The sequence below is a fragment of the Triplophysa dalaica genome, chromosome 1 (assembly GCF_015846415.1).
Source record: "Triplophysa dalaica isolate WHDGS20190420 chromosome 1, ASM1584641v1, whole genome shotgun sequence".
In the NCBI taxonomy this organism is placed as follows: Eukaryota; Metazoa; Chordata; class Actinopteri; order Cypriniformes; family Nemacheilidae; genus Triplophysa; species Triplophysa dalaica.
The window spans coordinates 23,265,842-23,554,199 of record NC_079542.1 but is presented as its reverse complement, the minus strand read 5'-3'; the positions used below and the strand labels follow the sequence as shown (position 1 = coordinate 23,554,199).

The window sequence follows — 288,358 nt, the reverse complement described above, 5'->3', positions numbered from 1 at the left end:
GATTATTGTTTATGCTCAAACAGCTGAACTACTCTTTTACTAAATTTAAAGAATTTTTACCTACCTCCCCTTTAACGAATGACAATAGGTAGATTTAAATATAGCACATCTGTACATTTAAAGCATGGTTAAACTGAATTGTGTGCTTTTAGAAAGTATGACGCAACCGTTAAGTAAACTCAGCTCAGACGGTTTTGTCTGATGAAGAATAGGAGAATTCTTCAGGCTTGTTACAGAAGCTTTTGTTTTTGGACAAAGTTTTCTTGGATTCTGTCATCTTGAGTATAGACTCGTCTCAACCGCCCTTTCACTCTTCCAAGCTCTCTGTTGTACTGGTCAAGCTCCAGGCTCAATATTTTCTCTCATATCAGTCTGAATCGGGATGCATGTTCGCCAGGCTTCTGTCTAGCAGAAGAAAGATGACGTGGGTTCGAAGTCAAACACACCTCACCGTCCAAAGCATATATCCAGAGGCTTTAGCAACCCATGCAGTGAGAACTGCAGGGTAATGGCCGTCACCAGGGTAATGGACATTCATGGTGGTTTAGGTCTGTGAATGGGAAATATTTGGCGAAGCAAAGAGAAAAGAGAGGATTTCAATCTGGACTGAACACAGCAAGACTTGGATTTGCTCAGCACATTGGGAGAAGGGAAATGGTTGTATGATTTTATTAAAGAGCACATTCCCCCCGATCCCATTTTTCAATCTTCAGTTAGTGTGTTATGTTGCTGTTGGAGCATAAATAATACCTGCAAAATGATAAAGCTCAAAGTTCACTGCCAAGCGAGATATTGTCTTTAACAGAATTCACTTTTCAAGGACTACAGAACGGACGGATCGGACTACAGACCTCTAATCCCGGGTACATAATGTCACCATTCCGAGTGCTTTTAATAACCTCCTCCAAAAGGAATACGTCACTAAAGAGGTCTTCCTTAAACAAGTGGAAGAGCCGCTGAATTAGTGTACGGTTATCAGAGATCTGACCGAGCTACGCACTAAACTACTTTCACTTTAATCACAATCCTACAGCTGGTAAGAATAAACGACACACATTCTAAGATAACTAATGGTCAAATAACAGCTTCCATGACTTTAACATCGGCTGTGAAAGCTGTTCTGTGTAATACACTGATATTGTGTGTGCTCATACCTCTGTCTAAAACACTTCTATGAAACGTCCTATGAAGTCCTGCTTGCAGTCTCCTACTCAATCTTCTGGTTTTATTATTTAACTCGGGTCCAATATAAAGAGGCAAAACTAACGCTTCTGTTATTAGTGATCATATAACTGATCTGACGCCAGTCCGGTGTCATTTCCCTCGCCATAGTAGAAAACAAATACAATCTCTTACAAAGATTGACGTTTTGTGTATGCACTAGCAGACCTCCGTTACACTTCGATCGATACGCATGTTTAGCTGATGAAGGACGTTGACGCCATTGTTACTGTTTATTGCTGAAAGCCAAAGCTTATAAATTTGTCATGAATCTCATGTTAAGACATGGCTGGAGAACCCAATTGCAGGTACAGACAGGACGAGATGGTAGGGGTAACAGGTATTTATTAAACAAAGAACACTGTAAACTGACAAAACAAAAACCCACGAGGGGGAAAACAGGACAGGATAATATATAAACTTTAACAAGGACTAGGACACTGACTTACATCTAAACTAAGAAAACAAACACTTGAGACCAGCACTAAACTGACACTTACTATACACGAGGGAACAGGAACAAGGTAACAGGAACAAGGTAACAGGAACAAGGTAACAGGAACAAGGTAACAGGAACAAGGTAACAGGAACAAGGTAACAGGAACAAGGTAACAGGAACAAGGTAACAGGAACAAGGTAACAGGAACAAGGTAACAGGAACAAGGTAACAGGAACAAGGTAACAGGAACAAGGTAACAGGAACAAGGTAACAGGAACTTCATACAAACAACAAGCTATGATAAAACAGGTACAAGTACAGGCAAGGTAAGACGTACAATGCACGAGCACAGGACAATGAAACATGAGGACTCTTTATAGGGAACAAACACAGGATAATTAACAATAAACAGGTGCTGGGGATTAAGCACTCAGGGAAAGCTGACGAGGAGTGAGAGGGGCGTGGCCAAAGACGAGACACGAGAAAGAACTATGTCTTTCCCACATAAAACTATCAGGCAATGCCATGGCTCCACTCAAGACAGGAATAAAACATGACATGATAGTGGAACCATGACATAAATTCATGTGCACTGAGAGGGGGACCGACCAATCGCAATAGCTTGTGGAGCAGAACTCGCTGATTTGGTATGGGAGAGGACATCTTCACACAAACTCTCTAATTGGGGAACCAATCACGACAGACCTGGTCAGCTTTACCAATCAGAGTGTATCGAAAGACGGAACATTGAAGAAACCAGAAGAAATCCAGTTGTTTTGTGAGAATAGAGACAGCGGTGGACGATAGCCTTGAAATATGTGAAATATAACGTTTTTTTTAAACTAGAAACATGAACATCCATTGTTAAACCCCCAAAAACATAATCAAAGCCCCTTAAATAGCCAAAGACTGGGTCCTGTAAAGCGGCAGTTCTTTGTATATTATTACATTTTGAAATTCACCTCTTGTGGGGGTAAATATAGTGCGGGCAACAAGTGCATCTGATGTCTGATGTCTTTAAATGTTCAGTTTCATCAACAGTGCTTAGTTGTTAATCATTGTAGACAGCTGTCTAGTTGAATCAAAACTACAAATAAATACCAACAAACTACAACATGCAAATAAGTTTGAACATTTCAGCTCCTAGTTCACAGAGAACATATTTGAAAACGTGATTGACAGATGGCAGAGATGGTGTGCAAACTGTTGTAACTCCTCAGGGTCACATTTCCCGACCCTAATACGCCTCTCCTGTAACAGAGACACTGGCAGTAAGTGAGTCCCAGAAGAGCCCTGAAAGCCCCCCTCCTTTCCTTCCATCTCTTTATTTCCCCCAGTCATTTTTAACAGGATTGTAAAACTTCCTTGCAAGGGTGTGAGGTCGGTTTACTGCTCTCCTCATCAGGGTCACAAGTGTTTATTTATGTACTGGTCACTCGAACTTTATCTTTTTATATGTTAATCTATTGAGGCCAACTAAGAAGTGGATGCCAAAGATAAGGCCTTTTAGATATTACACATAGCCTACCTTCCAAGAAACCTGCACTCAATATTTCTAATGTGGTACTTATATTCTGTAAGTAACTTACCAACATCACCAGAGCTACGAATGTTTCAAATGCATCTAGGACTTTAAATGTCAGATGATGGAAGTATTTCCAGAATATTCAGTTTGACTCCAAAATGAGCAGTGTTACATAAGCTTTACAGTCTATTATTTTATTTCATCCATAAACAAGCACTTTGTAAAGAAGCCATAATTCTGGGTTACTCATTCTACCCAATTTTTGTGCTCCATGGATTTCCATCCACAATGTCAAGTTTTCAGAAATGTTTTGGATAGCAGTGGTGATGGATGTTCAGCCATCAATAACAAAACAAAAGCTGTCACTTTTAAAATTACCCTTTGCACCAATATATTGCTTAATATTATCTCAAGGTACCAAGTGCATACCGAAATGGTGCATATTAGGACCTTTTTAAAGGTTGCTGTCCTTGTGACAGCTTTTGTGCCCTTTTTCAGACAATGTGGCCATCTGGTGGGTTTGTTCTTATAATACTTATGCATGTTTATAAGAATATGGCTCATAACATCATCTTTTAGGTATTTTTTATGTCTTAAAGATCTAAGCATTGCTTTGCTTCACACTGCTCATTTCTTACAATGTGAAAACCAAACAGAGGCAATATGAGATATGGTAATGTATTTAGGATTTTTTCGAATATTGGTAGGCATACATGTTCTTGTCATACTGGGTTGCTTTAACGCTTGTCAGAATTATTTAAAAGAGCAGGTCTGGCTGCTGATGGGCCCAGCTTCTGGTTTGGACTGGTTAGGAACGGAGGGTGGATACTCAACCCGGTCAGTGGTTTCATGCAGCCTGCGGTCAGTGTTCAGTCCAATGTAGGTCTCAGTGACACACTTTGTGTGTGTGTGTGTATAATCCACATAGACCCCTGACCACCCAAGCACATCCATTCTTAAATGATCTGAGAAATGTGTTATTGTCTGTCTAAAACGATACATATTTGACAGATTCAAGGTTAAGGGACGGTGAGAGCTTAATGTTTCAAAAAATGCACACAAACTCAAGTCCAGTGGCTTTTAACTGTAATAGTGTGATGCTTTCTCAACATTCAAGGCATCTGATCAAATCAGACAATTCAGACTTAACCAGTCCGAAGTCAACATTAATTGAATTGAATATAAAGCATTATTATTTGACTCTGTAAAAGGTTAGGTTTCACATCATTTGTAAATACTAGAAATGCTTAGTCATGACAAGCGATGCATCTACTGTATAAAACACATATGTGCTCCAGTCATCCATGTTTCCATGTGTGTTTGCGGAGACACTTTAGCATAAAGGACCAATTCTCAGTATTAACTAGTTGCTTACTACAACAGTTGACCACATTCTACTTCCCTAATCCAACCCAATACCTAAACCTAACAACTACCTTACTAACTATTAATAAGCAACAAATTAAGAGTTAACTGAGCAAAAGTCGTATTTAATAGCTTACTAAATCCAAGAACTGGATCATAAAATAAAGTGTGACCGTGTTTAATTACGGGTGTGCTTACAGCTTTCCTGTGGCTCAGTGGTTAGAGCAGGTGTTTTCAAACGTTATGATGCCAAGGACCCCCAAATATGATTAACCTTTTGTGAGGGACAAATTTTTTTTTTAAATATATATCGATCTATATTTTCGCTGTGTAAAGAAACGTGTTAGATAAATAGTTAATAGGATATTATAAAAACAACACATTGTTTCTGAAACTAAATAGTCAGCAACAATTTCACTTTAAGTCCCAAAAAGCAAACTATAGCGAGAAAACCTCACTAGAAAGATGCAAATATTCACATTTCTGGAAACTATCAATACTAAAAAAAGCAGAAATACACTGTGAACTTTAATCATTTTTCTGGAGGACCCCATGCCACCTTCTGGAGGCCCCCTGGGGGTCCCCGGACCCCAGTTTAAAAAAAGTTTTGTCGAATTCATCTAGTCAGAAACAAATGTGTAGTACCATGCAATGTAAGGCGCTTTGGATACGTGTGTCTGCCAAATGCATAGATGTAAATGTGTTTAGTCATCTCAGGTGCCACCATAACTCCAAGAGGCTTTTAAAGATTATTTTTTTAAACTATGAAAAAACTCAAAAAAAATTGTAAATCAAAATTTGTAACTGCTCAACGATAATAAATCAGAAAAAATCATGAGACATAAAATGTTATTATAATATTTGAGAAATAAATTTCTACTAGATATGAATCCAGATATGAATTGAGTTTGAGTATATTTGCAGTAAATGACAGATGTGAATTCCTGAACAATGACAATAGCTGTATTGCCGTCATGGGACAGAGAAAAATAGGACAAAAGACTACCAAAACAGCACATACCAGTGGTGAGGAAGAGGAAATGGATTTGTAAAGATGTGTCACTTGCCATAGCTGTGTTGGAGACATGCAACTTCCCACCACTGTAAAATGAAGGTCATTTTCCGTAAATTCAGGTATTAGTCAATCCAACATCGCTTGTTTTTGGAAGGAACACCATGGTCTTGAGGTCAGAGACCTTTTGCCCACACAACAGAGTTTCATCCTGTACACAGACTCAAAATTCCCCTGTATATTTTTCTCAGACGTTTATTACCACAGTTAACATTGCGTTCAGTGAACGCTTACATATGCCGCATCGCTTCCCATAACAGCAACGTTTATGTGTCCGGTCTATGAAAATACACACTAAACATCGGCTTGGTGATAAAGTCACTTCCTATAGAGATAGATCCGTGCCCTACTCAGCACTGTTGTTAAAAATTAACCAATTACTCTGACCCAAAAATCATGGCTGTGGGCTTCAATAAATATAACCTTTTCACCTCTCTAAAACAAGCCGTTTCATCCCTTCCCTCGTTTCTTTCGTTTTCTAATGAGAACAGGGTGAAAAGTGCAAAAACATACCACAACAGAGCTTTGGCGAGTATTTACTGTGAGAACATGAGCCATTATTTTAGAGCAGAGAGGCCTGTGAAATTCTGCCAGGGGATGGTGGCAATGTGTGTATGTGTTTGTGTATGCGTGTATAAGGGGGTTACAGATTTACAGCCAGAGTCAAATGGTCTCAGCCTCTCATTAGTCTTTATTCCTAGAGCACACACACACCGAGAGAGAAAGAGTTCCTCCTCCTGTGATAGTTTTAACAGACCTGGGCTATACGGGCCTCGCGAGGGACACCCATGGGTCAAAGGCCAAACAAATTTTCTGTCAGATTTACAGGCGAAGCAAGGTTGGTGGCAGTGCAGTAAAAATGTTCAACACAAGTTCAGCAGTGCAAACCAACCGTGCAGCCTGCAGAGAAGGACAGAGCCAGCACAAAGGGTATTAGCTCCATTCATGTCCCTAATGGCATTGAACATAATGCGTTTACAGCCCAAATATGATATGGATTATTGTAGAATGTATGGCCTTTTATGAGAGGTATAAGTAGGGGTGTTCTGTATGTTAACATTATGATAGTGATTATGAGTCGGTGTCTACATTAATGACCGTCTGGTGACCTGCCTTTGACCAAAGTGAACCTCTGATATAGAAATGGCCTATTGCTGACCCTGACACACACAAACACCCACACACACAAATCTGTTAATGGAGTGCTGATGAGGACATGGATATAGTGTTAGCCTCGGTGACCCTCACCAGATTTCTCTCATGGGAACGACATGAAAACTCACACACACGTACATACTGTAGCCAGTGTTGGGAAGTAGCTAACTACAAGTAGCAACGCTACTAACATAACTACATTTTGAGGTTGGAAAGGCACAAACTCTTCCTTGACTGTTTAGTCTGTGTGTTTAGTTTTTAGGGCACTTAAACGGCAGTTTTATTAAAAAATTTTGTCTGAACCAATGATGAATGTGAAAAATTCTATAGGTCCCTGGACATTACTTTGTAGCGTACTTTTAGGTTTGTTCTGAGGTTGCTACACATAATTGGTGTATACCAATACCTGAGTATGTGCTGTGTTCTTATCAGATATTAAGGCGAGTTAATACAAACAAACAAATTTGTACTTATTCCCTCACCCAATGAGAATCGATAAGAGAATCGATAAGGAATCGGATCGATAAGCAATATCGATGATGGAATCGGAATCGTTAAATTCTTATCAATTCCCATCCCTACTTACTACTGAAGATCACAAACAAAATTAAAAAAAAAAAACTTTTGTTTTGTAACGCATCTTGTGGCTTACGCACAGTACTCAGAGAGCGTCTGATGATTACGTGACTTTGCCGAAGTAAACTCAACACACACACACATCCATCCCAGATGGAACAAGGCATGGCGGCCGTCGAAAATTCAGAATCGGAAGATGTATAATGTTTCTATAGGCTTTTAAAGTGGATAACTCTGTTTTTCTCCAAAATACAATAATATAAATCCATATGAAACGGGTATATATTGCTGTGATTATTTTTGGGAGACTTTGAGCGTGATGAACGAGAGTGTCAAAAACAAAAGTGAGTGTGGTGTAAAACTGTGTCACACATACACCTTTACTTGAGGAAGCCCTTTCGTGACATTACTCTAACTGAAGCCTGTCCTTGCCAGTCCGTAGTGATATGTATCAACTAGGTAGGAGATAACTGTAACAAGATTCGAGATATGGAAGGAAGGAGGCGGGAACCGGCAAACATTAAAACATTTAATCAAATAATAACAAAGTATAAAAGACAGTTGGCAGCCCCTCACGGACGACTGCCGGCAACACAAACATAAATATAAACTTAACATGTGTCCGGGCCCGGTCCTCTCTCTTCGACGGTCCGGTCGTTCTCTTATATGCTCCCTATCTCCTATGTGATTCGAGCCCGGTGTGCGCACAGCTGTCGCTCTACCAGCTGTCTCGAACCACGGCCTCGCCCCGCCTACTCCACTACAATAACGTACATCCATAAGTGTGTACAGAGAAGGGCACTAAGGGTAGGGACTAAGATCCTTCAGTCTTGCAGGGCAGACCTTACCAATTCCCCTACTAAGTGGGTCTAAATACCCCGTAAGACATACACTCACCTAAAGGATTATTAGGAACACCTGTTCAATTTCTCATTTATGCAATAATGGTGTGGAGGATGTTTTCTTGGCACACTTTAGGCCCCTTAGAACCAATTGGGAATTGTTTAAATGCCACGGCCTACTTGAGCATTGTTTCAGACCATGTCCATCCCTTTATGACCACCATGTACCCATCCTCTGATGGCTACTTCCAGCAGGATAATGCACCATGTCACAAAGCTTGAATCATTTTAAATTGGTTTCTTGAACATGACAATGAGTTCACTGTACTAAAATGTCCCCCACAGTCACCAGATCTCAACCCAATAGAGCATCTTTGGGATGTGGTGGAACGGGAGCTTCGTGCATCCCACAAATCTCCATCCACTGCAAGATGCTATCCTATCAATATGGGACAACATTTCTAAAGAATGCTTTCAGCACCTTGTTGAATCAATGCCACGTAGAATTAAGGCAGTTCTGAAGGCGAAAGGGGGTCAAACTCGGTGTTAGTATGGTTTTCCTAATAATCCTTTAGGTGAGTGTATATGGTGTGCATATAGTGCGGCATGGCCCCTACTGAAACCGACCCAGATAGGAAGCATATTTGGGCTATGTGTGATAATCATCTGCCACATTTGGCCTAGCTATGGCATGGCTGATCATATATTGGCCAAATAGGGGCCATATTCGTTTTGCCATAACTTTAGAAATGGTGGGAATGATCAATTGGTTCACATCTTGTTTTTAGGTACATGGCCAGAAAACAATGAACACATGAGAACAACATATGTTTAAGACATGACACACAGTAGAAAACATTTACTTGTGGCTGACATTTGGAGTGTTCTTGAAAAAACACATGCATTTTCCAGCCAAAATCAAGTGCGTCCTTCAGTCCTCACAGCACATTTCTCTTCTTTCCTCATAACTTTTCACATTTAGGTAAGTGATGTTTTGACATTTTAAATTAATTTTATTTAAATAAGTAACATTTTGAGTATTGCATGTGTTTAAATTGTTTATAAATTGTTTCATTGATAAAGCTATCAAATTCTGCAAAAAAATTGGTGTTTCCTCAGCGATAATGGTTTAATACTGGAATAATGCTCATTAGAAATATGAGTCTAAAAATGGACTCTCCAGGCAGATTAAACTAGGCTCAAATTGACTTATACATATTTTAATAGTAACGTTTTTGTTATATAATTGTTGTTTAAATTCTTATGTGAATGCCTTACCAACAAAATCAGTGTTTGAATGAAGTGTGCAGTACTATAAAAGATGTCTAATGTCAGTAAATACTTTTTCCAACAGATTTCCCTTCATATGATCCCCACATTGTGAATACCTCCAGAAGGAGAACTGTTGAAAGAGTAAATTATGTTTATGTTTAATCCAGGTATTAGTGATGTAACTAGTAACACTCTTAGAATGTTAGTTTACTCTTCACATGTTATAGTTTACAGAAATGGAAGATAGAATCTTTGAATGTTAAATATTATTTAAAAAAACTGACCACTCTACCACCTGCACTTGATTTAGAAATTCTAGGTATTAACAGCTGACCGGACGCCTCAGAGTGTAATGCACATGAAAGACTGAAACACAATAGAAGCTTGCTCAAATACTGCGGAGCTAAACCATGTAGGGCTTTATAGGTTATAAGCATGATCTTAAAGTTAATGCGATGCTTCATAGGTAACCAGTGCAAGGTTGACAGAACCGGGCTAATATGCTCATACTTTCTAGTAGAACTCGAGCTGCCCTGCGTTTTAGACCAGGTGAGGTTTTTGTAATAAGCAACCACTTAACATTGCATAACAGTAATCTAGTCTTGATGTCATGAATGTATGAGTTAACTTCTCTGCATCTGACAGTTACAGCATATGAATTAGTTTAAATATATTCTTGAAATCGAAAAAGTTTACAGTTGTTGTTGACATGGCTCTGAAATGACAGATTACTATCGAATAGAACGACTAGATTATTAGATGACGACGAGGGTTTTATGGAGCATCCGTCAATAGTTAAGTAGTATTCTTGATTGTTACATTTGGCTGTTTTCGGTCCAATAAGTAACACTTCTGATTTGTCCGAGTTCAGTAATTAAAAGTTTTTACTCATCCAGATTTTAATATTGACTATGCATTCCATTATTCGATGGAACTGCTATGTTTCATGAGGCTTCGAGGAAATATATGGTTGAGTGTCATCAGCATAAAAGTGAAAGCCAACTCCATGTTGCTTTATTATATCTCCTAGAGGTAGCAAGTATAATGTGAAGAGCAGAGGCCCTAAGACTGAGCCCTGTGGTACACCATACTGGACTTACGATTTGTTTGACACCTCTTTTTTTGTGCTACAAATTGAAAACGGTCGGATAAATAAGACTTAAACCATTTCAATGCTATTCCGTTAATGTCAATGTATTTTTCGTCAATACGAAATGGTGTCAATGGTGTCGAATGCAGCACTAAGGTCTAGCAGCACCAATAATGAAATACAACTTTGGTCAGACGCAAAAAGCAGATCATTTGCAACTCTGATCAAAGAAGTTTCTGTACTGTGATATGCTCTAATAGTAAGTTACTATTATTTTCTAATAGTAAGAGCATAAATAATTCATGTGAGAAGATGAGGTGCCAAAAGACAACTGGGCAGAGAATGCTGTGCTCATCAAACACCAATAAGGAAAGAACTTCAAATCAATACGGTATGTTAAAGGTGCCATGAATTCATGAATTAATTTATAATTAAATTTTAACGTTAGTGTCAGAACTGAAAATACCCTTTTTACTGAGATTAAATCTGTCATTGACACCAGGCCCAGCGAACGGGGAGAGACTAATATTAAAACGCAATGCTGTACCGTCAATATTGAATCCGATAGGAATGGAGCAGCAATTTTATGTGAGTAAAACATATGTGTAATATGCGTCACAGCTGACGAGATTGTTTGATATGCCCTGAGTCCTATCTGAACGGATTAGTGTTGCCTGTGGACCTCTAGTCATGTGTAATACTTGCAGTGGTTGTTCATGATCTTAATCCGGTGCGAATCGGCCATGTCTGTAATTTGTAAAGTTAAAATCCCCCCACAAATGACCTACCATATTTTGACGAACATTGAGGTTCTGTGATATTATAAGTCCCATGTGAATCAGTATCCCTGTGATTTGGTGGGCTCATATATAATTTTTCTAGGTTTTATCCACCATTTACAAATAATGGAGGCTGTTTTAAAGTGTTTTGGTATTATTTTGGGCCAATAAGGTACATGAGTTACCCGTTTGTTTATTTGTCATGGATCAAACCGATCGTTTGTCAAGCAGGGCTCAAAACCCCGGTAGAAGATAGCTTATTACTTATTGATTTTGATGTTTTTAAATGTGAAAACCACCAGACGTCATAAGTAAACCTTATACAACAGTAAAAATAATAAACAAGCCTTGTTCATCACACCTTTAACTAGAAGCACAGTTCAAAGCAGTATGTTGTTTTGGCTCAGATCTTAGTTTTATATAAGGAAAACATCTTTTTAAACAATTCAACACCCGCATAGAGGAAAGGGATTTGTGTTTGATATTTCGTGTTTGGTGTGTGTCAGAGAACATGATTTGTAATCACATCATTTGACAGGCGGCTGATTAAAGTATTACCAGTAATATTTTCTTTATGTCTCACCTGTCAACCCCTGAGCCAGAAAGCTAATAAGATGAGATTGACCCGTCTGTTCCTGAATATCTGACCCTCACACCTGTGCAATTCATCTTTACATCACTCATCATCATAGCATATTTCTACCCACCTGTTGAGTAGGTGCATCATTGACCAACACAGCAACTCATCGCAAGCTTTTTAGATAAAGATTTCATTACAACTAAACTATTTCAAGTCAAATACTCCCCTTTGATCACTAACATCATAGATTTCTTTTACTCATGTCAGAATTTCAGAGATGGTGAAGGATACATGAGAGAAACTGCAGCGAAATGTTTCAGGTGAGCAGGTGGATTTGATTCTAGAGTATAACATCACACTCATGCACGTACTGTAGAAATCCTACTCCACTTACACCCTGTCAGCCTTCTTCTATAACAGCCCATGAGGTCTGGATCAACAACTAGGAGGTTTATTGATCTTCTGGCAGACTTTTTCTGACATAAATTATTCCAATTGGCAGTTTACTGCCCAAAAATCTGTTATTAATCAGAATCTTTGTCTTGATTTCCTGATAAAAAATCTAAACATCCTTAAAACAAGACAAATTGTGACAAAACCCGGAAAGTATATTATATCTTGTTCCATTGGCTGACTTTTTGTCTTATTTTCTTCAAACCTCGCTAAAAGTCTTTTTTTTTATGTTCATAGTGCACTGCAGTGTTTCTTTTTTTTGTAATTCTTTTGTCTTTCCTAAGAAAAAGAAAAAAAGAAAATGGGAATAAACTGGAAAATATAATGTATTAATACATTTTCTGTCTGTTGGAACCAAATTCTTAGCTTTTTCAAAAAGCATTTTTTTTATTATTCAATATATTGTAATATACTGTATTAACAATGTATTATTCTATATATTTTCAAATCTTTATGATAAATAATAAATACATTGAAATATTATCATAATCTTAATTATATTAATTAAGATATTAATTATAAATCATTATATTCATACAAAGAATATAATATTTCTTTGCCTAAAGGTTCAAAACGTTTTTGACAAGATGTTTGTTCCCTGAAAATATATTTATGGCCACAAGCAGAAATATATCAGAAAATAAATTCTTATAAAGTTTTAAAATAAAATATAACATATTAACAATTACTAAATGGCACTCTGGAATACTTGATCTGATTGGCCATACCGCTAGATTCCAAGGTCTGATATTCCCAGATATCAGCCGCTAAAAACAAATAACACATGGCAACTCGGATGCTGCAAATCATTTTGACAGGCAGAGTTTAATATTGCACCAAAATTATATATAAATATTTCCTTAAATAACATATTTGACATCATATTTACAAATGATTAAACCAAATTGACTGTTCCAGTTCCCGAATGTTTTCCTTGCAAAAGGTTCATTCATTCATTAATAATGACCTAATAAACATGTGAAATCATACTGGGTCCTTATCACACTGTTGGGGTTTATTCTTGCAATAACAACAGGCTGCCTGCCTGTTTATTATCCCTTACTTATTTTTACTTAACACTAAAATAAACACTAAACTAGTAATGCTATGTAGAAACAACATTGAGAAATACAGAAAATATTTAATACATATAAATGAACATGATAGTGCACTTAAAATAAACAGTGTAAATGATCTAGTTAAGATCATTTACATGATCATCTAGTTCTGTATAATGTCATTTTGATCCTCAGGGTATTGATAGGGTCTTCAACACAAGCCTATTATTTACAGAAATTATAAGCAGAACCATCAGTTAATGGTCTTAATATAATTTACCACAGAGCATCAGGCAATGAGTTTGAATCATTTTTTAGAGTGAAGCAAAGACTAAAGGAAGAAGATTGAATTGAATGGAATGTTTTAATTATGCGTCTGATTGGGTTGGTAATGAAACCAAAACACAATATTTTGGATGGCAGTAGGTCAAAGCACAGATGACCTCATCCACCAGAGATTTGACTTACAGTATTTGCTTTCCTCCTCTAGTTTCAGGACTGATGGAGATGAGAAAATCATTGTAGCAGTAGCCCACGTGTTGTTCGAGCCCTTGCTTTAGCTACAGGCCACAAATGGCCTGTTTGGAAAACCATCAGTCATTCATTCATTCAAGAGTCCTCAAATGCAGGAATGTCACACCCAAATGCATTTCTCTGGCATGGGCAAAAAATGTCTCCCAGATTTACATTTGACTTGTAGCTCCTTAACTAGTTCTGAATTGAAGGGAATGTCATCTTGAGGTTCTGGTTCTTCTCAGCGACCACTCTGTACGACTTGAGAACAAATTAGAGATCATACAGAAGGAAATGACTCCAAAGGGCAGATTAAAAAAAGAGATTTAAAAGGGAAGAAATAGGACAGCTTTAAGCTTTTCAGGGGAGTCAAATGGAAAAGTCAACACAAGTGGTCTACCAGAGCTCCTACAGGCCTACATATAGTGTTTCAAAACAGTAAGAACAAAGGTAAGAGAGTTAAGAAAGACACTGCGAAGATCCCAAGTTAACTCTGGGTCATTTTTTGGATTTCCGCCTGAATTGGGCATACCTAATTTTAAATGCACACCATATCCACATACAGTGGTGCGAATAAATTGGTGTCTATTCCAGGAAACCCCTCCAAATTCCATAAAACACTGCTGAAAGTGATAAACATTATTTCATGTGTTGTCAGTCCTATGAAGAAAGATAAATAATAGATATATTTTAAAAAAGTTAAAATAAAACCTTTTTTTTTCTGAAGTCTTTTTTGAATGTGTATTATTCTGAGTCTCAGGGCCCCAGGAACCTGTAGACAAGTGTTCATGATTTCAGCAGGTCTTCACAAATAGAGAAAAAAAAAAATTTCTCTACCATGTGGTATTCAATTATTATTCTAAAGAAACTTAAGTGTCCCTTACTCGTAATTTTCACCTGAATTTGGTATCCTATGTTAAACAGACCCATAACACATACAGTGGTTTAAAAAACATATGTTTTTGTGTTATTTTACAGTAAACCTCTCAAAATTTCATGTAATGCAGCTGAAAGGGCATGTAACAAGGAAAAGTTGCTGTTGAGTTTGCTCGTGGTGAACACAAACATTGTACATATCGGATTGCCATATCTCAGCCTCTGATTTGCCTATTTGGACAAATGAGGGGTCTACGTAGAGGTCAGAGTCATTTGCTTCCGTTTAACATGTATCTCATGTGGATAGAGGTTCAGATATTTTACTGAATATCCAAGCCTTTATATTACAGAAATATATGTAAACATTAAGGGAATACTTTTATGATGTAATTTTAGAGTTAAACAGGTTAAATACGATATTATATCCTGATATTACCACAATTGAATTAGACTTAAAACGTGGACAAGGCTTCAGTTATAAGAAGGAGGGCATGATGGGGCAGACACTGGACAGCACTAAACGTAAAGCAATTTTGACTTCAGGGAAAGAAGGTTCTTTGTTGGAGTCTTTCTGCCTCGCTCTCTCTTTCTGTCCTCTCTTCCTGCAGGGTTCTGGAAAGTTCAGGTTTAATGCTTCATTGACTGCAGATGTTGCAGCCATTGCGAAATCTGGAGTCTTCTTTCTCTCTGTGCCAGCTCATCCCCACTCTTGGTCTGGTTTGGTCTCCTCTCATAGCTTAAAGACTGATTGGGCTCAACCCCTCGAATTGATTCACAGCTTGTAGGATATGTTGTTGTGGTAATGATGAAACAGCATGTTTGCTATTTCAAGTTTTCGCTAGCTAATGTGATTCTGGTAAATGAAGCCACAGCCCTAATTAGGTTCATAAGTCTGCACATGGTCATCTTGAAGTAATTTGTGGGTAGTTTGAGGAAACAAAGAAATGTTCAGCCTGAATAAAATGAGATATTTAAAGCTAAACTAAGACATAATTTAGAAGTATAAAATGTAAATTTTTCATTTATTTTTTATACATGTAAATGTTGGCTTGAACTTTTGCAAAATAATCATATACAATATAAAGCCACACATGATGTAAGGAAATACAGTCAGCTAGACACTATCGAAAAATATCATCTGTTTTTTCATAGATATTCTTTTATCAATAAAATTTATTTGAACCTGTTTATTTTATAATATAATAAATAAATGAATGAATACATAAACTGCAAATTTATCTGAAAACATTTTACATTAGTAAAAAAGTTTTTTTTTTTTTTTTTCTGGTGCCCCATCTGCCATAATACTTTTTTCTTACAATGTGCAGCTACTTATAAAATAAATCAAATTATTGCATAAACCAACATGAAATTTTAGCCATGAATTTCTTAAATTATTTAAATGATTAGAATAAAACTGCGTGGTACATCAAATTACAGTAGATTAGTAAATGAATATCTTTTCAGGATATTCGGTAATTATAGAAAAATATCTGACCACATTCTGGAATTTACAGATTCATAATTTAGTATTCCAGATAATCTACTTAAAATATTTATTATATAAAAATTTGATCATGTTGTTGTAGCTTCGGCATCCTTCTGCTTATTGATTCCGTGGCAATGTGCGATTGTCAGGATTCCATCACCATCTCACTCCACTCATTCCCTCACTCCGCCCACTCGTTCTTTCACACGCTCATTGTCACCCGATTACTAATCACTATCACCTGGACCTCAACAGCAGGGCACCCATTTATACCACCAACATTCACTCATTGTCTGTTCTCGTCTACACATGACAAAGACTCGATACCATACCTGTATGCCTACCTACTATCCCGATCTTCTCAGCGAATCTTCTTCCCGCCTGCAAAGGAATTCATCATCAGCCTTATCAGCAAGATAAAGAGAGAGACTTGTTTACACTACGGATAAGTTTCCATCTGTTTTGTCATCTTACCGGATATTCATCTATTTCGTTGTACCGATCCATTCTGCAAATTAAACTTATAAACTTACCATTCTGTCTGTTTCGTCTCTGCCAAAACCTGACAGCGATGTGCTGCGTCCCAAATAACATACTATCTGTCAAATCGTATTCGAAAATAGAATTAGTATGTCCCAAATATGAATCCATGTACACTTAACGGCTGATATTACACACAACTCAATGCGAGATGGTGGGGTTTACTTACGTCCACATAATTAAATACAGTAAAAGAGGCTTCGCTAAAAAATAAATGGAAGTATATAGTTAACATTGCATTTGAAATAATGAATGAATAAAAAGAAGAGATGATTTTTGATATTCGTGATCATAGTGTCATCTAAGCAAACACAGCCACTTCCGTTTGGCGTAAGTAGGCTATGTCCCGGTGTGCACATACAGTTTTACTGTACGCACTAAAATGTAGCCTATATACTTTTCCACACATAAACAGTACATACTTTTAGTGAATAGTAGACGAATTGGGACGCAGCAACTGACATGATGAAGAAGCTATAATAAATCCCTCAACAATCAGTTATGTTACTAAACTGTTCTTTTATTCAGTGATTGGATAAACCTTTATGCACTGGAATCAATCAGGAAGACTCAATCTGATTTCAGTTTTAAACCTCAACAGATCTGACACATTTTTAAATACCCCCTTCACATATGCCACCCTGAAACCCAACCCATTCAATGGCAAAATACCTTTGCTTTTTAAGTTGTCTCTCGTCTCTTGGCCTTTTTGGCCTCCTGGTTGTGGTTTTGAACTCGACTGGAATGCCTAGAAAAGGGCAGTTTTTTACTGCAGAACATGCTCTGAGCACATTGTTAGTGAGAAAGATTTAAAGGGCCCTTTAATCAAACCCAGATCATGGTTCATGTTAGGGTCAGCAGGGCACCCAAAACTACACCACACCTATGTGTCTCTCAAAAACTGCGGATTTGTCCTTCTGCAGAACATCCAGGTGTAAGGATGAGATTTTAGGTCATAAAAGCTTTTGAGCACAACCTCATCCTGGGCCTCATTTAACAATCTAACGTAGAAAAATGCACAGATCCGTTTGCAGACCTAATCTTACGACAGGGTTAACGTGTGATTCATCAAACATGCATTTGCCGGCAATCTTAAATAAAAAAATTAGAGGAAGACAAAATGGTCTGTGACAGAGTAGACGGACGCATATTTCTAAACGGGATCTAATGCTGAAAATCTTGCATTTAGGCTGCTTAAATTAAAAACATGCTGTTTTATGTTTACTTTTTTTTCTCTTTCAGATCCATCAGAGGCAAAAACCAAAACAGCGGTCTTCTGCCACCACAAACAGGCCTAAAAAAAACAAATCATGCGTTTTATGTCTTTTCATTAGAATGCATATTTGTCCAACAAAGAAGCTATCGTCTTGGAAATAGGTAAACTAACTCATTGCATATACATATATTGGCCTACTGTAGATCTTTTATGTTTTACTTTTAACTGTGCATTTTAATCGTCGTAAATCATGTAAGAAGTAGCCTAAAATTGCATTTAAGTTTTGTGCACAAAAGCACCCGTTGAACTTGTAGTTTCAAGCATTTAAATAATAACATAATGATTAGAAAAGAAACACTTTATTAATGCAAGAAATCGCATTGGTATCTATTTTTACATTGTCTTCCTAGACAGGCCGGCCGGTTGGTGACCTGGGCAAGATTTTAGATTGTGCCTCTACTAAACAACAAAATAAATAAATAAAAATATAAATAAATGGCATGTCCTAGTCACTGTTCCAGTAAACACTTTTTGCAGTCCACTTATTTTAAAGCAGTTAAAATCAGCAGGCATTGAGTGCAGAATAGGAAGAAGGAGCTTTAACCACAAGGCTACAGTCTAACATAAATGATGGGGGCATTTCTTGAAGTCACGGATTGAAGTTTAATTGCACAGACCACACTTGGTGATCTCCGTTTTACATGCATAATTAATGCTTTAAGATTATCAATCATAGTTAATCAGAATCGCGTCATGATGCAAGAAGCTTTTCACATGTCACGTTTTTGCGCTCTCGTCTGGCGCCCTTCTGGTAATTTTGCACCCTAGGTAATGTCGCCTATGCCACGGGCCGGCCCTGCTCAAATCTCACAGCTATATAGTTCCACTAAATACAGGCTATTGGCGTAGTATTTTATCAGATCTCTTTTACTAACCATATTAACAAGAGGTGAATAGAATGGTAAAACACAAGTCAAAAAAAGTGCTGATGGGGCTCCAGACACTAATGAAGGTACGGTTTGTTCTGGTTGACTGTTTGTGGGAATTTTCAGTGTGTCAAGAAGTGAACATCCAAACTTATGAACTGTGGAACTTAACTATTGCAGAAGTAACATTGCTTTGGAAGGTTTCATTAGTTGAAGTCTATGCCAGGGTAAACAATACTTAAGCCATTGCTTTTGTGTATTTAAAACCCATTAGATATAATTATATTTCAACAAATAGGCATAAATACCTTTACAACTATTAGCTAGGGTGCAGTATTAAGCTAGCGACTTATGACTTTCCAGCTTTGTAAATAAAGTCTTAAGAAAATGTTAGCCGCAAATGTAGTATTCTCTCACCGGCTTTCTTTTGTTAGTGTCACATTCCTCACCTCTAGCACCTCCAGGGGGAATGCGTGAGATACAGAGCTCTTGTACCAATAAAGAGTAAACGAGATCTGCTGGCCTTGAGCTCTCCAGTAAACTGAAGTAGGGAAAACCTTCCAACTGAGCAGAAATGTTAGACTGTTGGAATATGATCTGATTAATTATTATCTGCTTGTGTTTGTTGCAACAACGAACTTGCCCGTGGATTTACTGTTGAATACATTTACATTTAGTCATTTAGGAGATGCTTTTATCGAAAGTGACTTACAGAGAGTTCTGGGAGCAATAAGCGATATGTCACACAGGAGAAATAATACAAAAGTTGCAAATACAAAGTTACTAGTTTCAACAAAAGCTAGACTGTGTTGCTGTGAACCTTTGCAGATCCAATGCAAGATGTTTTCAGGTAAAAAGAACAAAACAAATGATGGCTTAACCCATAGTAGTAAATAAAGTGTGAATTTTATTTACAATGTGCCTATAAATCCCACAATCCAGTGGTAAGAGTATTTATACAGATGCTCAAAACCAAATGTATCAAAGAATTAAAACAAGAAAAAATAATTTATCAAACACTTTTCGTTCCAAAATTGAGTTTTCACAATATACCAAAAAGGTTAGTTTACTTCACGGCTCCACAATAGCCCGTTCACTGACTCGGACACCCCAACCCCCTGAATGTGAGGCTGGCCTCTCTTCTTATAGGCCAGGCTCCGCCTCTCACTTAGAAGGTACCATTAGCAGGTAAGTATTTTAACCAGACACTTTCCGCCTGTTTTAAAAACCTCATCTGATACTTTATACATCATATAACCACCCTACTAATAAACGATTATGGTGGCATACATCCATGTTACAAAACAGTAACCTTTAAAAACATATCTTGCCAGGAAAGACCACAGTTCTCCACATCAACCAGGAATGGATTCGGCTCACGTCAAGTTGCGTCAGCGTGGCGTGAACTGTGACGTCATAATCCGGCGCCACTCGATCGTTCGGGTTAGCCAGTGTGACCTCAATGTCCGCTACCCACCTCAGATGGAGTAAAATAAAACATACTTTAACTCTAACGATGTCTCTGTGTAGTTGTTCCTGAGTTTGCATACTGTCCAGGAAACTAAATATGTAATATATGTCCGCGTACCATTTAGGTTGCGTGTGAAGAACGGGGTCAGAGCACATCTTCTCTTTTAGGGTACCAAACGCTCTCTCAAATTCGTGAGACCATGCCACCGGGTTCTTCCCAGTTTTAGTTAGTACGTTAGATGTGCTGCAATGTTAGCAAAGTCCGGAATGAATCTGCGGTGCCAGCTCACTATGGCTAGAAAGGATCTCATCTCTTTTTTTGTCCTAGGTCGGGGATTGCCTAAAAGGTCCCAAGTAGCTGGTTTCCTGCTTCGCCCACTCGCACTTTGCCACATTCAAAGGAAGGCCCGCAGCTTGAATCTTCCCCAGAGTCTTGCGTAGATGTTCCAAGTGGTCTATCCAGGTGTTGCTGTAGATTACCACATCATCCAAGTACGCAGCAGACCACCCTTCGCAGCCCTGGAGAACTTGATCCATGAGTCGCTGAAATGTCGCAGGTGCCCCGTGCAGCCCAAAGGGTAGGACCGTGAACTGGAATAGGCCAATCGTGTCCGAAATGCCATCTTTCTTCGGGACTATGATGAGGGGCCTACTCCATTTGCTGTTAGATGGTTTGATTACACCCAGCTGCTTCATTACCTCCATATCGTCTTGCAAGGGTTTCAAAAGTCTCTCTTGTATTCGGTACTGTCGCTGATGTGAAGGTTTGGTACTTCTCTAGTGTTTTTTTGCTGGTTCTTTCCATTCCTTCAACAGGTTTACGTGATACGTTTGATGTGCCTTCCTCTTGTCCGGTTGGTGGACCTCATAGGTTACCGGCTCCATCTTCCATACCACAGTGTATGGACCCTGCCGCTTTGCTAGGATGTTTGTCGATGTAGGCAATAAAAGCAACACTTTTTGCCCTGGCTGTAACTGCCAAAGTCTTGCCCGTTGATCATACCACGTTTTCTGAGCTGCTTGTGCTCGCTGCAGATTTTCTCTAGCTTGTTCTCTGTAACCCTCCAGCCGATCACTCATCTCCAAGACAAACTTTACAATGCCCTTTCCTACATCTCAGCGCTGGGCCCCCTCCAGCCTTTCTTTAGCAGGTCAAGAGGGCCCTGGACTGGCCACCCATAGAGGAGTTCAAAGGGGAAAATCCTGTTGAGGCCTGTGGTGCTTCTCTGTAAGCAAACAAGACGAAAGGCAGCCACTTGTCCCAGTCACGTCCTGTGTCTGTGACAAACTTCCGCAGCGTGCTCTTCAGCGTTTGATTGAATCTCTCTACCAGCTCATCAGTTTGTGTGTGGTAAGTGCTGGTTCGCACCCCAGTGATTCCTAATTGCTGGTGGAGCTGTTTCATCATGCGAGAAGTGAAGTTCGTCCCTTGGTCCGTTAAGATTTCGTCTGGGATGCCCACCCTGGAGAATAGCTGGACTAGAGCATGAATGACTTTTGTTGTTGTTAAGGTATGAAAAGGGAAGGTTTCCGGGTACCTGGTCGCATAGTCACAGTTGACTATCTAGTTGGTGTCCCAAACTGCTCTTCTCGAGGGGCCCCACAATATCCATGGAAATAGTAGATGGGTAGTGGTCGTAGTGGCGCTCTACCCTGCTGATGCACAGTACAGGTCTTTTGGCACTTGGCACATGTGGTGCAATATGTTTGGACATCAGTGTACATGGTTGGCCAATAGAATCGTGCACCAAAACGTGTGTATGTTTTTTGTTGGGCCAGGTGGCCTGCCATGTATGTGCCAAATACAACACTAGGGGAGGACAAGAAAGAGGTACAAGAAAATGTACAAAATCACCCATTTGCTAATGCAACACATAATTTTTCAAAACATACTGTTCATTGTCCACATTAGGACAGCATGCACCCCCAGCTTTTGCAAACAACGGTTTCAGGGTTTCATCGACACGTTGCAGTTCACCAATATTTTCTGGGACCTGCCAGCCATTAACCTCCAGACTTGAGCCCTGGCTGCTGTCACGAAAAGCAAATGAGCCTTTGTCTAGTTGTAATTTTAATCCCTTGTGTACCTGCTGTGACCTCTTGGGGCTGGAGGTTCAGTTCTGACCCCTGACAACGAGCAAGGTGTGTGTAACGTGTTTTACCTTTAAAGGGTTAAGAGTGAGGGATAGATCTGAGAGCATTCATCTACTGCTGGGCCAATTTAGCGGCTTCCAGTCCTGTTGTTGGCTCGTGCTCCTTAACCCAGGTTCGGCTGTCAAGGAGAGCACTCTGAATAACTGTTCCAAGATTACCAGCTAACCAATTTCCTCTTTGGTATGCTGGATCGGTCTCACCCAGTGCTGGTAGAGATTTTGTCAGAGATTCCCCCTCTTGCACCGTCACGGACCGGAATCGTTGACGATAAGTCTCTGGAGACATGTAGAATTTCAAGTGCCCTTTTCAAAGGCTCGTAATCATCTGCTTGATCCTCATCCATCGCAAGGTAAGCCTCCAATGCTTGTCCGATCAACAATGGCACCAAGCAACATGGCCACTCCTCCTTTGGCCATCACCAGGCCTTAGCTAGCTGCTCGAAACATCGAAGGTAACTCTCCATGTCGTCATCCTTCTTCAGAACCGTTACCGGTATCTCTGTTCGCTGAGATGAAACACTCTGCTGAGAGGAGGCCCTTGGTGGTGTACCCTCCTGTTGAACCGGTACATTGTCCGTGAATACTCCTTGTGGCGCAGGCTTCAGAAGCTCCATCCTCATGCTCCCGATATCACTTGGAGTTACAGGTGCCTGCCGGACTGTCTGCTGAATGGTTTCTCGTAATCCCCGTAGCTCCAGTAGATATCTGTCCTCCCTTAGCTGCTGTGTGCTGAGAAATTTTCTCTTGAGGGTCACCATGTCTTCGCTGGAATGGGTTGGACCTAGTACACTCTGGACACTTGGCAGCCCCACTACTGACTCCTCTTTTGATGATGTTGCCAGTGTGTCCCATGCAATATCTTCTTTAAATGTGTCCTTTGCTTGGGAATGCAAACCAGGTCTCTTCCTTTTTGGCACTTTCCTACGGGTAGCCATCCCACCACTGTCACCAAATGTGATGCTTAAGAGTCTCAAGAATATGTTGGCTGCTAATGTAGAATTCTCTCACCGGCTTTCTTTTGTGGTTGTCACATTCCTCACCTCTAGCACCTCCAGGGCAATGCGGGAGATATAGAGCTCATGTACCAATAAAGAGTAAACAAGATCTGCTGGCCTTGAGCTCTCCATTAAACTGAAGTAAGGAAAACCTTCCAGCTGAGCAGATATGTTAGACTGTTGCAATATGACCTGATTAATCTGCTTGTGTTTGTTGCGACAACAAACATGCCCATGGATTTAATGTTGAATACATTTACATTTAGTCATTTAGGAGATGCTTTATCAAAAGCGAGTTCTGGGAGCAATAAGCGATATGTCACACAGGAGCAATACTACAGTAGTTGCAAATACAAAGTTACTATTTTCAACAAAAGATAGACCAATACCTGTTGAGGGAAAGAGAAAGGGTTAATGTTTTTTTTTTCACAGAAGAGATGGATGTTAAATTTTTATAATGTTGTGAGAGATGTGGTTGACCAGCCTGAATTAGCAAGAATGTTCCACCAGGAAGTAGTTTTGAAGGAGAATGAGCGGGAAAGCGATTATGAGAAGGCAAAATAAGAAGTCGCTGGTTTGCTGAATGCAGGGTTCTTGATGGGGTGTAGGAGTGTAGGAGGGTGTGACAGTATGCCGGTGCAGATCCAGTGATAGTCCTGTAGGCAAGCATTAGTGACTTGAATCTGATACGGGCTTCAACCGGTAGCCAGTGGAAAGAGATGAAAAGAATACAACTAATTTACCATATTGAACATGCTAACACCATACAGGTATTTTAGCTTTACCGCACTGTGAGTTTGGATATATGCTTTATTGATGCAGTCTTCTCAAGTCACATTTTAAACATTTGATAATTTTATCTCCTAAAATTCATCTTTAATCATTAACTCTTTCGCCGCCATTGACGAGTTAATACGGCAATCATTGTTTGTATTGTTGTACAGTATTGTTGTACAGCAGGTGGTGCTGTTACACACCCTTGGAAAAGTACAGAATCCCAGAACCTAGAACGTATATTTCTTATCGGTTTTTAATGATTGTTCTGAGTGTAATCTGGGAGGAATCTTTGACAAAAAACGTTAAATATCTCAGCTTTTTAATCAAAGTGATGCATTTTGGAAGAAACCTGCCCACATCCAAGGAGTGATATAAAAGAACAAATGAAGGTAGAAGAATACGGACAGTTTCCTTTGTTGAAAAGCAGAGACTCTGTTCTTTCATTTGACATATTGTTTGTCCATATATTCTTTACAGAAAATTGTTATGAATTGCACAGAAGAACCCAAGCGCAGGTAGCAGTACGGGTTAACAAGGAGAATCTTTTAATAGTAAACAAAAGGACAAAACAAAACCCACGAGGGGGAAAACAAGATGGAATAACTATAACAGAAATCAAAGACACTCAACAACAAACCAATAAACTCACAAGGACTAGGAATCAGGGTTGTCAAAGTACAGGACATAGACAAGGTAGCCTACAAATACATGCAACGAACCAGCACAGGACAATGAAACATGAGAGGTATAAATATGGAAACAAACACAGGATAACTAATAGGGACCAGGTGACACAGATCAAACACTAAGGGAAAGCTAACGAGACAGAAAGGGCGGGAACAGACGAGACTCAGGGAGAGAGTATGGAAAGCCAAAAGGCCAAAAACGTCTCTCCCCACATAAAACAGGGAATTCTGTTTTGGTTGACAGAAAATGTCAATCAAAGTTTGGTGAAAATGTTAAAAAACTCTGGCGTAGGCTGGCAGCTTTTAAAAAAAGTCTGGCGGGGAAAGAGTTAAAATAACATATTTAGAAGTTTCTTGTGATGATAATTTCTTCATGCTTTAAAATGACTTGAATGTATCTACACCCTTGCTTTATTTAGTACACATGGATCAATAAATATGCAAATTAGTCCTGACCTCTACTCAATCGCGTGAGTGGCGTGCACTCGTGTTACAGATACAGAACTGAACAGCAGCAATCGTTTAAGTGCCGAGTCTAATTCTAACCATCCTAATGCTTATAGTGAATCAGCAGGGGTAATGCCATGATGTACTGTACTGTGTGCTCGTGATTTAGATTCTCCCCCATGCATACCCCCAGGAGGTTGTCTGTTTTCGGAAATAATCGTGCAGCTGTATCTATCTTTAATAAATGTGATCATGCATAAATGAGTTTGCAATACTACTCTATAGTTACTCAAGGGTAATATGAGATTGGCCGAAACTGCAAGTTTCACCTAAAAAAGCCTTGGAAACCTGCCAGCCTTGCCAAACTTGCAACCTTTGAGTTTTAAATCTGACTCTCTAACCATTGGGCCACAACTATCCTTGACCCAATGCATCAAATATTCCAAAATATCTGGACACACTTTCTGGAATACTCCCCTGTTTTACCAAGGTTCTGTTACCCTGTGGATTTACATTTTGATTTGTTACTGTTTCCGGAGTTTTGGGGATTTCATTAAACCTATCAACCTTACCTGTGGTGGTGACATCCTTCTGTTCCCTAGTATCCTGTGACAACACAACACTAGGGATTTGAACATATATTATCGATATTTTGTTATCGCAATTGCAAAATTTTACATATTACTATATATTGTATATGTAATTGTATATATTATTAATATTATCATGGTCACATGACTGTATGAAGAGATAGGTCTTCCGGGCCTAACATAAAGAAAGTTAGAAAAAATATTAGATGTTACCGTTACGTAACCTTTGTCAAGGTCAAATTCCGTACCATGGACGTTATACCAAGGTATTATCATAGTGAAATTTTTTAAATTGTTACTTCCTAACACAACACTACTTTAACACATTTACACACTGATTTAACTATATTGCAGACGAATAATCAAAAGTATTTGTTTCGGAGAACAACCAGAAGAGTTGGTGTTTGTTGCAGTTATGTGTTATGATCATTAATTTAAAGCTTTTGTTACTAAAAAACGAACTACTTTTAATTGTATCATGTTAATGCACACTGGAATTAATACCATACCATATACTATCCTATGTTTTGGAATTATTTCACACTGCGCTTTAACCCGGATTATCTTCATTCTAAACCCAGTTTTTAACCCTTGGTAAACTAACATTTCACACTTGTGATTTTGAAGCAGGGTTAGCAACGCTTTTGCAGGGTGCCAAATATGTGCAATGTAACTGTAAAGTGCTTACCACTTTTCACAAGCAGTGAACAGTCATAGAAACTCCATTCGCTGTGTAAACAATCCTTTGAGTTTTCTATTTATTTGAGTAAGTAACGTCTTTGGATGCTTAAACAGCCAAAAAAGGATTTGCGAGGCGAAAATTCCTGGATGCGGAACAACAAGGTTTTTTTATTCAGTCAATTTGACAATGCACTATTGATCCAATCAGTTGACACCGCAAATATGCAAATAAGAATGTTAATCCAGGGTTTAGTGATGTACAGTGTGAAACACAGGTTAGAGTATGATAAAACAAGACCGAAATTGTTTGAGGAACACAAAAGTAAAATGGGAAAAGACACATGGACAAACACAGAAGGCTACAATGTTCTCTTTATAAGTCAGCTCTTTTGAATCAAGTATTGCCGTCTACATCTGAGGTATTTTGGACAGTATAATAGAAATCAAATACTTTGCTTTACTTTGTTTGAGTATAGAAATGAATAAGAGATGAGAGTTTGTGAGATGCATGTGTAGCTAGAATGATGTCACGTGGAACAGAAAGAGGCACATGAATCCACATGGAAGACATCAGAGCTCTCAACACAAGCAGAAAATCAAGCAGTCTGACTTACCTTGACCCTTAAAGGAAAAATAGGTTCAATCAAAAACATTCAGAAATAATATCTCTTAAAATAACTATCATTTAATCTACCAGGTCTAGACTGAATAGCTCATGTATCATTTAGGGATACAGATTTTGTAAAAATGGCATAGTATTATAAAAAAGAAGAAATTAGATCACTTTGAGTTGGATTTGTGTTGTAGCATACCGTCACCAATGCAAATTCTAAAGTAAACCTGTTGAAAAGATTGTGACTGTATAACTTGATTCATCTTCATCTAGAAAATGATAATGCTCATCATTTTGTGAATGAAAAACATAGCAATTTAATCTTTAGTTATCTCAATATGAATTACTAACTTTTAATGGTCTATGCATAAAACAGTGTTTTATAATTCCAGTCCACCGGTGTGTGCGCCATCACAGTCCTCTTGAACAGCTCTCATTGTAATTTAATGTCATATGGATAGAACCTGAACATTCTGGGAGGGGGCATGAGGAATTGAAAAACACTGGCATAAAGTGCAATGTATATAGTTTTCTGAGAGTCTTAGCATCATTGTGGCTTTCATTGATCAAGGACTGCACAAGAAGCCAATTTAATTGTTTAATACACAGTATACATATATGGTAACACTTTATTTTAAGGACCAATTCTCGGTATTAATAAACCATTAATTATGACTTTTGCCTCAGTAAACTACTAATTTGTTGCTTATTAATAGTTAGTAATGTAGTTGTTAGGTTAAGGAATTAGGTAGGATTAGGGAAGTAGAATTTGGTCATGTTGAATATATGTTTAATAAGAACAAATCATCAGCCAATATGCAAAAAATAGGCATCTAATAAGCAACTTGTTAATAGTGAGAATTGGTCCCTACAAGGGTAATAGACAGGGTGTGGGATCGGGATATGACCCAGGGCAGATACAAACGTGCGTCGCCGTGAGCCAACAGCTCATACATATATATGTGCTCCGACAACGTTCAGCTTTGTTATCAATGTGGACCGAAAGGTTAGTGAACAGACTGTTTTTGGTGTGTGAGAGTGCATCACTCTTGTAGTTTTAGTTAGCAGAATAGAATAACTCAACAGATGCAGAAACTACAAGCTTAGCACTGTTTTTGTTGCAGATGGTATTTATATTCATAATTATGTCTGTCACAATGAATAGAATCAACAGTGATGCACATTGACTCACACAATTATTTCCTAAACAATAAGGTTGGAGTCAAACTCTAAACTGAATTTCCTCTTGCAAGAAAGCTACTGACAAGAAGCACCTACTGTGGGGTAGATGACATTTTACCATCTTACCTTACTTTTTTTTAATCTTGAGACCACCCAATGATGTTGAGGTAACTGGCAACCAATGGCATACTAAACTTTTAACCTTTTGCAGAATGTGGGTTTTCCTATTTCTTTTTAACAACCATAAAATGTCTTCATCAGAGCTCCAAAAACTCTCATTTTCTCTCAAGACACACATAGTTTAACAGGATGTCACATTAAACAGTTTTTTTTCATACAACACAAAATGACACTTCTTAGGAAGAAAGCTGTTGCTTACCTGATGAATCATAGTCCAGAGCTTACAATGTCTACGCATTTTTTATCCTGACTTTTTCCAAGCACAACAGGAATTAGAGGGGAAAGACATTTAGCCAACAAAGTAAAAAATTGAGACAAAGTCCAAGTGGGTTCAACCACGGGGATGCACAACGTCTCGGAACATTTAAAGAAGCAAGAAATCAAACAAAGCCACATCTGACATGGAGAAGGATTTTGCAGGCCCCTCAGGAGTACTCCGAATCCATACAACAGTGTGGTCTGGAAGCGTGACCATCCACAAGAGAAATTCTGTCACTGGTGGAGAAAGAAAAGACATTGTGAATAAGACAGAGAAAAGGAAAAGTCATAAATCATCATTACAGGGACAGGCTTTCTGGTTCTAACCTGAAGGAGTCTGTAATTTATCAAACATTTTATAGAGGAATGATGGACCTGTGGTGGGCTAAAGAGTTTTAATGACTGATATATCTTAAATGAACTTTGGGTGTGGTTCTAACCTGTTAGCATTAAGACAACAGGCAGAACCAACAGGAAGGCTGTTGAGGAGATAAAGAACATTTGCAAGAGTTCTGCAAAAGATCAGATATCAATAAAGACTTCCTAACCTTGCATAGTTTACAAGGCAGAAAAAGTCAGGTCGGGTTCAACAACAGTATCTTTTGATTTAATGATCGCTTCAAGATTGAATCAGAATGATGTGGCTGGGAAATGTTAGATAATAATCATCCATTGGACATTATAGAGATACTTGCACTATTGCCATAGTTGTACAGGTAAAACATCTTTATCAATGCGCAACTTCGTAACATGGTTGCGGCAATTTGTCAGATATAAAAGTGTGCATCAACGGTATGGTTTGAAATCATGCTGAATTCCCCCAATCATTGGGAATGCAAATCAGGCTAGGAACAGGGTTTGTGTGTGGCCAGTCTTGGAGAACTAAACTAGAAATGTAAAAATGAAGGGAATCAGGCAAAAAACACATGTAATGGTTTTAAAGCCTTTGCTCAGACGGAGAGAGGCGGTCAACCACACAGGGACTGAGGATTTTTCCATTCAAATTTGTCTTTGAAAATGACAGCTAATAACTTTTGACTGAAGGCTGTTTGCTCACAAACGCACACAGGGCCAGATTCTTTAAAAGAGCCGCATCTAGTAATGGAATTGACCGATGTGTCGTCATAACCTGGTCCAGATCTTGTGTTTTTCTCCTCTGCAATTATCACCCTCCATTCAAATCCACTCTTCTCGACTTCTACTTCTTTATAGGCCTGTTTTACTGGCCGCAGTCCATGTCTGGTTATAATATGGAACAATGACCCCGGGTAATATTATAGTTCAGCCAAATAGAGATGACTTCTCAGACAGTGTAGTAAAAATCCCCTGCTTTTAATAATACAGTTGTAACTCTCGCTCAATTACAGATATCATTCCTGCTTCATTTACATCTTTGTTTAATGACCTGTTTTACTTTGAACAGGAGCCTAATGTTTATCATTCGTGTAAGCATTAAGAGAAGGTTCTGGGGTCAGTGGCGGTGGCAGCTTTTGTAAAGATATTGATATAGGAAGTATAAGGTTGTGTGTCTGTGATTTGTTCTAAATAGTTCAGTAGTCTTTGTATAAAACCATTCGACACTTGAAACAGATTCAAAGCGCTTAATAGAGTGTTACAAAAAAAACAAAGTTGCCTATACTCTGCAAACTTAAAGTAGCAAACAGGCCATAAAGATCATATCCTGAGAAAGTGCTTAATGTATCATACACTAACTATCAAACATAAAAAAACATAAACAAACTACTTAATAAGATAATTTAGTAAAACAATGCTGCAATTCAGTGACTAAGCTGCATCCATGTGGCACATTTTCAGTTGTTTAGTGAATCTTATTTAACAGTATTGAGCTTTGCAAAAAGCCCATTAATAAGAGATGGGTCAAAGTATATATTAAGCAAGGAAAATAAAATAAAATTGTGTCATCTGACCGTTTGAATAATATTAGTGTTACAGTTATGGACTTTTAGTTGGTGTTTTCCTAATGGGGGGTATTGCCAGAAAGCAGGTTTAATTTAACCCTGAACTCTGGGTTAGTTAATCCAAACCTTGCTTAATCTGGGTATGTTTGTTCCAGAACACGTTTGAAGAGTAAGTTCAATCAACCTCACGAATGATAGTTAGAAGTTAATGTGCGCTCATGGGAACAACATGAAGACATTGTCAATGGATCATAGATTTCATGAGACACAATGGAAACAGCCGGGAAGCTTAAAGGTGTGATGAACTGAGCTTGTTTATTGTTTTATACTGTTATATGAGGTCTACTTATGAGGTTCGGCTGGTTTTCACATTCACAAACTTCAAAATCAAGAAGTAATAGGCTATTTTCAACCCAGTATTTGAGGCAGGCTCTACGAACGCTCGTTATTTTAGAAGCTCGGTTTTGAAGACACTTGGAAGTAAATGCCCACTCGTTTGATTGGATAGCAGTATGCGTAGTTGGAGCCTTCTGTGAGTTTGGTTAGAGACGTAACGTCAGGTTACACATTAGCACCATTCACAGTTTTCCCACGGCATTAGTTTTATTTGGAAACCTCCTGGGAGTCTCTTCGCAACCCATCGGACCAAGCTAAGGGCTTCAGAGAGTAAGCGGCACAAGTCTAGAGACCCTGCTGATCTCTCTAAGTATTAACTCCTTCGATACTGATCCATGCAGCCAAAACCTAGTACCTTCAAAACGAAATCCAAACCCGCCTCAACTTTTCTCAACCTTCTCCTCTCTTCTCTGTCCCCCTCCACCTCCCTCAAATAACAGCAGGTTATTCTCTGCTCAACGCATCCCTGACTTCTATCTTATCCCTTTCTATACCCAACTCCCTTGGTTCTCTTCCCTCTCAGAGACTGATGTCTCCAAAATAATTATCCTTTCCTCCCAGCCCTACTACCTGTCCCCTCGACCTGATCCCTTCCCACCTCCTACAGGCTATCTCTCCGTCACAACTCAAACACATTATAAACACCTCCATCACCACTGGCACCATCCCCACCTCATTTAAACAAGCCCTGGTAGCACCTGTCTTCAGAAACCAACACTCCACCCCTCAGTGGTCAACAACTACAGAGCAATCTCCCTCCTCCCTCGAAAGGGCCTTGAAACCAACTCTCTGCCTATCTCTCACAGCACGACCTTCTGGACAGTCAGAAATCCAGCTTCAAGACAGGACATTCTACGGAGACCACTCTCCTGTCGGTCGTCAAAAACCTACGGCAGGCAAGGGCTAAATCCTTTTCATCTTTCCTTATTCTGCTTGATCTCTCTGCTGCTTTTGACAATGTGAACCACCAGATCATGCTGTCCAATCTCTCTAAACTGGGCTTCTCTGGAACTGGTTTAATCTCACCAGCTGACAACTGGTGTTCCTCAGGGATCATTTCTTTGTCCTCTTTTCTATATATACCACCTCCCTGGGTCCAATTATAAAGGCACATGGGTTCTCATACCATTTTTATGCAGATGACACACATCTGTATTTCTCTTTTCAACAAGATGACTTACCACCATCTCTGCCTGTGTCTTTGCCTGCCTTCTGGTCATCTCTTCTCGGTTGAAAGAGCAACACCTACAGCTCAACCTCTCAAAGACAGAACTTCTGGTTATACGGGCCCACCCATCAATTGAACACCACCTTGCCATTCTGCTCAGGTCCTCAAGTATAACACCCACCAAGTCTGTGAGGAACCTGGGGGTGATGCTCGACGACCAGCTGAAATTCACCTCTGACATCGAAGCACTGGCCTTATGAACGATAACGGCAAATTCGGCCATTTACCTTAACCCACTGCCTGATTGTTCCATCACAACAAGGCACCAAATCGCTTGCAAAAACCTTTACTCATTCAGTTCCCCTGTGGTGGAATGAACTGCCAGCCTCCAGCTGAACTGCAGCATCCTTCACAACTTTCGAAATACAGCTAAAAAAACTTTTCTGCATTCATTTGACTAACTAATTATTGTATATATATATATATATATTGTTGTTCATTCTCTCCTTTGCTTACTCAAGCATTAATCCTCCTAGTAGCATGGCCTTGTAAACTAACTAGTGGTGTAACCGTTCTCGGTAAAAAAAATTAACCGTATATTCCCACCTTCATCTTAAATCTGACGACGCATTTATAATATAGTTCGTCAACAATTATAATGCGTAAAACAAACTGGCAAAATTCAGCTAATGTATGTTTGTTGATGGATACACATTTAATACCTACAACAAATCAAATAACATAGATACATTTCAATAGGATTGACGTATGTAATAAGTCATTTATGCTTTCATCAACTGGGTGTTGTGAGCACGCAAGTGCAGGTGAGATCTGAACAGCACACGTTGCTGTTTAAACTAAACTCATTCAAGTCTTGCCAATTTAAACATTTCAGTGCAAGATGATGGACAAGAAAACTCGCACAAGGAAAGTCTCAGACATGGCACAAATATTGATTTGTCTTTTAAGTCGGACAAATTCACACACAAAGTAGGTCAACATGCCCCTCTTATTGAGTATCTTAACAAACATAGTAGGTTGCATGTGTACCAAATGAGTATACTGGATCTGTTGCACATTCCTGCTGTCTGTTTAAAGTAAAGGAAATCACTCACTGCTTGTGAATAGCTTCTGAAACTTCAACTAAGGTTCATCTTTATTTAATTTGTACATATACAATGCTATGTTGAATTTGATTACCATTGATTTCAATCCATTTCTATACCTTAAAATGTATTAATACAGTATCTTATTTTATACTCTGTTGTTTTGTCAGTGCCATTTACTTGTGGCTTGATTATTTATAGAGATATAAAATGTTAGGCCCAGTCACATGTCCAATATGTCATGTAGCCTAATACATCCCTTTCAAATACACATACATTTTCGTTTTTTTTACTTTGTTTGCTAAAAGGCCATGGCTTTCAAAATGTTAAATGAGGTGAAAGAGGCCTGTCTTGAAAGACCGATAATAAACTGTAATTTGTAGAAATGCCATTCAATACAGAGGAAGCTGAGGATCAGAACAAAATAAATAAATTGAGAAATACATATAGTATGAAAACACTCAAAAGTCTTTTGATGGGATTTATTATGTACTGTTTATGAATTAAAGTGATAAAGGGATATTAAATCTGTAAACAATATATCACAGGACATAGGTGATCATAATTACACCTATCCTGACAATCGGCCTACCAGACTGGTAATCGAACATGCAACCATTAAGCTATAAATCTCTAACCATTACACCACAACTACACTGAGAAGCATCAAATATAACCTTGATAGTGGGGAAGAGTAATGAGATCCAAATGCTTAATAAATTGTTGTGAAATTGCAAGAATTTTAAGTTGTGCATACTCTTTATGCAATCTAATTATATTTGGTGATTTAATAGGCCTAAACCTAATTAAAAGTATGTACATTATCCAATGTAAACACATAAAGCCTTACATTTATTAAGAACAGCTCAGATTATTTTATTTAAAGATTATTTTATTTAAAATGGTTACAGACCATAAAATTTGCATAACCTCAGTTGTGAATGCTCAATCGCAATGGGTGTGACTGGAAATGTAATCATAGTAATACTGTAAAATGATAATATATTATACGTAATCTGTGCTTCCACACCCGCTGGACGCTCATTTTGCTCATCAAAAGCGTACACATGTGCAGATAACCTCTGAAGCTTAGTAAAGTTTCCTTAAAATGAACAAACCCTGGAACATAACCTGCTCCGGAGCAGGTTACCTTCAGAGAGTCAGTTGCTATGGTAACATACATGCACAGAAAGTTTTTGGAACCGAAAGCTGAGCTTATCAGCGAATTAACCCTTAAACTTACCCATATCACATAACAAGGGCTGCGTTCAGCCTCGACAAAACGTTTCTTAAAAACGTTTTTTTAAAGAACACCCTGTTGTGATGACACAAGAGTTGAACTATGGCAATTGAGAAGGCCATTCTTTGTGTTCTTAGTAACAAATATTTGTAGCCTGATGAAACTGGTATAGTTACGTGTTGAATATTACAAAATACATGCATTCGAATATATTCAATTGTTGCGTATATGGAGCTGCAGCGCACACATTTGTGAACGACTTAACTTTGACCCATTGTGCGAAGTGTCTCTTTAATACCGCGTGGGTTATATACATGTTGCTGCTGATTGGCCTGAAATTCTTGACACACCCACCAAACAAGAGGAAAACGTTTCTCAAACCCTGTTGTACACGGTTTGGGGCCGGTTTCAAAAAGGAGGTTTAGTGAAAACTCAGAGTATATTAACCGTGAAATGTTGAAAACTCTGGGTTTTCTGTTTCAGAATGTGAGGTATGTCAATCCCGAGAATGCTGGCTAACTCAAGCCCATTTCTAAAGGAGAGGTAACTTATACGTAGAGTCAGTTACCATAACTAATTTAAGTGTATAAATAAAGTGCGTGAATAAAGCAATTAATAAATACAGACATACATGCAAAAATGAAGCGATAAAGGTAATAAACAATCAAATATGTCGTGCAGCCATTCAAACTCAAATCTGCTCAGAGCAGCGTTAGAACTGGCGATCAGTCTAACTTTGCCGGAGATTCTAACTCCCCACAGGTGTCCTATAAACCACAATGTCTCATTTGCGTAACTAGAACACTCATGCTGAGTGAGAGCTGTTCAACAAACAATTTCTGTTGTTTCATTCTTTCAATGATTCATTTATTTGTTTCTTGTTACATTTATCTATTAGCGGAAAGTGTGCCTCACTCTCAAGTGCTTTCTGCCGCCATGATTTTGGTGCTGCTGCCATGGTGCATCTTAATTTTATTTTTAGCAGTTTAGGGTAATTATTAATTGTATTTAAAAAGAACCATGACTTAAATAATCAAACAAATTCTAAACTAAGTCCAAAATGTTAATTTACAATTTATGATTTACAAGTGTTACATAACATTTTAACAGCGACTCAAATTCTTCGCAACTAACCTGCAATACTAAATCTAATTTACAGAACGTCATGCAAAATCTTAGTCTCGACAAACATAATGCTTAGACTGTGAATATTTTTTTTACTGCATTCAGGAAGGTGCATAGTTATAAAAGACAGGATAGAGGAAAAGGATAAAAAAATGTCGAAGACTCATATAAATGAATCGATTATAACATACAGGAAGTAATGAACAAACAGCTCGTCAAACACATCTGAAATAAAAAAAAACAGACTGCTTTTACAAAATTATGTGGAAATAAAACATTAAACGGTTAGGAAACAGTATTACTTTATGAGTGTTTAGTTACTGTCCTGGGCCCACTAACTTCATCAGAAATGTCTCTATGGTTTTTAAAAAAAAATACATAAAGGAGGGGGCACAAAGTGTAACATATACCTTAATTATGGAGGAGATGAATCTGGAATACTATGACATGATATGAAAAATTATACAAAAAGACTTAATTTGAAAGAAAGAAGTGTATGTTTGTGTGTGCGAGATATCAATTTAAAATTCAGGCAGCACTAAGAAGCCTTTTCTGTGCAGTGCTTCCTAGTGTGAATAAAGCATCACCATATGAACTCAAGGCAGAAATACTTGAAAAATGTGATGGTATAAAGGGAAAAAGTCCTGACAGTGGAATTAAGGAGGAAATAAGGAATGTCTGTTGATTAGAACCGGTCATGTATCCTTCCTCAACCACCTTACAAGAACAGCTTGAACTCCGAAGCACATGTAAGCAAAATTGCTGCAGGAAAAAAAAACATTTGTGTGCTGTAGTTGGTGGACATGTCAAAACCATGAGTTGCAATATTTACTTATAAATAATTTTACAACTTCAGCAAAGCTTTAGACATACAATATCCAGATCAAAATGTTTGATATGTATTTCAGATCACTACAGGTCATGAATTTACATCTTTTATTCTTTTTCTGCTCTACTGGGCCCAACGTAATAAAATTGAATAAATTGCTCTTTATGTAGGAGGTAAGCCTCAAGCCAAAATAAAATTTGACATAAAGTATGAATGTGTCTGTACATGAGCCATTTGTTGGCAATGCAATTCACTTGTTAGTCCCGTCTTGACTTTTTCCAATTGTTCCTCAGTAGAAGCTCACAGTCTGCCTGAATAAAGAAGGTCTTGTTCTGGAGAATGTGGGTGGCTAACAGAGGGTTCTACACTCTAGTTGCATTTACTTCCCCATGAAATGTAGAAAACATTGTTGGAGCCTTTGGCAAAATGTGAAAAAATTAAGTAGAAGAATAAAAACAGACATCTAGTTGTACAGCGTCACGTTTTGGGCTCTAAACTGAGGCAAAGTAGCCTGTAAAAATGTCAGTTTGGGTTTTATTCACCTCTCGGCTCTGTTTCTGTAGTAAGAGGGAATGTATAGAAGTGGTTTAAAAGGGAAAGTGGGAAAAAGATGGTTCAATGTTGCTACATAAAGGTTTTGATGCACTAAGCTGTAAACTTCATAGTTGTTTGGAAAATCTGTGTTCAGGGCCTTGTCTTTCAGCAGCACAGTACTGCCTTTCAGTGTTTAGTTGATGGATCTGCTGATTCTCTGACAACATCCATGTTTGACATCATTACTGGCTCTCGTGGCCTTGACAGTGACCAATGAACTTCTTCCAACAAGGACACAAACATTGATCTGCTAAAAACGTTTTTCTCTGTAAATACACACATCTTTTTCTCACTGAATCCACATTTTCTCTAATATTCTTACACAATCCTAATGAATGGAAAGTTCCTGTGTTGCGCTTTTGGTGAATTTAACAACATTTGTAGGGCCATTCATTACTGTTCTTGCAACAATTTGCCAAGAAACTCCATATGGCTGCAATGGAAAACAATATAATTTTATGTTGGAATAAAAATGGAAAACAGCTTCTTTTTTGTGTTCTATTCATGGTGTATGTGCGAGGGGAGGGTTGTTTGTATACTGTTGCTGTGCTGTTATCTTTTTGACTCGCACTGGTCTCACATCAGCATAGCCTTCTCAAAATAACATACTTCTAATAGAGCACATTATAATATTTGTGTTTAAACAAAATACTGTAAGGCTTATGGTTGTTGGAAAGTTGTAAATATAGAGTTTGACCTGATGGCTTTTCATATTACATTTTTAAAATGGGGAATATAATAAATGCACTGCACTTGTTTCGACCTCAGAAATACATGCAAGCAGAGGCCCTGAACACAGTTAGGAAAACAGCACTTCATTACCCAGACATCCTGAGGGTATCATCAGTCACTAAAGGACCAATCAATCACCCTCTTTTGGGGAGAGTGCCTTCTACACAAACACAACTGTGTATGCAGTACCCTAGTCACATACTGTACACAGACACACTTACACCAGAGGAGTAATCAGATTTTGGGCTACGGCATATAAAATCTTCTCCCTCTATGTTACATACACATTACTAACACATGCAAAGACACTCACCCTGAGCAATATCTCAGCATTAATTTTCCTCTGGAGACTCAACCTTTCTAAGTGGAATAGAAAACAAAGGCAGTGCTTATGTGCACTCTCTTGTCCAAGTTTCGCATATGATTTATTGTGATAACAGCAAAAACGTTCGACTTGGCAGTCTCCGTTTTACATTTTTACAAAGGTGATTTTTTTACTCGGCTGTTTATTTTGGTCGCAAGCTAATAGCGGGGCCTCTGACCAGGGTGCTTTGAATTTCCAGCTACCGAGAACAAGAGTTCAAGTATTTTTCAACAGCCCTGCTTTCTATCAAATAATGTTTTAGGTAAAAATTGTATTAATTCAATTGTGAATTCTTATATTTTACCTTGTGTTCCACTTTGCTTTCTAGCTCTGATTATCCCCCATAGTTCTCATTGGCATCCCGGACCTCTCAACGGCTTTGACCCAGGCATCTCACCAACAAGGTGGGAGAGCATGAAGCGTGGAGAAACCTCGACCCAAAGATTCTTGAGAGATGACAACTGGTGGTGAGATGCCTGGTAGAGGATAAACAGAGCTAGAAAGCAAAGGGACTAGGTACTACAGACTAAACCAGGAGAAATCAATGAAGATTAACTAACGAGGAATAATCCGTACCAGGGGAAAGCAAAAAACCTATAATCCTACGAGTACTACTACATAGTGATGGGCACTTTCGAAACAGTCTTCATGACTTTTCGAAACCAGTATCAAATCTTTTGTATGGAACCAGTGCTTCGGAGCCTGTATCAAAATGTCTAAGTCACATGATTTTTAGCAAATGAGGCTTTGTTACGTCATTACTGTTACTAAACGTTTCAAAATTCGACGACATTTCGCCACTAGGGATGTTGATCTGAAAGTAAACTCATAAACCAGTGTCTGTCTATAATTTATTTCCCGTAAATCAAGAAATAAAAAAATAACAACCATGTTTGTAGTGATCTGACAGTGATAATCTCAGGATAAGTATCCTTTAATGTGAAATCTAGCCAAATTTTACCTAACAAACAGAGCCATATGTTGTGCTTATATACATATATATATATGCGCATTTCAAATGCAAAATTATCCAACATAAAAGATGAGTAAAGTATAAAGTCAAAGGTCAATTGTAGCCTTTGGGACCATTTTGAAAACAGCCTTGGAGGTGTGTGATGGTTGATCATAACACTTATCAATGTTGGAACACATGCACCCCTACCACCTTCATTTATTGAATGGGCATAGGTGTAGCCAAAACATCTGCTGTTCTTAACTCGAAATGAAAAAAAAAACATAATAAAGAAACACTGGCTTGAATGATGTGATGACGTTTCAACCAAGACTCAAACCTTCGACCATAGCACGCCAGTCAGGTACATGAACCACTCCCTCACACACTCAATCAAGCTCTCTCACGAACATACAGATTGTCTCAGCCGTTGATATATAAGTGTCTTAGAGCAACACTCGCAAATGACCACTAGGTGTCACTATGGAGACGGGTGTCGGAATGATTCGAAGCCTCGACACAATACGTCACATTTGATTCAACGGTTTCATTGGACTACAACTACGACTACGACTACGACTACGACTACGACTACGACTACGACTACGAATACGAATACACACAGGGTATTACAGACACATGTAACGTACAACGATCTGACACCAGACAGTAGAACAGAAGGGAATATAAAGAGAAGGAAATCAAAACCCATATGAGAAACAGGAGGGGAGAGAGAGAAGACACTGATTAGACCAGGTGAGAAGACTGAAACAATAATGAGGATACAACAGGTAACGAAGGGGCGGGGTCACACCACAATAACAACCACGCGAACGTCATAAGTTGACCTCATATAACAGTATAAAACAATAAACAAGCGCAGTTCAACAGACCTTTAAAATGGCATATTCAACGGCGGTCCTTAGTGAAGGGATTCAGGTGTTTACTTTCGTTTGGAATGTTTTCCCTTTGCAAAGGGCCCTTCAAGGGCGCATAAATGCTGTTTGGAAAATGCCCTTTGTGTTAACTTCTCCATTGTTGTGTTGTACAAGTGTTGGTTGGTCAATGTACTGTTTGACCAGCCTTTCCTCCACTGTGATTGGACAGCATTGTTAAAGGGACAGAGACAAGGTATACGTTTTACCCAGAGTTAAAGGAGCCAGTCTTTGCTGTTTTTGAGGCTTTGATTATGTTTTTTGGGTGTTTAACAAAAGATGTTCATGTTTCTAATTTCAAAAAACGCTTTATATTTAGCATGTTTCAAGTCTATTGTTCACCGCTGTCCCTCTTCTCACTAAACGACTGGATTTATTCCGGTCTATGTAAAGTCTGTCCTTCCGAAATGCTCTGATTGGTAAAGCTGACCCGGTCTGTCTTGATTGGATCCCCGCTTAGAGTTTGTGTGTGAAGATGTCCCACCCATACCATATCAGCCTCTCAGTGCTAGTGTATTCATAAACTTTGGCTTTGACCAATAAACAATAACAATGGCGTCAACTTCACTTTATCAGTTAAAAACATGCGGATTGACCGAAATGTAACGGAGGTCAATTAGTGCATGTGCAAAAGTCAATCTTTGTTAGAGATAGCATTTTCCTACTATGGCGAGGGAAATGACACCGGAACAAATGGCGTCAGACCGGTTATATTAATTAACACTAATATAAGAAGCATTAGTTTTGCTTTTTTATATTAGACCGGACTTGGATAATAAAACAAGCATATGTTTTACGCACTATTTATACGTAGTAGGAAGCAGGTGTACATTTTTGTTTGTACCAACTAACATTTTGAAAATAAGAAAATCTTTATGAATCAAAGAAATTACATCAGAATGACTTTACGAATGATTTACACAAAAACTTGTTCTGCTATTGTTTCATGAATGAGGCCCATTGTTTGTTTAATTTATACCCAAAACCAAAACGGATTTTTTTATGAGTACAGTCAAGGTCCAACTCACACGTACATTAACCACTAGAAATATCTCCTCTTTCATTCTCTGTAATGACCATGCTAATCTTTATACGTCTAGCATTTAATGTGAATTTTATGCCTTGACTGTAAAAAGCCCCTACCCCAAGTAAAACTAGCGTTTACAGTGCTGTAACGGATTAACTAAGATTTGGCTAAGCCCTGAAGTCCAATAAATGCCGGCCTTATTAAGAAATTGTTATTTGTGAATCATGTCAGAAATTCAGGTTTACCACTGTGTGAGAGGGCAGTTGCTGCCACTATGAGCAAAAATGTGAACCATGACCCTAGCAGCCATTTTGATTGGATCCATAGGTTGATTATTGGGTCTTTGCCAGACTGTAAAGGACTTTATTCTGCTTATTTCCTCTGCTTCTAATAGGCTTCATCCCAGTTTGAATTGAAATAATCTGTGGCCTTTTGGGAATTTCTAAAGGAAAATTGAAGGCAAGTGGCCGTTAGGCCCATGCATTTCCACCAAACGATGCCAAGATTACAATTTAGGAAAGCAGCCTCGAATAAGAAAAAAAGGAGAAAGACCTTGGATTAATACTTTGTGAAAAGCTCTGTCAATCATTTTTTGTTGCACTGAAGGTTCAAATCAGCCGCCTTTCCATCCCTCATGTTTTAATGTGCCATAAATGAGAGGCATTTTATAAAAACCAAAAGCGTCATCATAACCACAGAAAACAACCATTAACAGAATGTTAATCTTAGCACACTCTTTGAGTTGGTGGAAACTGATGGGCCATGTTTTAAATTGAGGGAAACAAGAAACTGTTGGACAGTTGATTGTGTTCGTAACACCATCGTAACAATTTTGAACACGCTGAAAACTGTTGAACCTCAACAGCTGCCCAGACTTCGAATGAAAAAGTAGATATAAAGTAAATGCCAAAATCTCCACCCTATTACTTACATGACAAAATGAGAATTCAATGAGCGACAAGCTGAAAAAATTTTTCATTCATTTTTATTGCTATTTTTTTCAGGATGGATACATGTGTGCACATATGGCTGCATTAATAAAAAGACTTCTGTTACAAAATACAGTTTAGTTGATAATATATAGTTGGCACTTAGAATATTGTTTCTAAGCTTTTTTATATAATTACAACGGTCTACAGAATATGATTCAGATCACACTCAAGAACATTCAATAATTTTAACTTGGAACACTTGCTGTAAAACGAAAAGTTATGTATAGTGATTTTGTAATAAAAAAAATATATATATATATATATAAAACATTAAAACACAATGTAACGCGTGTGCTGTCTTGAGACACCATGCAGCAATGATGCCATCTGGTTTAGCTTTTTGTAGATTAGGGGTACCGCACAGGAGACAATCCAATCCAATGGCCACGCTATAGTTACTGAAATTGCAAACATTTCCAATATCCTTAACTAATTTAATCAAATAAATAAATGTAAATGGACACATGATGGATGCAAGAAAATTCAATAGGACAGTACTGTGCCAGTTGTACATAAGTGATAGACATTTATAATCTATTGATTTGTGTTTGTGCATTCTTTTTTCGTGTCACTCAGCAAGACTTTCAATATACACATTGAAATGTATTGTAAGTACATTGCTTAGTTGTGACTGGTTGAAAAGAGAGCAACAGCACGTGTAACATAGGTCATTATGGTTTTATTATATGATTTTATGATTACCAGAAACTGCTGTGCTTTTGATATTTGAAGCCTGGAAGAAAAAAGGATTCCTGGTTATGATTTAATAACCTCCAACACGTTAGGTGTTAGTCTTTTTCATTATGCAAGCATTGGCTAAAGGCAAATTCCTTTCCTCTGGATTCAAAGGCATTCTTCACAGGTCAGACACTTACTGTTGTGGAGAAATGACAGACTTTTTTCCTATGATGGAATCAATACCTTGATTTTAATGATTTTCCTCTAGAACGCCATGCCTTGTAAAGAGGGTTTAAAATGAACACCCGTCAAATGTGGGTAAAAATCAGCTATGGCGGGTAGCTCTGTTAAATCACTAGCCAGTTTGGCGGGTTATGTTTCATAAATAAGGATTTACTCACTTTGAAGTTCGAGTGAATGGGATGAAGGATGAGGATGAAAGAGTAAAGAAGGAGGTATGAAATACAGATTTGATAATAGATGTGTGAATATGTTTATTTTGAGCAAGTGGAAGTTCTGAATGGATGATAACTTAAATGTTTAGAAGTCAAATGGGCTGGTGAGATAAAAGTTCATTTCAAAAACCCTGCTTGTGAGCCCTTTCTGAACAGTCAAAAATGTTCTCTTTACAAGCTCTGCATGAGCAGGGAATAAAACCAAAAGATTTCCCGCCCACCTCTGAAATGAGGGGAAATGAAGCAGTGGTTGGCAAATACAATACACAAATCCTAAATTAATTTATTTTATGAAATATAATAACCACTACTTTCAAACCCAGAAAGGTTGTTTTGACATTTTTTCATGGATACCATTCCCCGAATTTATAGAGGTGAATGAAAAGTCAAAGGAATTTGGAGGGAACTATAACTGGTAGAACTGGCAACAAATGTGCAACAAAAAAGCAACATCAAACAGCAACAGGATATTATATCATAAAGCAATGCGAGCTGCCAGTCATTTGATCTATTAAAGTGTTTTGTGATAGTATAATTCCTAAAAGTTCATTGACCATCTGTTTTCAAAGGCTGTACATGAGTCACAGAACCTGAAATAAATTGATAATAAAAACAAAACATAAAAAGCAAAAGCCACATTTTGAGACTGCACAGCATTCCAGCAGATTTCAGTTTAACTCTGAATCTTAATAAAGACGTTAACCACATTATTTCTTAAAAAATAATTCCTGCACCCCAGACACTATCATTTTGTCTGTTTTGCATCAGTAAAATGGAATGATGAAAATGTCTTCAAACAGATTTAAAAAAAAGTGTTACACACAGATCATTTTAGACTTGTGCCTTTGGTTTAGGAAAGCTCCAGAAAAAATATTGTGATTTGTTAAACACATGGCAATCACCGTTCAAAAGTGCAAAATACTTAATATATTTAAATATGAATATAGACAAATGTTTAAAATTTATAGATAGATTTCTACTGTTTTTATAAAGTTATTGTCTTTTAATATAATTATATATTTTTATCTTTAGGCTACGAGGTTGTTTAAAGATGAGAGATTGTTTTTCTCAGATCTGTACGGTTAGTAAATGACATTTCCATTACGTACTGTACAGAAACAGACTATATTTCCCACCTAGCTGATTGGAAACCATCAAAATGCGGTCTGTTCAACCACTCAAATATTTCCAAATGAAAAAGAAAAGCTTTCAGCTTTAATCATCTGTGTAAATGAGAACATCACACACTACTAATGGTTAACATTATTGAGCATCCTGTTTTGCTGGAAACTAAACAATTGCGGGTGCATCTGAAGCATGGGCAAAATGAAGTGGTAAAACCAAATACCACTGGGGACAACAACGCAATTTTCCACAACAAAGGCTGCATTGTTCTGGTGGGATTCCGGGATTGAGGAGAAGACAACCCGAAGGAGAAGCTGCAAGCATAACGCTTTTAGACTCCCACACTCCAGCTTCAAAGTCAAGGGCATTTTTCACTTCCTGTTGGCTGACCTTTAATGCTTCCTCTTTCTCCAATGAGAGGAAAGAGACTGTCTGTGTGGAGTTAGGTTCCCAGGCATCATAATGTGTGACTGATGCCAGTAACAGTAACTCAACAGCCACAAGTCACATCCTTGCATCCCTAAAAGTCCTTGAGGGACAACTGAGCTCACCCTCCTACTCTGATGCACCATCCTCTGTCTATCTTCAGCCTTCATATACCATAGTAACTACAAATGTAGGTCTAATCATGTATAACTTCATAGCTGCGAGTTTACAGCAATTCCTTCGCATACGTTTTCTCTTCATGGCTCTGTGGTAGGTAGGGCTATTAATCTGTTTGGAGATAAGTCTGTTTTTGTAGATAAGAACTAGGCATTTATTGTCATGGTGGCATACTCATGGATCTGGACACGAAAAGGCTGGGAGCCAGATCCCTTATTAAATTGTCACTTGTGTGTACCACCCTACTGCTTACAGAATGCATGAAACGGGCAAACTATTATTCATACTGCTCTATAAAAAAGACATTTTTGTGGTTAGCATTCTGAAGGGCAAAAGAGTGTAAACTGTAAGGCCACCGGGCCTCTTGTAACAAGAGAATGAAACATTGATGGTTTTTGATTTGAGGATCACATTGATTGATCTTAGGTACATATTTTTTGAAGCAACGTGTCGAGTGTCTGATAGAAGATTGAAATTCTCTAAAATTATTTTGAGGTATTTGACAAATTATTATTAACATTGTGTTATGTTACTTTGCATTTCATTTCACTTTCTCTTTGTGTGGTATAATAATACATGTTGAATCTGTTTCTAGTCATACCTATCTAGTCATAAGTTCTTTCCTTCATATCTGTTTCTGCTTAATGGTTGATCTGAAGTGTTGACTCACAGCAGAGTTGATATTGTGAGAATATATTATAGATCTAGTGCAAGATTTTGTGCAAGAACTAGTAAGGAAGTTGTAATCCATAATTGGATCTATCAACATGTTGCAAGTCAAACACAATGTAAGATGAACATACAATACCTGAAGAACAAAGTTACAGTATATTTGATTACTAAATTGTATGTAAAAATGTATGTTATTTAAATAAAATGTCTCAAAGCTCACTTATTTTTCAACTCCAGGAAGAACACTTAAGTTCATGCACTGTCAAAACAAGAGCATGAGAAACTTAGGTGACTCAACACATCAAAAATGTTGTGATTGCTAGGCTTGTAAAATTATATAGCTTTTTCCATTTCGCCGTTCAAAAATCCACCTGGGTTATTCTGTTGATAATTAAGTGTAAAATGAGATAATACATATGTATATGCTTGCAAAAAGTACTTTAAGAGGCCACTTAGCGAGACTATTATACAGTTAAGTGCCATAAAGGTAGAGAATAAACATGCAACCAATACAATTCCAAAGACGGCTAATTGTCGAGAACCAACGTCCAAAATCATCAATTTCACGAAGCACCCATGATGTTCCTATTGTGTGGGGTTTATTAATCTATTAATTCAGTCTGTGTGGATTTGGTCTACACAAGTGAGATAGCGGCTGGGGGCAATCTCGCATTTCTCTAAAAGTGTTGGCAAGGTCAGAGCAGTCAATGCAGATGTGGTTTTATAGGAAAATCTTTTTGATGTTGACTGTCTGGATTTTTCCATGTTCTCATTCGAGAAACATAAAAATAAGTTCACACTGTTTCAAAGATCTTTTTTTTTCCACGAGGAGAACAAGACTCACTTCTTTGGTTGTACGTCATAAATCGCATTAGGAAAGTAAAAAAATAAGAGATTCTTATTCAAAAACTATTGTAAAATGCCTAATTGTCATGATCCTGTCCCACTTTGTCATGGTTTTCTAGTCATATGGCAGGGTCATGACAGTCCCACGTGTTTTGTGTGGAAACGGATGATCATTGTTTGTTCACGATGGTCATGCGTTCTCCAGTCTCGTCTTTGACCCCGCCCCCCTAGTTTCCTCATTTAGGCAAGGCATTCTGGTTTTACTTTATCTCCTGTTCAGTTAAGTTATTTATGATTTTGTTCTCTCTAGTTTTTGGTTTGCATTTTGAATACTCGTTAAGTTACCTTGTCTGTCCCCCATCGTCTGTGTTTTGTTTGTATATTTAAATTTTTATTTGTATATTTGTTTTTGCTACCATTTATGTCTGCGCCTGGGTTCTGAACACAATCGTGACACCTGATATTAAGTTATTATAGATATTAGCATTAGTCTAGAGATCATTACCATGTTACCATATTATCATGCAGCAGCAGGGGCTACAGTCATTTATAAGAACTTCTCAGCTGGTGATATCTGATATTTCCCCAAAATGGAAGGTAGTGACAAGGGTCTGGCTCCCGCCTCCCACCCATACAGAATATGGAGGGCGGTCAGAGAGCACAGGAAGTTCAGCAAGGCTGAAATAACACACCCAAACCAAGCTTGACATTCATACGCCTGTTATCTACACAGGCCAAAGTGTAAAAACAAAGCGAGAGAGACGTACAGAGAAGGTAGCAATTAAGTAAATCTGAAGATCGTTGAAACAAAGTTACAGTCGATGCTTTGCTGATTTCACAAGTTCGTCTACAGGTCAGCAAAGCAAGAATTCTACGCGTCTATTTATAAAATGCATATAATGGTTGTAGGTGGATAAAACTGTCACTTCATTTATTGACAACTGTGGGCAATACTTGAACAAGAGCTAACTTATTACATTTTGGGAAGGTACTGTATGAGCCTTTAGATGTTTTTATATTTTCTCCTAGCCGAACAAAACTTGTTAACAAAACTTCACACTAAAAATCTGTTTAAGGAGAAATCCAGAATGCATACTGTTGGGTGTACAACTGGAAAAGATCCTTTAGAACTCTAGATCAGGCAGTACTCAGCCTTTATTAATAAAACACACACATCAAATTAGATTGTGATGATTCTGTCCCTGGTCTCCTTCAGACCGGGGTGTAACCAAACAGCAGAGTATACTGTTGTAATGATGTGGTTTCACTGGCTGTCAGTTATATCACTCTCTTGTAATGGGTACTATGAGGTTCCATGACATTTTGCTACATTACATTAAAGTACAGTGCCTGAAAAACTGTCATAATCACCAGATTTACAAAGTTATAACATTTCCTCCCTACACTATTAAGAAAGAGTTAACAAGACCCTTGTAAGAGCCTACCCTACACATAACCAAAATGTCAAATACCCTGACCAGTGTGTACTAGACTCTGGCTTGGCAATACAAGGATAAAATGCACATACTGCAAGGTGGTCCATGTCCTATGAGGCTCTACTGTTTAATAATCCAGATTTCATGGGACTGTCCGTTTATTATCTAGTTTTCTCATGTGTTGTAGAATTAGTTTGAGCTGGCTAAGCAGTTCAAATAAGGGAATACTTAGATTAGGCTTCAATCAATTAATAATTTACATACAGCTCAAAATGAAATATGAAAGAAATATGTGAAAAATGGATATGCTTCGAACTGTATACAGTATATTTGACCATCAAACATTAAACAGTGCTCATAAGAAGATTCACATATAGATTTGGCACAGTGAATTTCCTGATGATAGCAGAAGCAATGGAATTATGCAATTACAGATCCAACAATGCAGCATAACAGTAGAGTGCAAAATAATAAATCAAATCAAACAAAAATATAATCATCACTCATTACCATGTAACAGAATAAGTTTCATTATACTATAAAATACATTTTGATTGTCATAATAAGAGAACTGTGACTTGCTAAAAACAAAAAGACACTTAGCATTAATCTTTATAGAAATAAAAAAATCAATATGTTGTAACATCTTTATTCCCATCTAGTTAACTTGTCAGAACTTTCAAGAATTTCAGTCTTCAATGACAATAGACTGAAAAAGGGGTTGAAAAGTGCAATAACCTCATCATTGTTTACTGTAAAAAGACAACTATTAAGATTTACTTAATTTGCACAGTGTTTTTTTAAGTAGGCCTACTTGAAAAACTTTGTAATTTAAAATACACCAAAACACCAAAACGTAAAGCAATTCATAGTTGTTTTTAACAGTGTGGACTGTAACTTTGGCACCAATTGTATTATACTTGTAAAAAAAATAAGGCAGCTACTGAACACGCATTTTCAATTTGAGAGAAAATATTTTACTGTCATTTATGAATCTTGCGAATGTTTACAGTATGTTCTTGTTTTTCTGTTATTAAAGATCAAATATTTTTCCCGGATAAATGAAATACATTTCAGTGATATTGCAGATACATGCACAGATATTCAGAAAATGAACACTGGCTCAACAAATGAAACATGAACCAAATAAAATGTAAGCCCTTATTTTCTTTCTTTCACACAGTAAAATAGTATAGGAATGCATCTATTTACTATACAGATCAAAACGTTTCGCTTTAATCTCATTTGTTTAACATATATGTAAACATTCATGGAGACCTGCAGATTTACGGATTAACTAAGATTTTATGAAATTTTACGTTCAGCGTGAATACTGCATGGTTTCAATCAGGTTATGGGGTATATGCATAAGGATCAATGGCATATTTCGACAAAACTTCAGCCAGCTCTGTTACATCCGGTGCACCTAGTGTTTCTCACTTGGCAGCTTCAAGATGCACATGGGATAACGGTAAATGAGATGAGTCAAATTATCCAAACACTGAATCACAAATCGACAACTAAAAAGGAGAAGCGCTTCGAGCTATCTGTCAAGCTATATCCATAAACATGACAAATCATATTGTTTGCAAAAATGTTAACATTTTCTTACTAAATACATATCGCTTGGTGAAAAAATGACCTTAGTGCTATTTGAGCGGAAGTGGCTTAGCTGGCTGAGATTTAAGCTGTGCATATACCCCTTGGAGGCATTCAGCTATCATTACATTCGCACAGAAAGCAGAATTTCACATAAAGTACGGCAAGAAAGCTTGGTTTGCATTTACATGAACTTTGTTGGCTTTTTAGCCTTTTAAGTTTTTTTGCCCCACCCTACCTACTAGGATTTTCGATATTCTGTAAATACATGAATTCATATAATTATCCAGAAAATAAAACTAATATACCAGTCCATGATAGACATTCAGTATGTGTGAGTGATGGTTAATTATTATTTGTAGCAAGACCTCTGCGATAATGCATTAGGTTAATAATTGTTGGTATATATTCACTGAACTATATAAGCGGAGCACAGAGGAAAAAACAACCAATTTGTTTATTTTACATTGCAATATTTCTTCCACATGCACGTCTAGCAGCCTTGCACCTTTATCCAGCTGTGTCTGTTCATTTTTATACTTCCACAGTCGAATGCGAAAAGGCACATGTGCGTGAGCGCATCATTTACACAAGTAAACAACTCTTTTATCTCGGGCTCTCTTCCACATCCAACAGTGCACACACATACATACACACACACACACGCAGTGCCAACCCGCAGTTGACCCTAAATCCATTTAGTGAGGATTTCGCTAAAGAAAAATAACAGTGTGATAATAATCAGAGGTAGGGGCTTACTGACAGCGGGGACTCAGCTAATAACCAGCCTGTCTCGGACCTCATAGGCTAACAGTACAAATCAGGGTTTAACCCAAAGAGCCGCCGCTGTTGAAAGGAGGAACGAATGGTCCGAGGCGGTTCTCTCGCTCCCTCTCTGCGTGAAGGAAGAAGAAAGACGCATCTGGCTGTGAGCAAAAGCGCAGAGTTTTACAGGAGACATGAAAAAGGATTAAACAGTCAGAGATGAAAGTGTAAGTGGGTGTCAAAGAGAATACTGAGAAAGTTCAGGCCCGGGTCAGATGCGGGGCAGAGAACTTAGCCTGTGATACATGTTCTAGGACATGCATACGTTTTGCACTCATGCATTTCAAATTATAATAACAGGCTAATTCATTCATGAAGGCACACACGCAAAGATTCACATCTTCTGTGTCTGTCTTCGGCTTTCTCTTGTGTAGAAAGCCACAAGTGCACCCTGTATGCACGAAGAAGGACTTGATATTTCTCCAGCAGGACTGATAAAGATGTGTGGATGGAGTTTCGGTATGGTGGGATGAGGGAGGGCTGTGTTTCCAAATCACCATCACATTCTTACTGCGTTCCCTTTCCCAATCCACTGAAGGGTCCGACCATCTTCATAGCAGCATAGTTCTGTAAAAACAACAGAAAGACAGTTTGGAAAAACAAAATATATATTTTTTAAATTAATAAATTCTTAATTCTGACATTTTTGTCAAAATATAGTTATTCACATTTTCTTATTTAGGCTACATTATGTTATAGTTTTTAAGTTGTATAATTTTTTTTCTATTTAAAATTAAGTTCTTAAAATGTCTTTTAAATATGAAGCCTTAAAGACTTACTCCCAATATCAGTTTATGGAATGCAAAAACTTTGAAGCTCAATGTCCCAAAACTGCTTAGAATGCAGATGGAATAGAACTTTATAATACCAGAGTGATGATTTATGCAGTTGACTTATAGCTGTATATGGTCTGTTGGCATGTTGACTTATATACAGTTCTTTTAAATGTATTAGACCAGCTGTCATAATAAAGAGAAAACACAAATATTTCTGTCAAAAACTTTTTGACAACTTACAGTCCTACAAATGTATTATGATCACACTGAAAAAAAAACAAGTGAGACGTTATTATTAACGGCATATTCAACTTCTCTCAGAAGTCAGTAAATAAATTGGTTATTGGATCTAAATAAAATAATAAGTGTTTTACTATTTTTCCTGCCATTCTTGTAAAACAATAAATTTATTTCAGCATGATTAAAACTACAGGGACTAAAGAACCTACATATACTGCTGGATTAACCATTACAGAAGCATGATAAAATATTTAGGTAATTAGTACTACTGTTAGTTTAGGGCAGCTGTGACACAAACCTCACATTGGGTGGTGGTCTAATACATTTGATAGGCACTGTATATGTTGGCTGCTTTATTATGTTTACATTACATGTATTCATTTGGCAGATGCTTGTATCCAATGCGACTTACAAGTAGGAGAGCATATAAACCTTTTGCAAGGAAAATAATGAACTTTTTTTTTTTACACAAGACAGACCGTTATTGGTTAGTCAAACAAATGCGGAAAAGGTATGTTTTGAGCTGGTTTATTTAAGTTGTGAAGGATGATGCAGTCCGCTTGGAGAATGGCAGTTCGTTCCACCACAGAGAAACCAAATGAGTAAAGGTTTTTGCAAGCAATTTGGTGCCTCACTGTGATGGAACCACTAGGCGTTGCTCATTTTCAGACCGAAGATGATGAAAGGGGATGTAGACCCTGTGCAGTGAGTTAAGGTAAAGGGGCGAATTAGCCGATATCGTTCTGAAAGCCAGTGTCAGCGATTTAAACTTGATGTGAGGCAACAACTGGCAGATAGTGAAATGACATCAGGGGGTTGTAACATGGGTTCTTTTAGGCTGATTGAAATTATGCTTTTTGTTCTATAACACAATCTCTGTTTCACTTGAAAGTACAGTATATTATGGACGTTTTCAAAGATCAACAATGATACAAAATCTTCAGAATGCCCAACCCTTTTTTGCATTGCTGCACAGAACCTTCAACAATTATCATTAAAACCGTTATATTCTATTCTATTCCATTCAACTCTATTTCAGTTTAGTTCAGTCTAGTCGACATGTAGAGTGCACAGTCTAAGGGTGTATTTATATTTGGTATTAACATCTGACCTGTATATGGATGTGGTCCACATACACAATGAAAAGACAAGTGTAAACGCGCTTCTTATCGGAATGTCATCTGATCAGCGTGTCCTGATCCAGAGGCAGTTGAGGACGCATCGTGATCGGATCTCAGTGTAATGTAAACACAATCCAGCCAGTTCATCTACATTTACCTGCACAATTTCACGAAACCCCCGCTCGGTGTCATTATTCTCTAGTCTGTCCGAAACCTGTCAGACTAAGGAGCATGATCATTTTTCCCACAAAATGATGGTGGATACTTTACTACAGTGTATCATTATATGCAACCTACAGAGGATGTATGTCAAATCACACGAGATGTTTTACTTGACAACTTCAGCTTTATCATCATATTTAGGGTTTTACTCCCACACACAGCACCAGTTGTGTTTTTAAAACGCATCATTTGTTTATTTTCATGTCACAGACACGAATAGAAACACTATACCAGCTTGTTTCCAACATAGGCTACTAGTTTATGGGTATTTACTGTATAGCCTACTGCGTAATATACTCTCAGTTGTCCGGCTGTACCGAGGGCTGCCGATGTGTTTTTGATTTCAACATGCTGCACCAGATACTTTTCAGTGTATCAAATCTGTAACATGCTCATCCTCCCCGTTATACATGTTGTGTGAAATATCCACGCTATTTTAAAATTGCAGGCTCAATAACTATACACTCTAAAAAATGCTGGGTTATTTCTGTAAACACATTTTTGGGTTAATTGTGCTGGGTCATAATTTTGGGTTGTTTGAGGTACTGTAAACACACTGTTGGGTTCCTAATGCTGGGTCAAATGGACTGTAGGGGTTATTTCACCACTGAACAGCTGGGTTGGGTTATTTTGACCCAACCGGTTTGTTCATTTTTCCACTTCATCGAACCTTCTGGATCCTTCACGCGTCTCCTTGTCAGACGGCAACACACATCACAGCAAGCTGATTTTATAAGGTAAATTAATATGATAATATGATTATTTTTAATAACTTGTGGTAAGAGCACACTGATTTTACTGTTTAATGCAGTATTTGATCTGTCTCTGTGCGGAGGAAGTGTTTTATTCTGTGATTGATTAACTTTAAGTAATTTAGCAGCTTAGCATGCTATTTTTTTTACAAAAAAAGTCCTTAACAATCGCTTTATCGTTATGTTATATATATATGTGTGTACATTGTGCATATTTTTACTTTAAAAGGTTTTTATCCTTCACGTTAAATCCTCATGAAAATGTATGAACTAGCCTTAGGTCAGAAATACATGGTATAGTTCGGTTACTGTTTGTCTTCTGTATGGCTTTGTAATGTTTAGTCAGAATTAGATCATTTCATGCAAAACTTAATCTAAGGGGATATTTTTTCAATTGTCTGCGACGTGCCGGATCCAACCAACTAGCAATAATTTAAAATTTAGCATTTTCGCGCTTTTTTCCCTCAGGTAACGTTACCGTTAGCTGCATTAGCTAAAAGCTATGCCTCTTAATCTCACTGATTATTACAATTAATGACAAGAATAATGTTTGGAAAATTAAACAGAAATTTCCTTCTGACACACGACAGCAAATGATAGAAATAACTGACTTTTATTCCATTTTCCAGCTGGTAAAAATACTAGTGTTCTAATAGTTTTGGCCATCACTGTGTGATATATGTATATCCTCAGAAGTAAATGATATACAATATGAATGTAGTGAATGATGTAAAATACTAAAAGTGAAGTTTGAAGTTTTCTTCTAAAATTAGCATTTTTATAAGGCCTCTGTGTTTGTTCATTAAATGCATTTTAACTTAAATTTTGGTTATGTTTTAAGACTAACTGTCATATATTTAACAGGTGGGGACTTTCATGGTGGAATACTTGCAAAATGCAGAGAACAGTGATGTATTCTGCACATTTTGTGCCTTTGGGACGAGGCAGCAACGACATCCCAGACCTTCACCATTGTTTCGGGACATGCCATTGAAACTGACTTGTTGCTCAGTTGATCTGTTTCAAGTCCTTTTCTGTGCTTGATGTTAACTAAGCAGTCTCTTCCTACTCAGAAATTTCTCCGGCATGCAGTTTATCGTATTGATGGACATGAGTGAAGAGGGAAGTTTTTGAGGACACTTGTAACATGCTTTAAGTTGTCACATGTATTGTCTGTTGTTTTGAGTCTTTGTTTGGCTTAGTTTTAATGGCACACTGTTTGGACTGATTCTCATGTGCCAATAATATATTTTTGAGTGTTCTAATGCTGCAATGTTGACATATAGAATAGGAATCTACAGTGCTTAATTCACCCCGTTTTGTGTTTTTAAAGAAACTGATCTACAAAAACTTGTTTTTATGTGTCTGTAGGTGTTGGATGAAATGTATGACAATTGCACCCATTCAATAAATGTAAAGAAATAAATTGAATAAAAATGCATATTTACAATTGCATTTGTTTTGTGTAATTGTATTACAGAAAAAATATAATAATTTTACATTCCCTTGAGATTTTTTTTTTTTGGGGGTAAATATAAAAGTAGCAAGGCATTGGGAAACATATAACCCAATGTTTAGGTTATGTTAACCCAGAAACACAGTTAACCCGACCCACTAGTTGGGTCAAACAAACAACCCAGCATTTTGGGTCAAATAGTTCAACCCAGCACTTGGGTCAAAATAACCCAGCGCGTGTTCTTTCCCATAGTTACCCAGCAGCTGGGTTAAGGTTGGGTTATTTTCTAACCCAGCAATTCTTAGTGTGTAAGTGTAAACCACTGTGTTCTGGGGTCTATCCGATCTGCTTGTTCGGATCACCGAGATCGCATGTAAATGCCAAATATAAACGCAGCCTTAGAAACAACATTAACAACTTTATTTTGAAAGACGTGCGTGAAAGCTGTTGGCAGATGCCTGCGGTATTTTACGTCTCGATGTCCCAATTCAATATCTGCGTTTAGGTGAGACGTTGTCAGGCAGAATGTAGGTATGATGACATCGTAACCACTCGCGGCGAACATTCTGACTCAAAAATGTGTTCCAAACCGCGTGGTACTAAAATGTGTATGTCATTCAATATCGACCCCTGGCCGCCTGGTGGTAGTATGTTTTTGGACACTTCGGGATTTCAGCCCTAATGTAATTTCAGGTCACCGCGGCTTTCAGAAAATTTGCGTTGCGTTCAACCGGTCGGTGGGCTTCATCTAAGCTTTGGACACTAATGAAAGTTGGTGGACCTAAATACATAGGTCTTATCTTGTTACTGACGAAATTCCATCGAAATCCATCGAGGAGAAAGTATTTAACTAAATCGCGGAAATTGTGTAGTCACATTTGTGGCGGAATTAGCGAATGTACTGCAGGCGCCGTTCTAAAAAAAAAATTGTATGTATTCAACTCATTCTGACGGTGTTTTTTCTTGTGTAGTTTGATATGTACATCATATGTGTTGTATGAATATGAATATGAATTAACAATTAATATTGATGTGTATTGTTGTTTTCTCTTGTATTCTCAAAATAAATGTTTATGAATATGAATGAACGCTTATTAATTTTATTTGTTTTTAGTGAGGTACTATGGGTCTGATGCCCATTCCAGCTAAAACAGTATATTTTCATGATTTCATTTGAAAGAACTAACAAAATTCTACCTTCTATTCAAATTTCATGCAAATATCTGATAAAATAAGGAAGTTAAAAGTAAAAATGTGTGAATAATGAGCATTTTCGGTCACACGAGTTAATGTTAACTATTTTACATTCCTCGCTGTTATAAATATCATAACTTTCGCAATCCTGAACTGATTTTCACAATTCAGGTGTCTTCGGAAAGGGAATTTTCAGCTCTGTCAAGTCATGTGATCCATTTTGAGCTTAGGGGTGTTTGGAAATTTTGTCATCATACCTACTGAATGTCATTGTCAATATTCTATCGTTTTTTTTCTTAAGAAAATGTTTCACCTCAGAGAAACCATCTATCTTGTCCTGTCAGACGTTATACAGTGAAACTATTGCAAATGCGGCGCCGTGCACTTTCTTCACTGAAGCGCAAAAGAAATTACGAGCATGGCAACGTATGGAATACATAAAGTACCTAAAAAACACATAACTGGTACTTCGTGTAGCTGAGAAGGATTTACATGAAGGTATGATATTATTCATAATCATCTTTCATTAACAGTTCATGTTAGTATTGTGTATTCATCAATGTAACCAAAATGCTATGTTATTTTTGTGTTTTTTATGGTGGTGGCTCAAACCAACAATTTTAAAAAAGAACTAGTTCTGGACTGCTATTTAATAGCCTTAACCTAAACATATAGGCTGTTCATTCATAAGTAGACAAATTAGTAACACACTTTTGTTAAACTACGTTAAATTAGTGTCATATATCCTAAGTGGGTCCCATGGCCAAATTAGTTGACAACCACTGTTGTAGAGGATTTGTGTACAGTAACCCAGCTGTGATGCTAAATTCTTTGTCACATACCTGAACTACACGATTAAACCCATCAATCACAGAAACACCCACTTACACTTTAGTCCTCTTATTTTGAATTACTACCACACAGCACACACTCAGAGAGACTTACAGGGAAGGCGTAGAGAAAGACTCCCAGGAAGATAACAATGAAGAAGAGCACAAAGAGGCCCAGAATAAGCCACCTAAACCTCCTCCATACAATGAACCTAAATGTCTTATATGGGGATGAGAACCAGAGGAATGAGGTCTCAGGACGCCTATAGAGAGAGAGAGAGACAGAGAAACAATTGATTGACATCCCACAGGCAATGTTAAATAAATTATATAAATACCACTTTGAACCACTGGAGGGTCTAATACTGACATCTGGTGTGTTTTGTGCGATTTGGTGAAGTGGAATGTCTGTGATTAGATGTGCTTGACTTACTGTGGCTCCTCAAGATGAGGATTCATGTTTGGCTCATCTCTGCCGTGTCCTGCCGGTCTCTCTTCCTGCTCCTTCTCGGAGACGATTTCCAGAGTCATTTCCACCTTTCCCTGAATGAAAAAGAGAGAGAGACTAAAACAGTGAGTGGAATAACTCAAACTTACAATCTTACACTGTAACAGTATTTAAGTCAAATGTTTGAATACAGAAAAGGACAGAAGAGCCTGCACACTATCCAAATGTTTTCTGCACCTTTTCTTCATTATTTCTCAGCAAAAACAGGCACGTACTGTATTGTAAATACATCAAAACACTTTCAGTTGTCAATAGTGATTTGTTTTTATATTTTTGTGGTGCTCCTGTTCATGTTTTGGCAATCTAACTGATTTGCTCCCAAAATGCAAGCAAGCAAACTGTGTGAACGTGTGACAGGGATCAGTGAGAAATCACTTAGCGATAAGTGTGTTGGACCCAAAAATGAGAAATGGTACGATTTCAGCCAAACAGTGGATAGGTGTAACATTCCTTTTCATCCTTACCGTTTTCAAATCATTTTTGAGTCTACTTACAGCAAGTATCTTCTCGCCTTTACTGTCGCTCAGGCATGGCCACCAGCCCTTAACCGTCTTCTGCTCAAACAGAGAAACCAGCCTGTCTTGAGGCTGAGAAAGCATCTCCAGACCGCATTTCTCTGGAGATTTTGCTGGACTCAGCATGTGGTTGAGATCCATCTCCAAACAGCCTTAAAAGAAAGAGAGAGGCCAAGGACACGTTAAAAAAATTAATTAAGCTCCCACAGTTTATTTTTCCTATCATTTAATTTCAGTCAAAAAGTGTCCGACCTTCAGGCTTCCTGCTGGCAGCGGGTCTTTTTCTGTGAAGTTTCAACATTGTGGCCGGATGCTAATTATTTCACAAACGTACATAGATCAGTGTAGTTTATAGACGCCTTTAAGCCGTCCGGATCAGAAGGTCATAACTTATTTTTCTTTCGGTTGTGCTGACATGTTGGAAATTAGATTTGGATGTATAATAATAAAATGAGTAGTAAAGATGTTGTAGTGGACTCGTGTGGTTTGAATTATGTATTTGCGCCGACGGTCACGCTACGCAACGGCGTGTGGGGTGACCTCACAATGTGAAGGCTACATGTTAGAGACTTTGGAAACCATCTCCCTACGCACAGATAAACTTATAGAGGTGCATGCACTGAAGGTTAATGAGAAAAAAACACGCACAGCCCTATCAGTGTGGTCCCTTCCAGCAGAACGTTTTTCCTCTGTCATGTCAAGGCTGAAAAATATACTTGAAAAACAGCTTTGCGGTGTTGCGCGAGGTTAACACAACTGAATCTGCTGAGGAGGGCAGAGCTGAGAGTCATGTGGCACAAGGGACAAACGCTGGGTTTGAATAGTAGTCTTATACAGGATTTCTTACCGAGGAAATCATCAAAGGAGAACTTGTCGTTGTCCCAGATCTGGATAGTGAGTTTAGGAGGCAGTTTGGTTTCAACTTTATCCAAACTCCAGAAATGCTCCTGCGGAGAAACAGGAGAGTGATAAGTGTTTAGAGTATAAAGAGGTGGAAAAGAAAAAAAATGCTCATGTGAAATACCATAAATAAATAAATAGGACCCAAAATGCTTTTGATATAATCACTACAATTGAATTTATTGGTACAGTAGTCAAATACACACGTAATCACATCCCATCTATTGTGTAATTACAATCTGTTCATGCTCATTTGTCATCCCACAACCTACTATTTACTTCCTTAAAGGGATAGTTTACCCAAAAATGAAAATTCAGATTTTTCCTTTTTGAGTGACTATGCCTATAAAAATGGGCTCCACTCCTTAAGGAGAGGCAGAAATAAAGTGACAGCTCAAGACAAACTGTGAAAATAATAGCATCAACGTGCAAAGTAGAATTAGAAAGCGGGTGAGAGACATAAAGCGAGAGCCACTGAGAGAACGACCGAAGCGTGAGCGACTTCCACTACCGCCCCGAAACTGCGCCCTGCCGCTAGACGGGATTCCATCGTCATGATGACATTCCCACCGTTCTGTACTGTACCGTTGATGGATGTGCTAACAAACAGAGTCTGGATAGTGAACTAGTGCTTCACAGAGCTGCACTGCTGCTCATCGCCGGAAAACAGCCCGTGTCGGTGCACTCTTTCTGCCTGACAACAGCACAGAGCCCCATCAAAACAAACAATGCAAATAAGGACTCACTTTCAATCCATCACCGTTTGTCTGCGGGACTTATTTCATGCAAGAGAATCGGTTCGTTATGTATCGGTTCTATTGAGTGTCACGTCCCAGCCAATGTGGATCTGTCTTCTGACAGCTGTTGTAATGGGCTGCTCTAAATTTAATGGGTGGAACCGCTATCTTCAATCTTACCATAACTGATCCCCTGCCTGCCAAAACCTCACTTTAAGTGCCTTGTCCATCACAACTGTTTTCCCTGAGCTGGCTTGGCTGAAGTCTGGACTGCGTTGCTTGTTCGGGACATGGATGTTTGCCAGCTGCAGACTGCAACGTATCTGGGCTCGATACGCCCACCAGCTGCAGTGATATCCTTTAAAATGTGGTGGATTCATAGACAATGCGTCCATATCATGACCTGTGGATTATCTATTCAGACTCAAACCAGGCTCTTCACTTTTTCTTTCAGTTACAGATAAAACCTGTCTAAACCTCAAATCACACCAAAGCTTAATGTTTAATTTCATTTTTATTTTCTTTGGTTTGATCTTTCTCAACTTGCCATATTTACTCCATATTGCACATGCAGCAAATAAATGAATTAAATGCTGTTCAGAGGTTAAGCCTCAAATGTCTCACCTTCTTATCAAACGTGCAAAGCTGTTCAGCAGGTAAATAATGGAAGGGGAAGAGGAACCTCCAATTAAAGTTGCCTTCACCACCCAGAGATCGATAGTGGACATCTGTCTTCGGCTTGTTCTCTTCGTGCCCTTGCATCCAGCTACCATTGAGAAAATAACATTCACAGTTACCCGACACATCATTTCCAACACATTTAGAAGATAATGTTACTTATTAACCTATGGCTTGGGTCCCCGGTTGCCCCGCAACTGTATTTGTTGCTAACTATCGATAATTTTCGCACCGCACTGTTACTATTGGTCGCAGGGGCAACAGACAAACAACAGACACATGATACAGGAAACAAAAACAACTTCATCTAAGTGCGGTTCATACACAAAACCCAAGAACCCATTTATGACACCCAGATGTACCCTTTCACATAAATGTCACTCATCTTCTCCCCGGTAACACTGACATCATCCAGGATAACATCTCTTGTGTTCCATATAATACAGCGCAGGAAGAACCTATGGAAGCGGGAAACACAAAACAATAAGATTCAAATAAAGAATAATCTGGGGTAAATCAATTAGTTAACTAAGGATTGTATTAAAAGATCATGTTCCTACTTTTTGGCTTTACGTGGTGTAATATTGAATGGAGGCCCTGGTGGGACTAAAGATTTAGGGAACAAGTCCACCCACATTTGTAACCGTCCCTGGGAATTGGAAAATAACAGACAGACGTGGCATCACATGAAAGACATGACTAAGTGAAGAGATATGAGTGAATGTTTCTCAGAATTTGCAATGCAAAATGGAATGAGTGATGCATGACACATTATAAAAATACTGCACTTTGGCCAATTTTGAGCTTTTAGGGAATTAAGTTCAGACTGTGTTACCTGCTCTATGTCAGGCTGCAGGGGGCTGTAGAGGGGTCTTGTCTCTACGTGTTCAGGCACCAGCCCCTGCCTCCTCAGCACCAAAAGAGCGAGACGCTCCTGAACCAGTCCCAGGTGAGAGTCAGGAGCTTTTACATCATCCAAGAAGCAAATGTTATCAATTATTAAGGACTTTGTGGCTCATATTAACCTTTTTAAAAACATTGATTTGATCTTGATGCACTGTGTACCAAAGACAACCATGCATTGTTCTCAGTTGTTCTAGTGCAAGCAACAAACAGGTCAAGGCAGTCCAAATTCATTTAGATTTCAAGATTTTACCTTTTTAAATTAGTTAAAATGAAATTTGGAAGATTTATCTTAATGGTTCATTGTAAATTTCAACGTAATGTTATATTCTGTTAAAACCACAACTACGTAACCTTTAATTTGATATGAAGAACACTTGGCCATCGACTTTATGAAGTCATAACCGAGTTGAGAATAAAGCCAACACGAGTGCAAGATTCATAAGGCATTTCACTTATACAGTCTGAAATGTTTATCTTTTCCAGTTTTGTAGATGATGCGTTGATTTCATTGCTGTTGATCTAAGAAGAGATTTTCCCCTTTCGAAGCGCAAAAAGAAAGAGAGGGGAAGAAAAAAAATAAACGCCTACAGTAACGTTTATGGTTTGAAACCCCGTGTCACGTCCCTGAGGACAAGAGCGAAGTGGAGGAAGGCGATTTATGCCATGAAGCTGGATGCCCAAAATGGCCACCTGATAATTGCTTTGACGTGCGGGTTGCCGCGGTTACGTGCGGCAAACAAAGAGACATGGTATTCTGCGGTGGCGAGATGCGGGAGCAAGAGGCTGACGAGCTTGCCACAGTGTTGACCTTGGCTGAACACGTCTGCATGCTAGTTACCATAAATCTGAAGCCGACCACGTCCCAGAGCATCATGGAAGGGAAAATGGCTGGAGCGCCTGGCTCAGGCCCTAAGTGGCACCTCACTGGTAGAAAGGCAGCCAATGGGACATTTAGATGCATGTAAGAGCTAGAGGTCAAACCAGAGATGGAGGGAGGGTTTAATGGAGGTTTTACACCAGTAAAATCAACATCATAAATTTCAAATGGTAAACTAGTATTAACTAGCGTTAGCTTCCCAAGGGCACACTTGAGAAACGGGAGGGCGTGTCAGGTTTGCTGTGAAAAGACATGAAATATTTGCTGCAAAATGAATGACGATGTCAGAGGTGCTGTACATTTACAGGAGCCCTTCATCTTTACAATATCGCACTTGTTTTCCTTTGACGCAGAGAATCAGCTCATTCTTTCCTCTCGTCGCGGCCAAGCAAGACTTGCCAATCGGCCTCCCCAACAGTTCTTCGATCCCACACACACAGATATGATGTATGGCACAAGTCGAGACATCTATCGTTATTCTTGTTCTGTCAGTGTTTTCACAGAACCGCAGTTGATTTCTTTTTTTTATGACGGAAGATGTGATGGAGTCGCAGCGCTGCTTTGAATAGCTCTTACTCGTGACTAATGCTTTCAGCAGCTCCAACGAAAAGACTTCCACTCTCATTTTTCACCATCCAGCAGTTTGATAGGTCACATCGCCTGCGTTCATTCGCGTGCGTGCACGCTCACATGTGGTCTTGTGTCCTCTTTGGTAATGTTGGTAACGTTCACAGAATTATTGAATAATCATTAATTCAGTTGAAGGAAAGTACAGTAGATCAAGTGAAAGCGCATGCTGGGACACTGACCAAGATCAGCAACGGTGTATTCCTGTCCTCTGAAGTAGACTCTATCATGCTTATAGAAAGGAAGCTTGTAGTTTCGTCTCTCACACAGACGATGAAGTAACTGGGTAGGTTTCAGCTGATCTCGCCACTGGTTAACCCCAGACCTAGAGCCAGCACAGACAAAACAGGTGAAAAACACCTGAAAGTGTATGTACTGTGTGACCGCTATTGGTTGAGCCAACAAATCCTCACATCATTGGTGTTTACACTTTAAAAAGGAACTACAACAAAAAAATTCTGCCTTGAATTATTCACCCACAAGTCGTTATACAAGCCTATGACATCCATTCATATTCCCAATGCAAATGAAGATAATTAATTTACATTTATGTATTTGGCAGACGCTTTTATCCAAAGCGACTTATATTGCATTATCCTTTACATTTGTTTCTAAGTATGTGTTATCCCCTGGGCTCGAACCCATGACCTTGCATTGACCACACAATGCGCTTACAATTGAGCTATAGGACTTTTAGTTTTTTGGTGGAGTTCCACTTTAATAGGAAATTGTTAAAACGATGTTAACACTAAAAAAAATGGCATGTTAAATAAAATACATTAATATAAAAGCAAGATCAGGGAGACAGAGAAAGAGTGAGCAAGTTAGATTCTTACAGACAGTAGGACTGAGGGAGGCCACAGCGAGCACCATGACGGGACAAAAAGCGATTTTCCAGGTCGATGATGGTTTCTCCTATTTTCTCATCTTTTGATATCATGTCATAATCATAGAGTGTGATCTTCAGGTCCTTCTCCAGAGGCAGAGAGCAGGTCAACTCAAACATTCTGAATGACAAGCAACAGAACTAAACTTCAACCTCCTTCCTTTGGTGAGAATTACTCACTCCTTTACTTCACAAGACATTTGACCATTTTTGGAGGCATTTATATGCTCAGTATTAGCTCAGTATGCAGTCATTATTAAATTTTCTCCCTTCTATTAATTCGATATAACAACAAAAGTGTGATAATTATTATGAGTGTGGCGACCCCTGCTGGTTTCAATGTCAAACAGGTCTGAAATAATGTGTTGCTGTGTGTCAAATAATCTCTCCCTATGGATGTAGTAATTGTGAACATTTCAGGGGCCTCATTTATCAAAAGTTCGTACGCACAAATGTTTGCGTAGTGATTACTTAAGATCAGTTTCACGCAAAGTGTGGGATCTGCCAACTTGTACTTATACTTAGAATTGTGTGTAAATATAAGCACATATCTGAGCATGCTTACGCAGAAAATGTAGTGGTAGAACAGTGGTACTACAAAAAGAAAGTGCCACAGTGTGTTTGCTGTGTACTTTATTTGCTGTCTCAGTAAATTCTTATTTCAAGCTAGAGAAGCTTCTAAAGACAGATGGGAAATCATTTGAAGTTTAGTTATAGTGTCATGGCTGATCTTACTTTGCTGGATGTTTTGGCAAACCTTTTATTTAAAGCACAATGTTAAAGACACACTTAACAGAACAATATATGAAACAATTAAATTAAAAACATTCAACTGAAATAAAACAAAAATATTTTTTCTTATTAATAAAAATAATACATGTTAACATCTTATTGCTTTTCTATTACTAAATCGCTTTACCAAATTATAATAAAATTGAAATTTCACAAAAAAGAACTGCAAATTCGATTTCTGTTCTGAACACTTTAATTTATGCAATAGAAATCTCCTATAATAATTATGAAATTTGCCTTTTCAAAGAGCGCTGTGATCTGTTTACGAGAGATCTGTGATCTGCGCCGAGGACATTCACGTGTTTTATAAAACGAGGTCTCGTCACCATATATGGTTCATTGGGGAGGTTTCCAAATGCAAATGACAATGAACGAGCACGGCGCTTAAGAACATGTGGGATTTATCAGCAATGATTACTGGTGTGTGTAAGACCTGCATATGCAAGTTTGATAAGTACACATATCTTTGTACTTGCACACATTCTAAATTTCATTCGTAGGACACAACCTTTCTACGCACTATTGATAAATGAGGCCCCTGATTTTCTCTTTAAAAATGATACACAATCATAGTAAAAAGCTTTTTCTAGTATGTGCATCTGTACAAAAATTCAAAACCAGAGAAAAAAGAGATAACTACTCACTTTCCAAAGACAGGGTCCAGAGTACAGGGTATGTAATTGTCGTGGTCATCGATGGATTTCTTTCCAATCGTGATCTTAACATAGGGGTCACACTTTGAAAGAAGGAGACGTGTTAGTTATGAATGTGTTAACAGACAAACACTCAGACAAACATCAAAAGCAGAAATATCCAAACCGCACACCCTCTTTTCTTATTTTAAATGACCTCTCTTCTCTGTTGTGGTGGAAAAAGCATCACACTCGCTGTGATCAGAGCTTGTCTCATGGGCAGTGAGTATATGTGTGAAATGTTCCATATCATAACTTCTGGCCTGAGTAGGTGATGAAAGGATGTCATCTTAACATATTTGCAACTAATGGAGAGAAAGTCCATCTGACACAGGGCCAGAAGTGGTGGCGTGTTGGCCGGGTGTCAGGCTGCGACTGAGAGTTTATGGTTGTGGGTAAAAGGGTGGCTAAATGTTTTTATAATGCAATTTCTCAGCTCTCTTATGACTCTGGCACTGCGGAGGCTTCGCGAACGGCTAACACTCGTCTGGCTGTCGAGGCTCAGGCTCTGATTGATGAAAAACTTAAATAGAACAAATAGGCCTATTGAAAATATTGAAAGGCCGTTGTAATAACCTCTCTAACTCCAAGGCCATGTGTAAATACTGTCAGTCAACATGATATGGCATTTAGTTCTAGATAATGCCATTTCAACTCGACTGTATATCATTAAATACACTGGAAAGCGAAAGTCTGGTAAGAATTTATGTTTACTTTAAATATGATGATATACAGTATTTTGGTCATGTTGTACCTACCTTGCCATTGGCATCTTTGGGCTGTAGGCCATAGGCCTGGATTATGTACACGCGTACCAGACACTCCTCTGTGCTGTTTGGTGGGAGTTTGCTGAACTGGCGCGGGACCGCGGGCATCGAGGGATCGTCAGGCAGTGGATATATTTTAAACAAGCCCTAACATAAGAAAGGAGAGGAATCGGTAGTTCAAAGTAAGTCATTTATGACACAATCTGATTTTCCTTTTTCTGTCTTGGGCCTGAAGGCACAATTTATTTTATAATTTTTTAAATAAAAATTGTAGCTTGCTCAAAACATACGAGAACCACATGTAATCCAAATAAACAAAAGAGCCATGCTACTAAAATTAAAGATTTTGAAGCTTAGAGTTTTTTGGAGCCAAAGGATTCTGTCCAACATCTCCTCTGTATGTACTGGGACAACACAGTTGTACAAATATTATAAAAAAAATCATGTTATCATTAATAAATGTTTCAAGTAGAGAAGCAACGATACTAAATTTCTCCACTGATACCAATTATTCAGAGTGATTTTTGCCGATACCAATTCTGATGATCAGATTAATATTTCTTAACTTCTGAATGTTATTTATTCATATAGGGGTGGTTTCCGAGTCAGGGATTAGACTAGTCCTAGACTAAAATAAATATAAAAGATGTCCAAACAGAAAACAACTTGCACTGAGAGTTGTGAAGAGTTTAAAATTAAAAAGCAGTGCTGTCCCTTGAATATTGGATCCCATAGAAATGGCGCAGCAATCTTATGTGAGTAAAACATTTTTGTACTATGCATCACTATTGCTTTGTTAAGATCGCTTGATGTGCCCTGAGCACTAATCTCACAAAATAAGTATTAGTTGGGGACCTCTAGTCATTTTTATTGATTGCAGAGGTCGTCTGTGATTTTAAGCCTGTGCGAATCGCCATCTCTGTGATTTAGTGGGCTCATACATAATTTTTCAAGGTTTTATACACAATTTGCAAATAATGGAGGCTGCTTTGAAGTGTTTTAGTATTATTTCGGATTCTGAGTGATGTCCATAAGTTACCGGGAGTATCCCATTTCTTTATTTCAGTCTTTGAAACTATCTTAACATTTGAGACCTGCGATCGCGATGATCTTGTGTCCGGCAATACAAACTATACACAAAGCCTTGCCATCACATCCGGGAAATAAGTCAGTAAATTTGAGTAAAATTCTCCAGTGCGAATGCTTCACATGAAAACCTGTGAAAACTGTGAATGGTAATAATGTGTAACCTAACGTTATCAGACCTTAAAAATACATCAGTGCCTTTGCATTGTCTCAAAAAGCACACAAGCAATGTTTTAGGAAGTAATGTTTACTAAAACTACTTAAATTTGCTAATTAAACTAAGGCCTAGTCCTGGTTTAAGATAATCCCTCTCTGGGAAAACGCCCCTTAAAGACAATTAATATTGAACATCAAACTGGTGATGTTTCTTAACATTTTCTACATACAGAGTACAAATGTATGCATTTTCTGCCCTCTTTTGATTAACAGGATATATCTGCCCTGATAATCTTTTACTTAAACTATGGGCCAATGCTGATAGTGTGAGAAATTGCTTTTATCAACTGATTCCAATTTTTGGCTGATATATCAGTGCGTCTCTAGTTTCACAGAACTTCATAGAATAGTTTGTTTTGTACTGAAGAATGTAACATAAATAATAATGCATTTTAAACTCAACTTACAAATAATAAAAACTTCCTTCATTAAACATACAGTAACCTACAGTACATCACAGAACCACTGAACAATCTTTTGAAAGAGTGTAAAGTCAAGGACACAAACAAAACGTTCTCACTATTTGAGTTCAAAACAGTCCACATGCAGGATTGCATGAGACTTGTTACGTTTTGCAAAGCATTTGAATTAGAGAACTAAACTAAACTACAAACTTGACAAAGAACAGACTGAACAAGTCAGGGTCAAGAATGCGTTCAGTTTAAAGAGAACTGAAACACAATTCAACCGACTTTTATATCCGACCATGGCATTAGCTAATTAGCATTGACACACATCTCTCGCTTCATCTGGCACTGTCTGAACATTTCTCTTCCTGGAAACCGAGAGCACATGTGATATTACTTGAACTGATCCTGCTGCTTCCAGCAAGACTTTCTGAGAGGCTGCGAGTGACCCTACCTTGAACTCTCCAACAATAGACGGATCTTCGCTCTCGTTCTGGGTTCTTCCACGGTAGAGTTTGAAGGTTTGACAGAAATCTGCGAGCTTCTCAAATCCTTCAACCTTTTCCAGCTCCGTGTCATACACCTGGGAAAGACAGGATGGGGTGTGAGTGTGTTTGCAAATGCATTCATGTTGCAATGTATGATTTGAATTCAGATTTGTTTCTTTTTTTGAAAATCTATGATCAGCTCTGGGGCTAAAAGGACAAACACTATGCACAAGACATCTACTGTTGCATGTGCAAAAGGAGAATTGTGGACTCTGGAATCTTTAATTGTGGGTTTATAATTTCAGTTGCAAGTCAAACAACCTCAAATAGACCATTAATGGGAAAGGATCTGGACATTACTTATTACAAGAACGTTTAAAAACATTAAACTGCATAAACATGGGGAAAATATGCATTGACTTCAGCATAAAAAACGGGACACAATTCTCTATTTAAACGCCATCCAAAATGGTCACCTGGGAGACACTCTGATGACAACCTTACGAAGGAATCCTCCTCAGGTTCTCTTTCTCTGGATGACTCATTGGGCGCTGCGAGGGCTGGTCCTTGCTACCCTGAACGTGTGACACTGCACACAACTGTATCTCGCGCTCTTTCCCTCTCTCAATCTGTCCCTCAGGCACCATTAGCCCAAAATAACAGCCGATCTCAGCAGTTTGAGGAAAAGCGTGTCTGCCTGTCACCGCTGTTGGCGCGTATGACGCGCTCACACGGTGACAGCCAACTATCAAGCCCAGTCGTGCAGGTAGTCCTGAGACACAAACCCTTGCCAGATGACTAACAGAAACATTAGGATTGGAAAGGTTGGAAAGAGCGGCTAAGGCAAAGAAAGGGGGGGACGTGGTGACAGTGGAGATCACTGACAAACCAAGCAGAGATGGATGGGGATGATAGGGAGGTGGGGGGAACGGGTAATGACGTCAGTAACAGAGCCCTCGTCTGCACTTGGTTATCCCCCTGTGGCAACCCCGACATGAATTCATCGGAAAGTTGGGAATCTGGCAGCCATGGGCTCCATTATAAATGGATACGCTTGTGGGAAGTGGGCTGGAGTGGACTGGAGTAGGGGTAAGTGAACATTTGAAAGTAGGCATGCGCTCTCCCGAGGGAGACCGCAGAGCTTTGATGTTCTGGTGTGGAGCCTATGTTTCAGTGACCTCTGATTCTGGCATTCCCATGTTTGCTTTTGTTTGGGCACTGATAATGTGGCTATAGTAACAATGATGTTTTGTTGGTGAAGAACAGTTGACGTAAACAAGAAAACTGTGTCATTATTTAGAATAACCTAGACACTCTTGTTCATACAATAAAACAGCTTTTGAGAGAAAAAAAAACAATAGAACCCGACATAAAACACAATAAAATATAATTTGATGATTTAATGGGTGTCTACTGGCATGTGATGGATTCAATTGGTAGGATATTATCTGGCAGATGGGAACCAATAGAACATCATAAGAAAATATCCTATGGAGTATGCCAAAAGCACACTACAACATGGTTTTCTAATAGAAACCATAAAAATTTCTGTGATGGTTTCTATTGTAGTTTTGTATGCTTTCCTTGATGAAAAAAAAAAACCCTGCTGAAAAAAACAATAGAAACCATTAAGGAAGTTTTAATTTTTTTAGAGGGATTTGTATTGGTATGGTATGTATACGTTTTAAAGGAAACTGTAATGGTTCTACTGGTGTGGCAAGGACTATTTATCCGATGTTAAATCCTACTGGAATGCCAAAAATACACTACAAAAATAATTTTGTAATGTTTTAATGGAAAAAGCTAATGGTTCATAATGGTATTTTAATGGAAACCATTACCATTTCTGTAGTGGTTTCTTTAGGCATTTTTTTGTTATCTTTTCAGCAGGGTTGTCACATCTACGAGCAAAGCATTATGTCCACATCAGTGGCGATCGATGTCTCCTCTTCAGGGGAAGCAGGAATTAAAAATATGTGTTCAGCACTCAACATGAACCTATGTGCATCACGCATCATGTCAAATTACATGCCAGCGAGTATCTAGCATACGCGAGCGTCTCTTATTAAAAGCCCTTTCGAAGCGTCTGCAGCAGGCATGTATTTTGACATGACGCGATACACACATGACGGGCTAAATACATGTTTGAGTCACAGATAGCTGCTGGTCCACATTATGTCAAATCAAATGTCAATGAATACACAAATTGATCCAATTCACAAACTGATCTGAATCATTTGTTCATTAAATGAACTGAGCTATTTCTTGTGTTCAGAGCACTGACTAAAAGCTAGTAAGGCAGTCAAAAGTAAGAAAATGATGATACATTTTCATTTTTATAAATTATTCATTAAACACTCATGTACAGATTTAACATTGCTTGAATTTTTTTTAAAAGTCACTGTTAATTAAATACAATAATGCGTTGCATTAAACCTAAAGCATTTCTGCACTCTGTCTGTGTACAGTAGCAGTGATGTTACCTTACCTGCAGTGTGTCGAATCCTTTCTCCAGGTAACTTCCACATTTGTTCCTCTCACCTGTGGAGGCATAAAACTTGCTCCACCAGTCCATAAATTCATCCTGCTTTAGAGAGAGAGAGGAAGAACACCAAAAAAGGAAACGAGAAAATAACATTAGAAATGTATCCAGTAAAGAAGCTCTGTACAATAATACAGCAAGATCCTTCACATCCCTGAAAATCATCTCCATTTTAACAAACCTAATGAAATTAGTCAAAGCAAGTTCATTTCACAAACAAGAACATCTAGTCTGAAAGCAGTAAGAAGACTCAACTTACCCACAATGCCATCTAAGCATGTCCAACAAATTGAACACAAACAATAAGACAAGGTTAGATAAAAAGTGAAGAAAGAAAGTGTCAAGTATACCCTCAAGCGTCAAAATCTATGGAATAAATGCATGCATGAGTAACAGTGACACCATCCACAGACCCGGCTTTCCATAACTTAATCAGCTTTTCCATAAGTGACTGATAAATCATTCCACCGCTCTAAAGCTGGTAATTGTAAGCATATCAACTGAAATCACAATGACAGCTTTAAATTTGTTTTGGGCACTCTTCTGGTACATTGATGTTCTTTACAATTTAATGTGCTAATCTCCACTGATAAGTCTGGCCTGAGTTCGCTCATTCCGTGTGGAAAGAGAGAGAATTTTTCAAAGGTGCCACAAATCAGGCGATTCCCACATCGGCCAACACCACATTCTCTTCCAACCAAAAGACAAAAGAGTGTTGTTATAGTGCGGGACAACACCCTCTGCAAGTGACACTGCCTCTTGACACGAAACAAAAGACTAGTATGATGTCTGATTACTGTATGCTGATTTGAGCCAGTGTCCTGCCTAACTGCCATCACATTATAACTCTGTTCCAGAACTTTGTTAGCTGTCTCAACACTGTAACAGCTCTCATTGTGACAGCATCCTTACAGTCATGGGAGCTCAAAAGTGACTGTTTCGAAAGTATCTACACAATACAAATATGTTGCCTTTCAACCCAATCACAATTTATTTTATGACACAATTACATGATATCCTCAAAGCACACACACAGAAAAGGATACATGTTTCTCAGTAGGTAGTTTTCATTCATTCACAACTTTCAACTTGGCACAGCAGTTAAAGGTCTGGTGTGTTATTTTTGGAATGATCTTTTGACAGAAATGCAATAAATTATACATAACTATGTCTTTATGTCTTCAGAGGTGTATAAAAAGCTTGCACAATGAAGCTTTATGTTTCTATTACCTTAGAACAGGCAATTTCTATTCATATACACCGCGGGTCCCCTTGCATGTTATTCGACCTTGCCGCTAGACTGGACCTTTGTTTTCACATTCAAAATGCACTGAAACTACCAAAAACATTTAAATTATGTTATTTATGTTTTCACCCTACAAACAAACTTGGTTCTCATAAACATACTAGTATAATGCAATGTAAGTTGCTTTGGATAAAAGTGTCTTGCAAACGCATAAATGTAAAATAAAACACAGACCTTAAAAGACTAATAACAAGTAGCATAATGCAGTGTTTTATTTTGTAAAATTTCTTTTCAAAGCAGCAATAACACTCTATTATTTTTAATTCATGGCAGTATATGTTATACAGTCCATGTTTATATTACAGTACGAAATTATTCCTACGCTTAAACCTTTTTATATAGGTCAGGGGTTCCCAAAGTAGGGTTAAGGACCCCTAAGATTGGGGTCGCAAGATGATTTCCAGAAATTATTTATTTATTTATAGGAATAGTAATACATAATTAATAAGTATAACAAAAATAATAAAATTAGTTAAATTAAAAGTAAAACCATGCACGCATTTGTGCACGCAGATTATTTTTCAGGCTTTAAGTTTAGGAAATTTTTATTTGTCAAAATGAAACCTTGGTAAATATCGACCGAAGACAACGCAGGGAGGCCAGCGGAGGATGGCGGAGAAGCGCTGCAGTCATAAATGCCAAACCTCAGATACAAAAAGAGGCTGGCGTTTGCATAAAGAGGACATCCATCAGCACTCAAATCAGTTTGATGAAATTTGACCATCTGTATTAATAGTTCATGGTTTATGTATAACAACAAGTAAAATAATGAGTAAATAAATATAAGTCATATTATATTGGACTGTGTTCTTTTGTGTTGTCATTATGCACTTGTTTGGGTAGAACCTAGTAAGTACATGTGCGGAGTTGCTTGCAATGTTTGTATACTTTACTTTAAGTTTGGGAACCTCTGCTATAGATGGTAATGAATTAAAAGACTTTAAAAAGACTGGTAAAGGTTGAGTTACATCAAACTCCTTTGAGAGTATTTGATTTTAATAGTACATTTCAATCAGGTATTACAATAAAAATTTTAGAAATTCATGCCTTATTTGTTTGTATTGTGGTAGGCTTTGAACTTCGGTTTAACAGTATTGATGTCGTCATTGAATACATTTCATGCCAAAGTTGAAAATTTGGAACAGTCCTGCACTTCAGGAGCCTAATATGTAAGCAAACGGAAACTATCTAACTCCATAATCTCACATTCTTCTTTAAAGACAGTAATAAAATGTGTGCTTGCATGTGTGTGTGTTTGACAGATGGAATAAAGGGAGGTATTCTCAACAAAAACACTGTGTTTAAGGGAGAACAAGATATCCTCACTGGCACTATTTTTTACATGCTCAGTCCACCTCATGATTCTCTCTCTTCCAGGAGCAAAGTTTCGATTCCTTCGTTCCAACTTTGTTCAGCCATGACAAGGAAGGTAAAACAGTAGTAACAGGAATGGCAAGAACTGGCATGAGTTTTTTAGCCCTAGCGGTTGGGGTGAATGCCATAGTGGCACGTGTTTGGTGGCTAACTGGGGTGGCTGATGGTGTTATGTTTAAGTACATGCCATTGCCGCACCACGGAATGTGTATGTGGTTACTTAAAAGTTGTGTGAGATACCAAGCACTCCTGGAACGCAAGTACGAATAAGACTGCTGGAAAGTATATAATATTGTACTCGGATTAGAGGAAAAAAAACAACCTGACTATTTCTGTATTGGCTTTGATTACATTAGAAATAAGAAAAAAGAACGCATTAACAGATAGTGGTAATTCTCAAAGAGAAAAAGAGGGATGGGCAGAAAAATAAAATGAAAAGAAACAGGAGGCATGATTTAAAGAGGGAGGGTGTGCTGCCAGCCCATGCTTCTACTCCTAGGCGGCACACGGGATAAATGAGAGCAGGCATGCTGTAAAGTTTTGCAGCGTATTGTGAGCCGAAGCCTTCAGACTCACTTAAGCTGAGTTGGCCTGGCTGTGGGGCAGCCTAACCAGCCCTGAATAGTGCTTTTCATAGCACTGCCACATGTCTCCTCTCTTTGTCTGACAAGAGCTATTAAAGTGGAGCCTTAGGACGCAGCGAAATCCATGTTTCCATCTGTGTTACCGTGCGTACGTGTCTGAGGTGTTTGTGTGCGTGTTAATGGGAGTGTATGGGACTAAGGAAATAATGTTCCATTTTGCCTTTGAAATTATGTGTAATGAGAGTGCGTACATGTAGGTGTGCGTGTGTGTGTGTGTGTGTGTGTGTGTGTGTGTCTGGTCACCCAGACACTTAAAGTGCACCAGATGCATGTGTTTAGTTATTCAATACTCTCCCAAAACGTTTTAAGGCTTAGGGGTATTATTACAGTAAGTACCACACCAGAGAAAGCTAGACCTGTGTATATATTTTTGGATGTGTGTGCTGCTTGACACACAGTCGAACCTGATGTTATACAGATGAAAAGATAATGTTAGGGGAGTAATACGATTTCCAGCATTGCAATGGTCAGGTACGATCCAGCTCGGCCCTCCCTGCTATATAGACCACTAGGGGTACCAGGGGTGAAGCCAATTGATGGATTGGGTAGAGAGCTTATAGGTAATACTCATGAATATTAATGAAGTGATGTATTAGTCGGGCAGTGAAAGGAAGTGAGCACTAGGCATAATAGATTTACCTCTGCAGCTTGCGTGTGTATTCAGTACACTGGCGATGCAAACATTTGGCAGGGGTTTCTCACTTGATCTCAAATTTGTCATTTACGGAGCCAAGCAAAACGAGAAGTTGTCTGGGGTTGAGGGGACTTTTAAAATTCTTAAAGTGTGTGTGGGTGGGGGTTAATGTTGTAATGGTTGCTATGACTCTGGACGGCTTAATACTGGAACAGGGTGGTCGAAGAGGCACAGGGAACAGAGAAGTTCACTCCTCCTTCATTTGGTAAAATGGGTAAAAAGCTATTCTCCATTCCTGAGGTAAAGGTTACTGTGAGGCATTAAGGGTTGTTTTTGGGGGGTTTGTTTGAGGAAAAAAAGGACTCACGTGAACCAGTGATGAAAGATAAACAAATAAAGTTTGGTAATTACTGAGCGAGTCGATTTTTTACGTAAAGTATCTTTTGAATTTACAGTACAGACATTCCATGCAGTCTGATTGACGGGTCATTCCGAAATATAAACAATATCAAAAAATGGCCTCAAGAATTTGTGACACAGAGCTGGAGAAAAACCTGTTGGTTCTTGCGGGTTCAATTTCGTCAGTGATTTTAATATTCAGTCCTCTATTTCTCATGAATACTGTGATGGAATGCAGTAAAGGGTTTTTGGCATACACAGTACTGAGACATTATATAAATAGTACATCCCAACTAAAAAGAACAGCATTAGCATGACATTTTAGACTGGTCCTGTCTGGTCTTTACTGGTTTAGTAATGGTCCAGCTGGAAGCCAGCTTCCTAGTTAGAAAACCTAAATGGTACGCCAGCACACAAATCATGTCAACCAGCAGCGCTGACTTTTTCAGTAGCTTTTGAGTGAAGAAGTGTTTACATCATTTAAATGTGTACACGTGAATCATGTCAATCTTCTGTGTTTGAGGACAGCCCTTGTTAATTAAACACAGGATTTAGGTGAAGTGTGCTGTACTCTGTCACTGTCTACACATTTACAAAAAATGGAGGCATTCTTTTAACCTTTTGCATTTTTCATGGTCTGAAGGAAATGAAGCCACCAACCAATATTCCATTTTATGAGCAACCGCAGTTTGGATGTTTCCTTTTTCGTCTTTCAAAACTACTTGATTTGGATGTCCAACTTCTAAAAGTAAAAAACTGGCAAAAGTGTAAAAACGCTATTCACCCTCGGGAGCGTTTGAAGGTTTGGCAAGGAAGATGTCACAGCTGTTTAACATTGTGAGAAAGCTGCGTCATCATAGTACAGGCCTTTGTCTATCATTGCTCCTACAAAGAATCAAGGACAGAATCGAATTAAGAGATAAATGAGATCTTAACACAGCTCACAGACATGAATAAAGTATGTAGAGTATATGGGAATCGTGTACAGATCAAACTGATCTAGAAGTTTTAACAAAATAATTTAATAATTATTTTAAATCTTAAAGAAGTTGGACATCGCTCTTTCAGATTTGTTTGACCTAATTGAATCTCTTTGAAACCTCTTGAAATCATGAGATGTAGTTATCTTTATAGCTTAGGTTACGGTTTAATTCTTTTTTTTATAATCTGTATTGTTACATTTCTATATAATGTATCTGAATGGGCAGATCTTGGGCTTTGGTGTAAATAAACATTATTTTCGTCTTTCAATGTCTTTATCTATACAGATTTTGTTTTAATATAACAGCCTCGTGCAAACTATTATGGGAAAATCCTCATCATTTTTTAGTATCTAGAAATCCTTTGCTGTTATTCAAAAAAAATTTGTAAAGATAAAAACTTTTTTAATGTTTTTTTTTTAAGTTCATCTTTGAACAAACTGTTGAAAAGAAATACTTACATTTAAATCTACAGTAAATACTGGCAGACTACTGCCATTAATACTGTAATTTCTACAGATTTTTTTACAGTAGTAAAAAGCATCTTAACATCCATCATTGCACTTATTCGGGACAGAGAGTCTTCACCCTGGCTCACAGAAAGTCTGCATCTTTAAAATTGTATTAGTGGAAAACTGATTGAATACACATTTTCTTCTCTTGCTCTTTTTCTCTTCTTTTTACTCCTTAATTTTTCTGTTCTTGACATTTGGCTATGAAGGGAAATGCACTGGGAATCTTTTAACAGCCCTATTTACTTTGGCTCTGGTGAGAGAGAAAATTTGGGTTTTTGATCATCTGGTTTGAATGTTTTCTAATAAAATAAATATCTTTGTTTGCAAAAAAGTAACCTCTAACTCTTGGCAGGCAGAGCCAGAGAGTACTACATTTAGAGTGTGATATAAACAAGAATTTGTATCAAAGGATTCTGCTTGGTCTTAGAACGGTCGAATGCAGTCAGAAGGACTACAAGCGAAGCCCTGAAGCTATAGAGATCATGTGATTAGGACCGAACTGGACCATGCTAAGACCTGCATGTCATCCAAGAGTAGATATGTCTAAACAGACACACACTAAATTTTTGTCCTATACGCTTGCAAATTATTCTAAATGATTTCTATTTTCCTATACCTAAGAAAGTGCAGAAAGGAAAAGATTGTTTGAATCCATTAAACCATCATGATCTTAACATAAAACAGGATCTATCTCTAGGTTTCATCGGCATGGAGGAAACATGATCTGTAACCAATCTGAAGTGTTACATAGAGGACTTTACAGACTCAGACAAACAAGCGTGCAACTTAGCTGTGATTTGGCTATGAAGCTTGTTTTATTTAAGTGGAATGGTGAAAGTCTGCTATCATAGTTTGGTGCCGATGTGAATAAAGAGCGAGTGTCTGTTTTATAACCAGTGAGGGAATCTGGAGTGTGTGGAGTTTCAATGTGCAAGTGCCTCAGAGAAAAATAATGTAATAAAAACTCACATTCTTGAGTCTTCCATGAGACATAAACTATGAAAAAAGCACCATATCTTTCACCGAATTACTTTGGTGTGGTCAGTCAGATATATTTAACATTACCCTATTGCACCTTGTATGTACTGCAAATGCAATAGTGTTCAAGCACCCCTTCAAAATAGGTAATTATTTAAAAAGTAAAACATATAACCTTATCTTCTTTCCATATAAGTAAGATTATTTTAGTGTTTTAAAATGTGTATTTTCACTGGATTTTTTCACTCAGGCAAAAACCTTATTAAATAATATATAGTATATTCTGAGTACTTTATTAGTTTAATCTGATTTCTTATCTTCTGAGAACAATTTTCCAGTGTAGTTTTACAAAATCAGAATTATACACTTTCAAAACAACACGTTTTAAAATGTGAAACTTTTTTTTTTTGATTTTTTTTGGCATTTTGTCTTTAATTGTAAAGCTCAGTTGTAGAGAGGACAGGAATCGAAGTGGGAGAGAGAAGGGGGTTGGTTCGGGAAAGGACCACAAGACGGGAATCAAACTTGGGTCACCGAAACCGCAACTGCGCCAAATGTCGGAGCACTGCCCACTAGGCTATCGGCTCGGATACAAAAATCTGAAACTTTATGCACGTGTCTGACGTTGGTCTGGGCAATGTCAATTGTCCATGCATCATCATACCATAGGCATGCAGCACCAAATACAAGCTACAGTAAACTGAATGTGTAAATGGCCTGGAGACTTTGTCACAAGCCTTTAGGCTATAAAGGTGACATGCCATGGGTCACAGACAAATAGACAACATAAAAAATATAGGGGAGAACGCGGAGAGCTGTTACATGAGTTGTCACAGGGGCTATACATTATAAATTCTAGCTTTGGTAATCTCAAACACCAACGCTCTATTACATTCAATTTTGTACATTTTATAAAACTGAGCAATATTGTAATTTGTTGGGTAAACAATTGAACACAATAAAACAATACTAGCACAAATTCAAAGTTAGATTTTAAACAACAGTTAAACTGTTTTTCCCCTAAAATCTTACTTCTTGGGGTAAAAAACTTTAAATGCTGTAACTTTTACAATTGATTAATCTCAGTACTTCAGTGTTTGATGTTTATAATTTCATCAATTGTTTTATGTTTCAGAAATGTTATACTGTTGTTGAAAATGACAGGTTCCTTAGTGACAACCCTAGTATTCTTTTAATCATACAAGACAATTGTTCAGATGTTGGAAAAATTTTACCAGCTGTTCAGTAGCCAAACAATTTACTTGAAGTCTTGGCTACAAAATCATCTTTAAAAAAGGAAACATTGAGATAAAATTGATTCTATAAACTTATCTCAAACTGGAGATAAAAGTGTGACAACTTGCAGCGATCTCCCTTATGAGGTCTAGTCATGTTGAAAGGAAGGTTGCAGAGAGATGCGAAGAGATGAGTAAAGTATGATGAGCTCATACATACGTACATGGAGACTGGACTGAGAGGACGAGATGTTAATAATGGCAGAGCTGGTGCCGTCTGCCTGTTATAAACCAGAAGCATTATGGTTAGTTTGTTAACGTTAATAAATACCCTTAATCCGCTCAGACATTATAATATGAAGGGTTATATCATGAGTTATGAACTGTGAATTTCTGGATTCGATGTACAGATAAAGCAAAATCACATCAACATGTGCACAAACATTTTTGCCATTATATTGTCTAAAACATTCAGACTGCCAAAACTTTCCATTTCAAACAGTCAATATCCCAAAATGTAGAACAGTTTTTTGAAGAGCAAATTGTGCTTGAGGTTGTAATTGGGATGAACAATCATAATTATCGAGCAAATCTAATCATAATAGCTGAACTACACTACGGTACATGTGTTAAACAGAACTCTGCCAGTTTGACCCTGACCGCTATGGTCATGAGAGTTTTTATACAACATGATGAAGAATGACAAGACAACAGAGCTACACACAGTAAAAAATACAAATTCAAGTTGCTCTTCCAACAAAGGTAATAAAGTAAATTGAAAAAAAAATAGAAGAAGAAGAGGAATGTATTATTTTGAGTAGGCTGAACCAAATTAGTCTAAGTGTGGTACCAACAAAGATTATTTTACTAATATCTAAGTGATTGTCCAAAGCGCATCAAGAAGTTTGACCAACTTGCCATACTGGGTAATCTCAAAAGACAATTCTGGTGTTTGAAAGTTCCCAGCACGCATTGGAGAATATTCAATTCGCTGGTTAAAATGATTAAAATGATTGCTATTTTAGTGTTTGCTGGCTATATTTATTATTTTTGTTGTTATTGTAAGTTACCTTTAGAATTTAGAGTTCATTTTTTAACTATGTTATGTTTAATGATGTTTGATGATTGTTACCATGATTGAGGCTCATGTGCTCAGTGCTGACGTCTGAAGTAAATGATGCAGTGAGGCCATTACTAAAATGTTTAAATCACAAAATGCTTAAGCAGTTACTTATGTAGAGTGTGCATATAATACATCTATTAAGTAGAGTGCGTATAATACATCTATTAAGTAGAGTGCGTATATAATATCTATTAAGTAGAGTGTGTTTAGAATAATAGAACAATTATATATTAACGTCATATAAAACATAATATTTTGAGATGGGCTAAGTCCACAGTGGAGTGAACTCAGAAATTTGATTGTTGCATATTTATTTTAAGTTGGTTAAAGAAATTAAATAGACAGTCATGTGACATTACTCTGTTATTTGAGTTAGGTGAAATTGGCCAAAAGTTGGGTAAACTCAAAAAAGCTGTTGACCTGAAATTTTAAGTGAAGTCAACTTTTAATTTTTTACAGTGCATTACATCAGCTGCATCTATGGATGAAGTAAGATGACAGCATGGTTTATGGAGCAGAAGGTGGATTGAGTCGCCAGGTCTGGAACTCCCAGACTAAGATACAACAGAGAGCGTCAATGAGGTACAGATGGCACCCTTACAAAAACGCTCCGATTCAAACCTGTGGTTCGCAAACTCATACAAGACTATGTTTCTAGCTGATAGATAAATCATTACCAAGGTCAAAACCATGAAATGTGATTCCATGATGAAGAATGACACCCCAAGATTACTGTTTTTACTGGATAGTGTTCAAAAGTGAGGTTTTCTTCAATAATCGCTCGACCAGATGAAGAGAAGGTTGAACAGTAAGACAAGTTCATACTGCAACACATGCGCTAAATCTCATTAGCTGCAGACACAACATACTCACACTTTTGGGATTTTGCAGGGTTGATCTTTTCTTGATGCTAAATCAAAACAGTGTTTTCTTGGGAAGTGGTTGTCACAAAAGTACCACGCCAACAACACTTCTGAGAATTATTCGTGAGGATTAAGCAATGGAAAAAATAATTAAAGAGCACCCTCTAAGCAACAAGCAATCTTTTTTATTAAACAACAACAGTTTTTTTGTGTCATTATTAGGGATGTAACGATTCACTCATTCGCTCACGATGCAATGCAATATGATTCACGATACTGATCTCAATATACGTTCTTTCTGAGTTGAGACAAATGCATCACATTTCTTTGTACAAATGAATACAAATCAATAACCAAACTAAATTGCAATTTTAAAACAAATTCCAAATCAAATAAAAATGATAATACAAACGTATCTTTAATACTGTATAAACAAACTAAGACTTTGTCTGTGCTTTTCATACCTTATTTTACAACAAAAAAATAAATATCAACATATCCACCTTTATCAAGTCTGCAGTAAACATGTATTGCGATTCATTTAACATCTCAAGCGACTTCAATCGTCACATATTATAATCGATTTTCAACCGGTTCAACCGGTTCTCTGCCCTAGTCTTTATACAGGTATCTCATACACATTAATGGAATGTATTTTTATAAATCACATACCAAGGGCAATACATACAAAAGGCAATGGTAAGATGTGAATAGACATGAATTTGGGCCAGACGAATTGGGTGACGTGTTTTCCAAAAACATGTGATATTAGCCTCAATAGTGTCTTCCACAGAAGTTGGATGTCAACTCGAGCAGGATATTCACACAAAGGCCTTAGTGAAAACGTGCGGTTCGACATATCCAGATGTGCAAAGAGACTGTCCGTCGCATGATAATCTTATTCACGAAAGTGAAATATCACCCTGGACCAGAAAACCAGTCATAAGTAGCATTGGAATATTATTGGCAATAGCCAACAAAACATTGTATGGCTTTTTTATGACACAAATCATTAGGATATTAAATTAAGTAAAGATAATGTTCCATGAAGATATTTGGTAAATTTCCTACTGTGAATACACCAAAACGTTATTTTTGTAAGTGGATGAAGCAAAATTGCTAACAAAAATGGCCAGAAACACGGCTACAAACTTCTCTTACTGCTACCCGCTCTTTAAGGAATTACGCACTCAAGGAAGGCGGGACGAGAGCCGTGAGGCGGGGCTGGTGGCGTGACTGATAGTGGAATCAGCTATGTGCACACCGGTCCCGCATATATCACAGAAATCGGGAGCATAAGAGGATGAGCAACGGGACTGCCGACAAGAGAGGACCGGGCCCGGACATATGTTTAAGTTTGTGTTTATGTTCATATGGCCGGCAGTCGATCGTGAGGTGGCTGCCGGCATTTTACTTGTTTATTTATTTGAATTAATTTGAGGTGCTGCGACCCCGGCTCGTAGGTCAGGAACGCCCAGAAGTCCAGGTTCTTGCCAGTCGCCCTACCGCCGAATGTATCTCCGGGGGCCCGGTGAGTCAACGCGGGTCAGTATACCATGGGTTTCGGCAAACAAAATATTCTCAAGAGTGGATCAGTATCAGCTGTTCGCGATCAAGCTTCATCTCTGGTTTTTACATCGTTTTTAAATCGCCTTTCTTAAATAATGTATTTAGCATGTTAGCGGCTGTTGTTTCATGTTCACGGCTAAACCTGAGACTTTACATTGGTCCAAAGACTGTTATGTCGTAATGTTAGTGGTAAAACGCATCGCGCCCATCGGTTCAGAAGACTTGTGACCGACATCATTTTTGTAAAGCTTATTCATTACATCAAAAGAAAGTTATAGCATTAACTTTCTCTGTGAGTTCAATGTTTTCACGTATGTCCTAAGTGTGACAATACTTAGAGCGTACAGTAACAGAGTACGCATTGAAAGAAAATGAGTTTATGCAGAAATTGCTCACAACATAATAACACCTGGTTGCTGATCTTTACATACCTCTCTGTCATATACAAGTACTCTGAATGCATGTTTTTGCTTATATCCGTGTTTATGTCTGTTAGTAATATGCATGCACATGATAAATCATCAATGGCCAACATTTCATTCAGCATTTGTTGTTCTATCTATTTTTATATTTTCCATTTATTTTATTCATAAGCAAGGCATTAACGTGATTTTTATTGCAGTTAGTGTATGGTTTTGGTTGGGTAAGGCTTAACAGACGTTATTACGCTTTCCGCCATATTGCTTGTCTTGATGTCATCCAAAGCCCATTTGTAAGCACTGTACATCATATTTTGTATACGGGGAGAGGAGCAGAAGCTCATTTGCATTTAAAAAGACTCACACAAAAACCATTGGAGCCACAAATGGCCATGTTCAACATAATGTAATGAAAGATATGTGGTGTATTTTGAGCTGAAACTTTACAGAGACATTCTGGGGATACCACTCAATATTTTTACATAGCAGAAAACACCTGGATTTCCGCCCCTTATACTTAATCGCTGTGCTATTATTTAGTAAATAACACTTTGGTATTAGAATTTTCAACAGAACAAAGAACAAATTTGATAAAAAAATACATTTAAAATAAACAGAAAAAGCAACATAATACTGTATGGGGATGTATATCCCAAAAATGTAGGTAGACACTGACAAAAGGCTTTGTCTAACGTTGTGTCTTAGACAGAGCTGTACTCTGTGGTAGATAGCATCTGTCTCGTAGACTTTATTACTTTTACTGGAACACTGTCATGATTCCGCTCTGTTCTGACGCACATGGTGTGGATGATTACAACGCTATGGTAGGCTGCTGTTACAAATAGCAGTGTCACTCTGCCAGAGCTGTATCTTCCCATGCAGCAACCACATCCTGGTGAAATTATGTGAAATCAAGCTTACGTTTTTACACCGCATTCTAAGTACAATCAAGAATGCTGGGTGTAGTGCTAAACACAGGGCGATCTGGAAATAAAAGGGCTAACTACTCAAATAAGTGCGAGACATGAATAATTACCATTTCTACTCTCTCTCTCTCTGGGCTGATATATCATGTCAATTACAAAATATCCAGGTAGTCTAACTAGAGAATGCTTGTAAAATTGGTCTCTCCCTTTAACAAGCCATCAACTCGGCTGTTCATAAACCTGTTCGTGAAGGCTTGTCATCGAGTACTCTAATTCCCCCAGAGTCGACCCCTAGCAGGGGTGGTATGAGGGTAAAGGGGGGTGGCAGTTATTGTGGCGCCGGTGGTGAGCAGCCAAAAATGGGGGGAGACGCAGTTGCCCAAGTCGAGGACTTACCACATCAGAGGGAGGACTGTACCCTTGCAGCGCCTTCTGCTGTGTTGTGCCAGGGCATAATAAATACAACAAGAGAGAGGACTCCACGCAGGCACTCGGCAGAACAGCTAATTAGGACCAGGCCCCGTTGTTTGCTGTTGTCCTCCAACATTCTGAAGCGCACAAATTAGTGGGGCCATTCGCCTTGATTGTTTCCCAGTCTGAAGGCCTTTGGGCTAAGCCACCAAGACGCAGGATCAAAATCCAAACTTTTCAGTAGCTCAACCTCAAAAACCTTTTCAAAGGTCCTCAACATGGGTACTTGCTTTTAACGTCCTGCTTTCAGGGTATATCGTTTAACCCCCTCAGAAGTAGAAAATCCACAAAGCCACCAAATGGGTGTTGCTTTCCCTTGTGATGTTGTGCTTGGCCTCATCAAAAACCTCCTCCAAGTGACAAACCTGATCCTTCTAACCAGCATTTGTTTGGGAGCACATGGCAATAGTACTGGGTTCTGGGCCAAGCGAGAGTTGAGTCTTCGAGGAGCTGATGGGGCTCGAGTTTCATTTAATGCACAGGGAAGTTTAGAGCAGCTTTTCCATACTGCTCTGTACACCACAAAACACAAGGCATTAGAGGTGAGGATATAATTCTGTTATAATGCTAAGTGTTTTATGCCCGCTTGGCTCTTAGATGTACGTTTGAGATTGATTGAGACTGTCTGAGACATATTGTTCTCAACATACTGTTACTGCAATAATTTGCGATGTTTTAAACATGAAGATAGACCAGAGAGAAGGTGTTCGTCTTCTATTCTAAACTATCAAAAGGTCCATCTTAATATTTTTACTAAGGGATCATATTTTCCTCTTTGTCTTTTCTTGCTTGTCCTGGTTTCCTGAGGGGCTCACATCAGCCTTTGGCTCCCACTGGAATGTCAGGAGTCAATGTGGGTCTCAGGGATGAAATTCCTGCTTTGGTTGCTTCTGTTACCTCTAGTGAGAAAGACCCCTGAATCTTTATTCATGATCCAGTCCAGAATACTCCTACATATTTTGCTACTGTATATCAAACCTGCAAACGTATATAGATGAGATGGTAAAAACGCAAAAACATAACTTGCAAACGAAATGAATATTGTAAAAGTTTGACAGGAGGTTTAAAAATGAGGGTGTATTTGCCATATTTTAGGCATATTAGGGTGTATGTACTGTAGCAGAACATATTCTCAAATCCGATATGTTGATACATGCTGAGAATTCAAATTTCAGTCAAACCACCGGTGGTGTGTTCAGTCAAGACCATTTATCTTGAGTATTTGGAATGAAGCTTTGGCAAGGGGCTTTGGGGTCTTTGCACATTTTTATTTTTGTTGGAGCTGTGGAACCCACTTTTGTTATGTGACACTTCGGATTCACCAAAAGACTTTTATCACATACTGTGTAGTAAGAACAAATTTAATCTTGTTCTCAGATTAGATCAACGGAAAAGGTAGCAAGTGCATAGCGCAGTTAATTCGCTAGAGCCGGGTGTAGGCTTATAAAAATGAACTCAATAGGGCAAGCATGAAGTATTCCTCTTTCCACTCTGAAAACGACAGAACACCTCACATCCACAGGGAAGCACTTGCAGCCAGCCTGGAAGGTCGAAACCTAAATAAACTTTTGTGACTACCATACATTGCCAAGGGAACCATGCAGTCCTGAATTCGATATTCTTGTCTTGTTTTCTTCCAGCAACTGAACAAATAAAGGCTGAAAGGTTAAGGCTGAGACATGGAAACAATTTTTCAATTTTCGTAATCCCTGTTGATCATTTCTTTAAACGTTGTTTTTATTTATTTGGTGGGAGTATTTTTAGGCCGTAGTTATGAGAGGGAATTGATGACAGCGAGGAGGCGGCATTAAATCTGGGCTCTTTCTTGGAGTGGGAAGCGTGTCATTGTCTCAAGATGGTGCTAGCCTTCATCACAGATACCAAGTGCCAAACAGTATTCCATCACTGGTAGATCATGATTTCATCACATCCCCACCCCTGATTATGCCATAAATTGACTGACATGGTACCATAGCAACATCACAAGGCACAAAATCTGAAAAATCTTGTGACGTATTTCCTTTTTGTCGTGAGTCTTCCGTTTTATTATCTGGTCAGTGGAAATCAATGGAAGTGGTGTGGCGATAGCATGCTCAAAACAACATTAAAACAGCTCTGGCGAATATTTTTCATACCCGAGATGTATTACATAGTCGGAGGATGAAGTGGTGTGATATATCATATGAAGAGATATTCAATTATTTCGTATTTTCTCTAATGGGTTGAGGGTCTTCGATGCGCAGCTATAAAAGCACAGAGACGTAAATTACCAGTAATTTACATGCAGTGGCCACGAATTTGTATTTTTAAAAGCAGATGTGAATCCCAGTCAAAATGAAGCAAACATTCCTGGATCTTTACAACTAATAACGGAAGAATGGAGACGGCTGGATACTCTTACAGGTCTCCACCGAGCTGCAGCATCCATCACAACTTTATAAAAACAACTCAAAACATACTAAACAAAGATAAAGATAGTATTACATGTTGTTCATTCTCTCCCTGTTTACATCAGCTTTAATCCACATAGTAGCATGGCCTGGTAAACTAGGCTATCAGTACTATTTAGCGTGTTGACAAATGTTAAATTTGATTCGGATAAAAGCGTCTGCAATTTTAAGGAAAATGCAATGTCCTGTAACTTAAGATGCATTTTTCCATTTTAAGAATATATCTAAATTACGTCATATGCTGTCACTGTCAGATTCAGAGAAATTAATTCATGCATTCATGACATCAAGACTAGATTACTGTAATGCACTTCTAGGTGGTTGCCCTGCAGGCCTATTACAAAAACTGCAACTGGTTCAAAACGCGGCAGCTCGAGTTCTTACACGTACAAAAAAGTATGAGCATATAACCCCGGTTCTGTCAACCTTGCACTGGTTACCTATAAAGCATCGCATTAACTTTAAGATCTTGCTTATTACCTATAAAGCCCTACATGGTCTAGCGCCGCAGTATTTTAATGAACTTCTATTGTATTACAGACCTCCACGTACATTACGCTCTAAGGGGTCCTGTCAGTTGGTAATACCTAGAATTTCAAAATCAAGTGCAGGTGGTGAGCCTTTTCTTATCTAGCGCCTAAACTTTGGAATATTCTTCCCTGCACGGTCCGGGAGGCAGACACACTCTGTCAGTTTAAATCTAGACTAAAGACTCATCTTTTTAATCTTGCATACACTACACCTCCATAATATTAATCCTCAGAGGATTTAGGCTGCATTATTTAGATCAACCAGAACCAGGAACACATCCAACAACAAATGATGTACTTGTTGCATCAAAGAGTGCAAAACAGTACTCTACTCTCAGCCAGTCTTGTCTCTTTGTTCCAAGGTTACCGCAGGATGCAGTTCATGCCCAGACCAGATGGCAGAGCTGAGAATGGGAAGCGGTGACCTGACAAGAGCTAAGAGGATAGAGCTGGATAAAGGACGCGACAACTTTGTTTTTCCTACAACATTTCAAATGCTATTAGATTGTTAATGATAATCTTAAATCCTTAATTTTTATATTTTTATCAAGCCTTGTTGTGCAAGCACTGTTGAGCTTGTGCAGAGGCAGCAGCTTTTGCCAGAGGGGAACTGGAATCCCCTGGTTGGGCCTGGGTTCCCCTGAGGTTTTTTTTCTCGATGGGAGTTTTGGGTTCCTCACCACCGTTTGCATATTGTTTTGCACTATCTGCCTGGCCGGGGGGGCTGCTTTAGAATTCATACTTGTATTAAATGTGTCTCATGTACAGCTGCTTTGTAACAATGAAAATTGTAAAAAGCGCTATATAAATAAAGTTGAGTTTAGTTGAGAACTGTTAACATAGTTAAGCAGCTCCGGTCATCTGGCAGGAAGGTTAGCTTTAGCCTTAGCGAAGTTTTAAACAGTTTAATACATAAAAAATGCTAACAGCTAAATTTTAACTGCTGCTAATATTATTATAACACTATTTGCATGCTGTTTATTTAGTTGTGCTAAATATGTTTTGTTTATATATAATCTATGATATATAGTCTAATAATGATATTTATCAACATTTATTGTCACTCTCACCATAAATCACTGCCTTTAAACGATGATATTAGTTATTGTAGTCAAGAAGGTAAATTTTCCAGTAGAAAGGACATCCAGTAGGCTAAAATAATGAATAATTGATGCAGATTATAGGCCGAGAGACATCCAGATTCAGCTCTGGTGAGTGGAAAACAAATGTTTTGTAGACATTTTTTGCATTTGTACCGGCTATTATGGCAACCTCTAACTGCACACATTAAGCGTGTACCTATGGGTTCCATAATAAATATTAACTAGCCAGTCAAAACAGCACACTTGTCTCACTCGAAATACGACTGCCATTAGCTATAATGGCTCACCGGAAGTTTAAACCCAAACAGCTCAAAAATGGCGGCGCCCACAATTTATGCCCAAAATAAAGTGGAAATTGAGATTAGGGATTAGGAAAACTTTTTTTGTGGGTTAGGGTCAGCTAAATAATGTAACGGAGGATGGTATTAGGGTAACCTGGCCTGAACAGAAATTTCTAAGGAGTGTTAGACACATATTGTGCACTCCAAAGCAGCTCCAGGAAGGTGAACTTTACGAAACAGAGTACATGAGTTTTAAAGCTAGTTTTTTTAAATTTGATCTTTTAAATCTGGACATTTTAAATTTGCGATGAGATGCTACAGAATATGCCAGGAAATGGTTTAGGCCTTTTTTAATCTCTCTTACTGTACGCCGTAGGAACAGAATTTAGGAGCAGTGACTACAGAAATCACCATAATTGTTTTACCTTTCGTGATGGTCAGCTTCACCTTCTGGGACAGCCTAAAATCAAACCTAGCATTAAAGGTAATGAATGGTTGTCTAGCAGCTTTGATTTTTTTATTTAAAGCTAAATCACATCATACTTCAGAACAATTAATGATGCAATGAAAAGAAAACAATGTTTTGTAGCATGAATTTGTTAGCATTAGCGACATACATTATACATACTAGCACGCCCACTCTAAAACACGGACAAATTTCACATTTAGAGAATAGCCAAATTGGATCAATGATTTTTATGACATCCTTCTGCACTTAAGCTTCTTATAACATTTATGGATTGTTTCCTAAACATGTTGAAAACAACAAAACTTGGAAAAGGTTTCTATAAGTCTTTACTAACTGAGCCCGACAGTACATTTGAAACAGTACATTTAAATAAAGAATACTTTTATTTAGCATTTCTGCTCATAGATTGATAAAGTCAATAGTGTCATACTCATTGTGATTTGTTTCTCACTTCAAGAAAGTCTCTTGTCACTATATACAAAGGCAATTCTAAGTGCAGAAACTCAAAATGGGGCAATATCGTAACCCAGACTTTCTAGTGCACGGGATATGATTGCCAAGTTTCAGCTAGAATTGTACTTAAATTCCACCTCTAGAGATGTGGAGAAAACTACCCGTAGAAGACCTTGTAAAGCGGTATGTATGCTCAGAAGTGCTTACCCCTGCCATTACAGCATAACTCATGCTCTAACAAGGCTCTAAAGGAAACCCGGAGAAACCCAAGCTATGTGACCCAAGAGCCACCAGCTTGCAGCCAAAAGGACACGCCCTCATAACACACCATTTTTATGTATAAATGACCATAAAAGCCACTCGTAGCATATTTTGGAGGAAACCTTCAACAAGATCTAAATACAATACTGGTAGGCTATGAGTGCGGTCTGATGTTGCATGAAAATAAAGACACTGAGCTTACCTGACCAGGAATGAGAGGCTCCTTGTCATCAATATCAATGAGAACTTCATCTCTAGGGGTAGGAGCAATTGCCTCTTCTGCCACGGAATAGTAATTTACATTATTAAAAGGCATTTAAAAGATAGATACCTATTTAGACTGAGAACAGTTTTGTTCAAGGTGTATTCATACTTTGATTCTTTTAATTCTAGTCCTAATTCTTGCCATCATCATGTATCCCAGGATGTCTTACCAAACTCTTCTTCTGTAGGGTCTCTCTCCAGGCTCTCCGGCTGGCAGCGGAACTCATTCAGCGAGCGGACCGTGCACTGTCCCACCACTGGCTTCCTGCCAAATTGCCGATTGTCTATAACCTTGATGACCAGTGGTGGCATGTAAAGCTCCTCCTTAGGCAGTCGCTGAATCCAGAGAAGATATGAACACAGATTCAATGCTCTTGTCAGTTTTCATAACTTTTTACTTATAATGCAATCATCTTGTTTATGTCTACATTTCAACTGTTATTCCAGGGAAACTTCCTTTACTATGAAAGCATTTAACACCTCAATCTGAGGCAAACATGTCATGGTATGGCACAGGGATTACCAAGACTGACAGTACAAATGACTTTCCCAGTCAGGCAGTATTCCTTCTACGCAATGCCTTCCAGTCTTAGAAGAGCTTTGAATAAAACCAGACTATCTTTTTAGAATTAGACATTGACATTTCTGGGGAAGACAGTTACTGTGCCAGTCATCAGTGCAGAAACACCCACTTTGTGAAGGACAGCATGACCACATTGTATATAACTCTGTCACAACTGCTTAGCAGCTTGCTGTGACACAACATTTGATATCTTAACCAGATATTCTATGTTAAGAATCTACAAGGAGAGATCTTCAAAGAGGGTTCAGCCAAGGCTCATAAGTATTTACAGACAACCTTTGATACAATAGCTCTTGTATTTATGCAAGTGAATATATTTAAGCCTAATCTTAAGTAAAGTACTGGTTTATTTAACAAAAGCATGGTGACAAAAGTTTGAAGACATAGAGATCTTACCACCACTATGAAGAGGATGTTGTTATCAAAGTTGGGGTTCTTCTTAGAATTACGAATGACACACGACTGAACCACACATCCTCCACATTCAACCTGAAGACTGGGAGATGTTACACTGGTCAACTGGAAACTCCTCAAGTTACGCAAACCCCACGCCAGAATCTAAAGGTTCAAATATTGATAATATATTATACATAAAGAATGCCAAATCACATTCAATGTCCTGATGTTCATAGAACATCATCAGGTGCAATAGTTGACTTTTTGCAAATGTTTCTATGCAGTGCGTTATTACCACAAAGGTATCATGAGTTTGATTCCCAGTGAGCACATACTGTTAAATAAATTGATAATACAGCGCTCTGGAATACTTCATTTTGATTGGCTAATTGCAACATTCCAATGTGTTGTGTTATTCCTGAAAAAATCTGCTCAAAACTAATAACACATGCTCATCCAGGTACTGTCAGGCGTCTTGACTGGTGCAGTTTAATATTACAGATATATTCAACATAAATATACCTACTTAAAGCAATTGTTCACCTTAAAAATTAATATTCATTTACTCACCCTTTTGTCATTTCAAACCTGTATGACTTTCCTTCTTCCGCAGAACACAAAAGAAGATATTTTGAAGAATGTTGTAAACAGCCCCCCATGCACTTGCAGTGGTTACAATCGGTTACAAATACTGTTCTGTTACCAACATTTTCTCAACATTTCTTTTTATTTGTTTTCTGCAGAGTAAAGAAAGTCATTCAGGTTTGAAATAACCTAAATTTATACAATTATTTGTTCAAATAAAGACAGGTTTGGAACAATCTGAGAGTAAGTAAATGATGATGACATAATTTTCACTTATGGGTGAATTTATCCTTTAATGCCAAACGTTAGATTATACAGTATTTACAAAATAATAAAAGTGTCTGTCAAATGCATTAACGTATGTGATGTATATAGTAAGAGATGGGCTGAGGGCTCACCTCAATAGCAGTGCGCTGAAGGACAGGCTTTATGCCCTGCGGCACCATGTAGACATTAGGTTCTCTCTGCGGTGGTGGATAGGGCAGATCTGAGTCCTCTTGCTATATGTGAAAATAAAAAGCCAAGCACAATGAGAAACAACTCATCACTGGATGACACCGGATTACAAAAGTGGTGTGAAAGCAGGAATTGATCACTTCCAGCAGCAACAAAAAGAACTTCATGTAATTAGTCAATCACAGTTCACTATTCTGCTAAACAAAATAAAACAAACAAACCAGAATGGCCTCCTCCCTTCACTACGGCTTTATAAATGGACACTACTGTTGAATACAATGGTGACATTTGGAGATCAGTCATGCAGCATTAGCTATGTTATGTCTAATTTAAATGAAATTAAGGCAACGATTGAGACGTCAGTCATTCTTAAGGGGGTATTTCTAATCTGGTTATTATTAAGAACGTCTTTCAGCACTTATACAAGGCGTTTACACAAAACCAGCCAGCCCGACGTGGCGTCTTTTAATACAAATAAAGCATTTAGAGAAGGCCAACGTATTCAATGGTTACACACAGAGCATACTGAGGTCATGCTGTTTCTTTCAGTAGAAAGAAAGAAGAGTAAGCCCTAGTACAGAGGAAAATGAAAAAGTGCTGTGATTTATAGTTTGCAAGCATCATAGATTGCCATACTATGACCCAAACAAATTGCTTGCCCTTTTCTTTGCTATAGTCCCAATGTCCTGCCAGTGTTTTCTTTGACCATTGGCAAAACTATGCAAATATGCTCGCCCCGCGCATTTATATGTGTGTATATTATGAGGACATGCTATTATAAAGCCTAATTGTAGCGTGTTACTTCCACCATTTACTTTATATCACTGCATGTCTTCTTGAAATGGCAATGCAAAACAATACAAATCTTTGTGCGGCCAAAACTGATTCCATCAGATAGGAGAGCTGGGAATACGGGCGGATTAGAAAGGGCTCTCGATTTCCAAGAAATCTCCCTCAAGATCTTGTCCTTGGCAGCCCATATAAAAATCATGGCGGTACACAGAAGTACTGTACATCGAGTTCTGGAGGAATCTACCCACCAGGGATAAAAAAAAGAATCTACATGTGAACACCCCTTACCAAAGCCTAATGAAAACCATTGGGATTGACATCTTGGAGCAGAGGATTATTGATCCCAGCTCAGTATTTATGTACCGAGTAGCTGTAAAACTAACATTTGGAGGGCTGTTGGGTCGCTATGAGGGACATGTAATGACATTGGTGAGGATCATGCTTTGTAAATGTTCCTGCAGAACATTTCTATACAAAGGTTTGTGTGAGTGAGTGTTTTTTTGTTTGTGTGTGTGCATGCGTGCTGAATTGTACCCATTGCAGTTGACTGTCTGAGATGAACCCCGGAAGCACAAGCTTGAAGATGCCCAAAGGTAACAGACATGAAAAAGAATTGAAAAAGATATTTCACTGTCTATTTTAAAATTATTTAAATAATCATAAATAATAAGATCTCCTGTCAACACTAACCTCATCCATGATATGCGAAGGTGGCATATCCCCCTAAAAAAGCGGGAAAAGGATTTTTGCATGTAATATAAAATTTTTTTACAGTGCGGGTATTTTGAGTGTGTGAGTGGGTGGTTTGACTGTTCTAAGCATGCACTCTAATTCAATTTCCCTGTGATTATACCACTATAACTGATGCCAGCTGGGCAGGTCTGCACTGGGTGTGGCCTCTGGCACTACTGGCATCTCCAATCAGACTCCTGGCGGTATGCATTGACCAGACGGGGCCTTTTGCCTGAACTGAGAGCTGCTGATCAGTGCCAGTCTCCAGCCAGACAGCGCTTGTGAAACTGGTTCAGATTCAGCTTCACAAGAGCTCTGTACCATTATTTCGAGAGGAAATAGCTGCTTCTTAAATAAGAATAGTAAGTGTGAGTTGTGTGGTTGGTTGAATGTCTGTCGTTTTGAGTGTGGATGAGATGTAAGAGGAACATAAAAAATTAAAATGGGGCAGATATAAAGAAATTGTACTTACATCTTGACCAGGTATGTGATGAACTGCAGGCTGAGAAAGAAAGGAAGGAAGAAACATTCAAGTTAATTTATAGTCAAACATAAATTAAAAAATGACTACATTACTACAAAACACAGATTTTGTAAAAATGTAGAGCATTTATGAATTTTAACCATATGTTGTCAGCCAATGGATACAAATACTACTGCCGCGGTAAAAGAACCACTAAGCTTCCTCTGTGGTGTTGTGAAAGCTGTGATATGTGCCATGTAAACACTTGTGGCTTTGATTCATAACAAAAGTATCTCTTTCAACAGAGATCCTGGAGACAACAGCTGGTCTCTACAGTTTTCAAAGTGTCCAAAAGACACAAAGAATCCCACAAAACCATCACTGTGGTCATTGTAATGAAGAGTGACCTGAGAAAACTGACTGTAGTTATGACCAAACACAAACAGCACTAAAGTAAAACACAGCATCACCGTTGATTATAGTGATTATAATAATGAAAACAATCCAGATAATTCTGACCTTATCTCTGCGGATCAGTTCGAAAGCAGCTAGCATTTCTCCAGCAGCCTTCCCACCTTTCTGGATGGGATACCAGGCAAGACGAGGGGAAGACATCATTGACGGTTGGCACACACAACGCCCCATAAATTCATCAGCACCCTGCAGTGCAAAGGTCAGATAAAAGCTCTGTCTATATTCAAATTAATCAAGTATTTCGTTTTTGTTACACAGACATTGATTTGTCAAAACATTAGACTGTTACAACCGTCAAAATGTACTAGGTTTGTGGAATCAAATATTCAGATTTATCAGATTTTCACTACAAAGTTACCGTGACCAAAATAATTTATGTTAATGATAAGATCGCAGTCACTTAAAACTATTTTTTATTAGGTCAAATTCTTCTTTATATTATCAGTCAAATTTATGTTTAATTTATTTTATTATGTGTTTTGTCTTTTATTTGGTCAATGAACCAATCTCAAAATACAACTGTAGTTGTGAAGTTTCGCATCCGAAACGAGCAAAAACGCATTTGCTGAATACATTATGACGTAGTTAACATTAAACCCATTAAACCGTGACTAATCAGTTGTTTCCGCTGATGGTGTCTATCCGGGTTCCGGTTCTTGTTTTATTTACCAGTACCACTTCTCCAACACATTGCCCTCAAGGAACTTGAGGGAAATGCACCTATTTCGCATTAGTTCTGTTTTGGCGACCCTTGAAAAGATCTGCATCTCGTTTGGATGGAAACCCAGCTATTGTGACTCTCAAGGCAAAATACAAGAATAGTTGCTGAATAGTTTATGATATGTATGAATTAATGATAATCATGGTCATTAATAATATGGTTTTGGACCATACCGACACCACCAGTCAATCATCAACAATTTGATACTTTTTGACATTAACCACAATGACTTCTAATAACTAAAAATACCACAATAAAAACTCACATATGTGTCCTGATCATAGAGTTCCACCACAATGTTTGGAGGGCTCCGCTCAGTCACTTTAGGATCTCCAAATATTTCCACTTCATAGAAAATTAGGGTCTGGTCCCAGGTGGGGTTGAGCGTGTTCCGAACCGTCACTGTCTTCTGGCTCTGATGCAAGAACGATACAGTGGCATAGGGATCTAATCAAAGAGTCAGAAATTAAAGGTCACTGAATTATATTGTGATCTCAGTGATGAAGCATGGGTTGAGTTCACACAGCATGCAACGTGCATTTGTACACTGTCAGAGTGCAAACTAAACTGCCAGCTGAAATGAAGAAAGTCTCCATCAGGTCAGATGGAGGTTACTGCCACGTTGATGGATGAATGAAATGGAAAGAACTTCATCAAGCATTAGGGAAGATCTGCAGCAATTGAGACTGCAGGGTGATTAAGATACAATAGATACAATCAATACAAGTATTTCAGTTTTCTTGGGTTGGTATTGTGTGATTGGAGTTTGCCAAGAATATGACATCAATTATGAAAGTGAAAAGAACCAGAGATGCCCTTATAGTGCTTAGAGAGTTAGCCAACTCTGAAGTAGGCCTATTTAATGTTTGTATAGTAGGATGATGTTTGGTTGTGTGTATGACAGAGAAAGAGTGTGAGTAGATGAATCAATGAATTAAGATGTGTGTGTGTAAGGATCTCTATGTGACAAGTATGTTTTGAAAGGAATAGGGAGGACAATCTATATTTACCGCCATTTTATCACTGTGAACCAAACCTATATGTTTTACGGTATATTGTACAGTATTGTATACTGGTCTCAGTATCAGTGTATCCCTAGTAAATAGTATGTTTATATAAATCATACATTTCAATATACTGTATATGAGATAATGAATGATCAATTCAAGAAAGAGGGAATCTGTTATTTTGGCCTCACAATATTACTGAAATATTTGAATGATCTTTAGATTAAGTATACTAAAGGGATAGTTTACCAAAATGCAATCATCATGTCTCTGCCCTCGTGTCAAACTTACATCATGACTTTCTTTCTTCTGCAGAACACAAAAGATATTTTGAAGAATGTTGGTAACCAAACAAATGGCCTTCATTGACTTTCATTGTATGGACACAAAACCACTGAGAAATGCATCAAAAAAACTTCTTTTGTGTTCCACAAAAGAAAGAGTAAAATACAGGTTTGGAAAGACATATGAATAAATGATGACAGAACTGCTATTATTTAATTATTATTGTGTGAACTATTCCTTTAAGGGGCAGAAAATAAAAGAATGAAATCATCTACATTGGAATGCCAAAAATTAGTGGGACAGCCTACATGATTATTTCTGACGACATAAATCATCCTCAGCGGGATCACAAAGTTTCACTTGGGAGGAAGCAGCAGACACTTTTCCCAGCTCTTATTAAACGACCTCACGTACACACCAACACACAAATGACTTCCCACAAACACAGTGCCTCAAATAAACAAAGGGATAAACATGCCACGGGAAGAGTGCACTGTTACCCAGGAGCCAATGGGAAATAAACACAGTCAGTGTCTAATCTGTCTACTTACGGTGAACACAGTAAATAAACTATCCTGCCCAAGAGCATTGTGGGACTGGACACCACCATGTTCGATGGCTGTCCAACTCAAACATGATGTATGACCCGAGGGAACAATCACTTTAGCAGGAAGAAACACAAGGAAAGGCAACCAAGGAATACTTCTATGAATTTTCCCACATATCTATAGTATAGAGAGTCGTTGAAAACGCCAAGATTGACTGTAAAATAAAAAACGACGGATGAGAGGACGGATGGATGAATGAATTGATGGATGGATGCACTTTTTAATAACTGTGCTAACATTTTGTTGACATCTGAGTATAATCCACAGTCGGTTTCACAGACGTTAACAGAACAGGGCCTACAGCCATGTGCCATCTGGACCAAACCATTCCTCTAATCCCCCTCCAGTAGCTAAAGCATTGATGCAACTTTCCATTTTTCCTCCTTTATAAATATTGCGGTCCATCGATCATTTCATTTGACCAAACTCTGTCTCAAGCGTACCAAGGACAAGTGAGTTCTGCTTCCACTTGATTTATTTATTTTCCCCAGAAGTCAGAGCCCTGTAAAGCAGCTAGCTCCGGGGTTTGTGCATCAGGAGACTGACCCCAAACTATTTGTAGATTTGTAATCAGAGTACCAGACTGCTCTGATTTATATCAGGCATGTATTTTTAAAAGGATCCTCTATGTTTTTTCATCTGTGCCTGTGGGTTCAGAATTAACCTTTAACGCATGGCCTGGGTTAGCTACATTTCCAGGATTGAGTAAAAAAAAATTGTCTCAGTGTCTCTCTCTTCTAATTCTTTTCATCATTGTCAGTTTTGGTCCCGTTTTAACTCTGTATGGATTTTCCATTCATGAGATTTATACCGGACGACTCTAATGGGTGATAACCAGTGGGTGCATTTTGCCGGTTTTTAATGATGTGGAGAAGTCAGAGTTAAAAATGACACCACCACATCTGTAGGCTTTGGACCACAGCGGCAGGCATCCTATGGTTTAAACTTTAAGACCCGTTTATATTTCTTTTTTTTCAGGTAGTGTGTTTGGTCCAACGTCAAAAATCAGCAACAGTGAAAACTCAGTTTGTTTTTATTAATATGTAATTACAATTTAATAACCAGGCCTATACAGAATCTACATAGATATGGATAGTTGACAAATATACCGGACCAAGTGTCTCATGGTATGACTGCAAAAATGTAGAAAACGTACTGTTAATAATACATCATTTTATATCATCAATATTTATAATATAAAATTGAGAAAAAAAATATTTTTACTGTTAGTTTTTTCTCAAATTTAGCTGTCACACCATAGGACACATGTGCAGTTCATTTGTTGAGAGAATTTTATAAAATTTCATAAAACACATTAAAGATACAAATGCAATGCAACAGGCATGACTGGAAGAAAAGGAGAAATGAAACATGTTGCAAGCCAGATTCAATCTTGCATTGCTTGCATACTCAACATGTCAAATGTACATGTACTGACTAACACACCACGGCTTTTGGCTTCATTCATTATTCGATATATTTAGCAACCATCTGATTTGTTTTATCGTACCGTACCTTCTCTTCACTCCACGAATTACACTTTTACATCTCTGCTGGCAGCGTCTGCTCTCGTGGCCACCACTATAAATCCACTTAATTTCCCTTCTCTCAAGACTGCACTTGACCCGAACTGCCTCAGCCCAACCTGTGCCAGGCACAATATTTCACCCGCTCTGACGTAAGCTCAGTCATGGTTCCTCTACCATTACATCTCAAAAGACTTAACTTTTATGATTTCGTTTTTTGTAAAATGCTCCTAATATGCTGGTCAATGCTGACATTTCTTCTATTTTTACAGAAATATATAAAATCATAATTCTGTCGTGTTTTGTTGCTTTTTATTAGGACTACCCATTGTGTCCACATGAGTTCTACCGTACACTTGAGCTTTGATATATGTATCTTACTTTATGTTAATTTTAGGAAAAGGCCATCACCACTGGCATAATGTTCTTCATGCCATATACTACAATGGGTAGGTTTACATTGTAAAAAACCCGAAAAAAACAAATATAGTACTGGCATATCAGCTGTACATTTTCCTTTTAATTTATGGAAAGTTCCGTTAATGCTATAATGCAATATAATACTGTGCAAAATATGAAATACAGGTAAAGCTTTCGTGTAGCTCAGTGGTAAGAGCATGGTGTTAACAACCCCAAGGTCGTGGGTTGGATCTCAGTGGATTGCACATACTTAGAAACAAAATGTATAGGATAATTCAATGTAAGACGCTTTGAATAAAAGCTACCAAATTCGTAAATGTAAAGCTCTATTTGCACGGGATTAGTATTATCAGAGGACCTTGTGTGATTTATACATAACCTCCCCACATCTGAATTTCATGTGGCGCATTCGCGCGGGATAAGTGAAGCCTGTGATTTTACTCAAATTTACTGACTTCTTTCCCAGTTGTGATGGCAAGGCTTTCGATGGTATGTACAGTATGTTTAATGATATATGACTGTAGCTGTCAGCGTTTGAGACCCTCGTGGTGATCTTCTGTCCGGTTCGCGATCATGGGACTCAAATGCTGACAATGTTACACGCGCTTCCATAATAAATAAATAAACGTGTGTCTCCCAGTCAAAACAACAGTTTTGGCAATGTATGGAAATGACTGTGGCAAAGAAATTAATATCAAAACACTTCAAACCAGCCTCCATCATTCGCAAACGGTGGACAAATCCTTGAAAAATGATTTATGAGCCCGCCAATTCACAGAGATGCCGATTCGCTCGGGACTAATATTATCACAGTACCTCATTGTTCGTCAAAATATGGTAGGTAATTTGTGGGGGACATGGCCATTTCGCCAAGATTAAGATCACAGACGATCTCTGCAATTAGGGTAATACTTATCCTGTGCGAATAGGGCTAAAGACAACTGTAGAAATGAATACGGAAAATTACTTCATATTAAAAGAGTACATTGTGCCCTTTTTAGGGTAAAATAACCATGAAGATTGAAAGATCTGTACAACACTCAATACATTTTGAATAAAGATTATCCAAAATAAAGACAGCTCCTTTACAAAATGGATGACTAGTGATCATGTTTCGGTAACGTGAAGAACTTTTCAGATATGTTCATGTTTTAGTAGCCTACAAAGCGCTATATGTGTTCTGGAGTTTGACTTTGGAAATGTTGATTCAGAGTACTCTTGAGATGTCTCTGATGGTCATGTTTGGCTCATTTGTCTGCTCTTATAATTCTTTCTTATAGTGAAAGTGGCATATACTCACCTGAAAAACTGTCCTTATCCATCGCCATCAGGTCTCTGGCCTGATACAAGTAGCATCGCAAATGATACAACGTCCCGCCTGAGAAATAAAACAACAGTGAGTGTAGCCATTGAACTCTCGTAGTTTAAATGAAGTAAAAAAATGCCAAGCATTGACAACTTACTATCAAAGAAGCAGGAAATGGTTGGGCGGTTGACGCCAAACGTCGTCGTAACCGACTTATCGTCATTCTTTTCATCAGTAATGTTGCTCTGTTGACAAAAAGAAAAAAAAACTTTGAGACCAAAACAGACACGCTATGTTCTTTCGACATCAATGCTAGACTGACACATTTTGGCATGCGGACAAGATGAGGCGTTTGAGTTGGATCAGATATCAAAATATTCCGACCAAAAGGGTAAACAGAGAATGTGTTAATGATGACAGTTGTGGAAACGGCAACTGAATATACACCACAAACCACTGGCATGAGGTGATTACGTGTCACCACCCCAAGACATTGGAATATCATTTTGACACATACGAAATTCCTGACCTTCACTGAATAAATTGCCTGATGATGTCTTTAAACCAAACTAAAACTGCTATGTCATTTGTGGCTCTCTGTATTTACATAACCCAATACCCCTTAGAGTTTTTTGGAAAAAACGAAAAGAAAAGCAAACATGCCCTTTAGTGTGCCTGCTCAAACAAGAAGAGAATTTCAGTTCTTTCAATTTCAGTTTGGATGTAACTTGATATAACTTTTAGACTTAAATATCGCTATCAGGTATAGTATTTTTTATGAAATATCAGAGATTTCAGGTCAGAGGTATTATAGTTTTCTTTTGGTTCTTATTTGTATCTTTTTGTTAATGTTAGTTTTAAGTTATCTGTCTTGCTAATTTCAATTTCTGTTTGTTTGTTTTTAATGTTGCTAAATAAGTTTATGTTTTATTAATTTCTTTTGTCCTAGTTCAGTTTTTTATAAATGTAACTCATTTCAATATTTGCTGAGGCAACATTACTAGATTCTGTTAAGTTTATTTCAAATAATCAAAAAAAAAATTCAGAAAATATTTAGGCTGATATTTTATTTGATTTCAATTAGTACAAATGTTGCAATAGTTGCAGTTTTAGTAAACTATGAGCGCTTTTCCACCAGCAAACTGTTCTTGTTGCTTAATCGTTCCAATCCGTGCTGATCCAGACCAGCCGATGTGTAAAGGGTTTCATTTTCCACTGCGGGTGATCATGGAACTGTTTACACACAAACGCATCACTCGCTGCAATGGTAACCCAAGAGACTGAGCTATGAGTTGAAAAACTTTTTAGCTTCTCTTGTTACCCCCCAGCTCCAGCTAAATTAACGTTATTTCCTATTTTAATAATGCGCTATTTTTGCTACAGAGAGAAACTGGTACCTAGGCAACCAAGTTACAAATCCTGAGGGCAGATGTCACCACACACATTCTATCAGCCCAATGGGCTATATGCATGCATGACTTTCGAGTTTCACAGGAAGAACTCTAGGCAGTTTTGTTGGGGAGACTTAAAGCAGAGAGAAATGGAAAAATTGGAAAATAGTTACATTTAGCAGGTGCTATATTTTGCTGCATACAGCAGTGGTAAATAGAAGTTTTCATCTTAACAGCATCTGCTAAATGTAACTATTGTCTCATTTTCTATTTCTCTCTGCTTTAAGTCTCCCCACCCGGAAACTGCCTAGGGTCTTTTCCTGTTAAACGCGAAAGTCACGCATGCATTGCGCCCATCCACTACAGATTCTGGTTAGACAAATGTGCTGAAAATTTCAGTCCGAGAGCGGTTTGTTATCGTGTATGTGCCGAAACAGTCTCAAGTCGAAACATAAATGTTACCATTTCAGACCGTGCTTAGAATGGTTCAGAGCAATGGTGGAAACATGCTCTATAATAGCCATATTTCAGATCCCCTCAAGGAGCAAAGTAAAGGGAATCCCCCACTTGTGCTTTGCAAGGCACTTGGACCTTTCAGCTACACCACAGATCAACTCCAGACTCCCGTCAACCCTCAATTGTGAAGCCAGCCAGGCTCACATGACAGCTCATGCCAAAGCTGCCAGGAATAGATTTGTAACAATGGACCCAGCGGACCAGACCAAGAGTAAAAGAATAAACATGTGGACTGGACTTTTGACATGTAACCTCTTTCATGTTCGCTGTTGCATCTCTGCTTCCCCGTAAATGATATCCCTTGATGCCCTTATTTTACCAGGCTAATTCCACTTTGCGTGCCCAGATGCTCTCATCATCTCCTATTCGTCCAAGCTCAAAGCCCTCCACACCCATTCTCACCTCTGCCATGTCTCAATTGGGTTTCATTCTCCCTGATTCTCTCCTTTGATTTCCAGCCCAACATCTTTCAAATAGTCAACCTTCATTACCAGTGAACACTCCAAAGCAAAGATGGCGGCTGGCCCCGTCTTTTCCAATGGCTCCATACGGTGTCTCCAGCGCCGGCGACGATAGGAATCAGTCTTCTTCTGCTTGAGGTGAAACTTCCAGCCAACCAGAGAGGCATATTCCCAGCCCTCACGCTCTGACTCGTCCGGACGCTGCTGTAGGTGGACAAGTACATATACACAGTAAACAATTAAAAAATTGGTGAGAAAAGTGGTTATAATACTTTCCTAATGTAATTCTCTGTATAGTAGTATAAGCATTGCTTATGAACAGTGTTTAAATTACAAATAGAAGACAAAATACTCTTTAAATAGGTGAAGAAGAGACCAGTGAGGAATTATAGATATTTAATAGAGTGGAATACTGATGTGAGATTCACAGACTGTTGCTGAATCTGTGTTTGAAGAGTGCCACCATGAGGACAATTCAAGTCATTTTACTGTACTTACAGTCGCTGGAAAAGAATTTAGAAAAGCCACCCTAAATGTATGTCTGCCACTGCAATGCATAGCAACAACATAGGGATTTTTTAATTAAATGAACACAACAACATTAAGTTATAAAATAACCGAAGTGTGGCTTAGATTCCACATACTTTTAAAGGCCATCATTTCATTAAACTGGTAAATAATGTAAGGTAACAGGGCTGTCATTATTAAATAAGCATCTGATAGCAATTGATTTAGATAACTACAAATATTGTGAATCTTTAAAGGACCCAAGGGTGATCTGTAGTGTCTGGAGTTGCCGTACATCTACCATCCCGGCTTTGTATTTAATGTTACATTCAAACGTGATTTTTCAATAATTTAATTGTTTGTAAAAATTAACATATTGTGTTTCATGAGTACACACAAACCGGCACCGACATTCCGCGCCTGTCGGTGGCGCTATGCTACAACTCAGGACACTGTTCTGAGTCCTGCAGCGACAAAACGCACCACTCGCTTAATTCAACTTTAAATTAAACGTTATTTAATGTACAAAGCAACTTCACCATAAACTGCAAGATGCATTTATCTGTTTGGGAATAACAGAAAAACAGTGCATTAATACAGATAACCTCTCGATTCTACCACATTAATAGCAGTGTTGTCCTAGACGCGACACTGCACAATATTTTTGTTATATTTATTTGTAATATTTATTTGTTATACTTATTAACAAAGTGCTCATGATCCAGAATGCAAAACCTATATTCACTTGAGTGATATTCCCAAATTGTAACAGAACTCTTTTATCTTGTCTCTCTCTCTGTCACACATTCCCATACAAACACACTCCCACACAGATGATGAACATTAAGCACATTTGCGGCAAGGCTCTAAAGTCGGACCCAGGTTTTCTTGCCAAATGGATTAGAGGTGTGGGATTGATTTCAGATTATTCTCAGATTTCATGATTAATTATGTGTCATTTCAACCTCCATCTGCCTCTAACCAGATGCGTGCAAGGACAGGAGAAGACCCCCTGAAAGTACACAGAGCTCTCTATGTCACGCAATCCTGAGCTTTACCAGAATCCCCCAGAATTCAAAAGGAACTAAACAAAGCTCAGCCCAAGAATCTTTTTTAACCTCATCCCAATTTTTTTACTTGCTCTCAATATGAAAAGGTTATTTTCTGATTTCTGATTTTTGGATTGAAAACAAGATGAGAGTGGTAACATGTTGCTAATGACTGATTAAGTACTTTTCGAAGTGCTTCCATCTTCTGCATATCTCTACGGCGAAGTCGGATCCAGCGTCTGTGGCGGTTGGTGTGGTACATCTTCTCGGATGGAACCCAGGACTTTGGCCGGCGGTCGGGCGGGAGGGTTATTCCATATTCCCACCCTGCAGGTGAGAGAGGATCCAATAAATGTTTTTGAACTATATTTATGGCAGAGATGTTTTGCTTCTGAAAATCACCACTATATATTAAATAATGAGGAACAGAACTTATTGGCTTCTGTGTGCAGGAAGAAGTTCTAAAAAAGTTTCCATACCTTGATCATCCACTGCACGCTTCAGATCCTCGCTCCACTCAATATCCTCCCACACCCAGCCAGGAGGACACTCGATCTCATCTTTGGGCACTGCTTTTTCTCCATTCTGCAACCCAAAAGACACCAAATGAACTAAGGGCTGAGTCCCTGTCAACTGACTAATGTTTTCGAACATTTATTTTACTCCTCTGGGAATCATTAAGAAATACGTTTTTTTACTGTACAAGCAAAACATCAGTATTGTTGTTACATTTACGCAGTACTGTACTGACCACATCTGTGTAGCCCTCTGGCATGCCAATCCACTGCCCGCCAGGCAAACGCATCTGATTTTCAAACACTTCCTCCAAAAAGCTTGTATGACCTGCATCGGTGTCATAAAGCATTCTAGAATAAAGAAGACAAGGTACATAGTTAGATGGTGTTTATTGACATATTTATCCCCAATACAAGACTGGACTGGACTCTAAATCAGTATTTTTCTGAAATGAAATAGGATTATACTCACGTTTTCTCTGGACTGACAAACCAGTCTCCTGCCCAGCTCCATCCTGGAGAAGGTTTAAAGTTTTCTTTTGATAGTTTCAGCCTGCCCGTCACATCACTGAAATTGGGGTAAGTCAGACCCGTCGTACCCCAGTTCCCCACCAGGGCTAATTTAGTCTGGTTCTCATACTGTAGAACCAAATAATTTAAATAGATCAGTAGCTCAAAATAACATTAAAATTCAACATTAAATCAGAAGATCTCTACTAATGGATTATCACAAATATTCATAATTATTTGATGTTTTATTTGAAATCAAACAGTAGATATAAAGTACTACAGTATGTGATATAATGGTCCACTGACAGTTTCTGCAAACACGGATAGTTTGCCCTCTGCAAACTGGTTGAAGAACTTCACATCAGCACTGAGTCCAAACCAAACCTTCAGCCGGATCTGAGCTGGGATCTTACTGTCTCCTCCCTCATCCTGCGGATACTGAACAGACATTATAAATAGATACAGAGAGACTATTTATCAATACCTCTATTATCCTGTTTTATTTGGAATTTACATTTATTATAAGTGAATGCCTTGCCTCCAAATAGTGTGTTTACCTTCATGAAAACTGTCTGAAGTTGGCCACAGTGTTTACCACTGTAACCATGGGAAAAGAGAACCTGATGGGCAGGGATTCTGTGGTAGGCCACTCTTTTGTCTCCCTGAAGCATCCAGATTATTATATCTGGCAGACTGTTCTGCGGCTGGATGACAGAAAGACAAAAAGTCAATGAAGACAACATAAAATGATCGAAAGTGATGAAATTACTAAAAAGAAATATGCTAAGAAATAAAATAATGTTTTTTTTTTAAATTCATGTCATCCAAATAAGCACCCCTACCCTGACTGAGACATGAAAGAATTTTTGACAACATTTGTATTATCTCTGTCATTCACCTCCTCAGCGAGATGGCGTAGGCGCAGAGACCAGTCCTCAGCCTGCTCCAGCACTGCACTCAGTTCAGTTTCAGGGCCGTGTTTGAGTGCCAGTGCAGCCTGCACAATCTGCTGCATGTTAATCTTTCTCAGATTCCTCAGAGCTTTATCCAGCTGAGTCGCACAGGACCATTTGTTCAGCTCAGGGAGCTCCTCACTGCATACACACACAGAAGACAGCATTAGTCTGGCAGAGCATGTCTGGTATACCTTCACAAACAATTGAGTCTATCAGAACCTGCAGTCAGCTATGACATCATCAAGCAGCTGGACAACGCTCCGCTCCACGTCCTTCTCATCACTTCTTGCTTTCAACTGGAGCTGGACCTGCTCCAGATTTGACTCCTGTTACACACATCAGAATATGCTTTATTTAATGTGTTTCATTGAAAACAAAACTATATAAATGTTAATATGATAAACATTTTACAACAAGGTCCTGTTAACATTAGTTAAAGGTCCAATTTGTAATTTTTTGGACGATCTATTGTTAGAAATACAATATCATTTACATAACTATGTGTACAGACAGATGTGTATAAAGACCTAACATAATCAAGATCTATGTATTTATTACATTAGAATGAGCTATTTCTATTTACATACTCTTTTGTACTCTTTCCACTTACATGGAATTTACCATGTTTTTCTTCCGTAGCCCTGAACGGACAAACTGTTCTATAGAGCGTGTTTCGTAAATTATGTATCTAGTAAAAACGTGAAGATATCTTAGTCATGTGTCAGCCACCGCAATTTTTCGAAAGCCAGTTAATGGAAGTCGTGCCTCGGCGGCCATGTTTGCAATGCCTCTGGGCAATCAAACAGTATATTTACTATAAGTAAATAAACCTGACATGAACTGTACCAAAACTTTGGTTTGCTAAGCTTAAGTTGCGCAAAATTTTCAAGGATCCTTCATCTACTGCGCATGCACACAGGCTGGCAAGCGGCTCACGAGAGGCACGCCCCAGAGAATCGTCAGTCAATATTGATTGACGATTGGCTGGTTTCACTGAAAGGCAGGACTTCCTTAGCTAGAGCAGTCATATTGAGCGTTAACTTCCTACCCATTCACTGTAATGGTAGTGGCGCAGATTGTTAATCTTGATATCTTTGATATTACTTACCAGTTTGTCGACTATGCTAAGCAGCATGTTTAGGGCCTCTATGCGAGGACTGATTTCCTCCCATTCTGAAGACAAGACCACCACAGGTTTCACATTTCCCCATGGTAGGTAGTAATAATGACAACCTGTAAAGCCATTTAAACCAGAAGAGCTGAAGTTAGAATCATGAGGTTGGTTCACTTTTTATACAATAATTTACAAGCGTGTTTATTCACTTCAAACACAATGGGATCAGACTCCAGCTAATTTGCTCATTTCTTCCCCTCAGATTTTCAACAAATAATTACATTTTTTTTTTCATAATAAAATGTATTTTTAAAAATATATTATACATAATACATTTGATATATTTATTTTTTGCTCTATAAAAAAACAAGGAGCAGTCAGAGAAACCCTGAGGGTTTAATCCTTCACAACAAGTGTTTTTTTTAGATATTAAAAAACTACCTAAAACTATTCATTTACATATAACAATCAACAGGTGGTTTCTCACCGTCAAACACAGCCCTGCTGAACTGAGTGGTGGAAGCCAGAGGCAGACAGGTGTTGTCAAACTTGTTGCCATAGTTACCAATACTGACTTCAAACTGAACAGCATCATCCACATCCTGAAGAAGAGTGGCCGAGTAGAATGCAGCAAACAGAGAGTATTTCCTCTTTCGCATGAATTTCTATGAGGCAGAACATTAAGTGTCCATTACATATCAGAGTTCACATATGTCCAGGACTGATGCTGAACCCAGTGTCCTCATAGAAAACACTGACTGATCTCTTACCTCTACCACCAGAAGATCATCAGAGTGTATGTCTTCAACCTTTTGCTCCACCTGATCGGAAAGCTTTGTTATTAGCTCCAAAAGAATGCGCCCTCGATAAGCCACACCTTCTCCCTACAACACAAGAAAACAGACAGCACCAGGTTGACACTCATCTGAAATATATAGTGGTTATTTTTGTTTGTTTGTGCACAAGAACTATGATGGTTGCTTTATATAGTTAGGCTTATTGTTTCAACAATGTCTTTCCTCACTTTCTGCAGTTTGAAAGTGGGTTGCGTTGCAGTCTATGGGAGAGTCAGAAAGCTCCTGGGCCTCATCAAAAGTGTATTAATTTGTATTGCTAAGATAAACAAATGTTCTAGGTTTTATGTACAACTTGAGGGTGAGTAATTCCTGGCAGAATTCATGGCTGAGATTTCCTTTAAATGAGTATTTAACCTCAAACATCATTCAGATATAATACTTTTATTATTGATGGTCAAAGTTATTTTGACTTTGTTATAGCGCAGGTTTAACTATTTTGTTATTGTATGTCAGCTGCAAATTTACAGAGAGGTGTTTAAATTGTTTAAAAATGTGTACTTTGATAGTAACATACTGTAGCTTATTTGGTCAAATAATTTTACAGTTTAACTGTTTTCCACACCTCTTTATGACATTTTCAGACAAACAATTTGAAATTCCCCGCGAATCAATAGTTTCTTTAAGAAAAATATCCATATTGACAACTTTAATAATGATAATATCTAACTTTTATTTATTGGAACGGAACTTACGACATGCCATTTGGGGGAACGCAATCCTCTCGTGCACGCATGGCTGACGGATTTAAGGCTGTGTCTGAAATCGCCCCATATACCCTCATTCACTATTCTCTACATTAGTTCACTAATATAGTCCACTTTAAGGAGCGGGTGAAAACGAGTAAGTAAATTCGGACACTGGAAGCATAGCGGGCACCATCTTATGCGGAGACCCGGAAATTAATTCAGCGTGAGCCTCACAATAAATGGCTAGCAGTGAGTGTAACCCTGCATTCCATTTCCAAAGGCTTTTCCCCATGCCCTAAGCCCTTTGAATGGTTTACCCTCCAGAGTGAGAGCTTTGAAGGGTGTAAGAGAACAAACAACTGTTCCTTGAAATGCCCTTCTGCGTCATCATCCCATGCCCATAAGGAGGTGGCGTCACCATGCAAAGAATCTGCGCAAAGAATCAAGGGAGCCCAAAGTGACCATCAGTTGTACCCTTTGAAATCCTTTGTTCTGAAGGGCCCTTTGAAGTTGCCAGTTATGAGCACTTTATGCCACCGACCCTTCAGTATTGCAGCCATGATTATTGTCACTCCGAAGGGCCCTTCGGAGGGCGATTCATCCCAGTTGGAAAGTAGGGTACACCTGGTGTGCACTCGTTATTATGATGCATCATGGGATTGAATTCGGACACCACTAAATATGGTTGTCCCTTCAAATAGTGCACTATGTAAGGGTTTCGAGGGCTTTCTCGGACACAGCCTAAGATTTAAATTAAACAAATGCATCGTTCTGCATCAGAAGGTCTTTATTAACACCACGGAGCCGAGTTGAGCAGTTTATTGATCGATGGATGCTCTTTTTGGAGCTTCAAAATCTCATCCACTATTTACTCCTATTCTAGAGCTTGGACGAGCCAAGATATGCGGTATTACAAGTCAGACTGCATTATTCTGAAAGAAGAAAGTCTAATACAAATAGGTTGCCCTGAGGATGAGTAAAACATGAGGAAATTTCCATATTTATGTGAAATATCGGTTTAAGGTCTGTAATGTTGATTTTTTTTAAATTGAGACTATTCACAGCAATGCCATATAAGAACCATTTTTGGTTCCACAAAGAACCATTCAGCACCTTTTTTAAAGAGTTTTTAAGAATCAGTTTATATGCATTATTTGTTTTTATATACATCTCACCTTTCCAAGATTCAATGCCTCATGCGGGTCTGAGAAGGCGGTGAATTCTCTCGGACTTCCATACAGATTGATGTAACAGGGGCCAAAGGTCGGCAAAAAGCCTAAATTGTCATCCACTTAATGACACAAAATTGAAAAAAACTCAAATAAGACATAACCCAGTTTATAAGCATTAAACATTCATTTAAAATTATAATAAATGAAATTATAACCAAATAATCATGCAACCACTTGCTTGTGGACTTCTACAGCAATTCTTTGTCACAATAAACACCTTAACCAAGAACCAATAGGATTAAGGCTACTACTAACACCTACAACAACCCTTTTTACATCTACCAGCACTACAGACCAAATCTGAAGCGTATAGGTACAAGAAGGGAAACAAACATATTGATATTATAGAGACACACATACTGGTACTGTGGGTGTTCCTGGAAGTAAACTCATCTGAATGCACAGAGGAATACAAGATTTTAGACAAAATAGTAAAGATGAGGATTGAAAGACAAAATGCCTGACGCAAGCAGTGTGCTAATGCTAGTGTATATGTAAGAGTTATGCGCATGCCTTTAGTAAGAGCCATCAATGTAACCAACATACAGATAAACTGGACACCGCACTCACTCCTTGCAGCCCACAAATTAACAAAGATATGTAAGCCACACTTAGAACCTTCTAAAGGTTCTCTAAAATTGCTTCAAAACTCCAACATTGTCATGCCAAAATCTTGTTCTTTCTTTTTCAACTCCTTGACAGAGCTTGGACGCTAAATTCTTTGTGTCTACTTCAAACTTCAACTCACAAGCCAACGTCACATTACCCAACACGCAGTATCATACTGTAACTTTAATTCACAGAAATTCATTAATGTCATACTGTTCATTAACAGCAACACCAAGTGCTACAAAGAACACCAAACCGAAGTAAACAACTATAAGAAGTCAAAAATGTATAATGCTTTGTTAGTGTTATATATCATGTCACAAACCAACCAGGACCACTACACAAGGCTGCATCAATATAATATAATTCAACAATATACAGAAACTGCAGTACAATTCATTAAGAGTTTAAAACGAATTATTTACTACTATAACTACACAACACCCTAGCATCACACATTGTGAGTATGCTAAAGAGCGTAGCTTACCTTCAATCTCTCCCCCAGGGGCCGAGATTTTGGACATACACAAGTTTGTAGTTCCAATGACATCGTTGTGACTGGCTCGATCCCTAGACGAACAAGAATTACATGTATAACAGACTTTATGAAGATTTGTTGTGTTTTCATGGAAATATTGGACATTGTGTGTTTCGGCAGCATGGAACTAAATTTCTTCATTTTATGTTTTTTTTTATTTCTCACCAAATCCAACATTATATTGTCTTATTCACTGTCTTGTTGCCTAAAACATATCACAATATTGAAACATGTCAGCCACGCCTCGTTGACTGTTAACTAGGCTTTAAAAAAATGTTACAGCAGAGTAAGGTGCTTCAATTAATCCCAATGTGTGAAAATGTATACAAAACAATGAGATGAAAACATCTGTAAATTCCATTAATCGAAATCATAACTGAAATCATAATATTAGCGAGATTAATTGACAATTATGATTTCTTTGTTTATAATTGTGCAGCATTTTATAATTCTATATATGTGCATTGATGTATAATAGAAGGGTGGTTGGATGATGTATGGCTGGATGATAGATGTGTAGATAACTGTCTGTTGTACAATATCCACCTGTAGTTGTAAGAAAGATTAATATTGAGTTTTTTGTGTTTGAACAGAATTTTCTAGCAAATGTTTTACCCTTTGTCTGTTACAATGAGTCCCACCCATGGGCTAAATTGTAACATTTTCACTTCTGTAACTTATGCTGTAATACACTTAAAAAAGGTGCTTCAAAAGGTCTTTGATGCCATAGAACAACCTTTTGGTTCCATAAAGAACCTTTGACATCTGAAGAACCTTTCTGTTTCACAAAAGGTTCTTTGTGGTGAAAAGGGATTCTTCAGATTATAAAAAGCAAGAGAGAGTTGGTTCTTTGTGGAAACAAAAATGGTTCTTCTATGGCACAGCTGTGAATAACCTTTTAAGCACCTTTATTTTTAAAAGTATAGTATAAGAGCAGTATGTTCTAAAAACAAACTATCAGTGTTAATTTGTAGCAGAGCTGTGTATGTTGCTTGTGTAAAAATCTGATTAATCAAGCTTAAATATTTTTTAAATGATTGAGACATAACCAAAAAGTGTTACGTTCAACCCCGCTCTCGCCTATCATTTGACATACACAATATAATCTACCTGAAGTAAAACGGTTGCTGTTCCATAAATGTGACAGAATTTAATCTGACTCACCAATCTAAAATTCGTATCCTCATCTTCTCACACATGGATGGAAACTGGAATAAAAAAACGACTGTTAATAGATTGAATGATGGATATGTTTGACAAACAGTTGTTTAGTGGTGTTGGTATATGTCTCTTACTCTGATGGGTAGCGTGAGACTCTGGTTCCACTGAGGGTTGGCATTTTTCTCCAGAATCTTAGTACCAATCTATATATATATGCAATTATAATACCATTAAAATGATAAAATAGTATAACAATGATCCAGTATCTGAATAAATGAATAACAATGATGCTTTAAACCGGAAACTATGTACCGATTTTCCTGCAAAGTTGATCTCCACCAGTGGATCCACAAGATTCTTTTTATTGGACTCAAAGCCAAGAAACTGTTTCACTCCGTCCATAAGAGCATCATCCACTGTACCAGGAAGAGAGAGACGAATAACAGTCACAAACCAAAAAGAAGAACAAACACATATAGACAGCGTGCTACTTACTCTGAGGAAAGTCTTCTGCCCTGTACACTCTGATAGTAAAAGCTGCTCCTCTTAGTGTAAGACCAGCTGGTCTCAACAAGTTTCCCTCAATATCCTCCTTTTCTTCCAGACCCTCTTTCTTATCCATCTATCACACACACATTTAAGAAGCATTTATGAAACATTTATGAAAGCAAAAGTTCCTTTTTTAAGAAAACGACCCATATTTAATAAAACAAAATAGCTATGGTAACTGTACATAGTACATCACTCACTGGAGGCTCATCTCCGGCAGCCAGCACACATAAGCTGGCCTTCAGATAACCCCTGGCTCCTGCTGACAGATCATCAGGGTCCGCAAGCAACAGCCATTTCCTCAGAATAGCATGTTCTGTTCAATGAAATAATAAAAACATGTTGTAAAAATGGCATGATAAAAACACTGGATTGTTTCCTTTATAACAATTTACAAGAACTGTGTTTCTTTGAATCCTAAAACTGACTTTAAATGAACATGACAAATCCAGTGATTTATATGTTCTGAAACAAATTAAAAGGGTGCAAGGCCACTTACTGTGTTCATTGTAGACCATGCCAACATCCAGCTTTGAGTCAAAACAAAAAACACAGAATCAGAAAAAATGCAGAATCAGCACCATTATAAGCAAAGACGAGATTTAGAGAGAAAAAAAACACAAGTACGTAAAGACAACAGAAATAAAGAAATCCTGGAACTCATTGCAAATCAGATAAAACCTCTAAAATGAAGCGCTTAAAAAAGGATTCAGTAGAGATGAAGGAAAAATATGGAAACAAAGCAAATATACCTTGAATTCACCAATGACAGAGTCTTTGCGTAGTGACCTGGAGTCAAATACCTTAAAATATACATGGACAAAAATGTGAAGCATTCACTTACGTAAAACATATTTGGATTCAGAACATTTCAGTAATGATGATAATGATCATGACATTAACAAAACTTACTGTTATAAATATGGATTCATCGAAAAGATCTGAAGGTTTCTCAAAAAAGTTCAAAAAGAATGTCTGAAAAAGACAGGCTCATAATTAATATCGCTGCAATGAAAATACACCCTCAGAATCTGCCAGTGAAATGGCTGAAATAAAAAGATACCTCATCATAGATTGGATTATTGCCCTTTCTGATGCGTGTTCGCTTTGTCTGGCCTCCAACCGTAACTTTGACAACAGGTTTAATGTTAACACCAGGCAGCTGTCTTCCCTCGATGATGCGCAGACGGATCTACAATTAAAAACTTACATTGAAGGAACATTTTGATACTTATGTAATTGAAACCTCTGAGAAATGCATGTGCTGTATTGACTACAGCATTATGATAGAAACTAACACTTACTAATTGCATAAGATAGAATAAATGTGAATTTAATAATAACAATTAAAATCTAATTTCAATTAAGATGTAGTTATTCTTGGATCTGCTGTAGTTTCCATTGTTCTGCAAATAATTCTGCAAATTTATACGGAAAATCAACGTGTAGCAACTTGTGTCGCCACAAGATGGCATTATTTTCAAACCCGGCAAAGAAGGATAAAATGGGTCTACTCAAAATGCTGGTCTAGTCGGGATTTTCATGTAACATGGACATTTAAGAGTCAAGCAATGTATGTACATTGTGTGCTTAATTAATAAACGATATGAAAACATGTCAGAACAAACTTCACTCACAGTAACAACAAAGCAGAATGTGAATAAACTGGACACTAACACACAACAAAACTAAGATTATACAAATACACACCTGGAGGTCCTGTGGCTTGTTTGACAGTGGCAATTTGTTGCTCTGACGCTTCTTTTTCTTTAGGCCGTGGTTAAAGTTTGGAGGGGCTCTCTTTGGTGGTGCTGTGGGGACCCCGATGTCCTGACCCTGAGGTCCTTGAACAGGTTCGGGCTCCTCCAGCACCTCCATCATAAGCATACTCTCAGTGTCCTCCTCACCCATAGTGTCCAATGAGAACACTTCACATACACACAAAACCAACATCACACACACGTCCGCAAAATAGACACAGCTGAACACAACCTTTAATGTCCAAACATGAAAATATCACAAACGTTTTATTTTAGAATGAAGATTATAGCAAAGAGTTTTATCTTTTCAGATGAGTCATATTGATCACATACACTGCTGTATATATTGTGTGCAATTGGTTTAATTAAATTATGGACGTCATTGAGGATGTTAACACAGACTTTCTCAAAAATCAAATATCATGAAATTTGAGTATGAAATGAGCTAAGGTATATACAGTAGTGTGTTCATATACAAACCTGTAACAGTGTCTAGCTCTACAGGGTTGTGTTGGGCCTCTGGCTGTGGTGGAGGCTGGAATATGGGTGCCATCCCTGGAGGAGGGAGGTAGGAAACCTGCAGGGTTACTGTGGCCTGACAGAGGAAACAGAAAACATCAACATATGAGTAATGCAATATTGTGAAATTCAAACACTATTATTGATCTAATAATACCCTAGTCGTTTTAAAATTTGTAAAAATATAAACAGAGATCTTGGGTGAGCTGAGAAAAACATGCCACTCGCTTGAGTTGTTTTTGAGATAAGACCGGCGTCAGGGTGATACCTTATAATTTACTTTCCTTCCATTATTTCCAGGTTTAGCTATTTCAAGAGCACACGGATGCAAAGGATCTTAGAAAACTAACTCCACCTTTCCCTCTCCTCCTTTTCGCTTACCATCACTTAATGCTAACCTTCACACATACATAAACACACACAATGGGAGGAAACGGCTTTCATTAAGTGAGAAATAGCCTAGTAGTATTTCTTAAAACACTTTTTACTAAATTATAAGAGATGCAGGGGTGACATGAGTTTAATTTTGTTGACTAAAGGATGGGAAGGGCAGAAGTTGGATCTTCTTTCGAGGTCGATATCTTCTTATGTTACTGTTTTAAAACCACACTATTTATGTAGGTTTACAGGGGCATGCATCAGATAAAATCTTCCAGGATCTCGTTGCTAAATAGGACTCACGGAAAATAGGGCCTAAGACATAAATAGCACATTGTATTTGAGTGAATGTGTGTGATTTTTTGAGATACTTAAAGTCAAAAGAAAAGTGATGCTTTTATTGCTTTGGACATTTCTCTAACATAAGCAGTACTGAATGCAATGTGTGCACATGAAGGTCACAGACTGTGCCTGACTGTGCCTCCATCAGTCATAGTCAAAGTAAATGTGATAGATGGAAGAATCGGCTCTGAAAACAAAGAGAGGAAGAGAGTGAGAATGACAGAAACGCACCCCTGTAATATTTCTTTTGGTATCGAGCATGGAGACAGTAAAAGTAGCTGCTAGGTTTTGAGAATTAAGAACATCACGAAGAGCCACACGACACTCCCCCAGAAACCTGTTCAGACACATAAGGAGATTTGTTAACATCTGACATGCTATTTAAAGGACATGGATTAACATTGCAAGACATTCAGTGCAGTTTACAATAAGGTATTTATTAACATTAGTTAATGCATTAGCTAACATGAACCAACAATGAACAATACTTCTACAGCATTTATTATAATAATAATAATAACCAATACATAATTAAAATTAAAAATTGTGTCTGTGAACATTAGTTAATGAAAAATTGAAAAACTAAACTGATTATTGTTAGCTAATGCATTTATTTGTATAAATGCGGCTTTTTATTTGAAATGTTACTGTTTTTCTTAAAGGTGCTGTGTGTGATATTTAGGAGGATATATTGACAGTAATGCAATATACAGTTGAAAGAAAAAGTATGTGAACCCTTTGGGCTTACTTGGATTGCTTCATAAATTGGTCATAAAATGTGTTCTGATCTCATCTAAGTCACAACAATAGAGAAACACAGTCTGCTTAAACTAATACCGCACAAACATTATACGTTTTCATGTTTTTATTGAACACAACATGTAAACATTCATAGTGCAGGGTGGAAAAAGTATGTGAACCTTTGGGTTTAATAACTGGTTGACCCTCCTTTGGCAGAAATAACCTCAACCAAACGTTTCCTATAGTTGCAGATCAGACCTACACAACGGTCAGGAGAAATTTTGGACCATTCCTCTTTACAAAAGTGTTTCAGTTCAGCAATATTCTTGGGATGTCTGGTGTGAATCGCTCTCTTGAGGTCATGCCACAGCATCTCAATGGGGTTGAGGTCAGGACTCTGACTGGGCCACTCCAGAAGGCGTATTTCTTCTGTTGAAGCCATTCTGTTGATTTACTTCTATGCTTTGGGTCGTTGTCCTGTTGCATCGTCCATCCTCTGTTAAGCTTCAGTTGGCGGACAGATGGTCTTAAGTTTTCCTGCAAAATGTCTCGATAAACTTTGGAATTCATTTTTCCATCGATGACAGTAATCCGTCCAGGGCATGAGGCAGCAAAGCAGCCCCAAACCATGATGCCCCCTCCCCCATATTTCACAGTTGGGATGAGGTTTTCATGTTGGTGTGCTGTGCCTTTTGTTCTCCACACATAGCGTTGTGTGTTCTTTCCAAAGAACTCAATTTTGGTTTCATCTGTCCACAGAATGTTTTGCCAGTAGTGCTGTGGAACATCCAGGTGCTCTTTTGCAAACTTCAAACGTGCTGCAATGTTTTTTTTTGGACAGCAGTGGCTTCCTCCGTGGTGTCCTCCCATGAAGTCCATTCTTGTTTAATGTTTTCCTTATTGTAGATTTGTCAACAAAAATGTTAGCATGTGCCAGAGATTTCTGTAAGTGTTTAGCTGACACTCTAGGATTCTTCTTCACCTCATTGAGCATTCTGCACTGTGCTCTTGCAGTCATCTTTACAGGACGACCACACCTAGGGAGTGTAGCAACAGTGCTGAACTTTCTCCATTTGTAGACAATCTGTCTTACCGTGGACACATGGACATCAAGGCTTTTAGATATACTTTTGTAGCCCTTTCCAGCTTTATGTAAGTCAACAATTCTTGATCGTAGGTCTTCTGAGAGCTCTTTTGTGCGAGGCATGATCACATCAGACAACACTTCTTCAGAACAGCAAACTCAAAACTGGTGTGTGTTTTTTATTGGACAGGCCAGCTTTAATCAACACATCCAATCTCATCACATTGATTGGACCCCAGGTTGGCTGACTCCTGGCTCCAATTAGCTCTTGGGGAAGTCATTAGCCTAGGGTTTCACATACTTTTTCCACCCTGCACTATGAATGTTTACATGTTGTGTTCAATAAAAACATGAAAACGTATAATGTTTGTGCGGTATTAGTTTAAGCAGACTGTGTTTCTCTATTGTTGTGACTTAGATGAAGATCAGAACACATTTTATGACCAATTTATGAAGAAATCCAAGTAAGCCCAAAGGGTTCACATACTTTTTCTTTCAACTGTAATATAGTTAACTATTTCTTTAGCGGTGTATAAAGACCTAACAGAATAAAGCGTTATGTTTTTCGTTTCTATCTCAAAGTTGGCCATGTTGTCTCTACAATAACCCTAAATGGACAAACTGCAGCAAAAACTTGACCTTTTCTTCTCTCTTTTATTTGTATTGAGATCTTTTAAGATTGGTTATATGTATCCCCTTGTATACTGTTCGTCTTGTGTTGTTTGTAAGTTTTTTGAAAACAAAAAGTATTGTGTCAGCCACCGTAGTGCTTTAAAAGGGAGGGGGTGTTGTGTTGGTTGCAATTGACAACCCCACCGCTAGATGTCACTAAAATCACACTGCTCCTTCATGTAAATGATTGGTATACATGAGTGAAGCATCTGACCCTGTGTGATATTTTTCAGTGTCTGGCCAACATGTCTAAGAATGGCTTTTTATCGGTTTTCTGTGACTCAGATAAGGAATACATGGCAAAGAAGAGCCACAACAAACCATACTGACTCACTTCCTGTGAGTGTTTCCCTCCATCCAAATTGCTCCTCCTTCATTTATTCCGTTTTCTGTTACAACTATTCTCCAGATCATTTAAGTGGTATTTTACCTTATTTTGTGTGTTGCTCATAAAGCATACAAAGATGATGCTTATAAATAAACAAAAAATACATATATTATAAAGGCCTATATGTATTTTTGTGTTTAAACCATTGACCTAGTTACTTCAGCTGAGAACACTTCTGAGTCACAACCTATAAATATGAAAGCTTTGAATTAATGTTCTTAAAATAATTTGCAGATCTAGGTCGAACCATTTATTTGTCCATTCATTCTTCCAAATTATTTATAATACATTAATTCTTATGAACATACAAGAAATTTAAATTATTGAGAGGACTGTTATATACTGTATATAGATTCTCAGCCAACAGCTATCACTTTCATTTTCAAAATGGACCTAATCATTTTAATGTACGAATGAACAAACAGTGACATATCTGTAAACACCAAGACATGTGAATGGTGCTAATATGATATTGTCTACTTTGTAATTAGAGCCTTAATAATTATGTGTTTTCTGTTTGTATTCCATATCAGAGCAATTTCGTAACATGCATCTACTGGCCATTTAAAAAACTGCCTTTGGGAACAATGAGGATAAGGGAATGCGTCTGTTTACCACATCCCGCACTAATGCAACTAGTAATTTAAACAATGAAGCAATCCTAGAAATTCTGCAGACAACTAAATTGTTGAGCGATTGTTTGCCATGATCAGCAGACAATTGAACTGGTATTGCAGTGTTGGAAGGCCATTTTGTTTGACATACACTTTGGCCACATTTACACAATGCGTTTTTGAATCGTTTATGTACACATGACAGCATTATCAAAACGATCTGCTTCACAGGGATCTGAGAAAACGAATAAAAACACAGTATGCATGCCAGGATAGTGGATGGCAAGGAAACACGAAATGCCTGCGCACATACAAATACCCAGATTTAATCCAAAAGTGCTTTTTTTTTAATAACCTTGGTCGAGAGAAAGAGAGAGAGAGAGAGAGAGAGAGAGAGAGAGACTTCACCTATTTCTGCCCATCTTCTCATGGTCCTTGATGACAACATGAATCTCTGCTGCAGAATCTAAGGGCACACCTTTCAAGTCCCACTCAAAGCCCTGCGAAAAGGAAAATACATTTTTTTAATAACGGAAAGTCTATTAAACACCTCATTCTGTTAAGTTCAAGGTGAACCAACCTCATTCCACACTGGGTTGACATTATTTTTTATGACTTTGGTCTTCTTTTTTACCCCTGCAGAAAAAAAATGATGTTAAAAAACATATGTACATGTTAATATTTCTAACAATATTGTAAAAAAAAACTTTAATCAAAATGGACACAGTGATGCTAACAATCATTATGTGCACTCTAAAAAAACGAATTGCGCACAATATACTGTATTTATATGAAGGAATTGTCCACATCATTTTTTACAGTTGTTTTACCTGTATTTTGCATTTTACACTGCATTAAATTACATTTTAGCATTAACGGAAATGTCCGTAAAATGGAAAAATGTAATTTTCGGATAATCTTCTGACAGTACTTTATCCGTTTTTTACCAAATTGTTTTTACAGTGTGTACAGTAGCAAGTCTATAATCTATAGAGTAAATAAATAAATAAAAATAACAAAAACCTCTATGCAAAGAATGCTTTTTACCTAGGGAAATGGTCTGTCAGATGGGGAAAATGAGGCCATAGTTTCTGACATAATTTTCCACATCCACAGTGGCCAGCCTCCAATAAAACCATGATGAACATGTTTTCAGTAAGAGGAAGAGGAACAATGGATACAAACTTCCACTTGACAAATACACATGAAATATTTCCACAGGGACTCAGATAAGTTAGATGGTGGTCTAGTGGGTTAAACCACTGAACTGCTAAGTCAAAAGGTTGCTGGTTCGATTCCCAGCAGCCACCACCAGTGTGTCCTTGAGCAAGACACTTTACTCCATGTTGCTCCAGGGGGATTGTCCCTGTGGTAAGTCGCTTTGGATAAAAGCATCTGCCAAATGACTAAATGTAAATGTAGGTATAATTTAACTATAATAACTATGCCTTAGCTAAATTAAGATATTTAGGTCACTTTTATAAAAATGCCTTGGACATATTTTTTTAGGATATGTCAGGTTGAGTTTTTTTCAAATTAGAAAGCTCAAACATTAATTTTAGTCTTGGACTAGTCTTCAGCCTTGTCTGTGAAACCGGCTATTCTTAATTGATCTATTGCGCAGAGTGTTTATTTTTAAAGCCCTTTTGAAACATCTTGACATGCAAACAGATTTCTATCCATGCAAACTGATAAAATGATTATCAACTTCTTACAGCAGAAGTGAAGTGATTGGAATAAAGCAAAAAACAAGCTTCTTTGGTAAAGACTGAGTGGCATTGTGGGAGAACAATTTTGCTAGCCAGTGCAGGCCTGAGATAGACCTGAACGCCTTAAGATACACAAACCAAAAAAAGATAACAAAAGATTGAGGAAAGGGGCAAAGACTGGCCTGCCATGACTTCCTCAGCCAGAGTATGAAGAATACTAACTGGAATGTGAGCATTAATCAAGTTCTGTGTGTTTTGAACATACCTAAGACACTTCGACGGACGAACTTTGAAAGTAGCAAGGAAACAAAACCTGAAGTAAATGTCATAGATATATATATAACTTGATGCCTCATTCAAGTGCTCCAGACATGTAGATGTGTCTGTCATCTTGGAACAGTCCACTGACGTCACTCACAGTTTTCTAAAATGACACAACACTCCGCCAGGCATGGCTTTGAAAATCACAGGGATTAAGTTTGAGTTTACACAACGTTGAGTAGTTTTCATAATCATATACACGTATAAATAAAGTTGCAAACGCAAGGTTGCCAGATCTGAGTAACAAAATCATTCATCACTAGCTTAATATCGGCAGTCCAAAAACAGAAATTAACTAATAAATTAAATTTAAATAAAAGAAATAAAATGATCTTAAAATTGACGGCTAAATAACATTCTCCTTCCACTCTTAACCTGATGAAAAAACAAACTGCTGCAATCGTTTAAAAGTAGACCAATTCCATGGGAAAACACCAGACTTGGCAACAGTCAACACAAGACAAGACCGACTCACAATTTTCCAATATGGCGGACTACCTAGGTACAGCAGCCCATAGAAACAACTTCTAATGCCGTATCTAGTTATAGCCTATAAATCTATGGTTAATGTTTAGTTACTGGAATAGGCCCTAGTCATGATGTCACGCATCTTCTGAAGCAGTGTTTTGATCTTTCCGCCAGCGCTACTTGTTATCTCTTTTACTTGTTTATTAGTGAAGGTTAGTTTTTCCTCGCGACACGATCAAAACTTCTTCTTCTAGGTTTTTACTGGCAAGCTTGTATCTATTTTGTTGCACTACTGCCATCTGCTGCTGATCGTCAACTTCTCTACTTAGTCAAGTCATATTCTTGCAATAAGTCCTGGTAGCTAGATTCCACTTGTTTTATTTTAAACATACATGCATTTTACTGAGAAATCTCCCATATGATGGCGAACCGGAACTTTACAGAATACACTGCTTTGCGAAACACGGAAGTTAACTGACGTCATTGTGAAAACAGTCTATAAGGACTGGGCCCGGTTGCATAAACTGCTTTAAGACTGGTCATAAGTTCTTCAAATCAGTTAACATACAAAGGTAGATTGGCCTAATTGAAATATGAAAAGTATGACTGATTAGTCCTTACTATTTGTTAGTCTTTGGGAATAGTTTTTAAGACACAATTTTATAGGCGGGGTGTCCGTTTTCCAAATTCGCTTGTTTAGACAAAGTCGGGCCGAGTACCAAAACAACCTTGTAGCCAATCAGCAGTAAGGTGCACAGTCTACAGGATGGACATTAGTCGAGCCGAGCGCTGACGAAAGCGAAATATGGGGGTAGGGGTGTGTCTGTGTTGGTGATTTTAACATCAACAACGGCTATGAGAAATCGAACACCCTGCTTTAACTAAGCGGCTATGTTTATGCAACTGGCCACTGGTCCTTTTTCAAGCATAATTCTGTGCAGTGTGGTAAGATACACAGAATTATGGATGAAAAAGGACCAGTGGCCAGTTGCATAAACATAGCCGCTTAGTGTGCCAAGATCATGCAAATCACATGTACCTGGTGGTTTAGGGTCCTGAAAAATGATGCTAGCAAAATTTTACAATTATGTAAAATTAATTGCCGTACTGAAATACTAAATAGATTTGTAGATATTATTATGAGTATATTATGATTATGAGTATTTTAAAGAATTTTTTACCTTTATTTTACATAAGCTTCAAGTATTTTTGAAATGCTGTAAAATGTTGAATAGACTGCAAATGTACAATTCGGGTACAAAAAACATGACAATTTTTACATTTTATTATACATAAATGTCACTATACAGTACCTATGTAGGAGCATCCAATTGGACCAAGGCTGGCTTTGACAGACAGGAGCGCCCCTTCACCTAATACATAAAGGCACCCGCTGCCTTTCCTCGGTTGACATTCGCTTCTCGCGAACTCTTTGCTCCGCAGCCTTACTGTGCATGTCTGACTTCACTTGGCCTACAGTTGGACTCATCTTCGATCTGCCTTCACCAGGCGTGCTATCAGGATTCTACAGTTGGTTGCAATTTATCAATTTGGTCGGCTTGCCACCCAAACTTGCCACCTTTTCATTACCAGGCTACACCCCCTGTCTTTACGCCCCGCATGGATAAACACTCCGGTCCCCCATCGGACCCGCAGTAGTGTGCATGCCATGCCGCCTGCGACTCCCTCATCTCCGCAAGGGATACCCATCCTTATTATGTCGTGTGTAAAGGGTTTTTACATGCCGAAAAAGTGTATTCGCTGCAGGAAAACTGTCGCCATTGCCTCCCCTTGCCGGCTTAAGATTGTCACTACACACGGGGTCGATGAACAGTCCCAGGGTTTTTCTGGTGCCAACCTATTCTTGTACACACAAACGCACGTGTATGCCTACTGTAATGTTTAAATGACTTAACCAAACACTTTACAAATGAAAACTTTAATGAAAATGACAATTAGGTTATATAAAATATTACTTTGATTCCCCATAACTGGAATATTAATGCTTTTTTATAGTTTTTTACACTGAAGCTCTCTTTCGCTGTCTCCCTCTCTCTCACTGTTTGCATATACTGTTGCTTACTCAGAGTTCAAATTAAGGACACTTGACAGTTAGACCAAGAGCATAGTTTGCATCTGTGACGACTATATATGGAGATGGTATTTGATGCTAGGCCTGAGGAAAAACACTTACTGGAGCTCATTTTACTCTCTAAAATTAACAAACATAGCCCTACACAGGAAGAAACATGTACACACACACATAATCCTAATTAGGAACATGAGATCCCGCAGATTAGAACGCAATTAAAGTAATTACTGGTAAGTGAAACTGGCAGCTATGCACAACTGAAATTTAAACTCATGAATTTGATTAAAACTATCAAGAACAAACTAAACAGAAAAACAAGTAGCAGTGAGAGACCTCAAAATATGTGCAAATCATGTGGCAATCTCAACCCCACCAGCAATGACCTTGTCTTTGTTCATCTCTGAATAAAGTCCAAAATGCTTGATTTTCCTTCAAGTGTTTAGTGTCAGTATTTAACGATTGGACAGACTGACTCAGTGTCACTGACAGAGTGAGCGGCAGACACTCTTCAGATATGATAAGTAGAGGAAGTACACAAAACATTACATGACAAGTTGTGGCACAATGTGTGTGGATAACAGTGTTTATTTTCATATATTGTCACAATTATAGTCTGTTTAGTTTGTTTGTTTTTGTCTTCGGTCTTCCTTGCCTGTGTTCATTATTAATCCATCACTTGTTTCTGTTGATTACTGATTCAGTTCACCTGTGTTCAGTTTAGTCCCTCATTAGTCTTGTTATTTATACCTTCTGTTCAGTTCAGTTCACTGTTGGTTTTTATGTGTGGATACTCATTTCTCCCTGTGGAATTATTCAAATACTCTTTTGGATTGTACTTTGTTGTGCTCTTGTATATGACACACATATAATTGTCGAAATTTCAAAACATTATGTGTAATTTTAACACACTGCATGGGTTGATTGTGACAGAAATGTGTTAAATTCGGGACATTTTGTTGTTCTTAACACAACCGTTTTTAAAGTGCTGAAATCTCCCCAGAAATTTAATGCAATAACAATATATAGTATCCACCCTACCTAACTACATTTACATTTACATTTAGACGCTTTTATCCAAAGCGACTTACAAAGAGTTAGGGAGCAACAAGCGATATGTCATACAGGAGCCATAATACAATAGGTGCCAATACAAAGTTACGGGTTTCAGCTAAAGCTAGACCACTACCTGTTGAGAGAAAGGTACCTGTTTTTTTTTTTTACTTCACAGAAGAGTTGGGTTTTAAGTAGGTTTTTGAATGTTGTGAGAGATGTGGTTGACCGGACAGAGTTAGGAAGAATGTTCCACCAGGAAGAAGTTGTGTAGCAAAATGAGCGGGAACGCGATTTACTGTCCTTATGAGAAGGCAATACAAGACGCCGTTGGTTTGCTAAACGCAGGGATCTTGATGGGGTGTAGAAGTGCAGGAGGGTGTGTAAGTAAGCCGGTGCAGATCCAGTGATGGTCCGGTAGACAAGCGTTAGTGACTTGAATCTGATACGGGCTTCAACCGGTAGCCAGTGGAGAGAGATGAAAAGGGGTGTCACATGAGCCCTTTTGGGCTGTTGGAAGATGAGGCGTGCTGCTGCGTTCTGAACCAGCTGGAGCGGTTTGATAATCTTTGCCGGAAGACCAGCAAGGAGAGCATTGCAGTAGTCCAACCTTGAGATTATCAGGGCCTGGACAAGGAGTTGTGCCGCATGGTCAGTGACATAGGGTCTCACCTTACTACACAAGAAAATTACCATCTCACTGACTATGGCAACCTGTTAGACCTCACAGATCCAAGGTTTAGATCCAGTTCACTAGTTCTTGCATGGGTTTTATTCGTTTATTCATATGGGCATTCGTTGGATCAGTGTGAATAATAAACAATAACAAACATTATGTAGAATATGGACATCAGATACCTGAATATGAATACAGCATATAAAACAAGTAAATGCATAAAATAAAAAATGAATGAATCAATGACCTACAGAATCTCAGAGAAGTGACCACACCCCTCACATTTTTGTAAATATTTTATTTTATTTTTTCATGTGACAACACTAAAGAAATGAAACTTTGCTACAGTATATAGTAGTGAGTTGACAGCTTGTATAACAGTGTGATTTGCTGTCCCCTCAAAATAACATAACACTATATACTGGAAAATGGCTAGTTGGGCCCAATTTGGACATTTTCACTTAAGGGTGAACTAACTTTTGGTGCCAGAGGTTTAGACATAAAGTTCATTTTAAGAAGCACTAAAACTACTTTTTTTGTAAATTTGTAAAATTAGTGCATGAAAATAATAGAGCACTTTCAGTGCATTTAAGAGTTTTCTAGTGTACTTTGTTTCACCTGGGAAACCTGACTGACATGTAAAACCAATTTAGCAATGCAAACTAAGCTTGAATCAAAAGTAAAAAATTATCAAAACAAAACCATGCAGTTCTAATTTATAAACCTTTGACGTACACTGTGTCAAGATTATTCCCAGTGATCTGTTAAATAACAGAGGCAGGAACTGCATTGTTTCTTAAAGCATCCTGAAAGAACTATCAGCTAATAACCAAGACATGTCAAACTCAAAACACACCTTAAAGCTAAAGCTATCAAATGAACATTTTTAAAAGTTAGAGGTTGTTCTTAATGCCAATTTAGACATTTACATGTGATGATGAGTATGTTGTTACCATAGAAGCCCAACATACAAAAAATGTGAACACATGTACACGTACATCCCTGTGCCAAAACAGGAAATCTGTAACAATGAGAGGAACTGTCACTCAGTTTGTGAGGGAGTCTAAAAGTAGTGAGTGTGTCATTCATTCATTCAAAGCAAGAACTTATACTTATAAAAAAATCATAAGCTCTCGCATACATCTACATTATTTATCTTGAGGTATTATCCAGTGTTACAGTATTCTATTACTTGCCCCTATTTAACTATTAAGGTTTCAATTCTAACCTTAGAAACTGAATGCTGTTCAGGCATAAGGTGACATCTATATATCTAAAGACTCACCAATGCAGTTGGTTGACAATTTCCAGCAGATTCTCAAAAAACTGTACCTCACATTGGTGTAAAATCACTGGTTTCTGGAGTTACGTCTTACCTCTGAAAGTGATGCTAGCAAGCGGGTCACTATGCCTTTCCCCCTTTTCTACATTCTTTAGGTTGGTCGCCCTCTGCAGAAAACACCTCAACATGTTGCCTTGATGCCCAAACAACACTCCAACAGATAAGCAAGTCCAACTACCATCAGATCACTGAAGAGGCAAAGATCCTGACGAGAATAGATAAATGTATTCTATGATCTTTAGGTCCAAAGATGAAGATGGTTGTGACCTCAACCCTTGCAATCCGGAGAAGATCAATCTCTATTTCTTTGATCAGGAGCCTGATGTGCTTAACAAATGTGTCCCTTACAAGAATTTACATAATCACCAGAGATTGTCATGTAAGAACATACTGAGCCAGAGAAGACAATCTTACTTTCGACCACGCTTGCAGTGACCCTGCCCATAACTCAAGAGGAAATTTAAACATTTCCTGCTGCCTTGTTTTTTTTCTCCTCATCCACATTTTAGAAAATAAAAGCATGATAAAGACAAAAAAATAAACTTTTACATTTATCAGGCGCTTTTATCCAAAGCAACTTACATTGCATAATCCTATACATTTGTTTCTAGGTATGTGCAATCCCCTGGGATCGAACCCAAAACCTTGGCATTATTAGCGCCATGCTCTTAACACTGGGCTACAGGAAAGCTGCCTACATTAAAAGTGCCACTATTTCTGCAGAACACAAAACATATTATTTAGAGCATAACCAAACAACACTGGATCCCATTGACTTTTAATGTATGGACACGAAACTACTGAGTCATTCCTCAATATATCACAAGAAAGAGTCATATACAGGTTTTGAAAGTCATGAGGATGAATAAATTATGATAGAAAGTTCATTTTTTGGGTAGACAATCTATTTTTGAAAAGTTACACAAGTTTGAATAGTTGGCACATTATTAATGTTAACACTCAATTACTTCATAAAAGACATATAGTTTACCCTATGGAATGACTCATTTTGTCAGTAGTTTACGTTAATAGACTTAAAGCTTTTTACACATCAGTAGACATTTTTAGTAGAGGAGCACCACCTACTGCCATGACTTAATGGGACAGCTGAAGCTTCAATGAATATCTCTCTGAATCCATAATCAATCCATTACCACATAAAAAAATACAGCAGTGCACCATAGTAAAATTCCGACATACTGTAGTGTATTTTACAGGCTTTTCGGCCTCTATTTCTCTGTACAAAAGTGAATGATCAAAAGGACAGTAGGGGGTGACAGAGGGAGCAAAGGATCAGGGGATGACTCAGGTCAGACCAAACGGAGGTCCCCATGAACCAAAACTTATTATAAACTTATAAATAAAGAACATGAGAACTGACCACGGGTACAGCTCTAATGTTTTGGTGTTTCTGAACATAAATAGAGTACAAAAAGTATACTACCTTGTTTACCACTGTTTATTAATTTACTACAGTATATTCAGTATTTACAGGTCACTGTAGTGTACTACTGCAATTAAACTATACTCAAATATTATTACCATAATATACATACTCTTTTTGTCATGTAAGATAAAAATGTTGATGTGGATTTAGATTTTAAATTTAGATGTCGATTTTAACCTGCATTTCTGTACTTACCTACATATACTATAATAAGGGTTTGTTCTGTAAATAAAGTGTTATTAAGTGTTTTCAGATTTTAAAATAGCATGTGTATTGAAAACTCTAAGCAGATATTTTTACAATTAAACTTTAGCAACAGAGACACAGGTCAAAAAACATAAGACTGACCTGTCTAATATTTACTCTGAATCAGTGGAATGGAACGCTCCATTATATTGATTTTTAAATCATGATTTTGCACTTTAGCAATTCCTGCTGCTCTCTCTGAGTCTGCTCGATTGCCTCGTGAATAAAAGCTATGACAAGCACTCTATTGAGCAAAACAATTGTATTTCTTTGCTCGTAGGGTGACCGAGAGCCTAAGTGTATTTGTGTTTCTGAGACAGACATTCATAAAAATGTCATGTATTTGAGCTACTTGATTAATGTTTATACTATTGAGAAAGACAATATCATGTTTATTATGTTTATATGATTTTACAAGATAGAAACTTGACTGACACAGTGGCCAGTTGGTCCAATCCACATTAATCATGGGCCACCAAAAGCTTTGAAAATAAAGCCATGAGTGCCCCACGCTGAACCCAAGCGCTGATGAAATAGCATCTATTAGAAACACAGCACAACCCTGCAGCACGATCGCTCACACATATTCCATGTGCAACAGGACACCCATATATATACACACAAGGCAGGGAGGCACTGCATCTGCTTTTCCAATAATAGCCCGCTTAATGGAATGTGGAAAGTAGGAAGACAGACCAATATGAGGGAGTATAAGAGAATGATGTGATTGTGCGGAAAAGAATATGCCATTGTAGGTAAATCACAACTAAATACAATGAATTTCACAAAAAAAACAGCTGACAACCTTGAAATTCAACCCATGTCCAGCCCGCTGGTGCCTACCTTCATAAGTGACGGTGCAGTAGGCATCACTGACGTCTTCATCATGCGTGAGCACATTCTGGGCACACAGGACAAATACACGCAGCATGGGTGTTCTGTAGTTACAGTACAGCAGGATCCACGACTATTCCAGCACGACTAGTGACACAGCAGAGCAGAGTGCACTTCTGTCCAGTGCACAGACAGACCACTAGGGGTGTGTCTAGATCCAAATAAGCTTTCGATCCTTCAATCCCAAGACAAGATAATGGACAAAAATAACAGGAAATAAGAGAGTGATAGCAAGTGAGAAATAAAGAGAGACGAGCTTTGCCACAGAGCAACCTCCTTGCAGCCTGCGCTCACACAGTCCGGCTCTAAAGCCCCTGACTCATAGACACACTACCCTTTCAATCACAGACCGCAGCATTATTTAAAGGGATAGCTTACCCAAAAACAGAAATTCTGTCATCATTTATTTATTCTTGCGTCAAATAAAACCTCTATGTGACTTTTTCTTTTAGAACACAAAAGACGATATTTTGAGAAATGTCTCAGTGGCATTGTGTACTTACAACAAAGGTCAGTGGGGTCTGCTGTTTGGTTACCAACATTCTTTAAAATATTCTAAAATATCATACGGGTTTGTAATGACATGAGGGTGACCAAATGAACAAAGAAATTTCATTTTTGGGAGAACTATCCCTTTAAGGGACGGACTACTTTTGGAGCGCATTTGTTTAAACAGAGTGACCAACAACTTTTGGGAAATTCGTGTTTCTTTGCACAACAATAGTGATCTTAACCTGAAACAGTATAAACAAAAAGATTAGCACACACAGCTATTTTTAAAGTATTGAGCATCAAATTTATGCAAACTTTCTTGTTTTTGTTTGTTTGTTTATTGTTGTCCGTTACTAACTGTTCTATTTACCTGGTTTGTTGATCTTCTTTGTCCTCTATCTTCATGTTAACTTTCTGTGAGAAACTACTTTGGGTTAAAAACGGTTAAAAAGGGCTTAAAATTAGCAAACTTAAAACATTTAAATGGTAGAGCACATTGCAACATACAACAATGTACATTACACATAAAGCACAAAGCAATGAAATGTTTTAATTTGTCAAAAATTACTATATTCTTTCACATACACTATTACTGTATTCAGTGAAAATGCCAGATTCAAATTATTTGATACTTGTGTATGAGGTGATTTACTTACATCACATCCATGCTTTCCGACATCATTGAACACTACTCGTCTAATAAAATGTTCCTTTCATAGCAAATAAGCATTTGATTATTATTTTAAATACTTTTTATGTGAATTTTATTTTATAAAACACTTCATGTACTGCAGAGGACCAAAGCATACTCCATTTTACCCCTACCTTCAGGTTCTATAGAACTGAGTCTAGTGTCACTAAATGCTAATGGTTAATGGTTATTTCCATCGTTTTAAAGGCCATTTCCGTTCAGACAGACACCACATTAACCACTTTAGCGCAGGTAAAGGTTAGAGTTGAACATGCAAGGCATTTTTTGTTTCGTTTATTATTTTTATCTGCAACCAGGGAATGTGCAACAGCCTGCGGTTGTACCTACCGGGGGAGCTCTTGCGTAAATGTGTTCTGTAGCTCAGTGGTTAGAGCATTGCGTTAAGTGGGTTCGATCCCAGGCGATTGCAAATACCTATGTAAAATGTACAGGATAAAGCAATGTAAGTCGCTTTGGGTACAAGCGTTTGCCAAATGTAAATGTAATCATGAATGCGAGTGGTAGCGAAAAAGACGGCTAACGCTTACATTGCCTTGAGCACGTGTGAACTGGCTCGTGTCACTCGAGTGGATTGGAGACGTTTTCTCGGGCAGCAGGAGTAATATCTAACTCCGTTATTAGTGTTTGCTGAGCGAGGATTAAACGATCGTCCGGTTATATGCCTGTGTGCATGCGGGGAAGTTCTGAGCGGTGACGGTAAACCGATGCAGTGACAGAGATAGCGCAGGGGAGAGGGGCCTCCGAGTGCGCACGTGAGTCATCCGCCATCTTTGTTTACCTGTGACCACATTTCTCCAATAGCATCTGGCTGCAGACGAGATGCACTGTCAGACACATGCGCACTAGTCACATGCACTGTCAGCCGCGCATGCGCACTCGTTACATGCACTCTCAGCCGCGCATGCGCACTCGTCCCATGCACGCTCTAACGTATTTCACAAGGTGAACTGTAAGATTCTATTAATAAAATGTTAAGGTTACTGCTTTTTAAGAGTACCGTGAATACTGGTGGTTCAGTTCAAGGCCAGGTATTTATTATAATTATAGCTGAAATACATTAATGAGCATCTGCACTAATAATGAAAATACATAACTAAATAAAACCTTTTCTTGTACACGTAATCTTCCACCCTAAAAATATAAACAAACTCACATATATACATAAATTTCTCATTCTACAATAAACAGGTGCTTGTTAATCAATGGTTTAATGATAAAGTTTTATTATATAGACATACTATATATATATATATATATATATATATATATTATAGTTTATATATATAGTTTGTTTATATAAAAATAATTGTTCTAATATTAATTTGTTTTAATATTGCAGGTTAGTTTTGTTGTTTGAAATAAAACATAATTTATTATACAAAGAAACGTGAAGCATTTTAGAAATAATACAAGGGAAGTTGTTCATTTTGTAAAAATAAATCTTGAATAAATCGCATCGTGAGCTGAGTGAATCGTTACATCCCTATATTTGATAGATTTCAACGTCATATTAAATAATTTTGAGAAACACATTGTCTAAAAAATAACTATATAGTGCAGGTCACCTACAAACTTTCCTGTGAGTTTTCAAGCAACGCTACAAAATTAATTTAGATAACGTTAGTTATTCAATAAATTACTGTATGAAGAACATGTATCGTTAACCAAGTATCATAGATGCGATATATCTACCATTGATTATAAGGATTAAGTTAGGTTTCGAAAACATTATCTTATATATTAAAACGATACTTTACATCTATCTAATACTGTATGAATGAAATCAATATACTTACAACATTCGTCTGATAATGTTAAAGAACGTTTTCGATTATATTTGTCAAATAATTGATAATAACACTTTTACTTCGACTTAATCTTGTATGAGAATAAATAAATAAATTGAATATTTAATAAATATACTTATAATTGGCCTGTAGGTGCATTTAATTCACACACGTGTCTGACAGTGCGTTTGTTTGAGTGCGCATGCGCGGCTGAGACTGCATGTGTCGGAGTGCGCATGCGCCGCTGACAGTGCATCTGGCCTGAGAGTGCATCTGGTCTCAGAATTCACATCCACTACCGTTGTTTTATTTGGGGTTGAATTGCATCTAACGGTCAAAGCTGACTATGTTTGGGGTTACTGTGACAGCAAAGTAGCGTATCCAATGTCTTTCTTTTGTTTACCAACTGTGTTTCTTTGATTTGAAACACTGTACTTTTCTGGTGATCTAAAAACATCTACCTAAGTTGTACCTGTTTTCTTTATTATACATTTTTGTTTATTCTCCTCTACAAAGGGAAACTTAACATTCATTAACGCTGTGTCACCTTTGTGACGTAGTCGGAAATAAAGAATCCTGTAACAGATGTTTCCCTTTATTCTTCAAAATATCTTTCTTTGTGTTCAACACAACAAAAAAATTATGACAGAATTTTCTTTTTTGAGTGAACTATCCATTTAAAGCTACATACAAAACATATAAACACATAAAAAATCTGACTGTTAGTATAAAAACGCTCTAGTGTTTTCTGAAGACCACTGTGATGTTGCCACTTGTCCCGTGTCAAAAGACCTAAGGTCATTCTCAAACCATTCAAAGTTGTGTTTGAATAGTAAAGCAAAAGTAAAATGTGTTACTGTACAGTACATAGTTTCACCACCTTTTTACAATGAAATGAAACTGAAACCTTGACACGTCACATGAGCTTACCTTCTGGGTCTTGAATGAATGAGGAGTTAAGATCTATTTTCTTCCGGACTTTAAGACCGCACTAACAGGTGAGGACAGACAACGATTTTCCATTGACTGAAATGAGTCCAGAAATCATTATGCTGTTTATAATAACTGCACAAATTTGTTTATATTAGAGGTCGACCGATATGCGTTTTTCAGGCCGATACCGATTATTTCCATGTGAATTAGACCGATAGCCGATATTTTGAACCGATATATATATGGTGTAAAAACGTAAATTTATATAGAAATTAAGAACACAGGCTCTGAAACATTTGAAAGATTTTTAATTCTGACTGAGAAATCTTAATTATAACACTTATATTATTAATAAAAAAAGAAAGAAGGGAGCACCCAGCAGAATTCTGTGAACATTTTGTAAACCACAAGCAACACAGTAAAAAACAACAAGCAAACAAATGAAAAAATTAATTGAATGGAATACATTTTATTTATGGAAAAAAATATGTTCTGATGACTTAAAAATTGCATACAATTCTAGAACTATTCAATTAATCATTTTGCTCATCATTGGATAAACTAGCACAATTTGAATTTATATAAAAAGTGTACATAATTTAATTGCCTTCATAGCTTTATTATGTATGTTGTTGAAAAGACCTCAAATGTTTTCATGAAGCTATAACATTAAAAGCATATTTTAGGCACACTTAGTTAGTACATTAGCCTATTCCTTGAGTGTATTGTCGGCAAGACGGGCTTTTAATCACACCCATGTGTGTCTCTGAACAATTATGTGTATAAATAACTTGCGAAAAATAACTCGATCTAACATTTGTCGCGAGCAGCTTGAGATGCAGAGTCTGTGTGTGTGTGTGTGTGTGTGTGTGTGTGTGCGTGCGTGCGCGCGCGCGCGCGTGCGTGACAGCTCTCTGACAGAAGACCGACGATTCAAGTTCTTTATGCTTTAAAACGGCTTGTCTTTTTGAAATGGCGTTACTTAAAATGACATGCAAAACTTCAGATCGATCAATTACAAGAAACGCGTGTGCAATGTACTGCTCGCTTGCAGAGCAAAATCATTGTTATACTGAGGATGTGAATTATATCTACATGATAATAATGCGTAAATCCTGCAGAACCTGCAGGAAACTCGTAAAGCTGCTCCGAAATTCAGGCACTAATTAAATTGATGTGATTTGCATCTTCAGTGCAGTGGATTGAGATTTATTTCAACGTCTGATGCTGCTTTACCTCAGAGAGCAAGAACCCGAAGCAGCGCTTTCGGTGTGAGAGTGAAAAACACTTTCTGTTCCGCAGCTTCCCGCGTTGATTGGCCGGACTAGTGACTTAGTCCCAACAAATCAGAGGGGCAGTGGGCGGGCATTAGTCTAGACAAACCCCTAGAGTGACGTGTTCCGACTGCTCTCACTAAATCCTTGGCTGCATCAGAGCCAAATGGTGAATTTCAAAATTAAATGACTTTATCGGCAAATCGGCTTTGAAAATGATATCGACGCCGATAATCGGCCACTTCGATAATCGGTCGACCACTAGATATGTTAACAAATGTTACTTAAATATGGGATTAGAATATATACCGTAGCCAGAAAATTTTAAAGAAGTAAAGGCTATGTAAAGGCTTGAAACTATAGTCCCAGACTTGAATGAATGTTGAGTTGTCTTAGCTAAAAACAACTTGCCCTGCCATATCTTAAAATATATCAGTGCCATTGTTTGTCTCAAGATGCACACCCGTAATGTTTTTGTATAAAAAATCTATAAAAGCAACTTAAATATCCTAATTTAACAAAGACATATAGTCCAGTCTTATCTGCGAAACCTGGTCATAGAATTATGTGAGTGTATAAGTAGTATTTATTTAGCAGGTTGTTTGTGTTGCCATAAAAATAAACCAACAGTAATATGATGATTACAAAGAACATAATACTACCTTCATAGATTTTTATATTTTAAAAACAAAACATGACTTCTGTCTGTGAATACTGATACTGGCAGTATAATGTCAGTATAGAAGATTGTGCCAGAAGTCATTGCCTGAAAGTATTGTAGGATAAGAATGTTTTGACCATAAAACGAAGCAGAATAGATGCAAATACTTTCAATCTCACTTTACGGGTTAAGCGTAGTGCGGTATATATGCAACCCTGAGACACATATTTACAGGAATATATAGTGATCACTACAGTGCTAATCGTATTTACATTCTGAGAAGGTGATATTTCATGTGTAAATCAAATGATATAGAATTACATTCTCTGAATAATAACAAAATACTACATTATTAGTCTTGTGAACTTCCTTATATTAGATTTGTGTTAACAAACAGTAGTCAAAGCCCATATTTTCAGTAAGTAAACATGTATGCCCTGACCAATTTTAAAATTAGCCACATGATGTCACTGTTTCTTTTCTGACAGCCATGGCTTCCTCTAGCTGTTCACTCACTGATGAACAAATGAACTGTGGTATCTGTCTGGCCGTGTTCACTGACCCAGTCACAACTTCATGTGGACACAATTTCTGTAAAGTCTGTATCGATGCATGCTGGGACAGTGGACAGCTCTTCGTGTGTCCAATCTGTAAAAAAGAATTTGAAACGAAGCCAGAACTGAAGATTAATACAGAGCTTGCAAAGGTTGTGGCTGATCGTATGAAGATGCAAGAAAACACCAACAAATCTAATGTTGAATGTGACTTCTGCTGTGGAAATAAACTAAGGGCAGTGAAGTCTTGTTTGCAGTGTATGGCTTCCTTTTGTGAGACTCACCTGGAGAATCACAAATCTGCACCCAGACGCATGAGGCACATACTGATCAGCCCTGTGGAGAACCTGGAAGATTACATCTGTACCAGTCATGAGAAACCACTGGAGATATTCTGCCGAGATGATCAGTCCTTTCTGTGTCTGTTCTGCATTGAAACCGAGCATACGAGTCATGACACTGTTTCAATAGAGCAAGAGAATTCACACAGGAGGGTGAGACAAAAATCTTTCAGACTTCTCATTGATTCACATTTTGGTTTGCATGTCAGTATATTATAGATCAAAATTACTGCAGCTTCCTTAAAATGCAACTCCGTTCAATTGCTGTCTCCAGATTCAGTTGGAAGAGGAACAAAGAGATGTCAAAAGGATGATCCAGGAAAGACAAAAGAAGATTAAGCACAATCAGAACATAGCAAAGATGAACAAGGTGCAGTGTCAGACATTACAAGGAAACCATAACTAAAGACAGACATGAACAGTGTGCCATGTGATAGTTCATTTCGAACCATTAAGGGGTGCAGGGTGAAATGATGAAAGAATTTAAAATTTTTGGGTGAAGTATCACTTTAATTTCATAGTGTTTCATTGTAATGTTTTCCTCAATATAACCAGAAAAAGAATCAGCGAGATAAAGAGTGCAGTGTTAAGCTCTTCACTACTCTGATCCGATCTATTGAGAAATTCCAGTCTGAACTGTTTGATCAATTGGAGGAGAAGCAGAATGCAGCAGAGAATGAAGCAGGATGTCTCATGAAAGAGCTGGAGCAGGAGATCACTGAATTAAAGAAGAGAGACACTGAGCTGGAGAAAATCTCACAGACGGAGGATCATCTCAATCTTCTTCAGGTCAGTGTTCATTCAATAAAGCACTCTGAATCAGGAATCACTCATGCTGAGCCATGTCTCCTGCAAATGTAGACATACTCATCATCTGCGTGCAGCCCTCTGCGAGTCAAGTCCTGGACTAACATCAGCATCAACACTGACCTCAACACACAAACCCTAAAGAAAACTCTTACCTGCCTTAGGAAAAATGTCCAAATGGAAGTGAAAAAGTTTTTTGAGACAAGTATGTATTTTGTATTGGAATTATGTACTTAAAAAAATATATGTATACAATTTATAAGAACATTAACCTAAAATGTGATTTTATTCAGTACAAAAATAAAATTCAGAGAAAAAACATTTCAATATAAAACTTTTAAATGAATGAAAATAAATTTTAAAAAATTAAACAGATTAATTAAAAGATCAGTGCTTCATTGTTAAAACAAATCTGGCATCTGCTCTGTGTGGCATAATAGCCAACATAAAGCTGAAACAATACTGTATGTAGATTATATTCTACAAGCATCTTTTTTTACCATACACAGATTTAAAAGTGATTTTACTTCAAAGTACTTAAATCATTTTAATTCAGACTACAAGCTCTGTAATCTATATCTCTGATTAAAAGAATAATATTTTCAGTTTACTCATCAACTGCTTTATTTGAAGGGTCATCTATCCCCTTTCCATACTGAATACGGTTTCTTTGCTTGCTGAATATTTAAACACTCCAGTAAATGTTAAAATTCTATTTCCCAGCTCAACCTTCAGTTATTCAAGAATTCGACGTTTTTCCAAAACCTACATCTTCTGCATCATCGTTTGGAGAGAATACTATTGAACCAAACTCAGCGAAAGGAATATTTGTTTTCAGCAGCACAAATACAAGCAGCAAAAATACAGATTCTCTTATGAAGCTTTCTTTACCTGTACCTAAAAGTTCAGCAATTAAGAAAAAGAATGAATGTATGTCATTTGGCACACAGCAAGGCACCCTGACAGATTTCTCTGAAACAAAATCCAGCGATGTTCTGAAAGAAGGAAAAATCTACTTTACTCTGGGTAAAATGGACAAAAGCACTTGCTCTCCGAAGAAAGAAGTAAAAATTAATACATTCAATCTCTCAAAAGTGGATATGGGTAAGACAAATCTTATCAATATGCATGTTATTTGCTGATATATACATGTTTATTAATAATCCTTTTTCCATCACCAGATTTGAGTACAATGCAGAAACTTTATGCAGGTAAGCAACATGAGCCAAATAGGTACCTTTCAGATTCAGCCTGGACTGCTTATAATGTGTTCATTAATAATAATATTAATAATACGTTAAATTTATATAGAGCCTTTTTTCTAAAAGTTGAAGGAGAAATTGTTCTAAGAGTTAGGGGCAGTGAGTTACAAAGTTTAGGAGCCATCACAGAGAAATATTTGCCTCCCAGATAGGTCAAGCAAAATCTTAGTACTGTCATGAAACACTAAGGGTGGTGAGGACATGGAGACAGAGGACCCAAGTGCAGACAGGGAGGTAAGGGCAAGACTTTAATAAATACAAAACAAACACCCACGAGGGGGTAACAGAACAAAACATGGAAACAGGAACAAGGACTTAACTAGACTAACACTTGAAATTTTAACTCACCCCGGATGACACAAACAATGAACCAGCACAAGACAAGAGACACGAGGTCAATATAAAGGGAACCAAATCAAGAGGGGACAGGTGGATAAACTAATTAACACTAACTAGGAAACAGGAAGGCGGGAACAAAGACCGGAGAGAGAGTATGGCAACTAATAGGTGCCAAAGTAGTCTCTCTCCAACATAAAACAAGGGATCCTGTCTGATTCCACCTCAAGACCAAGCAATACCTGACATAAGGCGGAACCATGACAGAACCCCCGGCCCAACATGATAAAAATAATAACCATAAAACATTGGGGGGGTAACAAGAGCCCAAAGGGAATGGCAGGCTGCACCGGACTGGAATGGCCGGCTGCACAGGACCGGAATAGCCGGCGGACACACGGGCTGGGCGCCGGTAGGAAGGCCGGCTGGACATGGACATAGGGGTGTCGGCTGCACCGGACTACACACCGGTTGCACTGCCGACGGGTTGTGGCGAGAACCGGATACTGGTGAAAAAGTTCCATGTTATCGCTTTAAGTAACAAGTTGTGACAAACGGTGTCGAAAGCTGAGCTGAGATCAAGTAGTAAAAGTATAGAGAAAGATTTCCTGAGTCCCCAAAAAGTAGGCGGTTGTTAATAACGCTTACTAAAGCGGGTTTAGTACTGTGACGCAAACCTCTAAACCTTACCGGAATACATCAAACTGATCATCTTTAGCTAGAAATTACTGTAGTTGAGTGGCCACCAGCTTTTCAATATTTTTTGAGAGATACGGTAGGTTAGAAATTGGACGATAGTTAGCATAATCAGTTTTCTGTGATTATTTTGCAGTGGATGTGATTTTGGATCCGAACACAGCTTACCCTAAACTTATTCTGTCTAAGGATGGGAAACAAGTGAATTATGATGGAACTTGGAGAGATGTTCCGAATAATCCTGAGAGGTTTGATTGCTCCGCTTGTGTCCTGGGAACGGATGGATTTTCCTGTGGAAGATTTTACTTTGAGGTGCAAGTTGGTGATAAACCTGAATGGGACATAGGTGTGGCTAGAGACTCTGTTAACAAAAAGGGGAAAATAACAGTGAGCCCAGACTATGGGTTCTGGACAATATGGCTTAGAAATGGAAATAAATACATGGCTAATGAATCAAGCCCCATTTCCCTTCACCTAAACCAGAAGCCTGAGACGGTGGGGGTCTTTGTGGATTATGAGGCGGGTTTGGTCTCTTTTTATAATGTCAAGACCACGTCTCTTATCTATTCCTTCACTGATCAGTCTTTCAATGAGAAACTCTATGCATTTCTCAGCCCTTGCAACAGTAGAGGAGATGTGAACAAAAAGCCTATGATCATCTCTAGCCACCCGGGGTTTAATTACTAAACCCATTGATACTAGTATAGAGGTTTAGGGCTTGGTCACACATACTGCAGGGTTTGATTATATTTCATATAGTTTAAGGGCAGCAATTAAAAAAACTCACACTTAGACTGAAAATGTGGACGCTATATGTGACTAGTTTTTTATTGCACTTATGCTTTTTGTTGTGCTTATGTTGTTCCAATTGCTTCCATTGTTTATCTCATCTGTAAGTCGCTTTGGATAAAGGGTCTGCTAAATGACTTAATGTAAATGTAAGTGTGAAAATTTACAAAATTGTCCATGTGCAAACACGGTCATAAAAATATTATATCCATATTTTTTCACACATTCAATGATTGTATTATTATTTTTTGAGAAGTGTCAGATTTTCTAAAAAAAATCACACTTCATTTCAAAATGGACAAAAATGTACAAGTTCAAAACTCTCATAAAATGATTATTTAAAAAAATATATAGACTTTAACTAACTTTAATTTTTAACCAAATTCTTTCGAGATCATAACAGAGTTTTAATCCAGTTTTTTATATAATGCCACATCTATCATGCCATGGTGAATGGGCTTCTGAACTTCTTACCTTTTATGTCAGTTAAAGAAGCTATCGAAAATGAATAATAATGCTAACAAGGTATAAAAAACATGTTTGAATGAAAACTACTTTCAAATCTCTACAGCTACAGTGACCTGAATATAAGGAGTTGGATTTGTGATTTGTTATAAAATATGATGCCTTTCGTTCAAACTGTATATATATACACACTAGCACAATTTTTTCAGTACACATATACAAACCACACTATGACATCTTTACTACTAACACATTTATAGCTGTTCCCTTCCTGTCTTTCTCTTGAAGTTGTGTCGAACCGACAGTTGGCATTCGACTAGAGAACCAATCATCTTCTGACTAGCTAATGAAATTGTCGAATGAAATTTGCATGCCGGACTCTGCCCCAGATATCCGGGTATAAAAGAGAGCAGCATGCTGCATTCATTCACCTTTTATTCTTCGGAGCCTTCGATCTGAATTTTGATCTACGATGATCGTCAAGAAACTAGTGGATTCTTACAACGTGGTCCAGTGGACTGTCCCTTCTTGCAGCAACTTCCCCTGGGCGTCTCAGCAGTTCCAGAGGTGTTTCATTCTAAAAGAGATAAATTCTCCAGCACGGCATATCCCGCTGTTCTTGTGGGTGTAGTACTGTCATCGAGGAGGGGGACGGACACGATGTGTGCATCAAGTGCTAGGGTGTCCGGCACACTCTGGCATCCTTCGTGGATACGTCCTGCACGCACTTCGGGCAGATGGCGATGCAGACTTTGCGGTCACGGGTGGCAGTGTTCTTTCTGGCTTATCCTTGCGCAGATGCATAACGCCGAGAAATTCTGCTTTCTCGATGCATCAATCTCGCAATGGGGGCTGTTCGGCGATACTGTCGGGAACTTCTCCCAGCAGTTCTTTACAAGGAAGAAGCAGACGGAGGCCATCAAGCACATCCTGCACTGCCGCGACTCGGCATCCTTCCGGAAGACAAGATCACGTGCGGAGTCTGCTCCTCAGCAGCCCTGGTCCTCTTCGACGGCAGCTCCGGTGCCCCCCACCCAGACGACCCCCAGGAAGAAGACGTCGAGGAGGAGACCACCGCCCTGTCAGCAGCTGCCGCGAAAGCGACCCCAGGGAGATCGAGAACACCATCGCTGGTCGGTTGGTCTGGAAAAGTCTCTGCCCCGTCCCAACACCTGCTGCCCAGCACCCACATTCTCACAAAAAGAGTTTCCTCTCTCTCTCGGTTTTTCCTCACAGCCGCTTTCACCCTCAACACGGCGATGTTCGGCATCTCGTCATTGCGTCACGGCGAGACGCAATGTCGGGCACATCCAGCAGCCCTCAGCACTCTCTGTTTGACGGTACGTTGAGCTGCATCATCACCGGGCAGGTGAGTCTGCATTGCCGATCTCCCCCCCCGGAGGCCTCCCCACGTCGAGGGATCCGCACTCCCAGCCATCAAACCACCCCCCAGGGATTGATGAAGCAGATCGAACACCTAGACCCCCTGTCCCTGGGAGCCTGGCTATAGAGCTTCCCACACCGTCATGGTGGCAAGGGAATACGATCCGTCTCGGCTATGCAATTCACCAGATTCCCGCCCAAATTTTGGGGCAACCTCTCCACCCCAGTCAGAGGCAAGGATGCTCCCTTGCATCGGGCCGTTGTCACCAACCTTCTGGCGAAGGAAGCAATCGAGCTCGTCCCTCCAGCCAATATGTTCAGCTGTTTCATCATCCCCAAGAAAGGCAAGGGGTTGCTCCCCATTCTTGATCTGTGTACCCTGAACAGGCACCTACACAACCTGCTGTTCAGGATGCTCACGCAGAAGCACATCCTGATGTCAATCAGATATCAGGATTGGTTCATGGCAATCGACCTTCAGGGAGAAGGTCATGCGCGTACTCAACTATCATCACGACTTGCTTATCTTGGCACACTCGCGATATCTGTTGTGTACACACAGGGATCTGGTGCTCTGGGACCTAGATCGTTTAGGACTACGGGTCAACCGGGAAAAGAGCAAGCTCTCCTCTTTGCAGAGCATCTTTTTTCTCGGCATGGAACTCGACTCTGTCTTCATGATAGCGCGACTGACTACCGAGCACACACAGTCTAAACACAGTGCTAAACTGCTTGAACCTTTTCAAGCGGCAGTCAGAGGTTCCCTTGAAACTATCTCAGAAGCTCCTGGGGCACATGGAGAACTCGGCGGGGTGCTCCCTCCTTGTGGCCACTGGCTCAGGGCGCCTCTCTGGCAGACATCTGCAGATCTACAGGTTGGGCTACAGCCAACACCTTCGCAAGGTTTCACAGCCTTCGCTAAGAACGGGTGTCAGCCCAAGTCTTGCATGGTACCGACAGGTGACTTCTCGCTGTTAGAGAAACAAGGCCTCTGCAATGACGGCCGGTGGCAGGGACTTCCCACCTTTCCAAAGCTCTGGGACCCCCTACCTATCCATTGGATTGTTACAACTTCGCGCTAGCACTCAATTCTGACACACCCAGGCCAGTCAGTGTCGCTTAGCTGGAGATTGTGACACGGTAAAGCGGCGTGCCATTTTCGATAGGAACCCCATCTGTCGGGAACCGACAGAAAGGGAACGTCTTGGTTACGGATGTATCCATCATGCAACAATGATTTCCGTCCGCTGCAGCAGTCGAGAAATGCTCTTAGGGCCAAAGGTGAATGAAAGCTGCATGCCATGTCTCTTTTATACCCAGATATCAGGGCAAATACAGCAGAAACTGAAAAATTTTAATGCTCCATAGGGGGAAGCTTTTTAAATAATTTCCATCTATTAAGGAATTTAACTGGCTGCTTTCCATTATTTGGTTCAAGTCATCCATGTCAAAAAGAAAAGAAAAATATGAAAGATATACATTTAATACGAGAAATGTATAATCTATGTTGGTACAATTTTATTTTCGCTCCAAAAACTGTAAACATTGAAACACGCACCCTCCCCACAGTCAAGTGTTTCAAAACTTTTAAAGGGTACTACATATTTATGGTTTAGATGGATTTGTTATTATGCAATATATAAGAATTTGATGGACTTGAATGTCTACTGATCAAAAGCGCACAACAAAGACAATCCAAAAAACAGAACTTTAATATAAATCCATGAGCAAACAGAACAAGCTCAACCACACGTAACATAATCAAAACCGGACATTAAACTGAGGAAAACCCAGGACTTAAATATACAAGGGGAACGTAATCAAGGAGAACAGAAACATGTGTGGGGCAATAAACAACTAGGGAAACTAATGAGGGAACACGGGCAAAACAGGAACACAGAAAACCAAACTAAACAGACTAAAACTGTGACAGTACTATTCTGTTATTTCTGTTATGTTTGTCTAATTGTTTCCAAAAGTGCCTATAAACATTTCTTACAATCATACCTTGCATAAAAAGTAAACCACTAGATGGCGTGATAGTATTGTGTAAACTTAACATCAACTATATGACTAAATGAAAGATAAAAAATAATAAAATGGTAATCAAGGTAGTTGGTTAAGAACCTTTAACTTTCTGAAGACATCCTTCTGGCTCAAGGTCAGATTATTGTTTGATCCATATAATCTTTATGTCTTTATAAAGCTAAAGTCATGATAAACTGCACGTTGACTGATGTGTCTATAAAGCCATGACAGAGGAAACTTTGCATTTGGATCATCATTATTTGGGGTTAGAATGTTGACAATAGTGTGTCTTTCAATCTAAATGTCTAACAAAATTCCAAATTCCTAACCAACAGCTCTAAATCATTCTTAAACTCACTCTTTGATTCAACACCTTGTACTACTACAAAATCCTAAAACATCCAACCCCACCTTCTGTGCTTCCCTCCCTGTTCCTATTCTTTTAATTCCCCTTTCCTGAACTGGATGAATGAAGGTCCCCCACAGCACAATGGAAGCTGGTCTCGTTGGAATGCCAGAAATGTCTGAAGTCAGCAGGAGGCTGGTGGCCATGGGCACACACCCCCTGTGACATCACAACAGACGGTACATTCCGCCCATCTCCAGACTCCACATCTCCCCCGCTGGTATCCCTCACTCTTCCAAATAAAGCAGGACATTTGTTGAGATCTGAGAGACGAGTGTGAGATTTCATGCATTTGTTAATTTAACAGCAACAGTAATGTCTAGTTCCATAAACCCAGAGGTCTCTTCTTTATAAACCTGAAAGATAAATCTTGAAAGTATTGAGAGTTAATGACCCCAGTGTGGTCGTCCTATTGAGGACTTTCCATAAATGGAAAATCACAGCAACATTTTGCACTGTTTGATATATGTGATATTGGATTTCTCTCTTATAGGAGTGTCAATCATTTTCCAGGCTCTCTGTCTCACTCTGCCTCTCTCTCTCTTTCTGTCTTACTCTCTCTATTCCTTCTTTCCTCATTCTTTCTGGCAGGCATTCAATTTCACACTTGGGGGAGCAGAATGAGAGGAAGGTCAGGGCTGTGTCAACAGAGGCCAGCATTTTTTCCTTTTTTCTGCTGATACAGAAAGAACGAAGAGAGAGAGAGAGAGCAAGAGTTTTAAGTATCTCTCCTTTACACATTCTAGTAGGTACTCATTGCTTCTCTTGAGTCTCAGTGCAGTTGTCTGATCAAGAAACAGGGGTAACGAGAAAAACAACCTATCATTTAACTTTCTATTAACCAGCTCTTGGAGATGAATACAGCATAAAAACTGCTACAGCACCCACTTTTTATAACACAAGCTGTGAAACTGCTAGTAGAGGAAATGCACAATTCTAAATCTTTAACTTATATATGTGTGTTTATATGCACTAGTGCACGTGCATTAGCAAAGTTCATTTGGTGATTCTCTGACACTCCTTACAGTCTGACTCAAGATGGCTAATGACAGTAAAAGCAAACAAGGTGAGGCAGTTTAACAGATTTTGTTACATTTCTCTTTCTACTATGTAGTGTCTTTTTGCACCGACCCCAATTCCACAGCTATTGCAAACACTGGAAGCTTCCTCACATTAAACTATGCACACACTTACACTTTAAAATCACACCAACCAACCAAACCATGTGTACTGCACATGAAACTCAAATACTTTACATTTGAGAGTTTACTGTGCATAATGTACAACAATTCTAGGCAAGTGCACCAAAACTAATGAAAAGTAACATTTGTGAAGTTAAAAAAAAACAAAGCAGTTTGTAAAAGTAAAAATCTTTTTTTATGGGAAATCCTATTACATGCTTTTAAATCAATTAAAATCTATAATTTTAAGTTTAATATTATAGCATCACATTCTTAAGGTTATTTCAACCGAGTCAACTATGCTGACCGTTGTATAACTAACCTATACGATGTGTTGATTCAACCCAAAAGGTTAACATGTGTTGTTTTAAACTGTTGTTGGGTCAGATATAAACCATTTACTGGGTTGATTTAATTGGATACTCCACCCAAAAATTACCACCACCCAACTGACATTTCTGGTAGTCAAAGATGCACTTGAAGTGTTTGCTTTTCTAAATTCCTCAAACAACTCAATTTGTGTTCAACAGAACAAAAAATGTTTTCCAATATTTTTTCCTACAATGACGTCCCAGAAATTTCAGTTGCTAATATTTTTCCAAATATCTTTGTATTAAACAGAACAAAGAGATATACAGCCTACAGGTTTGGAACTACTTGAGGGTCAGTAAATGATGACATAATTCAAATTTTGGGGTGGGGTATCCCTTTATCCAAAAGTTAGGTTTGTCCCTTTTTGACTCAACCCTATATGTTGAAAATATCCTAGCTTTTTTATGCTTCTTCATAATTGGTAAGTTTCTTTGAACAGAAATGCCTAAATTTGTTTATGTCAAAGTAAAGTACTAGGTAAAATGGCTCATAATGAGATTGCAATTTGGAATTTAAGAAACCTTAAAAATAAACCATTTATGAAATACCTGAAATCTGTGTTTCAATCTGTATGGCATATGCCATGATTTGTGTTATTTAAGTCATTTTTCCACAGTAACATCTTCCATTTTCCTACAAAACTTCAAAGACACTCCCTTTTGCCAAGACCCCCACCCACTTAAAACATGTTGGTAACCAAAGACATTTTGAAAAGTTTTCTGATTGGTCAAAATAAGAAAGGCTATTGTCTTTGCTGTTTACAGAATCCCAGGGCTATCACAAGTGGGATTTCACAGGACATCAATTTCAGTGATATCTGTCATTTTATGAGTGCCATTCCAAGAAGAAATTGCTTACAGCGCAGCACTTTAAAGCGGCCGTAACACACAGGGTTTCTGCCAATCTCATATTAATCTTGAGTACCTATAGAGTAGTATGCATATACAAACAAACACCTGAACTTCGCGAACATATGCTCTCTCTCTCTCTTGCACACAAGTGACGTCTGTGCATGCTCCTTCTCCTGCTCTCCAGGCTGCCGCCGTGGGCATGCTTTTCAGAGAGAATTGTCCAATAAGGAACTAAGAAACATTGTTACAAAACAGTTTTATATGTTCGAAAAAAAACTTTTCGAAACCTGTATGATTGCTGGGGGAGTGTATTGAGATCAGAAATACTACGTAATATCCCCAACTCATGTTTTGACAAGTTGACCATGTTAAGCATGAGAAGACAGCACGTTTAACATTGTAAAGAAGTCAGAATGCATGACACATCGTTGCAGAACCCCTTTAAACTTTCACAGATGTTAGAACACAGCTGAACTTGACAACGCGGTTGAATCCTTGTATCAACAGCAATTTTTAACTCAAAAAAGTCCTTCTGCTCACACTATTGCCAGCATAACTATAAAAACTACAACTATAACTCTTTCTAAATGTAAAATGATAACATCACTATTGTAAGTTAATGATTCAGAGGAATTCTGTCATTGGGATAGCATTCAGAGCATTCTGATAAATAATAAAACACATTACCATCTGTCTTTTGGTTTCCTGAATGTAGAATAAGTTTATGTAGAATCTGTTCATATTTTGTCTGTTGTAGAGGACACTGGACATTTAAGATTTTTACACTTGATATGACAATCTTTTAAATTCTCTTACAGTTTTTCTCAATCGCATTGGCTCATTTCTCGAATTATACTTTTTTTTCTAAAAACAATAAGTTTGGGTCTCTGAACAGTTTCTTGTTCACATCAGACTTACCTTTCTTATTGATTGATTGATCAGGCAAATTGCATGTGTTTGGCACATTAGGTACAATTATCAACAATATGCACAATAATTAAAAGCATATTGCTTGTTGATCAAAACTGATGAGCTGATTCTCAGTGAAACTTCCAATGTCATAGATATTCACAGAATATACATGCATGCCTTATGAATTTTGATAACTGAATGGATCATTTTGCAAGTGATGGTTCACACGATGACAGAATGTTCAGAAGTTTAACTCAGAATCAACTAATCAGCAGAGGTGGTTAGAGTAGCCAAAATCTTTTCTCAAGGACAAGAAACTAGAGAAATTGTTACTCAAGTAAAAGTCAACAAAACACAGGCATCCGTTTCACTCACCGCATGCGGTTCATGTCTGGCATCTCTTCTCACTGGGACGGCTACATATATGAAACTGATATATATAACGATATAAACAATCTCCATATCCAGCATATATATCCACTGTTTATGTAACATTCATCACCCAAATGCAGTGAACAAACAAACACCCAAACTTTGCGAACATATTCTCTCTCTCTCTCCTCCACACAAGTGAAAGTGACGTTCAGAGACCCAAACTTATTGTGTTGAGAAAAAAAGTCTCATTCAAGACATGAGCCAAAGTGATTGAGAAAACCTGAAATTCTGTGGGTTATGACAGGGGGTTTCAAACTGGGGTCCGAGAAGCCCCAGTGGGCCTCCAGAAGTTTACATAAATGTTTATCTGCCTTTTTTGCTATACATGATAGTTTCCAGAATTGTTTATATTTGTCTATATCAAGTGAATATTTCCTTTTTGCGTGCTTAAACTGAAAGTAAATACAGAACAAAAAGGGTAATATAGGCCTACCTCTAACAATATTTGTGAGTTATGAAACAATATGTTGTCTCTATACTGTAATGTTACATTCACTGCTTATCTTATTTGTTTATTTAAATGTTTCTTTACACATATAAAATAATAGATTGATATGTATTTTAGGATGGGGGTCCCTCACAAAAGGTTCACCTTACGGTTATGTTCTGTCCCTCACTTTACATGTGTATGACAGAAGGCATAAATATAGACTACGGCTGTGATTTATATAGTTGCATAACTTTAATTCTCTTTTCATCATTAGCAATGGAATAAAAGACAGATTATGTATTTGTGTTGTAATTCACAATATGAACAGCTGTTCACTTTGACTTCAAAACTTGATGTTATCTGTTCTGACAAACAGTGTGAAAGCATTTGTAAATTTGGCAGTAAAAAAATTACAATTTTGGTCTTGGTTGAACTGGTGTGTTAAAGAAGTTAAAACGTTTAACATGTGTGTTAAATGTATGTCAAAGTAGCAAGAAATGTATTCATTGTCTGGCTTACACAGCCAGATGCTGTTATAACTTTGTATAGAGAAAATTGTTAAAAGTATAGGAAAAATTGTCATAACAATTGTAAAAATCTGTAATACAGTAATAGTTTATTGTTATCGACGTACTGTGTCAACATATTAAGTCAGGGAACGACTTCAGATTTTGCAAGCAGCCAAGGGATTAAGCAGAATAAAAAAGTTGTCAAAAAAGGAACAGGTGCTGACAAAGAGCAGGAACCATGACAATACAAAATAATGTTATGTGATGAAATCTGCTCCTGGCCTACAAGACCACCACTGGTTTGGCACCCCCTTATCTTCATTCACTTATGCAGACTTATGTACCCGCCAGATCCTTACGCTCTGCAAATGAACGACGTCTTGTGGTGCCTTCCCAAAATGGTAAAAAATCGCTCTCACGAACCTTCTCTGGATCGGTCCACATTTGTGGAATGATCTGCCTGCTGCCACAAGATCAGTGTATTCTGTCGCCATCTTTAAGAAACACCTGAAAACATGTCTCTTCAATCTGCACCTGACTGATCATTTCTAATTTCTATATATTTTCTATATTATCTTAAAAATTGAATAAAAGTAAAAGCATGCTTATTTAAGATAAAATAAAATAAACTTGGCACTGTGCACTGTAGTAGGCTTTGTGAGACTTGTTTTTATTGCTCTTATGCTTTTTGTTGTCCTAATGTTTGACCCAATTGCTTTCATTGTGTACCCAACTTGTAGGTCGCTTTGGATAAAAGTGTCTGCTAAATGACTAAATGTAAATGTAAATTAAATCATTATTCATGGATCTAATGCAACACCCCTCTGCCAGTGATGCATCCACCTCAGGGTTTTGTCCTTTCTAAAGGCAACCGTCACCCCTGCAATATATCCATACAAGGCATGTCAAATCGACTAAAATGTTGACTAGTTGAATAGTTTAATATTAGTTAGTTTTACAACATAACGTGACACAAAATATATTTAAATGCAAAAAAAAAGTTCAATGCAGGAAAATAAAGCAATCACATTTATTTCAGTTTAAGAGCAGCGTCATGGAAGGGAGTCTTTATTATCACTAATCTATCTTTGGCTTAAGAGAAAGAATTTTATGCTTTTTATGCTGCGTGTGGGGGGGTGTTCGTGTGTGTGTGTTTGCACGCGGGTGCGTGAGTGTGTGCACGCATGTGTGTGTGTGTCTGTTTGGGGAAGATGAAAATTACAATTCAATAATGGGAGGCCTAGCAGTGGAGTTGAATGCATTGGCGGGCTGGTGGCTTGGAAAGTTCAGTACTTGTTCTTTTGTCAGTTCTTTTGGTTTTGTGCTAATGATGGTTTTAGGGGGTTTTCTACCCCGCTGTTCAAAGAACAAAACCAAGAGAGGTGTAGAGAGAGAGAAAGAGAGGCAGAGAGAGCTGACCTTGGCGAGCGAGAGGAGAGGTGGGTAAATAGATTGTATTGAGGTTACCTTGACAACTGGCTATGCTGATTTTGGCCATCTCTGGGCCTATGGGAAAAGAAAAGAGGGGGAAGTGGAGTGAGAGAGATGGTGAAGAGTCAGTAATTTTATGTGGTGTGTGTGTGAGAGAGCCTGCCAGGCATGAACTTCATTTTAATCATTAACACAGTGTTCCCGAAAGTTCCTGCCAAACTAATACGGAAGAAATTCATGGTGCATTTTTTCTGGAATTTATTCTTACACTCGTTCTCTATCTCTATCTATATTCCCCTCTCAACCCTCTCAAGCACGGAATGAACAGACTTTGGCCGAGGAATAATGATTTTTCCCCGACATGTGTGAAGACATGCATATACTGTATGAGCACAAACACGTGCAAACTCTTATTAAGTCTGCTTTAATGTCAATTCTAATCCACTTTTTAAATTAATTTTTTTCTATATAAAAAAATGTTGTCACTTGTAAATAAAAATAGTTACAATTTTGACAATATTTCAAGTGCAATTTATGAGATTTGTTGTATTTTGAATCCAACGTTTCTTTATTAAAAGCACAAGATGTATTATACTGATTTCAAAGTTAAGGATTCATTAGTTTATATACATAAAAATGGAACCAAACATTATCATAACATCTTAGTTCATGATGTAATATACTTTATTTTCGACAAAACATCCCATCGCTCGTGACACACACATTTTCAGTAGTGATGGTAATGTTTTGGTAGTGATCACAATATTTAATTTGCACAGCTAAATCAGACTTTCAACATTTTATTTTAATACAAATAACTATGTTGCAGATTCGCAGCCAATACAAATAACAGACACACATATGACACTAAATATCTAATAGAAAACCTGCAACTCACATACTATTTCACAACTAAAACGTACTAAAATAAACTCTTTAAAAAAAAAATTACCAAAAAAGGGTTCTACGGCTTGTGACAATATAGCAGAACCCTTATTGGTGATTTAGAAACCTTTTTATAAGGTTCCTTAAAGAACCTTACCCTGAGTGCTATAAAGAACCCTTTGTTATCAGAAGACAGGAGAGGTTTTATTTTGTTATTTTTATGAATTAATTCATTAATTTATGATATTTTTTGGTTATTTATTCTGTTAGATATTTAATTTATGTTTCTTTTTCTAGAATTTTAAGACGTTTTCTCTTAAAGCAAGAAATGTAAATGTCATGTAAACCAAAAAACACTTTTATTTCCTGCTGCTCAGAACATAAAGCATATAATGCATTGGGATATATTTGAACATATTAATGATTTTGCATTGTTGCGAAGCAGCTTTACAGAAAAAAAACATATTAGCCCTAAACATAGACATTAGTTAAATAAATATGTTTTAGCCCAATTAAACTCAAAAGCAATAGAAATGTAAAAAGAAATCTACAGGTTATATATAGATTATGAAAAAAATATATAAAAATACATTAGAGGGGGACACAGTTATAATTCTTGATCAAAAATGTAGGACTAGAGCTAAAATCAGTCTCGCCTAATGGACTAAAACATACACTGTTTTGGTAGTGACATAAAAATACAGGAAACATTATTTTGCATAAAGTTTAATTGTTTAGAAATAAAATATATATTTTTTTTAAGTTCACTATTTAAAAAGCATCAAAAATATCTTTTTAAAAACAAAAATGGGGTTTTGAAATTTTGGGGTTTGTGTTTGGGCACCCAACTCCCAATTGAAAGTACCCAATAACTGATCATTTTATACATTAAATAAAATAAAACATGTAAATTAAAACTTATATTACAAATATTATTGAGGGTTTCAATAGATGATCTAGTAAACAACTAAGATTTGAATTCTTGAATTAAATGTGTTGTTTTTTATGTGGGACAGCAGTTTGCACTATTCTGTAGAATGGCCCATACAATGGTACAATATGAACATATTCATACAGTTGAAAGAAAAAGTATGTGAACCCTTTGGGCTTACTTGGATTTCTTCATAAATTGGTCATAAAATGTGTTCTGATCTTCATCTAAGTCACAACAATAGAGAAACACAGTCTGCTTAAACTAATACCGCACAAACATTATACGTTTTCATGTTTTTATTGAACACAACATGTAAGCATTCATAGTACAGGGTGGAAAAAGTATGTGAAACCCTAGGCTAATGACTTCTCCAAGAGCTAATTGGAGCCAGGAGTCAGCCAACCTGGGGTCCAATCAATGTGATGAGATTGGATGTGTTGATTAAAGCTGGCCTGTCCAATAAAAAACACACACCAGTTTTGAGTTTGCTGTTCTGAAGAAGTGTTGTCTGATGTGAGCCATGCCTCGCACAAAAGAGCTTTCAGAAGACCTACGATCAAGAATTGTTGACTTACATAAAGCTGGAAAGGGCTTCAAAAGTATATCTAAAAGCCTTGATGTCCATGTGTCCACGGTAAGACAGATTGTCTTCAAATGGAGAAAGTTCAGCACTGTTGCTACACTCCCTAGGTGTGGTCGTCCTGTAAAGATGACTGCAAGAGCACAGCGCAGAATGCTCAATGAGGTGAAGAAGAATCCTAGAGTGTCAGCTAAACACTTACAGAAATCTCTGGCACATGCTAACATTTTTGTTGACAAATCTACAATAAGGAAAACATTAAACAAGAATGGACTTCATGGGAGGACACCACGGAGGAAGCCACTGCTGTCCAAAAAAAAACATTGCAGCACGTTTGAAGTTTGCAAAAGAGCACCTGGATGTTCCACAGCACTACTGGCAAAACATTCTGTGGACAGATGAAACCAAAATTGAGTTCTTTGGAAAGAACACACAACGCTATGTGTGGAGAACAAAAGGCACAGCACACCAACATCAAAACCTCATCCCAACTGTGAAATATGGTGGAGGGGGCATCATGGTTTGGGGCTGCTTTGCTGCCTCAGGCCCTGGACGGATTACTGTCATCGATGGAAAAATGAATTCCAAAGTTTATAAAGACATTTTGCAGGAAAACTTAAGACCATCTGTCCGCCAACTGAAGCTTAACAGAGGATGGACGATGCAACAGGACAACGACCCAAAGCATAGAAGTAAATCAACAACAGAATGGCTTCAACAGAAGAAGATACGCCTTCTGGAGTGGCCCAGTCAGAGTCCTGACCTCAACCCCATTGAGATGCTGTGGCATGACCTCAAGAGAGCGATTCACACCAGACATCCCAAGAATATTGCTGAACTGAAACACTTTTGTAAAGAGGAATGGTCCAAAATTTCTCCTGACCGTTGTGTAGGTCTGATCTGCAACTATAGGAAAAGTTTGGTTGAGGTTATTGCCGCCAAAGGAGGGTCAACCAGTTATTAAACCCAAAGGTTCACATACTTTTTCCACCCGGCACTATGAATGTTTACATGTTGTGTTCAATAAAAACATGAAAACGTATAATGTTTGTGCGGTATTAGTTTAAGCAGACTGTGATTCTCTATTGTTGTGACTTAGATGAAGATCAGAACACATTTTATGAAGAAATCCAAGAAAGCCCAAAGGGTTCACATACTTTTTCCTTCAACTGTATATACAGTATTTATATGGTAAAGATTGCCATGATATTGTCATGGTACGCTTCTAAAAAACGCTTCTGCGTTTTGTAAGACTGTGCTAAAGTGTTCTTTCTGCCTTCTTAACCTCTACTCAGCAATCATCAGCTTAATTGAATTCGCAACGCATCAAACAGAAAAAAAATTGACCAGCATTTTGCCTATATCAGCTGTCCGGATGATGGATGAGAGAGATGAAAGTAACAGCCTGTGCACGTACACTGTATATCCTCGCTGATTACAGGACTCTCTGAAATATCCGAATCTGATTGGTCAGTTGTGACATCTTGGGAATCTTGTCTCGCCCAGTTGGGGATTGATTGGCGATATCAACACTTAGAAAATGTGTGTAATACTGTAAAGGAAAGAAAAACAAAGCAATTGAAAAATGAGGTGGAGAACTCCCTTTAAACCATTAAGGCCTTAACAATCATGTCAGTGACATGACATCACTGCATAAACACAACAATGATGGAATAGCCTATCTTGTGTAGACAATTTTTGAGGAGTACCTCTATCTCTCTCTCTCTTTCTCTATCTCTGGTAGTGTAAGACTTTGTGATAGAATGCATGAGTTGGAACACTCACTCAACAATCCAATTGGACACAGGAGGGAAAAGGGGTTGTGTGAGGTGGTGGGGGGTGGGTGGGTTGATGAAGAGCTTTAGCACATTTGTAACCCGATGCATGTGAAGGAGTTGTAGGGAGTGTCTGAATGCTTGAGAATGATATCAGTATGGAATTGCACATGTTGTTTGTGTGTGTTCACTGTATCTAACCATAGCACTGCCACCAGTGAGGCAGACCTGCCTGAAACAATTGTTGTTATATCTAAAATACATAGACAAACATTAAGACTGTCAAAGAACAGTTCCAATATTAGACCCTTGCAGATTAAATATTTTCCCATATCTTACCAATGCTTTTCAAGAACTATAACTGTGTAATGTAGTCTTGTATTTAAGCAAGCTGGGTGAGGGTTTCTTCTTGTATATGTTTATTGTTTGTGAAAGAGCTTGGGGCCTTGCGTGTGTGTTTGAAGCGCTCTGTAACCTAAACTCTCCTGACTCCAGGTGCAAGTGAATTGGAGCACTCTTTTCTATCCTTGTCTCTATTTGTGCCAGCATTGATATATAACTCCTGGTTTTCTTGTGTGTGTCCCTGAAAACGTACAAATGTATATTTTTATTCAAATTCTGATTATGAAAAACATAAACATTCAAGCAAACTGATCCCTAAAACCATCCTTAGCAGATTCATCAAACCATTCTCCAGACAAATTGTAAAGAGAAATTTCAACATAAAGAGCTCTGAGATAAATCCACTTGTGAACAAGTTGTCTCTGATGTGCAGTTAATGCCGGAGATTATATTCAGTTTTGAAAGAGTTACCTGGTTATTTATTACATTTCACCAGAATTCTTTAAATACTTCTCTTTGATTAGCACCAAATTTATACCTAATTTCTCCATTCAATGGGAAAATATTAATATCATGTACATCTCATCTGCAGATGGCCAAATTTTCCAAAAGCCCAAGAGCTCAATCTGCCAAGCTCTTTTCTGATTGGCTAACTTAATGCAATTTCTGATAGTAGAAGGCTAAGGGAAGCAAAATCATGCTTGAGTGCCAGAATAACCAAAATAAGTAGGAACAAGACTTTATGATGTTGATTAATGGCTACACAAAACGATATGCCTTGTTATTGAAATAAAATAATGTTAATATGAATTTCCTTTGATGTTGTTCTTTCATCTAATTAATGTTCCCTTTCATTTGTTTTTGTTTTTTTGTGAGCTGAAAGCATGCGGCCCCCTGTTGTTATGCATCCTGGAGTATTATGCATGTTTGGTTCAGGGTGTGCCACTATATGTATATGCATCATAAATATGCCATCGCAATCAAAAGACTAGATTTCAAGCATGGGGAACTCTTGTTTATTTATTTCTGTCATGGACTCTGCATATCGATCCTTAATCCTATTCCTGACCCACCGCAAAAACCATATGTTGTATAATAACAGACAGGTCTTGGTCAGTTGAAAAAACAATTAAAACTTCTAATTCAGCATGGGGTGGGATGCCCGCACTTTGACGCTTATGCACTATCATCGTCCGTTCATTACTGCTCACATTTTCAGGAACAACATTCTTTATGTAGAGTCCTTCAAATAAAGTAAATTGTTTTACATTCTAATAATTTCACATTTACTCTCCAAATTAATGAAACAACAGATTTCTTTAACAACACCATTTTATGAATGAAAGCTAACATTCTGACATGAGTACTGATGTCTCCATTAAATGTTTTTTTTTAATTTTAGCCATTTAACATTGAAGTACAGTAGGCCTGATTGAAATCTATCATGTCTAATAGGTAGGAAATATACAGATAGGCCCATTGAAATCAGTTCCCAAACACTTTACAGTCTTTAATGCTAAATTCCAAATTAAATACAGAATTAAAGCCACAAAACACATTGATTTCCTCTTTTCTTTTGCTCTTTGATTAATATTAGTGACAGTAGTCACTGCAGCAGATTTACGAATGCGCAGCTCTACGCAGATATGACGCGCTATCCGATTTTAAAAATACTTTGCATTTATTTATTAATTAATTGCTTTGAAATCTGTACTTACGAAAATACTAGACAAAATGGGCTTTCTGGCATTATCTTGTGTGTTTCTGTTCATTTAAGAGAACTTAATATTGGTGCGCTCATGTCTGACAAATTCTGACGCAGTCCTTAGCCCGTTACTCGGACGCGACATCGCGGGTCGGTGAAACGGCGAAGATGTCTATCTAACTTATACTGAACGCGTCAAAGCAGCCCCTGATAAGACACGTAGCCTACGTCGGGCAGACATCTATTAGATGTGTGCATTTCTATCTACAAGACATCTGGCAAATGCTGTTTCCTCATCTGCCCTACATCTCTGAGACGTCTACTGTCAGATGTCATGCAGACCTAGTCTAGAAGATGATTTGGAATGTATGTACAACAGCTCTTTCTAAGATGTTTGTTTAGCAGATTTTTTTACAAAGTAGATGTTTTCCAGATCTTCAGATCTTTAGCAGACATCTTACAGATGTAGGCTACCTGTGCTATCTGGGACTGTTACAAATCGCGCTTAAATGGTTTACAGGCCTTAACATGAATGAGAACATGTGTAATGCCAGACGAAGAATGACAACATAAATGGATCCTCCATTTTGCGTTAAATAGCCTATTTTAGCGGCCGTCGCGTTTGTCCAGTTCATGCCGCTTCGTTTGAGGAGTGGCGCGGTGCTCGCTCATCCAAAATCCTGAAACTTCCAGGGTCACGGGTCATTGTGGCAGGCGCATCTGAAGATACAAATATTTTATCTGTTTATGAACGGCAGCGGCAGCCATATTGGCTTGAAGGCAAACTGCGTATTATGTTTTAGAAAAATGTCAGGTGTATGTTCATATTCTCTCAGACAAAAGAAAGGATTAAACTGATTTTCCTGTAAACAGTCAGGTATGCACGTAGAAGCAATGAATGACTCTTTTTCTGAAGCACGTCTATAACAATACACTTGAGCGTTGCTTGAAATTCTAGGATGCAGTTGTTTTAATTGCCTAAATCAGTCTTTAGTTAGGCATTGAACGTATTTTTTGGGAGATATTTGAATGTAAACTTTGTTTACCATAACATTGGATATGGTATACCAATTTCTGATCAGTGGTGCTGCAGCGGTTAAAAGAGAAACAGATATAATGCAATTACTTTTTATATTACCCAGAGTGAAAAAGACACATACAAGCACACCACCATTGACACAGACAAATAACAACTAATTGAGAGAATTTAAATTGCACCCAAAACGAGGGGTAGACAGGTGATGGGGATTAACTAATAATGTCCAGATGATGGGGATCAGGTGTGACGAGTGCAAAGGATTATGGGTCCTGTAGTCCGGTGGTGAGTGAGGGCAGACAGTGGACCATAACGGGTGCCACCATTGACTGTTGATGAAAGTTATTGTACTCTGTAATCCCGGATAAATTCAAAATTTCTCATTTTTGGTTTTGTTTTAGAGGTTCTTGGTTTAAGCAAGCTGAACCTTCAAATTTTGATTACTGGTAAATTAAAGTTCTTACCAAATCTGTGCCTGGTGATGAAAGTTATTGTACACTGTAATCCCGGATAAATTCAAAATTTCTCATTTTTGGTTTTGTTTTAGAGGTTCTTGGTTTAAGCAAGCTGAACCTTCAAATTTTGATTACTGGTAAATTAAAGTTCTTACCAAATCTGTGCCTGGTGATGAAAGTTATTGTACACTGTAATCCCGGATAAATTCATAATTTCTCAATTTTGTTTTGTTTTAGAGGTTCTTGGTTTAAGCAAGCTGAACCTTCAAATTTTGATTACTGTTAAATTAAAGTTCTTACCAAATCTTAGTTAGTGGGACTTAAATATTTTAAAATACTAAATACAGTCTCTCAAAGAATATTTTTTATTTGTAAAGGAAAATGCAAATAAAAAAATACTCAAAGTAATTAAAAACGTATTTTAATTACATTTCATTTAATTAAGTATATTTAATTGAATGACTGCTTGAGTATCATGTATTCAAAATTATTATCTAACCTGGTTAATGACAAAGCTTCACTGTGTTTTGTTAACAAGCTTTTGGAAAATCACTGTGTTGTTCATTCTAGAAAGTAAGAGGAAGTTAGACAATGAGAGGTAATGTTGCAACATTTGTCAATGAAGATTCGCTGGCAAAAATGTAAAGGGAATTTAAAACTATTTCACCCTGGGTTGTAGTCAATTTTCAATTGAATGTCAATAGAAACATACAAAGATATGTTGACACACAATGTGTAAATTAGCATGATATGTTTACATATAATGTGTAAAGTGTCAACAATTTCAATATCATTAAAAATCTAAATACCAAATGCAATGAATAATATATTTAAAAAAGTTGAGCAGAAAAAAAAGAAAAATACAAACATGAGTGTAAGAAATGAGATTATACATAAATTAAAGTGATCACAAACTGAAATAGTTTTAGTTGCTTTCTTGTTGTGAGGGTGAAATGGTATCCAATATCCATATATTTCTTAATATATTAATCAAAACCCCACTATAATGCCAAATACACAGCTTGATGTATTGACTTAATTTCCACTGAAACAGGAAATTAGGGTTGTAACGTTAAGTGGCTCCTCACTCCTTTAATAACCTATTGTGCAGTTATATTACAATGGAATTTGATCAGTGCTGGTGGAAGTGAGAAGCTAAACCTTTTGAAGGTTTAAATCTTCTAAATAGGAATTTTGTCAATGATTCGGGGCACATAAGTTAATAGATATCCTTAAATCTAACAAATTCCAATGTTTTCTTTAGGGTTTATGACCCTGGGTTTCAAGTATAAGAAACCAGTAAGTCAAAGTCTGCTTTGTTGTTAATTCTGCCACGTGTACAGTATACATATAGAGGTTTGAAATTGCGTTACTCTCAGACCCATGGTGCATACAAATATTACAATACACATAAATACAGATAATATATATATATATATATATATATATATATGTTAAATACAACTATTACAAGCAGGGATATAAAAAAAAGATTGAGTCCAAACCAGTGAAATATGCAAAATTGCAGATGAAAGGTATAGTGCAAAGAGTTTATTAGTCTGTTTCAAATGACAAAGAGAGCAGACTTACCTGTCAGAAGAGGTAGTTCAAGAGGGGCAGACCGATGCTGAATGAGGTAGTGAGCAGTCCGATTCATAAAGTGACTAGTGCGGGTCAGTTAATGTTGGGGGGGGTGGAAGGACCTTCGGATGAGGTCAGAGTTCAGTGGTGCATGGGGCAAGAGAGGGGAGGGGGAGCAGGGTTGGGAGGGACCATGGAGACCATGAAACCAGTGCCATCCAGTCCCCAACTGGAGTCGCTGCTGAGAAACCTAATGGGGTGGTTTCCTGGACAGGGATTAGACTGGTCCTAGACTAAAATAAAGGTAAGAGCTGTGCAAACTGAACACAACTTGCACTGACATATCTTTAAATAAATCAGTGACTTTGTGTAGTCAAAAAATGCACACAAGTAATTTTTTAAAGAGACATGTTTTTTGAAACTACTTAAATTTTGTTATTTAACTAAAGCCTAGTCCTTGTTTGATATAATCCCTGTCCGGGGAACCGCCCTCAAGGCTATTTTAGTGCAGACGCCAAGTGGAATATTTGTAGGCGTGTTCGACTTCATGCGGCGCTGCGCAGACCGATCTGCGTATGAACTCAAAGTATCGCGAGAGTGCTCCAAAAGCACAAAGAGCTTTAGAGCCTTGTCTCTCCTCCTCCTCTGTGACATCGCGTTGGTGAGCGTCCTGACTCCGCCCACCAGCCAGGAAGATACAGAGCTCTGTGATCGTAAGTGGCCGTGCAGAGCAAGAGCTGATACAGACGTTTGTGTCGTTAGTCCTGCTCAAGAGGATGAACGCGACTATCGCTTGAACTCAATGTCAGATTAGCTTTCATCTGGAATCAATTCACATTCCTGGTTGTTTATCGCACACGCAACTGGGTGATAGCGTCATTTTAAAACTCGGATTGACGCTTTTTATTAGATTCTCAATCGGGCTTTTCTTTACTTAAGACAGTTCACACATACAGAAACAAAGTGGATTTAACAGTGGCTACGTGGTTTACCCGCACTCCAAGATGCTTCTGGTCTCCCAGCGGCTAGACTCACCTCGCATGGACCCATTAGTGAGTTTAAGAGTTTTATTTGATCGATTTACATCATTGATATGAATGGAGGCTCGCTATAGTTTACCGATCAATTGTTGTCTAAATCTGTATGTGTGCATTTCACTTTGTCATACACCTATACACTGGCTTTTACGCAGTGATTGGCATTTTGGCATGTGGTGAAGTTTGGAAACTTGAGTGGAGAAATCCCAGGGTTTTGTGTGTGTTAGATACGGCAGACAGAGATTAGATGACAGGTTTGAAGACTGCATCAAAGATTAACTGGCGCGGTCCCACGCATTTACGCACATTGGCTACTCTGAGGAAGTTCCATTAACTGTACTCACAATCTGATATTACAAACTCTGATTCAGAGGACATGCCCAAAACCCGAGTGTGTCAGTGGAGACATTGAGGTCGCTAGCGCACCATGTCTTTGCTTGAACGATGAATGTAGGATAACGCAATTTACGATTAATAAAACCTTTGTTGTCCTGCATACTGCTGAAGGCAAACGCAGATTTGCCACATCTCCGAGTCAGAGAGGTAAAACAACTATAGTGTTAAAGCAGCATGTGGTCTGCTTGTTGGAATGAAATGGCATTTATCAGACCCTCAGCAGGGCTGCGCTCACTAACAAAAGACTGAAAACTGGGGACTTGGATGAGAGCGCGGCTCCGAGGCTGCAGGCACTGTGTAAATCATCTTAAAATTAGCGATAATGCGGGTTTTCGCTGTCGGAATTGCGGCTGCAGTTAAACATACCAATTGAATAGTCCATGTGGATTGCTGAGAGATACATGATAAAGACAGACGGCGATTGAAATGGGAGACAAACTAACAGTGCGTCCAAGATTAAACCGAGCTTTACCAGAATACGTAATGGGATTATAAAGGTGGCGGAGGGCTCGTTCACTCTTAACATAAAGAGGGCTGCATGTAACCCTATGGTTCGTGTAAAGTAGCCTGTGTCTGTATGTTTAGGACATGCTTGAAATGGCCGGTAATTCAGTGCCCTGTTCAGCAATAATCGAGGACAATTAACCGAAGGGAGCGTTCAATGACAATCATAATTTAAGCACTGCCCCCATTGACTGCGCTTTGTCATGGATTTGCCTACACTGTTCTATTATTGTATTTACACAGATAAAGCACGCTGCACTTGGTTGGACTGTAGCATATTTCATTACTATATGTTTCCATTTGTTCAAGTGGGAGATCCTCTGTATGGATACTTCTCTCTATCTTTACAAAAAGACACAAATGAAGCTAAGAATGTGACCGTTTAAGAGAAATACATTTTTTTGCTATGTGTGTGCAACGCTTTTCAACTTAAATACATGTAAAAGTGGATAAAAGACATTTGTAGATATGGCGAGATTCATAGGTATGACTAATACTCATGTTTTATTAATATTAATTTAGGAAGGGTGGGCCGCCCAATGTAAGCTGGTCGACCTTCTTATCCCAGGTTTCAATCTTTATGTCATTATGTTAAAATGTTAGTTTGTGCAAGGCAATCTATATATTAAAGCGAGCTGTCATACTATTATAATAATATTATCTATTAAAAATTATAGTAATATATAAAATACACAAGATTACTATTGAGGAAAATATATAAATATGTATTTTATTTTTCTAAAGGGAACTTGGTTGGACAGGTTGTTTCTCTAGAAGGCAATTTGTAGATTTCCCGCACAGGATCTTTGTGCTCCACTCGATTTGAACTGATCTGTGGCCAAATGAGTCAGAGCGCTTTGAAGCTGCTGTTGAAGGATGAATAAAAGGGCCGAAGTGGAATGCGCGCTCCGCTCTTCAGATCTCGTGCACGCACAGAGAATTTCACTGTAATACGAGCACCGCTCGTGAATACACTTGGATCTCACCTCAAAGTTAGGTGAAAGTTTAAGACAACACATCCAACTTTTATCTTACCGACATTTCTAGAATGAGATCACTGAGTCAGGGCTTGTGTGATGGAATTTAACTCTGAGGGTTTCTTTTCTTTAGAGAGACACCAATTGTGAGTTCAAAAGCAACCTTCAAAGAGCGAGACTCAGCACACCCTCATACCACAAACAATCAATCTGTCATTTTGCTGCACTAACTAAGAATCGCTCTCGATGCATCACCTTGAGTGACTCTTTTTTCTTCGCGAGGAGACAGGATGATGTTGTGCTGATTTGCAGCGGGGAGCCATATGGTGGATCTAGGAGACAGATAAGAGTGGTAGGGAGAGATAGCGATACGGGGTGTTGAATGTGATTCGGATCTATTCTAGATGAACAAATTGAACACTTCTTAGACGGCATTTATACTAGTGGGTTTTCCTTTGAAAACTCTTGGTAGAGCTACACCTAGCGTTTACACTTCTCTGGAGTTTTCAACCCCCGAAAACGGAAACACAACAAACCCTGTTTGAAAACTCCGGGTTTGCGTTTCTCTGTAAAAGTACGAAAACTGAGATTTTAGAACATGCAGGCGTGGTTGCCCACATTCGCTTACTGATTGGGTCGCCTGTATTATTACGTTTGATTCCCTGATTCGTTATGCCCCGTTCATATGAGCCATTACGCTACCTGAAGACAATGACCAACCTCGCAACGATCGCGTAAACAACAGACTTGTTTGACTTCACCGTATGCTTTTAAATCGTGCTCTTAGTACTGCGATATCATCCGTCGATCGGTCTGCGTCGGATGAAATCAAACAAGGCTTATAACATGGATTACCTCATGTCTGAACGGTCATGTAACATGTGTTTGCGGTAGTGTAGTGTAAACGCAGATTTTTTTCTAAAATGCATGTGGAAACGGTAGTATAAATGAGGATAGTTTTCGCTTTAAAATGCCGTTTTCCTACGACAGCGGGGTGATGTAAACACCACATTATTCATAGGTGAGATCATAAGTGTTTGTTAGTGCTGAGCTAGGCAACATATTAGCTGATTTACCTTTTGATACTTGAGTAGTTAAATGAAAAAATGCACATTTGAAGTTATTTGTTAAAGAATCACACCTACTTCAAAGCAGTTGTGCTCTGTTAACACAAATCACACACCCCTTTAGAAGTACATCTATATGAATTGGGCTAAATATAATATTTACTGTCAGTTGCCATTACAAATTTATCAACAGAAATTCAACATCTTCCATTTATTCAGGGCTTGTGCCTTTTTCCAGTCTGGGTACCTCTAATCCTGTTTAACCCCGTGTACATATTTTCTCAAACATATTCAAAGGGGAAAAGTTATCTGATTAAAACCTCTTTAAAGCATAAAGAACACAAAATGATTACAAAGACCATTACCACGTGGAGGCCATTATTTGTTCCTACTATGATTTTACTTCAGCTGGCAAGAACGACAGAGTGCGAGTCAAGGTGAGAGGAGAACAAGGTGGGGTGGGATGTTACAAGAGAGAAAAACTGCGTCAGTGTGACCAGGCAAGACCTCGCTAGGAAATAACAGTGTTGCCTAGGGATGAAAAACAAACAGGAGCACATACAACATATTTGGTTGAGTGTTTTCTTTTCCTGTCCCCAGCACTCTGCACAAAAATTCTGACAGAGGTACCAGACTGGAGAACACACCCACACACTCGTCTCAGAGCTTTTCCCAGTACCAGTGACTTTCTCCGGAAACCCCTGCGTCTCTCAACCGCCCAAAAAGGGAGTTTATCTACACCTGATTTTTGTGAAAAGGATGTCTAAATGTATACGCCGAATTGACTGAATGAATCAGAACGGCACAGCTTGGCAATGAGGAAACGTGCTTCCTGCCACTGGAGAAAATATGAGAGGAGGTGACGATAAAAAAATTGCGAGAGCCTCTTGTACTGCTTAAATTACCTCTGACAATCAACTTGCATCATCTGCCATAAAACCCCATGTGAACTCGGCATCTGTTATGGTTTGAAGGCCCATAGGAATATCACTCATATGGAGCATCATCTACATGCTGCATCAGCAAATTAAAAAGTCGCTTATTCTCTATGCACCGATTTGTGCCAAGTTTCAGATATGTGTGGCATTTATGACTGATCACAGCCCTCTGAACACTCATCTGTATAATCCATTGTTCTCTTTCTCAGGTTTGTTGCTTTTCTATTGAGTGCCAAGTAAATTGGGCTAAAATGTCTAAATTAAAAAAATCGATCCTCATAAATTCAGTTCTTGTGAACGTCTCTCTTTTCACACTGTCATTGGAGCTTGAAAATCTGAGAATTCTTAAAGATTGAGCTGTACAAGCTTTTGGAATAAGAACACATGGGTGAGTTTGATTCCTTCATTGTGTCATTGTAGCACACATTAATTATCCACATCGTAAAATGAATAGTACCTTGATTTAAAAGCCTAGTATTGAGCACTTAACGCATTCTCTGTAGTGCAGCTCATGAAAAAGGGAAGGGAGCAAGTGAGAAAAGAAAAAATAACAGACAAAACGATGAGAAATGGAAATCTCTGCATACTCATTGAATGACATCATGTTTACAAATTCGATTGGATGCGGTTTGTTCTGAGTATTTGTGTTACTCTTGGGGAAGAAGACAGTTGGTGTGGTTTAGTAACTGAATGTTTCCTTTTTGGTCTGCGTTTGTGTTTAGCATTGTCAAGTTATTCTCTGACTATCTCTTCCACTCAATTTCTCCTTGTTTCTGTTTCTCAGAGATATTCACACAATTAATTGCATGACTATTTGAGTAATTAATTTAATTTCAAAGATCATCAAATACCTACAACTCCCTTTTTCTTTAGCGATGTAGCAGTGGTATGTCTATAGTCTCACTGCATGGAATAGTTCTTTGTTCAAAACTAGCAGTGGCTTCCCGCTTGCATCATCATTACACGCACACATACAGACACACACAGACACACACACACTGTAATGAACCTGTAGCTCAGACATTTTGGAGAATGTAGGCATGTGCATGTGAGACGGGGTGGTTGACATACAGTTTGCTCAGGGGCGGCGCCAGGACGTTTTTCTTGGGGGTGCTTAACAGTTTATAGGGTGGGCTAATAAAATTGAAATGTTTAACTACAGAATAGCATCTGAAATATATTGTTGTAGCGCATAAGCCTTCTCCAATGGGTGCACTTAATAATAGTTATTGTTAATTAATTACGTTTTTTTTACATTTTAGAACAATTTTGCATTATGCTGTGCATTTTTTAAAACATTATACAATGTGTAAAATATCCTACCTACGAACCAAACTTATTTATAAACTAAAAAAACGAAAAAATACAGCAATGAACCTACTGTAGTGTCCATTCGGCTTATGGTTTTGTTATTACTTCACAAGTTTATGTTAATAAAAAATAGCATATCCACAATGTTCGAGTCCTTTCACTATGGGTCCTTCACTAGCCTAGGCTAATTATTCCTTCTAATGTTATAACCAAAAGCAAACTTATCAATGCTTTTCTTCAGTTTTTTTGTATGGCAATAGAATTGGCAATAAAAAGCGCTTATTTCAGACCACGACGGGTTTCCCAGACTAATCAGAACTTTGAATATATTCACAATTGGCCCGAACTCCATATAGTCTACTCTGTTGTAGTTTTACAATTCTGTAACATAACGTAAACTTAGATAGCACCCACGCTTCATGTATAAAAACAACACAACATCTCATTTGCCACGGCAGTCATAACAATCCGCTGCTCTTCTCTTTGCTGTAAGATGCAGAGCTTCTCTTCCAGGTAAATGCAATTTATTTAAGTAATGTTTTATTGAGTTTGCTGCTATCTGAAACTCACATTTTATTACACTGAAGTACTGAAAAAGTTCGACTGGGCAGCCAACCACCAACTCACAGGCTTAGTTTTGATAACAGATGGCAATATATAACATCCAAAAATATATATATATTTTTTATTGATTTCAGATGACTTTATTGTAAACAATAAAGTAATAATATTTAAGAAATAAAATATCAGTGGGACCATTGGTCAGGTCTGTTTAGTTACGTTGCCAGTTGTTCACCTCAACCTTACCCCTCAACTTCAGGAGGCGAATTCGAACCTCTGCACTTCCAATTCAAGTGCAGAGAGCCTGCTAAGCATAAAAAGGTCCTTCAAATTTTCTTTATGATGTGTGTGAGTGTGTTCAGCCTAGCTTAGCCTTGATCGATACTTAATGGTTGGGAATCTCCACTTGAGGAAAACTTGTCTTCATTCTGTGCGGCGCAGACTAAGCTGTGGTATGACTGTACAGTCTTAAAGTCAACATCACATGGTGTTTACTTCTGTAATGAGACTTATTTATGAATGAAACGGGAAATTCGGAAAGAAAAAATGCAGTTGCAGGATGTAGTTTTATACAATGGGATTAGATGGGATGGTACCAAAAATACATGGTCTAATAAACAAGAGGGCTTGGTGATCTCACTGGAAAGAGAAGCTTTTTAATAATGCTAATTGTGGGTGAAACGGTATAATCGCATTCGATACGATACCCGATTTATGATTGCAATTGAATTGCATCACGATATTTAAGGAAAAAATGTTGAGACACTCAATTGACAGATTTCCCCCCCAAAAAAACAGTAAACATTTTTAATAACATTTGTTATTTGACAACATTCAAGGTTTAATTGAGCCATCTTTATGTAAACTAATAAAAACTGAAAAGATTTTGCATTGCGATATGTGATCCTTCAATATATTGTTACACCCCTAATGATAATCAGTACATTGGCTTTAAAACCAAGAACCAGTATTAAGAATGTTGACTTTAATAAATGATACCCACCCTGGATGGGTGTTACAAGTTGACATCCTTTAAGAGTGCAGCTGAATACAGATGTTGTGTGAAAATTATCCAGCACCCTGACTCACACAAGACTTCAAAGAAAGTCTCTTACACAAAAAGTACAAGTAAATGTTTCTCATTCGAACGTGTCACTTTGATACACCGTGATGAACGATCATTCAAGATGGTAATCATGTCCACTAAATGTGCATGCACACAACACAGACGACCACGCTTTCATCTGTGGTCCAAAGTAGAATTACCCAGAATTCTTGGCACTTCATATTGCACTGATTCCCAGAAGCAGTTGTCGTAGTAACCATGGCAGCTTTTCACAAGTGTGATCTTTTTCCTGCTTCTTTCTAAGGGATACAAATGGAATGGGGTGTAAATTATTAATTAGTGGAGATGGAAGGAGAGAGATTTTATTTATTCATATACAACAACATTTTTTTATCATTGTGTGTACTCTGTGAAAGAAAAATAAATATTTGTGGAATTAAGAAGATGCCAATTTACATCTGTATGGAAGGATGGGTGATTGGGAGCAATCTGGTAACTACTAGTGAATATTATGTGCTGCCTTTTGCATTATTTCATTGTTGTCTGAGAGTGGTATTCTAGGTCACTATCCCTTATCTAACATCCCCTGTGTCATCCATTAATAGAATGTACTTTTGTGTATGTAGTTGATCATAAATATGTGCTTCCCAGTAACATGTACTCTTTCTTGAAGGTAAATGTTGCTTTATTATTCATTAAAACACACAAAAAAAACACATTACACCATCCCTTAAGCATGCACTTTTACATAAGCTTTCTACCTTCCTTTCTCTCTCGTCTTTTATATCCATATACACACCTATTCTCCTGTTTCCGAGAAAGATCCCTGATTTTTTTGTTTCTAGTGTATGTGTGTGTGTGTGAGGTCAGTAAGAGTCCCACTATAGCAATAAAAGGGCCCATACAGGAACACAGGTGTCAGTTTGCAAGCCCATAGTAACAGATTGTGGTGCAGGGTTCATTGAGTAACTTGATCCAAACATAATGTTTTACCACGGTCGGCCGTGGTTTGGCTAGCGACTCGGGTTTCACACACATACATCTTGCATCCTCTGGATCCACAGAGCATGGATGTCCTGACCCCGGTGACCCCATCCAGTGGAAGGGTGGAGTCTTTGTAATTGATATAACTGATTAATAGTTCTCCCCATCCGCCCTGGTCTCTTTTAGTGTAATTGGCTTTTCATTTTGCCGTCAGCTTGGAAACCTCTCGGATAGCTGAAGTTAATGACAATTAAGAGCCTGTTCTCTCGGTTCACACCTTTTTATAGCATCTGAGTGTGATTTAGTAAAAGCGTGTGATGAAAATATTATTGCATTAATATAAGAGCGATAATATGTGCATTTAGGGTGTGTGCAAAGATATTTTTAGTAAGCGTCTGTCTGTCAATAAGAATGACCAAGACTGTAAATGACAAAGATGAGGTGCGATGGGCCGGGTGGAATCTGGTGTTTTCCGCAGCACTGATTTTTGCTGAAATGGAATAAGACATTGTGTAATGTAATACGCAGGACTGAGAATATAACATTCTCTTTATTAAGTGAAAGAATAATTTAAGGGATACTTCACCCCCCCCCAAAAATGGTCATCATTTACTCTCAGATTGTTCCAAACCTGTACACATTTCTTTGTTCTGCTGAACACACAGAAATATATTTGGAAGAATGTCAGTAATCAAACAGATCTCACCCCCAATTGACTTCCATAGTATTTATCTTCTCTACTATGGCTGTTAATGGGGGACTAGATCTGTTTGGTTACTGACTTTCTTGCAAATATCTTCCTTTGTGTTTAGCAGAACAAAGAAATGTTTACAGGTTTGGAACAATCTGAGGGTGAGTAAATGATGAAGAATTTTTTTGGGGGTTGAACTGTCATTTAAAATAAGACAAACTATTTAACGAATAACTGAAATAATGGGAGGGGGGATGTGTAGCACTTTGAAAACGACGGCCGTTCCAAATCAGTGGAAATCTGTAGTGCTTTCTGAAGTTATGTGTGTGTGTGTGTGTGGCAAGAAACCAGACAATCAGGTAGAACAGACCATTGCCATTAAAATTCTACTTTCCATTTGTAGATAACCCTATAAAAGTATAAAATCTTGAGAAAGAAAACACTAAGCGCAAAAATAAGATTTATAGTAAAAACTGTTTATTGGTACCATTGTTTATGCCTGAGAAACTTGCATCACTATAGCAAGATAATTCAATAGGATCTGGCTGCAGCCGATGGGGCGAGTGGAGCTCCACTCAAAAGCGGAAATACGTCACCTCCACTCGAAGCCTGAGCGGATATACGTCACCTAATTCTGACCTCAACCCGGAACTAATTTATGAATTATGTTTTAATGGCAATAAATACTTGAAATGTATTAATACTACAAAATTATTGTTTAAATGTTATTAAATGCCTTTAATGTTATCCAGACATTACTTCCAGGTTTGTATTTAAAAAGTAAACATTATAATATTTAGCAGCGAACAATAAATGAAACATCAAATAAAATATTTTTTATAAAAATGAAAAATGTCAACACAAATACATTAGGAATTTAACAAAATATCATACAAAACAACCACAGTAAAATATTGAATCATTTTTTACAAATTAAGTTTAGTTTTGAGTAAAAAAAACGAACTATGTTGACAAAACTCATTCATCGTCACAGTATTACATTGAATAATTTAAGATCCTCATATGACTTTTTAAAGTTAACGGACAGTAAATATCCATCAACGAATGTTTTAATGGGGTGTGTAACATCATATGAAAATATATAAGTCCATCGTGTTTATTTATTCTTCTTATGTAATTTCACGGAAGCCATATGCGTTGTGCTTGCATTCTACGTCAAGACAGCGTCAGTCTGCAAGTAGTGTAGGGATACTGAGATAAAACTACCTGAGTTAAAGTTCAAACTTCATAGAGCTCAGCGACGCCATGTTGCCCCTCTTTTATTATTGAGTGGAGGTGATGTATTTCCTGTTCGAGAGTGGAGCTCAACTCGCCCCATCGGCTGCCATCGGCTGCAGACAGACCCCTTACAGATAATTGCGGCTCCGATGTCTTTTTTTCTTCTACCATTTTATTTTTAGAGAACATGGGAATTGAGAGCGTGAGATGCTCATTTTGGTGGAGGAGCAATCTCATGTCGCACTGACGTGATTGCACGTCAGCGACAGAGTCTTTTATGACAGACGGAAGTCAGAGCGAGAGAAGAGCCTGTGTGCGTGTGAGCGAGAGATAATGAATCATTCACTACAAAAACCATTTAAAAATCAGTCATACTTGTCTGAGTCTCTTCCCTCTCCTGCATTCTTAAGCCATTACCAGAATATTAAAACATTTGTTTCCAGAAGCAAACTAAAACCCTATAGAATTCCTGCCTGGGCTGGTAAAATGACTATAAATTTGATTGTGTGAATGGGAGCGTCTGTATATGCATGTGGTGGTTAGGGGAGGTTTATAAGTATCTTAACCTCTTGTCCCAGGAGCCCTACAAACAGATGATGATGTAATTGAGAGCCGGGTCATTAGGTAAAGCCGGGTCTGCCATTGCTCCAGTGTGGATTTCCACGGCACTGTACACTCATAACTGCATGCTTTTCTTGCTTCAGGGAAGATGGTTGAAGTTTTTCCCCTCCAGGTGACGAGCGGTTATCTGAGAAAGGAAAGTTTTAATATAGACAACTAATATAGACACATCCAACCTTCCAGCGTTTAGGTAAAGGGGTCAGATTGTTACCAGTAAAGTCATTCATGCTCTTTTTTTCCACTTTTTTCCTTCCTTCGCTCCGTCCCATTTTATCATGTATTTTTTTAAGGGATTGCTCTAATGGCTTCAATCACTGTTTGGCCCAGATTTCCTAAAACCTCGGAGGGTTCTGAGATGAATTAAAATCACTTAAGACCCTGTCGAAACCACAAAATAGGGCGAAACATCAAAGTGGCGGATTTCTCATAATTTGTATTGGTGCTCGCTTCAGAAATTAGTGTGGCTAAAGTCTGTGGTGGCAATTTGCACATTTTTGGAATTTGTTTCATGAGCTGTCGATTTGACGTGTTGGTCATAAAATGTTTAACATTCATTATATCCTATATGCGCACCAAACTGAGCACACAAACAGCACGGCCTGGAAAAACTGCATCAGCGTTTAAGCAATATAGTTGTCAAATTTATAATCAATATCTCTCTAAGTACAGGTGAAGTACATGCAAAATGTACTTCCCACAGCATGTTAAGCTTCTCTCTTATCTCGTTAGAGTGGGATTTATTATCCGCTAGTGATTGGCTTTGACTCAAGCCGTAATTGTGGCAACAGTGTGTCTGCGAAAACACGGTCATAGTGCAAGATGACGCTTTCCGAAGTGACTTTGCTGTTGCGACAGAGCTGCGGGTAGAAATGGGGAACATATTTGTGCCTGGATCGGACGTCCAAAACAAACAGCGCTACGAAGGCTGAAGCTCCTCTCCGTAAGGACCAAAATTCCACAGCAACCACACAGCCAGAGAATCTTATTCCCACTTCACTTACACACTCTGTCACTTAAATTTAAATAGTTTTCCAAGGGATTGAGGGGATTCCTCAGCCAACATTAATAGTCGTGCACGTTCGTCTGATCCATCGGCAGAATACATCTGTGGAAAAGCGCAAGCACTGACAAACATCTGTCAGTAAATGGACAGCACAGGGAAAGAATGAAGAAGAGAGGGAGGGTAATAATATTAGCTCTGTAAAGCTCACACTACTACATCTGCTTTGAAAGGACATCCACTAATCGAAACTTAACAGCTGTCTGAACGGAGGTAACCTGGAGATGGTGGGCTTTGTTTACGGTGTTTTTCCAAAGCTTCAGTCAAGATTAAGAGTGGGAGGAGAAAAGACTGAAAGAAATGGAGGGATAGATGTAGAATGCAAAGTCACTTAGGTGAGCGTGTGAGGAGACAGCCAGGGGCTTTCTCGTCTTGTCTGACTGTCTATCTGTCTGTTTCAACATGCTATCTGTCTATCACCTCTGTCTCTATCAGGATTTAGGATATATTCCATATTTAATTGCGTGATGAAGTGTTTACAGTTGTTTTTGTGTTACTCTGGTTACGCTTTTCTAATGGGAAAGTTTCATTTGCATCTCAGATTGGACTATAAACAATGATTTTTTTATTTACAATTTTTATAATTTGAACTATATGAACACTTTGTTTAATGTTTTATAGACTTACATTAGCAAATTGCACTCTTAAAAATAAAGGTGCTTCAAAAGGTTCTCCGATGCCATAGAAGAACCTTTTTTGTCTAAATGGTTCCATAGAACCTTTAACATCGATTATTAAAATTCTGATTATGAAAAGGTACGAAAGAGATGTTTTTATCTTTGACTGCATGGCTTTCAAAGTTTGTCTATCCCTATGGATTTCTACATTTTATTATTAATATATAATGAAGATTGTTGTTTATGAAGATGTTCAGTTGTTGTAATATTTGTTAACAGTTTTAAGGATTTTTCATGTCTTGGCATCATAGTTCATGGTTTAGTTGAGTTTCTGCCCATGGCTCCATTTGGCTCTGTCAAACACTGTTTGATTTGGTAGAACGGCTCTAAGAATAAACTGGCTCAGGGAATTTCTCTCCATCTTCATCTCTTCATAGGTTAGGTCCTTGCGGTGCTCTGTCTGCAAATTTCTGTCTAACACTGCACTCAATTGTAACTGCTGGGCCTCTCTATCCTGCCTGCCACATCAGGACCTAATAAATGTGCCATACGCTCATTGATTTTCCTCTGCATGTTTGTGCAGCTGCTGGTAATGACATCACTTTCTGTGTGCATGCGGTTGTGTAGGAGTCAATGAGTCAGACAGCTACATGTGTTGTGCTTCAAAAAGAACAAAATCATGCTGGGTAGGTGCCATCATTGGCCCTTCAACAACTGAGCCGCTCTATCGTACTCGAAATGCCACCCAAGCAATAGATGGACTTTCTCCCATAATGCTCTCTGTTCCTGGACCTACTGACTAGTCAAAATATTGGCTGCAGTGCAGTTCTGTGTTTGCGTGCACGTTTGTGCTGATCCAAAGCATTTTTGCTCTTCGCCGTCCCCTTTTTAAAGAGTTGCTGGCTACAGGAATGCATTCCTTCTGTTTTTATCTGTCAAGCCTCCCTTCCTGCCTCTCTTCACCTCCTCCTCCTTCCTGATCTGGTAAATTGTTGTGACAGTGTAGCACTTCAGAGTCTGGTGTTAAAATATTCCTGCTTAATGACAAATGAACATGTGGATAGATTCCTCTCTTTGGCCGGTCGTTAACATCGGACACGTCGGATCAGGCGGCAGCGCTGCGGTGCGGGCGCAGTTCTCTCTGCATTGAAATGCCGTGATTGCGATCCTAAGCGCCTCAAGTATTAATGCATTTATTCATTCCATATATTCAAATCCCTCTTCATGCAGATTATCAGACCTCTCTTTAACCGAGAAGATGATTTTATTTTATCCCCCAAGTTAACGAGTGTGTGGGTCTCTAGTGTGTGTGTGTGTATGTCTGTACACTTGAGATGATCTTCCAGTATTTCTCTTGTCTGGCTTTATTGCTGTGATTTTTGGACACACGGGATTCATAATTTTAAACATAAGCGTCCAACAAGATATTAGTCTCATTGTAAAAAAACTGAGAAACCAGAAAGCCTTATTCCTTACATCACTGCTGCACACATAGATTGGCCGGATTGATTAATTTGCTAATATTTGTCAGATTATGCCCATTGGCCATTAACTGTTCTCCTATGGCCGAAAACAAACCAATTTTGGATTATAAACTGACCAATGCATAAAAATTCAGGTTTATGTAGCCTATAATATATAAATAAATATATAGATAGATAGTTGTATTTAAAATTGATTGTACTACAAAATTTAAGGTGGTAAAAAATGTTTTTACAATTTTGTTTTGTGGGTTTTAAACTGTAGCTTGGGACCTACTGTATATGACGCTTGCATAGTACAATCAGATGGGTTGCCCAAATTCATTACACAAAAAACAGTTTAGTCCTATTAATAAATAAGTATTTTATTTCGTATTTCATTTATTAATCATTTAGTTTTCACATATTTTGGTGGGTCTGTCTGGGTGGGTCCTTAAAAGAAAAGGTTGGAAACACCAACTGTTATCAGCCTTCAATCTGTATCAGTTCACCACTAACTGTAACTCTTCTTGCATACCTGTTTGTCACCAGAATATTTTGCAACGAATAGTGAAGGCTCATTCTTTATTGCTCATTTAATAAGTATTGGGCCCCACACTACATCTGGTGATAGAAATATGTGCACCCTGACAGGGGAAAAAACTCTCTGGCAGCTTCCAAATAACAAATCTTATTTCCACAAGTCATATTCTGTATACATTTCATATGATTTTCAGTGTAAAGTTTTTCAAACATTTTCATTTGACATACATCTGGTGATTCATCACACTTGCAAAAAAGAATCAGCAGAAAATAACAATAATGCGAATGGTAACTAGTGCATATACCGGTTTAGTGGTGCGTGTAAACATCGCTTTTATTACGAAATCTTAAATAATAAAATTGCCATGAAAAAGAAATCATTACATGCCTATAGAAACAGTGTACGGTGTGGGGGAGCAACAGTCGATAGTTGACTCGGTTTGATTTTGTAGAATACTGGAGGACAAGAGAAACCCAGCGCTCTACAAGAGAAATCAAAAGTCCATGTGTCGTTCAGGGACCTCCAATCAATACGCAGCTCCTCTCTTGCCCCCTCAAGGACGTTATCTCACACACACTAATACATAAAGTCGCAAACGCACACATCTGTAAGTCTACATGGCGCCGTTTTATGAGGGCTGTAATTGTGGTGACGTGTTTGGAGTAGAGCTACTGAGAGAACCATTCATGAGATTTATTAGAATTGGGTTCCACCATAAGAGAGGCAGAAAGGTGGAGGACAGGAAGGAAGCATTAAGAACAAATGACTGTATACGAGAGAGGAAGAGATAAGGACGGGGCGATGGACACAGGGGCATCAAGGAGCAGAATGAGAGGTGGACTGGGTTTGTGCTGGTGGAGATTGATCAGAGTGTTGGCTATAATACGGTTTGACCCTTCTAACACAGCTCCATTATTTTGCCGGGCAGAGATAAAGAGAAGGGCAGGTTCTGAGGTGGGCGGCTCAGGGAGGATTGAAGGGATATGCCGTAACCACAGAGGACAAGTGTCCACTTAAGTGAGTGTGTGTTTGCTGAATGAGAATGAATGAGCTTTGTGCAACTGTCATTCTCTGGGTTGTTGTCCATTAGAGAAGATTGTGTAGCTTGAGGGCAATCTTTCATCATTGTAAACTGGCATGATAGTAACCGTACATAAACATACACAAAAATAAAACATAACTGAAATGTTTTGCATATGTATACTATCATTGTAATAATATTCATTAGTATAAGGTCCTATTGTTTACATCAATACTGATCTTTTCAGATGATTTCAGATTTTGGGGTATTCGTATAGAGGCATTTTGTCCTTAAAATATAGGCGAATCATTTGATTAACTTTTGGTTCTTGATGACAGGTGCACACTTTTTATCCCAACGTGTCATAAAACAGCAAAAGGCCACGTTGCATTCTCAGCGTTGCTATTGCAGACATTAGCTTAAGGTCCACTTCTATAATCCGTTTTTTTTGTGTCATAGCAACCATTTAAAGGGATTATTCTTTTTTTTTACAAGATCTTATCAATGTGTATTTAAAGCTAAGTTCCCCCAAAATACTTTTGCTTGTAATGGCGGCCATTTAAGTCTTTGGGTTTGTTAGGTCTGCATCTGCATTCACAAGACAAGGTTCACGTCTGACAAAAAGGATGTGTTTTGTATTCTCTCAATATCGGGTTAAAATATTTTACCCCACTCATCAAGAAAAGCAGGGAGAGAGAGAGAGAGATCAAGGAAATCTGAATCCCTCTGTGGCTCTTTACGAACACCCATCTTTATCAAGGCAGATCCATTCTAGTCTGTGAGGAAAATCAGAGACTGTAGACACACATACACACCAGTTATGCAGACGTCTGCATAATCAAGAAAGATGAGGGAGAAGGGGGGGGGCAAAAATGGAGAGAAAGTGTGCAATGAGAGGGAGAGATGGAAGCCTTGAAGTCACATTCTTGTATTGGATAAGGAGAGACCCCATGGATTGGATCAAGGTCGGAGTGTTCATTTAAAACTGCCTCACTGACAGCAGCAGCCCTCCACATGAATATTAATACTGCTTTAACAACCAGCACAGGATGGCTGAGACCAGCAAGACTTCTGTGTGTGTGTGTGTTCCAGAGCTAACTCTGGCAATTTGCACATCCTTTATTCCCTCTGCTCTCTTGTTGGCTAGACGAGAATTTGGTGAACCTTGGGTGCAAAATTCTTGCTTTCACACACCCGCACAGACACTGTATTACAATTGGAACCAATTTGTCTTGCTTCTATATTTTAGCAGCAATAACAATATAATGTTTCTTCCAATTGCACGGTTAGTTTACTAAAAAAAAATTACTCTCCAACCTTTGTTGTTGTAAACTCATGGCACTCTTTACATGTAGCTGTTTTTTACTTACTCAAAGATTGAAGAGCTACAGTGGAGAGAAACATTTTCTGTAAATAATTGCTGAACATTCAGTGTGTTTCTCACATCATATGGCTTCGCTAGATGTGTAATATAACATATAGGTCTATTTATGGCAGAGTTTTTGTGGAGCTTAAGCGCTTCAGACCCAATTCACTTACATTTAGTGAAAAACAGTCAACAGTTTTCTGTCAACATCAATCTTCAAAATTTCTACTTTATGTTAAACAACATGAGAATGAGTAAGTGATGAGAGGATGTTTATATTTTGAGAATATATTTCTTTAAGTGGCTTCATTTACACTAACAAACCGCTTTAAAGGAGCTTTAAATTAGTCTTAGCTTTATTCTCAGCCCTGCCCCCCCTCCTCTCTTTCACTCACTCTCCCTCTGTCTTTTTCTAACTCGTTGTTCTGTTGTCCTTTGTTTGACACTGTGTGTGTGTGTGTGTGTGTGTGTGTGTCCGTTGGGAGATCCCCTCTGTAATGGTATGAGGGCGACCGGTACAACAGATACTAGAACTTCCTCTTTTTTTCTCCATCCTTCACTACTTCCCCTCATTTATTATCTCTCCGTTCATCTGCTCCACTCTTTCCATCTCTTCTTCTCCTCATAGACTCTCTCTCTCTCTCATTGTGTTTTTATTCATCTCTGTAAGCTCTCATGGAGTGTTTTCATCTTTCCATTATTTGTGGTTACTTCGTGTAACCACATGTGTAACCATATGTGTTTACTTAGTGTATTGTTTTGTAGGGAATAAAGATTTATGGTGTTTAGTGCGTGTGTGTGTAGTGAATGATGTGTTTTCATGATTGTCTATATAACTATCGTGTTGATTTATAGGCGTGTGCTTACGAGGTAGAGCTCGAATGTGTGTGTGATGCGAGACAGCAGGTTGTGTTAATGTCACAGTGAGGTGAAGCTTATTAGTGTTATTTTCCTCACTATCAGGCGACTGACCATGCACTGCTAATGTGTGTGTGTTTATGGTTGTGTAGGTGTTTGTGAGTATTTTGTGTTTAGTAGCCTGTAACTTGGCTGCTAGTGCATGCTATAATAGAGATGGAGATATAAAAGAGTTTTTTTGTGTGTATTTGTGCGTGCAAATGCATTATTTTGTGTATCATTGAACAGATTGGCGAAATATGCCTATATGTCTTTGTCTTTTCTAACAGAACGCTGTGTGTGTGTTTTCGTGCCCCAAGGCTCTTCTCTGCAGGAGCTGGGCCTAGTGCCACTAAACCCAGCCTAAGCTGACCTATTTCCAAATCACTACCGCCCCCGACTCACACACACACACACACACACACACACACACACACACACACACAGTCTCCACTTCTCGTCTCTTTTGCTTGTCAAAAACAATCACACACACATTCATACACACTGTGATGCTATGGCACATCCCTGATCAGGACACACTGTATATGTTTGCATGAGGGAAGCAAGCAGATTGTGTGTTTGTTTAGCGGGTGTGTTCTCTTTGTATGTGCTAATGTATCTGTTCATGTGTATCCAGGTTCCTGTAAGGAGCGTTGAGATCGTGCGTGTGTTTGATTTGTCTCTCAGGTAAAGCTACTCTTGAGCCGAGTGTAACTTCTACGCACACGCAGTACAACGTGTTGAGCTGGAAATCTTGAGTGTCTAAGATAAATATGCCCAGTGAGGTGAATTGAACACAGAATGAACCTAAGAAATGTTCCCACAACTTTACAGCTAAAGATTTTCATGACTTTTCCAGTTGTTCATGATTACTGGACACCACTTCTCAAAAAGTCGGGTCTGTTGATATAACAAGATTTTGATCTGTGGTGATTCTTTGTCTTGGAATATTGAATAATTATTTATTTATTTGTGCATTCGTATCAGTTCAAACACTTCAGGTAATAAAGCTAGTTTATATAAACCTAATGGTCATCATATTCAACGTCCGACCGTGCGCCCTGAGTTGAAAAATGTTCAACTTTGGGCAGAACGCTGCGCCTTCAGTGGGCATTTTCAGCCGAGCTCCTGGTGTTTTCAGTAAAAGCGCCTTATACAGGTTTGAAACAACTTGAGGCTGAGTAAATGGTGACAGAATTTTCATTTTTGGGTGAACTATCAATGTTAGGAATGGAATCTTAGCCTACTTCATCTACATCCTGCACACTACAGATGACCAATTACGTTAAAAGGGTATTTTCAATACAAAATCTATATTTGTTTAGCACTGCATTATTAAACCATTTGTTGATATGATAACTCTGACCAACTATAGCCATACAGTATCAATACAGCACTGCAGTTGAGTTTCTTTCTCATTGACATATAAACTCAGATTGACTAAGATAAACTGTGTTGAAGGCTGTGACATCACAAATGACCAGAACTTTGGGAAGGTCGGAACGGACGGGAACAGTGTGTGTCAGTGTGTGTTTGTATATTTGACTGTGTTTGTAAGGAGGTCATGAGGACGTGAGGACATGTCTGCATCTGCTGTTACTATGATGTTCTCCATTCTGCCACAGCAACACTTATTCACTTACACTCTCTCGCTCTTTCTCTCTCTATCTCTCACTCTCTCACTCTCTATCACACATACACACACACACTTAAATACACACAGAACAGCATAATCTATTGTAAACAGACTTCAGGTCCTCACACAGAAGCGAAGGATACTGCTGATAGTCTTGGCACACTTGACGCACTTGCGGGCCGACTTGCGTCACCCCCCTCTCTCCTCAGAGTAGTGTGAAAGTCTACTGATACAAACCTGCCATGATGTTACCCCGGGTTAACTTGACTTCTGATTTCCCTTGTCAAGTCCTGCGCTAACTCCTCCAATGCTAGATGAGACAAAAGAATGGAAAGAAATGTTTTTGTATTTTTCATTCACATGTGGAATACATTGCGTTTTGGAGGTAATTCTGTTAAATATCTCGGTTCAAGTGATGGTCTTTATTCATATTAGAATCTAAAGAAATGCAATGAATACTGACATTCAGAAAACTCCAAAGGTCTGGTCTCAGATTCCTTAAATTAAAAATGAAAAAAGGCTATGCATACAGGGTCAGAATGGAGCAAGAGCTGGTGCATGGGATGATGGGTAAAAAGTAAGAGAGCAAGGGGAAAGAGAGAGCAGCTGTGTCTCAGTGGCCTTAGAGCTGCAGGTGGGACTTCATCAAACAAAAGACACTCAGTCTTGGCGTCTCTGTCTTTCTCTCTCACCCGCTGCCTTTTCTCTTCTTGGCAATATCTCTGTCCTTTTTTCAGTCATGCAGCAAATGAGCGTGTGCTCAAGCTTGTCTGTGAGAGATAGAGAAAGTCTTTTTACCCTTATTTCAATGCAGTCTTTTGATCCCGACATGACGCTGGTTTCAACCACACAGGAGATTAAGCAAGACGTACACCTGTTCTGGACACGCACATGCACCGACACAGACACACAGCAAAGACCTGTAGCGTAATTGGCTCATTGCAAGTTAGTTCAGGTTAACGTGTTTATGCAGCATTGTAGAAGCTATTAGGGTCTAAACATGGGACACCTTCATAACACATATGATGCATCACTTCCTGTCCCAAATGAAGCAGACATCCCTAATACCGATTAGAAGCATGACACTTGATGGATGATAGTTGATCAAACACAGAGGGGTTTAAAGTGAATTTACTGTAGACTCCTCAAATGTATGGTGCTTAACTGCCATTGAAGAACAATTTTAGATTTTATGGTTCCTTAAAGAACCTTTATGTTGTTCTTCAAACTATGAAATGTTAAGAAAGTAATACTTCTTCTGATAACCTTTGAGGTAATGGCTCTTTGGGGAACAAAAAATGGTCCTTCTATGGCACCCCTGTGAAGAGCGATTTGAATGCATCACCTTAATTTTTTAAAAGAGTGTGTGTTTGAGTTATTATAGAAGAGAAAGAAAACAAAATTATGCTTATTATTATCTCTGGAATTTTTTTGTGTACAGTTAACTGCTCTTCCTCTCGCTTACTCTCTCACTTTTTGGCTGTTATTTTTTTCCCCCTGAAAAGTCCCAGAAAGTGACTCATGGTAAAAGTGTAAATAGGTCTATATTTTCAGCGTCTGTATATGTTTACATGGTAATGTTTGGGCATGTGTTCGTGTATGCAGTTGTGTACCTGTTTGTACTTTGTTGTCGGAGAGTGATACAACACACACCCTGCTTTATAATGTTTCAGGGGCATGAATGAAGTCTTTGTAAAAGGGAATTTCCTCGGGTCAAACTATTCCACCCTATACTTATATCATGACATGTGGAAAAAGCCTTCTTCATTTTTGAAACTGATATGCACGTCATATAAATGGATTCTTTGGAAATAAAGCAGTGACCTTGATGTCATACAGGTACTTCAAAGTAATGCACTACATATTACCACGGTATTACTTTGATAAATATAGAAAACAACATTAAAGCGCTTTTTGTTACTTACTGTTAGCTCAAGCAGTTCTATTTGAACAGATAAATTAAATAACAAATGTAATACAAGATTATAGACAGGGGTAAACAGAAAGTGTATATTTACATTTACACACTTGCCAGATAGTTTTATCCAAAGTGACTTACATTGCATTATACCTTTGTTTCGGGGGTATACGCAATCCCTGGGATCAAACCCATGACCTTTACGTGGCTAGCGCCACGCTCTAATCACTGAGTTACAGGTAAAGAGCACAAGAAAACAAGTATACAAGAAAAAGACTCATGCATGTATTTGTGAGCTCAATATTGCCCAGTTTGTCTCTGTACCATCGAGTTCAGCAGTGGTCTGCTGTCTGTGGGGGAAGGGCATTTACAAAGCCATTTATTTTATTACTCTTCCATTCAGCCCTCGGAGGCTCTGTAATCTGCCTTTAAACCATTACTGCAGGAAGAGAGAGAGCAAGAGCGAGCGAGCAAGAAAGACTGAGAGAGAGAGAGAGAGTTAGCCATTGAGGGATGGAGCTAGGGGTGGGCATTCACACTCAAGGGGCCTTCCCTTAGGGCCGGGCTTACAGTAAAGCAGCTGGATATACGCACACATGCACGCACACGCACACACACGCACACACACACACACACTGACCATCACCAAAAGAAGGCTACGTTGTATGCCTGTGAATACATTAAATGCCATTTGTGAATGAGAGCATTTGGTGTAGAAGCTCATAATGGGGTTCTGAAGTTCAAGACACGTGACGCATCCAATGCTTTTATTGTTTGGTTTTGCGTGTTTGTTATTGTATTCACACATTTGGTGAATAAGGATAACTATTTGATGGAAAATGTTCATTGTGTATATGCAGCTGAATAAATCATATTTATTGTTAAATGGAGACAAGTCACAGTGAAGTACCAAAGAGGAACTAGAAGTGGTGGTACTATTCCTAAACGGCAGAAGAATTAATGATAAGAGTGATGTCTGAGAAAATCTGTAAAAGCTTGTACTATTTTTAGATGTATGCAGCACCTGTCTTTCTGAAGAATCCCACCCATATGAAAGAGTAGCAGAAGTTTATTGTAAGGTCTCTGATCATTTCATTGTCTTGAACTGTGCCGTGTTTCATCACGGATTATCTTGTGTATCTGACATAATATAATGAAAACTGTGCAGAGATCCTGTTTGATATGGATTGGGCAGCACAATATTTTCCAGCTCAGGTATAAGTGCTCCAATTCTTAACTACACATAAAGGCATATAAAGGAATTTAAGGCTTAAAGGTCTTGCTTGATAATTTTAATCAGGAGTGTTAAATAACTTTTAAAATGTATACTGTGGGACCCTACAGGACCAAATATAAGAGACTGTTGTAAATGTTTGTGTTGTTGTTGCTTAATTCATCGAGCATGATGTTAACATCTCGATAATCATAGGTTCTTTTCATGAGAAACACACAAATTGATGCACTGTTTGTTACTTTGGATAAAAACGGCTGCAAAATCCATGAATGTTAAAATATGTAAACTCTAAAACTACGGCTTTGGTTAACTGCAGAATATGAATACTGGGTTGCTTATTATCGTAGAAGAGTGTGTTACTGTTTTCATACAGGAACATCACTCTGCTCTCTCACTCTCTCTCTCACCTTTCAGATTGTCTGTCATTCTTTATTCATCCTTGTATTCATTTTGATTCTGCTCTCGCAGCTGACAAGTGTGAAATGAATACAGTATTTGTTCACTCCCTCTGTTCTTCCCTCTCCCTCCCTCTCTTTCTCTCTGTCCTTTGTGTGTTTTTGAGACTAGATTCTGAAGATTTAAAGAGTTGATTCTCTCTAAGCCTTTTCTTATCTGAGAAGACACACAAAACTGAGTATCTTTCTACAGTCTATTTGCTCCTTCTCTCCAGCTCGGGGGATAAACTGTGATTGTGTGTTTGTGCGAGTCAGAGAAAAGGAGGGAGGCAGAAACATAACTGCTCAGGCAGGGAGAGAGTTTTTGGATCATAGGGTCATAAGGTGAAAATGTCAAGCCTTTTAGGGAACTTAAAGAAAATAGATTTAGATGTTTTTTTCAATATTGATACAAATCTTTTGTATCACTGTACATGCATTTTCTGTCTCTAGCAGTTGCAATTGATCACAAAAACTGTTATTCCATCAAAAGGAGCTTATAATAATTATAAAGGCACATCTTATCCAAAAAATGTAATTTATTTTCTCACCCTCATGTCATTCTAAACCTGTATGACTGTGTTTTACAGTATTGATGTACAGGGTTCGACGTGTAATGATTTAGAGAAAATGAAATTAACTAAAATTAGTTTTTCCTAGTGTAATTTTTTGCATGAAAAACATATTTTCACCGCACACGATATCATTCCTGCAAACGAACGTTTCTCTTTTATGGAGATGTTTTGACATCATTAGATTTGGATGTACCGTGATGCCTTCCAACCTCCAATACCAGCATTAATCTGCTTTCGGACACATCCGTAGTGTAAATGTCCATTTTCATTCTGCCACAGTATCTATCAGTAAATGGCTATAGTTACACACGTTCATGTGATCAAGATACTGAACATGTGTTTGTTACTAGTGCTTTGACACAGGAATGTCCAGCGAGACTAGCGGAGCTTCTAAATTAGCCCTACCCTGCAGCTGCTCTTATATATAGCCACACCACACACTTTCTCACACTCATTCCATCTATCTCCTGATTTATTCATGAAAGTGCTTGGATGTACGTTAAAACGGGCAGAGGAAGACTGCCGGGATCACTGTGTCTGGTCAAAATGACAAACAAATGGCTACAAATGCAGTAAAAACCACTGAATGAACACTTCCTATCTGCATGAACACAGATGTGACTCCACACACACACACACACACACATCCAAACAAAGACACACTGTCTTGCGTTTCTTTTCTCTCGGTTTCCTTTTGTCTTTGTCCTGCGTTTATCTTTCGCTATGAAAAGGCTGTGCATCTATCTCTCTTTCTCTCTCTCTCACTCACTCACTCCTTGCAAGTTCATTGACATTCATTGAACACAGCACAGAGCGCTCAGAGCTTCCGGCACTCTGAGTCTGTTTGTGTGTGTATGCTAGGATTTGTTCATCTCTCTGGCTCTGTGATTGTTATTCTGCATCAATAATTGAACTTAGTCACAATTCCGGTTTTCTTACAGAATAAACAAGTAATGTGAACATATGGAGCCGCATGCTTTTGTGCTGCTGAATACTGCAAAAATCATTTTCTTAATGAGGAAATCTTTGTCTTGTTCTCTACAAAATATTGAAACAGATATTGGAAACATTTACCTTATGAGCAAAAGGGTGTGAGATATTAAGGCTTCTTTTTTTTATTAGATTTTTCTGTTGTGGTTTTCTTTCACTTTTTTATGGTCATTTATGCAAACTAATTTAAAAACCTTGTGCTAAAAAAGAAAATGCACTGATATTCTCAACCTTTCAAACAAACCTTGTATCTCGCTTCAATTTATTGTTTAAAGTAGGTCTATGTTTAGATATTTTTACTGGAATACAAGTCAAACATTTTCTTATATTCTGGTGGAGAGAGAGAGAGTGGAAGGTGTATAAGGGTATTCCCTCACTCTGATCGCTCTCTTGAACTTGTTACTCATCATTTACTGAAATCAAAATCTGAAAACCGCACAAACAAACATTTTCACTTATGATTATGAGAGCGATTATCGAGAAAGGAAAGAAAAACAAGCGCTGACTCAGAGTAAAAGTGTCACCGCTATGTAAACATCACTTATCTCCTCATCCTGACGAGAAACAAAGGGACAAACCACATCGAAAAAGCATTTCTAAAATTTCGCACCGAGCTCATTGGAGCCCTGTAATATGTAGACATTGACTGCTTTCTCGTTGGTGCAAGTCAATGACAAATAGGTCCAATGAGGATAGATTGATTCGGTCATACAGTCAATGTGACCCGTAGACCGACTGTTGTCACAAGTAATGAATATCAAGTTGCAGTATTGAGGGTTTGTTGTACTTTTAGATTGTATACAGGTCTATAGCAGTTAGTGGATAAATGTTCAGTTTTTAGACTTATTTTATTATTTTTAAGACTTTCTGTATATGTTGGTGTGAGCTACAATAAATAGTTGATGGATTAAAAAATAGCATTTGTTTGCATTTTTTTAAGCATCATGTTGTTCTCTCTCTTGTGATTTTGGGGAAGGATTTACCTCCCTTTAATCTAATCCCCTTTATCCTGTCTAAAACCAACCACACCTGTTGTAACACATTTGGACACACAAAATTACACACATTATTTCTGGAAACATATATTTAAGGTGTTAAGCTTACGATGTATGTTGTTTGTTGCACGATGTGGTGTCTTAGACTGTGGTTTATAATGAGTCCATAGATATCATAGATTATAGATAGCTTTAAATTAATAATGAACAGATAAAATTAACTTGCAATATAGATGAACCTAATAAATGACCACTTCTTACATTTGTACTACAAATATGAAACCTATCAAACAATTTTCATAATATAGTATCATTTTTAATCACATAGTGACAACCACTCGCACTGTATTTAGATTATATTTAAGATAAAGGACTAAATCAATTTAACTCCTTATTCAATTATCCACACAATTATTTCTTTCTAATTGTGGTTTTAACACCATTGTTGGCAGTAGCACATTATGGGGATTGAAGATCTGGGCTAGTAATTGGATGGTTAACGGTTCATGAACTGTAGAATTATAGCAATCCCCTATCTCCACTTTGCCCTTGAGCAAGACACTTAACCTCGGGCTGCTCCTGAGGGAAGGGACCCTGCAATAAATGTGCTTTAAGTCTCTGGGTAAGAAATTGTCTGGGCTTTTTTTAGAGAATACTTGATCTTTCACTATATGAAACTTTTATTATTACGGCTTTGTGTGTACAGACCTCAGTTTTTAATCAAGCCTATTAGTGTCATGATTCTGACGCATCTTGTCATGTTTCTGTTGGTCTAGTAGAGGGATCATGGCAGAAACCCATGTTTCATGTGGAGAGAGAGTTTTGTCCCTAATGGCTTGCCATATACTCCCACTCCTGGTCTCGTCTCTGTCCCCGCCCTCTTGTTTCCTCATTATTGATTGTTAAATATTTCATGCCCCACACTTGTTCCCCTCTTGAATTGATCCCTATTTAATTCCTCTGTGTTGTCTGTCCTGTGCTGGATCATTTTGTGAGTTTGGCAATCTGGGAGTTTTGTGAGTTTGTTCATGTTCGGAGTGTTAACCTTGTTCCCGTGTCTCTCGCCTTGTCCCGAAGTGTCCTGTTAGTTGAGCCTAGTCATTCGTAGTCTTGTCTTATGTTGTGTTCAGTCTAGTTAGTTTAGTGAGTCTTGGGCACCCGATTCATTCTGTCGTTTCACCCCCACGTGGGTGTTTGTTTCTTTTTCTGTCTCACGTTTTGTTACTAAAGTTGTTATTTCTCCCTTACCCGCTGTCTGCACCCGGGTCATCTGTTCTTGTGTCGCGGCCGTCGCTGCGTATCCTTGACAATTAGAGCTAGTTTTATTGATTAAATAAGTATCTCTAGCTGATGCTATTCAAAGCATTGAATTTCTTAAGGGCTGAATATTTCCTTTGATCGAGAGAGAGCGAATATTCAATATAATCGGTTACATGCTTTTGAGTCTAAATCCCCATTAATAGTAAGAAAAATTATAGTAATTTAAATTTGTTTGAATTTTAAATTATTTAACTCCTCTGAGTAAATGCATAGTGGCAAGGTCATACTGTTGGGAATGTACAAGATGACCATGATTGCATTAGTGCTGGAGAAGACACTCAAAGACAAACTATCACCAGAGCTTAGCAAAAAAAACTAACACGCGGTAACACACACAGTGGCGCATGGCTGGCAGGCTATTCTTTGTTTATTAGCATATCTAGATGACAGTGCCATCGCATAGGCAGCGGTAATTAAGGGCACAACAATGGAAAGCCTAACGATGATTGGCATACCATTACATGCCACAGGGGAGGAGGGAGGGAGACAGCGAGAGACAGAAAGAATGCAGCGGGAAAAGAGATAAATGAAGAAGCAAGCTCTTTTAATCTCAGCAGTACCTCCACATGTATGCGGGTTTCAATGCGTGTACGCTCATGTGTTTGCTTTCTTGTTAGTCTGTGGCCAAACTTGTTTCCTTTCCCGGACAAATCATTTGTTTTCCTTACCCCTCCCGGTCAAACAAGCACACTGATTTCTTGAAGGTGGCTCATTCAGAAGATAGGAATCTTCTTTATCCTTGCTTTTACAGCCTTACAACATCCATCGTTTGAACATCTCATGTCATAAAAATCCACTTGGTAGCTAATACATTTTTACATGTTTATTACATTGTACTTGCACTCTATTGTTTGTCTTGCACTGTGCGGTGTAACAACATTAGTTGTGTGTATATGTGCACTATACATTTCATGTTGCTGCTGTTATTATTTGATGTCTCCACAGGATTGGTTAGTCAAGTCTAGTCAAACTTAATTTTTTAGGCACTTTTTAGAAACAACAAGAGTTTGCCAAAGTGCTGTACAAGCATAAGCAATACAATATCACAGAGTAGAATAACAAAAAGCCAAACTATTAAAAAGTCAGTAAGTAAATTTAAATAAAAGTAGGCCCCGCCACTGCAAATGCACGGTCACCTCTATTCTTTAATCTTACACGGGGGACAATTAAGAATTAATTGTCATCGGACCGAAGTACCCTCAACAGAGCGTAAGACTGTTAACTTTTACAGATTTGACAGTGCCAGACCATTTAATGATTTAAAAACTGAAATAAGAATCTTAAATCAATTCTGAATCGAATAGGAGGCCAATGAAGAGAGGCCAAAATTTGTGTTCCCGTTAGCAACCTAACTGCAGCATTCTGAACCATCTGCAGTCTGGTGAGGAAGACCTGGCTAATACCTACATAAAATCCATTGGAGTAGTCAAGACGTGACAAAATAAAAATGTGTATAGTCCTTTCAACGTCTTTAATAGACAGAAAAGATTAAATCCATTATCCATTAAAAGACCCAAGTTTTTACAGAAGGCTTTACAAATGGTTTTAAAACAGGCGCCCTCTGGTTTAAGCAGGTTAATAAGTACTTGTATGTTACTCGGCACCCTTTTTAAAAGTTGTCTGTCTTTGTGAATGTATGAGAGGTCATCTGTATATCTTCATATATAACATCTGACAGTGTGCTTTCCGGCACACATGCATATATACACACATTAGGCATGTTTGTGTTGGTCTAGAAGATGAAACTCGGTTTATGTGCACAAAAAGTGACTCCAATTTCTGTTTCTTTTGGCAAAGACCCTTTCTCTGCCCTGCTGTATGTCTATCTCCCTCTCTCTCACACACACACACACACACACACAGTCTTCATCCTGTGTTCTGAAACAGGAGGGGCTGTCCTTAGTTACACTCTTTGTACTGTGCAATTTGGGAGGAAGCAACTTTCCTCTAATCTTCCTTTTAGTCATTCCTCAGATAACCTTAAACTAACTTGTAATGAATGTTTTATCTGTTTTAGTCTTTATGCGTTTTTAATGTGCTTTATTTTTCCATTGTATTATTATATTTATTGACAGAGCTGGGTAATAACTAATTTCATGTAATCTGGATTACGTAATCAGATTGTTTACAGTTCATTGTAGCCAACCCGTTGGCTAAGGCTGTTATAGCCCCACTGGCTCCGTTAATGCAAGCTCAGTGCCCCTGGTCCCGTATGGCATAACATTACAAAATATTATCAAGACTTCAACGCAATCATACAGGCAAACCCGTTGGCAAAGACTGGTATAGCCCCACTGGCTCTGTTAATGCAAACTCATTGCCCCCAGTCCCCTATGGCATAACAATACAACACACAACACCATTTACTACGTCATCACTTGGCAGCCCATACTGTGTCCTTCCGTTGCTGCTTCTCTCACCGACAGTGGCAAGTTCTTTGACAACCATCCGTTAGGCCGCCTTGTGGTGAAATTGAAGAAAAAAAAACTCCTTCAGTCCAATTCCACCGGGAACACTGAGTAGTTGAACTAATTACAATTCATAAGTTCTCAACCCAGGTCTGTTTATTTATGTATTTGTATGTGTACCGGAGGTTTTGTTTACACATCTAGCAATAAAGCTGTTTCTGATTCTGAATCAATCCCTTTGACTTGGTTTAACTTGACCATTCAAAATAATAAAGTGTTAAAGATTCAATAACTTTGTCGGCATCTGCGAAGAGTCTGAAAGCTTCTGAAGGATTCCTTCTAGCTGACTGAACTGACAGGGACACCGCGGTTGAATAATCAGCCGTTGCAGAGGTGGATCGATAGAAGCCGTCATGGAAATCTGTTAGCGGAGCTGATAGCCAGTTCGAGAAAGCATAAACCATGAGGAGACAAATATCATTGCATAGTAAAAACCCTGATGCGGGCCTGTTTTTTCGCTATGCACAGACTATCAAATCATAATATTTAAGTACCAAAGCGTTTACATGGTCCCCAAAAACACCCACCTAAGTCATCAGTCCAATCAATGAAATCTACATGCACAGATATGCACACAGGCTGCATTTACTTACTAATCTGCGTTTGTGTGTGAATGTGTTATTTTCTGTGTATACACTGCAGCTTTAATGAGAATCTAAACAATGCAATCAGATGTATGCTTTACCAGCTATAATTATGAAGAATGTGTACAGCAGTGTGGATGATAGGTCTGCTCTCTGTCTTTCTCTCTTTTGCCAGCGCTCAGCGCTGACAGATGGCAGTGTCAGTCATAATGGGACAAATCCGATCGCTACCGAATGAAAGGTGTCCCTCCAGCAGAGACCAAGAGAGAGAGAGAGAGAGAGAGAGAGAGAGAGAGAGTCGATGTGTCTGTATTGATGTGTTTACTCGGGGTGAAATTGGCATCCATTAGAGAGAGGATTGTGTGTGTGTGTGTTAGGCTCTAAAATGAAGACTGCATTAATTCATATTCTGTTACACATGCACAGACACTCTTCCTCTTCGTCACTGTTTCAATCACAGACACACACGGCAGGGTGGACTGCACAGACAGCTTGGCGATGCCGAAGAAGGTGTGTCTCCAGAGCTCTATTGTTCTAGCTGGAGAGGAATCTATGTGGAAAACCTCGTAGATAAAAAAAGGGGGTGAGGTAAAGGAAGAGAAAGGAGTGGTTTTGTAGGAAGTTGAAACTGTGTCTCCAACTAAGGTTTTTGAGGAAAATGTGAGGTGTTTTACTTAACAAATAATGTTTATATATTCATGTATTGTATTTAGATGTAGTCAGTGTAGAGAGATATGTAATTTTCTTCATGATATATACAAGGCAAGATTGTGTAATGGTAACTGGTCCAGGTCCAGGAAAAAGCTTAAAAATGCATAATACTATCAAAATCCTCATAAAACAGAATTTAGCAGAGGAGACAAGAATGCTAAAATAAAAAATATTCTACATTCCCTGTGTAGCTGGAATGTTACATAAATTATTTATTTAAACAAGAATGAGTCTCTGTCTTTTTTCTCTTGCTCTCTCACCTTTAATCTTTCTGTAAGGTTAAAATTGTCATGGAACGCACAGGATTACTTGTTCAACTGGGTTTCAATCTGCGAGTCTGGCTTTCCAGCTATTTTACCACTCTTTAATTACATGGTGGTTATCTTTGGTAAAAAAAAAAATACTCTACATATTTGTTACTCTCACACCTTCTATTGTCACCTTTTCTTATTTACTTTATAAAATAATTGAAAGTTAAATGAATACACCATTAGAGCCTAGCAGCATTTTAACTTTCTTTCAGTGCTTGGTTTGTTGCTTTCCATAATAGGAATTCCTTTGGGCAACACATCTGAAGAAATGCCAGCCTCTGTCTTTATATTGTGTGATTTGCAAGTTTGCAAACAACTTCGTTCTAAATTTCAATGAGTGGTTTTTGATTGGCGGCTCTTTAGTTTTAATCCGCTAAGAGGGCTCTCCAGAGGGGTCGAATTGGGAGGATAGGGTAATGGAGAAGGCGTGCAGGGTTTTGACCCACACACTAATGGAAACGGTCTATTGAATGATCCCACTTCTGGCACCATTGGATAACAGCTGGGGAAGGCTCAGGACCAAAAAAGGGCCCATTTTGGAAAAGGCATTCAGACTGAGAGTTTAGAAAAAGGGAACCTTGAGATCCCCACAGACAATTTGTGATTGGTTACAAACCAGTCTGCTCATGGTAACACAATCAAGCCATTGCCAATAGAGCTAAATATATACTCAAGAAATGTGAATGAATGTTCAGATTGAGGCAGTTATGGATGTTGTCACACACCATCATCTTGTTCTATTACTTTTTAACGATGACATAGTTGCATTAGTAACATGAACATATCTTTTTTGTCTCCTCAGCTGACAGGATCCCTAAAGAGGAAATATACTGGGGTCGCGGAGAGTTCTTCATCTTTAAATAGGGTCTCTGACACGTCTATGACCCAAGGAGGTGCAAAACGACTATGTCTGGAGGATGTCACTCTGTCCATGGGTTCAAGTTACCCTCAGCCCCCATTCCCTTCTGGGATGGGCAACCAGGGAGGTGTTCTGGAAGGTAATCGACTGAACAGCAATGGTTTGGGTTCACCATATTCCGTACCCCAAAACTCTAGCCCTGGATCCACACCAGGGGTTGGGGGAGGTTCAGGGGGCTTGGCAAATAACTTTAACCCAAATGGGAGTTCAGTCACTCCTTCAGTAGAACAGGAACTGCAGGAGATTTTGGATGAACTCACCAAGAACCCTGATCCCTCTCTACCAGAGCTTGACATTGAGAAGATACTTGGTAAAGAAAGTGATGACCATGGAGGTAGTGCTGGAGGTTTTGTCCACCCGGAGGGTAATAGGACTCCTAAAAGGTCCCCACAGAGACAGTCACATCTAGAGGCCCACCTCACTCAGTCCCCCGGTTTCTCTCAGACTGGTTCCCCTCAATTGAGTTCAAGTCCTGCAAGGGCACCATATACCCTACCACACCCTTCCAAACCAGTACAGTCTCCACTCTCAGCATCACCTCTATCATCGTCCTCTTCGCAGGGGCAGAACCAATCACCCATGCTCTCTGCCGCCTTGTCAAGTCGACCTGGATCCAACTGGCACGAGGTGTCCAGAGCCCAACACCTTCAACAAATGGCATCAAATAGTAAGCACCATTCTTCCAACAATGCAGGTCCACCATCTGCACAGTCGGGGTTGTCTGGATTGGGTCAACAGAGCACTTCCTGGGCTGGTCCTTCTCCACCCTACCGACCTGCTGACAAACTACCTAATTCATCTCCTCATCAACAGCCCTTTAGCCCAGCAGGAAATATTCAGAGTCCCCAGAATTCCTTAATCTCTAGCATGGCTCCGGCCCCATCAACTGGACCTTCCCCACCCTACAGGCCCGAAAAGCTTGCTAGCCCAGCAATAGCTCAGCCTCCTTTTAGCCCCCAGAATAGTCTTCTGTCAGGAAATGCTCCATCGGGGGGTTCAGGCACCACTATCCAAGGTTCCCAGGCAAGTTATCTTGCTGGTGTGGCCCCAAAATCAGGCAGCACTCGACCATCACCTCCTTACCGACCAGATAAACATCCCAGCCCAGCTGGGCAATGCCAACCAGTGGTGCTACCCTCCACTCAAGGCCATCTTTTCAACTCACAAAGTAATCAAACGCCTGGTATGTCTAGTCAGCTATTTAAGGCCATCACATCGAACCAGCCGCCTAGCAGCAGCCTTAAGCTTCTAATGCAGGCACAAACAGCACAGGGGAAGCCTTCACTAAGCAAGACCACCATAGGTGGAATGGGTCCAGAACCGTACTCTTTCAATAACACTAAGCCATTACGACATTTTGACCCAGATCCTTCTCTCGCCAAAATGGGTCCACTGGCTGTGGCAGGATACCGCAGTGCTAGCATGCAGCCCACACCACCCACATCAGCTGGCGGACACATGCATCTACTTCCGCAGCGCATGCAAAGGGGAATGCAGGCAGGTGCTATTGGGCCTCATTGCAGAGATGTAAGTACATTCACTTATTTGTTCAATTTCGGTGTAAGCTGTTTATCTACGTGGATAAATCTAACTATCTGTGAAGTTTAGGCTAAAGTCGTAAAATCTAATTATGAGATATTGAGCATTAAAAGTTGAATTTTAACCATTAATTTTAACCATTAATTTTAATCTTTGACAAGGTTATCTTTTTACAGAATGTTGTTTACATTTTGTAGGATGGTTTTATGTAGAAAACAGTATTTTAAAAACAACCCACACCAGTTGGGTTAGTTGGGTTTTCACAGACTGGGTCATAAATAGTACATTACAAAGATGAATTCCTTGTTTTTTTTAAGTTTATGCTTAAAAAAAATCTCCCTATGGACCAAGAAACATCTATTTGTGAATTTTCTTACCTTCCTAGATTACCTTACCTGCCTTCGTAAATGTTTTCTTGTTTTAAGCATAGACTCACTTGGTTTTGACAATTTCATTCAACAACCAAGACTTAAGGCCAGATTTATTAATAGCCTGTGTGAGCGCAAATGCTTTTGGCGTAAAAACTACTGTCAAGATTTACTAAAGACACGCAGTGAAAGATTTGCACTGGAAATATGTGGACACCGTTGTTTTTGCGACTGACCTTATTGCATATGAAAAAATTCATGCAGGAATTCTGAATCACGTAAGGCAATATACTAACATTTGTGCTCGTCAGTTTACTGGTATTTGCTCGCATTGGCATTTTAACGTGCAAATAAGCATATTTTAAGCTCTTCACTAATTTGCGCTGCTCTTGATAGATTATGTCGCTCATTAAGAAATTTCCACTGCACTTTTTTAAAATTGCGCTCTCACGCAAATTTGCGCTGTTTAGTAAATCTGGCCATTCATTTTGTTACTCAAGTAAATGTTTCTTGATCTTAAGAAAATGTTTCTTGTTTTCAGAACACATATCTAAGAAATTTATTTTTGGATTGTGGTATAAAAAAATTTGTGTTCTTGTTGGGTGCATTTAGTGCAAGTTTAAATCATTGAATATCTGTTTTACTGCAGTTTGCAAACAGACAGTGACTGTTGTAGGTGTTCTTCTCTCTGTCCACAATTGATTAAACATAAATGAAAAAAACATGGTGTCAACAACAGAATTGTTGTGCCACACTTGTAGAGTCAATGAAAAACCTCAAAACCCTGAAACGTGGCCATGTGTCTTTCCATTTGTTGTGTAGCATTAAATTTGCTTGCTACATGCAGGGGGGGAATCGGCTTGATTTTGAGAAGCGAAGTGGATTGGGCACACTGTGGTACCATGGGAAGGGAGGGAATGGGTGTTCCAACTCATTATGATGTGTGTATATGCGAGGGGGGCAGTTAGAAGCGGCAAAGGTTAACTGAATGGACAGCCGAACCAAGAGTAAAGGAATTTGAGGCTTTGTATGTGATAAGCATTTGTGCTAAGAGCCTGTATACTATGTTGTTCCAGATTGTTTGAGTGTGATCTGCCTAGGAAGGTATTTTCAGTTTGTTTGTAGTTGAGTGGAAATACGATTAGGAAGAAGATGGATGTTTAAGTTGTTTTTCGTGTGCCTGTAGAGGGAATGTTTTTTTCCTTGGTGTATCTTTGTATATCTGTGCTAAAGAGACAAAGATGGTTTGTGTTAATGTGTGCGCCGCCTATAGAGTTTCAAAGTACCGCTGCACATTCTCTCTGACTGCCTGGCGGTCTGTTTGAAGGCATGGTCCTCCTCTTTCAGCCCAGTTGCACTCTTTCATCACACCAATAAAAGATAATGAATTTTGGAGGAGAGGGGGATTGAGAAGGGGGGGGGGATTTCTTTGGTGTCTTGGCAAGCGTGGTTGCAAAGTGAATGGGGATTTTGAACAAACTTTCTGCCCCCAAAACTAACCAGCCTCTTTTTCTCTCTTTTTTTCTCTCTCTCTCTCTTTCTCTCTCTTTGCTTATTTACATGCAAAAGTACTGTTACAATGTTAAATTCCTAGTATTCAACCAGATTCCAAAAATATTTGTTAATAATTAATACATTATTAATTCAAACATCACTAATTAATTCATACTTTTGTCATGTTTAATTGTACACATTCTTTATGAGATGTATCAATAAGTGATGCTTATAACAGATAACTTTACTTAAAATTCTCAATACTTAAAATTAGCGGTTTCATAATCTTAGGTATTAAGTGTGGGTGGTAACTTGTACGTTTTTTGTACTATTGATATAATTGACGCCTGCAACCACACCGAACATTATGGCAACCTCACAGCAACACATTAATCACCTTAGTATCATGGTATCAAGTTTAGCATTCTACATCTTATTTGGAAAGTTTTTTACCTAGTTTGTTTGATTACTTTATACATTGGAAGTTTCTAGATCATGGAATAAGGTGACATGATAAAGGAACATAACAGAAACAAAAGTTTGATTGCTATCAGGGGTTCACTCTTCACAAGAACTCACCACGAGTAGAGTTCCCAGCAGGAGCTACGTTGACTCAAGTGGGGATTCCCTCCTCCCACGACACACGTAGACAAATATAAATCTCTCTCTCTCTCTCTCTCTCTCTCTCTCTCTCTCTCTCTCTCTCTCTCTCTCTCTCTCTCTCTCTGTCTCTGTCTCTGTCTCTGTCTCTGTCTCTGTCTCTCTCTCTCTCTCTCTCTCTCTCATATATGCTTACAGATGTCTTTTTGTGGCCACTTGTGTAGGGTGTAGGGAAATAAAGCGGAACCATAACCAGAAGTTACCTTTTTTATGCGTTAACCTCTAGCTGAAACTTTTGATTCGGAAAAAGTGAGACGGATAAACTCAGGGTTTTAGAAAGTTCAGAGCTATTCATTGTAATCCAAAAAAAGAGAAAGGAGTTGTAAAATTTTAAATTTAAAGTAGTATACAGTTTTTATAGATGTGAGGACAAAAATGATTTCTGCTTCTGATGTCATTTTATCTTCAGTTCCAGCTCTCGAAGCTAAGCTCTAAAATAAACCCTTTTATCCTTTTCTCTTCTTTTCGTCACATTCTTCATCTAATTCTCTTTGTGCTTCCTTTCGCTTTAGCTCATGTTGCTATCCTTTATGCCTTGGTGTGACAGATTGGATAAGGATAACCCTAGAGGTGTGTGTGTCTGTGTGTGTATGTGTGTGTGTTGTACTGCCCTCACAGCTGCAGTGGACAAGATTTTTAGCCCTTGTTTTCTTGACCACACATGTTGAGCACAAACCCCTACTTGCAGACCCACCCATCAACAAAGCAAACACACACACACACACACACACACAGAGAGAGCCTACAGGTTTTAAGCTTGTCTGATTTGTGGTATGTGCTGTCATGTCACATGTGAAGCTGCTTCTAGTCCCCTTTCTGTCTGTTTAAATGGTTGCTTGAGAACCCCAGATGGACTTTGAGCTGACTGATTTATATGACTAGAGTACTTTTTGATGTTGTTTTTGTAGCGACAGATTGGCGTTTAAGTTAATGCAGTGGTTTAGTAATGAAATGTGCTTTCTTTACATATGAAGTTTAAGTTGTCATTCCCCACAGTAAATTTTCATTGATTAGATTAGATTTAATGGAAATTTCATTTAAGTTTTAAGCATAAATTTTGATGTTTCAATTTGCAGCCATATGCGAAAGAAAAATAAGAATATGATGTTTATTCAGACCCTAAACTCGCGTGCATGAAAACTACACGCACGCGTGTGACCCAAACACGTAGATCAGTTCCACAAGCAGAAATGCACCCACGCGAGATCGAATTTATGCTCGGCTCACACTAACACCGTGTCTACACCGGATGCGACGCGACATAGGACAATGGAATGCATTAGAACCAAATGTTTTAGCACAACTTCCTGCGCATACTCATCACAGATTAAAGCTCAATTTATACTTATGCGTAGGACCTACGCCATAGCCTCTACGCTATGTGTCGGTATTTATACTTCTACGTCGTTGTCTGCGTCGACAGGCAATGACCACTATGCGTCAGTGTCCACGCATGTGTTGCTTGTGTAACCAAGACAAGAGTTGAATAAGAAGCAGCTAATTTGAGAAGCATTAGCAGTGATAGCGGCAAGTAAACACCCCCTTTTGCTGCACCTTGAGGTGTTAATTACAGAAGAACAAATAATTTACTTCGAGAATTCATTCGGAAAAGTGTTTGAGTAAACGTGACGCTATCGCAGAGTTTTTTTTACCTGAGGGAGGTGTTCAAACAGACCAATCACAGCGCTTGCGGTCCGCGTAGAATTGACGCGTTATTCCATTATTGGAGAGGTGCGCGTCAGGCTATGGCGTAGGGTATACGGCTCTGCATTGGCTACGGCGTAGGTCCTACACACCAGTATAAACTGAGCTTTAGTGCGGACATAGGTTAACACATTCGATACACACTGCAATTTAATGATTGAGGAAGTGTATTCGCCATTGCAAACAATCCGAGCAAACAGCAAGACAACAAGAACAACAACCAAACAGTATGGAGAAGGATATGCTTCTATGCTTACTGTTCTTGGATTCAGCGTGTTGGTTTTGGTTTTTTTATGTGTATTGACCCCTAGTCCACTTTTTTTCTACTTTTTTTTGCACATGTGCTGTTGTACACGGCACCGTGCGGTACCAAAAAAAAGCTGCACACAGACGGGAGCTGTGTCTCTTTTTTAAGGCTGCGTTCTTGTGTCCTCCAGAGGTATCATCCTCTAAAGGGTGCGGTGCGGTACATGGAGGATTCTCAACTTAGAATTGAAGGAGACGTCCTCTGTAGGATATACCGGCAGAAAAGGAAACAGGAAGTACCAGGTTGCTATGACATCACTTTGTACTCGCACACTTGTCAAATGAATTCAAGTGATTTCTACATGATTTTAAGAGCTAAATTGCCAAAAGAGTAAAACAAATGTGAAATGTATTGCCTTACAGTTTTAAAACTTTTAAAAATCACTAAATACTTGTAAACCTATTTACTACATATAATAAGATTAAAAAAACGTGACACAAATTGTAAACTGTTCACATTTAAAGAGTAAGTAACATTAGGTCATGAAAATTACATTTCATGCAGTTTGTTATTTTGCCGTGGTCACCATCTGACCAATCACATGACACTAGGCTAGCGGATAGGAGGGGATAAGCCGGGTGAATCGCGAAATTAATCATTTCAGAGTCAGTCAAGAAGTCATTTAAAAATGAACTGACTAATATTGCAACGTAATAGTGTTTTTACACCTTCTCTGTACATAAGCCTGTTGTTGGATACTCCATAAACCAAAGTAGGACCTAAAAAAATCACATGTTAATTACTCTTTAAACACTGCATATTTGATTGAATGTGCTGCTGTTGCCGTTTATTCAACACGCGTAGATTTAACAGATGTTGGCAGACGCAAAGAATGATGGGTTATCTCTAACAACTAAGGATACACCTCATGTGTCCTCCGAATTCTTGTGAAAGTAGGTCGCATTAGAAGGGTGCCTACCTACTTTTATGAAACGAGACAGCCTCGATGATGTAACGGGCATCAAATGAGACCTCTGGAGTATGCAGCCTTCCGAAACGAGACACCTACCACGCAGTTCCCCGCCATGCTCGTGTATGAACTTATCATGTCATGTGGGCTCATGGGATAGATAAGTATTCCAAGTATATGACATACTATTCGTTCGCCTACTGCTTTTCACCTACTATATAGTATGGCAGTATGCGATTACATTTTTTATTCATTCAATGGCTTTCGTCTTTAAATTGGTAAATCATTTACCTCAGTTGGTCTGTTTAGTCGCAGCTCCATGCGTAACTAGTAACTTCCGGGAACTATTGAGAGCCTCCATGAACCGCCATTGCTGTGAAAAACTGTTCCATCGGAGTCAACGGAGTTGACGCGACTCTCTCTCTCAATGGCTATGATGTTTCCGCTCCTTTCATTGGTCACTTTAAACATGCAGTCAAATGCAGTCTCAGACCTGTCTTACCTAATGATTAGTGCATTACTTTGTCTTAGCTATGTGCTAGTATTTTAATAAGTGACATTTTGATTTCATACATCTGTCAACAAAATTTGTTTATCAAACTAAATGTCCCATTTACTCTCCATATAATCACTTTGCTGTCTTTTTTTTTACAATTGAAGTACTGTATTTTGTTCTTCAGTGGTATGGTTTTCAGGATGGTTAAGAATTGATAAAGTCAATTTAGGACTCTTGAACGCCCTCTCCTCTTTACAGTATGTATAAATGCAGAAATACAGCTATTAGTTACCACTCTTTTGAGACTGTTTGTATCTCTCTCTCTCTCTCTCTCTCTCTCTCTCTCTCTCTCAAATATCTGTGTATTTTGTGCATTCTGTTAGGAAGTTGAGTTTCGTCTCAATTTTGTTGAGATTACCGTGTGGACACAGTCTCTGGTCCTGTGGCAGCCATGTTTATCTGTGTCTGCCCATCTCTACAGTGAGTTTATGTCCACTGAGTCTCTTTCTTGACAACGTGGCTGTTAGTTTTTTATCTGTCACTGTGTACAGATAGTCTGCCATACTGTGTTCTGTCTTTAGGGCCAAAAACCATTGCATTTTACTTTGGGGTTTTGTTTGGGTTTCCCAATGAGTGATGTAGTTTTGTTTAATTTGTGTTGTGATTTGGTTGAGTGTGATTTTTGTCAGTATTGTTGTGGTTGAGACCATCAGATGTTAGGACTGAAACATCAGGACTGAAGCTCTGGACCAGCTGACAGAGAGGATTCAGTTCTTTGCTCATCTCGTGGGGTTTCAGTGCTTTATAAGGATATGAGTGATGGTAACTGTGTTTTAGATGTTTCCAGAGTTTGATTGCCCTTTTTTCTGTCTTCATGATCAGTGGATATTTGCCTAATTCTACCCTGCATGCATTGTTTGTTGTGTGCCGTTGCGCTTGTAAGATATTTTTACACAGTTCTGTATGCAGGCTCTCTATTGGATGTTTTTCCCCTTTAGTAAAGTCTTGATGTGGATTTGTCAGTGGACACTTCACTGCTATAGAGGGCAATCGCTTCAATTACTGATTCTAATATTTTCAGCCAAATTCTAATTGGGATTTCTATAGGAAAAAAGATGTTTGAGGGCATAAAACGCCCTGCGTGCTTTATCTCTTAGTTCATTCACTATAGGATTAAAGTTTCTCACACACTCACTCACTCTCTCATGTTAGTGTGTGTTCATGTCCTTCCTTCAAGGCTGAAATGAATGGGGATGGGGGGGGGGTGTTTGGCTACAGACACAGGAGAAAATAGTTCATGCCAACACCACACCACACACACACATCCACAGCAGTCATCCCAGCGGGGTGTGGAGAGTCTAACCTTGTTTTGTGCTTCTCTTCTGCTTGGGCACGTTAACTGATTTTAACCATTTTTAAAAGCTCTAAGTGGGTCAGCTGTACATAAATGTGTCTGAGAGAGATATTGAGAGAGACAGACCAAGAGACAGAGCCAGATAGAGAGAGAGAGCGTGTCACTGTTATGAAACGATCATATTTTATCGGTAGGGATTTGTGGCGTGTGTAAATTAACATTTGTTTATGTGTTTTATCAATATGTACTTTACCGCTCTGCCTTTACTGAACAGTTACATGAAAAATTGTAGCCTCACTAATCTTGTGTTATAAAAGATTCCAAAGCCCACTTAACATTTTAGGATGAGGTTTATACTTAAATACATGTAACATCTCTCTGAAATCAAACGTTTTGGCATACACACAACAACATTGTCAAAGCGTCAATATGTGCCTTAGCTGTCTTAAAGAAACGGTTCATCCAAAAATGAATAACCTGTCATCATTTACTCACCCTCAAGTTGTTCTAAATCTGTTCAAATGTGTTTGTTCTGTTGGACCCAAAAGAAGAGATTTGAAAGAATCATTGTAACCAAACGGTTCTGGGGCACTATTGACTACCACAGTAGTTCGTTTCCATACTATGACAGTCAATAGTGCCCCAGAACTGTTTACAAACACAGAACAAGCAGAACAAAATGCTGCTCAAATGTCCGACTTTAACTCATGGCTTAGTCCTGACCTTAACATAGACCTTTCTGTTGAACGGGGCCAAAGGATTTTCCATTTTAATTGAGAACTATCATGTAAACGCCTCCTGAGAGACACATCAAACAGAGATTTACACATTGTACGATTTTTTTGTGTAAGCACATATGGCTCAGGTGCTATTTGAGTCAGATTCACACTTCTATGGCTAGTTTTTTATGAAAAAGACAGTTGAAGCTTAATTTTCTGTCAGCTGGGTTTGAATTAGGTCAGAGGAACAGAGAAAAACTCTGCAGGGAAAATAAGAGGTTAATTCGGTTAATACGGGAAAATCATGTGTGTCCACTTCTGTGTATTGTACCGATGAAAGATAAAGGGAACATTCAGTCTTTACATCTGACTGTTTTTATCAACAGAATGAAAGAGCCACAATCCTACTGTAAATATCATACACACATCAGCATGTGGACAGATTTTTCAAAGGCCTGCTTCACACAAACACAATTTTATATTCCTGTTACGCACATTCACTTTCTACCTGTCACATGTTTGCCTATCATCTCATTGTTTGTTTTTCTGGTAATGGGTGTATAAATACTGTATTAAGCTTCTGTTTTGATCAAACAATTATATGCATCTTCACCAAATGCTCTGTCTGTTCAAAAGCAGCTCATGCAGCGTCATTTTACTGTGGGGGGAAGAAGGGGGAATGGGAGAAAGCGAGATAGCAGGGAAGAGCGTCACTGGCAGTCAGACTCCAGACAGGAGACTGAAGCAGACATAGGAAACAGTGTATGAGCACAGAGAGAGAGTGAGAGAGAGAGAGAGAGAGAGAGGAGGTGGAAAAAGAGAGACAGACAGGAGGCAGACAGAGTGAGACTGTCTTGGCGACTGAGTTCTGGGAGCTGCTACACACACACACATGCAGTAATGCACAGAAACACACAATTCCAAAAAACACCACCTACACAAGAGCTTTGATTTTGTAATATCAATAGACCAGCTGAAATTTATTCAGTAGCAAAGAAAAAAGTTCAAATTTTCTCAGTTGTACAGCATATGTAGTTTCCAGGACTAATAGATAAAGCATCCTTGTATAAAGCGAAGAGAATGATGAGCAACACAAGTCATTGTATCACTCATCCAAAATCCTACATTTGTTTTATCTGTGGAATGTTTAGTCTATAATTCCTGAGCAGAGTTGTGAAACTGATCTTTTTGTATGTTTAGCATCAATTTATGCAAACGCAAATGGACACGGCACACCAGCCACGTGTCTGTATGTGATGACTTCTGGATTTGGTTGGACACTGTGTTTGTGTTACAGCAGATTATATAAATGTCAAATTGAGTCTAACGCAACATGAAGCCAGCGTCGACAGTGATGACTGGCTGTTTGACAGCTCTACTGTCTCTGCTTGCCAGATATGGTACATTTACGTATGGTTGGTTTGTGTTTTCATCACGCATTTGTTCAAGTATCTGGTAGGTCAAGTCTGTGTAACTTGAACAGTGACTAGATCCGTTTCATGTTTATGAAAGTGTACATTTTAAAAAGCTTAAAGAATCAGACATATTTTTGGTTTAAACAGTTTTTGATTAAAGGTTAGACTGTATCATTATTTTAAAAGAAAAAAGTTTTTAGTTGTAAATTGTATGTCTGTATTACCAATATTGCTGCCAGGGGACACCCTTATGTAAAATTGTGTTAAAAATTATGTAAAACATTTATATTTACTAGACCCATCACCTGACTGGAGTCTTCATCTCATGTTTTTATCATTTTAAACATTTTACCATGATTCATAACTGAATCAGTTACCAACATATTCCTTTAAAATGGTTATATGCATACATGTGTGTGTTCTTCATAGCTATAAATCTTTTTATTATAAATATATGGGCAACTTCTCTGCTGAATCTATTTATTTCTCACCAAGGTACTCCTCACCCATGCCAGTGGGCATTCAAGCACTTATACAAAGTCACTCTATTTCTCACACAGACACAAAAATATTTCTTCACCGACCCCCCCCCCCCCTACACACACACACGCACACACACACACACACACACACACACATGTTTTTTAGACAGCAGCTCTTGCTGTGGTAGATGCTGATTCAGTGTTTTGTGAATGTGTCCTGCTCCTGTTTGGATGTGTTCTTCTCTCTCTCTCTCTCTCTCTCTCTCTCTCTCTCCCTCTCGTTCTCCTCCATTCATTCTGTGTGACGTGCAGTCATTTGTTGTTGTCTTTTTGTCGCCTTCTTTCAGACACCCTGTGGAGATAGTGATGAAAGAGAGAAAGAGAGAAAGAGGGAGAGAGGAGAAAATTGTGCTGAACATTTGAGTCTTTGTTCTACTTTATTGCGGCATAGTAGTGAACAATGCAGCAGTGCAGGAGAGAGTTACAGTATCTGATTTTGAGTCTGGTTTGTAGCTTAAAGAACATGTTGTCTTGAGCATTAGGTTAAATCCATCAGTCACCGCTGTTACGGAGCAGTGTATCCGTCTGTACTCATAACTGATGTGCTGTTAAACCCCGCCTCTCTCTCTTTCTCTCTGTCGCTCATCCTGTTCCTTCCCCCTCCATCACCGGTGGCCTAATAAAGCTCTCCATGCTACAAATAGATTATTTTAGGGGTGTAAAATACAACAATTGCAAACCATCTATAAAATTGCTGTCGCTAGAATGGTTTAAAGATTGCAATGTTTTGTTGCTTAATATCGGAGTATTAGAAAATGATGGAAATGTGGGTTTCCTGCGTCCTGTAAAGCTTGAAAATCATGGAATTTTGATGTAAAAGTTTATTGTTAATATGACATTTCTGTAGTGAAGATACATTGTAGGTGCATTAACATTCTGCATCTGCAAGATATTGTTGTTCAGTAGAGCTTGTGTAAAGAAAACCGTGTTATAAATTTTACTTCTTTTTAAAGAATCAGTTGAAGTGATAAAAACAATAAAGCAATACAAATAATTTTCCTGAGGATTCACTAGAAACTAGAGAGGTCATGGATATTAAAACAATGAGTTTAATTCTTAATGATCTTTTGTTTTGCTTACGTTTCTGTGCATTCCTTAAAAAAAGGTGCTGGATAAGGTTCTTTTGGGCCATAGAAGAACCTTTTGTACCATGAGAACCTTTAACATCTGAAGAACCTTTCTGTTTCAAAAAAGGTACTTTGTGGTGAATGGAGGTTCTTAAGATTATAAATAAGTAAGAAAGAGATTGTTCTTTAAAGGAGAGGTTCCACAGTATTTCATTCATTCTGACTTCTTTACAATGTTAAACATGTTGTCTTCTCATGCATGACATTATCAACTTGTCAAAAAACGAGTTGGACGTATGATTTCTGTACTCGATACACACCCCTTTTTTTCATACATGAAATTCCCTTACGTAACAACTTTTCTTAGTCCCTTATTGGACAATTCTCCCGGAAAAGCACACCAATGCATCAGCCCGCGAGAGCGAGATGAAAGAGCACGCCCACGTGTTAACCAGGGAGAGCGGGAGAAGGAGCATGCGCACACGTCAACCAGCTGGAGCAAGAGAGCATGTTCGTGAAGTTCAGCTGTGTATGTTAGTTCACTGCATTTCGGTGAGGAATGTTATATAAACGATGGATAAAAGGCTAGATTTGGAGATCGTTTGAAACTGATAGATGGAGCTGTCCCAGCGCTAAAAGATGCCGGTCATGAACCGCACGCAGTCATTTGTCTGTGTTTTGTTTGCAATCGGCATGTAGGTGCACAAGTTACACAACAGGAACTTTAGTGAATTAACAGTTATGCAGGGATCATGCAATGATATATTGTGCGGTCGTGCTTTAGTTCCGTCAACTCCAATCAATAACCACCCTCACGCATTCAGGAGGTCAACTATTTTTTGGGAAATATTCGTACAGCTGTATCTGTATTTTATAAATGTATTCAAACTAAAGACTCTTCGCCGATTTGAAGTATGCAATACAACTCTATGGGTACTCGAGATTAATATGAGATTGGCAGAAACTGTGTGTGTTACATCATTGTGAAGAACCTTTTAAGCACCTTTATTTTTAAGAGTGTGGTGGATACCACCATCCTTTTAACTTTTGTTATGCATAGTAACAAAACTATTTTACACCGTCTTACAGATCTGTATGTCAAAAATAAATATGCTGATTTATTTCTGTGTATTAAACAACCACCCTTTGGCATCACTGTAAAGTCTTTCATCCTAGAGAGACGGGGCACAAACAAACAAGTCTGTGCAACAGTTCAGGTTCAGTCATAACACTGTGGTTAATTCGGTGAAATCTGCTCATGTAATGCCACAATTCATGGGCACACCCAGTCCTTCACTCCTATTGGCCAAGGAACACATGGAGGTGTGGCTATGATCCACTAAGTCGACCACTTGCAGACAACATGACATGGCACCTGTATATATGTATGTGCATGTTTGTTGCTGGCTGTTACACAATACGTGTGTGTTGGTGTACATGTGAGAATGCGCCCACACAATGGTTTGTGTCAGTGGTTAGACTGACGTTACAGCTTCAAGCCTTTACGTTAGACCCAGAAAACCCTAGACTCTTATATGTGTAGGCCTTCTCATATTTACACCAACCAACAATGTCTAAACCTTCATGTGTATCTTTGATCAATCTGTGCAAGATTGCTGGGCAACACTTACTCTTACTCTTAATATATTGCTGTGACATCACTAAAATAAATTAGATTAAAACAGGGATTAAAGTTGGCGGGCCAGTAAACGTTATGGAAGTGATTCCAGTATATTCTATTCCGTTTTATTCCCTCCATGACAGGGTATCATTGCACACACAGTGCTACCTCCTCTGTAGCAAGCTTGCTGAGGAACATATGGACTAAAATGTGGCATGCATAATTAAACAGATCGCCAATAACATGTTAACACCATTTTTTTGTTTAGAAATGGCTGTTTTTGTGGCATTAATTTCAGCTGAATTAAAGAATTGTTGCCTAAGGGAGAATAGGTTAAGGATAGAAAGTTAAAAAACATTTATGTTATTCTGTTTCCACTTTTGAATAACAAGAAATAAAATTAATGATATGCCACCGTTGCCCAGTGCTTGTGTGTTTGACATCTGTCAGTTTTAATGGTAGCGGCTCTTGGACTCCTCCCATGGGGCTTTATCTTCCACTGAACACACAAATCTCCCAATCAATTTACCAAATGAAACCGGGTGTGCAGCGCTTAAAAGAGCAGTCTATGCTTACTGAGCGTGAGAGTGAGATGGAGAGAGAGAGAATATATTGTTTGTGTCACCCGTTACCCAGCATTAACCTAATTCATTCATCCAGGATTATGATGCTTTATTAAAGCAGTTGTTCACTGAGGGGAAAGGGCTTGAAGAAACAAGGCAGAATAAGATGAACCAGGAAACAGAGGAAGCCAGAGAGAAAGAGAAATTTACACCTTGACATTTTGTTTTTGCAGGCAGCTCACAGATATGTTATAGATTATGCCAGACATTCTTGTTTTTGTTTGTACTAAATGTACATTTATCCCAAACTACCAGTTCATTCATTTGTGTGTTACTTGGGAATTGAATGGATATGCTGTGAAAATAATTGAAATTTGTTATGACAGACACGAGTCAGATGCTGAATACAGAATATCTCTTTATTACGTACAATACAGGGATATAGAGTCACCAGAGTCAAACATGAGCGGTGTTCATGCAAGCAGGCACACAACAGCAAATAACCAGAGAATATTAAGATAGAGGCTCGAGCGCTCAGTCGAATCAACAAGGGGGATGAATGTTCAAAAGTGTCCTGACCCACAAGGTGAGAGATGATAAATAGAGTGACCTCAGTTCGCACAATGATGAATAATCCACAAGTGTAAGAATCCGGTGGGGCAAAAGAGTGTCCTGCATCTCAAATGTCCGTGCGAGAGAGATTCCGAAGACAATGTGAGTAATCCACAAACGCAAGAGAGAAAATAACTCTCCGGTAAACCACTTGAACGATCCAACGAGGATGGCAGAGAATCCGTGGAACACGAGTCCTTAGGGATGACGATCAGCAGATTCCACAGCAGTCCGTAGCAAAGAAACTGGAACCAAAGAACTGGTGAGACACCCCACTCGAACAGAGCTGAAGAGGCGGACACATGAAATTCAGGGTGAACCCGACAAAGATGAGGAGGGAGTCTGAGTTTGACGGCCATTGGATTAATCACATTGGTGATAGGTATGGCCCGATGAACCTGAGTGCCAGCTTGTGAGAAGGCACTCGGACAGGTAGGTCCTTAGTGGAGAGCCATACTCGTTGACCACACACATAGGTAGGGGGAGCGGATCGGTGGCTGTCAGCCGCTGCTTTGATCTGTCTCTCGCTCCGGGCCAGGACCCCTCTTGCCTTCCTCCAGGTGCGTCGGCAATGTCGGGTTCCTGTGAGATAAACAAAGGAGGATTATAACTCAAATTCAAATGCTGACATACCTGCCCCGGCTGAATGATGGGAGTTGTGGGCATATTCTTCCCGCGAGAGCTGACAGCACCAAGAACTAGGGTTGCTGGATGTCAGACAGCGGAGCATTCTACCAAGATCCTGGTTGACCCGTTCGCATTGCCCGTTGGTCTGGGGGTGAAAACCTGAAGACAGATTCGCAGAGCCCCTGTCTGCAGAATTCTTTCCAAAACCGGGAGGAGAACTGAGGCCCCCTATCGGAAACGACGTCAACCGGCAAACCATGGAGATGGAAGATGCGATCCACCGTCAGTTATGCAGTCTCCTTAGCGGAAGGGAGCTTGGGAAGGGGAATAAAATTTACCTCTCTAGAGAAGCAATCCACCACCGTGAGGACCACAGTATTACCATTAGAACAGGGGAGCCCAGTGACAAAATCAAGAGCGATATGGGACCAAGGGCTGGTAGGGATGAGAAAGGGACGGAGCAGACCAGCGGGTGGACTATTGCACGGCTTGCATTGGGCGCATGTGGAGCAGGCCGAAACAAACTGTCTGACATCCTGGGCCATGGATGGCCACCAGAAGTGTTGGCAGATGATGGCCAACATTCCCCGGTTTCCTGGATGGCAGACTAATCTGGATGAAGGGCCCCAATGAAGGTCTTCAGTACACAGCGCCGCTGGCACCAACAACTGACCCCCTGGGCACTCTGTCTGCACTTGCACTCCTCACCCAGCCTCAATCACTTGTCGTTCGATGCTCCACGAGAGAGGCCCGACCACCAAACCTTCAGGGAGGATGCCGTCGGTTGTAGACTCCCTATCAGCGGCCTCGAACAGTCTATACAAGGCATCTGGTTTTGTATTCTTAGACCTTGGCCGCTACAAGAGGGTGAAGTTAAAGCGGTCAAAGAAGAGTGCCCAGCGGGCCTGTCGTGAGCTCAACATCTTGCCCGAATGGATATATTCCAAGTTCTTATGGTCCTTCCAGAATAAGAAGAAGGGCTGCGATGCTCCTTCCAACCAGTGGCGCCACTCACCCAATGTCAGTCTCACCGCAAACAGCTGTCGCCTGCCAATGTCAGAGTTACGCTCTGCAGGACTGGAGGATCGCTGAGATAAGACTGCGGCTAACCCGACATTAGACGCGTCAATCTTGAGTGCAGGATCTGGAATAGACATAACAGGTGCAGAGACAAAATCAAACTCGAGCATGTCAAAGGCTACCTGAGCGTCCTGGTTCCACCTAAATGGTACCTTGGTGGAGTTCAACGCAATAAGCGGTCTGGCCAGTTGGCCGAAGTTTCTGATGAATCGACGATAGAAATTCGCCAAACCCAGGGGCATCGGTTAGACCAAACGGAAGAACCAGATACTTCAAAATGTCCCATATATGTGTTAAAGGCCCCCCACGGATGCGGAAAGATGGTAAGCATTGCAGAGGTCTAATTTAGTGAAGAACTTTTGCAGCTCCCTGCAAAAGTTCAAAGGCAGACAACATGAGGGGCAAGGGCTACATGTTCGTAACAATGATGTCATTTGTAATACGGTTCAATAACAGGAAGGAAGGAAGCGGGAACCGGCGAACGTTCAAATAAAGTTTTAATAAAAAAAATAAACAATACACAGAAGTAAAATTCCAGCAGCCACCTCACGGTCGACTGCCGGCCACAAGAACATAAATATAAGCTTAAAACAAATGTCCGGGCCTGGACGTCTCTCGTCAGCAGTCCTGTCACTCGTCCTCTTATGCTCCCGATTTCCTTCGTGAGGAATGCGGGACCAGTGTGCGCACAGCTGATTCCAACTATCAATCACGCCACCGGCCCTGCCTCACGGCTCTCGCCACGCTTTCCTCACCACATACCCCCATTGCCCCTTACAGGCCGGGGGTACCACCGACACTGTACCTACTCCCGGGGATCCAGTCCACGTCCGCAGCGCCTGGGTGTATGCACCAACGAGACGAGAGAATGGAGACGGGAGCACCAGGAGTGACAGGGACGAGAGAGGGGAGAGAGGGAAAAAAAATTAGGTCCGGTTCCCCGACACACTGTCGCTCGGAACTCAGACCCGCCGAAAGGTTCTTGCGGTGCTATGCGGTGGTGCTGGACGTCTTTTGATAGGCCGGGACTTGCAGAAATCTGTCCCAAGATCCTGGTACTCCGCCGAGATACTGGATAGGTCGGTGGGTTAAACCTGCAGAACACAAGACAAGGAGACAGGAGAAGAGGAAGGACCCAAACAAGACACATGACAAGACTGGCTCCAGGCTAACACGACCTTCCCCGATCCATGTTAGGGTTGTGCTGTACAAGCCACGGATGTCCCAGAACTAACTGGTTCAAAGGGGAATCTAGTATGAATAACACAATCCTCTCACAATGATTCCCGGAAGAGAAAAGACTTACACAAGGGGTGACATGGGTGATGGTAGTGAGTTGCCCGTGATTGACTGAGCCTCCATCAGCTTGTAGAGGGGTACGACCAAAATTCCCCCCGACATTGGCAGCGAAGTTACATCCTGCTCCAAAATCGAGCAGAGCATGGCCATCGTGAGAGACCCCCTGGAAGACCAGTCTGATGGGTAACTTGGCGCATCAGGAAGGAGAGGAGTAAAAAAATTTGTAAACTAGATCGTTAATAATCCCACTAGGCAAGAGATTTCCAAGACAAAAGTTTTAAATCCAAGACAATAGGTCAGAGTAGCTAGACAATCTAACGATCTGACAATGTACGGCAGAACAGAAGAGGATTAAGTGTGGGGCAAAATTAACTGGAGAGTGAGAGCAGGTGAGCTGTGATGAGGGAAAGGAGAAACCAGTGCGAGAATGAAAAGCGGAAAACAAGGGGGCGGGGCATACACGGACTCCAAGCGCATGGTGAGCTGTGTCAACTCAACCATGTGCTCGACACAGACAATACAGAGACGAACAAACAAAACAAGCAGGAGTTCAGACCCGAGCCCTGACAGAAATTCCTATGCTAAATGTAGTCCTGCATTGGTTTTAAAATGCCAACATCTTTGTTAGTAGAGGAATCACAATGCTCAGATGTTATAGACCTCATGAGCCAAACAAACACTGAAGAGGTTTAGGACTTCCGTGTCCCTACTGGTAATTTCTCCTTCTAATGTCATGCTTGTGTGAGGATAAAATAAAATTATGGATTTTAATATAGAAGTGGCCACTCAAAAAACAGTGTTGCACCATCACAAAAATCAACCCAAAAACAAACATACTGGCCAAATAATGTGTGTGTAGGAGCAAGGGGAGTTCAACTTAGAAAGGCAGCACAGACAGAAGAGGAGAATGCTCAAGGACATATTGCGTGTGTGTGTGCGTGTGTGTGTTTGCACGTTACCAGTGGATTTAAGTTGCTAACCTTGTATGAAGATGCACCACCAAAAAACTGGTGGACCCCAAGGTCTCTCTTCCCTAAGGATGACAAAGTGCCTTGAATGGGCTGCAGATGTCAGAGAACACATACACACCTTGCATACCTCACTGGACTGCTTTATTCTGATTGATCAATTGCACCAGTCTGCAGTTGAATATTTTATTGGCGATGATAGCAGTGTAAGATTCATTAGTCCATAGTCTTTTTCTTCGTAAACAATAATCAAATCAAATCCCTTTATTGTCACTCAACCATATACACAGGTGCAACAGTAGGTGAAAATCGTGGGTGCAGTTCCGACCAACATGGCACCATGAAAGACATTTCTTGTACACATTTACACGATTATTACACCAGAATACAACGAATGACACATCATTTACATGTAACTACACAGCAGCAAATGTACACAATAATGTAAGTTTAGCTTGAGTGAATATTTAATGTTTGTTTATTTATTTAGTGAATAGTCATGATAAGCTTTATATAAGGACTGGGTCCTCGGTAATGGCCAGCTTTACACATTATCTCTTACTTATTTCTGTAGCATCCAGGATTTAGCTATGAGAAGCTGTTTATGGTTCAACCTTAAGATATAGAATCAACACCAAGATTTAAATTGTTAACATTTATTGTGTGTGTTCACATAAGGTGCTGAATACAGAGCCAAAACCTAGATAGATTGGAAGATAAAGCCTAACTGGATGAGTGTTATTTTAACCTGTCATGGCAGCTTTGTGGAGTGTCTAAGAGGCTAATAAGCTATGATTACAGGTTTAAGAAGAGTGTGTAAGGTGTTTATAAAGTGTTTATAAGGGATTGCCAGTTTCATAAGGCTTGTAGCAGTCTGGTTTAGACAAGGGTGAGTGGTCTAAGCAGCTGATCTATTTTGACAGCAGTAATCCCCCCACGATCCCTCTTAGAGAGAGAGAGACTGTGTGGGTGTATGTTCTGTGCAATTGTTTGATAGCAATGGAGCTGGAAAGAGTTAAATAATAAAAAAGTGTTGTAATTAAATAAATACAAAATTATGCTGGGGCTCAGACACATAGTAACTCTGCCTGGTGCTTTCTCATAAACACACACACTTGTGGTCTACAGGAAGGAAGTTCTGGTGTGCTGTTGACTGTTCTTGCACATTGAAAGCCAGAAAAGTAGGGGCATGTTCACTGAAATCTTACTCAGCCAATAGTGTTTTCATCAACTCTTTCTTTGCATCTAAACTGAAGATGAATAAGATTGAATAATCTTTCAGTTAGGCTCACTAATAAATCCATGGAAGCTGTTACCATTGAAGTGCTTTTTTAAACCTTTATATACAAAACTTATAGGACCTTGCTTACAAAAAACAAGCGCAAATTTGTGTAAATCATTCTTAAATGTATGCATATGTAAAATGTTCTATTGAAGTGATTGTGACTGTTTCAATAAGGGCGTGTTCTTGCATTGAAATAGGGCTAAATTCAGCGTAATGGAATCAAACAAAATGCAGTTCAAAAGCACGTTTTTAAGTTTGTTAAAGCTGAACTTAAAGATCATAGCATCTTGGGGGTTTAAAAAAAGGAGATACACAATCCCGTAGAATACGATTTTTAGCTAAATGGTTCCATAAGGAACCTGTTATATTCAAAGAACCTTTCTGTTTCTTGTTGTAGTAAAAGGTTATTTAGACAATAAAAAGGAAGAAAGACATGGTTCTTTTAAGAAACTTGAGTGTTTTTTTTTAAAGCAGCACAAAACATGAACATACCCCATTGCATGGATTGAACCTGCTGGAAATGTGTGTTGAATATTAGATTTGGGGAAAGGATTACCAAGATATTGTAGTGATATAGCATCCTCTCAGTTCTGTTTTATAAGAAAAGTAACAGGTTGTCCCTGATTTCCTATGCTGTTAGGTATCAATCGAGACAGTGAGAGAAGAGTACATTGTAACACGTACATGCTCCACATTTCTTTGTTCCTTTTTCCTCCCAATCATATCTCCCCCCCTGCTCATTATTTAGTATTAACCGACAGACCTGTATCCTTGGTATTCTACACAGCAAATACACGCACAAGGTATTGTGATCTCTTGAGAACTACATGGAATTCAAACTTTTTCTCTCAATGTAAACAGTCCTTGATGAAACAAAGCCCTCCTACCTGTGTAATCAAATAGACACTGTGTTTGCCCAGTAGATCAGGAAGGCAACAAAGGCAGAACATGTGTTCAAGTAAACAACAAGAAGCATTTATTTGCAGAAAGTGAAAACTGGAGAAACAGGTCAAAATAAGTGGAAAGAAGACAAGTTCTTATCAACCTGAAAGCAACACAACAATAATATGGAGAGTTTGGTTCCAAAATGAGATAACTCGTTTTAAAAAAGACATTTTAAATCATGTTTTTTTATCATGTTATCATGTTTTTATTGTGTTTTTGTGTTAATTAAGTGATTTTTTTCAGCTATCATGCCTTAAACAGAGACAAACCAATTGCAGTTTGATTGATATTATTTGGAATGTACAATAAAAAAACATGATTTTTGAAATTTAGATAGTTATCTCATTTTGGTACCAAACTCTTTGTTTGTACTTGTATTAGGATTATTCTTTTTTTGTGTGATAACCACTTATGAGGGTTGATTAAGTTGAAATTCAACAATCACTGGACCAGAAAATCCACAATTTTATTTGATTTTATTATTTGGTAAGCTAATTATTTAAGAGTTCCACACAAGGTTCCATTTATAGATACATAAATGACACAAAGATTTACACTCAACACTTTTACACTTAACATCCTAATGTGACAACTGGCCAAACATATACATTGTTAATGTGAATGCATGTATTAAGAAAATAAAATGTCAAGATTTCAATAATGTAATAATAGTTTATTCTCCTATCAGAATTGATTTAGTCAACCAAATAAAATTTGAAAAGATGAGTGCACTAAAAAAAAAAACATTCATGCTAACAGTATAAGACATGACAGCATCTAAAATGGCTTAATAAAACACATGGTCAGACACAGTCAAGGCCGACTGTGTTGTCTTTGTGTTGTGGTTTAGTGGCTGAGCCGAGCCTGTCCCTAGTGACCTTGCCCTGAGGTGGATGAAGGGGGGGGGGTGTACAGGAGCAGGGGTGGGAGGTGTACGCAGATGGTAGAGAATATGGTTGCAGGGTATTGCAGAGGGGCCTACTTCAGACAAAAGCAAACAAATAAGCCTCTGCGTCCACCACAGGACTAAGATGCATTGTTAGAGAATCGCTGAGAGTTTATAAGACTGCAACTGTAATTTCATTTTCAAGAGTTTACAAAAGCAATAATTACAACTTTCCAAGGTACACTGTCAGCCCTTTGGAGGAATCCTGTATCTAAAGAATACTGATAAAAAATGCCACAGATTTCATTCTTACTGAACACATGAACAGATACAAGTTCGGGTCTGAAGGCGTCGGGTTGCTGGCGCAGCCAATTGCGGTTCTGTGTTCTGCAAGGTTGAGGACACAGAGCCCAGCTGCGGTAGGAATGAATGCTGAATAAATTAAGCCCTCTGCCAAGTTAACACTAGCCTGGCAGAGGCTCTTTCCCTCTTAGCCCAGGTGTGTGTGCGAATGTGTATACAGTACGTGTGAGAACATTTTTAATGTGTAAATATGTTTTGTGCGAATGTGGTATGTAAGCAAGCTTTTGCACACAAGTGTGTGTGTCCACTGGAAAGGGGGAGGGGTGTGTGTGCGCACACAGAAGTGCGTGCCAGGAACAGTTCGGGAATTTGAGGCGGTCTTTCAAAGGGTCCCAGGATAGTTAGCAGGCTTCAAAGCCGCAAGACTGGGGGAGCTCTGTCTTTCTCTTTCTCTCCTTTTACATCCACCCACCCACCCACACACCTCCAATCTTTATTCACTTTCCTTCAATAAAGGGAGGAGAGAGATTTATACCTATACCTATTTTTGCATGTCTGAACAAAACGTGGATGTCTCAAAAAGTGGCTTTGACTATTGGAATGGGTTGTCTGTCTCTCTCTCCGCCTGTCTGTGTATGGTGGACATGGCAAAGTGTGGTTAACCAGCGGAGTAATGTTGGCATGAAGGCTGGCTCTTGTCTTCAAGCTAGACAAACAGAGAGCGTAAGAGAGAGAAAGAGAGCTGATACGTGTTGTTGTGGAAGTAGGTCAGGCGCCACATTCATTAACATCCTCTCTCATGCCCAATGATGTGAGCCGATCCCACCACCATCACACATAGACACATGAATGTAATGCTGTGTATGTACTCATTAGACTAGCGCCTGAATTTTAAATATTATTTGACATTATGAATGTCAATGCTTTTCACTTAACCTTCATATAGACATAAGAATTGATGTAAAAAACTGTAATTTAATAGAATTTTACGGTTCATTTTTTACTGATTTTCCATGTAAAATGTAAATCTGTTTTACAGATTTTATGTATTTTTTTAATATGGTCAAAAACTGCAAATTTACAAGAATATAATTTGACAGGGAAAAAACGTTATTTTACAGTTAATTTCTAGCACACCAGCAGCGGAATTTATTTTTGCAAAACAGTCAAAAACTATAAAATTACAGAACAAGACAACCCATTTACAAGAAAAATGGGGGAAACGCTTTAATATATATCCTTATGTTCTATCATTTTACAAAAAAATATTATTTTACGGTATATTTCAGTTTTTCCAGTTTAAAGAGAAGTTCCTGTTTTTTACGGATTATTTACCACTGGGCATTTTTATGTTGGTTAACATTTATAATCCTTTAACCCAGCCATTAAGGTAATAGACGTAAATAAACGTGGTTTCCGTGGAGATCAAAGCTTATATTATACTTAGTGTCTGTGCTCTAGACAACTGGACCTCTGCCATCCAAACTCTCACACGCTCTACACAACTCTGTTCTACTTTCTGTCTTTTTTACACTTTCTGCATGTGTCCTGTCTTTCTATTTGCTCCTGTAGCTCAACCAACAAATGTGGTTTTGACTCTGAGTTTGATTCACAGAGAAAACACATACTGCTAAAAAAGCATAGCCTGAATGTAATTAACTTTGGATAAAAGTGTCTGTCAATTTCATGAATGTAAATATATGTCTTTTATATCCGCTGCAGTTTCTAATTTGGCCTGTTTAACAAATGATATTTACTCATTAGGGGGAAAACATGTTGTCTTATTCACTCTCGCTCTTATATAATTTATCTTCCTGCCTATTTTAAGCATCGTAGATGTATTCTTTCCAACTTTTCCATGAGCTTTCCATTCTTTGTCTGTTCCTCCCCTTTTACTCCCAGCAAGGTCACTTAGTTGCTACTTCGACATTCGAAAACTACCACCTTCTCTCTCTCTCTCTCGCTCTCTCTCTCTCTCTCTCTCTCTATCTCTCTCTCTCCCCTGCACTGCTACATTTTACCATGGCAATTACACTGAAGCCTCTAGAATGGACCATAATATGAACATATGGATGCATTTAACTTGCCTCTGCCAAGCAAAGCCTGTTTATTTGCCCTTTAATTGGGGTCTCAGTTAAATGATAAATTAAATATTCAAGGTTGTGAAAAATGTTTGATTATATTTCAACCTGAATGGATCGACCTTTAGGGCGTTTACCACTTCTGTATGTTTGTGATTGATTGACGGGGGCATTGCCACACAGCATGAGTTTATGAGTATAAGCCCCTGAGAGAGAACATGAAGAATAGTGAGTGTTTTGCCATGTGCCTCTTTCTATCTCTAAACATAACCTTTAATAAAATTGAATTGAATGTTACATTCATTTTTTTGGTTACATTTGTTGTCGGTTTTACTCTTCATTTTATTTTGATCTCATCTCTATTTTATACAATGGCTTTATTTTACTTTTTTAATGAATTGAATTTTTTTTTCCCCCGCAACGCACAGAAAGGGCGATACCCCTTTAAATTTATGTTTTTCCCCGCCCGAGGAATTTGACAGGGTTAAACGTATCTCACTTTCTTTGTTACAGTCTTGTAGGCACCGGATCGGTCTCTTTCTGTTCGACAACAAAGGCAGCGGATTGCTTTGATAACCTCTGCTGCTGTGATATATCATCTATTAAACGCGCGCTGAACCGCGAGCGCACAGAACGGAAAGGGACGCACTCCTTTATTCTAGCGTGCGTGTGTTGCTGGAGGCTCTGGAAATGTTGTGAGGTGTGAGGGTGTAGCTCATGGCCGTCTCATACAGTGGGCACAATCGGAAACGCTGTTTTACTTGGCGAGCTCTCCCGGAAAAAGCGCAAGCTGCGTCCTGACAGTATAACGCGTCGCGCATTCTAGTTAACAATCAGTAGGCAAATACTTCATATTTGGACACCGACTTGCATGCTACCCTAAAGCGCAGTCCTCTGTTAACGTTCACTAGATCCCCTCCGCCTAGAAATAGCAATGCCTAAGCCAGGCTGGACAAAGAGCAGATTATGTTTGGTTTCAGCCTTCGAGTGCTTTAGGATGAGCGGATCGATAAAAACAGGAGATAGAGCTGTCGTTCATATAAAGCCCGGTTTATTAAACTGTTCTTCAGGAGGATCAACGCGACTCGTCCTGGTTAAGCTTTGAGACTATGAGAGTGCGCATGCGCCATCTAGCGTTCGGTTACAGATACGACTTGCAATTTCTCCCCACTGTGTGTCTTAACATACTAACAAAGTAGCTAATTATTATCTATTTTAGAGGCGAAACAAAGCGAGAGAATTGAAAACACTACATTATCTATATTTCAGAAGTAACAGATTTGCTTTCAACTATTTTAGTTATCTCAGTGGTAAAAAGGTTCGTTCCCTGGACTATTTGAGGCCACAGCCCTAACACTACACCATCAAAAGCGTCTGAACCGGCTCTCCAGTCTGACTGCATATGCCCAAGAGCTGGATCAATATCCATTACCAGCCCTAGTGCTGCAGACAAGCCATTCATTTCCACTGCAAAGCACCTCGACATTCCCCCTGGGAAGCTGCTTCACCACCCTGTCTGCTACAAGCAAAGATGATTACACCAAATTCATGCTAGGAGTTTCTGTTAGTACCTTTGGATAAACTCTGTTATGTGAACGTTATGTTCATACCATGCTAAGATTTCATATGCATTTCAATTGTTGAAATAAATACACTTGATAGTTTTGTTATCTTGCATTTTGCTTTTCGTTCGAATAACAAGCACATTCATTTCTTTTTGCGTTTGTGATCTGACATAGGTCAGATCCTCCTTTTTCCTGTATTTTCTGTTACTGTCTGTCATGGACGGAACTGAAGGTTAACCCAAGTTTGTGACTAAATGTGTGTCTGCTAAATGTTTTATCTTTGCACAGTATTTCATATTAGAAGTAGCTATCTCTCTATAATTTAAAAATGAACTGTGATCAACTATGTTCAACTCCGTTATGCATGAGTAAGAGGTGTTTTCAGGATCTGGATGGGATCGGGGGGGGGGGGGATGGGTGGGTGGGGAGGATTTCTTCTGTGGGAATGGGAATATGGGAATGCCTGGGTGGACCATTCGGGTGGTGGGGTGCATTCAGACAAAGCCAACAAAAACAAGCGTCCCTGGCTCTGGGAAGGCAGGGTCTGGTCTGAATCCTCTGTGGTTATTTACAGATGTTTACGACACTGCTAAGGAAAGAAGCCTTGTTTGAACATGTTGCCTTGTTTAAAATGACCTTTTTAGTGGTGTTGAGTTACGCCAAATGGCGTCATGTCTTTGATCGCGATGAGATTATGCGTAGTTGGTTACAGTTGTTGGCGTAGGTCAAGTGAAGGTTAGATCATGTCTGTGTGGCTGTGATGGCCTTTGTTTTGGACAAAAAGAAGATGTATATTTCTGTAATCTGAACACAAGTTAAAAATGTCTATCTTTGCTCGTTGTGTTATAGGATCAAGGTGCAGTACTGGTTCCACACCTTCAGGAACCTCCATCAGCGGTGCCACGGCAACCCCAGAGCGCCAACTACAACCTGCTTAAGAGTCAACTAATAAACAAACAGCTTCAACAGCAAGTCAGTACTCAGAATCTATAAATATTCCATGATTGATATAATTTGTATGTAGATGATATTGATTTTTTATTTATGTTAATTTATCCCTGTCTGTTTTGTGTAGGAAAAGCAAAGGCAAATGGAGCAATTGAACGGAGGACATATCACATTTCAAGGTACAGTCACCAAACCTATATAAAATAAAAAATTCACATCAACATGATTGGGTGTTATTACTAAACACTGTTTATTTAGCTCCAATGTACAGTATTAGCTAAAAATTATTTACCTTTATTGCCCCTCTAAGGTTGGAATAAACTACCACGCACTAAAAAAATAATCTGATGGATTAATGTAAAACATTATGTATATCCCTTGTATCTCAAAGGTACATAAACATAGGGGCCCTATTTTCACGATCTAAGTGCATGGTCTTAAGCGCAGGGCGCAGGTGCACTCAGGGCGTGTCCAAATCCACTTTTGCTAGTTTAACGACAAGAAAACGGTTGGCGCGCCCGGGCGCATGGTCTGAATGGGTTTATCTTAAGAAGTAATGGGTGTTTTTGGGAAGTAAAATGCATTAAAACAATCTGAGTGTCATCTCTCATTCCCTTTAAGAGCCAGTTGTGCTCATGCCATGGCAGATTCGCGTTTTTCATGGTGGAATTTGCAGGAGCAAAGACTGAACGATTTTTAAGAAAATGCATCAGCTCATGCGTGAGGTTAAAGGCCCGGGCGCGCCGACCGTTTTCCTGTCGTTAAACTAGCAAAAGCAGATCATCTACATGACAAGCCAGATTTTTTATCTTTATGTTCACAATAATAAACTTTTACATTGTAGTCCATTTTATTTTTTTCATTTGTCTTGTTTGTGTGCTGCTGCGCTTCCCTCTGTGTAATAAGTATAAAGTGAAAGCACGTTGTGCACCCGCCCAGAGGCGCATTGTCTTCTAATGCGCTCTTTTGAAAATAAATTTGCGTCATTGACTTCAGAGTGTAGACCAGGTTTGAGTTTGTCTATGTTTTCAGTTCCTTAAAAAATAGCAACGCGCCAACACTGAGCCTGAAAACACCCCTTTTATAGACCATCACGCCCGTGGGTGAATTTGCTATTCAAACAACCCAGCGCAGGACGGGAAAATGAGAACTATGTCAGGCTGAAACTGGCAAAAACACTTGGCATGCACCTTGCGCCTTATTGTGCCGGGTGAGTGATAGGGGCCAAAGCATTAACCAGTAAAACAACACTTTATAAAGAAAATAACTCCAAGTGCAGTATAAACCAAAGCATGTTGCGAAAAATAAATCCTCAGTCGTAACAATTATATGTCAACACGACACAAATCATTCATGCCAACATAATTGGATTATGTTACATGAGTGAACATAAAAAAGAAAAAAAATCAAATTTTTATTGATTTAACTTTTAAAAGGTGAACATCGCTTTTGGCCACTACTGTATTTCTTGCAACATGGTTATATAGCCAAAGTGATGCTACAGTAAAAAATGTTATCGCTTTCTCCTTTGCAGGTCCAGGTCGACCACTTCCTCCAGACTGTGGTGGTTATACAATGGGGGCATCTCAACAGCCCAATTCCTCCATGCTCACCCACAGCGGTCCCTTACCCTCAAATCGAATGGGTCTTTCCTCCAACTCTGTCTCCCAAATGGGTCCATCTGTTGGAGGATACATGTGTAGCAAAGGTCCCAAACAACCCCTCTGCCACCCCTCGCAAGACTTTGGAATGCCAATGCAGCCAGGCCAGAGCATGATGGGATTGGGTGGACCTCCACGTCAACCGCTGCACCCATCTCATGGTGTGACCAGACCAGGAATGCCGTGTCCCAACTTGGCAGGGGGTCCTGTGCCAACCCATCACCTGCGGCAGGCGTTACACCAAACCGGATCTCTTCCTTCGCGTATGATGTTTCCTTCACAGCAGCAGCCTTCATCACAGTCCCAGCTCTGGCAGCACCAGCAGGGTGTGCAACCACACATGGACCCTGGTAACCACCAGCATCCCTTCCCCAGTGGAGCAGCTCCACCCGGGTGTGGAGGACCTCAGTTTCCACAGCGATCTAGCATGGCAGGTATGCCAGCCAACTTCCCTGGTGCCCGTCCTCCGCCTAATCAGGTAGCCCCTGGTCTGGTTGGCAGGCCGGATCAGAAGATGCCCACCAGCCAGCCGCTCTCCTCCATGGCCCCGCAAAACCTCCGAATCCGAGGTCCACTTTCTGCTTTAGCTATTATGAAGCCCGGTGGTCCGTCTATGATGCACCCGGCCCATGGCATGGCTCCTCCTAGCTACCAGATTGCTTCTGTGGGCAAACATTGTTCACCGCAGGGCTATGGCCCTGGACACAATACTGTACCTAAACTACCCTCTTATGACTATACGTCACAGCATCATAGCAACGGGGCAATGCCGGGGGGGATGCAAGGGCCTGGGAGAGGAGATGGTGGTGGGGAAGTGGACTTTATAGACACTCTGGTGGGAAACAATGAAGACTGGCTGAACAATCTCAACATGATTGATGAATACCTTGAGCAAAACTCGTAGGGATGACAGGTCCAGACCTTCCCAGGTTGAAAATCACTACAAACAGCGGCAGAACCGGAGTCGGGGGGTCACCGATTTATAAGGTTATAAACCTTATTTGTCAGGGTTGGTATAAGCAAGAATGTATTGGTGGAAATGATGCACTGCTAAACCCCCTGAAATGACTTTGCTGCCCAGCTCTATTTAAAGAGTTCAAAAGGTGATTGAGCCATCAGACAGGGTTTTAAGATGCCCTTTCAAATGCTCACAGGTTGCTCTTCCAGTGCTCCTTGCACTATATTACAATTCAATTGTAAATTATGTTTAATATCTATGGAGTGAAACACTGATATGAATACACAAGCTTTCCCCAGCAGCTTATTGAACGTTCTCTTGCAGTAAATGCAATGTTGGTACAGTGTTGTTCTCATGTCTGACCAGACGGAGATGTCTAGCTTTTCATTATTGCTTATTGAAAAGCATACCTTGTTTTAATGTGTATTTGAAAAGGGGCTTGACTTGTAAATAACGTGTTTTGTAAAATATACAAAAATGTTGTTTCTTAAACTGTAATATAGAAAAGAGAAGTAAACATATTTATGCTTCTTTTCTGCTGATTAATTCTTATAAATGTCATTGTAAATAATGAATAAAACAAAAATACAATGATGTAAAAAATGACAAATGATGTGTTTTACACTGGGAAACTCTTTTGTAATTTGTATTATGCAAGACAGTATGGTTAGTTTTGGAGTAATACTATGTATTACAGTGTTGATAAAACTGTTATGGTTTTGACATAACTTAACTTCTGGTACCCTAGTCAGCTCAAGAACAGTTTTGTTTTGTTTTGTGTTTTTAAATTGTGAGGTTTGGAGTACAATACCTTGTCACAGTATTTCATTCTGATATTGCAGTCCAGAGGTTCCATAAATTGCCATAGCATAATACATTTTACACTAGACACCAGTGTAAAAATCAGTGTGACAAAATAAGAAATAAGGATCAAGTTTTCTGGACCAAGGATGCTTTTCGACAATTTTAGGAATGTCTTTTGTATGTGCACACCAGCTACGTGGAACCTGGGGACAATATATATATTTCACACCACCTATTATGGGAACACAAGAGCAGCACCTCTCACAGTAAGACCCACAATCCTTTGTGCCAGAGTCTTGGGTTTTCAGCAGTTCATGAACATGTAGTTGACCCCATGAACTTTAAGACATTCTGATTTGTGATTAATTGTGATTTATTTTGTCTTCATATTTTTAGATTGGAAAATAAACTGTATAAAAGAATAATGTCTATTTTTGACCCTGTCACTTTTGTTTGTTTTCCTGTCTTTGTTTTCACTGGTGGTGTTACTGAAATGTATGACTACAGTAAAATTAAAAGCACCACACCTCTTTAGCCACCACAAATAGTGTTGAGATGTCTGATAACTACTGAGCAGAATTGAGCTATGGAGAAACCAGATAATGGGGTCATGGACTCTGCAGAAACCATATGAGTAAACATGTAGAAGATTCTAGAGAGTGTGCCTAGTGTACGAGGCCAATCTGTACGTCTGTTTCTGGTCTTTATTGGGGTTTGAAGTTATTTGAAATTAAACTGGTTTCCAATGAGTCAGAGATGAAAGTTTATGGTAAGTCATTGAAATTAAATGAAACCAGCATGGGAAATTATTCACAGGAAGAGGTTTAGATGCATTTTAGAAGCCTGAATGAGGTTACATACTGTAGAATAAAAAAATGGAAAATGCATATTCCTTTGCAAACTGATATGGGTAAATAAAGGACAAGAAAAACTCATTTGTTGAAACTATTTCACACTTTCTCAAAGTCTTTATCACACAAAAAAACGTTAAACTACATTGACAAAATCTGTAATTTCACTGGCAAAATCAAACAATCACCTCAAAACCATTGCAACTGTGCTCAAAATCCAAAAAAACTTTCAAATGATACACACACCCAGTAAATTATAAAAAAAACTATAGAGCATTAGAGATGGAGAACACTGGAGTTTTCTCCATGGCTCACTTGGTCAAAGTGGTCAAACATGGTCAAACTTTAAACACAAAATTATATCTTGAATCTACATTCAAGCTACATTCTCTAATCTCCTTCAAACCATTTTATCTGTACTCAAAATGACTTGACTTCAGATAAAATACAACCAGTGAATATAAGTACTACACGCCACAAAAACACAGCATTAGGTCATGTAGTTACAGAAACATAAATGTTTACTTTGTACAAAAACATTTAATACTGTTTTTATAACTACTGTTAAAGATGTATATTCTTATAAACCTATTTTCAGTTAATATATTGTGTGCTAAGGTCTTCTGATTCTGAAAAGTCCATAGGTCAAAGTGAATGAAAAATTAATTCCATATGAGCATCACGTCTCCATGTTGGTGACGTGGATCCCGTCAACAAGAGGGTGTTTCAATGATGACCGAATTTTCACTTCTGCGTGAACTATTCCTTTAACTTTTGCCATCTGTGTTTAGAGTGCAAGAGATATGCAAAAAGTTTTGGTGAAAGAGTTATTTGAAAAAGGGGTTTAAGCCAGTGGCAATTTGGTTCAGATAATGGGATTATATTTTTTGCGAATCAGAATAGCTTTCATTTATACAGTGAATTTTTTATGCAATAATCCAACAGTCTCTTCGCAAATTCAAAAAATTTGAATTGTTCATACAAGTATTTTCTTAATTTTAGACTAAAGCAGAGTCCTTTCCAGGCGATAACATTGTTAATTTTGCTTTTTATTTATACTTTTCATATATTAGTTGCAGACTTTCAAACTGATTTATCTAACTATGAATAAAAACAAAAAGTAACATAGGCCCGGTTTCACAGACACAGTTTAGTTTAAGCCAAGACTATGCCTTATTTGAATTAATGTATTTATATTGCTTTAATAAAAATAACTTAGAAGAATACATACAAAACAATGCTGGTGTGCATCTCCAGACAAAACAATGGCACTGATATATTTTAAGATATTTATGAGCAAGTTCTTTTCAGTTAAGACAGGTTAACCATTCATTTTAGTTTGGCATTAATAGCATTAAACCTTGTCAGTGAAACCAGGCCATATTTTTCTAAACTTAAGCTGTTTGCTCATATTTTACATTAAAGTGGGTATTCTGTAGTTAACTGTACACTTCCCTCTCTCATGCAGAAAACATGATGCATTTATTGTCAGATATTGCTGTCACATCACATCATTTAAAAAGATGATGCAAAGGAAATGTAAGACTCCAGTGGCTAAAGCCTACTTAGCATTTATGTAATTGCAGTTTATGCAATACCTTCTTAGACCTGGAAATTAAACAGTTGCAGATGAACCCTAGTTGTGTGCACACTCAGTTAAGTGTCTGCCTTGAGTAGTTTTTACAGAAACTATTGGCAGGCTACTCTATAGTGCAGTATTAATGAGTATTATGAGTATGGTTAAAAAATGTGTGCAATAAAAATGTAAAATGTGAGTGTGGGTACTTGTCAAATACAAAATACATTTTTACATATATTTTCACTCTCAATGTTTTCATTAGCTTTCCTTACACCAACAGCATAAAAAGCAATATAAATGGACATGGCATTTTCATCATTTCAGTTCCCCTTCTTCCGTTGTATGGTTTTGCCTGTTTCATATTTAGATCTGAAGCAGTTTTGCTTCCACATTAAAGACATTGGTCTAATTTGTAGTTTTAGGTGAAAGAAGTGCAGGTTCATGTTACATACACACTTAAATAACAACTATATTGCTACAAAATAGACATCTAATTAACTTCTTACTTTTAAGCTAACTTTAAAACATGCTGTGTATCAGCCATGAAAAAAACCATGTTTGTGTACAACTGTGAGAGACATCCCTGTCAGATCGCTAAGTTAATTCCAATTGCAACAGAAAATGAGTTTTTATTAGGCTATATAGGTTTTATTATTATACTTTTAATTAAATTGAATTCCTGCAAATATACCTTCCATTCATTAATCAAGTTATGCGATTTCAATACGGAACATCGCCGATTTTGGCCGTTGCTTCATTTTCCTTATAAAAATACAACTCCCTAAATTCTTTGCAGTTCATGAGTTGACAAGCAGCCAATGGGCGCCGTGACCGCCGTCACGTGACTCGGGCTGTGCGCTTCCTGCGGCTGTGCAAAACAGACTGGCGATCTCAGGAACGGAGAATTGCAGTTTCTGGGTGAGTAAACACGTTCGCAAACGAAAGATCGCGCAGGTCGCCTGTTATGTTTTCTCAGTAAAGGCCAGGCGTATATTCGGGGCATGTTTGAGGAGAGACTGGGCTACATGAGGCACTTAAGAGGTGTGTTAGAGAGATAGGCCCGAGGTATTTCCTGGTCTCAGTCCTGTCCTGGAATACATCCAGTGTGTGAGTGCACATATGAAAGCGTCAGAAGTTATAAAAGTTGCTTTTCTATACATTTGCTAAACTTGCTTCGATGTGTCCTTTACGAACTGTCAATGTTTTAAAGTATGCAGGGAAATGTATCGGTATATACATGGGTTGAATACTACTTAGCATTATTTTCCATCACATCATCACATAATATAGTGAAGTGTCTGTCATGCCCGATCGGGCCATTTAAACTGTCTGGTTTACATTGTTTAAGGTAAAAAACATTACCAGGCACATGGATTTTATTTACTTCTTTCGTCTTTGTGATGATAAGTGCTCAATGTTGATCTTTTAGGTCGCATCACGCAGCGTTTAACTGTATTTTATATACGACTGTTTTCTGTAAAGCTGTTATGTTTAATAATGTGGATTATGCTAGATGCTGAAGTAGGAGAACAGTTGTGACAGGAGGCCCTGAATAACGTGGATGTGCCGCGTCACGCTAGAGAGCCATAACCCGTCTTGTCATCATTATAAATAACTCTCTCTTTCTCTGTGACTCTTATAATCATTTACACGTCTATCTGTGAGCTGCTACCTCTTGAGTTATGACCAACATTTGAACATCTGATCATAATTTGCCCATAAATTGTATATGTGCTCAATAATGACCTTAGACTGTGAGGTTGTGATGGTGTTTGTACCTATTTTAATAGATTTTCAGCTTTGTTTGTTTAAATGATTTGTATTTACCTGTATAACACTTATCCCGACCGATACCGATGTTAATCCCTATACATTATCTTTTCTTTTAATATGTCTCTGTTGCTTTCAGTATTTCAGGCAGTTGTTGTGAAGTACTGCTGGTGCAATGTAGGGCTGTCACTATATCAGATTTTTAATTCATGGTTTTTGTGGCCTAAATAATTCCGGGTAACGATATTACCGTGATATTATCTCTTTAAATGTTATTCTAATTTACACTAAATATTGTATAATATTATAATCAGAAGTAATATATTCACATCATGTTTAATATCATGGATATTGACAATACTGGTAAGTTGTGACAACCTTAGTACCACACAGTGTTGTTCAGGTGTTAATAATATGTCACTGAATGATAACCATATATGAAAGAATTCAATGCACCGGTTTATTTTGACAGACAGTTTGTGTAAAAATAATTTAATTTAATACACTCGATGTAAATATTCATCTGTCCCACAATGCATCACTTCACAGGATGATCATTATTCACAGAGCTGTGGTTAAGAGATTCTACTTCCTTTCACTTCCACTCAGTAAAAGAGCTGTGGTACTTTCCCCGAAATTAATATAGCAACTGGGTTTCTGGTGAACATAAGGCTTAAAAAAATATGTCTTATCCTTTCCTGACTCCTCTTTCATGTGATTAAACAAGTCTTTTCTGGTCTTTCAATAGCAGTGGAAGAAGCAGACCCAGCCATGGCTTCGGCTCCTATAGCGCCTTACAACTCCAGTCCTTTTGTGAACAGCTCCAGCCAAAATGTAAGTGATGTCTGATTGTAGATGTTCAGCCCCCCATTTACCCCCACACTTGATCTTATAGAACTCTTATTCTCTGTAATTTTATCCCGATGGCTTATTTTAAACTACGTTATCCTGTAGATTTGTGATGCTGTTGTTGGAAGGTTAGACTTTCGTTTTCTGCATTAATAAATAATGTGCTTCACTGGTATCAATAGAGCTGCCATTTGCTGTCCTTTCCTATATTATTAAGCACCCATATAGAAGCTATAGAAGCCACTTGAATTAACAAACTGCATGTGAAGATAGCATTTATAGTCGATATTTGCTGCTTTTTAGGTCTACACAGAAATTAGTAATTAGCACCATTTATAGACTTGTATATTGCATGTTGGTAAGTAAAAACGTGTTTCTAAAAAGGGAACTTAAGATGGTGACCAAAAATGTTTCCTTAAAAAGCAGCACAACCTTTTCTTGTCTAAATGCATGCATATGCATACAGTGGCTGGCTTGGCACATCACACCTCACTGGGCAGAGAGGATGCCAGGCAGACAGGGAGTTGGCACGTCGCTGGTGTTTGAGCCAGGAGACTGCTGTTCCATACATATGTTAGTGGAGCTGTAACACCTGGCAGGTGATAGGCAGCAGAACCCTAGTATCCATTTTCCCAGGGTCCCCGAGGACAGCTAGAGAGATTTATTTTACAAAGGACTGCACATCTGTCTCTGTGATTGTCTCTGTTTGCCTCTTATCTCAGTCTTTTTTTCTTTCTTTCTTTTCATATTATTTCTTCTGTCTTTACAAATTTTAAATTCGTTTTGGTGTTGATAGCGGCACAGAAATTAAACACTGCGTCTAAAATGACTTCTCTTTTAATCCTCTTATTTGCGGTTTTCATTTCTCCCCCTTCTTCATCTCCTCTTGTGTTTACTCAACTCCTGCTTATTTCTCTGAGTCAGGTTAGTGTGTGTGTGTGCTCATGGGTTTGGCTGCTACATTTGTCATCTCCAAATAGCATGGGCCGGATCATTACCCAGAAGCCCTTGCTTCGCTCTGCCCATCAGTTTACAGCGTACAAAACGCTGAACGGCAGCAAAAGGGCGACAGAATAAACGGCTACGTGGAGCAAACGCTGCTCTTAGCTACATTCCGGTTCACTAACCTTCAACTGGCAGCAGGAAAATAGCCCAGGGAAAGACAATCTGGATCCCTGACCACACACACATCAGACAGGGTGAAACTGGACAGTCTCTTTTACTCTTTATTTTTCTCTCTTCACCACCCCCACACTTTTGCATCCTGTCATGCACATTATTTTCCCAGAACTGCACTTTTCTCTGATATAATACCACAGAAAACGGCGTCATGTCAGACTTCTGTTTGTTTAGAGTATTAATGTTGTGAGTATCAAAACATATCTGTTATGAGAAATAATTGTGTGTGCAGACTGAAGGGCATGTTTCTTAAACTGTCCTCACAAGAATGTACACAAGAAAATCCAGCTGGTTCTTAGTAGTAACATAAAGCAACCAAATCAAATTGTATTTGATAAGGGTTAGGGATAGGTATGTCAACCTAATGTTTCTCTATGTGATTACAGACATCCAGAGAGAGTCTGAAGATGGAGCCGCTGGCAGATTTTGCGTCACTGCCGGGAGAAGAGAGAATTATTGGTGAGTCTGTTTGTTTCTTCATAAACCTGTTTGTTATTCATAATGTGTTTTAAGAATATCATTCTGAAATTTGAGACAATCTTAAATAATTAATGTTCCAAGGAGAATCTTGCATTGTTTAATAAATGCAAGTAAATACATTATGACCTTTGGAACAGATGAGGTAACATGGTGAATGTCATTCGAGTAGAAATAGTGCAGAATCTTAAATGTTTCTCATTAAATTTCAAGCATTCAACTATTTATGTGTTTAAGAAAAAAATATTTTTTCTTAATTTTGTGAACGAATAACAATATTTATCCAATTCCAAATAAAAATATTGTTTCTATTTTCAAAGAAACAGGTCAAAATTACAGGAAAACAAATATTTTATTCAGACCTCAAATACTGCAAAGAAAACAAGTTAAAATTCACTTTTCACAATGTTTTTAGGAGAAGTTACATAAACATATTTCTATGTGAGAACGTCACAATTGTTAACACAGTTTTCATGTGTATTGTCATGCTGTCAATCTTGATGACTTTGTCCCCTTGTTTGATTTTGTTGAAATTCTACAGACACTGAAATGGCCACAATACATCTAGAAATGCTGATTAAATGACTGAACACAGGTTTTAGGTTAAACTGTGTAATTCTTTCACAAAACTCAAGAATTAGGAGTCATAGTTTTAATGGGACGTAAACCTGTTTTTATTAGATAACATTTATTAAGTTACATTGCCCAAATCTGTTTGACTCCTCAGATAAAGACATCATCTACATCTGCCCATTTAATGGTGCGCTGAAAGGAAAGGTGTTTATCACCAACTACAGACTCTACTTCAAGAGCACTGACACAGTAAGGGAAACTTTCACTAATACGTGTATGTGTGCATATCAAATAAAACAACATCTGCTCATGTGACTCAGGACTCAAAACAAAACTCGAAAAAAAAATAGCAGTGGGATGGCTCTTTGTTTTACTTTAGTTCACCTTTCTCTGGAGTGTTAAAATCAAGCACAGACACTCTGAGGACATGCCAGGTGTTGCTCTGTTCCAAACCGGCCCATCCGTTTCCTTCCTCCTTTCTGTCGTTCATAATTTCCCCTATTTCTTTCACACAGTTTGTCCTTTACAGGCCTGTTCCTGTATCTCGTATTTTGGATTTACTTTCAGTGTCCACCTTTACTTATAACATACATCTGTTGGTCTGTCTACGAAGAAAAAAGAGAAGATTATGAGAGGAGGAAAAGGTTTATCATATCAGAAAGAGGCTTTCATCTTTCCTGGCTCTGTCTTTGTCTTGGCACATGGTAGTGGGCACCTGCAGCCCTGTTTTGTGAACGTTTTGACCGTTGCTTACGTCTGTTGCCATGATATGTCAACTTGGCAAAGAGAGAAGGAAAGAGCAAAATGGATCTTAAAGTGGGGAAGTTTATTGAAATGTATGTCTGTGTAGAAATTCAAGTGTAACTTCAAAGATAAAAAAAATCTGAAAGGTCTTATGGCTCTGCTGTCAGACAAATATGTAATAGGATTCCATTCCGCTTTGTTTATAAAACATTCATAAGAGTGTTGATATTATGTCCTTTCGTCCCACTCTCACTGTCTTTTTCTCTATCAAGGAGACGCTGGTTACTTTGACCGTGCCCTTAGGTGTCATAAGCCGCATAGAGAAAATGGGAGGAGCCACCAGTCGAGGAGAGAATTCTTACGGGCTTGATATCACCTGCAAGGTACTGCCCCCCAAAATAGCACACAAATAATAGAAATACACATACCATTAAAAAAAAATGTACATAATTTAAATAGATTCAGTTTTATACTACATAAATTTGGACATGAAAGGACATGAAATGATGTATAAAAATGTAAATTGTTAATCCCAGAGCCTTGTTGCACCGGGCTAATTAAAACAATGCAAACACAAAAACACGAATGAAAATGTAAGTTCTTGAAAAAGAATAATGAGTGAGTGTGTGTGTGTGTGTCAGGACATGAGAAACCTACGATTCGCTCTGAAGCAAGAAGGCCACAGTCGAAGGGACATTTTCGATATTCTTTTCAAATATGCATTTCCTCTATCTCACGGAATGGTCAGTATGTAGTGTATAGCTTTATTCTGGAATGCCTCATTTAACTGACTTTAACTTTTCTTTCTCTTTGTTGTTCACAGCAACCCTTTGCTTATCTGAGTCAGGAGAAGTATGAGGAGAATGGCTGGAGCGTTTATGAGCCCATGGAGGAGTTCAGGAGGCAGGTGAGGACCAGCTGTTTACATCCAACATATCTTCCTCTAGTTTTTCTGTATAGTGTTTAAATGTGTTTTTTACTGTGGTCTGTTTTTCTCAGGGTCTGCCCAATAATGAATGGAGGATCACTTTCATCAATAAGAGCTACGAGTTGTGCGACACCTATCCCACGATTCTTGTTGTTCCATATAAGGCCCCAGATGAGGATCTAAGAAGAGTGGGTACCTTTCGATCTCGCTGCCGCATCCCGGTGAGCTTTATTCCTTCATTTTGACGTGTGTAAACATGAATGACTAGACTTATAGGGTGATCTAAAAACAGAAGGTCCTGTCCTATAGAGCAATACATGTGTTGATATTTATTTATTGTTATTGGATGTCTTTGTATGATAATAATGAATAATTAATTAACTTTTATCTCTAGCAGTTATGTGTTTGGTGTTATCTTCACTTTCTAAATTTGTGATATCTTTCCTCCTACATTCAGGTGTTGTCATGGTTCCATAAGCAGAACCACGCTGTGATTACACGGTGCAGTCAGCCTTTGGTAGGCATGAGCGGAAAGCGTAACAAAGACGATGAACGTTATTTGGACTTAATCCGTGAGGCCAATGGTACCGCAAAACTCACCATCTACGATGCCAGGCCCAACGTCAATGCTGTGGCGAACAAGGTTAGATTCCAGAATGCTGCTAATAAATGGACAAAGTCGTTGCCTGATCAGTTGCATCATCTTTGATCAGAAATTCAAAACGTTTTGGATAAGCCATACATGCATTACTTTGGTTCAAGTAGGTGTTGGTCTTTGTTGCATTTCACATGTATCAGCTAATTCTTTTAACTCATCATTTTTCTTTGTTTATTGGTATATTAAGTTTATAAGTATTTCTTATGTTTTGCATAGGTTAATGAAAGTGAACAAAATAAAATCCAAATTTATGGGCTGAGAAAAAGTGTCTGTTTTCTCAGCTCTACAAACACTTTGTTCAGCATATGAGCTATAAAGCACATAAACTGTACACACCAGTAGGTTTTCAATTTTTGCCATTTGGCAGATCACACTAAAATCTACCTCATTGTGCACCAGTGGTTTTACAAAACTACTCATTCAACACTGACATGGCCTTATTGGTCCAGCCATTTCTCTTACACAAGGTGTTTATATTGAACTCTCAGTGCAGGTGTGTTGGAATTCTATATGTAATCTTGCCCCTTAACCATAGACCTCTGAACCCTTACCCTCCAGGCCACAGGCGGGGGTTACGAGGGCGAAGATGCATATCAGAATGCTGAGCTGGTCTTTCTGGACATCCATAATATCCATGTAATGAGAGAATCATTGAAGAAACTAAAGGATATTGTCTACCCTAATGTGGAGGACTCCCATTGGCTCTCCAGCTTGGAGTCCACCCACTGGCTAGAACATATCAAGGTTTGTCATAACATTCATGCTGGTGCTATTTTTTGTGTTGGAAGTCTGTTGTTTGATAAAATGTGGGCGCAGGCTTTACTTTCTATTACTTCTCTCTAAATATTTTTCATACTTTTAGTGGCTCTTAAATGTCTCTGTCCTTATCATCACCAGTCATTAACTAGCAAATAGAAAACCATGCTTTGTGGCTATGATGTGACTACATCTATTTAAAAAGACAAACCTTACAATCTGTCTAATCCAAACTTTCAGGTTTAATCATTTGAATAGTTCAAACTGGGAAGCTTTTTTTAATGTGTGAAGAAATTGACTATATTTGGTAACAATGTAACTTTAGAGAAATTACTTGTATTACAAATGTTAGCATTCACTAGTTAATGTAGTTCAAGTGCAGGCGCATTATGTTAGCAGAGCAAAAGATTGTAGGTTCGATTCCCAGGTGATAAAATCTGTGTATCTATAAGATTGATTATAATAGCAAAAAGTGCATGAAAAGATATATATATCTTTCTTTTCTAGTTGGTGTTATCGGGGGCCATCCAGGTGGCAGATAAAGTGTCGTCTGGTAACTCTGTAATGGTTCACTGTAGTGACGGCTGGGACCGTACGGCTCAGCTCACTTCTCTGTCCATGCTGATGCTGGATTCCTACTACAGAACTCTACAGGGCTTCCAAGTGCTGCTGGAGAAGGAATGGATCAGCTTTGGACACAAGTTTGCTTCGGTGAGTATCACCATAATGTTTTGGGATTTCAAAGCTTAAATTGGTGTCAACCAAATCGCACAGTAAAGGTGATGTTAACAGAGTGACTTCTTTGACAGAGTTTGATAGATCATAAATAAGGAGTTATTGCTGCTGAGTATGTGTTTAATCAAACAATTGATTCTATATATTGTTGCTCATTTTCTAGTTACATAGCTTTATCTTGTGCCTGCTTCATATGATGTTTGTGTGTTTGTAGAGAATCGGTCATGGAGACAAAAATCATGCGGATCAGGACAGATCACCTATCTTTTTGCAATTCATCGACTGTGTCTGGCAAATGACGAAGCAGGTAAGAACCTAATATATAAATCTAAACCAATAATGAATTTATTGTTTAGTCTGGACGCTTGTGACTTTTTTACAGAATACAAAAGGCAATATGTTTCTCTCTCTCTCTCTCTCTCTCTCTCTCTCTCTTTCTCTATGCTGCTGTATTGTATACATCAAGCTTCAAAAGCACCATAAAAGCACCTAAGTAGTATATGAAGTCATATAAATCACTATTTACTTACAATCTTCCTCTCCATAGCTCTCAAATTTGATTAGGGCTGTGGGTAAAAGCTATTAATCACATCCAGAATAAAAGTTTGTGTTTACATAATAAATGTCTGTGTTCTGTGCATATTCATTTTGTATTCATAAGCACATACACATACATGTACAGAGGGTTTCAAAGTGACAACATAACAAACGTTACTGCGCATGCATGCACGCATCCGTGGGCTGCCCTTAACTTCCAGTACACATTCAAAAACAATAGAGTGCCTGTAGATTATTTCTGATAACTAGCAAAAGAAACCGAGAAGAATCATTACTTGGCTAAACTTGTCTCTCAGATATTTTGAATTTAGACTGCGATACTGTGCTCAGCCGCCAAATCTCAGTCTCCCGTACAATTTCTTAAAATGCAACCGAACTACAGGACCTATTCAACAAATTGTTTATTTAATAAAATGAACATACAACAAATATCAGCAAATCGTTTATTTAAGAAATTATTATACAATAAAATAATAAAACAAATGAATACGAACATAAATAAAATGTAAATAGTTAAATTATTAGACACTAGCCAAACACAGACCAGAAGTTAACTGCAGTCCTGGCACGCGCGTCCCGATGAAACGGTCAATATATAAAATACAAAAAAAAGTTTATATACAAGTTAAATTATACATAAATATTAATATACACGTACACACATTTAGAAAAAAATATTAGCATTTTGTATTCATAAACACCTGCACAGTTCGCAGACAGATATTACACGTAACACAGACTTTTATTCTGGATGCGTTTAATCGTTGAACAGCCCTAAATTTATTTAACATATTCACATTATTTGAGAAACAGCAGGGTGTGCTATCACTGTCAAACATATTTTACACATTATAACAGTGAATGGGATTTGAGAGCTCTGGGGACAGGAAAGATAAGCAATGAATAATGTCTTCAGTTTTGGTCTTGTCCTCACATGAAGGGGTGTTATCTGCTTCTGAAGTCACATAAGGATGTCTTTGGTCACTAAAAATTACTGTCCAGTTTTATTGTTTGAATATCAGCTTCCTAAATACTCGACAAAGAAACATAAATATGTTTAGGCTTTTGTGTGAACTAAACTTTCAGAAAACCACAATACAATAAATAATCTAATAATAATGCTTTTAATGATCTTGTTTACCTTTGATCCATGTTCCACACCTGTAGTTCCCGACAGCATTCGAGTTTAATGAACGTCTCCTGATGGTAATCTTGGATCACTTGTACAGCTGCCGATTTGGCACTTTCCTCTTCAACTGCGAGAGTGCCCGTGACACCAATGTAAGAAATCAGCACACACACATTACACAAATTTGCTGTTACTTTATACCAATTGTTTTATAGGCTCTGAACTTCGCTTTTGGAATCAATTTAGAGCTCTTTTCAATTTGAACTGAATCTATTATCACATTGCACACTAGTAAATATAATAGCGACCATTTTTGTGAGAACTATTTCTATAAAAGCTGGTATTATATTATCGTATGGACTTATTCATTGTCCTCGCATGTATATACACTGCAGTGTGTAACACTTATGCATACATTATGAAAATATAGGCTGAATTAATTTAAATGTGTCTCATAATTTTACAGTTTCCAAACCTTTTTCGCAGAATTCCCATCTTCCTCACTTTCTATTTGAGGCATCATAGGGATATATTGACCTCTGCTCCATCTCTCAGACATGTTGCCTTTTATTTCTCTCTGCGCTCATTGTGTGAAGTAGAGCATGAGTAAAAGAGATGCTTCACTGGCTCTCAGTCAGAGTAGATGCACTTCGGAGAGATGAAACATTCATTCTGTCGACCCTCTAGAGTCTTTTACCACTACAACTCTCAATATTAGAGAGCACAGTCTTTCTTTACAGCTGCTGCTAACCAGTAGATGTAACACAGCGCCTACGAATCTGCATTGACAATACGTTTAAACGCTTAACACCTAGTAAATTAACGATAGGCATTTTTAATAAAAGGTTAAATATTATGTTTAGTATTAGATTACAGTATGCAGTATATTTATATTTATTATGTAATACTAATTGTTGCTTCTTTTGTCTACATTGTTGTTTTTTATAGGACGTTCGGACAAAGACTGTGTCTCTGTGGTCTATGATCAACAGTGACACAGCCTCATATACAAACCCCTTCTACACGCCAGAGTCAAGTCGCGTGCTTTATCCTGTAGCCAGCATGCGCCACCTAGAGCTCTGGGTGAATTATTACATCCGCTGGAACCCTCGCATACAACACCAGGTATCAGCATAAATTTCACCATCGTGTTGTGGATTTCTATAACCCTGGCCTGTAGGTGTTTTTATACTTAGGCATTATTAAACAGTGCTGTTTTTAGTAGATGTGTGGCCACATGAGTGACATGAAAAATGGTTATGTGTCTGTCTAGTGTATTGGGTGTTTTTGCCTCTGGGTGAGCGTGTTTACCCCCCTGATTCAGTGGTGCAGAAAATCCTCTCTATCCAGTAATTACGTCTAGACTGGCGCTGCAGAGAACTGTCACTCAAATTGTTCTTATCAACACACACACGCATAGGCGCGCATACCTTCACTGTGGTTTTACACAGCCACTCCAGCACTGGCATTAATAAACCTTAAAGTAATCTTTGTTACCAGTAAAGAAATTAAAGCCTAAACATCAGTTAAAACCATTCAAATGTCAGCCTTATTGTAATGGACTAGCAACGGTTGTCTTAAAACTGACAATCCCTTTTGAATTAGCATCAAAACTGAATTTTAAACTGGATGTTATGCATTTATGTAAGGCTAGAATTGCTTTATATTCCCAAATGATTAATATACTTAACACACAAATAGTTGATACACAAATACATGGAGTAACAGGCCAAAATAACAAAAAATATGCTCTGTATTTTTTCAGACCGCAAATACTGCTGAGAAAACAAGTTCATGTTCACTTTTAAGCAATACAACAGTAATATTTGTATTTAGGAAAAGTTCCAAATATTATTAAAAGATATATATATATATTTTATCACAGTCTTGTCACTCCTGTCTTTCACATTGTGAAACACATTGACTCCATGTCACTCCTGAGGTTTTATTTTGTTGAAATTTTGTCCAACAGACACTGGAGTGGAATGGCCACAATACATCTAGAAATGCTCTCTTTTTTTCTGCGGTTGTATGTTTCACACAAATATATATTTATAAATCAATGACTTACAAAATGTTTTACTGCCACAAACACAAGCTATACTTGGCATTCATTTTTAGAAAGCTTTTGTGTGTTTTTGAGTTTTGAAACATTTCCCTCTACTAAACAACCATAGAAATACTCAAATAGCTGGACTTCACCCACCACCTTCTCAAATCAATTTGCAAACTCCACATTGTGATGATCAGTCATGAGAACCTTCACCCTTTGACATTTACCTTTCATTGCATTTGAGTACTAGTCAGATTTTTTGCTGCCCTCTTTGTGGTAAAAGTTTTGACAGCTGTCACACTGATCTGTGTTCATGTTTGTTTTCAGCAACAGAGTCCAGTGGAACAGCGTTATAAGGAACTATTGGCGTTGAGGGATCAGTACCTGAAGAAACTGGAGGAACTGCAGCTCACAGACTCCACCCCATCCTCCACCCACTTGACAAACAGCTCCACCCCCAATGCTGCCACGCCCAATCAGCACATCACACACTTACAAACACCATTTTGATTGATCTCGCAAAAGCATACAGACATGGAACGTGTGTACATAGCAATAGTAGTAAATATGGTAACACGATTAGTAGTGACGTCAGTTCTGACGAGTAAAAAAACAATTATGCAATAAATCACAGTACAGCCTTCATCGCGCAAAAAAAAGTTAAACACGGACGATGAGAAAAGCCTTAAAGTATAACAGTGCTGTTAGTTTCGTGCTGCTTACCATGGACAGAAGTATTTGAAATTGTGTACGCGTATCCCAGAAACCACTTGGATACTGTTTGGAATGCTCATGTGAGGACTGAAAGCGATCTAGTTGGATGGATGTAGGATGTGGTTTATTTGTTGAGTTATGCATGTTAGGAACTAAACTGATTAGATCAGGAAGAGCTGAAACATTTTTGAATGTTGAGCACTGGTAAGATGTTTGTAAGGTTTTAAAAGTGCTGGTTTTGTTCTTTTTGGAGAGCTATGAGCTTCAGGCTGTTTATTGTCTTGTCTATCCAGTGTCAAGCAGGGTCCTCAACCTTTGGATGAGCAATTGTTTCAAGTGTCAGTTTACTGAATGATGGACTGATGGCTGACCATGAAAGGTCAGGGAAGCCGATGCGTAACGTTAATGTCTTAATTTTCCTCCATAAATGTTACTCGCTGCTCAGGTGGGTGAACAATATGGAGGAACATTTCCTGAACATTTGATCAGAACCAGGGTTTTTTTTAGAGAGTGACAGAGAGACCATTTCTGTGCCTTTACTCATATCTGAGGTTTTCAGGTGTATATTTTATAGACAAACTTTGTTTCGTCATGGCAGCATCAGTGTTTTCCATTTACTGTGTGTTTAGTGACGGGAATGATTCCTCTCCTGTGAGCTCAGATGAGAGAAAGCCGAATGTACGGGTGGCTTGGGGTTACCCCTCAAAATGACATGCAGTTGCCACGGAAAATCACAATTCAGTCTCTGATAGTATTGCTTCCGAAGAGACGGAGCATCTGAGTACTGCATTGTCGGTTGGGATATGAAGCAGTGTGTTTGAGCTGTCACCAGATCAGTTTTTTCTTCAGTACAGGAGCTGTGGCTGATATGGGATATTAAGTAACTTAACATGATGTCGGTTACTGTGAGTCGTTGCAAATGCTGCCTCCGCAAACTGAACTTCTAAAGAGTTTGACCTCAATGAGGATATGAAGTTTAAAGTGTGTGACGAAGAAAATGTTCAATAAACAAGCAAACCACATGAGGTTGATTGTTTTAAGAGGAAGAAATTACAAAAAAATCTATTTTTATTTTGTAAAAGTACCAGAACTATGTAATTACCTCAAAAAAAACTATTTTACTGTTGAAAGTTCTATTGTTGTAAAATATAGTTATTTTATGCCGTGTACAATTTGACAGGTTTTATAAAAAGGAAAGTAATTAGAAATATGTTTTTGGCTGGTTTTGTTAACTAGGTAATTTGTTGGACATCCTCTTATAGTTTCTTTTTTCTTTGTTTTTGTAATGGGCATTTAGATTTTGCTTTGTAACATTTTAAAGATCTGATTCTGTAGGAATTCTTTAGTTCTCAATTCGTTGGATCAATGCATGAGATTGAGTGAAGGAAAGCTGCACTCTTCTTCTGACATTTTCTTAAGTTAGATATGATAGTTTAAAGGGATCTATTTGTGTTTTGTATTCCCTCATGTATCCTTTATTTGTTGGCCAACTGTTGTTATGTACATAATGCTGATTAAATTAATTTAAACAATTTCAAATGGAAAAAGTCTTCATGCTCATCACTGTTGTCCTCCATTTTTTCAAGTGTTTTATTTTTTGGGGATCTTTTGTCTTTGTTCGGCTGGTATGTTTTCACGTTACTGCCAGTAGCATTATAGGCAGGACTTGGGTATAAACTAGACCAGAGCGATGCTTGCTACAAAGACCTTAAAGAAGTAGTGCACTTCAAAATGAACCCATTGACTTCCATAGTGGGAATAACATTTACTACTGAAAGTGGATGGGGCACAATTTGATTTGAAATACACCTTTAAATTGACAGGTTTAATTTATACACCCTTGTGTCATTTCAAACAAACATTCTGTGGAACACAAAAGAAGACATTCTGAGAAATGTCAGAAGAGATTTTGTGTCCACACAATGGAAGTCAGTGGGAGTACAGTGGTGTTTGGTTACCAACGTTTTTCAAAATATCTTTTGTATTCTGCTGAAGAAAGAAAGTCATAAAGATTTGAAATGACACGAGGGTTAATAAATGATGAAAGATTTTTCATTTTTGGGTGAACTCTCCCTTTAAATTGTCTATGACATTTATATATTATACATTGAAGCCTTACTTACTTTACCATAAGTGTACAGGACCCATTAAATCTCTTCTACAATCACTATGTAGATATACATATACTCCTCATACAATCTTCTAAGGAGATTCTTCTAACATTAAAGGGATAGTGTCATATTTACTCACCTTCAAGTTGGTCCAAATCTGTATACATTCCTTTGTTCTGATGAACACAGAGAAAGATATTTGAAAGAATACTTATAAATAAAAAGATTTAGCCCCTCGTTGACCATAGTAGGAACAAATAAAATGGAAGTCAAGAGTGCCCCAGAACTGTTTAATGTCCTACATTCTTCAAAATTTCTTCTTTTGTGTTCAACAGTTTTTTTCTACTATGGGAGTCAATGGGGGGGAAAGTTCTGTTTGGTTATAAGCAATCTTCCAAATATACAAATATGTTTCTCTGCGATCATCAGAACAAAAAAATCGATACAGATTTGAAACAACTCGCAGTTGAGTACATGATGAATTTTCATTATAGGCGAGTATCCCTTTAACACTTTAAACCTCCAAACCTGCATTTAGAAATGTATAGGCTCAGCAGACAATCACTACCATAAACCATTTCATTCAAATGAATTTATTTTCATTCAAATAGGTTTCACCTTAACATCAACATACGAAACCAATATCATTATGAACTTATACATGGATCAGTGTTGTTTAGGCAAGGCAAGGCAAGTTTATTTATATAGCACATTTCATACACAAGTGCAATTCAAAGTGCTTTACATAAATTGATTGACAGAAAGAATTAAGTCTTATCTTTAAAATGCAAATGATTTAAGATCACAAAAACTTTAGATTTTAAGAAACAATAAAACAGCAATAAAATTGATAAAACATGTGACTGTATATATAAAAAGAATAAGAGCAAATAAAAATAAATTAGAAATAAAAGTGCAGTTGATGTAAAGCAGCACAGTGCTCAGGTTGTGAATGCACAGCTAAACAAGTGTGTTTTTAATCTGGATTTAAAAGTAGCTGCTGTTGGTGAATGTCTGATATCTTCTGGAAGCAGATTCCAGCTACGGGTGGCGTAATGGCTAAACGCTGACTCGCCCTGTTTTGAGTGAACCCTCGTTATCTCTAACTGACTTGATCCTGATGATCTTAGAAGTCTGTTTGGTTTATATTCAGTGAGCATATCTGAGATGTATTTAGGTCCTAGACCATTGAGTGATTTATAGACAATTAATAATACTTTGAAGTTGATTCTAGAAGTAACTGGTAACCAGTGTAAGGACCTGAGAATTGGAGTGATGTGCTCAGATTTTGGGGTTCTGGTCAGAATCCTGGCAGCAGCGTTCTGTGTGAGCTGTCTGATGGTCTTTTTGGGAAGACCTGTAAGGAGTCCATTACAGTAATCCACCCTGCTGGCGATGAATGCATGAACTAGTTTCTCTAAATCTTGGCTTGAGACAAAACATCTGATTCTGGCTATGTTTCTGAGATGGTAGTATGCTGATTTGCTTATTGCTTTGACATGACTGCTGAAACTTAGGTCAGACTCCAAAATGACCCCAAGATTTTTTACCTTGCTTCGTGTCTTTAGACCTCTTAAGTCAAGGTATGTGTTTACCTTGTTAGTTTCATCCTTGTTGCCAAAAATAATGACTTCAGTTTTGTTTTTATTTAACTGAAGGAAGTTTTGACACATCCAGCTGTTTATTTCATCAATGCATTGGCAAAGAGAGTCAATAGGTCTGTAGTCAATGGGTGAGAGGGCTGTTATTTTTAGTCAAGACCAAGATCAGAGTGTCTAAGACAAGGCTGAGAACCCCAAAATAGTACAACACTTGTGTAAATTTGTCAAACAATTTTTATCAAACCTAACCTGAATGATTATTTACATCACAGGGTCTATAACAACGCATTGAATAAAAATTAAGACGAAAATAACAAAATAGGCTATAATAATCAAATGGACATTTCTAACCACAATGTAAAAGCATCGTCACCGTGTTTTCGTTTTCATTGCTTCTTACATGATTCTGTAAATACAAATCATTTTCAGACACCAATTTGCTTTAAATGTATGATTAAGCATTGATTGACACCCAGCTTATAATACCGTTGTACTTTTATATACCAATACAGATACAATAGAGATGTACAAATATAGCTGTTGTGGTGGTGGGAGGGTTCCGTCATGGCTGCTTCCTTGATATAAATGAAAGATAGAAACGCTGTATGTCAGCGACAGCAGCAGAAGCGTCACAGGAAGCTACACCAGACTGCGGCTCGCTTACACACACACAGATACAAATGACTTCCTAAAGACTCAAAGCTCTCACAGTAGACCTTAATACATTCACAACCTGCACGACTGTGCTCGTCAAAGCGGAAAATGGAGAAACAGCACTCGTCTGAGTCAGACAGTCCGATGCTGCCGGTTGTGCCGAGAAAACCACGAACCCTGGTAGCAGGAATCCCAGCATCACGAAAGGACAGCGTGGATTCACTAGAAAGGTGCACAATTTTAATACGCAAATCTATGTGTTGTTGCGATGTGAAATAACTGTATTTTCGCTCGGTTGTGCATGTACGGGATGCAGACACGCCTGTACAGATGAGATGATACGCGTCCTGTCCCGTGTGGCCATTGTTATGATATTTACCGCGTAAAAACTCCTTTATTTGTACACAAATAACACAGGGATCGCAACTGCTTTTGTATAAACTGTGAAATGCCAACGAGCGTTACACAAAGTATGCATTTTGAAAAAAAGCGAATATATCAAACATCCCGTTATCTTCTTGAGCGAAATATGTCATTCTGTGTCGTGTTAGTAAGAGGAAGCACTTTTACCAAAGCAATCTAACGATATTAACTCATGTTAAAATATACTATATATATTGTAGTATTTTAGTCGTTTTCAGTATTTACAGATCAGAGTGTCTGGCACCTTTTCCTGACCTCATAATGCCATCTGTCATCTTTGGCCCACACAGCATATGTCTGCACATTAAAGTATTCTACATTACATGTCTCCAGTAGATTAATGTGCTGTGTAAGAATGTATCTTTGTTTGCATTTGTTTGTGTGTTATTAATGTGTTATAATAATGTATTAGCAATGGTTTTTGAGACATGCCGCAGAACACCTCACTGCCATATAGTTTTAATGGCAGAACAGGTGTTTTTATTCGTTTTAATCAACTTTGCTCCATATATGTGTGTAATGTGTATACATACAATTATATTATTATTCACTTCTCTTAAAACTCTCTATTCTTACTATTAGAGATTCAATTACATCATCATGTAAATAACTGGGTGGGAATACTATTTCATCGTCCTTCATTTTACCCAGGTCCTATATCAAGAGCATGCTATTAATAATATTGTTAATAATATAAAAATGAATGCTATTTATTTGAATAACACTTTTTAAAATGTGTTTTTAAGCACCTTTACAGAGTACAAAACTTGATATATATTTGAAGAGTTTGGTTCCAAAATGAGATAACTTCCTAACTAAGTTGTTAGTTAGCTGTATTTGTTTAGTTATTTAACCCACGGCAGTTTGATAGATATTAATCGGAATGCATAATATAAAACATAATACATTTTTTTTTTGAACGAGGTTATCTCATTTTTTAACCAAACTATTAATTTATTTTTATTATGATGTCATAAATTGAATAACAATGAAAAATTAATTTTGTTAAGTTAAACACACAAATGAAATTACTTAAGAATGAGTTAATTGTGTTTCTCCACAGCCCGTCATCTCATGTGGAATGGTGCAAACAGCTTATAGCAGCCACTATCTCAAGCCAAATGTCCTGCGGCGTCCCGCCAGACGCAGTGACCCGCGAGTGCAAGGTGAGACTGTGTTGCATACAATCATAAACTCTCAGTAAAACTCTTTTTTCTGTCAAATGGTCTTTAGGTCATCTTTTAGAAGCACATGATATTTTCATTTGTTTATGTTTTGAAATGTGTATGTGTATTACATACTCATTCAGAATGAATCTGGCCCAGTTTAGTTTTTTCCTCTGGGCCATTTTTTGACACCTGTTGTGTTTTTGATTGACAGGTTGGGAAGAAGATAGATTTTAGGGTAAGGGCGACTGTTTGTGCATTTGTCAGCTTGTTCTAACCAAACCACTTCTCTGCTTTCAGTCAAGTTCAAATTGAGCTATAGATTATGTATGTCTAACAAAACTTATTATGTAATGTGACAACTTTCTGTGCACACTTAGTATGCTTTACCTTTCTGTCTGTTCAGTTTGTTTGGTTATGTAAGATTTTTAACAAGAAATGTGTTGTCATGCATTTTATATATATAAATGTCAATTTATGCTTCCTCAAGCAGGAAATTGAAAAGGTGTCCAGATAAGTTCTCCCCTAAATCCCCAAATCAAAGGATAACAATACAATAGTGGAAAAAAAGATGTTTTAATGCTCCCCAGGTTAGATTAAATCATACAAATATGAGGTGTATGGTACAAAATGAAGAAAATACAACTTGGTTTACATATTTATTGGGGAATTGTCATTTTCCTAGGTCTTTACTCAATAAGCTTTGCTCATGTGTTGTGCGTACATTTTGACAAGCCCTCTTAAAGTCTTCTCAAAGTTGGGCTTTATTACACATTCAAAGCCCAACTTCACAAAAAGATACATCATTTTTAATAAATCTTAAATAATATTTTCAAAAGGTTGTTTAATAAGTTGGAAAAAAGAGCCTGTTGTTGTTATTATTATTATTTGTTATTGTAATGTAATAACAAACAACAATAGGTTACCCAAAACAAACAGGAAAGGAGAATGTTGGGGACTGGTGACTTCAGTCAAGTTCACATTTATTGTATGTAAAACATGTAATAAACAGTTATGTTAATAACTGAATAAAAAACTGTTGTAACTGTATTGTCACTAGGCATATATAGCTGTCGTCCCTAACATTCGTCCTAACCTTTTCTGTTCTATAGTAAATAGACTCTAATACAGATGAGTGAATACACGTGAGGGTGAATAGACTTATTGGTGAACTGGCCATTTTATAATGTGTGTCTGCGATCTCTTTTTTGCACACATGTGTGTATTTGTATCTCCTCTTTGTCTGATGCTTATATGTGATCCCCAGGTATCCAAGAGATCTAACTTGAGGGTAAGGCTCATGATGTAGTTCCTGAGATCTGTGTAGAAACACACCAGAAGCATCTGAACTAATGTAATGGTATTGGCTTGAGCAGCTGTTTGTTCGTTTGTGTGATCTTTCTGCCTTCCTCAGATCTCACTACCTGTCTCTGCATGAGGATATGACCTATCCACTTTAAACCACAGCTATTACCTCTGTTACATTTTTTCTCTCTTCTCTCGTGCAGGTTCTTCTTTCAACCTAATAAACTGCTAAAAGCATCCTCTTTTTCTTCTTTATTTCTTCCTGTCCGTCTGTCTCTGTTTGTCCTGCGCCTGGTTTATAAGTCTCAGGACTGTGGTGAAGAACATGGCTATCAGTGTGACAGCTGCTTTGAGCTGCCCTCTCACCCTCCGGCAAGTTTCTTATGCTTTAACACAATTTTTCCTTAGTTCTGTGCTTCTCTGTTTCAACATACTGTATATAGTATGTCCACTGCTGTCCAGCTCTTTGTTAACCCTGTACTGGTTATATCTTATTGAGTAAACCAAACAATGAATCTCACTAATTCATATTTAACTGAAATGATGAAGTTGGCTGGAATTTGAGTATTTGTGTTATTCTGCAGCAGGTATTCAAAAGGCAAGCACCTGTGGATGAAGTCCAACTGGTCCCTGGAGAAACCATCAAAACCACTGGTGTGTATGATCATTCCAGATTGTGCTTGAGTCTTGTTTGTGCTTGTGTTTTCATACTTGATAACATGTTTTCCTGCATTCAAAGTTAAGGATGTGATTTATATCTGTCCTTTAACTGGAGCCGTGAGGGGCACACTGACAGTCACAGACTACAAACTTTACTTCATCAGTCTAGAAAGGGTACGTCTTCCAAGCGGAGCATTCTTTATCTCTTCAAGAAGCCTATGTGTTCTGAATGGCTTCTTCAGATATATTTTTAGATGTATGCATGTTTGTCTGTTTGCAGGATGCTCCTTTTTTGCTGGACGTGAACATCTGTGCTATCAGCAGACTGGAGACTTTTAGCGTACAGAGTCTTGGAGAAAATACTAGTGGCATTGAGATTGTCTGTAAGGTTAGAATATTGTATACACACCACCTGTATATCCACAGACTGGGCTGGTGAACATCCATCCACAACAATAGAGCTCAGTGAAAGTGTTTACTTTCATCACAGAGATTTACTGTTGTGATATTTACTGTTTTAGATGATTTACATTCCAGCATGGAGATCAAAGTAAGCTATGTTTGTTAACCAGGCAACTGGACACCTGGAATGTAAAATAAGTTTTTTTATTTAATATATATTTATTCCTTTTTTAGGAAAAACTGAAACCTGCACACACATTAGAATTATACAGGATATTGTCCTTTGCTTTCTGACCTGCTTTGGCTTTGCAGTAATTATTATTCTTTTAAAATTTCGACCTTTTTTATTCTCATTCATTCATAATACACCATTTTTCTTTGAGAGATCCATTTATACTTCTATTTCTGTTTTGATTTTAGAAACGTTTTATTAATGTTTAGATGAAGTAAGTTTGCTTTTTTATGATCTTATTGTGGTTGACACCACCAGGTAGGATAAGAAAAGGAGTCCTTTTTATCAGATAATAAACATTTTTTACAATAGTGATTAAAATTGACACTTCATTTTTTAATGAAGTGAATAGTGTTTACAGGAATTTAAAGGAAAGGCATTGACAGTTTGCTCAGAATTGAACTTGGAAAAACAATAAAAAGAATCTCAGTAAAAAAAGACTTTTAATATCAATCATAAACAATTTTTAGTGATGTGTAAAATTGCCTTAACAGGATATGAGAAGTCCCAGGTTTGCTTATAAAAATGAGGAGCAGAGTAAGCTGGAGATTTTGGAGACGTTGACCAAGTATGCCTTCCCCTTGTCTAATGGCCTGGTAAGTCATCCTTATACTCAATACAGAGCAGTTATTGGCTGCTGGACTTGTCAATCATTCCTTATTCAGTGCAATTGGTTGACAAATCAATTTGTTCCTTCATCTCTTCCAGCCTCTCTTCACTTTCCAATACGAGGAAAAGTTTCCAGAGGATGGATGGAAGGTTTATGATCCAGTGGCTGAGTACAAGAGAATGGTGAGACAGGAATGCTATATTCAGTACACTAGAGCTTCTTAAAGATTATTTTTTCTCATTTTCCAATCTCCACTTCCTCTGTAGGGTTTGCCGAATGAGAGCTGGACCATCCGTAAGATCAACAGTAATTATGAAGTGTGTGACACATATCCTGCTTTACTTGTTATTCCAAAGAGTATTGAAGATGATGAGATCAAACGTGTGGCCTCTTTCAGAGCCAAACACCGCATTCCGGTCAGTCTGTGTGCCTGCATTTATACTTTACAATTTATTCATTTAATAAAGTGAAGGTAGAGTAAAGTTTGTGACCCAATCTGTGAAATCCAGACTGAAGTCGAATAATCTATTTGAGATAATGAGCATTAAAGTAGTCTAAGCCATAAAATATATTAAAATATATAATGTGTGGTTATTGCTGTTAATGATAAATTAGATGATAGATAGAAGATGTTCTTTAGTAAATGAATGACACTATATTTTATTATTTTGCACAGAAAATATCAAATTTTAACATGTTTATTTTTCACAGAATGTTCTTTACATTATGTAGGATCATTTTGTATAGAAACTAGCAAGTTACAAAAAAATGACTTTAGATGGGGTTTCACAGACTGGGTTACATATGAATTCTATCTTCATAGTGTCAGCATAATAATATTATCTGTTTTGTTTCATATCATCAGTTGCCTCATACAGTTTTATTTTCATTCCTAAAGGGATAGTTCAGCCAAAAATGAAAATTCAGGTTGTTCCAAAACTAAACGGATCTCATCCCCCATTGACTCTCATAGTATTGATTTTCTCTACTCTGGCAGTCCATGGGGGATCAGATCTGTTTGGTTAATGACATTCTTCCAAATATCTTCCTTTGTGTTTGGAGTTATACAGGTTTGGCAAAACCTAAGGGTGAGTAAATGATGACAGCATTTTTAGTTTTGGCTGAACAATCCCTTAAAATCCAAAAAATTAATTGAATCACAGCAAGACGTTGTATCTCCTGTTCTCTTTCAGGTCCTCTCCTGGGTCCACCCAGAATCTCAGGCCACTATAGTGCGTTGCAGTCAGCCAATGGTGGGGCCCACAGACCGTCGGTGTAAAGAAGATGAGCACTACCTTCAGACCATCATGGATGCAAACGCACAATCCCATAAACTCACCATATTTGATGCTCGGCAGAACACCGTAGCCGATAATCATAAGGTAATGATACATGTGCAGCCTGATTCATGATCAAGAGTGAAAAATTAAAATCTCTGAAAATGATTTCTTTGTCTCAGACCCTCGCCTTCATCCTTATTTCTTTCCCCAAATCTAGTTTTAAATAACTGAGCAGCCATCTGCACTGGTGCAGATCTATTATAGACCTGTGTTGGACATTTCATCAGGAGATACAAATGGAACTCATGAATCATCTTTACTTATTTTCTGCTGTCCCACCCAACAGGCTAAAGATGGAGGTTATGAGAATGAGAACTTCTATCCCAACATGGAGCTGAATTTCTTGGAGATCCCTAACATTCATGTTATAAGAGAGTCTCTGCGTAAGCTGAAAGAGGTGGTTTACCCCACAATCGATGAACAGCGCTGGCATTCAGCCATAGATTCCACACACTGGCTGGAGTACATTCGGGTAAACCACACCCCTCATTGTTATTCCTTTAGTCAGCAACACTGGTCCGTTTTTTTAACTCTACACAAACTTTAGAACAAAATACAACACACAGAATATTTACAACTGAATCAAAATGTTAACTGAACATCTTTTAAGACAGTAAATTGCGTACGGGTGTCATATGGACCCAAACACTGTTCTGAGGGATGTTGCGAGCACCACTCATCAAGCGTATAGCGTTAGTTCTGGCTGGTCACGTGAGTAAAGCTTGGATCAGCTGATCCTCCTTTACCTATAGAAATATGATACAATCACAGCTTCCGTTTTAAAAATGAACCCGCTAATAACACAGCTTATCGCGTTGCTCAGGAGAAAATTACCCTCCTCCATCCCCAGCTCCACATCAAATTTACAATCGGGACTTCTGTTATTCCTTTTCATAAGTCTCAACTACATTTTAACTATATGTTACACTTAAATGTCTTTAAGAACTATTGAGATCTGCTTGTTCTGTTCTGTTTAACCCTAAGGGGGGTTATCGCTGTGCTCCCTGCTCTTATTCATGCTGGCTGCATGGATGGGGAGGGCGTTTTGCCCAGAACAGAACAAAACTACCAATCTAAACTGTATGCTTACTGTCAATCATTTTTGAAATGATGTTAATGGATCAGAACGTAAAGGAGCTCTTTCTCTCTGTCTCTCTCACTCATTAGCTGTTGCTTGTGAGTGCAGTGCGGATTGCAGATAAGGTGGAGTCCAGTAAGAGCTCTGTGGTGGTACACTGCAGTGACGGCTGGGACCGTACGGCTCAGCTCACTTCTCTGTCTATGCTGATGCTGGACTCCTACTACAGAACTCTCCGGGGCTTCCAGGTGCTGCTGGAGAAGGAATGGATGAGTTTTGGACACAAGTTTGCTTCGGTGAGGAACACTGACTGTGTGTCAGTACAGGAAAGTGTGGGGATAGAAAACTGAATGTAGCCAATCACAGAGGCACAGCTGGGGCAACTATTACAGCTTCAAAAATGAATATGTTTGAATTTGTGAATTTCTAATTACTATCTCTCATAATTCCAGCGTGTCGGTCATGGAGATGAAAATCATTTAAACTCTGAGCGCTCCCCTTTATTCGTGCAGTTTATTGACTGTGTTTGGCAGGTGATGAGACAGGTGAGCTTTCAGTAAAACAGGTGTTATCTTAATGGGACCTTTATTACTGTTTAATATTAAAATAACCCATTAAGTATTTATCATTGAATTGTCTCTATTGGCATGATACGTAATGAATGGATACATTATATAGACTATCAGCACATGCTCAATGCATGACTGATCAATGAATTCAGGGTTCCTGCTGTTTTCTGACATATGTGTTATTGATCAATTAATGCTATAACGTCTCACCTACTTTCCGCTATAAGAATTGTTCATAATAAAGGTGTCACAATATTATATGATTATAAACATTGTTAGTTCTACACATATACAATAATCTCTTAATTCAGCAACTGTTTAAAGTTTTGCCTTAAGCAGGGGGTTTTAAAACAATATAATGCCTGGGACCCCAAAATATGATGAAGCTTTTGTAAAGCGCTTCATCATATCCGTGTCATCAAAAAATACATATCTGTGTCACGATAGTGGACAGAACCCAAACGCATACAGTGAAAGGGTTAACAGAAAATACTTTAATATAAAATAAACACAAAACAAATCCCACAAGGGGGCAAAACCACAAGACGATAAACTAATACTTCGCAGAGAACAAAAAAACACTGACTAGACTGAATAAGAATAAACACTTGACTAAAACACTGACTAGACTTTCCTCAATATTAAGACAGAAGCTGTATCCTCATTCACAGCGGTATCTAGGCAAAACAAACCGCACAAGACAGAGAACATAAGGGCATTAAATAAGGAACCAAATCATGCAGGGAACAGGTAAGGGTCATGAAACCATAACAGGATAATTGACGAGGTAACGAGAGGGCGGGGACATTATGTCGTGACCAACAATAATGTGTTTCTCTCCACACAAAACATGTGGTACTGTCATGATCCTGCCCCAAGACTAGACAAACTCAATTAAAAAAATATTAATAGATTAAATAAATATGAATATAATTTAGATTAAAAATGTTGTTACACATGTAATAAGTAAAATATTTCAATATAATAATTGGGGACACTTAGAATAATGTTGGTCAAATATAACTAAAGAGAAACATTTTTAGTTCAAATGTATTTGTCATGTAGAAACTTTCACAATTAATCTTGCTTCATGACAGCTTAGAATGCATGTCAAGTAATGAGTGATTTTGACTTGGAACTATCTGGTTGCTCCCCAGGCCCCATAACCCCTGCCCTAAAGACCTGTAATGGCTAAAAACTCCCTCTCCACCACCTAACACATATTTTGAGTGTGATTCATTGGCCAAGAAAGATAAAACAAAAGTTATTTATTTCCTTAAAAAATACGTAATGTTTATTCTGATCTCACACCAACAGTTTAACATTAATCAGCTTTAACAAAAATAATTCTGAAACTGATTCCGCTGTTTCGTTGCTAATTTTGTTGTGCTATCAACCACTGTTTTCCAGATTCATAGTTATCGTCCTAGATGAGAACAGACCTTAATTCTGGAATTTGGATATTGTGGTGCTTTACAAGTTGAATGAATAAATGAACGAAAGCGTGAATGAAAATTGCTGACTTATTGGAACTCACTTTCTCTCTTTATATTATCTACTAGTTTCCCACCGCCTTTGAATTTAATGAGCTCTTCCTCATCACCATTCTGGACCACCTCTATAGCTGTCTGTTTGGTACATTTCTCTACAACAGTGAACATGAGAGAGTACAAAAGGCAAGTTCCGTTGTGAAAATCTGAAGGGAGTGGTGGATTTTTTTTTGTCAAATGATTCATACCTGAAGCTCTAAATGTTCTTTTTTCTCTTCTTTTATTCAGGAAGTGAACAGTAAGACGGTGTCTTTGTGGTCTTACATTAACAGTCAGCCAGAAGACTTTACCAACCCATTTTATGTGAACTATGAAAACCATGTGTTGTACCCTCTAGCTAGTTTAAGGCATTTAGAGCTGTGGGTCGGATATTATGTGCGCTGGAACCCCCGTATGAGACCACAGGTGCAAAACGTCATCAAAAGAGCTATCATGTGTTATTTTACAATCGTTTTATCTCAAATATAATTTAACTCCTGTTTGTGTTGATTTGTTTAGATGCCAGTACACCAGAACCTGAAGGAGCTGCTGTATTTGCGTACAGAGCTTCAGAGGAAGGTGGAGGAACTTCAGAAAGAAGTATCTGCTTCACACTCAATCTCCTCCTCCGCAGAGCATGCGTATTCTCCTTCACATGGCGGCACACCCCTACATACCTCCGTTTAAAATACATAGGAAAGTAAGCTCTAGTTTAAACAAAAACGGTAATGTGACATCTTCATCTGTCAAGTCTTTTATTCTCACTTCAAAAATACAAAAAGCCAAGTACTGAAACTCTCAAAAACTTGCAATAACACCCAAAAAGTGGACAGTCTTCTGCACAATTCACTGTCATTTTTTGTTTTTGTGAAACTGCTCTCATTCACATACTTCTAGTCAGATCAGGAAAAGCTTTAATTGGAGTTTTAATTCTGGTTATAAATTGTCCTGTATTTTAACTAGTTTAATTTCTAATATTTGACGTGTAAATATGCAGAAATTGTAATAATTTATTGGCTGAAGAATAAGTGTGTTGTCGGCTTTTATAGAGTCTTTCATTTCTAGTATTTTCTTTATTAGTTTGTAGTTTTTAATCACCTCAACCTGCCTCGGTGGCAATTTCGGTATGACTGTTTTTATATTTCACTCCAGTTTTATTTTTTCTATAGTTTACTTATTTACGCATGTGAATGTTTTAGTTGGTAAAATTAGGTGGGATAGTTGTTTTAACATCATTTTGTTGTAAAGATTAGATCCTTCATTGTGTCAGGAGAGAATGGTGCTGTTAAATACTGCCATTTTAAACCACATAATGTTTTTTTTGTGTGTTTCTCAAGCACTTGTTAGTATAAAGATGAAAGACATAGTGTCTGTTCTGTTTTCATATGCATACTTTACCATGTACTGCCTGTACTACTGAAATTTATGTTTACAGAAGGTAAAATAGGGACCATCATATCCGCACTCCACCTGTTGAGTATGTTTGTTGTGTTGTTGTTGTGTATTTCTGTGGAGCCTTTACATATTGCGCGAGAAACTTTTACCATCTTCAGTTATTGCTTGTCAACTTGTACACTTAATAAGTATGTAAGAAAGGAAGTTATGACAGTATAAGGGAGAAACATTTCAGATCATTTTAACAACTCGGGGTGTGCACCTCAAAGGGACAGTTCCCCCATAAGGTTTAGTCATTGTTTAGTAACCCTCTTGTCATTTCAAACCTGTATGACTTTCTTCTGCATAACACAAAAGATGATATTTTGAGGAATGTTGGTAACCAAGCAATCGCGGTACCCATTCACTTTTATTGTGTGCACACAAAACCAATGCAAGTGAATGAAGGCCAGAATATAGTCATAACGGTTTGAAATTACAAGAGGATGAGTAAATGATGGTGTGTGAACTTAACTTTAAGAGACCAACTTTCAATGCCAGTTAGTGTTTTAAAAATGTATGACTTGGATTTTTATAATGCACCTTACAAAAAAGAATAAACATAATGTGTATATTTGTTTTTTGATCTTCTTTCACATTTTCATTGTTTGTTCTTCCTTGTCATTCGTTCTGTTATTCTCCTTTTTATCTCTACATTTAAAACATAAAAATTGCGTCACAATATTAAAAAATCAAAATGTACAGCCCGACTTTTTCTTGAAGAGAGTAATTGAAAGACTCAGACAAGATATATTGTTTATTATTGGGTTTCTTTGTGCTGACCTCCATTGAAATACAGAATACAATTTGAGGACAAAAATTTAATATCAAATTCTACAGTAGAAACTGAAGGTGTCTAGAAGGTCATTTTCAGTTAATTTCTGTGTGTTTGTGTGTTTTCATTACATTCTGTACTTGTATGAGCAGGCACTAATGAAAACTGTGAGATTATATACTGAAGATCAATATCTCTGAGGTTCAGGTCAAGGCCAAATTTATTAAATATGCAAACTTAATATTGCACAGAGCTACACTCTTTTCTGTGGGAGATACATGATAAAAAAACAATTTGGCAGTGCAAATTTAAGACACCTCTCAGACAGTTCTGGCCCAATAACAAATTTCTTATGCTCATGAATAAACCCAGTACACAAGAAAAATACTTTTTATATCTACAGCTAGAATTCAAAACATGCATATCTGTACAGTTCTGCATTTACACCCTTGTTTTGACAAAATTGCAACAACTGGGCAAACAATACCAGAGAGCCTTAGAAATGCAACCTTTGCCATATGAATTTCTAGGATCCAATCATTAGAAATGTAGACAATCGATTAAAGGTCCAGTCAGAGGAATCTAGTGGCAAGGTTGCGTAGTTGCAACCAACCACTCACTCCACCCCTACCGGTTGAAACACAGCCCACAGTTATGTATATTATATTGAATTTATGCCAATAGATCCTCCAAAACATGACAAACTGGACCTTTAAAGGATCGGGGAGGTTTTAACAGTCAGATCCTGCATCAAAGCAGCAAATCTGGAATAGTTCTTAGTACAATAGTACAAATATGTGATAGGGTTGTCAAAAACATTCAAGACACTCGTGAATTTCCTAAACCAAGACCTTTGTGTCTTTCATTTAGCTGCTAGCTATCATTGAAAATCATTGCTGACACCAATCACTACACTGACAACCATGTCAAAACACATTCACGTTTCATCTTTGGTGTTCTACATTTCTGACAAGTGTAGCACCGATAAAGCCACATTGTTCTGTAGCCTAACAAACACCATATCAGTAAAAAGAGATACATTCAGCTAACATTCTGGTTTGTTGGTTTTTGTTTTTATCTATAGATGTGGTTCAAATGCCGTGGTAGGATAAACTGTCAGTGTGCAGAGGTTGGACCATGCTGCTGATATCAGGCAACATTCTTAAGCATGTCAGACATCAGTATTAGTTACTCAAGTATTGTAAATCTAGTTCATTGTGGGCATGTGAGAGAACAAACTGGAACGCGATCAGGTTCCACCCATGTACCTCTGGTTAGTGCACATTCAATAAATGCAGCCCTTCTAATGGTTGCGACTGTTAGTGTCGTGTTTCCTTCTGTGTTTGTATGCTAGCGTGTCTTCGCTAATGTTAGCGTGGTAAGGCATTGGGAAGGAAAGCACCATTTGCAAGGGCTGGGGGGTAAAAAAGGTGCACCTGAATTCACAGTGTAAAACAACAGCTATTATAAATCTGGGGCATCTTAAGTAGGCATGCGTTCGGCAAGGATTGATCTGCTTTCCAGTTAGTTTTGCTAATTTTTCTTGCTAGTTTTCTTCCCAATTCTGTTTCGTGACCTTCTTAAAACTTCAGCAGCAAAAACGCACTGTGGTTCAAAGTCAGAACCCATTCATCTTTCCATGCGAGTTGTAACAAAAATTAGCAAAACAGGCTACTAGGAATGCAGCCAGGGATTAAGGCAATAGCAAAACTAGTAAGGGTGCATCAGGTCTACAAGGATTCTAAAAAGACTGGAAAGCTATAGTTCAAACATGCTACAAACGATACAAACACTAGGCTAGGACGAAAACTAATCCCGAGTTAAAAATGAGTGGGGGGCCCAAACATTTATGTACATTGACTGCTACAAGTGTAAATAGACATACACTGATACAACGGCTTGAGTACAAACTTCAAAACGGTACGCAATATACAAGCACATCAAGATCCAAAACGGCGATCGATTGGAAAATACAAGAGTTACTACACAGCGTAAAGGTCTTTGCACATACAGTCCAAAATTTTAGGATACGTTTTTTCGTGTTTGGCGCTCGTCTGAACGGTGTCTCTAAATTGTCCAAACGCCTCTAAAAATGGTTGCTAATCGAACCCAGTTCAAATTTCTTTATGACGGTTGAAAATATCGGAGGCAGTGTAAATGTGATTGACACAACGTGTGGTCGTATTTACTTTTTAACGTCCGGAAATTTCGGACACAAATTTCGGACTGAAGGTGCCATGGCCTTAAGTATTGCGCTAACATAAAAAACACAAGTTACTTCCACTCACAAATTCACGCTAATGTAACTAGCCACTCTTATCACACCGGTTCTATATATTCCTCAAAAGAAGGAATCACAACCACTGACATCCAACTAATACACACGAAAGCAGTCAGAACTGTTTTTCATCTACACAATCACGTCTTCACAGTTACACCCCTTTTTGATCAGTGTGTTTTTTTACGCAAATTAGAAGTTAAGCAGCTGTTGGTTAGTTTCTGACATCAGTCGTTCAATTTTTTTTTTAAAAAGTCACGCTAGTCTAAAGTTTGCTAAGACACAAATACCTGCATATATGTGTAACAATCTTTTCACATTGCCATGTGAAAGCAAGGCTAATATATACAGATTGTGTAAAACTAAAAAAACTGCCCAAATGTGCAAAAGTAAAAACAATAAGACAAATCCTTCATGATCTAGATTAAATAGCAAATTCCAAACACCTATCTTACTGTAACATCGTATGGAAACAGTCTAGATAAAAGCATATAAAAGCATATTCATATGATTATCCAATCACTTGTTTCTGTAAACGTTAGAATCACCAATGAGCCAATGCTGAAAAATTAGCTCAAACAAAATGTACGATTCTGTCATTATTTATTGACCCTCATGTCCTTCCAAATCCGTATTTGTCTCTTCAGTCGTCCCCTGATAGCACACATACATCTGGGAGACATCTATTTGATGTCTGCACTTACATCTGTAAAACGTATATTTTTGTTTGTTTGTTCATCTGCAATACATCTCTGAGACATCAACTGTCAGATGTCATCTAGACAACTAGAAGATGTCTTTAAGATGTGTATGATTAAGAATGGATGTAAAACTGCATTTTCTAAGACTTTTATCATGTTTTTACAGAGCAGATGTTTTTCAGATCTCCAGATCTTTGGCAGACATGACATCTTACAGATGTACCTGTGCTATCTGGGTCATTTCTCACCTGTGTAAGCTCTTTTTGTTAGCAAGTTTTTGCATGAATACTGGAGCTTCTTAATTCAATATCATACACTCTTGGGCGTAAATCATGATTAAATGCCACCGGATTGAACTCACCCAACCAGATTTTTGTTCAATTACCTCCTTCTGTGTTCTGCAGAGGAAACTCATATGGGTTTAGAGTAAATAATGACAGATTTTAGTCAAGTAATCCTTTGAGTATGCATTTGTCTGAGCTAATCTTATGAAGGAAAAACAAAAGGACTGTACTGCAGTACAGTGAAGGAGTCCATACCAATCCTTTTTAAAACTTGAATGATTTCTCAAAACTTCATTTTTATGGTTTTCTTTTACATTGCAAAACTGTAGCAAACAGGCTTTAACAGTTAAATAAATACAATTATATTAAGCTGGATTTAAACAGTCGCATTAGCACTCCAAAATGGCCGCGTGGTGCTGAGAAACATAGGCCTAGTGGTACTTGAATGGGAAAATGTTGAAAATGAAGATTTGAAACTTTGCCCCTTCAGTTTGCGCGATGTGTTTCAGGTTAGACAGCATTTTCCTCTGTCGGAGGCTCAGCATTAGGGGGCTGGAGAAGAGTCTGTTGAACTGAAAATAATATTTGAGAACTTATTATTCAATATGAAAAACAGAAGTAAAATATAAACAGATCCATATGTCTACATTAAAGGTGCACTTATAATAATAAAGTTCATTTGATTATAACTATATTAATTTTATTGAAATAATAAATGCCATGCATTAGATACAAATCTAAACTTAGAACCATTTGGGCACCATCAAAGCACTGTGCTTCTAATGTTATAAAAAATTTCAATTAAAATAACTGGAAAAACTGGAATAACTGAATAGTTATATACAATTAACCCAGTTTTATAAAACTACTGTATCTGACTCTTAAACTACTTTAAACTACCTTGTGGCTCCTGCGCTACGACAGCATCTGGAGCATCTGCCTTCACCAAATCCGTGTTCAGGCTCTCTGTGAAAAGATAGAGCACATTAAAGGTGATTAGAAGTTATTTAAAATTCATGAGATGTGGTGAATTTAAAATCAAAACAAACTCTTACGCTGTATGCTGAAGCATAGCTTCTTCTTCTGATAGGAGATGTAGCCGCTCACCGCGCCAGCCAGTGCCATGCCAATGGCACTTACGATACCAGCGATGGTACCGGTCTCAGCCATGGTGTCTGGAATAAAAAACATACAATAGCCAACGATAACAAAATATTTAACCAAGCTAAAGTGGCTAAATAAATGAGCCTTTTCATACCGTAGTTATTTTCATCAGCAGGACCTAAATCATTGCCTCTTGTTCCTTGTCCACCTGAAGACACATGAAGTATGTCAGTTATTGCTGTTTTATTTGACTTGTTGGTTTCTCTCACAACATGTGAGATTGTGATGCTTTTCGAATAAGGTAGGTCACCTTTGCCTTTGTCTGGTTTATAGGTATTGTCATTGCCAATATCAACAAGGTCGTCATTTGAGAATCCACCAGCTGAAAAGTGAAAGACAAAAATTAGCCTAAGAGCAACATAATATGTATATCAATGTTGGCTCTTCTAATTAAGAGCTTCCTACTAAAGTTATCTCAACAAAAATGAGAAAAATGCCCCAAAAAACCCTGAAACCCCAAACCGGGAGGAAGCAGAGATGCTGAAACAATCCAGAGCAAGCAAAAAAAACAATCTGGATAATAAAACCCAATCTCCGTGCAAAGTTTGCTGCAGATGCAAGAGATTAGGAGCCACGTGATTATAAAACAAGATATTAGGAGACTGTGGTCATTAGTTAAAAACACTAAGACTACCCAGCCCATTAGATTTTATAAGTGGAGGTTTTGAAGTGATTTCAGTATGAAGCAATTCTTCCAGCTAAGAAGATAAAGACAAGATGTATCCCAGGCTGTATCACCCAAACATAGGTCTGTTTCTTACCACTAGTTCCACCTCGGCTATTGACTTGGCCATCCTCACGGCCACCTCCTGCAAAGCCTTTATCTATCAGGGACATGAGATGCATCACCTCTGTCTAAATACCGATACAACTACATAGGTTACCCAGTAACTGTGAGCGTGATATTACTCTCTCACTTTAAACTGTGTGATTATATTGCCAATGCCTTTGGTGAGCTTCAAGATTATATGAGCATTTACAGAAATGGGTGGAAATTGATAAAAAGTTTAATTCTGTCATGAATTACTCTCTAGTTGTTCCAAACCTGTATAAATGTTTGGTTGAACACAGAGAAAGATATTTGGACGAATGCCATCATTGACTAACATATTAGGACAAGTGACAATGGTCGTCAAAGTGCCACAGAACTATTTGTTTTTAAAATAATAAAAAAATTAAAAATAAATATTACAAAGTAATTTTACATACTGTGGTAGTCAATGGTGGCCATTGGAACAACTCGAAGGTGAGTAAATAATGACATCATTTTTTTCTGGATGAACTGTTCCTTTAATTATATGTCTTTAGAGAGAGGATAAAAATGTTTGACCTGTCTTTATTAATAATCCTATCTGTCTATGAAATAAATCATTATGAAACATTATAACATGTTTAGCAGGTAGTTTCTATCAAAATTTTATGCCAGCATTACATTTATTAAAGATGGCTGACTGAAGCATATCAATGGATTACAACAAACTAAATCTGTGCGAAACTATTCAAAATACATACCATTTTTGTCCGAGTCTTTGCCCTTTCCTTTGATGTCATTGTCGGGATTGAGAGCATCGGCAAGATCAAAATCAGAACCTGTCAGCCAAAAAAGATGTGTACAGTGGTGATATTATGGTACATTGATTGTATCAGATGGTAACACCAATATATACCATGCCACTGAAATCTGTGAAAACGAATACATGTGATTATAAGATGTGATACTGAACTATACAACATAATTCTAGAGAAAAATGAACTTTGAAGGAGCTGGTCAGCAACTTTTCGTTTTACCGACTGCAGTGAAATTAAATTACATTAACATGCACTGAGACAGACAGTGAAGGACACTAAAACCAGATTGGTCGAGCTGATTTACAGAAAATACCATAAGTGCGATACTATAAGTGCTAGAGAACACAAGTTAAAGGGCCAGAACCAACAAGAAAACATTCATTTGATTCTTCAGAAGTTCCTAATGCACTATCGAGTAGTTTCGTTATCTGGATATAGTTATTTTGTGTGGGTCCACTCTGCATTACAGTTAGGCTACTAGGCTATGCTTAAGTGTGTGAAACATTAAATAGCTCAAAAAGTCATATTTTTTATTCACTGTAAATTGGATGTACATTATGGAGATATTGCCTTAAATTTCTATTGTTTTGAATAGATAACTAACAGAGAAAAGAATACACTTTCTTACGCGATATATATTCAAAGCGTGATGTTAAAAATGATGCTAAACATTCAATGATTATCACATTAAAGGCGAAAATATTTGATATCAAATCATATATTTTGGCCTCTCACTCGACTTGCTTTGAAAATAAAAATCTTCATGCAACACATGAACACACACATGAGGGCAGTTCTACTGGGGAACTGACAGCACAGTACACACCAGACTGTTTCCAGGGGTGAACAGAGGTTTGGAGAGGTTTAGTGGTTGTTCGGGGCAACAGACCCGGCCGAATGGTGGAATCAAAGTGATCAGTATATGTCTCTTCTGTTAGTAGAGGTCAATATGTTAGTATTTATAAAGAGTTTCGCATATACGGTACATAGAGTGAATGTCCACCAATGAGGGACTACCAAATACAACATGTTAATAAAAAAATCATAATCTTTTACACTCAAATCTTTCAAAAGTCCTGACATACTTTCCAACACACAAGACAAGATATTCTTAGATATATCACTTTTGTCATTACACAATACAAATCCTCTTTAAACTGTTCGAAAATAAACCCTTTACTGATAATTTTCTGTCAATTAAATAGATTTCTATTGGCCCGTTTCATGTAACTAACAAGAGATGGCATGTTGTAAACAAATATGTTTCGGCAGACAGACCAGGGTACTGATTTCAAGGACATGATGGCATTTTATGTTCCAGTGTTTATTTGACCGGGTTAGTAGGAAGATTTACACAGCCATCAGACGCAGGAACAGAGGGAAGGTTTCTTACCTGTTTGTTTGGGTTTGGGATTTACTGGAGTCTTTACTGTGACTGTGGTCTGAACAGGACGCTTAGGCGTGGGTTTCACTGTTGGAAACCACAAAAAAATGCAATTGTCATTCATTGGTAGCAAGTCATAAGATTTGATCAATATCACATTATTTCATTGTGAAAAGCTTTTAATTGCATTTGCTGTGCTTAGTACAGTGTTATTAATGAATTGTAAATTAATAAATTAACAGTGTCAAGAATTGCGCGGTGAGACACAGATGAAGGACCCAAGTGCAGACAGCGGGTACGGGGTTAACAAGACATTTAATAATAAATACAAAACTGGAAACAAAAACCCAAGAGGGGTAAAACAACATAAAGGGTACTAACAGCAACAGGAACGAAGACTAAACTTACAAACATGACAGGAACTCATCTATAAGACACAAGCAATGAGTGGCAAATGACAATGAACAATAGACAATGAACCAGAACAGGACAAGAAACACAAGATCATATTTTTGCGTCGACGCTTCGCAGCAGCTCGCCAAACACATGTGGGAGACGTAAACATGGGTATGGGAATACTTCAACTTTAGTCCCAAACGTAAATGTGTCGTCGTTTGCGCTCTTTGCCAAATGTAGTTGGCACACCACGCCAGCAAAACAGTAATGTTGGAGCATCTGAAACGGAGGCACCCCATTGTCACTCGTGAAGGAGACAATAACAAGTAAGTACTAACGTTGGCTAAATTAATTACATGTTTGTGAGGAGCAGCTTGAGCTCTGCGCACTTTGGTGGTGCTAGCTAACTATCTTAGCTCTCCGTGCAGTTTGTTCGTGCTAGGTAGCTACTGGTGACTAGACCACTGTGTTAAGCTAACGTTAGTTATCATCTAATGTTGGGTTGAAAGGAAGCTAGTTTACGGCTGCAGAACACCGCTATCTATAGTAGCTGACGTTAGCTAACGTGAACCAAAGTGCACAGCTGCTAGATAACCACGTTAGCATTCAAATAAACGAATCATAGCATAGCACTACAGTAAGGTTAAGAGTAGATTTAAAATACCCCAGAGTCATAGAGTTCTAATATGCATTGCTTTCGTGTTTTCTAGGACAAAGCAAAGAACCTGCGTCCAACATTGGGAAAGAGATGCAATGCACGCAAAAACAGGAATTTTATATTGTGTTAAACACTGCACAGTGTTTTTATTTTTGCACTACAACTTAAGAATTTTTTGAACAAGAGAGATATGTTGGTACTGTAAAGAGTAAACAGGCCGGTCTTTCATTTTGTATTACAGTAAAATAATTGTATTTATTTTATTTTGTGTAAAGCAGAAGATTTTTTTGCTGCGCAAAACTGTTGTTAAATAAAGTATATTATTAATATTTTTTGTATTTTTTGATACATTATAGTTGTTATTAATCGAGCAGCAGAAAACTAATCGTTGGATTAATCGCCATATTAGTCGTTAGATGAGTCGAATAATCCATAAAATAATCGCCAGATTAATCGTTTAGTAAATAATCGTTTACCCCCAGCCCTAATAAATAGGCAGAATAATCAATAGGGGACAGGTGTGGGGCAAAACTAATTAACAGGCAATAACGAGACAAAACGGCGGGAAACACAGATGAGACTCGGAGAATATGGTGTATAAAGAGGCCCAAAAACCTCTCTCTCTTCAAGAAACAAGGGATCCTTACCTTCACCGCCTGCTGGTTTCACTTTAGGAGCTGAAGTAGCTGTAAAAAATGCTAAATAAATGTCCATCTGATGCAAAGATTTAACTGTAAGTTGCCCCGTTACATTAACCAAAAACAGAGAAGCTTTTAGCTGTAACACTGTATAAATCATACTTACATGGATTATCATCAAGTGCATCTAACAAATCCAGATCCTGACAAATTCCTGTGACACACACAAATATAAAACGCTTTGTTACATATTGCAGAAATAAATACTAAATGGTTATTTAAATACAAGCGTGTATCGCATTGCTTTTTAAGCCTAAACTAGACATATGTGCATAACATTTTTTAGCATTCAGTTTTTCCATACTTATCTGCATCATTTTAATTATGCATATCATCGCATCCCTTTTTTTTTACATGATTCTTTTATTAGTCCCAGTTGCAAAAAGGTGCTAATGCTAATACTGCCTGTGATGTTCAGCTTCACAAAAGATTCTTTATGAAACTAATTCCACAACAGTGCTGTTGCATTCCTGGATTTTAACAAAGATGTTAAAATTACAGCAATGTATTTTTGGCAGCACAAAGAGACAAAAATCTTTTGTGTTTATGTAGCATAAAAACAAAGACATTCTGTAAAATGGTTTTTTTGATAGTACATTTTTCCGGAAGTTAGACAGCAAACTCTTCTGCCGGTATGTCCTGCATTTATTTTTAGCCCGGGGTCCATGTGGGTCAGTCTTCTACCCAAAGAGTACTTCCTTTTTTAATTGATCAGTTCACTTGTGTTTCTATCTCTCTTGTACATTATTTGTCAGCTTTCTTGTGTGGTTATGGGTCATCACTGCACACCAGGTTTAGCAACAGGACTCTGAGCAGTTGCCTTGCACATGCAGCAGTGCCAAAGCCAGCTCAGCATTGGTCGCACTGTTATATGATCAATACATCATGTGAAAGTCACATGATTGTATTATTAACAACAAGCACCTGCAGGTTTACGTACAGAACCCATTATCTGTTTAATCTAATCTGCTTTTCAGACAGCATTTACTCGAACCAACAAATAAACAGATAAAAAATGAGCCTAACACCAAAAACAGAGTAACTATACTCTCATGCATAAACAATGATGATTCAGGTAAGTGATTGTGATCTGATTACATATAACACAGAGGGTGTGGCTGACAAGTAAACATGGAGGAGCCGTCTATCACTGATCTTCATTTCAGTGGGGGCTTTAGATTTAAAAGGGGTTTTACAAAATAAAGGGCGGGGTGAACACAATCTTCTTAATATGCCAGGTAGTCTCACAGCATATCATGTCATTCCTTTGATTAAGTTTTTTTATGTTTCATAAGCCTACACGATTTTTCTTTTAAAAACCCACAGATTTTGTCATACATTAGTAATTGCACCTTAGTGAACTCATTTGACCCAACAGGCAGAAAGAGACACCCCCTGTCATAAAATGATGGTATCTCCCTATCTTCCGCAGTCTCCAAAAAATTCCAGCCTCATATGCCGTACCTGAGCGCATTGTGCCTTCTTATACGCATGCGCTCTGACTCCAGACTCCCCGACGTACCTGTTCTGAGTAATGCCGAATTAAAGACTGTATTGAATTCACTATGGTCTCTAAATATTAAAATTTCATGCAGTAAATCGGTATTTTATAGTCTATTTTCAGCCAGGGAAAGAATAATGCCATATTAATTTCCAAACAGAAATATGATCAAATGGGCTGAAAGCTTAGATTTAAGATATTATCCTCCATTATTCAGCCTACCTAATAAAAAAATCAACCCCCTTCAATCATAAACAATAACCAAAATGCCTCACTGATTCATTTTTAAATCGGCCTATAACAAGACAAATGTTTATAGAGACTCCTCTTTTAAAAAACGATGTCCTATATGCAAAAGACAAATGTCATTAAGTATTTTAATATTAGTGCTGCACTTAGTTGTCCAGAACAAACAATGATACTCCTACACAAAGTATCTAACATAAGTTACTACCAGGCAATAAAATAAAATACATTTGCCTATTTATTTTTGTATGTGAAATTACCTAATTAAAATGTAGGAATGAATCATCGTTTTATGAGCCTCATGTCATGCACAGCACGCTAGCGATGGCTAGACCCAGACATATGATCGAGACAGTGTTGCTACAGATGTTAAAAACGCAACTCCAGCGCTCACGGTAATTACTGAATGATCAGGCTTCCAGTACTAAACACAAGAGCAAAAATGGATACATGCATAACGATTTTTCAAAGTGCCGGTGTCCGTCCGGGCGACAAAAATGATGGAGGTATGGCACAGGGTTCAACAAAGAGGGGCGACATGCTTACCTTTCACTACCAGCAGAGAAAAGACTGCCAGAAGCGTCCATGTCGAAAGCTTCCCCATGTTTAAAGTATGATCTGGAACGCAACGATATGAAATTTAAAATAGAAAAGGAAAATGCAATGTAATAATCTCTTTTCCTTAGGCCCTAGAGGATATTTGGACAGCCGGGGTCTCTTACTTTGATCAGAAAAGCTCCGAGACGAGTAACAGTCTGTAGTGCGAATGAGCAAGCATGAGATTCTGTAGGCGCGTGCGGGATCACGTTACACCGGCTTTAGGGCGGTTCCTCGTGCTCTGCTTTGCATTTGCTTTCACAAAGCATGCTGAAATACACTCTTCTTATTAAAAGGACATAATATTGATCGTACGAATAAATTAAAGTGTAAATTACATGTATATGTATTGTGATATACCCTGACATGATAAAAGTTAACGCCGGTTTGAATTAAACCTTAGGGAATAAACATGGTAGGCTATGTAGTGACCATGACATGCGCCGAAAAGCTTGATAATCACCCTTTTACTTAGATTTTTTTCTAAGTAATACGACTGTAATACAAATTTGATCCTAGTCTTTAAATGTGTGACTTTCAAAAAAGTACTTTCTGCAAGCATAATGTAGAAAATCTCTTACAAATATGATTATTACACGCAGCGGCGGGCTGTTTGAAGAAAAATCTCACTATCTTTGAATGACTGAATAAGGATAATTGTGTGTCATTTAATAATTAAGTGCCATGCAGAATTGACCTCAATAAATAATTTATATGTGTGGTGGTTTATCAAGCAGATGTCTAGTATAGGCCTATAGCCCTATCCATTTAAAAGGGGTTGGGATATTATTAAAAATTTAGAGAGTTACAAGACCATATCTGGCATAATTTTGGCTGTTACCCGCGTTAACGTGCATTTGGTGTTTTGTGGTTTTATATAATTTTGTGATGAAAATATTTTTTTTATTTTGCAAATTGTTGCAAGGTTTAGGGGTGGGGAGACAGAGTTGTGTTGAGAGACAGACTGGGGTTTGTCTCCAAACCTGTCATCTCCGAGATAAATTTAAATGAGGCGCCGTCAGGAGCTGTAGCACGGGGGAAACACTGCTCTCCTCCTGGAGAGTGTGTTACGGAGCCCACATCCTACCACTAGGGGAGGTACATGTGGAGACACTGACACGGTCTCACCAGTGGGGAGAACACATGCGAGAATATGTCAGCCCGAGTAGGGGTGATAGAGCCCAGGTGGAAGTGCCACCGAAGGGGAGGTCACAGTTTCACCAACGGGGAAATCAGGAGTGAGGGAATCAACATACGGGACTACCCTGGGGAGTCACTACGTATGGGGCAATAGTCCTAGTATAGGGGTCCACCTGAATGGGGCCACTCTACCAGTACTGGACTTGGTTCCAACAGACCGCTCCGCCCGGTCTGATACCACAATGCCAATGCTTAGTGATGGATGAAATGCCTATACTTCACCCTAAGGGGGAAGTAGGGAGGCTGTATAGCGCACTGGACTCACCTGAAGAGGGGAGAAGGTGCTTTCGCATGCATACGCACAGGCCAGATGCCTGTCGTAAAGGTAGGGTGTAAGACATGGGTTGACACTGGTTCCAATCGGAGGTTGTAAAACCTTGCGAAGGTGCTGGGCGTAGCCCAACTCCCACCATAGCATTTGTCTGCCAGAGGGGCGCCTTGTGCCAGTGCCCACGAGGAGGCCATACTCCAGGTGGAGTGGGCTCTCGCTGCCAGTGGGCAGGGGCGATATTGGGATTGGTACGCCAAGGAAATGGCATCCACAATCCAATGCGCCAGCCTCTGTTTGGAGACAAGAGACACCCAGATCTTCTAAGGCTCTGAGTGTGGTCCAAGTAGTGGCGCAGTGCGCTGGACACAGCATGTTGGAGGTTGGGTCTTTCTACCCAGAGGGGAGCGCCTGCAGGTTCACCACCTGGTCCCGGAAGGGAGTGGTTGGAACCTTGGCCCGTTACCGGGCCGGTATCTCAGGTTAACGTGAGTGTTACCGTCCAAATTTATGGCACCCATGGGACACTTCATTGTAGTGCCAGACCGTGCCATTCCCCTGCGAGAAGGTCTTCATCAGAGCCATGAGGCTGTGCAAGGAGCCTCACTGGGGGGGAGGCTTACTTCCGCATGTCCCGCGGCCAGCTGACCTGACGAGAGAGCGAATCGGCTGTCTGGTCAAGGTTGCCAGGGATTAACGTGGCCCGCAGGGATTTGATCACCCGCTGACTCCATAGGAGAAAGCGTCTGGCGAGTTGTGACATCTACCGTGAGCGTATGCCGCCCTGATGATAGATGTACGCCACGGCAGTCATGTTGTCCGACCGGACTAGCACGTGTTTGTCCTGCACTAGGGGCCTCAGCATCCTTAGTGCCAGAAGGACAGCCAAAAACGCTAGGAAGTTGATATGCTGTCGCAGTTGGGAACCCTTTCAGTGACCCAATACTGCATGCCCGTTGCACACTGCACCCCACCCCGCAGGGAGGCGTCGGTCATATCACAACGCACCTCGAACCTGCCAGAGCGGGATCCTCACTCAGAGAAGTTCAGATCTGCCCAGGGTATGAGGTAACCATAATCCGCCTGGTGCTGGTGTGCCGCCGTCCAAGGAACCCAACCCAGCCTGAAGTGCTGAAGTGGCCGCATGTACATCATCCCGAGAGGGATTAGCCCTTATTTTGGTCCTGGTTGACCTCCATAGCATGGAGGGCGGAAGCAGTTTAACCCACATCATCATAAATCCGAGTGTCTAAGATCTTACCCTGCCCTGAAAGGAGATTTGGTCGACCCCTCTAAGTCGCGGCGTACCGTGGGTGCTAGTCCACCTGGGAGGTAGACATATCCCTTAGCTGCTTTACCGTCGAGGAAAGTAACAGCTCCCTGAGCCCTTCAGACAGGAACATGCCGCGAACGGCAAATTCCACATCTTAGTGAGCCCCTCATGCACCTCCAGGTCAGCCGCAAGAGTCGGGTTGTGTTTGCCTCGCCCTCCCCGACCGCCTGGGGAAGCACGGCCGTCATCTCTGCGTTGCCTCCTCTTGGGCTCGACAGCCCGGAGGCGGGAGCTCCAAGGGGCTTCGCATCCAATGACAGGAGGTAGAGTCTGAATGAGTCTGTTATACCAAAGAACACAGCTGCAACATCTAATCATCATCACGCACAGTTTCCGATACGTGGTTGAGGAACAAGACGATTGGACCGTCTCTTGGGGAACAGTCAGACAAGATGAGGTGGGGACGATCAACGAGCCAGTGGTTGACGGATTTAACGCCCACAGCAATCCTCACATCACCCTCGCTGCCCGCCGTAGCGGAACGGGAAGCAGACTAGGTTGTGGCTGAGTCCCGTGGGAACACAGCTGCCCGTGACGCAACATCTTAATTGTGAACTGCCCGCAGTGCGGTGAGTACTTATCCCCAATGGCTGCCCAACCGCGTCCCGTAAACCCAACACTTGAGGCAGCCATTGTGTCCGTCCCCCCTCCTCGATGAGAGTGCAAACTGTGAGAGGAAATTTGCTCTTTTAGAAATAGCTGCAGCTCGCTCCCGAGACGCCCAGGGGAAGTCCGCTCTCCGAAGGGGAAGTCAGCTGCCGGCTGGGAAACGTCCACTGCTCTGTGCCGTTAGATCCAGCATAAGAAGATTTCTCGAAGAGATCATGCTGCACCATTTGCCACACAGGTTTCAAAAACAAAGGTTGAGTGAATGACCGCCGCCATCTTCCTTTTTATATCCGTATGTACGGGGCGGAGACTGACATGCACATACCATTGTCCAAGCCCATTGGCGTTTTAAATTTATTTCGGAGATGACAGGTTCTCAAGATCCAACCGCAGTCTGTCTCTCAACACAATGTCAAGAGACCAACTGGAGGGGAATGAAAATTCATTCAATTTCCCAGCAGGTTCTGATATAATTACTTTATAAAAATCGCATAGGCCCATTGATTTGTGACATGGGCTGTGAAAGCAAAACATAGGTCAAAATCTTTTTTGACATATTTGGCCATGTCTATGAGGCTTTCCTTTCTTGCACAAAATAACGTTTGGTTAAAAATAACCCAACAAGTAACCCAGCCATGGATTGGTAAAGCACCTTCCCAACTGTGGGTAATTTTAACCCAATGAATTGAGTAATTCATGTAATTGTCTTTATAAATAAAAGCAAAATGTATTTAAATTCAGATTATTTATTTCAAATACATTAAGTATGTTTCAAAGTGGGGGGCATGGTGGCTTAGTGGTTAGCACGTTCGCCTCACACCTCCAGGGATGGGGGTTCGATTTCCGCTTCCGACTTGTGTGTGTGGAGTTTGCATGTTCTCCCCGTGCCTCGGGGGTTTCCTCCGGGTACTCCGGTTTCCTCCCCTGGTCCAAAGACATGCATGGTAGGTTGATTGGCATCTCTGAAAAAATTGTCCATAGGGTGTGAGTGCGTGAGTGAATAAGTGAGTGTGTGTGTGCCCTGCGATGGGTTGGCACTCCATCCAGGGTGTATCCTGCCTTGATGCCCGATGACTCCTGAGATAGGTGCAGGCTCCCCGTGACCCGAGGTAGTTCGGATAAGCGGTAGAAAATGGATGGATGGATGTTTCAAAGTAGATTAAATGTTTTAAAAAGTATAATATCAACATGAATTCATTAAAGTTTTTGACTACGATCCTTGAAAACTAACATAACAATAGATTTATTTCAGTAGTAACGTTACACAAAACTGTAATAAAAGAAACAACAGCTGAATCCATCCATGGAGATATATTGTATGTTATACGCAGGGGTGCACATAAGTATTTCTGTCAGGTTCTCAAGAGAGCACCTGGAGATTCGGTTTGGTGCTCACACTGCACATAGTGTGACAAATTATATTTACCTATTAAGAAAAGTTACTTTTAAAGAACAATAAACAAAATAATACATTGTGATTAAAACTACATTTATATTATTTTAAATTAAACTTAAAATACAATGAAAATGTATTACTTCTTACATTAGTTAATATTAATATTCAACACCAATTTTAAAACCTAAAACGACAAACTTTTAGATTTTTTGACAGGTTGCTGAGAAGTTTGCGAGCAATTGCGAGCGCACATGGAAACTTGCTGTGCGGAGCTAGGATAGAGTATGACATTGAAAAACATGGGCTGTGTGCAAGGGTCAAGTTTAAACAGCTTGTCCTTTAAGAAAGTTTAAGAGAAGCAGCGTTTATTTCGACGTGCAGCGGTGAGCAGTGCAAATCAAGACATTAACAGAGGCTGCGCGTGCCGTGTGCTTCTCTAGGAACGAGAACAGTGCACAAGTTCACCAGCACAGATAACAGTGATGTTGATAGGGATAATGATAGAGCTTGGTTATGAAGATTATGCGTATTTGGCGGGCTGTTCGGGAAGCGGGCTCCGGGCTCGCCAGATCTATCCGAACCTGAAACACTCTACCTTTGGAACAGGCGAGTGCGCCGAGCTCTGAACCCATGATCTTAAGTGATCTGCCGCTCGGTTGACGGGGGTGATAAAGGTGAGAGGAGAAAATAAAGATCTGTGTCGGCACCTGTCAAGATCTGAGGACTGATTTTCCCGGAAACTGGAGGCGGTACCAACACTGGTGGGTTAACCAGCACTGGCATTGCTGTCACCGTGGCCAATGAGAAGTTTGATCGGCACTGCGGAAGAGAGATAAGGGAGGGGATGGCGGCTACTTGAGCAGCTAGTGGAGTCATGCTTGCGCTAGCTGCGGCTTCTAAGGGGGGAGGGAAATGGCAGAGAACCGGCGGCTGCTTCGCTAGCTGAGGCAGCCTCGCGCTAGTGGTTGACGGCGTCCGGGAAATCCGTGTTTCCACCAATCCACCAACGAGCCGCATTGGTGGATTGCCCGGCCCGGGAATAAGGAGAACCACGAGCCGTGCCCGGCTTGTCAGTGGTCAATTGCAGAGCGGACTTCGGTAGGGCGGTATCTGCCAGGGAAGAAGCGTAGAGGCAGTAAAGCTCCGCCTTGGTCAACCGCCTTGGTGTGGAATTGGACGTCCGAATTGGACAGAGCCAGTCGTAGGCCCTGGAGAGTCTATTTATGGATGGTGGGATCGTGTTGTGAGTGGAGGTGTAAGAAGTAGACGGAGAAGGCGGTGGACGTCTCTCTGGGCCAGGTGATGAAGTGCCACCTCTGGATTTAGCCTTTCAAGGTGCGGAACATCGGAGCAGGCGGCCATGTGATGAACCCGGGGAATCATTAATGAATCCGATCCTGAGCTGGACCGATGGGACTCTGAAGGATTGCAGTTTGAGTATAAGTCGTCGATGACGGGGTCTCGGACATAGCGTCGAACTTAATGTTGATGCCTAATCTTAGGAGATAGAGCAGGTAAGATGGTTGCCCTATTTATGTGTGAGCTCACTAGGGCTGATTGTGTATACGCTGTGATTGCTGATTATATGCTCCGGCTCCTCCCGAACTTTGTTAATTAAACATCATTATGTGAGCAGAACCGATAAAAGCACTTACAAATACTCCGGTTTGTCATCATTTAGACCCAGGGTCCGTTTAACACCGGTAACCAACAAGAGCACATTTTTTATTTTGGGTGCAGCTGCGCACCTCTTATGTGCATCTGGTTATACGACCCAAATTAACTTCAAGTATTGAACAATGTCTATTGCACGTAACGGGTTGCGAATTCAAATCTCCCAGTGAAGTATACAATGTACCAACCAACTGACCTCCGGCAATTTTGGAAAAACAAAAAACACAATTTAAACACTTTTAAAGATCAATCTAACTGCATAAGATCGCATGGTTGGTTTCAACGACTTCGGGCAGCTTTTTACAACATGTCACGCTTCCGTCAAGTTTTTGACTTACAAATAATGTTACATTAAATAAACAGTAAAAATAACTCAGTTGTGGGTCACATTTCAGACGAAAGCCTTGAATTTCAAACTTAGGAAATGTTTAACGTTACATTGTAATATAACTTAGACTCGTTTAACCGTTTAGACTATTACAGAAGAGCAAACCAAAACCTGAAGAAGCTTGCATTACTTTTAATAACAAAATGCAACTCAAATTATCAATTTTGCATTTTCATGCACAACAATAGATTATAGGTACAAATATTTAGGCAAACCTTGCTACCCCTGATAAATCCAACAATTTGTCGTCGTTGAAAGCTGCCGAGTCCTGACACGATTTAAAACTCCCGCGTCAGGTGTGCATCAACTGTCAGTGAAAATGAGCCAGCCTATAACCCAGGGAACGTCTTGGTTACGGATGCAACCTCAGTTCCCTGATGGAGGGAACGAGACGTTGTGTCGAACCGACAGATCACTTCGACCTGTTTAGAAAAAGGCCAATGAAATTGGCGAATACAATTTGTATGCTGGAATCCGCCCCCGGATATCCGGGTATAAAACGGAGACAGCGTGCTGCATTCATTCACCTTAGTTCTGAGGAGCCTGAGAGCCTCTCGCGACTGCTGCAGCGGTCGGCACATGTTTGTGGCAAGAAGGACACACCGCCTCATTCCCTCCATCAGGGAACTGAGGTTACATCCGTAACCAAGACATTCCCTTTCTGTCAGTCTCTCGAAGTTATGTCGAACCGACAGATGGGGTTCCTATTGAAAAACACCACAACGCTGTGCCGTAGCACAATCTCTAGCGAAGCGACGGCAACTGGCCTGGGCATGTCAGACGTGAGCACTTTCGTGAAATTGTACCTTCCAGTTGATAGGTAGACAGAGGGTCCCAGAGCTTTTAGAAAGCTCATGAGGTCCTCATGAGCAGCGGCCTTAGTTTCTCTAACAGCGAGTCTTACGTTGCCGTAAGGCCAATGGGTAAGTGCACTCCTCAAATGGGGAACGCACTACATAGACCACTTCTTACCAGTTCTAGTGGAGACACCCGCATGGTCTCACCCTCAGGGGAGAGCTCATGGGAAAAATATGCGGATGTGACGGGGGTAAGAGACACGACACAGACATAGTGGTGGTGTAAGCAACCCCAACGGGGATTTTAATGTACAACTCATAAATAAACATAAACAAAAGGATGTAATCCAGGGTGCTCTCCGTCGCTCCGTGCCTGGGCAATCTGGTCCTCTGTGTCCCCCTCGCTGGGGACATCCTCGCTCTCACTCGGGGGTATGTGAGACACAGCATATAGTGCTGTGTGTCCTGGGACCTCGAGTGCTGGGAGAAGGCGGCTTATATGCCCGGCAGCTAATCGGCCGGGCTGTGTCCCAGGTGATGCGGATCCCAGAACATCGCCTCGTCACAGCGGACTGAAGTAGTTAACCGAGAGGCAGAGGTCCACCTAGGGAAGGTCATGGGTTACCAAGGTGGGAACCAATCAGTTACAACATCCGGTAGCACTAGGTCCGGTTATAGCTATATGTGGATAACTCAGAAGGTACCCGGCCTAAGGGGCAAGGCTGCTCTGCCCAGCCCGCCAGTAGGAGGTGCTTGCTTAGTGTTGCATGGAATGCCTGTTCCACGGAGGCTAAGTAGCACACTGACCCACCTATGGAAAGGAGGGAAATGTGCTTTCGTAGGCATATGCCCTACCGGCTGCCGTTCCTACATGTTGCCATGCAAGATGCGGGCTTACACCAGTTCTACACGGAGGTTGTAAAACCTTGCAAAGGTACGCAGCTCTGCAGATGTCTGCCAGAGAGGGCCCTGCGCAATCCACAATCCAGTGCGCTACTCACTGTTTGGAGACAGTCATCCTTTTTGCTGACCTCCAAAGCAGACAAAGAGCTGATTAGAGCTCCTGAAGCTCTGCGTGCTGTCCAAGTAGAGGCGCAGTGCACATACTGGATACAACATGGATGGGGTTGGGTCCTCCTCCCCAGTGGGGACCGCCTCAAAATTCACCACCTGGTCCCGAAAGGGAGTGGTGGGAACTTTGGGCACGTAGCCAGGCCGGGGTCTCATGATCACGTGAGAATCGCCAGGCCCGAATTCTAGGCAATCAGGGGACACGGAGAATGCTTGTAGGTCCCCTTCCCTCTTGATGGAAGCGAACACTACCCCTTAAGGCCCGTCAGGACCACTTCAAGGTCCCAAGAGGGCATGGAGCAGGGACAAGGCGGATTTGCTGGACAGATGGGACTCGATGCGCAGTCTGTGGTCAGCCTCTGACCTTTTTCAGGTCGGCTCAAGACGCTCTGTACAGAGCACTGTACCCTGATCTAAAGGCAGTTTCTGGTTTGGGAAGATCCGGATGTTTTTGTCCACAGTCACAGTTGCAAAACAGAACTGGATATAGTCCAGTACCGTTCCTGTGAACGTCTCCAACTCCTGGTGTGCAAATAAGTCCCAGTCTCTCAAATTAAAGCAGTCTTGTAGCTTGAAGAGTGCATCTCTAGGCAAGGATGTAACAGACTTTGGCCATGCGTCTGAGGGGGGTGTAGGGAAAGCAGGAGGGAAAGATGGTTTGACCGGCCGAGGTAGGGGAAGGGGTATAGCTTTGTATGCGTGCTTAATATTGATGTAGACATGATCCTGAGTGTTCTCCCCCCTTGTGGAACACTTTAAATGCTGGCAGAACTTGGAGAGTACAGTCTTCAAGTTGGTCTTATTGAAGTTATCTTGCTTATGTGGCAGGTGGAGAGACGACACATACACCAAAGATAGTTTTTTCAGCCCCGGCGGGGACTTTTATTGTAGGTAGTGTGTGGAGTGCTCTGTGCAAGGTCGTTGGTTTGTTGATGCCAGGTGTGGGAGTGCTAGCCCTGGGAATTCCTCTTCCAGTCCACATTAGCTGCGGCTTGCATAGGAGTGTTAGCTCCTCGTGTCTTCTGTTCCGCTGGCTTTTATGCCCATTTGATTGGCGAGTTGATGATAGACAGCTATGTCTCGTCCATTTCCCTGCCGACGCTGATTGCGCAAGGGGTGACTCGCCACACCTCGTCGCCACACACCAGGTGTCGACGTGGGACGTAGGGACCTTCCGGGACCATCCGAACTGTGTGGGTGTGGGGGGAAGGGGAATATGCCTGACCGGCACGTCCAACCTGACCAGAGTCTCAACAAACCATCGGCATTGCCATTGTGAGACCCCAGCCCTGTGTACCACGGTAAAGTGGAAGTCCTGGAACCATTGCAAGGGGGCGTGATCTGTGACGAGGGTGAAGCTCCTCCCGAGCAGATAGTACCTGAGCTCCAGGACTGCCCACTTTATGGCAAAGGCCTCCTTATCTGAAAACTGTTTCAGGGGGACCGCTGACTGCCTGAATTGTTCCAGGTAGTTCAACACCAACTGGGCGCGCACTGCGGACAGTCACGCCGACCTGGTGACAGAGTTGAGTTCCATGCCGAGAAAGAGGATGCTCTACACTGCGTACACTGCCACACAATACTCGCGACTGCCCGGGTTAGCATGGCTGACATCACCTCTGCTTCCTCCTGAGCTCAGAGCTAGGATTCGTCAGTGTCGGATGCCAGCAAGTCTCCCTCCGATGCTGCGAGCGACATCTCATCTACGTCAGGCATCGTTTCCGAGTGCGTGCCTGAGGATCCAGAAAGGTATGCCACCGCGTTTTATTAAACGCTCATCACTAACGCTGCTAACACTGGCGGACATCGGGGCCTTAGCCACCGACGTCACGGCCTGGGTAGCGGGCGAAATGGTGGCTTGTTCCTAGAAGAAGACAGCCACCCGTGACCGGAACTTCTGCATGACCATCTCCCCGCAGTGCGGGCAAGATGTGTCAACGAAAGCTGCCTCAGCGTGCTGGACTCCCTGGACAGCTATCGTGTCCATCCCCCTCCTCGATGAGGGTACATTCGTCTTGTTCGTAGTCATGAGCGAAGGCTCTGAAGAACAAATTGACGAATTTAATTCACCAAATTTCATTGGCCTTTTCAAATAGTAGTCAGAGTTGACTGGTTCTCAAGGGCGAACCCCATCTGTCGTCTCGACACAATGTTGAGAGATCGAAAGAAAGGGAACAGAAGACATACACATTAGCTGTGGCTTGCATAGGATTGTTAGCTCCCTGTGTCTTCTGTTCCGCTTGCTTTTTTGATTGGCGAGTTGACGATTGACAGCTGTGTCTCGTACGTTTCCCTGGCAAGGCTGATTGCACAAGGGGTAACTCGCCACACTTAGTAAAGACCCGATCTCCCTGCAAAAGTTTGAAGACATATGACATTAGTGGTAAGGGGTATTTGTTCTTTACCGTAATCTCATTCAAACCTCTATAGTCATTAAAGTGACGCATGGAACCATCCTTAGTCTGTACGCAGAAGAAGCCAGCCCCGGCCGGTGAGGCGGAGTGACGAATTAGCCCAGCTTGGAGAGATTCATTAATATATTTGTCCTAGGCCTCTCTTTCAGGACTAGACAGGGAATAAAGTCGACCCTTGGGCAGAGAACTGTCTGGGAGGAGATCTATGGCACAGTCGTAGGGGAGATGCGGAGGTAAAGAGGTGGCTTGTGACTTGCTGAACACGGTACGAAGGTTGTGGTACTCCTCCGGGACCTTGGTCAAATCGGAGGCAGTAACCTTTAACACAGAATGCACAGAGACAGAAGAAGCGCCAGAACCAAGAAAAGACGCATGACAAAAAGAGCTCTACGGCACTAGACACACTAGCACTGGGGCAGTCAGAATAGGCGTAAATAACAAGCACTGTCTGACACAATACGAGAGGACAGAAGGGAATAAATAGGAAAGTCTACAAATAAGGATTAATCTACAGGTGTGGAGTAAATACGAGAACAGGGGAGAGTACTAATTAGAAAGGGAGCTACAGGTGTGAGTGATGAGAACCGGTGAGTGAGGAAAGCCTGACAGGGAAACACAAGGGCGAGGCAAATGACGCAGACACCAGACACGTGGAGAGCTGTCAAACAGCACTCCATGTGTTCGACAAAACAAAACAAACCACGCATGACAGACCCCAAGAAGACTGGGATCAAGACACGTTCCCACTCACCTTGCCCAAAGTTAACTTCCAGTCTATGTTTGGTTATAGTATTATACTATAGTATTTATGTAGTATTCGGTCATAGTACTATATAATCAATATATTAAATTGATATAAATATTAATGTATTGTATATTAATTGCATTAAATTAAAGTAAAGCTGCTTAACAGTTATAGATTCTTAACAGAGGTCTACGGGAAGTTAAGTGTGGGCCACATATTAGTTGTTTATATTGTCACAGCTGAAACACTCTATTTGATATGCATGTGCTTTACTATAAATCCATAAAACATAAACGCATTATAAATTGAAAAGCCTAATGACTTTGCAGAAAATATATCCCTTTTAAAAAAGGCAAGTATAAGCGGTGACACTTTAGTGCATATTATGCCCACTAAAAGTCTGTATGACTTTTTAAAAGCTTTTCTTGTTTTTCACTTCTTAAAAATTGAATGGCTTTTTTATTATTTTGACAAAATAATTGTAAAGCAAATATAATGACAGTGTTGAGAGAAGTGTGTGGCAGGGGGGCGTGGTTCAGCGAGGACTGCAGCGGGAGAGAGTGCTGGGGGACCAGCGGTGAGTAATTGGCGCAAGTGCAAATGACAATCACCTGTCTAAGTGGCGTTGGACATGCTTGGAAGCAGAGACGAGGAGAGGGAGAGAGAGAGAGAGAGAGAGAGAGAAAGAGAGAGAGAGAGAGAGAGAGAGAGAGAAAGAGAGAGAGAGAGAGAGAGAGAGAGAGAGAGAGGAAGAGAGAGAGAGAGAGAGAGAAAGAGAGAGAGAGAGAGAAGGACTACTGCTGGGAACCAGATCTTACCTCAAGAAGAGAGTACAGTAAGTACCCAAGAAGTTTTAAGCATTTATTACATTTGCTTATGCATATAAACATTGCTATTTCATAGGGGATTATACAAATAACACAATATGTTTATTGCAATATGTAATGGAGTATTGCATTAGAAAAGAGTATTGCACTGCATATTTCAACAGGTGTATAGAACCTTACTGTTTAAGGTGAATATAATAGAATACTTTGATGTGGCATACCACCAACAACGAAGTGCACGTTCTCACATGTAAATTTGCTGTATTGTAATTGATCTGCACAAAAAGACACCAGTTATTATCATGTTGTGTTGTCAAACTTATCTTTATGCACAGTTTACAAGTGGGTAGGTGACAGTCAGTAGTTTGGGACAGTTTGAATCACTGGTTTTATGTACAGATATGAGTGAAACATCTGCGGGTCTTGCATTTATAAGGGACACCACCGGAGGCTTCCTTAATAATAATAAAGTATACATCCTAACAGTCTCCACAGCCCATCAAATATAATCACAATGACAGTACACATGTTCCCTCTATGATATAAGGACAAGCTGCTCACAGGTGTGTACCCACAAATGCTTTGCAAATGCATGCAGTCTGATGTTACAAGTGCATGTGCATCTCAAAATATCTCAGTGTTTAGTTCATAATGTTAAATGTCTATAGAAAATCTATAATAAGCATGCGCCTGGTTTCATTCATAATTTATACTCTTTGGTGAGAAAGTTTACTTGCCTGTTTACTCTTTTAAAAGTACATAATGTGTCGACAAAGTGTCGTATAGACCTACTGTACAAAATATTAGGTTTCTGTTAAAATACCACTATAACTATTGTTTTACTTGTGTAACACCATACTATTACCATAAGTGCAGTAAAATGTCAGAATTGTTTCTAAGAATATAATAATGCTTCCATGAATACTAATAAGATTTTTCATTTTCGTTTCATTTAGTTTTTCATTTCATTTTTATGACTGGTGAATTATACCATGTTACAACAGTTACATACAATGAGTATTATTATCATTAATGAGGGTGACACTGGCCTAATGGTTAGAGATTCGGAACTGTAACACAAACGTTGCCAGTTCAAGCCTCAGTACCACCAGGGATCGTACGTGGGGGAAGTGAATTATCAGTGATCTCCTCCACCTTCAATACCACAGCTGAGTTGAGACCCTTGAGCAAGGCGACCAATCCCCCCAGTTGCTCTCTGGGCCCCGCAGCAATGACTGCTCACTGCTTTGGGTGTTCGTTCACGGTATCTGTGTTACTCACTACTGTGTGTGTGCACTTGGATAGGTTAAATGCACAAATTCTGAGTATAATTTGGAGAAAATACAATTTACACTTTGCTGTACTGACAGCATGTGTTTTATCATTGTGCAAAACACTATGATCTATGTCGTTCCGAGGAAATTTGTAAATGTCCTAAAGAGCATCTTGTGTGTTTAAATGAAGGAAAAGAATAACATTTGTAAAAATATGATCAGTATAATGTTACATTTAGTGGTAAATTATATTTTTAACATTTTTTTAAATGGCTAGGTTAAAATGTAAAAAAATCCATAATTTAAATAATTTCTTGAGACTAGTGTGGCTCTTTTGTAGCACATTGTACAATTAGTCAGCTTCCAAAATTAACAAAAACATACAAATATATATAATAACTTAAGCCGCAAGTTTTTTTAATATGTGCGATCATAGATAAAGCAAGGAGGCTGAGCATACGAAGACCTACGGGTTGGTCTGGGATGAGAGTCGCTGGATGTGCATGTGGCTCTGCCCAGTGCCCAATGGCAAGAAATGGAGGTTGTTTTGAATCGGCGAGAGTGCCTAGCCAATCAGGCCGGTCTCGTGTTAAGCTAGCGCGAGGCTGAGCGCTTGGGTTTAAAGAGAAGAGAGAAGTGAAGACAGAGGCGAGATTTCAGTCAACTCAACAACACAGGTACGGAAAATGTCCAATATTCATCACAATAGATTTTTATACATTTTTGGCTAAATTGAATCCTTTGATGCATGTTTTTTTTTTTATTATGTAAAACGACATTTAATTTTTAAGCAGAATTAATAGAAATGTGATTTTAATTAATTTGGTCAAATTAGAGTATGATTTGTCAGGCTTTATGATTTTTCATAATTTTAATAAAATTAAAATATGCACAAGTAGAATAGAAATCAAAAAGAATTGACAAAGTGTGTTTTTATGAAGGTCAAACGATTTTCAACCTTATTGCTATCAGCTTTGAGTGCGTTTGCTTTTTCAACTGAAATATGAAAAGTTATTTTCTGTGATTTTGCGGACTGAATTCTTCACGCGCATCGCAACTGTGTGCAATACTGGATGTGGCTTGCCGTGTTCTGCCTATGAACCACCCAGTCTTTTGCTATACAGACAGATTTCGATGACATCTTTACGTAAAATAATGGTTTTTAAACAGAACCATTCGCTTATCCTACAACGTTTTACTCTCTATCTTCTGGCATCAATGTTGACGCCGAACACGCGTTGTTAACATATTATTTCATTTTTCCATCCCGACTTAAACAAGCGCGCTTGCCGTGTATTAAAATGGCTGGCGATTGAGACCATTGACGGAGCAGCGATTCCTTCACTATGCAAGGACGGGGCCATTTCAAATCGTAAACACATATCATAAATGAAGAACCCTCATTTCCAATCGTTTTCGCTTTGTAATATTTATCTCTATCTTGTGTGTTAAAATAAAGGCGATGTGAAGCGGATTATTATGTTTTTCAACATGATAGTCGCGCTCGTTATACTTGCATAGGGAATGGCTGGCTTGTAGTCTTTGTTAAGGCAGCACTGCGCCAAGCGACAGCTAGGGATCCAACTTAGAAAACAGTTAAGCATATCAAAATAAAATCTGACAGCTTTTAAAAAGCAACATAAAGAACACACACAAAGTGTGTTTTAGCGAATAAACATGTTTTTTCTTTCATTAAAGCTCTGAGATCGCTAGAATTGTCTTCTAGATCCGAGGGGGTGTGTATGGCTTTGTTGCACGGTCAACCCATCTGTTTGCTCGCTTCGCAAAGAAGCCATTTTAATGAATGAAGAATGGCAAAGAACAGCAGCACAAGGCAGAGCTTATCGCAGCTACTTAACGTGCAATATATACACGTGGAAATGAAAGAGGATAAAAATAGAAAAAATACTATATTTGAAAGAAAAACGAAAAACAGGGTCTTTAATATTAATTAAAATAAATAGCAGTTTCTGTCATGAGTACGTATTTATTTAAATGGTTGATGATTAATAGTTCCAGTTTAGTTTTCTGAGCTGGATTTTTATAAGACTGATTTCACATGAATACCTCAGTGCAACAGAATATACTACACTGGGTTTTCATGTCTGTGTGATTGAGCCACCCAAACTTTTGGCAGTACAGGAAAACAATGACATACATATATTTGATTATTATTACTGGGTTCTACCCACAAAGAATATGCAGGAGCACATAATATATCCTAAAATAGGCAGTGAACACCAATCAGCCTCATTAATAATCAGTTCACATCCCCCACACGAGAAGGATGGGTCTCCAATTCCCTTTGTGTAAAAGCTTTGATAATAAGTCTCATCTTGGTTTAATAAGCCCGGCATTCCACAGCTTTTAAAAATATACCATGTCAATATAGGTTATTAAAATACAACTTTGCAATGTGAAGTGAGTATTTTTTTATCACTTTTCTTTTTAATAAAATGGGTGGATATTATATTTACATATATATTTTTTAAGTGTTCTTTGGTCTTGTAAATGAACTTATTTTTAATTTTCTAACACATTTTAGACAAAAATAGAAAACAATTGACGGTGTAGTGGACACAGATCCTCCCATCTAACGAAAATGGCAAAAGGGGACCCCAGGAAACCCAAGGGCAAGATGTCCTCTTATGCCTACTTTGTTCAGACCTGTCGGGAAGAACACAAAAAGAAGAGCCCAGAGATTCCAGTCAGCTTTTCCGAATTTTCCAAAAGATGCTCCGGAAGATGGAAGGTAAGATTTGTGTTTCTTTTCGCAAAAACACGATAAATTGTGTTCAAGATAACTGAACAGTTAAACGTTCTATCATTTGTTGCGTAGGCAATGTCTGACAAAGAGAAATCAAGATTTGATGACATGGCCAAACAGGATAAAGTGCGTTATGATCAAGAGATGATGCACTACATGCCAGGCAACAAGAGAGGCAAGAAGAAGGATCCAAATGCCCCCAAGAGACCACCGTGAGTTGACCTACTACGAATTTCATTTATGCATTATTTAAGAGTAAATATACTGTTTTCCTTTACAGTATAACTACGTGATTAAATATGAATAAATAAATAAATATATATCATTGTCTTTATTATAATGCATTGTCTCTCATGATTCAACAGCTCTGGGTTTTTCCTGTTTTGCTCGGAACATCGACCACAAATCAAGGCCCAACATCCCGGTCTGGGTATTGGTGATGTAGCCAAAAAACTAGGCGAGATGTGGAACAGCCTTACAGATTCCAGCAAACAGCCCTTCCTGATAAAGGCCAACAAGCTGAAGGACAAGTATCAAAAGGCATGTCTAGATCTATATGTTTTAAAAGTTACTACCTCCGTGTAATATGTTATTATCACAGTTACAGTACTTAACAATATACACTGCTAAAAAATTTTTAGGATGTTGCCGATTACAAAACAAAGGGCAAAGTTGGGGGTGCCTCCGTGGGAATGGGAATGATGGCCAATTATGCGGCTCCCAAACCCATGATGAAGAACAACATGGATGATGAAGAGGATGATGATGAGGAAGATGAAGAGGATGATGATGAATATGATGATGATGAATAGACTTTTACTTTGTGTGTATTATAATAACTGTTTTCCCTTTATTGAGGTACAGTACAATACAGAATACACTGGTGGTCTTTCATAGCACCGTTGTTGTTTCATTAGAGGTGGGATAGTTTGTTTGCTGTGGGTGAGAGACTACCACAGCGCCTTACCTCCAGCTTTGTATGTGTGTGAGTGCATGCGCACATGTAAAGATCTCACTTTGATCATCACAGTAGCCCGGTGTCTTCCTAGCCCATGTTTGTATCCTTTTTCCGACTGTATAAGAAAAGGCCTTTACACGAGTAGTACTATTTCTGTATATGTACTGTAAATCCTTATGTATTCTTATTTCGGTTCTGTTTTGAGTTTTCTGAGGTGTCTGTAGCTCCGTATATGGTTGAATTTAAGTAGAGAGTGTTTCATGGTTGTAGTTAAGTTGCATGTGGGAAGGTGACATATAATTCTGTGCACCAATATCAGACATTTCATGCTCAACCTATACATTTTTGGGAAAAAATGCAGATCAATGTCCAATAGAGCCGTTTGTACCAGCACGTCAGTTAGTCCTACTGCAGGGTGTGTGCTATATGTGTTCTGCTATACTACAGACATTGGCACATCTGAGAGCAATATGGGAAAGATATTTATATAATCTTTCCTATATTTTAACTGTTGTGCAATCTAGGGATGCACCAATAACAACAAACAGACAACAAAGTTATAAATAAGTAGGATGTATTCGGTTATATTTGGGCACTTTTTGACACTGAGTCAAAAACTCCCCAAAAACTTAACTTAACATAAAACATTCAAACCAAACTTTCGAACTATGTTAAACATTTCTGTAAAATGAATCGGAGTCAAAACATTACTATATAAAGTCCTGATACTATCAAGCTCAAAAGATAGACAGATGATTATTTCTAATACACTTATATTGGCCAATACTGATTGTCCCGATATGTTGTGCATTCCTAGTTTGCTCTCTTTTGTTGAATATAAAGAAAATATGCTTATCTGTACTTAAATGTATTTAGAATTTATTTTCTTTTGATTTTTTTAAAGTTTGCAATTAAACTGAAACATTTTTATTTGTGCAAGTCATGTTTGTATATAGACTAAGAATATAATATGTACCATGAATGGACCCTGATGAATGTGTATGAACGAACAGTGCAAAATTCACATTGAAAATACCTATAACAAGGTATAATAACAATTGTTCGAAGATAAGGAAGGGACACCAGGCATTGATAATCCAAAAATAAATAAATTAATACATTTCTAAAAAATGATTTCATTTAGCTCTGCAGTTTTAAAGGTTACTAACACCTGATACATTCTTAAATTATAAGTATACTACATCACTTGTGTTAATGCCATAGCTATAATATGAATTGCAAACTACTGTTTCATAAAGGTCTGTATTACCTCTAAACAGTCTTGTACACATACCCTAATACAGGTTACAGGTCCTTAAAATACAAGCCAACAGCTTAAGTTAGTGTTACAGTTAAAAGCTATTGCTAGTTAGAACTCAGAAGTTAATTGCGCGTCGTGGATATTTTTACCATGGTACAATGCAACATTAAATGTATTTATTAAAATAAATGATCTTATGTTTGTGAATATGTCACCATACGATCAAAAACACATCTAATCTAAAATACACATAATAACCCCTGTATATGCTATAAACATATGTGACCTTGGAATACTGAACCATTCTTAAAGGGAAATTTCAACCGAAAAATAAATATTCTGTCATCATTTACTCACCCTTAGATTGTTCCAAACCTGTAAAAATTTGAACCTGAACATACAGGAAGAAATTTGGAAGAATGTCAGATCTCACCCATCATTTCATGCAATAGTAGGGAAAATAAATACTATGGGAGTCAATGGGGGACTGGATTTGACGATCTTCCAAAAATCTTCCTGATTGTTCAGCAGTACCAGGGCCGGATTATCCAATGGGCATTATGGGCACAGGTAAGGGGAAGAAAAATACAGCATTTCCGCTATATTAATTCTGCCGTGCACTTCTCTGTCCCGGGCACATGGAGGTGTGCACACAAGACAGTGTTTCTAATTTAGGAGGTCAGTCTTTTGATCACTTTATGAACCCTTTAGCAGCGACAAATCTAGCGATTTTTTTGGATAAACCTTAGCTTTAATTCAGTGGGAAAATGTTGCCAGTGCTGCCCCGTTAGAGATAAAGTCTCATTTTCCCGTTGACTCCCCGCCAGATTACGACTCCCTTCATTGAAATTGCTGGGGGATTAGTTAATCCTAACCCCTCCCCCACACTTAATCCTAATCACCTAATTTCTATCATTTATTTTAAGAAAGTTCATATAAAGAACAGTTTTGTGAATCTGGCGTGTTTGTGTGTGAATTATGGAAGAATCTGATAGAACTGAATTGGTAGAGATGTGGTAGTGTGTGCTGCTTGAATGCCACTGAGTAACAGTATGCAAGCAAATGTCTTATTATTGTTGATCCTGGTCTAGGAAAGCATTGCTAAAGTCATGTGGTGTAAACCCTGTATGATGGATAATGTGTACAGGTGTTTATATTGTCCTTCAGGTTGTGATCATAGTTTATAACTTGTCAATGTAATCCTGAAAAAATAGAGGTGTTTCCTACACATAGTTCCCTATAGGCTAAAAGGACCCAGTCTTTTGCTGTTGTAGAGGCTTTGATTATGTTTTTGGGTGTTTAACAATGGATGTTCGTGTTTCTAATAAAAAAAAAAACGCTTTATATTTCACATCTTCCAAGTCTGTTGTGCATCGCTGTCCCTCTTCTCACAACATGACTGGATTTCCTCCTTCGAAACACTCTGAAGACAGTGCCCCTCTCACATGTATTCATAAACTTTGTCTTTTAGCAATAAACAGTAATAAAGGTGTTAACTTCACTTTATCAGTTAAAAGCATTCAGATCGTTTAACGGAGGACTATTAGTGCATGAGCAAACGTCAATCAATGTAAGAGATCGCAATTCCTACTATGGCGAGAGGAATGACACCGGACCGAATGGCATCAGACCGGTTATATTAAATAACACTAATAACAGAAGTGATTGTTTTGCTTTATTATATTGGACCAGAGTTGGATAATAAAAAAAGTAGATTGACCAGGAGACATTTGCAAGCAGGACTTCAAAGGATGTTTAAGAAGTGTTTAAGAGGTAAGCGCACACACACACAATATCAGTGTTTTACACAGAACCGCTTTCACAGCCGATGTTAAAGTCATGGAAGCTGTTATTTGACTGTTAGTTATCTTAGAATGTGTGTAGCTGAATTCTTACCAGCTACAGGACTGTGATGAAAGTGAAACTGGTTTAGCGTGTATCACAGTCAAATGTTTACAATCTCTGATAACAAAACACTACTCCAGCGGCTCTTCCTCTTCTCTAAGGAAGACATGGCCAATTTTTTGCGTATTCCTTTGGGCGGAGGTTAATAAAAGCCCACGGATTAGTGACATCATGTACCCAGGAAGTAGAGGGCTGGTGTCCTATCCAGTTGTTCTCTGTAGTCCTTGAAAAGCAAATTCTGTTAAATACAATATCTCGCTTGCCACTGAACTTTGCACTTTATCATTTTGCAGGTATTATTTATGCTCTAACAGCAATATTACATACTAACTAAAGGTTGAAAATGGGATCGCGGGGAACGTGCTCTATTAAACTTTATTGTGCACACGTGTGTATGGGGGGCACCATAAAACACTTGTGCCCAGGGGCCTCAGAACAAAGAAATGTTAACAGGCTTGGAAAGATCTGAAGGTGAGTAAATGATGACAAAAAAAATATTTTTGGGTGAACTATAGCATTTTAAGTAGCAGCAGATTTTTTTTGTAAAACCAAAAATACATGTATGGGTCAAAATGATAGATTTTTCTTTTATGCCAAAAATCATTAGGATATTAAGTAATATCATGTTCCATGAAGATATCTTGTCAATTTCCTACCCCAAATATATAAAAACTTTATTCTTGTGAGTGGATGGTCGCTACAGTGCCTCTGATAAACAGCTTCAAATGCAATTTTCTCAATATTTAGATTTTTTTTGCACTCCCAGATTCCAGAGTTTTAAACGGTTCTATCTCCACCAGATGTTGTGCCATCCTAACAAACCACAATTCATTGGAAAGCTTGTTTTCTCAATTTCGAAAAATTGACCCATAAGGTGGTTTAGTCGTCCAGGGTCACATATTGTTGTTAACCTATTATAATATCTGGATTATTATCAAATGAATGTTTAAGTGCATTATACGAATTATTTACGACACGGATCATATACCCAGTTTAAAATCATTATTTCTTCAGACAGTGGGTGTGACGTATGTCTGTCTGTGCTTTGTCTTTTAAGTCAATAGGTGGCGCAATGCTCTATTCTGATGTACTGGTTCGAATGTCATGAGTTCATGTTTGCGTTACATAATGCC

At 38.7% G+C, this 288,358-nt stretch overlaps 6 protein-coding genes, 2 long non-coding RNA genes and 1 pseudogene across 32 annotated transcripts; 7 read left to right on the top strand and 2 right to left on the bottom strand.

Moving 5' to 3' along the window:
• Window positions 1-48,517: 48,517 nt before the first annotated feature.
• On the bottom strand, window positions 48,518-131,818 carry dysf (dysferlin, limb girdle muscular dystrophy 2B (autosomal recessive)). 10 transcript variants are annotated; one of them, XM_056749434.1, is made up of 60 exons: window positions 131,579-131,818; window positions 131,379-131,465; window positions 130,996-131,049; window positions 129,797-130,766; window positions 127,295-127,465; window positions 120,183-120,238; window positions 120,011-120,102; window positions 116,335-116,440; window positions 115,345-115,459; window positions 114,815-115,032; window positions 114,168-114,296; window positions 114,017-114,079; window positions 113,857-113,907; window positions 113,604-113,634; window positions 113,305-113,420; window positions 113,051-113,177; window positions 112,868-112,971; window positions 112,690-112,758; window positions 112,559-112,602; window positions 111,344-111,426; window positions 110,191-110,306; window positions 108,243-108,356; window positions 107,960-108,137; window positions 107,467-107,591; window positions 106,578-106,684; window positions 106,301-106,496; window positions 105,960-106,106; window positions 105,709-105,840; window positions 105,365-105,531; window positions 105,117-105,243; window positions 104,857-104,995; window positions 104,562-104,704; window positions 102,852-103,025; window positions 100,611-100,698; window positions 100,448-100,525; window positions 95,567-95,748; window positions 94,626-94,766; window positions 94,116-94,145; window positions 93,602-93,634; window positions 93,446-93,487; window positions 92,062-92,163; window positions 91,079-91,240; window positions 90,270-90,435; window positions 90,038-90,114; window positions 79,142-79,198; window positions 70,799-70,897; window positions 68,277-68,405; window positions 66,105-66,260; window positions 65,299-65,390; window positions 63,813-63,983; window positions 63,159-63,301; window positions 61,402-61,529; window positions 61,127-61,215; window positions 60,929-61,024; window positions 60,513-60,654; window positions 59,099-59,198; window positions 58,231-58,403; window positions 57,662-57,771; window positions 57,344-57,491; window positions 48,518-51,204 (listed from the first exon to the last, which is right to left on the bottom strand). In XM_056749434.1, the coding sequence occupies exons 5-60, from the start codon at window positions 127,386-127,388 to the stop codon at window positions 51,145-51,147; spliced, it is 6,357 nt and encodes a 2,118-aa protein (XP_056605412.1). In that variant the 5' UTR covers window positions 127,389-127,465; window positions 129,797-130,766; window positions 130,996-131,049; window positions 131,379-131,465; window positions 131,579-131,818; the 3' UTR covers window positions 48,518-51,144. The 10 variants fall into 10 exon arrangements, with proteins under 10 accessions (XP_056605412.1, XP_056605415.1, XP_056605417.1 ...); XM_056749437.1 differs by having other exon boundaries at window positions 70,799-70,894; window positions 129,797-131,465; XM_056749439.1 differs by having other exon boundaries at window positions 104,857-104,962; window positions 105,129-105,243; window positions 129,797-131,465.
• LOC130421763 (uncharacterized) lies at window positions 53,274-55,198 on the top strand. The gene is made up of 2 exons (XR_008906907.1): window positions 53,274-53,733; window positions 54,613-55,198. It is a non-coding gene; the product is annotated as an uncharacterized LOC130421763 (long non-coding RNA).
• Window positions 102,964-104,532, top strand: LOC130421774 (uncharacterized). Its single transcript, XR_008906908.1, has 3 exons — window positions 102,964-103,071; window positions 104,162-104,234; window positions 104,314-104,532. It is a non-coding gene; the product is annotated as an uncharacterized LOC130421774 (long non-coding RNA).
• A 4,378-nt stretch (window positions 131,819-136,196) lies between the features above and the next one.
• LOC130425871 (E3 ubiquitin-protein ligase TRIM39-like) lies at window positions 136,197-140,408 on the top strand (annotated as a pseudogene).
• Window positions 140,409-160,917: 20,509 nt separating this feature from the next.
• On the top strand, window positions 160,918-223,991 carry si:ch73-211e3.1 (trithorax group protein osa). Its single transcript, XM_056746079.1, has 5 exons — window positions 160,918-161,239; window positions 192,523-194,166; window positions 219,899-220,021; window positions 220,125-220,176; window positions 221,532-223,991. The coding sequence occupies exons 1-5, from the start codon at window positions 161,192-161,194 to the stop codon at window positions 222,560-222,562; spliced, it is 2,898 nt and encodes a 965-aa protein (XP_056602057.1). The 5' UTR covers window positions 160,918-161,191; the 3' UTR covers window positions 222,563-223,991.
• A 2,710-nt stretch (window positions 223,992-226,701) lies between these two features.
• On the top strand, window positions 226,702-240,506 carry mtm1 (myotubularin 1). 4 transcript variants are annotated; one of them, XM_056746186.1, is made up of 15 exons: window positions 226,702-226,768; window positions 228,369-228,454; window positions 230,035-230,107; window positions 230,853-230,947; window positions 231,715-231,825; window positions 232,084-232,185; window positions 232,266-232,349; window positions 232,442-232,591; window positions 232,828-233,013; window positions 233,587-233,772; window positions 234,292-234,495; window positions 234,734-234,826; window positions 236,245-236,358; window positions 237,155-237,331; window positions 238,587-240,506. In XM_056746186.1, the coding sequence occupies exons 2-15, from the start codon at window positions 228,392-228,394 to the stop codon at window positions 238,767-238,769; spliced, it is 1,821 nt and encodes a 606-aa protein (XP_056602164.1). In that variant the 5' UTR covers window positions 226,702-226,768; window positions 228,369-228,391; the 3' UTR covers window positions 238,770-240,506. The 4 variants fall into 4 exon arrangements, with proteins under 4 accessions (XP_056602164.1, XP_056602173.1, XP_056602158.1 ...); XM_056746195.1 differs by having other exon boundaries at window positions 226,715-226,768; window positions 228,372-228,454; XM_056746180.1 differs by lacking the exon at window positions 226,702-226,768 and adding an exon at window positions 226,796-226,891.
• Window positions 240,507-242,375: 1,869 nt separating this feature from the next.
• Window positions 242,376-254,664, top strand: mtmr1a (myotubularin related protein 1a). 10 transcript variants are annotated; one of them, XM_056746101.1, is made up of 17 exons: window positions 242,376-243,569; window positions 244,826-244,928; window positions 245,143-245,166; window positions 246,537-246,605; window positions 246,818-246,887; window positions 246,973-247,067; window positions 247,174-247,281; window positions 248,022-248,123; window positions 248,236-248,319; window positions 248,404-248,553; window positions 249,331-249,519; window positions 249,764-249,949; window positions 250,645-250,851; window positions 251,008-251,100; window positions 252,687-252,804; window positions 252,907-253,079; window positions 253,173-254,664. In XM_056746101.1, the coding sequence occupies exons 1-17, from the start codon at window positions 243,448-243,450 to the stop codon at window positions 253,338-253,340; spliced, it is 2,061 nt and encodes a 686-aa protein (XP_056602079.1). In that variant the 5' UTR covers window positions 242,376-243,447; the 3' UTR covers window positions 253,341-254,664. The 10 variants fall into 10 exon arrangements, with proteins under 10 accessions (XP_056602079.1, XP_056602087.1, XP_056602070.1 ...); XM_056746109.1 differs by having other exon boundaries at window positions 242,379-243,569; window positions 246,821-246,887; window positions 252,687-252,800; window positions 252,903-253,079; XM_056746092.1 differs by having other exon boundaries at window positions 242,379-243,569; window positions 252,687-252,800; window positions 252,903-253,079.
• Window positions 254,665-254,831: 167 nt separating this feature from the next.
• Window positions 254,832-266,511, bottom strand: cd99l2 (CD99 molecule-like 2). 4 transcript variants are annotated; one of them, XM_056746218.1, is made up of 13 exons: window positions 266,464-266,511; window positions 266,288-266,359; window positions 264,101-264,148; window positions 263,944-263,982; window positions 262,252-262,329; window positions 261,685-261,789; window positions 260,802-260,879; window positions 260,051-260,113; window positions 259,540-259,611; window positions 259,384-259,437; window positions 259,181-259,300; window positions 259,026-259,091; window positions 254,832-258,697 (listed from the first exon to the last, which is right to left on the bottom strand). In XM_056746218.1, exons 2-13 carry the CDS (start codon window positions 266,343-266,345, stop codon window positions 258,636-258,638), a joined length of 843 nt encoding a protein of 280 aa, XP_056602196.1. In that variant the 5' UTR covers window positions 266,346-266,359; window positions 266,464-266,511; the 3' UTR covers window positions 254,832-258,635. The 4 variants fall into 4 exon arrangements, with proteins under 4 accessions (XP_056602196.1, XP_056602204.1, XP_056602212.1 ...); XM_056746226.1 differs by lacking the exon at window positions 260,051-260,113; XM_056746234.1 differs by lacking the exon at window positions 261,685-261,789.
• A 14,439-nt stretch (window positions 266,512-280,950) lies between these two features.
• Window positions 280,951-284,998, top strand: hmgb3a (high mobility group box 3a). Its single transcript, XM_056746254.1, has 5 exons — window positions 280,951-281,011; window positions 282,880-283,086; window positions 283,174-283,313; window positions 283,467-283,641; window positions 283,743-284,998. Exons 2-5 carry the CDS (start codon window positions 282,937-282,939, stop codon window positions 283,911-283,913), a joined length of 636 nt encoding a protein of 211 aa, XP_056602232.1. The 5' UTR covers window positions 280,951-281,011; window positions 282,880-282,936; the 3' UTR covers window positions 283,914-284,998.
• The last annotated feature ends 3,360 nt before the right edge of the window (window positions 284,999-288,358 follow it).

Excerpts from the sequence above, each read along its gene's own strand:
- mtmr1a (XM_056746101.1), top strand. The coding sequence starts at position 243,448 with ATGGAGAAACAGCACTCGTCTGAGTCAGACAGTCCGATGCTGCCGGTT. Across the intron at positions 248,124-248,235 it reads TCCCCTTGTCTAATGGCCTG|CCTCTCTTCACTTTCCAATA; the intron begins GTAAGTCATCCT and ends CATCTCTTCCAG. Across the intron at positions 251,101-252,686 it reads TTTGGCAGGTGATGAGACAG|TTTCCCACCGCCTTTGAATT; the intron begins GTGAGCTTTCAG and ends ATTATCTACTAG.
- cd99l2 (XM_056746218.1), bottom strand. The coding sequence starts at position 266,345 with ATGGGGAAGCTTTCGACATGGACGCTTCTGGCAGTCTTTTCTCTGCTG. Across the intron at positions 261,790-262,251 it reads TCCCAAACCCAAACAAACAG|AAGAGACATATACTGATCAC; the intron begins GTAAGAAACCTT and ends CTCTACTAACAG. Across the intron at positions 260,880-261,684 it reads TCACCCCTGGAAACAGTCTG|GTTCTGATTTTGATCTTGCC; the intron begins GTGTGTACTGTG and ends TTTGGCTGACAG.
- si:ch73-211e3.1 (XM_056746079.1), top strand. The coding sequence starts at position 161,192 with ATGCTTCTGGTCTCCCAGCGGCTAGACTCACCTCGCATGGACCCATTA. Across the intron at positions 161,240-192,522 it reads CACCTCGCATGGACCCATTA|CTGACAGGATCCCTAAAGAG; the intron begins GTGAGTTTAAGA and ends TTGTCTCCTCAG. Across the intron at positions 220,177-221,531 it reads AGGACATATCACATTTCAAG|GTCCAGGTCGACCACTTCCT; the intron begins GTACAGTCACCA and ends TCTCCTTTGCAG.
- dysf (XM_056749434.1), bottom strand. The coding sequence starts at position 127,388 with ATGTTGAGGTGTTTTCTGCAGAGGGCGACCAACCTAAAGAATGTAGAA. Across the intron at positions 68,406-70,798 it reads AAGGATTCGACACACTGCAG|GTGTATGACACGGAGCTGGA; the intron begins GTAAGGTAACAT and ends TGTCTTTCCCAG. Across the intron at positions 65,391-66,104 it reads CCAAAGATGCCAATGGCAAG|TGTGACCCCTATGTTAAGAT; the intron begins GTAGGTACAACA and ends CTTCTTTCAAAG.
- mtm1 (XM_056746180.1), top strand. The coding sequence starts at position 226,852 with ATGTTTGAGGAGAGACTGGGCTACATGAGGCACTTAAGAG. Across the intron at positions 233,014-233,586 it reads TCAATGCTGTGGCGAACAAG|GCCACAGGCGGGGGTTACGA; the intron begins GTTAGATTCCAG and ends CTTACCCTCCAG. Across the intron at positions 236,359-237,154 it reads AGAGTGCCCGTGACACCAAT|GACGTTCGGACAAAGACTGT; the intron begins GTAAGAAATCAG and ends TGTTTTTTATAG.
- hmgb3a (XM_056746254.1), top strand. The coding sequence starts at position 282,937 with ATGGCAAAAGGGGACCCCAGGAAACCCAAGGGCAAGATGTCCTCTTAT. Across the intron at positions 283,087-283,173 it reads GATGCTCCGGAAGATGGAAG|GCAATGTCTGACAAAGAGAA; the intron begins GTAAGATTTGTG and ends TTTGTTGCGTAG. Across the intron at positions 283,314-283,466 it reads AATGCCCCCAAGAGACCACC|CTCTGGGTTTTTCCTGTTTT; the intron begins GTGAGTTGACCT and ends ATGATTCAACAG.